Below are 207390 nucleotides of genomic sequence, written 5' to 3'. Positions count from 1 at the left end.
GAGGTCCCCTAAGAGAACACTGTGACTCTTCTTCATGCTCACTTGCCACCTTCTGAGGTGAAATTCTCATATGCAGTTGCATCCAGTACAAATAAAATATTTAAAAGACCGCTATTGTACACTCAAAAAAGACAAAGGCTTAACTACCATGGCAGGAGTTCTAAGGCGTGAGTAATTAAATACAAATTAAATTAAAATACAAAAAAACCAACAACCCATACTTAAATAGAAAAGTCTCAGCAATTGCTTTCATCACACTGGATACATGGCATGCTTTGTCGTATGCTTAACAACTGTCATATGCTTAACTGTTTTTAACCTGTTTTAAATCAGTGCAGGCATTCAGATAGCAGGACAAGAATTTTTTTCTCCAACTGAGAGACATTGTATACTTAATATTGTGCACTGTTCTGAGTTACTTTAATTGAAAATGAGTAAAGTCATTTTAAGAACTTACCACAATATAAATATAGAAGCTTACACAGTCTTAACAAAATGAAGAGCACACCCACCTAAGACATTTTAAAATGTCTTTGTGCCTACTACTGTATTTTGAAATTTATGCAATATAAATATATATAAAATAATATAAATATATTTATGAAATATATCAAAAAGAAAGAAATGAAGAAGTTCTAAGACTTAAGAAGTTCTAAACTGTGTCTTAGAAAAATGTGATGTCCAGTATGCCCAGATCATAATTTTCAAATGTTTATAATGCTGATTTTTTCACAGATTTCCTTAGCTCCCAACCCTACACACATCCTCTAGCTATTCCGTGCTGACACTTCCAGGCATTATTTATGATTTTTCAGAAGATATGTTTCAGACCTGTTCTGGATTTTAGATAATGTTAAAACAAATTGTAGAAAACATTTCTATTCCCCCAATGAAAATTCAGAAAGGAATGCCTTCTGAATTAGAATACACTGTTGGTAAAGACCAAAGTATTTTTGAAATACTATGAATGAAGAAATAATAAAAACTGCTTTAGCTATCTTAGAAAAAGCCTTTGTTTCTCCAGAAAGAATAACTGATAGTTGACTTAATTTTTTGAATTATTTTTATACTGTTACAATTGTTCCAATTAATGCTGTGTTAAAATAGAAAAAGGGATAATGTGCTTGCAATGAGTATTCATATTATTTTTTTTTTTTCAGTCAAGAAACAAAACTATCCTTCAAAAGTTGCATTAGCTTTCTCCTTTTATGTCTCTTCCATTTTCACTGAGAATGTTATTACTATCATGGCACCCAACCTCTAACTATTGTATTACTGTGTATTCTTCAGAAGGTAGAGGATATGACTTCCCCATGAGCCAATAAAATCAGTGGGATGATTATTTGGGTAATACTGCCAGTGCTTCCCACAGGACAGCATGTAAGCTGATATGCTAAGTCTACCCAGGAGCATGGACTAAGATTCAAAAGCCTATCTTGTAACATGGGAGTCTCACATACCAGCATAGCACACTGTTGGAAGCCACTGAGTCAACTAATTAAAGACAATTTTATAGCCAGACTACTTGTTATCCTTACCTCGCACACACACACAGAGAATAGCCTAAAGGGATCAATGGCTCTCTAGGTATTAAAAAAAATCCTCTTTTGTCATATATCTTCAAACGTAACTCTCACATTTACATGGATATGCTGAAACAAAGCTCTTCAGTAACATTAATATTGATTAGCAGAATTTTTTGAAAGAGATGGAAGCTCTCTGAACATATTAGTGCAGCAAGACTGAAAACAATGACTAATAGAAAAAATGACCTAAATAGATGAATAGTAAATGATAAAAGGCACCCAGTGGATTTTATCTAATACCATGATGATAAACAGCCCCTTGCATCTCACTTAGTTTCTCCCTATTTCTTAATTCAGCTTTCAGCACTGTATGACTGTATTGCTGTAAGAATCTCTTCTGAAATATGCCATTTTGTACATTATGTCATTAGTAATACTCTCAATACCTGATGAAATAACATATCATGACTAGTTGTTAGAACCGGTCATGGATTTTCCGATATATCATTTCCCAGAAGGAAAATGCTTGTCTATTTAAAAAAAAAAAAAAAAAAAAAGTGCTCATAGGAACATGCTGATTTGTTTTAAAACAAAAAACATTTAAGCTAGGGTCAAAACATTTGGATCAAATATTTGCAGATTGAATATGTTTCCAGGAATAAATTATTAAAAACTTATTTCATTATATACAACATTTACACTGAAAAAAAGGTGCATAGGTGCATTTCTTTACTTTTAAGCTTTTCACATCATGATAAGCTGAAAACATCATTCCAATAAAGGAATTTCAAGGTGCACTTCTATATGACTGAGAAATTCACTTTCAGTTTTAGACTGAACATTTCTTAAGCTCACAAAGGTACAATGCAAAAGAAATAACAATTTACTATCATCTTATTTTCCAGTATCATCCAACATTCAAGTAAATTCACAGAAAATCTAGAAACATTACTGGGTGGTAAGGGTTTTTTAGCAGAAGACTAATCTTACTTAATAGAATTAGGAAATTCTGATATTGGTACTGATTACAAAGCAAAAGGAAAGTTAAAGAATCAGTATTTCTGTTAATGCTCTGGATAGAAAACTAAATGCACTTCTCAAATGTATAATCCACTATATTCAGATGTCTGAATTTAAAAATTCATACACTCGCACTTCAGAAATATATGATCACATGGACAATAGCAAATCTTAATGAGGACGCATTTTCACATTTCAAGAGAGTGTTGGTCATTCAAATTGTCTCGCTCAATCTTCAACAACAACAGTAATCAGTTTTACAGTTACTGTAATTGGAAGTACAATAATCACATTAGCAGCAGAAAAGCAGGCTTGCTTTCAGGTTAAGAAAACAAGGCACAATATAATCATTCTGAACGTGACCCAACACTCATTATAAATTGTTATGTCAAAGAATTCTTATCTGTGTGTTTAATACTGCACATATCAGCACTGAACCAAATGGCAATGTGATAGTTTGGGGACTGTACAGTCTCTGTAGAACATAAGGTAATGAGATGCTATGAGAGTAGTTACAAACAGCACAGTGATAAAATATGCCTGTAAGGTATAACTTTATCATTACATATGTAAATTTTACCACATTTAGTAGAATGCACGTTGGGAAAACAAAAATCACACCTTGTGTTTAGCTGTGACATTTGCTAAATTAACGTGTCACAATCTTAGCACTTGGCAGCACTTTCTCCCATGATAAGACTGTCTGGGAGGTCTGCAAAAGCTGCGACTCAGCTCTTCAGCCAAAACATACACCTTGTGTATTCCTGCAAAAACAGACACATCAATTCTTTGGTTTCTCATGATATTTAGTCCTCATCGTGATAAGATTGCTTCTGGACAGGAATCTCCTCACGATATTTCTTTCTTCCAGAGCAGTGCTAGGGCCATCATGTGCTTATGCAGATTCTCCCCTACCAAGGCTAATTCTCAACTCCAAATCCATCACAGCTCTGACTAGAAGTCTGTAGCTTTCTCATGAAATTACTAAATTTCTCACCTGGTTCCTGGCCAGTTTATCTCTTAGTAAGAGATCTTTTCTATGGATTTAATAGTCCTCTCTAGACCCCAGAATAGAGAGGCTTCTTATTAAGATCTTTGAACAATCGATCCTCTTTCTGTCAAGCCATTCAAACTCTTTTTCTTGGCAAGTTTTTCCTTTCCTCTTGTTCTCCACTACCAGCTTTCATTCCCCCTCACAAAACCCACAAGTCACCACAAAAACGACATTTAGTTGGACATTTGCATAGACCTCCAACAGGGTTTCTCAGCCTCAATACTTCTTCTGCCCCTTTCAGCAACATAGACCTCTCCATTAGGCCTACAGGCTTATACCTGCCTCAAAAACAAGATAATGAGGATTACTGTAATTTTAATCTTGAAGCTAAACAGTCAACTGCTGCTGTGGTGTAACCTGGCAGCAGCTCACACCACACAGCCATTTGTCCACTGCCTCACCACTGGATGAGGGAGAGAACTGGAAACAAAATAGAACTCATGGGGTGAAATAAGAGCCAATTACTAAGACTGAAGGGGAAAACAGAAACAAAAATGTAATAACAGTATGCAGCCACATAGCACTTCCTTACCACTGGCTGACCAACGCACAGCATCAAAATGACACCCTGCAGTAACACAAGGACTTAACCCCCTGACCAACTCACAGCACCCCAAGCAGCAGCCAGCTCTGTCCCACTGCCTGCAGCTTTATACTCCACGTGGTGCCACGTGGTATGGAATGACCCCGGCCTCATTAGATGATCAGAGGGCTGGAGCACCTCTCTTATGAGGAAAGGTTGAGAAAATTGGGCTTGTTTAGCTTGGAGAAGAGAAGGCTCCATCCAGGGCAACCTCATTGTGGTCATCCAATACCTGAGTGTATAAACAGGAGGGGCAATGACTGTTTACGAGGGTGGATAGTGACAGGACAAGGGGGAATGGCCTTAAACTGAGAGAGGGGAGGTTAGATATTAGGAGTAAGTTTTTCACTCAGAGGGTGGTGACAGATTGGAACAGACTGCCCAAGGAGGTAAATCTCCATCCCTGGAGGCATTCAAAGCCAGGCTGGATGTGGCTCTGGGCAGCCTGGTATAGTGGCTGGCAGCCCTGCACACAGCAGGAAGTTTGAAACCAGATGATCACTGTGGTGGTTTTCAACCCAGGCCATTCTATAATTCTGTGATTCTATGTATCTGTACTGGCCCCACCCTGCCCCTCCCTGCACCATCAAGGTGACAGCACTGCCACCAAGCAGCTCGAGTGCGTTCCCATCACAGCAAGAATCAAAATAGCATCGTACAATTAACGTTCTCTGGGCTGAAACCAGGACAAATGTGCACATCTAGTGTTTGGCATTGACACGTACACGTTCATTTCTCCCATTTAAATCAGTTCCTGAATCAACCAAAATATCTAACAGCGGTTCTTCTAGACTAAACAACACAACTTACATTGAGTAGCTTGGGGTTTTGCTTTCACCTCACCTTTGAATACATGTGGTGTTACCATACATATTCACAGCCTGTTCAGGAAATATTCCCTTTCAGTTTTTGCACGTTCTTACACTTGGAACCAAGTACTATTTTTTTAATTACTGTAATTATTTTTATTTTTTGTTGTATTAGGACAGGTAATTCTCATTCAATATAATGTCTGACCAGAATTCCTAGAAATCCTAGATCAGAACCTATTGAACCTGCCTCCTATATATTGTGTTCAAGAAATCAGTGCTTTTCTTTTCTGTTATTCTTTTGGGGATTTTGTTTGTTTTCTCCCCATGGGAGAAATCATGTTAATCAGACCTCCACATCTCACCTTAAAAATAGCCCATCTCATTCTATTGTACTATCTATGAGCAGGGGAATTGAGTGGCCTCAACCAATTTCACAGAGAGCAAGACTTGTGAAAACTGAACTGAGATGTATGCCCCATTACTACATCAGCAAACTAGTTTCCATCTCCAGACCATAAGTGACAAAGCTTCATAATAAAATATCACAGTATCTGAAGTTGTGACATCTACATACATGGTTTGATCCAAAAATCAGAATAGAAATGCTTTTTCATTATATCCATTAAATAAGAAAAGATAACTTTATCATAGGCTGGATGGTTTACCTAGCTGGCTAGATTATTTGACTTTTTACCATCAGCAAAAAAAATTCTGAAACTGTGCAAGTGACCTTTCCTGGACAGCTATGCTGGTCATTTTTGTAAAATAAATGTTCCAACCTCCACAAATCATGGCTATCTCCCCTGATTCAATTTAAATTGAATCACCTATAAATCCTAGTTTCAATGGTTTATTAAACTTTTTCACTCACTGTTACTAGGCCTTCTGCCCATTTCTTTTGGGTAACAAAAACAGAAGTCCCTGCTTAATTTTTTTGACTGTCCATAAGGTGCTGAAGAAATATCCGTCTTTGCTGGAGACACTCCTAGCAATAACATTAATGACTAGGTAATAAGTAGGCAAACAGTCAAAGGGTAACAGTGTGTGCCTCCATTCAAGCTGCAGATCTAACCGAAGAGATGTCATCACAGAGACCAGAAAAGAGTTACAGTAAAAATTTAAACAGGCTCATGGACATGCAGCAAAATATTTTTACTTACATTTAACCATCAAAATCATGGTGTAATCTCATTACCCCAACATTATGTCAATAAAGAAATACTGTTAAGAGCTCTTCATGCAATACCTGTAACTCAGCATGAAAGGGAGATGGGAGTAGAGACATAACAGGAAACAATAAGAACAAATCTCGTGTTCTAAAAGAGATAAGAAAGGTACCTCACCTAATAACCCTTACAGTGATTTTTGAAGGTAAGATAAAAATGAGCAAGTTGAAATACCAGCAGATAATTTTGACCTTAGTATTAATTTAACACAAGACTGTAGACTGATATTTTGTAAGGACTGATATCCCAATGAGTAGCTATAAAGCAGCAATCTCTAATTTAAAAAAAAATTAGTTTCCTTCACTCTAAGCTGTACAGACTTTGAAGAAAATGCAATTTGCAGCAGAATAATAAACCCCAAACTCCACTATGCAGTGCTGAAACAAAAATCAGGCTAAAAGTTTCCCATCAGTAGAAAGAAAATAAAACTCAGATTCGATATCACTGTAGAAGCACTTCATCTTCCACCAGTGAGAATCAAGAATGTTCATCTTTTCCTCGATTTACTTCTAAAAGTAATGCAGAAAACAATAAATAATTGTATTGCATCTGATTTCTTTTAAGATTTTGTGATTATTACTCCTTTGTATTTTATACCTCTGCTTCAATTGGCTCTGATGCTGCCCACTTAATATCTGGCTCCACCTTCTTGGTATCAGTTGCTATTCCTAAGATCCAGATGAGGGTTCTACTGTGGGGCACTACTGACAGTTCAAAAAGTTTTACATAAAGCACGGAGCACTATTCTTCTAAATAGGTGATTAAAGAGGAATGAGAACTTACAGATGCTGATCTTACCCACAATTGTTCAAGACTAAGCTCCTGATGAAAAGAATAAAATGATTTTTAAGTTAGCAGAAGAGATGACTTTTCCTTTCCTAGAGGTATCCACAAATCAGAGGGAAAGAAAATACGTTACAGAAAGCATACGAGAATCCTAAACATTAATGAAAAACTAAATGTGCCAAAGCAAATGCATCATTTTATAATTTTCCTAAAATGACTTCTTTTTCAAAGAAATGTAAAACTGTACTACAGAAAAGTATAAATTTATTTCACTTAGAATACTTGCATATTGACAAGATACTACTAATTTCAAACTTTTGATAAAATTACTCTGTTTTTTACATCTAAAAAAGAGACAGAACTAACTAAAAAGTGTTGCATCATTTCTCAGATAAAGAAACACAGATCTGATAATACTCACTTCCGAATTTTTCAGATCTTTCTTTCTTGTCTGTATTAACTCTCCACATACTTTTGCTTCCTGCTTTAACCTTTTTTCATATTCTGCTAGATCATCTTGGAAATGATTAAATACTGTCTGGGCATTTTGCTGCTTAAACATCACACCACTTAGATTTTTCCTTTAAAAGAAAAAAATAAATTCAATGAAGCAATCACGAGATTATCCTACACCGTTTTTCATTCTTTACATACAGGTTTAATTTTAAATTTTATAACAGATAAAATGGGCAGTCCTCTTCCTAATAATTATACCATTTTAAAAATACAGAGCAATATGATTGATCTTATCCATGAATATGTGGAGCACTTATGAGTCTATCAAGAAATACAAATTTCTCAATTTTCATAACAACTTGCATTTTTAAAAATAACCTTCTAGAGAATTGACTGGTTTACTACTAGATGTGAAACATTTGCTGAAATAATTATATTCTGAGACACAGAATGAGCTCATGTCACACTGGGTAAACAATATTTTATTATTTGTTGAGACAGAAAAAGGAAGCTTCACATCATTTGTACATACATGTCTTTATTTTATTTATTTATTTATTTTGTCTCTGTCCTTACCTAGCATGGTCTTTTTTCAATCAAAGACTTTCTACAGAACAAGATTTCTGCAGAAAACTGAAACATCTAAGACATGGATGTCCAGCTACCTAGCTTGCCTGGGCTGCACTGAATGAAGATAAATTGCCTTAGGCAGTATACAAAATATATAAAATAATTAATGTATATAAGTAATAACACTTCTCATTTTTTTTAAATATTTTTTTTTCTTAAAACCTACAAAAAGAGTGGGCAAGAGAAACATAAGGAAGTGTGCTTCTCACAAAATCTTCAGCTCACAGGATATGGTCATCATCCTTCTAATTTTATTGGCACCAAACTTCAATGAGATTTTTTAAAAAACGTGGATTTAATATATTTAATGTTCATTCTTAATTTCATGACACGAGGACATGTCTTTATCTATTCCAAGAGTGCAAACATAATTTTTCCAAAGCCAATGGTATAAAGAACTTTCCAGGCGGGATACTTGTGATGGGATCTTTTTCAGTTTTGCAGACAAATATGTTAATTAAAAAAAAAAAAAAAAAAAAAAAGCATTTAATGTTATTATTATATTGAAAACATTGTGTCAATATTTCTTTGCTATTTCATGCCAGTAGCTGTTATTTAGTCCTTTTATTGCATTGCTGGTAAATAATAATAAGTGAAGGAAGGGTTGTTCTTCAGAAGAAAATGTTAGGAAGTTAACTATAGAAGGATAACGATAAAGATGGACAGCAAAAGTAGGGGCTGTTTTACCTCAGATCTAGCAGATTAGGTTAGCCGGCATACCCCGCCCCCCCCCCAAAAAAAAGGAAAAATAGCCAAGAGTAAAACCAGAAGCAGTCCTTCAATATCAGTTTTTCTGTGAAGGCAGGAATCAGCACTCTTATGAAGACTAACACAAAATATAACAAGAAATGGCTAAACAAAACTTACTTAAAACAGCCTGACAAAATACCAAGTGACATATCAGTCAAAACAAAATTAATAGAATAAAGTAGAACAGCCTGAAAAAAAAAAAAAAGTCTTCTGAATATTTTTACCATTAATACTCACTAGTAACCTGGATGAAGAGATACAGTGTACCCTCAGCAAATTTGCTGATGATACAAAGCTGGGAGAACTGACTGATACATCTGCAATTCAGTAAGACCTAGACAGACCGGAGAGTTGGTGGAAAGGGAAATTCTGAGGTTCAACAAGGGCAAGCATAGAGTCCTGCACCTGGGGAGGAATAACTTCATGCATCAGAACATGTTAGGAGATGATCAGCTGGAAATGAGTTCTACAGAGAAGGGCTTGATTGTGCTGGTGGACAGCAGGTTGGCCATGAGTCAGCAGTGTGCCTTTGTGACAAAGAAGACCAATGGGATCCTGAGGTGCATAAACAAGAGGGTAGCCAGCAAGGAACATGATTATACTCCTCTACTCTGCCCTGGTGAGGCCACAGCTGGAGTACTGTAACCAATTCTGGAATCCTTAATTCAAGAAAGACAGGGAACTTCTAGAGAGTCCAGCAGAGGGCCACAAAGATGATGGGGGGCCTGGAGCAATTCCCTTATGAGGAAAGGCTGAAGGACCTGGGACTGCTCAGCCTGGAGAAGAGGGACTGAGAGGGGATCTTACCAAGGCTTATAAATATCTAAAAGGCATGTGCTAAAGTGTATGGGGCTAGACTCTTTTCAGTGCTGCCCAGCAACATGGCAGGAGGCAACGTAGACAACCTGAAACACAGGAAGTTCCTTCTCAACATGAGAAAAACTGCTTTGAGGATGACACAGCATTGGAACAGGCTGCTTAGAGAGGTTATAGTCTCCTTCTCTGGAGATATTCAAAATCCACAAGGATGCTTGCCAGTATAACATACTCTAGGGAACGTGCTTTAGAAGGGCATTGCACTAGATGATCTCCATAGGCCCCTTCCAACCTCAGTAAGTCTGTAATTCTGTTCCACAAATTCAGTTAAAAATCTATATATAGTATCACTTTTTTTTTCCAGACAAGAATTTAATGCAATAATCTCTCAAAGATCTTTCAATATTGACAGTATATTTAGTGAATAAGATGACAGACAGCAAAGTGCATTACAATGACACCAGGAATGTTTTTTCATTATTTAGCTATTCTGCACTACTCAACAATCCAAGCTGTTTTCCATTTGACACTGCATAGCAGGTTCACCTTTCTCCTTGAAGAGTAAGCCTGCTGTGCAATCAGCATATATGGCCCTCCAAGGCTTCAGTGGCCTAGAAGGCAGTCTCCATAATCAGTTAGATAGAGCCCTTTGAGACTATTTTCAGGACTCATCAGTCACAGTAAATGTTGATCCAACCTTCTTAAAACAGAGAGAACACAGAATGAGAGGAATCCACCATTAATTAAAGATGCAACTGACCATGAATATTATTAGATTTCCAGAAGTAATATTGATACCCAAAATTCAGTTTGGTAGGTAGACATTGTGTAATGGATAACTTCTACAAATGCATTACAACTACAGTCAGTAAACACACAAAAATACTTTCAAATTATTGAGGAAAAGTGCATTACATTTCCTAGGAATAACTCTGTAAAACAATAAAACTACCTGTAGAAATAGAAATAAAGTAAAATTACTAAATTACTTTTACAAAAGCAATAAAATACCTTTACAGCTTCACATAACAGGCAGGTCTTACCGTAAATCGATTAACAGTTTTTCTGCACCTTCCATCTGTGTTTGCTTCATATTCCATAATTCAGCGAGTTCCTTAAGTTCATTTTTTAAATTTTCCATAGTGAGACAGTTTTCATCAATTTGACTAGAAAAAAATGATTGTTTTTCCTGGAAATTAAAAAAGCATATAGTATAATAGTATATAAACTAGGAGGGCAAGATTTCCCAGTGCTGTATTTTAAGAACATGATAACGGGCATCAAATCATAAACTGTATACTCAAAGAAACAGAACTGCTTCTAGAGGGGCAGTTGAAGTACTCAGCGAAACAGAATAATTGCTTTTCTATTAGAGCATGATTTTGCCAATCTAATTACAGCCCATCAACTTGTTGCACATCTACCATATATCCATACATTTTATTATGACACAATTTCTGCAGTCACTTATATTGTACGCGTATGTTTGTAAGTTTGTAGATCACCCTCATAAAGATACATAACATTACATATCCTCTTTAATTTTTGCTCTTTTACATAGAAGTCTTTCAGATAAGCCTTGCACAGCAACAACTTTATTAATGACAATGAAAAGGAGCAATTTTCACATCTGACCAAGCCTGGGTCTGTTTATTTCAGTGCAGGCAGTGTCTTAACTGGCCATTTTTACTACTAGATCATCAAATTGCTTACATGCTGCAAAACTGTCTCAGGCAAATACCTAAAAAACTGATCTTTAAAGAAAAAACAAATTTTCAGATGGCACCAACTCCAGGCAGAATGTAGCATAGTCATTATCTCTGAAAACTGCCATTATTCACTTAATTGCCTAAATTGAGAGCTTTCTTCTTTTAAATATTGACCTTTTTTCATAACAGAGTTACTCTGTACTCCATACTTCGGAGAATATAAGCACAGAGGACAAGACTGCTAAATTCATCTCAAAGTACACAACTTTTCAAAGAGATTCTGATATTAAGCTTTTGAAAAACACCAAGTTAAAAACTAAACTTCCTAACCCACAGAAGAGATATTACACTGCAATATCTTTTTCATTCCAAAAGAGACCAACAGTTATAGGATCAAAAAAAGAGTAAAGATTCATGACAAAAGCAAACAGTACTTCCAATAGCATCAGTATCTAGTAAAAAAAACACTGCAGCTTCCTCAATAAACAAGGTAAACATAATGCACTGCAGCAATACAAAAGTATTAAGAAGTTGAGTCTATTAGTTGGGTTATACTTTTAAAGTAGCTGCATTAGATTTTGTAACCATACTAATGGGCTCTAAGCAGTTACATAAATGGGTTAAATTAAGAGAGAGGAAAATACCTTTTGATTATTCCCATATATACACACATATTCAGATAATTTAAGTATGCACCAATTATAAACACTGCATAAAATAAAAAAAATTCAAGACCTTAAAATTTAGTAGACAAAGAATATATGTAAATATTTTAATAAAGGTCAGTATATATATATATTTTTAATATACTGTACCATTTTTCTGAGGCAATACCCTGGTACATAGCCTAATGATCATTTTCCTTATAAAGTAAGTGTTTTGTAAAGGTATAGCTAAAAGGAGGCTGAAAAAAAAATTGATGAATCAAAGCTTTTATTACAGATAGGAACATAAGCACAGAAGTACATGAGATACCTTAAGACCTCTTGAACTTTCTAAAATGTAATACGTTTTTTTTATAGGATAAGGTGGAAATTTCAGGTCTCCTGCAGGAACATAGAATCATTAGAAAGAAAATGAAGATACGGTAATTAACACAAATCCCCATATAGAGTCTCAAATCCCTGTTAGTTTTAGAGTCAGAGGAACTTAGGGAAATGTGATAGCCTGTAGTATATGCAATATCAGAGCAGAGGGCTCAGGCCCTAATCTTAAGCAAATAATAAAATTTGAGATGATTGAGGCATCAGAGCATAGTGTAAGTACATATAAAAAGAAGTTGTGACCTGTTCATTCTTTTTTTTTTTTTTTTTTTTTCCCTAAAGATTCATATATGAACTATGTTAGAACAAAACCGCCAGTGAAGAAGCATTTTGTCTCTGACATCCTGAGAAGGCAGATAAAAAGTGAAAAGGTTGGCTTCAAAGGCCAGGGAATACTAGCCATTGGGTCAATGCAATCTGGTACCTATTACAGAAGAGAAATAACTTGCAATCAGTTTTTAGAACAGACAAATAAAAACGTTGAGTTATTCTACATTCTGTAATCTAAAAATTGGTAGACTGCACAGCCCCTCCTTAAGGTCTGCTGTAGTAGCTAACAGCTTAGCACCCCTTTCACAAAACTTCAATTGCTGTGCTTAAGGAATACCAACCAAACCTCTAAGAAGGTAGTACTAATGGTATCCGAATATCGTTACTAGTTCATTGCTCTGGAGATGTGATAAAATTGGCTTTCTACATTTTTTTGTTTCATTTCCACAGAACACTACCTGAAATAGTGGAACAGTTATTTACACTTACTAAGAAAGGTATTCTTAAAACTAAAGACTAAGAATGATTTGCACTGGAAAATAACGTAGAATTACTGAATATCAATATGCTGATATGTACTTTGACCAGTATGTGACTCATCAGTCACTTCCACATGTTCTAAGGTCTTCTGGTAAACCTGCAGTGTGCTTCATGTTTCACAGAAAGAGATGCATAAACTCTGTCTTTCCTATCAAATTTAGAAGCTTGAATGTACCTGTGAATTCTCCAATCCTTACTTTAAGATTGTCACAAGTAGGAAGTGTCAGAGATTTTAGGAAGAAATTACCAGGTTCGTGAAAGATATGCTGAACAACATGAAAGCATTTTGTTTTGTTTTTATTTTTATCTAATACTCATTTTTGAGGCTTAGTATCTAATTTAAGGCTTAATCTAATTTAAGTTTATACATATACAAATGAAAGAATAATAAATATGAACAATATCTTAGAAAGAAGATGCTTTCTTCTTGTAATGCTTATGAACACATTCATATAAAACATAGTGTTCAGTAATGAAATTCAGTCATTCCCTTCAGTGGATTATACAGTTTAGTAACTGATACAGCAGATATAAGCCATCATTTACAAAAAGATGCCATCTGCTGTGCAAACATGCAATTAGCAGGCACTTTCTATCACACCAGTATCGTTTTCATCTGTTATTGATTTTCTCCTTTACATTTCCAAAGCCCCTCAAGCAATCTGAGCCAGTGCAGCAAATGAAGAAAGCAAAGGACTTCTCAGTGACCCCAATATCTACTCTGCTTTGTACTTTACTCTGTTTTAAGGCTATGGACCTCATACATTAGTGCAACTACATGAGAGGACAAAAAAGCATATGCTATTTACATGTACATAGTTTCAAAGCAACTGTGTAGAAAAGACAGTTTAAGTTTTGAGATAAAATGTACTTCAAAAAGGCCACAAAAACATTAAATTATTCACCTGTATAGCATTTAACTGCTGTTGCAGAATATTTCTTTTTTGCTTCAGCTGTTGTTCTGTTTGCTTCTGCTTTTTATCTAGCTCTTGTGCTCTCTGATTTAAATAGGAGAGTTTCTGGAGGGAATATCCACAAAAAGATGTGTTATTATTCAAAACATATTGTCTTACCTGCCAGAGAAATCAGATAATATTTTAGCTGTAAACTGCTTAAGTTACTATTCTTAAGTTTACTTTTGTTTACCCCTCTACACCTTTTTTCTATCAACACAGCATGCTCATTCATATGTTGTGTACTCTATGCTTTGAAGGAAAAAATGCACACATAAAAGAGAAAACATCTTCGGTGCTTCAAACAGTGTTTATCATCACACAACAAAATATCACTGCTCACTCTTCTCCCCAGGCTTCTTTACATTCTTTCTGCCAAGCAAGCTACAAATAAAGTTATCTAACCAAAATGCATACACATCGGAATAGCTTCCATGGAAGGAATACAAAGGAGAAATGTTTACTATTTCTTATCACTAACTCGTGAAAAATACAGCTAAAGAGAACTAGGAAGAAGAGGAAGAAGATGGAAAATGCAATATTTGTATAATTGATTTTTGTATTTTTCATTCATCCAGTCTGTTATTAATTAGTACCTCAAACAAAACAGTTCTTCTCAATTGTATTAATTTCATTTGCATCATTAGTGTGAGCTCCAGATACTACATGATATAAAGTATTATTAATGCATGTAATAAAAAAAAATTACATCACAAAAGGTACTTAAATAATTGCATAACAACTATGCTATGTTATTCAAAATTTCAAATTCAATTCATCTTATATAACAATAAACATTAAAATCAGTATTAATATTTCCATTCTGAAGCATTTTAAACATTTAATCAATGAGAAAGTTCTTGTTTGGCACTACCAGTACCTCACACATCATTCACATATAAATCTGCTTGGGCAAACTCTGTTTCCAAGCTTCTATTACAGAAGCAAATACACAGCTATGGACAATGATACATAACTTATGCCACACCTCCCCAGGTTTCCAGGAGACTAATGATGTGATCTTTGTCACATTGTTTCTACTTAGTTTTAGCTAGGGAAGGGCTAACACCGTTTGTCACTGCCATTATTACGCTGTTTTGAAAATACTATTAGCTATTAGAGAAGGGCTTTTTTTCCAATCTGACATATTAAACCTGAACCAAAAATAAACTATCAAATAATTCATTATCTAAATTCAAACTATTCTACATTCTCCAGTCTTCCCCCCAAAGTGTTGAAGTATTGCTATATGCAGGTAATATAAAGAACAATTCATGTAGAGTAACAATAAAAAATAGAGATGATCTCCTGTGGCAAACTATTTACCAGTAGGCAGATCACTGAACCATAAATGATTGCAGAATGATTCTGTAAGAGCTTATGGATGAGGCAACAGAAACTCTTGTGTCTGGCATTGACCAAAAATAAAAAACCAGGTATTTAAACTAAAAAGGCTTGAAAGATGTTATCTGTACTTGATTGAAAGCATGAGCTGTGAGATGTATGGGGATTATGGAAAAGCAATAGTTTTGTTGGGTGTTGATTTTGAAACAAAAATGAAGGTATTTTGCTTTTTCTTAATGGGAACAACAGACAAGTGAAACTTTTCTCCTCTCTCAGACACTTAAGAGATAAACCTTTCCTTCAAACTGATTATTTTCAGTTCAGGTATATAAAATACTTATTTCTTTTGACAGGAAAAAAAAAAACCCAACAGCCAAGAAACAGGAGTGCACATAGGGAGTGTGTGTGGAGGGAAATTTCAGGTAATTTTCCCTACGCTGAAAAACTGCTTGCTTTAGTGAGCAGTTTAGTGAGCACTGGCCTAGAGGAAGGTGTCACTGCCCACAGCAGAGGGGCTGAAACAAGCTGATCAAGGTCCTTTCCAAACTACTATTCAATGGTCCTATGACTTCATGGTGGCATACAGAACAAAGGCTTTGTAAGGCAAAGCTTAATTGAAGCATAATGACAACAGGACATCTCACAATTAGTGCTTTTGATTTGTACAATGATCACTGTGAATGCTAAACTCTGCTGCACGTGTGGCAGAAGACAGAAAACAAATGAAATGTTTCCAATGTTTCTAGTTGTCAGAGCCATTCCCCAAAATAAGAAAAGGAATAAGAATCTAATCAAGAAAAGGATGTACAAAAAGAATAATGCAATGTTATGGAATTGTTTTTAATGAGAAAAAAAATATTAAAAATCTTCAAATAAATTACATCCTAGCAGCTCTGTAAAGGAGAGGTAGTATTGGTTTCATTTAGTGTTTTTCTTAAATGTACATTATATATGTATACGTAATAGTCACTGAACTGCCATTACATCTTATATCAAACTCTAGAGTCTATATTTTGACTATTTCCACATCTTTTCATTAAAATAACATCTGTTTCCCACAGACACTGGTCACTATCATCATTACTTAAGGAAATGATTGTCCACTTAAGGCCTCCAGTTTTAAAGACTGAATAAACTGATCCAACTACTATGAGTATTTTTCAAAACCATCCCTCACTGTAATATCTTGGTTTCCAACAGTAATTTATTTAGATAACATTGTCTAATGTACATTCTGTTTTTTATCACCACTGCTGCAACACTCCTTATAAGGAAAGTTTTAAAGACCTACAAGATTGCCAGATTTAGAAGAGGAAACTGTAGTAACAAAAGAAGTGCTTCACAGTCTTACAATTTCCGTTGTCGTTCCTGTTATTCTTTTGAACTGTTCTGGATGAAAGGTTACTTCCTGAAAATTTTCCCAAGGTTTTCCCCTTAGGAAGAGTTAGCATCATTAATACGTCCAGCACATGCGGGCAATACTATTGTACGAGGTCATTACTGGACTTCTGGAGGAAAACATCTATTTAGCCTTGCTTTCAGAACACGTCAGAGTATGACAGTACAAATGCTTTACCAGAAGCAAAATGAATACAGACCTTGGAAGAGAAAGGTGTATTTTATCCAAAGTCAATTCCAGAATGATGAGTATTTGTTTTTAAGACTAAGATTTTCTGTGTCTTTTTCTTATATAAAACAGACATTTCATGAGAAAAAGGAAAAAAAAATCAATATCACTCACAAAGCAGAGAATGGAAAAGGGTTCCCAGCCTGCCACGGCTTATACATTGGTTGCTCTTTTTAACTTATAACTTAACAAAGAGATACAAAGGAAATAAGCAATTACTAAACAGTCTTCCTTTTTGTAAGAAAGAGAATCACAAAACTTAAAAGAGAAATAACGATTTTTCTAATACAGAAGGCAAGAAAGGACAGGACTCTAAGGCTGGGATCAGGCTGTATGTTTTGTTGTATCACAGCACAATTACACACCTTAATAATCAATCTCTTCTGAACTCTTCTGTTACATCTTTTTAATTTTCTTTTTTTTCTTTTTTTTTTTCTTTTTACTTTTTTTTTTGTTGTTGTAATAACAATTAGAAAACACGTCAGGAAATGGCTCAGAATCTACCACTTTTACCTTATGGTTTTCATTAAATAGATCTTCATTTCTTTTAAAATTTGCTTCTAGATGAGCTATGTGTCTCTCTAGCTCTTCTATCCTCTTCATATCTTCTTCTCTCTTCTTTAGTTTCTCTCTTTGCTTTTCCTCTAGCTCATCATATATATCTTTAGTCCTGGCCTGTTTATTGAAATACATAGAGAAATACCTTTCAGTATTGAAATCAGAAGCATAAGTTAAACATGAAAAATTCAAATCTGAAAAAAAAAATTATATCCTTAAGTGAATACTTTGAATAGACCACAAAATTCTGTGCAATTCAAGATGTCTTCAGAATGAAGGAAAGTTGGCCATTAAATCAGCACGTGAATAATAAAGGCTGAATAGTCACTACAACTGGCAAACAAACACAGAAGAGGCATCAGCAACAAACAGTATGAAATACAAGTATTATTTTGAAGCAGACAATTAATTTTCAGTAATACTTAAGCAAACAGAAGAACAGTATTCCAAAAAGAGGAATTAAAATTCCAAATATTAATGATGTTAAAAAAGGAAGTCTTTTCTGATGGGAAATGCTATCACCATAGGAAAGTTCTCAGGAAACAAACCAACAAACCAAAAACAAACAAACAAACAAACAAAAAAACAAACAGAAAACCAACAGTCAGAAAAAGAAAAGGAAAAGAGAGAAAGAATATAGGATAGAAAGGAAAAAAAATTGCAAAAATAAACAAACACATTTCAAGGCTGGAAAATACACCAACCAGCTTAAGAGCCAGCTTACATCCAACTTCATCTTTCTCTCACCAAAAAGAAATACAAAAAGAGAAAGAAAGAGAAATATTATGTACTAGCAATTACATTGTTTATAAAGAGCAGAGAGGTCTTACATACACTTGAATTTCTACTACACCAAATTCACCATCACTTGAACTCAATTATTTATCTGTTTAGAACTTATATATCTAGAACCATAGATATCTATATATCTATGTATATATGAAGTGGAATTCAACTGCCACCATTTTGATTTCCCCTTTTAGAACCAGAGTTCCAGGAAGATTACTGGAAAGAAGGCAAGGAATGACCATATACACAACTTACTGTTTTAGTTTTAGGTGGAAAATAAATCCTTTTAATCCCTTAATAACTCCTTTAATAGTCTACAAACATACCTTTACTTGAAGTGCTTCTAGTAGTTAATGCAACAGAACTTTCAAATTCACTATGCTAGGTGAAGGTTATGGATTAAGTTTCAGGTGACAAAATGATTGGTAAGTAGAATAGAAAAGCTCCCCAGATAAGCGTAAGTAATTCTGGATTGATGGTGGTTATACTCAGATGGCATTAGGAAATTCCCTTTAGCTACCTTAGAAAAGACTCTCCTCTAAACTGCTATGCATTTTTATAGTCAGTTGTTAATAATAGATTTTGCTCTTTCAGTAGCCTTTGCTATCATTGTTATGTTTTGTCCTATTAGTTTTGGAAAAAAAAAATAGTAAAAGAAATTGTAGTCGAAAATGAACATTACAAGAAGTATAAGATACAAAGATGAACCCACAAGAAGTATGAGATACTTATAAAAATGAACCTCTGTTGTGAAAACACACGAACTGCAATGAAAAAAGTTCTCAGCAGCAAATTTATATCCCATTAGGGAACTGTTCTTCTGTTCCTGTCTGTAGAAGGAAAGAAGTAGGCTAGAATGACTACTGAGGGATTTCTGCAAGAACCAAGAGAGAAGGCAGCAATTTTTAGTTCCAATGAATAATAGAAAATTATCAGTAATGAATCCAAAGAAAGTGAAGATGTTCAGAAGCAGCAAACAAAACCTGTTATGCTGCAGCAGCTGGGACAAAAAGCATTCCCTTCAGCCTTCTCTGAAGCAAAGTCTAAGAATTAGAGGGAAGGTGGGCATCAGCCACAAAGACACAGGATGGTGACAACCTTGAGCACCACAAGGCTTAGAAGAGGAGCATTCAACACTTCTCGCTTATGTCAGGGATGCAAAGGAATTGCAAGATCCCTCCTGGAGGTGTTCTTTCTAGAAGCGTGAAATGTATGTGCTAGGTTCTACTGCAAATTTCTTGCAAGTTCAAAGTCACAGAATGGAAGAGAACAAGCTTTGTAACCTCAATTGGAGGTTGAATATCCACAAGCAAATAAAAAGGATCAGATTTCTCTCTCTCTAAAAAAAAAAAAAAAAAAAAAAGGGTGGGGGAGTGAGGAGAAACAAAGATCTCAGAAGAACTTATGGTCAGCACAGCACAGTAAATCCAAGAGCAGCATTTGAGATTATCTCTTTCCTGTTTGATACAACCACAAAAGAAGCTAGAGAGGGTTTCCAACTTTAGAAGACTAACTGGTAATCTCTTAATTTCTGTTATCTTCTTGTCTGGAAAGCTGCTGCTCAGACTATCATTGATCAGATGGAAGCTAGAGCCTGGTTCTGATAACTCCAACTTAAGGCCCCCTCCCTGTTTCTTACTGGTGACACTGAATGGAGAAATTGAGGATTTCTTCAGAAAACAGTCCTGGAGCTTCCACTCCGTGTTTTGCTTGAAACATTAAGAACTGACAGTTACTACAACACATGTAATACAATTGTTACACATACTATCAAGGGAGGAACCTGAGGGAATTGATTTTCCAAAGGATGGAAATGGATGGCAATGCCCTACTTGGAATTTCAGTAAGAAAACTGAAGAAAAATACAAATTCAGATGATACTGTCTCTGCATATATGAATTATTATTGAAAGCTGTTGTGTTTTTTTCTAGCAAACTGGAAGTTATTGCAAACATCTTGAATACAATTACTATGGTCCAAGTTTTCATGAGTATTTGCATTTTCCTAGTTGAATATAAAAAACAACAAACTCAGTTACTTAGTAAAACCCATTACCTTTCTATATAAATTGGCTACAAGGTATTCAGAGCTAATTTATGGTAGAAAGTAAAAAGAACACAGAAGGAAAACTTAGCTTTCAAGTAAATGGGTTTATGTCATATTTACCTGAATCACTTTGCAAATTTCTTTTGCATCTTGACTTTCTTTTATAAGATTCCACTCCAGATTCTTTGGGGAAAAAAAAAAAAGTCATATGCAACACATAAGAAAATAAATTAATAGACAACAGCAATGACATCACAGTAAGGACAAGCACAACTTTTAAATTTTCTCTCGATTATCACAGAACTATACAAAAGATGAAATTACAACACTTACTCATGCACAGTAGTTAAATAAATATAGACTACAAGAAAAGGAAGACTATATTTTAAATTTGAATAAATATATCAGTAACTATTTATTTATTTATTTATTTTCTGAGCTTAACGTACATGAAGAAGCTGAAGTGGCTCACCTAAAATGATATGGAACATCAAATGTTGAGATTTTAAACAATCTCAATACCTTCTGTCAGCCTATGATGGGACTTTTTTCATAATTTCTAGAAAAAAATCTGAACGTTTCAACCTTTTCTTATATGAGCATTCTACTCACACCACTTCTAGAATTACAGTCAAATAAATTATTCTAGTCTGCACACTGAAAATCTCTAGTTTAATGTATGTCATGTTAGCAGATCATCATAACTAAAATATACCTGATCACACAGTAAGCCAAATCCTAATTAGACTTTTCTGTTTTCTTTTAAGTGAATTTAAGGACATTATTTAGGCAAAACTAGGCATAACGTGGCCAACAATAAAGTTAGAAACAGACTCAATCCCTTCTATTGTTGAAATCTATTTCTTCAAGATGTTTAATTCACATCTGTATCTGCATTCTGGAAGCATGTGCCATCAGCACTTAGAGAGGGATATTCTTGCATGAGCAGGTCATAATACAATTCTTTAATAATAAAATAATACAATTATTCTCAAGCCTCCAATCAAAAAAAGATTATTACAAACTTCATGGGAAAAGAAGACAGGCAGACCTGCATTCATGTAGAAAGTACATTTCGAGGAAATCCTGTAATCAATAAGTAGTAGACATTGTCTTTTGCCCAGAGAGGTTGTAGATGCCCCATCTCTGGAGGTGTTCAAGACCAGGTTGGATGGGGCCTGGGCAGCCTGGTCTGGTATTAAATGGGGAGGTTGGTGGCCCTGCATGTGGTGGGGGGGTTAGAGCTTCCAACCTGGGCCATTCTCTGATTCTGTGTGACTTTTATTTCCAGATGAAAATTCATACATTTCCTCCAAGGAAAACTCTGAGCAAAAATCAGTGTCCATGGGCCTTCATACGCCCCTAACACATCCATAAACCTATCTGAATCTAAATCTACTGAGCCTTAGAACTTAGAACTATAGCTTCTGGACTGCTCTCAAAAATGCAGCATCATTTAGAATGACTGATGATAACACCTGGTGATTGTGTGAATATATTTTCCATTCTGCTCAGTGGCCCACAGAGACAGTTTAACTGGTGGTTACAGACAGATGCATTGTCAGACACATCAAGGGGTAATTGCTCTAACAAAATATCAGCAGAGACCAGAAAATCAACTTAAAATTGCACCATCATTTATAAGGGCATATTTAAAATTCAGCTCTCTTCAGCTATTGAGTAGACAGAGAGGTATCTTAGCTTCCTTGCATTCTGTTCTCACTGAACTAGCAACTTTTGCCTTGTAATTAGCTCTTGCAACTGGCCATCTTTGTATGTGGCTTCATGTGTTTAAGTTTTGAAAATATAACCACGCAACTTTAGCTATTATGGTAGCTGAGATTAACCACAGATTAACCATAATCATTAAAGCTGATAACAAAATGATAACTCTGATGCTGCTGGAAACGGAGATACTCAACAAGAAGGGTAATGAATCAACTTAAGAGATGCTGGAAAGCAATCATTGGAGATGGGACACTAACAATGGCTTAATGTAGAAGTTCTGCCAAGAAAGAAACTAGAACACAAACAAAATGAAATTCTGTCTCTAACCATAAATGCATAACCATAAATGAGATATATTTCTGATTGGCTGCATGCCCAGGATACTAACCCTATCTATGACTTGACTAGGGAGATTAAGGAGCAACAAAATCCAAAAAGTAACGCTGTAGTCAAAATTCAAAAATGGATTTTTTTGTTATTAGTCTATTAGAAATGTTATGAAGGATAGCTGAAAAAGTAAAATATTTGCAAGCTAGACAGAGACTATTTATATATATCGTACTAGAGGCTCAAAACACATGCAAATCGGGTTTTGATGGATGTTTTGGAAACATCAAATAGAAAAATCAACACCACTAAACAGAAAGGAAGCTGTCAGCAGCCAGACTGTATCCTCCAACATTTGAAATGATGTCTAAAAGAAGCAAAACAGAAAAGATCCTGAACTTTGTGGATTTAAATCAAAAAGCACCATCAGGGAAGTTAAATAGGCGTTTTTAGATTAAACATGCAAAGTACATAAGAAGTAGTGACAAATCCTTTCCCAAATACATCTGAATAGGAAGGCTGCTAGAGACAGTGTCAGATTAATAGATGACCAGAAGCACTGATTTTAACAACATCTGGATTACTAAACATTAATCCTAAATTACATTTGAATAATTGAGGGAAAAATACAAATTAAGCAAATAAACAGGGACTTTTCCCTAAAACTCTTCTAAAATCCTTATTTCCTAGACTAATTTTTAGCACCCATGAAGTTCCCAGTAAAAAGCAAAAAAAGCACCATAAAAGACTCCCTGCTCATGCAGTTGAACATCCATTCATGTGTAAGTTTCAGCGCACACCATCAAGAATGCAGGGAAAACGGTGCTTGACAAATTTATATACAAACAAGACAGAACAAATTTAGCATTAAAACATACAGCCATAGAACAGCATAATATACCAAAAATACAATTTATAGGGCAAACCTACTTGGTGCAAATTCAGATATTGCCAGTAATATAAATTTGATGCAAGAGAAGACAACCTGGCACAATGAAAAGCTCTGAAGTTTTCTAGCCCATGTTTTACAGTTTTTCCCTTTGGCTCAAAAAGCCTTTCAACTGGTTCTGTTTTAAATCACATCCAACAATTCCTCTTTCCTGTTTTTCAGGCAGAGTCCAGTACTTGGATTTGCTTACTTAGGAAAAATGTGAAGAGCCTAATATGTCAATACATACTAGTCTAGAAAATACTATGAATGTTCTTAATTTTCCTGATTAAAAGTTAGGAAATCTTGAAATTGTTACGGAAAATAAAATGTTGAAGTTCCTCCTTCCAGGCAATCTATACTTCATATACAGTAGAAGAACACTAATGAAAAATATACAAAACACCATTTATATCTCCCTGGTATAAAAATTCCTCTTTTTATTTCCTTCACATATTTCTGAATGCATATGTACTATGTTATTTATTAAGAATTATGTCAAGCAAAAAAAACCCACAAAAATCTTCAAACACAGTCATGGCAAAACCTGTATATAAGAACGAATTTATATTTCAATTCTGGATAATGAATTACTTTCTAATGATAACTAAATAATTACTCTAATGCAGTATCTCATGCACAATGTCTACATTTGCTATCACATGAAACTATATTGATTGGCAAATTCTTCTAATCACTTAGTTACATAAGAATGAGGTTATTTGTTAGTATTCCCATTGAATTACCTACAAATAGCAGAATTTTAGTATGCTTTAATATTTATAAACTTTTAGCCTGACATTTTCTGTGACCATTTAATAAGCAATTTATTTTCTCCTTACTGTTTTTTCAAATTTTTCAGATTTTCAAGTGTTTTAAAATACGTGGTAAAAATATAGAAATCCTAGATTATTATTTGCTTATTGTTTCGTCGCTTGTCTAGTAATTCTGTGCAGTAGAAGTGTTTTGTTTTTTTTTTTCTTCCACATTAAAATAAAAAAAAAAAAGTAGAACCTTGTTCATGATCTTTTCTGCAGTTATTTCTTCTTGGATTTCTTCATACTTTGCTTTTTTTTCATTGTAAGATAATTCAGCTTTACAAAGCTCTTCATTTAGTTGTTTTATTTGATCTTCAGACTCCTCTATGCTTTTGCTGAGAGTTTTGACTTCTGACTGATATGCCTCCTTTGCTCTTGAACTGTTAAAATAAAATTCTTTTATAAAGTCTGCTTACTAAAAGGAAAACTCAATATTAAATAAGTGAAGCTAAAATATTTGAAAATCAAAAGTAAAGGCAGGATTTCGTCATCCATTTATATGATGCTGAATACACCAAGCTCTTCCCTAAAACTTTACACTTACTTCATTCATGACTGTAAGCCCTGATAGTTCCTTCGTATCAAACAACTACATGCAGCCATTTTTTTTACCTACACATTCCCACTGTTAACCTTCATCATAGAATCACAGCATCCCAAAATGGCTGAGGCTGGCAGGGCCCTTCCTGCTCCATCAGGGACACCAGAGCAGGGGTCCAGGCCCACGTCCAAGCAACTGCTGAAGGTCTCTGAGCAGCAGAGCCCACACACAGCCTCTGGGCAGCCTGTGCCAGCGCTCCGTCACCTGCATAGCACAGAAGTGCTCCTGGTGCTCTGAAGAGAACTTGAACCTCCTCTGTTCAAGTTTGTGCCCATTGCCTCTTGTCCTGGCACTGGGCACCACTGAAAAGACCCTGGCTACATGCTCTTTAAACCTCTCATAATGTATTTACAAACATTATTATGGTCAACCCAAGACTTCTCCACACTGAACAGCTCTCAACCTCTCCTCCTAGGAGAGGGTCTCCAGGCCCTTTGTTATATTCATGGCCCTGTGTTGGACTCTCCCCAATACATTCATGTTTCCCTTCTACTGAGGGCCTCAGAACACATCCAGCACTCCAGATGTGGCCTCACCATAGATAAGTAGAAGGGAAGGATCGCTTCTCTTGACCTACTGGTAATGCTCCTCCCAGCACAGCCCAGGATGCCATTAGCCTTCTTTGTAGCTGGGATATACTGGTGTTTACCTGGTCTAATGTCACTAAGATAAAAACTACTTATTTCTTTCCATTACTATACTGAGGAAATAAGTCATGTAAGACAAATACGTCATCCCTGCACTGCTTTCTGTTCCTTGTTGAAAACAAAGATTGAACTATAAGGACAATTTCACTTCTTTTTTGACAACCGCCACATAAGATAAGTTTGGAGGAGTTTAAAGAAATTGGCAGTTCACTGTGAGAAAAAAAATAATTACAGTCTGTTGTGGTGTAACCTGGCAGCAGCTCTCATTGCTCAGCAACAGCCAACACACAGGTATGTGATTGGCCCTGTCTCAGCTGAAACCAGGAAACAATCATAGGCTCAGAGTATCACAGTACTGATATGACACACCAAATATTGCCAATATCAGGCAAGAGATGAGCAGCAGATCAGAGCATTTAAAAGCTTTGAGCTTTACCGAACATCCTGCCTCTTGTGTGGCACTCAATGGCAAAACCCCCAAGAGAACAATATTTATAGTCTTTAGAACTCATCTTATTTAGCCAAGAACCCCAGTAAGATCAAAGATTTACGATTTCTGTATTACTCAAATAAAATTCCATGCAAAGAGCACTCTTTCTTTTTGTAAGATACCTAAAACCAACAAGATACTTGTGTGTAAATGAAGAACTGAAAATCTGTTTTATTTGCTGTTATATTATAAATGCACTAGGAACATTATGCAAAATACAGCTTAAAGTACCGCTATCTGGAATCAATAAACTGAGGATCCACAAAAAATGCATAATATCTTACAGGAATTCAAAGAAAAACAGAGACACACAATATTCAGATTTTCTGTTTTTTAAATATCATAAATAAATTAAAAAAAAACACAAGTAAAGTCCATAGAAGATTTACTGAAATGCCTTTGGGACTGAGGCTTACATTAACAAAGAGAATTTCAGAAACTTCGTAATTTTATTTTATCAAACTATGTATTCTGGTTTTGGCAGAATTTTCATTTTGCTTCTTTCAAATGAAGATCAAAAAATGCCAGTGATAAATTTCAGCCTAAGGCAATCTGATATTATTGAAATGGTGTGTTACAGAAAAAAAATAATAAATAACAGCAAGGTTTTGTTTTATAGGTGTACTTTCAGTGATAAAACAACACTTGCTTCCAATATTTATATTGCTAACATTACCAATTTCCAAGTTTTTGCAAAAACTCTTCACTTTCTCCTTGGAGTCCTTCATTTTCATGTTTCAAAATGTCCAGTGCTTCACTGATTTTGAGAAGCTTTTGCTTTCTACTTTGTAGATCAGTTTCCCTGGTGGATTTCTAAGGATCATTAAAACATTAAGATACTTTTAGAATAAGTCAGAATAAGTCAGGTCAACACAGAAGAAGCAAGTATGCAGACATTTTACTTAAATAAAATAATAAAGAACTTACCAATTCTTCCATAGCTTTAACCAAGTCAGAACAATCATCTGATATCTTTACGTTCTCATCAGCTTGTGCAGTTATTTTATTATTCAAATCTTCTACCTAAAATATATTTTAAGTAATTAAGTAATACAGATATCTCCTATATTTCTTCATAAAAATTAAACAATTTATTTTAAATTATAATTAAAAGGCAGCCTATTAAACAATAACTAGAGATATTTCATGCAATGCTATTCATACACATGTTCCATTGTTATGTATCCAAGGTGAATCCTTAGACTTCACAGAACCAGTAAGCACACTCTCACAGTCTGCTAATTCATACATGACATATGTTGTGTAACTGAACTGAATACTTTTAATTCTGTTCAGTTCTAAGACTTACCTTAATATGCCAATATCTCTATTGAGCTAACACAGAAATTCATACAGAAATTGAAAAACACTTTGCTTCACTCCCCTCTCATTACCCTGAAGAGACTGAAGCAACACAGATATCCTGGCAGAGCTTAACTATACAATCTCCTCAGAGATACATTCAACTGGAATAGGATAAACTACAAGCTGGTATACAACCAACAAGGCTAAATTAAAGGTAAACAAATACAAAGTGCTACGCTCTGGAGGTATATGATACACAAATTCAAACCTGCTTAAGGAAACAACTACTTAAAACCAGTTAAACAAGGCAGACAGTCACAATGATTCACTGATGTTAAATAGGAAATAATTATACTAATATCTAGTTTAAAACATCTATTAGTCCTGGACATTAGGAATGAAAGCCGAAGATGTAGCAAGGTCACAGTTGAAGTAGTGTGCCCATTTCAGGGACCCTAATTCCAGACACTCAAGCTCAGGTTGGATGGGACTCTGGGAAACTGATCTAGCTGTAGGTGACCTTTAAAAATTCATTCCAACTCATAAATAAATAAATAAACAAATGAACAGAGAGAGTTCACAGAGAAAGAATGGCTAGGAATTAGAAAACGTTCTGATCAGAAAGATTGAAGAGAAGCACTTTTATTAATCTAGGAAAAGGAGACTGAACAGCAGAATTTTTTTATATGTGAAATATTCTTAAAAAAAAGAAAGAAATATTGCAGGGCAGTATGGGAAAGACAAACTGGTTACATTCACAGGGAAAATAACCCACAAATTCCGTTTTTTCAATTGATAGTACTTAAAGAAGATGATTCAGAAATGTTTTTCTCTTTTTCATATGTTTTCAGAGCAAACATTTTGACAAGAACAATTTGAAATGCTGCCACATTATGAAAAGTATTCTAGATGGTATCCTGAAATCCCTTCTAATATAACTCTTCTGGTAATTTCAAAAACAAAGCATTTTTCTTATTCTTCTCATTCTTCTTAAAACACAACTTAATCGTCAACAACCACACACACACACACACACACAGAAAGCTTGCAATGACCCCTGTCTCCTAAATTATTCATTTTGCACGTCTGACATTTGTGACTTTCAAGGAGAGATGTGAGGTATGAAGGTGTCTGTTGTCAAATTATAAATACAGATTTAGAAGACATTTACAAACTAACTTTGTGCACTTGAACACTATGAACATTGTTCAGTTGTTACTTTTTCTTTTACATCATCTAATTGTTTCTTCATTTTCTATCACTATGTATGAAATCTACCCTCTTTTTTAAACAGTACTTACAAGACATGATTACACTTGAAAACATTCTATCAGTAGCAATTGCTAGTGCCAGTAATAGGAAAAGAAAAAAAAAAAGCAACTTTAATGAACCGTTGAGTATTGGAAACAAAAGGTATAAAGTAACCCATTACAGACTGTCCAGTATGACTCTGTCTATCAATTTTTGGACATGGATTAGCCCACACATTATACGTTTCCCAGGACCATGGCCAAACAGCTTTTGAATATCTCCATTGAGGGGGACATTGCTATTTTTATTACTACTGATATTATACATATATGCACACATATGCATGCACACATGACAAGTTCTGTTGCGGCCATCTAAGTCCTGTTTTAGGCACCTAAACATTCCTTTTGGCTTGTTTCCTCCTTTTCTTTTTTTTTTTTTCCTTGTGGCACCACATATGAAATAGTAAGTTAACTGAAAATGCCCAGTCAGACTGCATGAGGATCTCCACTTCATGTTTTAAACCGCTGAGTACAAAAATGCAAGATTCCAAAAATAGTATCAGATAAATATTGGAGAAAAGAGGGGAATTTCAAGTAAAGCAGGCTATCACTCTGCATGCTGCAGGAGAGGGCTTCATGCGTCACCTTAAGACAAAAAAACAAATTCAAAAGGACACTCACGTTGTACTGCTAAATATTCAGTGTAGGTGACTTAGAAGGATAACCAGTATTAGGCAGATGTGCACACAACTAAAAATATGTAGATCACTCAAACCAATGTAAGATGATTGATAACTTTAATAAATAATGATAAACATTAATTGAACAGTACAAGAATGGACAATAGAGTTCTGTACAATTCTACCAGTTTTTACTTTTAAATCAAAACCTGCATTTTTACTTTTACAGAGGATAATAACTTTTAAGCATACAAAAATATTCAGGCATTCCTGTACTTTTCAATAAAAGATACTCATTTACTTGGCTTGTTTATAAATATTCAAGACTCACTTTGCTGTTCCAACATTTTGCATCTTCCTGGATTTCTGCTTTTTGCTTCACTAACTCCTCAAGGTGTTTTTCATCCTTTATAATCTTCTCCTCTGTTTTTTTTAACTTCATACAGTATTCGGTCCAAATAAATTCAGAATGCTTTAACTCATTCCTAATAGAAATACACCCGAAGTGAATCCATCTATCTGGAAATATTCCAAGGTAGTCCCTCTCCATAAAGGAAAATGTAAAGCAGATCCAAATTAGTAAAGATTTATTTTGATTCTCTACTATGTTTCTTGAGCAGGTATGCATGAGAGAATTTCAAAACACCCAACCTGGCAGGTTCATACAATTTCATCCAGAAATCAAAACTACTCAGGCTACCCATTCACTTATACTTACAAAGTCTGCCAACACTGCAGCTTCTAATTGGACTTCTGAACAGGCATTAGTGTAGTTGAGTAGGAGACTTTTGTTCAACACATTTATTAAAACAAGAATCAATTTATTTTCTCCACTAGTGGCTAAATCTAGTTCAGAGCTATCTTCATTTCATCAGTGTAGTTCAGTATCATTTTATGGACAAACGCCATTAGTGATTTTTTTTTTCCTGTATCATCTTGTAACTGTTATCTTTGGTGCCATTACACGAGTAAGACACCAACTCTTTATGTAAAAATGAACTTGCAGAGAGTAGATAATGTCAAAGAAGGAGCTAAACACCTTATTTCTACTCCAACTCCCAGATGTATCAGCAGACACTGAATTATCGGAGGAAAAACCACCCATAATTACAGAAAGAGGTAATACAACAATAGTCAGGAAAACACTCCAACAATGAGCTGTTAGAACTTGCAATAAGCTGAGCACAGGTCTTTTGTTACATTTGTTTTATTTTACAATGAGTGTTGGTGTTTGTCTATTATTTTTGTTTGATGAAGACAAAAACTTCAATTAATAATTCAAGAGCCAAAGGTCACAGAATATATATATATATATATATATATATATATATATATATATATATATATAATGAGCACCTAACACTTCAAATATCTGTATTCCCTTATGTCCTACTATTCACAACATATCACAGAATCATAGAATAGCTTGGGTTGGAAGGGACCTCAAGAATCATCAAGCTCCAACCTCCCCAACACATGCAGGGCCACCAACCTCCCCATTTAATACTAGACCAGGCTGCCCAGGGCCCCATCCAATCTGGCCTTGAGCACCTCCAGGGATGGAGCATCCACAACCTCTCTGGTCAGCTGTTCCAGCACCTCACCACTCTCATAGTAAAGAACTTCTCCCTGGCATCCAACCTAAAACTTCCTCCCTCAACTTAAAACCATTTCTCCTTGTTCTGCCATATAAATGATACTTGGAATTTCTGATGACAGATACGTAACAGGTGTACTGCCTATCAGCTACAACTTTTCTGAGTACAATCCCATGGAAAAATATGCTACTATCAGCCATAGTGAATATGTGCAAAAATAACAGACTGTGCTGTTTGACATACCCCTCCTCCAGTATTTTCAGTTCTCTCACTGATGGTACTCAACATATAAAAAATGTGAATCAACAGAAGTGCAGCCTTTCAAGTCTGTGCCATCACAAATCTGCCTTTGTCACCAATAAGCACTACATTATTCTGATCCTCTTCAGATGGCAAATGAAGAATCTACTTCAACAACATAGGTATTACTTCAGTTACAAGCTTATCAAATGGCTGAGAAAACAGATTTGACCATTGATTTCCTCACTGAGGGTAGAAAAAAAGTCTTATTTTTTTACTTGTTAAATGATGATACTCCTTAGCATTTTTAGTTTAACTTACCATTCACACAAACAAAAATGGTTGCAAGATGCACGAGAGTCTACATCATTGTCACGTGCTACAAATAGGAAATACGTTAAACTAATGAAACAGAAAATATACATGGTCCATTTCTGTTCATGAGAAAATCTAAACCCAGAAGAAAACAGTTACAGCAGTTAGTTATACCCTCTTCTTTTCCCCCTGAGAGTGTGTTCTTCACAGAGGGTAGCAAACACTTTATTCTCAAATTCTACTGCATGTCTTGCTTTATTCTAGTGTGCATCACTACAATACAAGTTTAAAAATCTCTTAATTCTTCCTAATGGGAACATCAAATGAAAAGGTCAATAGCAGTACCCAAAACTGTTATAACTGTTATTTGAGAATTGGATGTTCAGCTTCATGGTAGATAAGTCTGGTAGACAAATGGTATTTCAGTGCCAGAATACAGGAACTACAGTGAGTTTGTGTACAAACTGTTTGTAACTGCTTATTTTCTGTCTTTTTTTAGAAAGGTCAGATAAGCTGCTGATAGCCCATAAACATAGAAAATCACAAAGTTTTTTTTTCTAATAACGATCTTACATACCCATGAGAAACCTCTTTAGCAATGAGGTTTTCACTAAGTAAAAGTAACAGCTCTTACATGTTTTACATGTGTGCTTGCACAAAGAGTAGTCACTGTAGTTCACAGAAGTACAAAGAAATACTGACATAGCTCTCTAGAATCACCCACTTATCTGCCTAGTTCTGTTAGAATGAATAAAAATTCTAAAGTAAAATAAGGTTAGAAAAACAAAAACAACCAAAAAAACCCAACAGTTCAGGAACTGATTCATGGAACATTACATTTGCATATATTATTGGACCTTTTGCTAATGCAAACTAAGACAAAGAAAGTAAAAAGTCTTTTACAGTGAGGGTGGTGAGGCACAGGAACAGGTTCTGGCGACGTCCCATCCCTGGACACTTGCAAGGCAAGGCTGGATCAAGACCTGGACAACCTGATCTAGCTGTGCACGTCCCTGTTTATTGCATGGGAATTGGACTAGATGACCTTTAAAGGTCTGAACTCTAAGGATTCTATGAAAAACATATTTTAGGTATAACTACTCAATTTTACAAAACTGAGAATTTGAAATATTTTCTAAATGCAAATTTTCTATAATTTCATTGTCACTACTAAAAACTAATATGCGTACGACTGTTTTGAACAGCTCTTACTTGTATTGACTTAGTAGCACCTCAGCACATTTAATTTTCTCATACATAGATTTTATCTTCGTTTTAGCTTCTTCATCAATTCTTTCCATTGTCTTTTGAATTTTCATGAGCTCAGAATGAACATCAGAATATATTCTGGATGCCTAAGCAAATAAAACAAGTTTTCTGAAAGATGTTACATAGAAATCACACACAATGTCACAAATAATAATAACTTTAAAAAAAAAAAATCTAGTTTTGATTCATTGTAATTTTAAAATTGAATCTTAAATTTGAAGCTGTATTTTGTGATGCCATCACAACAAATTCCACATGTTCTGCAATAAATACCCTAGCGAAAGACAACAAGATGTTGTACAATTGTATGATATAAGGAAGTATTACCAACAAGCCATTCATTCTGTTGCACAACATAGAAGTTATTGTGAAAAGTGGCTACTTCCATGGGAAGATAGTGACCTCTGGAGCAGAAAGAAAGAAATAAGTTGGAAGAAGTCACAGAGGTTTCTCTCAGTAATCTGATAGAATCATTACTTAAACATCCAAAACAACCCAAAGCATGTGCAAGCCCTGCAGTCACCTGTGTAAAACAGGGGCCTGAGACAATGCAGACAATAAATAAAATCTTCACTGGTATCAACAGTATTGGATCTGCTCAGTTCCTGTCCACTTAGTGCTATACACATGCTTTTTACCTCAGCTTTTGAAAATATTACAGATGTTAAAAAAAATGTGATACAAAATCTGTAAATACTAGTTTGCTGGGTTTTAAAAACTAGAGATTCAAAATTCAGTAACTGTTTCAATTGCAAAGAAAACTCAATATGAGCTGCTTTCCAAAGGCCATGGGGGAAAAAAGGAAAAAAAAAAAACACAGAAAAAAACAAAGGAGTAAGGAGCAGCGTGTAAATTAGAGCACAATTTGTTAATTAGAAGCTTTGCTGAAATGAAATATATAAATGAATCACAAGAACACAAAATCTGACTTCTTAAGAAATGTGGTGTCTAAAAAGAAAGGACACTGAGAAAGTATTAATTTAATACAGTCTTCGGAAAACAGTCTGTTTCCTGATCTGTACTTTAGAGCATCTTAATTTTTTTGACTGCATACAATTTATTCTAAGAAATTAACAAGAAAAAAAGGATACAAAATGAAAACTGAAATAACCCAATTGATTTTTAATTAGCTGGTATCTTAAAAATGATCGAACTACCAGCTGTTTCATAGTCAGAACCATATGCAAGTTTTGGTGTGCGGAGAATTATTTCCAGAAACACACAAGAAAAGAATTTGCAAGCTGTCATTCACATACAGAATAATGATCGTGTCCCATTCATATTTAACTAAAAAAGGGAAACGAATTGGAAGGACGCTACTTTATAACAATTCTCATATTATCTATGTGATGTGATGCTTAATTAGCTCTTTTTTATTTTAGAAGTACTTTGACATGACTGTTGACACCTCAATATGCAAGGTTAAAAATAAAGCAAATGTTTAAATAAACTTTTATTCAGAATCACCGGGAAGTATAAGATCATTTTTAGATTGTAAATGCAGTACCTTGAAATGGATTCATCTCTAGATTTGAGATTAAAAGTAACTATAAAGCATACATAGAAAATAATCAGTATTAAAATCTGAACTTGCAGCTACGCAGTACCCCTCCTTTTCTGATACCCATTTAAAAATATCTACAACTCTGCTGCGCTTTGATTGTTCAGTCTGCAACTATCCGCATTAAAAATGCACCACCACTTGAAAATAATTCAATTTTACTTTCTTTGACAGCTTCTAATATTTCCACATTATCCACATTCTGGAACAAAGCTTGATGTCTGTGAGAAATCCGAAAAGAATCAAGAATCTATACAAACATCAGATATGTGCCATCTACATTTTCTGCAAAAAAGAAAAAAAAAAAAAGGAAAAAAAAAAAAAAAAAAAAGAAATCCAAACAGATGGAATGAGCTTACAAATTTAGAATTACATTCTACATGTGCTTATGAGACTTTTATTAAAGGCCCACAGCATTATATTCCCTGGATTCTGCCTGTACTCTGTACTGAGGCACGCAATTCACAGTCTTTGTCTACAAAATTTAAAATAGACTGGTGATGCTGCTGTAAAAGGGTATGTATCTTTGTGATTGTTTTTTTTGTATGATGCGTACTCACCTTTTCATAAGCCAGTAACACATCCTTCACAGCTTCACCCTCCAGATTCAACTTTTCTTCCAGCAGAGGGCTGTGTTTCTTCATGAAGTCTACATCCTCCTGAATCCTTCTGCTAACTGCTTCTATCTTAAGTATTTGGTTTTGTACCTGTCGCAGCTGACGGCTTTTGCAATCCAAATGCCATTGTAGCTCTAAGGTATCTCGAGCACATGTTTCGTATTCTGTTAGAGATAATTAGCATAACAGAATGTGTATTTGAGTGACACCATGAATGCTTAGTGAGATTAGGAAATGCACAGTTACAATACCGAGTATAAGACTTGCAAAATTTTGCTGTAAATTACTGTTAAGGCCAAAAGACGACATTGGTTACAAAAGACATCACCAAATAGTACATTAGGAGTGGAACTATTCTGAAACTCAATAATCTAACTACATCATTCCAGTAAATTCTCGGAGTGAGCGGTAGCTTTGTTTTTATGAAGGAAATTAAAACACTTAGCCTTAAGGCACATATTGAAAGGTTGTTACCACACAAAAAGAGCTGTACTAAACTTGCCAGTCACCAGCAATGGACGTATGCGGATGCAGAGGAAGAACAGGGCAAGTATATATCCCAGATCCCCTTAATATGACAGCTGTTTTCAGTTCAGGAACACTTTCTGAAACTAAATGGGGCTTCAAAAAATCTAGACTACAGATAAATATTCAAAGCCGTCAAGAAGAACATATTCATGTTGCCATACAGAAACGTGTCAGTCTTAATTCACTTCATTGCATTTACTTCTCCTACACTGGTATAAATTTCCTGAGGGCCCTTACAAGAAAATATGTAACTAGATCATTGGTTGCTGAATGACAGCACATATTTCATCTTGCTCAGAAAGAAAGCCTTATTACAGACTGTGTCCTAACGGTAACGCAGCAGCTGATATTTAACAGTGAAAAAGATTACCAATTAAGAGAAAAAAAAAATCTAAACAGGAGTAAACTCTTGTTATAAATCTGAGAGAGAGAAGTACATTTTACTGAGAAGAAAAGGCTTTCCAGCTCAGAGAAGTAGCTATAGAATATCTGGCGCGATTCCTTAACAGTTGATACATTTTGCTGCGTTAACAAGACATAAATCACAAATTTACAAATGTATTATTTCATTGCCACTAAAAGTTGAAGAGACATTATACGAGTAAGTGGCTTTTCTGTATCGTACTAAGTGATGCCTAACAGTAAAATGGAAAAAAAAAAAAGTGTTTTACACTGAATTTTTATTATATTTCAGAAGAGGTCAGTTCTGAAGATGGGCTGTGTCACTGCAATTACCTCAACGGCCTACAGGACGTAAAGGCAGCAGGAGTCAGCAATAACGGAAATCAAGGGAAGTCTGAAGAAATAACAGAATTCCGTGCCTACTCAGAAGGGGTCATGCAAACTCTTAATTAAGAATCTCCTGGGTTTGTATTATTTAGATTAGGGATAATTGTAACATCCCTGGGGGTCTTTTCCCCTTATCCTCAATTCTGTTTTAGCATAATTTTTTGTTTTACAGATAATACTGTAAGTTATTATAAACCTGAAAATGACAAATTTACCCCAAGGACACAACATCACACTACCACAGCCTACTGATATCAAGGGAGGAGAGTTGGTTAATATCTAAAACCCAACTTCCGCTTTTTTATTGCTTTTTTTTTTATTATTTTAATAAATATTCTATCACTGTATCACTGCATACTATTCCAACCTTTTGAATGCAAAACAGTAAAGCAAAAGTATTGGGTCCCCCCAAAACGTTTTTATTCTTTATTTTTTGCATCTTGCATTACTGCTGTTGACTTGGAATGTAATAGCTCTGCAGCTCATATTACTGTGCTGCAGAACAAAGCCGTATTATTAACCTTTTTACAGCTTTTTTGCTTTGGAAAAATTGACCTTTCAGTTGCCACAGGATTTTCTCCTGAAAGCAGTCTCTAACCTCCCAGTGAATTAATTTTAATTTTGATCCTTTATTCAACCTCTCCCTTTGTTTTCAGAACATCATAAACTGCCCTTCAGAGACTCCTGTTTTAAAAACAAATAATCAAACAAACAAAAATCTGTAACAATCTCTGCAAATTAGTCATGTATTAACAGCAATTTCTTGTTTCCAATTCAAATTAGGCACTGTCTAAGATAAATATATAAATTCATATGCCAATAAATATAAAACAAAAATTATTCTCATATATTCTCAGAAATGTGCCCATCTTCACATTTTGCCTATGGAAAAAAAAAAAAAAAAAAGAAAAAAAAAAGTATTTCAAACTGAAAACATATCCTACACATCCTGGACCATGAGAAACTTGTCAGACTCTCAGGATGATGAGCATCAGGAATATGTACCTCAGTATTGACTGTGATTTCACATCCCGGAACTCACTATTACAAATTATATCACTTCTTTTCATCTTAATGTTTGTCTCTCTTTTGGCATCCACTATAATTCTAAAAAACTACAGTAAAATTATAGACAAACCACTACTATGCTTTGCAAATCAGTGTCTGGGAATATTAACTGACTTCCCACCATCTCTAATTTTAGTTCAACCACACAGTAACAAACAGATGTAATGGGATATCATGATGGTCCTGAGCCTGTATTTTTCCTCTTCTACAACATACCAACATACCAACATACCAAAACAAGACAGGAATAAACAGGAAGAGTTGGAGATCTGCGTGCGGTCACATGGCTATGATCTCATTGCGATCACAGAGATGTGGTGGGACAGCTCGCATGACTGGAATGTTGTCATGGAGGGCTATGTGCTCTTTAGGAAAGATCGGCCGGCGAGGCGGGGTGGTGGAGTTGCTCTTTATGTAAGAGAGCAGCTTGAATGTATTGAACTCCACCTGGGGGAGAGATGTGTAGCAGTGGAGAGCTTGTGGGTAAGAATCAAGGGGCGGGCTGGTATGGCTGACACCGTTGTGGGTGTGTGCTACAGGCCCCCTGATCAGGAGGAGGAGGTTGATGAGGCCTTCCACAAACAGCTGGAAGCAGCGTCACGATCCCAGGCGCTGGTGCTTATGGGGGACTTCAATTATCCAGATATTTGCTGGAAAAGCAATGTGGCCAGGCATGCGCGGTCCAGACGGTTCCTGCAATGCGTTGAAGACAACTTCCTGATGCAGGTGGTTGAGGAACTGACGAGGAGAGGGGTACTGCTGGACCTTATTCTCACTAATAGAGAAGGGCTTGTGAGGGAAGTAAAGGTAGGGGGTAGCTTGGGTTGCAGTGACCATGAGATGGTGGAGTTCAAGATCCTGAGTGGAAGAAGTAAAGCAAAAAGTAGGATTGCTATCCTGGACTTTAGGAGAGCCGACTTCGATCTCTTCCGGGACCTACTTGGAGCTGTCTCATGGGCTAGGGTGTTGGAAGACAAGGGGGCCTGTGAGAGCTGGTGGGCATTTAAGCAGCTCTTCTTCCAAGCTCAGGATCGGTGTGTCCCTGTGAGGAAGAAATCGGGAAAGGGTGGCAGGAGACCTGTGTGGATGAGCAAGGAGCTCGTGCACAAACTCAAAGGAAAGAAGAAAGCCCATGAAATGTGGAAAAAGGGTCTGACTACTTGGGAAGAATACAGGAATGTTGTCAGGGTCTGCAGGGATGCGACAAGGAAGGCTAAAGCCCGCCTGGAATTAAATCTGGCAAAGGGGATAAAGGATAATAAGAAAGGTTTTTTCAAGTACATTAACAGTAAAAGGAAGACTAGGGAGAATGTGGCTCCCCTGCTAAGTGACGGGGGTGTGCTGGTAACGGGGGATGCTGTGAAGGCGGAGATACTGAATGCCTTCTTTGCTTCTGTTTTCAATGAAAAAGCTCCCACTCGGGAATCTGAGACCCTGGAGGTGAGTGAGAGGGATCTGGGGAATGGAAGACCTCCCTTCTGTCAGGGAAGAGGTGGTCCAGGAGCGCCTAGGCAACACCAATGTTCACAAATCCATGGGACCTGATGGGATTCATCCACGGGTGCTGAGGGAGCTGGCAGAGGTGGTTGCTGAACCGCTTTCTGTCATCTTTGAGAAGTCTTGGAGGACGGGGGAAGTGCCTGAAGACTGGAAGATAGCCAATGTCACTCCGGTCTTCAAAAGAGGCAAGAAGGAAGACCCAGGCAATTATAGGCCAGTCAGCCTCACCTCTGTCCCTGGAAAGGTGATGGAACAGCTTGTACTGGATGTCATCTCCAGACAACTGGAAGAAGAGGAGGTTATCAGGAGTAGTCAGCACGGGTTCACAAGGGGGAGGTCGTGCTTGACCAACCTGGTAGCCTTCTATGATGTTGTCTCTGGCTGGGTGGATGGGGGGAGAGCAGTGGATGTAGTCTACCTTGATTTCAGCAAGGCATTTGATACTGTCCCCCACGACATCCTTATAACAAAGCTGAGGAAGTGTGGGATAGATGAGTGGACAGTGAGGTGGGTTGAGAACTGGCTGACTGGCAGAGCACAGAGGGTCGTTGTTGGTGGTGCAGAGTCCGGTTGGAGGCCTGTAACTAGCGGTGTTCCTCAGGGGTCTGTGCTGGGTCCGGTCTTGTTCAACATCTTCATCAATGACCTTGATGAGGGGATAGTGGCCACCCTCAGCAAGTTTGCTGATGATACGAAGTTGGGAGGATTGGCTGACACGCCTGAAGGCTGTGCTGCCATTCAGCAAGACCTGGATAGGCTGGAGAGCTGGGCAGAAAAAAACCGGATGAGGTTTAACAAAAGCAAGTGTAGAGTCTTGCATCTGGGGAAGAATAATTGCATGCACCGGTACAGGTTGGGGGATGACCTGCTGGAGGGGAGCTCTGCGGAAAGGGACCTGGGTGTCCTGGTGGACAACAGGTTGGCCATGAGCCAGCAGTGTGCCCTTGTAGCCAAAAAGGCCAATGGCTTACTGGGGTGCATTAAAAAGAGCGTGTCCAGCAGGTCGAGGGAGGTGATCCTCCCCCTCTATTCTGCCCTGGTGAGGCCTCACCTGGAGTACTGCGTCCAGTTCTGGGCTCCCCAGTACAAAAAAGACAGGGATCTCTTGGAAAGAGTCCAGCGGAGGGCCACGAAGATGGTGAAGGGCCTGGAGCATCTCTCCTATGAGGAAAGGCTGAGTGAACTGGGTCTGTTCAGCCTTGGGAAGAGAAGACTGAGAGGGGACCTGATCCAGGTCTATAAATATCTAAGGTGTGGGGGGCAGAATGGCGAGGCCAGACTGTTTTCAGTGGTGAGTGGAGACAGGACAAGGGGAAACGGCTGGAAACTGCAGCATAGGAAGTTCCGCACAAACATGCGCAAGAACTTCTTTACAGTGAGGTGACGGAGCACTGGAACAGGCTGCCCAGGGAGGTGGTGGAGTCTCCTTCTCTGGAGATGTTCAAGACCTGCCTGGATGCCTACCTGTGCGACCTGGTGTAGGGAACCTGCTTTGGCAGGGGGGTTGGACTCGATGATCTCTGGAGGTCCCTTCCAACCCCTACAATTCTGTGATTCTGTGATTTGTTTTTTTTTTTATGAAATAAAACAATAAATTTCAAACAAGAGTGGGAAAAAAAAAAAAAAAAGACTGTAAAAAGTGGTCAAAAACATAACTGAGAAGATCCAACTGACGTTCTCTGAGGCCTTTTTCTTGGAATAGCTATAAATACTGCTCTGCTGCTCTCAGTCTAAGAAAAATATTGCAGACCGCAAGGAGATGACATTCCAGAGCTGTGATGGCTACCAATCATATGAAAACTGCTTAAGGGAAGACACAATGACCACTGCATCTCTGACATCAAGAATCTAGATTTCTTTAGAACTTAACTGTTTTCCTTATGAAAAAATGGATAATTAGCCAGCCCTCAAATCAGCATTAATATAGAAAGAGTCTTGCTTCCTGGCTTTTAGGGTCCTGATTACTTTTTGCTGCTGTGATATATTTTGTTAGACATCTGGATATAAAAATAATAAACTATCCCCACAGAAGCTACAGGATAACGTGGAACACTTCTGTGGAAAGGAATTGAAGATTTATAGATGTTGACTGAGAGACTTCAGAGAGCCATGGTGTATCTTCATATAATGTGATGTGTTGCAGACGTAAAGGAACTGAGAAAAAGGCCTTAAAATCAGAAACAAAGATACTTACAAGACCAGCTTGGCAGCCACCAAGACACCCATTACTCACTGACAATAAACATCCATGGTATCTTGAAATATCATGATGCCACATTGTACAAAAAGCCTAAAAGTTTGATGTTGTGCTTGCTTACTCCCTGGCTATAGGAATAAAATTTGGGGAAAAAGCAAGTTGAAAAAACAGGTTCACTAACCATGATGACATTTATACCCTTGCTCTCATGCAAAAGTCAAGAGTTTCATGGCTATAGTACTATGACACTACTCAGGAATACTACATAGATTAAAACAACCCATGTGTCTGTCAATGATTGCCATTCTCTGTTGACACTGAAGGGCTTGAATCATACAAGCAAAAAAAGCCTTCCCTGATTTCAAGCATCACAATTAACATATCTTCAGATTTCAGTGCAGAAAAGTGAATTCTGAAAGGAAAAATAACCTGCCACTATGGAATCTGTTCTTCCATACAGCCAGTCATCTTTCCTTTACATCTGTTGGTTGCTTTATTATCAGTGTATCTGTTATTAAAAGATTCTTCTAAATGAAGTAGAAAATTATTTGTTCTGGATTCTGCATTAAATTGACTCTTGTCATCTTCAAAACTTCATTCTCCTCACTTAGAAAATCCCTTCACTTTGACAAAATTAAGCATGTTTAACATGTCCTCTAGTTTTCATTTTGTTTAAATCATCGAATGACACAAACCAGAACTGGTGCTTGTGGCCACACAGGTTTGAAACTCTACGTGACAAGGCAAAAGCGCAACTATTTTTTGCAGAATTTGTTCTATGGATTGAAAGACAATTTACTTTCTCCTGCTTCTCTGGAGTACCATGTAGATAAGTTTCTTCCTAGTCTTTCAAAGCTCTCCTCAATAATCAGTCTCATTAGAATTCATTAAAATTTGTAATCAAGGCTCTGGTAGCCGGCACTGTTAATTATATGCTATTTGTTGTCATGTTTTGTTTCTTTAAACACCAAGATGAAAGGCATTTGTTTCTCTTAACATCTTCTACAGTGACGAATATCTTGTTTGACAAAGCACACAGGAAAAAAAACATGCTTTGGGTGTATCTTAGGTGATTCCTAACTACGGAATAGTTCAGAAAATGCCAGTTTATTTCTAAAAGGTTTAAATTGTTCTGGAACTGCAATTCCAGTAGGACTTTCAAAATTCTTAAAATTACTTTTATTTTTTCTACAAACCCTTATGTGATTCAATAAAAAAAGCTGGGTGAGATTCTTAAGAATAATTTGATATGCATTCATCTCCTACACAGTAATGCTACTAAAGAAAAAAAAAAAATTGTTCTATGCGATCAGGATATGTACTTAAAATGAGTAATGAATACGACCAAAGAACAGAAATCACAGTATGTAGAAAAAAAAACAGAAGAGGTAGAAAGAAAAGTGAATAAGTTTCAAGGGCGAAGAATGGCATGGTAACCTTAAAAAGAGTAGATGATCCCAGCTAAAAATAGGTGATTTTAAGACTGGTGTCAGCATTTTACAGTATTAAGAACACAAACATAAAAAAGCTATAATATTAAGTGAGAATTTGGCAATCCACCCTGATCACTAATCTAGGATTGTCAACAAATATGAGTGACATTTGACATATTACACGCTAACAGACAAGGCTAATACATGCATGCTTATAATTTTCCTCTAGTTACATGTTTTCCCACAGGCATTAGATTTTCAGTCTAGGTTCAGATGATACCTACTTCCCATTATGATCTGTGAGTCAGAAGACAAATAGCAAACAGCTGCAAAGTATGTGCTTTTTTTTTTTTTCTTTGCTTTTTTAATTCTATTGTGTAGATGCCAGCTAATCACAGAAGGTAACACTAAACGTCCTTAGAATCCGGGATCTTGAGAAATTCTATCAATAGTTACATCCAACTATTCATGCAAATACTTTAATCAAGTTTATCACATTTTATTTAAATTGATGGTTTATTCTACATTTTAGCACAACTGCATTATTTTATAGTTCTGTTCAAACTTCTCATTCCCTGCCCTAACAAAAGTATCTCTCATCATCTTAAGTGCATTGCCTACTCTTGAGTTATTCTTCAAACAATACTAAACTACTACACAGTTTAGAACTATGTAATATAGTGTGTTCTGTGTTGTTTTTGTTTTTGGTTTTTTTTTTTCCCTATGGATATATATTTAAGCATGCCAAATTCAAAAGAGTAAGTACTGCAGTTCTGTTACAGTAAACACAACTATTCTCACAGTGTAATTATTTTCCTTGGTAATGAACTGACTGCAAATAACAAATACTCTTAACTTCAGTAGTGATACCTTTTTGCACAGCAGCAGGGAAGTGCTGAAGCCTCCAAAGTGACATACTATCAATTTCCATGCCAAGCTTTTTCCTTCGCTGTCTCTCCCGCTCCAAAGCTTTTTCTGCCTCCATGCGATCAGCCTCCAATCGCTTAATTAGCTTGGTAACTTCCAGTAGCAAAACTGCTATTTCCTGCTTCAAGGTTAACGTCTTGCTGTCTTTAAAAATACATTAAATATTATTTTTTTTATGAAAGCTTAATCACAGGCTCTTTATTCCAGCTTCATTCTGAACACAAAGTTGTCCTGTCTGTGTGTATCACAGTAAGCACAATTAGTTACATTGCTTTTTAATAATACATTATCATTATTTCTTATGATAGCTTAAACTTACACTCTGCAGTCATCCTCAACATAAAGACAGCCTTTTCACATGTATCAAGGCAAGCAAAAATTGGCTGCAAACAAATCTTGCATGTTTCCTCCAGTTTATTTCCAAAAACAGAGATGGTACACAATTTTCATTTTTGTCTTGTTGTTTGGATAAGTAGTTACCCCAAGTTCTTCATTATATCTTTGTTGTTGTTGTTTTTAAGAACACTTATTTTATGTTCCCCAGGAAGTATCAATGACTTCATTAAAGTTCTCAGAATTCTAAGAATATTCAGTGAAGTATCTCAACAATACACAAAACTGGTTTTCATCACGATACAAATAGGCCATCAACATTTTATTCTGTAAAAATCTGGCTATCAAAAATGCCCTAGCTTACTGTTTTTGGTAAAATATTTTTGAGGTCATCATCCTTAACCTGATCTACAAAAAAAAAAAAAAAAAAAAAAAAAAAAAAGAGAGAATTGCATAAACTGCAGAATTCAAAGCATTTCCATTTAAATTCTACAGTCAATGATCAGTAACTCCTCAAATTATTTTCATTAAAAGTTGTAAGCATTGAAAATAAGGATAGCTACTTAAAATCTGGATTTTAGCTTTGCTGCCAACAAAAAGTGTATTATACAATTCACTGTAGACAGGATCAACTTGAGTTAGCAGTACTGAAAAGACTGCACTGTGAATTGCACACAGACTCTTGAATACCGAAAACAATTCAAAAACATTTAATTTGAACAAAGATGCCAACTGTAAGAAATATAACTTCATGTCAGGAGTGTATTTGTGAAAACCCTGCAACAGTGATGCAGCTACATGTGTTACTGAAATTAAACAAAACACAAAATAATTTGTTCTGCTGGCTTAAAGTACAGTATAAATCTACATAGAAAAATGTAAATTACCATCTTGCAAACAGGATGATTTCATGGTACTTAATATAACATTTAAAATCCATGTGTCTTTCAGCTTGACAAATGATACACCGATAGATTTCAAAGGATGCACACATCATTTACATAAGATCTATCAAGCAGCCAGCAAACATTATTAAATGCAAAGCATATATTAAATGAGGGCAAGTAACTATTTCCACTCAGACTGAGTACTGTACTGAGTACTATAAAGCATTTTACCTTCACGAGATACATTAGCATCTTGAAAATCCAAACTAGTTGATAATGATAACCAGGTATCTTCATTAGATTCAGCACTGACTTGTTCTGTTATCCTGTGGATAAAACCCACTGTCACTAAAAAATTTTAGACTGAATTTAAAGTGGCACTGTTACATAAATATTTCTTTTACTAAGTCAGAAGTGCCTTTCTTCAGTCTTGTATCTTAAATGCTGGATTATATAGAATTACTGTTAAAAAAAAGAATGCAAGTCATTCAAAAGAATTTTTAATTGTGTAACTCCCGTATAAATGATTTTCCTCATATTTATTTACAGAAATACAAAAAATAGACTCCTTAACATCTTGTACCTACACAGACCAACTCTGTTGTTACACCCAAGGATTTGCCAAAGAAACCGATGAGGATAAGTTGTTATTCTGCCCAAGTTCTGAAGTGAAAGGATCTATATACTCTATACTTTGCAGACTCTTCTCAGCAGCAGAAGCATCGAATGTCACCCTCAGACAGAAATGCATTGCCAGTGCAAATCAGTAATTTCAGTTTTATCACTGATGTAATAATTTCAGGGTCAACAATGAAGAAAAGCAATTGAAGATTTTTTAGAAACACAATGGCTTCATCAGTTTCCAGCAGAGAACCTTTTGAAATCTTGGGAAATTCAAAAGCAGAAAAAAGGAGGTTTTTGTTAAAATAAGATTGGGATAAATCTAATCTGCAAGCGAGAGAGGGAAATAAACAATCCAAATAATTAAAGAACAGAAACAAACCAGAAGTCTCAGAAGACCTCAAGAGGCTCATTAGTCTACTGGAGTTGAGAATAAGGTGATGAAGGATAACCACCCCCCATATTTGCCCACGTGTGCAGGTTAAAGAGTATATACAGGTCTGTCACAAGCAGTGAAGACAAAATGAAATCTATAATCAAACAGGTATACCACACATAATGTGAAAGTCCAGAGTTTAAAGCAATCCACAAAAATGTACTGATTCTGTGAAGCAAAAAAAAAAAAAAAAAAAAAAAAAAGAAAGAAAAAAAAAAGAAAAAAAAAAGAATTGATGCCTGTGATTGTTACATCTAAGTTACTGGGAAGATTCCAGCAATGGAAAATAATAAGAAATTTGATAAGAAAAATGGGACTTGGTAATGGAAGAGATTTCAAATTAGATATAGAAGCAGAAGTTCAGTGAAGAGGAGTTGGATAAATAAGAAACACAGAATGACTCAATAGGCATATGTGACACAAAAATACACACAGAAATAAATGCTATGTTGAGCAAAACAGCCAAGACAAGCTGAATGCATGAGATACATTCTCCTCTTCAAACTCTTCTTTTTAATCACTGTAATGAGACCGACATCATAAAGTGGCCCACATCACAAATAATTCAATTTAAAATTACACAGTCAGCTTTGTTTTGGGTATCTTATAACTCAAAACAATGAGAACTTGAAATGGGAATACTGAGCCATATTTAAATATCTCAGATGAGGCGCAATTTCAGAAGTATCAATAACTGAACTGCACTTCACAGCAAAAGTTACCATTTAGGTGGGTCCTAAGATCCCCTTGAATCTTTGCATATTAAACACAGAATAGGGAAGACATAATAGTGCATGAACACTTTTGGTCTCCTGACATAAATAGTTCCTGCAGGCACTGTGAATGCTTATTTTAGCTGTGTTCTGCACAATAGTAGAACTTGGTAAACATTAAAGTTCACAGAGAAGGCATTACAGTCACGCTAATTTTTCTTCAAAAGTTTACCTGACATAAAAACAAACAAGCAGTTTGTATGATTTTGTATGCATAATTCTTACCACAGCTTTTTCTCCTCCTTAAACACACGGTCATACTGCAAAATAAAAGACAAGTTTCATTACACATCTCAGACGACACATAATTGTTACCTAATAAAAAGACTACTGAACTTTGTATTGTAAAAGGATATAATCAGAGTGCATACAGATCTATGTTTCTTGATATCTTTAAATAATTACGAAGCTTTTGAATTCTGAAAACCTGTGTAAGGATCTCCAAATGGTTGGTAATGAAACCCATTCTTTGTACACACACGTTAAATATTACTGTTTTGTAAAGCTTTTTAAAATCCTTTTACATTGTTAATTATATTGCCACTCTTAATCTCTGTAATTAAATCTCAAAACTATTGGACAGTTTCTGCCTGAACATTCTATGCTTTTCCTTCATTAGACTTCTGTCCAGAACAGTAAATTAAAAGCTGCCAGGCAAATTTTTTGGGCCCAGAAACTTTATCAACTGCATCATAAGATTGTAACAAAAGCTTATTGCTACAATTACCACATACCCAAATCACTCCCAATTTCCAAACAGTTCAGGAATTGGAAAGAATGATAAAGCAGTTCCCAAAGCCCTGCACGTACTGTCTCTCTTGTTTTTCAGGGTAAGAATATAACAATATACATAGGAGGTTTTCCATGTCAACTGGACACATTACTGATTATATTTAATCAAATATCAGAGCCCAGGGGCTTTGCAGTCAGTGAGAAGATATAACCCTGGTAAGGTCATCTGGCCTCCCCTTCTTCGTCAGGCTCTCCTCCCTGCTGCTCAACCACACTGCGCATCTCACCTCAGCATTATGGACAGGCCTACCCACCTTCCAGACACTCATTATATTTGATTAATTGGTTTCAATTCTAATTATATTGTATTATAATGTGTGTATGTATATGTATATGTATATGTGTAGTATAAAGTGTGTTATCCTGCATTCTGATATCATATTTAGTAATTAGTTTGTTTCTCCTCAGATCGTTGCCGCTGTTTTTAATTATTTTGGGGTCCCCTGTTTCCCTTTTCTGGAGGCGTGGATTTTGTGAAATCCCTCCACCCCGCTGGTCACAGAATTGGGCTGAACCAGCCCACAAACCATTGACATACACAAAATTAGAAGTGGAAAATACACAAGAGACAGCATATACATTAAAATGAATGAACATCTGGACAGATCAGTGTTTCCTCATTTAATTCATGTACAGTAATTACAAAATTATCACACAAATAACTTCACTATTCTCACTTTATTTTAACTCAAAGTGAATGAGGCAATACCAAATTCCCTATCTACGTCTATACTGTATATCAAGATATTCTTATAACTTATCCAATTTGGATTCCTCCAGTACCTATTCTGTAGTTGCAGAAATGTCACTGCAAAGCATTTAATAAAGTAGAAGACTAAAGTGTGATAGTCTTTCTGATGTACCTCAGTGATTACAACACAGTCAATACTGGAGCTAAATTATTTAAATATAACTTGCTTGCAACAGTAGCAATCAGATCTTACTGCAGTGTAGACATACACAAAATTTATTAAAAATTTGGAAAACACTCCAACACTCCACTGTGAATTATTTAAATAAAACTGATCATATTCTCAAGGAAGTTAATAGGAAGATTTTACTGTACTTCAAAAGACAATGTATTGCACTCTTTCTTCATCTAGCTACCCATTTTCAGCTTCCCTTTACTCTTGTTTCTATTCACAAAATCTACTTAGGCTATGAAAACATCATACATTGCTAGAAAAAGGACCGTTACATTTTCAAATTCATGGATCTCAATAAGAGAGAAGATTTAATCAAGGAATTGGTAAGTACTCTCTAGGAAAAAAACAGTGCTTGCTGTAAAGGAGAGAAAATCACCATAGTAATCTTATTTTAAAATACACTTGATATAAAAAGAGCTCAGCCATTTTCAACCATAACTGTACCTGTTGAAAGTATTTCCCTATCTTTACTTCCAACTCTTGAATGTGATGAATGGCTTTATTAATACATGGTAATGGAGTATTTACAAAAGCACAGCTCCGTTGCCTTGGGGTGGTCCACTCATCTGCAGAAACAATGAGAATACAGAATGTTGCCAAGCTTTACCTGAAGGCTGATACCAGACAGTTTGACACTTGAATTTGTCCCTTAATTTGAAACCTGACAAACCTTAGTCTTGGCTAAGAGAATGCAACCGCTGCATCTATTGCCATGCACACATTACACAGAAAAGGTCATTCCTTTTCAATATGAGAAGAGAGGGACAAATGAGTGCATGAAAAAATATGATGGAATAACATCAGAGAGACAAAACGTGATAAAAGGGGTAAGGTCAGAATATCAGTTTTCTATAATTAATTTTATAAAATTAATCCCAAATTAATTGAGTTTGATGACTTTAGGCTAGTCCTCAGTGAAGATTTTGTCCAAAGAGTAAGAATAATATCAAAACCCCAAAAAGCAAGGCTGGTAGCTACTGAAGAGAAGCCTAGAGCCAAACAGAAGAGGTCTTACAGCTCGAAGAGGCAAGCTTAGCCAACTCCTGCGCATATGATACTTAGTGCCAATCAGCATTGGCTTCAATCATATGAAGGAATGAAGTTCCAGAAGGCCAGTTCTGGAGATGGGACATTCAAGCTACATGGCACATAACTGTTCCATAAGAACATTCAGGTTTTACGGCTACATTTTCTTTCAAGTGTGTTTGCCTTATAATGACATAGATAAATTACACTCTGTCACACTACTGAATGTTATCTATTCAACTGATACATAGAAGGGGAGTCTGACAGCAGGGATCACTAATGAAAGTCATCACGAATCACCACAAGACAATGAAATCTAGCAGAGGAGCAATTAAAAAGTGTGATCAGTTGTCCTACAAACATGGAACATTAACCTAATTATGTTCAGGGCAACACAGTGCTTTAATGTGTGTTGGATATTTACAAAAAATAACAATAATATTTATAGAGATTACTCAGGAAAATAGATATATTAGCAGTCAACCTTCATACAGTTTGTAGGTGGCTGTGTTGTTTATTTATTTATTTTTTTTAAGAATAATCTCTCAGTGTCTTAATTAAAATAGTTAGACTAGAAGATCAGAAGGCTATGGGTTACGTACACTTACTTCATGGTAAACAGCTTTATTGGAAAAGACAGTTTGCAAAATTTTGCTGGAAAAATAGAACCCACTAAAATGGGCTCACAGGATCTGTCAGAGGGGAGTTCTTTACTATGAGAGTGGTGAGATGCTGGAACATCCACAGAGAGGCTGTGGATGCCCTGTCCCTGGAGGTGTTCAAGGCCAGATTGGATGGAGCCCTGGGCAGCCTGGTCTAGTATTAAATGGGGAGGCTGGCGGCCCTGCCTGTGGCAGGGGGGTTGGAGATTCATGATCCTTGGCCATTCTGTGATTCTGTGATCTTCCTCAGCCTCTTTCCAGAGCAACCTTCTCAGGATGCCCATGCTGCACCATCTGGACTAAGTGTATACAGACTTTGGATCTTTCTGTGCTTACAGAAGTTCACATTTCCAGACTAATATTACTTCAATTTCACTTAAGCTGTTTCTGCTGCTACTTTTTATCAGTTTACCAAATGAATATTAATTTTGTTGTAAAAATTATTTAATGTTCTTGCCTCAATATACCTAAGAATACTTCCATTAAAAAAAAAATCAGAAACACCTGAACGGCATTAAGAAAATAAGATTAATCTCTTACTTCCTTGATTTTCATTGGCAAAAGCAAACAATGTCACAAGCCTTCTAAGACATTTGTAAAAGCAAGTTATATATAGAACTCAGTGAGAAAATGGAATAATTCACTAGATTTTTCTTAAAATGTAAAAAAAAGTATAAATGCCATGTGAAATACAGCTAATTTTGTTTTCTCTAGATAGAAAAACTGAACTGTGATTAGATGATTGAGTGACACCACTAAGTAAATGACTGACATTCAAAGTATACAAATGCATAATTGCTATGAAGAATTTTGAGAAGCATAACAGATAAAAACCACAAAAGAGAACTAGCACTGCACACTATTAAAATAAAAATTGAAAATAATAATGTCTTAAATTTAAGCCTTTCATTAAGCTATTTGAAAACCATATAGTAGAAGATATATTGACATACCTTGAGGTGGTTCATCAGTGTCCTTAGAAGAGTAGGAAAACAACTGCGTTTCAAGCATTGTTGTGCAGTATTTTGCAGCCTAATGATTAGAAAAAACATTATATGTAGGTTACTCTGAAAATAATTCCTTCTATTTATATCCTACAGATACAAAGAGCACAATAACACTATTTGACAGAGCAAATTCTCAGCTAGAAAACACTGTTTTTCAATACAGTCATCATCATTAGCTCTGCATATTCACCAGAGGTGAACAAGAGCCTGAATGCCACGCTCATAAACATCTACACAAGTGGAGATGACTGACTATCAATGTCACCACTGCTGAAAGACACCACCCACTGCCTCACTGTGCTCAGATCCACTGGCTGGTCTCCATAAACGTTCAGCAAGCATTGATGAATGGCTGCCATTTTTTCTGCATGAAGGAATTTAATGACACACCTTTGCTTCCCACACACTTCCAGGTCAGCTGCCATTTTGTTAGATTGTTCCTCTGTTGCCATACGTCATACAGTGACAAAAAACAATGGAGAACTGGTGGGAAGGTTCAACCTCTACTGCCATACCTTCAACATCCACCTCTGACATTGCGTGCCAACATCATAAAATAGAAGGCATTACTTTTGGAGCATTAACCTCTTTCTTATTCTTGCGAGGTCAAAGAGATCTGACAGTGGTAGGAACAATCTCTGCTCAAGCAAAAAACTAATTCAATTCAATTATTAGAAATGAGCATCTGAAATTCCATTACCAGAAGAATCATTCAAATATGTTTTAAAGATGATTCCTACCAAAGCTCATGCTACTAAGCATGTTAGTTATTTGATCCATCCCTTTACTCATAATTAAAATATCATGTACAATAGCATAATATTTTTTTGCAAAGATTACTAAAGCTTAAACCTAGCATTTTTCATTCTGTTGTATATGTCTAAATGAAATACAGTAAATATTGGTTACCATAGTAACCACAGAAGGGAAGAAATTTAGTTTTGGCATAATTGCTGCATATGTTCATACAAATCACATCTCCCATTCTGAGCATTAGAAATGTTGACACTTCTGAACTCCATTTTTAAAAAATAGGGTAATGAAGAAACAAAAAATGAGATCAAGTATTAACAGACATAATGCAAAATATTCTTGTTTAATTCATTCTCCTTTCTTTTACACTTAGAATATATTATTTCACATTTTATTAAACCACAGTTAATTACTGCTTATCTTTTACTTAGTGATAATCAAGCATTTCTATTAACATTAAAATCAAAATACTATTTTATAATAAAAAATACATTAATAATCAAACATTCAGAAATTGAATTTCAAGAAATTCAATTCTAAAGAAATTTCAGAAAAAAAAAAAAAATAGCCTGTGACAAACTTATTTCCTTTCCAATTGCAATGAGGTTCACATTGAACAATACCTGTGTCTTTACTTCCACGAAATAGTAGCAAAGGAGGGACTATTCTAAGCATGCTGGCAGTCAGTCTTACAACAGCATCATTTTCTCAACAGCATTATAACATACATCCAGCAGGGAGAAATTAAGTCAATTCAATCAATCTCCAATTTAGCTACAAACTCCTCTATGCTTCTTTATCAGCTGTCAGAATGAATCAGAAGCATCTTAAAAGAAAAACATAAACCAACAAACAATCAACCAACAAAGCCAAACAACACAAAAATACCAACAATACCAACAAACCACCAACAACCCTGTGGTTGTGTGAAAGGTAGGACCATTGGACTTGCATGCTTTTACTTCAAAACTAGACCTACTCCAATATTTTCCTTTTCAAGCTTTGTCTGCTCAGTATCTTAGCTCTGAGTTAGCTGTTTCAGAATCACCTTACATTGTTCATTACCATCAATACCTTTCGTTTCAATATTCAGAAATACAAACATCAGAATTTCAGAAAGAGTTTAGTAATGCAAAACAGAAGAACAAATAATTTAAAAAAAAATATATATATATATATAGACTTAATCTCAACTTTAATTCTTGGAAACCAAAAGCTTTTTCTTAAGGTGTTGAGCATGGCACAAGATTCCATCATTGTCAGCACTGGAAAAAAAAAAAAAAAAAAAAAAAAAAAAGAGATGCAAAGTCCAAAACTTTCCTTAGCACACAGTATTCTAACTTCAAGTATCAACAATGTCACTGTTGGCTTACCTGGCTTCCCCAGACCTTCTGGTATCTACTCTGCACATGTACAGAGATTAATGGGTCAAATCCTTAATGAATTTGTGGAAGTGATCCAGCCAAATTTTGAAGGATAACAGGCTTTCATAAAAAAGAGAAGATAAAAAGAGGATTAGTCTGGAATAACATATGAATGAAAGACCACTTAAGTGTTTAAAAATGGTTATTTTTTTAACACTTGATGGGATCTCTGTTACTGCAGAGCAGAGAAAAGCTGCTAAAAACATTTTACAGCCCAAAAAAGGCAGCAGTTCCCATAACCATTAGAATCAATAAAGCCTGATTTTACAAAGATCCCACAAAAGAAAACCAATTCTTCCTGGTTCTTCCAAAGAACCTGACCAACACAGCTTCCTTAGCTATTCCCTCCGGTCATGTGCATGTGATACAACGGGTTTGGAGCTTTACAAATGTTGTCTGGCTAACCAGAAAGACAGCAGATTAGCTGGCTGACCGCTACCCTGCAGAATAAGACTTAATTTATAGCTTCTTTCTTATAGGGGAGGAAATAATTTGAGTCTTTCCTCCCCCTACTCAGCTTCCAGTTTTCATGAAACTTGGAGGAACTCAACATCTTTGAGACTTTAACCTATCAAATCTGGTTGAAATTTCATAGACTCACAGAAACATTAAGGTCAAAAAAGACCTCTAAGATCTCCTAGTCCCCACCAGCCCATCCCCACCATGCCCAATAACCAAGGCCCTCAGTGCCACATTCACATGTTTTTAAACACCTCCAGGGACAGCGAGTCCTCCATTCCCTGGGCAGCCTGTTCCAATTCCACTCTTTCTGAGAATTTTTCCTAATATACAACCTGAATCTCATCAGCGCAATTTGAGGCCATTTCTTCTCATTCTATCACTAATTATGTAAGAAGAAAAGGCCAATCTCTTCTCTACAACCTCCTTTCAGGTATATGTAATAATCTGACATTATGTTTGAAAAGCTTCTGGAGGACAAGCACTGACACACAATATACAGCGACGGCATACTTGTTTCCTTAGATAAACCAAAACCTTCCTTAAGTGGAAGCTACCTAAAGTGATTGTAGTCATTTCTTTTATAATCTTTCCATCAAAGATGGAAAATCCTTTTTTTTTTTTTTTTTTTTTTTTTTTTTTTTTTTTTAAAGAAAGATCTTAAATTTTACAATCTTAGGTAGAGGGCAAAGAGACAACATTCTTCACATGCCAAGGTAAAAAAGACCAAAAAAAAAAAAAAAAAAAAAAAAAAGGCAAAAAGAGACCAAAAAGAGACAAGCATGAGGATGCTGGCAATGCTGAAGTATAGTGGGTGAGAATGAATTCACAGGTTTGAAGGGCATTTGCAAGGCAAAGCTGAAAAACTTACTATGAAGTATGGAAAGGTAATTATTGAAAAGTTCAGAACATAACGCAGAATAAACGACAAATCCAAAGGGAAAAGAAAAAGAGGATAGATGAGACACAGAACTAAAACTGGAATGGGACAACATAAGGACAAAATGACAGAGGATCTGTAAATTGAAAAAAGGAAATTGTGTATTTAATTAAGCACTTACAAAATTCCACAACAAACAGAAGGGGGTAAAACTAAGTAGAAACTTCATTTCTTATTTGGAGCATAGTAGAATGTGAAGACAGATTTCATCTGCAAAATAATACCTCAATTAACTGAAAGATCCAAGGCAGTTTCAACTAAATCCAAACCATTTCTAACAAATGTTGTTGAACCTGCTTTAAAATCTCATAGTGACAGTTTTTATAAAGAATCTCTGCAAAGTTAAACCAAACTCAACTATTTTCACCATTAGTCAGCTTTGCTAAAGTATAATGTAGTCTTGCCGTATCTCTATGGACACAGAAAATGATTCCTTTCATCTTGTAAACAATTTATTTAACATTTGAGAAGCTTTCTCTTCCCTGTTATATGCTAAATAGATTAAATTCTTCTAACCCCTCTACCTTTATATTTTTATTGCTTTCCTGCTGCTTTCTTCCACATGTTTTTCAGCTGGTCCAGGTCCTTCCACATGTGTCCTGAAGAGGATGTGGCTTTCCAGCTGATGCCTCAGCGCTAGGAAGAAGTATTACACAATGCTTTTGGTTTCATATCCTGGAGTAACTCTCGGTTCTGTCACAACAACAGGATACTGGTTTTTGTGTTTCACACTATAAGCTATGGATCTTCTACTACCTTACCTAGAATTTTCTTCTACTACTAAATATAAGTAAGGCGCACAGAACATAGTACTTCATACTTGTTTTTACTTATTTACACCCTATTCTCTGACTTCTCCAGTCCATCTCAAATTGCAAATGATCCTGAACACTGAACAGTTCTTGCACCTCTTCTCAGCAAGGCACTGTGTCCCAGTGGGGGCACATGGCAAGTCCCTGCGGAGCAGCTTCTCAGATTGCCTCCATTGTTCCCCAGTGCCATCAGTAACATATGGTGTGTTCCTAGCAGGACAATGCCATGCTGTTTTAAAAAATAAATCTTTAAAATTAAAAAAAAAAAAAAAGAAGAAGAAGAAATAAGCGTTTAAAATGATGCATCCATCTTGATTTGATTTTCCATCAAGTTGTATGTACTTTATTCTTTTATGTTTAGGAGGAACTTGCAGCTAAGTGGTAATTTTAGCTACTGTGTATATTATATAAGTAGTTTAGTCGGAAAGATTAGGAAAAAATGTGTTGAAAATTTGGCAGGCTATTTAAAATTTAAGAAAAACGAACATAACACACTGCTAAAAGACATGAAATTGCATCTGTGCATTTTCTAGCATAAAGAGATCTTGCCAAGCTCCAGACCAAGTGCTGAGTAACCATAAAAGCATTCCTTTGTTCAGATGGAGCAAGATGTGTTTCGTGGCACTGCTCAGATCTGAGCAGCTAATTAATTCTTGATGCTGCCTTGTTTAAAAAATAAAATTAATAGAAAATCTTGTTAAAAATAAAATAGGACATTATTTTTAATTATACATTTTCAGGCGGCTGTTTTATAAACATTCAAAAGGAAAGGCTAACATACACATTTCAACAGAGCAACATTAAGAGCACATTTCTGTTCTGGTTCTGCAAGACACCCTTAGAAGATGACAGATCCCAGTCAAAGTTTTACATGACAAAAAAAAAAGAGAAGACTGATACCTAAAGAATCAACAGTACCCCGAAGCTGAATGGAAGTGCTGTTTTCTCAAGCTCATGCTTCCTTATTATCTACCTTCCAGAGTGACACATCCTGAATCGTAAATCTTTTTACCCATGAAATGTGACCATTAACTTTACTCATTGCTTGTGCTCTGTGATTCAGTAATTAAACTTAAATTTTCAGACTAAGCTAAAAATACAGAGTAAAATGAATTAAATATTTTAAAAAAAGCATAATGAGATTTTATTACATATTTGAGCAAAAAGAACGTGGAAGAGGCTTTTTGGTTGTTTTTTAGCTTTTTTTTGCTAGTTATTCATTCTGTCTTTAAATTTCTTTACCACAGTTATGTTCTCACATATGTAACAGCTCACAGAGTGTGCACAGATCGAAGTTCATGTAAATACCCTTTTTTTTTTTTGCTAGGCAGAGAATTTCATTTCCTATCCACATGCAGAGTGGCATAATGCTTGCTGCCTTTCCTTAACATGAGATGAACTATGCCAATAGAAGGCCCTTCCTTCTACATGGGTGAAGCTAGCCTAGGACTAGGAGATTTACTGTAATGCACTACCTCACTACAGTTAGTGGCACAAGTGCTGTATATCAAGTCCCTTGAACTCAAACAGGAAGGTCTCAGCAATTTCAATTTTCTTAGGTTCTCATTGTTTCTTGCCTTGCTGTGAAGGTGAAAGGTGAAGGTGAAAAGATACAGGAAACCAGACTGCAATGCCAATTCAGGAAATCCACAGAAAGCTGGAATGGATAACCAGACTTCTTTACCTTATGAGATTTTTATCACTTTACAAGTAATGATCATTCTTAATCATTTAATATCTATTTCTACTCCAAACTCTCTTTTAACATCAAGCATAATCGTTCAGTATGCATCTTGAAAATACCATGAAAAATAATTTCATTGTCATTTAAATCAATTTCACTAAAACTTGTAAGGAATTTTAACAGATGATACAACATATTTGGGGCCAAATACTGCAGTATTAACTTTTGTGTGGATCACAATCTTCCAAATGATAATTTCATCCAAAACTGCAGCAAGTACTAAAAGAGGAATAAGAAAGTACTCTCTTTTATGTGCAATCCAAAATTGATTTCTGTATTTAACACTGGCACTGTCTCACTAAAGAAAGAGGCTGCAATTCCATGAGGAGCAACCTTAAAAGGCTGCAGACCAAACACCTCCACAACCTCAGCAGATCCCTAAGTTCCCAAAAGCATATTCAAAAAGTATTTCATTGTGTTAGCAAGCATAGCACATTTCGCAAGCAGGACAATCTGAAAGAATAGCCTAGTTCCCTAACCAACATGATCACATACTGGATTTTCAGTTGGGATCACGACCAGCCTTTCAACGTCCAAACAACATCTCAGTATGACCAATGGGGAAGAACTTGCAAGAAAGGACTGTTGATAGAGAAATTCTGGTGAAACGTGAAACTGACAGAATGAGGAGAAATGGCCTCAAGTTGCGCCAGGGGATGTTTAGGTTGGATATCAGGAAAAACTTCTTTACAGAAAGGGTTATTAAGCACTGGAATAGGCTCCCCACGGAGATGGTTGAGTCACCATCCCTGAACATGCTTAAAAACTATTTGGATGTGGTGCTCAGGGACATGATTTTGCAGAGGGTTGTTAGGGTAGTCTGGTTAGGTTGTGGTTGGACTTGATCTTTAAGGTCTATTTCCAACCTGAGCAACTCTATGATTCTGTGACAGCTGACACTTCAAGACGTTTGATACATATTTCCTCAGTATTCACCCAGGTTCCCACAACTGGAACGTGACCAGAACTTCACAGCACTATGAGCTAAGGCATGTTCGCTAAACCTGCCACAAATTCCCCTATTCCTCGTTAATTATTTTCCCAAAGAAATAACAAGACAGATGGGAATGAGAGACCAGTTAGCAACACTGCAATAATGGCTGCTCCTCCTTTCCACACTGCTTTCGAACTATCTTCAGAGTAACCCCTGAGCTTTCGGAAAGTAACCGAGCACTGTTACAACTTTCACACCAACTCCTTCCATGTTTTCTACCTTACACATGCTGTTTTCTAAAAAGAGAGCACAAAACTACCAGAGAATAATCGCCATAAACTCCAAAGGGCAAAAACCCTAAACTTTAATCTCCGACTCCTCTTCAGAAATGACTCCTGTAATGACAGTATTTGAAACAGAAAGCTGAGAACCCTATTTAAGCCGCATATCAGAAAGCACAGTGTATTCGTTGTAGCCACAGCGCTACAACAGCGCTCCTCCCGACGCAGACAAGCAGTCAGGGCCCCATACTTTCCCCTGGCTCTCCCCCACAGCCGGGGCAGCACCGCCTCCCGCTACTCACGGCTCCGCCGGGCGGTGGGTGGTGAGGGGCTGCCGGCGGCCGTTTGGCCGTTCCCCTGGCAGCGGGAGCCGGCGTAGGCCTCCGTTCTGAGAGGATTAGGTCTCCACTGAGCCTCCTCCAGGCTGAACAATGCCGGTTCCTTCAGCCGCTCCTAGTAACGCTTGTGCTCCAGACCCCTCAGCAGTCCTGATCATTAACGCTACTTGTGTAACAGCAGTAAGTAAAAGCTCAGCTTTCTGCACTTCCCCCCTGTTTTAAAGTGGAGCATAAAATTAAGCTGGGGAAATAAGGAGTGCTGTCAGCAAGTAGAGAGCAGCGATCCTTGCCATCTACTCTGCACTGGTGAACACTTTGTCCAGTTGCACCTCTGCCCCCAGCACAAGGGAGACCCCGACACAGTGGGGAGAGTCCAACACAGGGCAACAGATTTGACAGAGGGCCTGGAGCCCCTCTCCTGTGAGGAGAGGCTGAGAGGTGGGGCTGTTCAGCCTATGGAAGAAAGGGCTTAGGGAAGATCTCAGCAATATGGATCAGTATCTGAAGGGAGGGTGCAAAGAGGACAGAGCCAGGCTCTTTTCTGTGATGCCCGGTGCCAGGATAAGAGGAAGTGGGCACAACCTGGAACACAGGATGTTCCCTCAGAGCACCAGGAGCACTTCTGTGCTGTGCAGGTGACGGAGCGCTGGCACAGGCTGCCCACAGGCTGTGTGTGGGCTCTGCTGCTCAGAGACCTTCAGCAGCTGCCTGGGTGTGGGCCTGGGCTCCTGCTCTGGTGTCCCTGATGAACCCAGAGGGCACTGCCAGCCACAGCACAGTCTGAGGTGCTGTGATTCATCCAGTGAGAGGGATTAAGAGCATTGTCATGCTAGGGGACTTCAAAACTATCCTTAACTCTCTGCTGATATTGCATTTAAATAGATACCTCAAAACAGATACCCTTTGATAGAGAGCAATAACAAAATGAAACTCTTTGGTACTCTAGGAAGTCATGAAGAAGGAGAAGAAATATCATGTTCCTAGATATTAATGGGCTTTGAAATCACAATTTTAACCTTGTGATAATTATGTATCAAATCTGAAGAGGGAGAAAGTGTACTTTTTTGTTTTTCAGGCTAAATCCAAGCCCCTGACCACCATGGTTATTGCACACATTTCTCATACTGAGATTTATCACTACTTATTTGACAATACACAATTTCTGCCATCTTCTAGGCTTTTCCAAGGAAAGAGAAAACCACTTTTGAAGTGGTGAAGGGAGCTCTTTCAAATCACAGATTTATGACAAGTTTCCATGTTAATGTGTTTGATCTTACGGAGTAGTTATCGATCTTGGTAGCTATTGTGAGACAAAGAACACATCTCATCTTTTGATTGTTACTGTAAGACTGCTGTGGTCATCCTTAGTTGCAGAATTTCCTAACAAATATAGAAACAAATATATTTTCTAAACAAATATAGAAAAAAAATCATTTAGATAGCTGTCAGCTATCTAACATATTTGAAAAATTTAGATTGCGTTAGGAAAAACTAGATTTACCCAAAAGTTGAATGTCTTTGTAGTTAGGTCCATAATTTATTCATAAATGGGAATAAAGCTTCAAGAGTGTATTAATATATTCATTAATCTCATAGAAAGTATTTCCTGGTGTGGGTTTTTTTTTTTAATATTAGAATAACACAAAGATTTTTCTTACAGCTGCATGCCTTCAAAAGTAGCATCAATGTTGTTCAAAAGAAGCAAGACTAAGTATGTAATGTTTTACTCATAAGTAACTCACATCACATTTTTGGGATTTAGAATTAGGAAATTATAGACATATGTAACATGAACATAAACACCCATGCAGATCATCAGCTACTAATTAGTGTGATAGAGTGTCCAGTGAACGTGTTTGCGTCTCTCTTATATCCTTTCACCCTCAATAAATAATAATCAGGATTTTAATACAACTAGAGAAATCCTGAATATTACTACATGCCACAGTTTCAAGATTTTGTTTATTTTATAATCCACAGAACATAAAATAAGACAATAAAGAAGGCTGCAAAAAAAAAAAAAAAAAAAAAAAACACAAAAAAACCACCATACTCTACAATAGACTATTTTACTCTTCTGCAGGCTTGTCCCACTGCCTACAACTGCTATTATTTTTCTTTTTTTTACTGTCAGTAAAATATGTACTAAATCAACCCCTAAAGGAAGGGCTGATGATTTCATGGTATGTATTGCAGAAACAGGAGAATTTGAAAAAATTGGTACCATTGGTACCATGCCATTTATTCCAGCCTGCATGTGCTGCAGCAGAATGTAGTTAAATGATAAGCTGCTTACACCTCAGAACTGAATGTTGATTTTGCAATACTGAAATTCAGGTCCCACTTCTTTAATCTTCTGCAGTGTACATGAGAATTTCGTACATTTATGACTAGCAAAGTTAAGTTAAAAAAAGCAAACATAGCACTGTGCATCTTTTCCATTAAAAGAGAAGACGAAAGAATAATTATTGCAGAGATGTTTGGCCGTGTCAAAAGAGGCATTAGATCTGTGTCTACAACAGCATTTCTACACCTAACTGGAGACTGGGAAGTTAGCCCAATGCTTTCCTTCAGAATGAGGTACCTAAATGCACCAGTCTCAAAAACTCAGCTCCTGAGTTTGCACCAAACAACATCTTTCCTGTGCTATACCCAAAGGAATGGAATGGAGGTGCCTTGTCTCAATTGCTCAAACTGCTTTGAACTAGGATTATAGTAACATGAAAACATTTATTCCCTTCTTAATTTCTTTTTTTCATAATTAATTACTATTAAATCCTATTAGCTATGCAAGTTGTGTATTTAATTACATATATAGAAAACATAACTGACTATAACTTAACGCAAGTTGCTAGCATGTTGCCAAAACAAGATAGTCCAAGTCACCCTGCAGTGCTAGCAGGGATATATAAAGATGAAGTCCCTTTCCAAGATATTATGTGTTACAAATGTCTTAGCAGATACAAGGAGTAAGTCTACTTGTTTAGCAGTGAGCTGTTTCATTAAGTACATTTTTAGAACAAAATTAGACCCTGAGGTTGCCTTCTAGGGTGGTTTTACATTTTCAGCCTTTATGCAGAATGTTAATAATACAGTAATGTCTTATGTGGGAAAATAGAATCCATGATCCAGATCCATTTCATATCGTCTGCTTTCAACAAATCAAGCAGCGCAAAGTTAAATATAATTAACATAGTAAGTTGCCCATTGCACAACTTTGAGGAATCGCTAGCATGTTGGAAGAGTGTTTAATCTCTTGTTGTACCACACTTATAGCTCATCCTGAAGTAAGCAGGATAGGAGAAGATGAAGTGTACTGCAAAACAAACTGCCATTGCCCCATTGCCAGTTGCTGAAATTACACTTCAGGGCAAAATACAAATAATGGCCAAAAGCAGACACGTCATTGGAATACACACTTAATAACAACAGTGTGTTATAAAAGTTTATGGAGGGATGCAAAAGATTTTTTGTTCAGAATTCTTAATGGAATCTCATGGCTGTTCTATCAAATGTGTTTGTCAGTGTTCTAATTGTGCTGTAATTATTCCATCAATAGCTGAAATACTAGTCAAATGCCATCAAAATAAGCTGCTTCAGATCTTTGCTAAGTAGCAACAGAGAAGATTGTAGAATCAAAACAGGAGGGAGGGGATTTTCCAGCAAATTACAGATTTCCCATATTTTCTACTGTGGTCTCAACTACTTCTAGGAGCCCTACTTGAGCAGGAGGGGTGGACCAGAGGTGGTCTCCAGAGGTCAACCTTAACCATTCAGTAATTGTGAGTGAAATGCTGAAGGATTTCTGTCAGTTTTGGTAAGGCACAGATTTTAAAGGTATCTTCATGGGATTGAAAATGCGAATTTGAGCTCCTCAAAATAGAAGGAAACATTAGATAATTGCATCTGGGTTGGCTGATCCAGTACTAGCTTACTGGATAGAAGTAGCTTGGTACATATCATCGAATCATGTAATTATAGAATGGTTTGGATTGGAAGAGACCTTTAAGACCACCTAGCTCCTACCCCCCTGCTATAGCAGGGTAGAGACACCTCCCTCTAGACCAGCTTGCTCAAAGCCCCACACAGCCTGGCCTTGAGTGCTTCCAGGGAGGGGGCATCCATAGCCTCTCTGGTCAACCTGTTCCAGCGTCTCACCACCCTCACAGTAAAGAATTTCTTCCTGATATCTAGTCTAAATCTACTCTCTTTCAGTTTAAAACCATTTCTTATTGTCCCATCACTACATGTCCTTCTAAAAAGTCCCTCCTTAACTTTCCTGTAGGTCTCCTTTAGGTACTGGAAGGCTGTGTATACGTAGGTGTATATACACGTATGTGTCTGTATGCTTGTCTTTTCTTTCTAATGCCTGAAAATAAAAACACTACAGAACAAACAGAATTTTTAACTTGCATAAAAATTCCTTCATATTAACTGTGAAAAGCCACGATTTGGTTCTTTATGACTCATTTCCACCACACACATTTTTCACTTTGGCTGTGAAAGCAAATACTCAATTATTCATGCAACTCTTTAGAACAGGCTGTGGTTATGACAATGCTGAAAAGCCACATGTACTTAAAAATAATGTCTTGGCTGCCTAAACTAATACTCCTGCACAAGAAAGTTATCATGACCTCTTGCAAAGGCACAACTTTCCACATGCTGAATTACAAGTACTGTGACCAACAGGAACATTTCTGCAGGGTCAGCATCCCCATGTACATAAACGCGATCTCTGCTGTGTTATCTAACAGTGACCGGAATTCTGTGTGATGCTCGTATATCTCTTTTTATGTAAGTGCTGTTGAGTCCTGTAAGCTTAAAAGAAACTGCCAGTAAAGAAATAGATTTACTCATTTGAGTCTAGTTAGCTTGTGTGGAAAAACTGATAGAGATCGTATCTGTTATCAAAATACAGGATACAGTGAGACAGACACTGTCTTACCACCACAGTAGAATAGCAGATGCAAATTCTTGTGACAGAGTTGTTAATAACCCAGAAGCTGCTGTCTTGATTTTAAATAAAAAAGTTCCCCACTCAGATCAGAGCAGGAGAACAAGATGAGGCATGTGAAGATAATGCACACAAACACATGCTACAGGCATAGTACAAAGTAATTTAAAAGAGACAGTAGCAACCATGGCATTAATAATGGATATGGAAATACATCACTGCATGGCACGAAAATAATATTGTTTGTAAAATTTTAGTTGACTTTATGTAAATTTAAAGATACATCATAGATTGGAAAATCCTGAATCCTAGACCTGGAAATGACATAAAAGTTAATTTTAGGAAAATAAGTGAAAACAAAACATTCATTTAAGCCTGATGAGAATTAGGATCTTTGCATTTTTTGCAAGAAATATATCTGTGTATAAGAACTACTAACACACGGATCTGTGTTTCTTTGATTTGACTTGTAATATAGACATATGCACATTGATAAATGATTATAAGCAGTCTGAACTAGAAATTATCCATCAGCAAAAGCAATACCAGTTGCTATTTCACTGACTCACTGTCATGACTTCTCTTTTCAAAATTCTGACTTTCCAGCAACATAATATTGTGAATCTTCATGCTAAATCGCATCCAATGCCCACTGAGGGCAAAGAAACCTTCCACAACTCTACCAGCGTGTGAATTAACATATATGCACTCCATGTTCAAAAACAGCCCCACAGAGAAGAGAAAAAAAAACAAAACACCAAACAACACATATTCTTTAAATCATTTTTTTAACCTAAGACACTATTCAAATAAATACAGAAAAGCATCCATATCCTTTCATACTTGTTTCACAACTGAGAAACAATGCATGACTGTGCACTGTGATAGTCTTTCCAGGTATAGATGGAAACTATGTTTATACACAACATAATAATAAACAGCAGCAGAAAGCAGTGGTGTAAACATGAGATGCTTTTTTTCAGTTTTCCTGTAGACTTTACAATAAACATAACAATGAGAAAAACAGCCAATGCAAATATCTCCCAAAGTACATTGTTTGCAACCAGAAACGTTTACCAACTCAGAAGCGGCCTAGAAGCTGATGTCTTGCCAATAATTCTCTCTTACATCCCTAATATACAGAAAGCAATGATTTTTTCAACTATTTCTTATATAGCTTAAATGAAACTTTGGGAAAATGCTTGAAAAAGGATAAAAAGAGTAATGGCTCTCATAACATTCTTCATTTTTTTTCAGACTGCAATTGATATACCCCAAACCACATTTTCCCCTGTTTGAACTGCCATTCCAAACTTCTGTCACAAAAGGCCTAAGGTCTCAATATTACTTAATTTTGATTGGCTTTCAAAAAAGAAGCAGATTAAATCTCTTAGAGTGCATTGTTTTCTAACTATCATCATGTTTCTGACATAATTCAAAGCCTTAAATCATGAGTACTGACAGTGACTTGTGTACACACAGAAGCAATGCTCTTATGCCCTTAATTACACTTAAGAGTTTGAAATCTTATGAAGAATGGCCTCATAGGGAAACGTGGAAAGAATCTAATATAGAGATGCTTTTTTTCCTGAATTCCAGTGATTTTTGTTACGAATTTTATGAACTTTAAGTTTCATTAACATTTCACATAATTCATAAATGCCTAGGGTTTGATAATATTTTGGCTGGAGAAAGTAGCATTCTTATGTCACCTCATTATCACCACATTATTGAACAAACTTGTTTTTTCTATTTGCAGTATATTTTCATGGTACAGTATCTGGTGAGAACACAGAGCTAAATAACAGCACAAAGAAAGCATTCTAAAGGGTTTCATCACGTGGTAGAGCAGAGTTTTCTTTGATTTATTTTGTCTGCTATGCTCATGAGTGATTTCACTGACTATCTAAATTGCTTGGAAGTATATGAGAAAAAAAAAAAAAAAAAAGAAACAGGAAAAAATGCGTTCCCTAACCATATCAGTCTGTGCCAGCATGTAAACTACTACCTTACTATCATTGCTCATTGCTTCTAATACTTGCGACACTTACTAAATACTTTTCTAAGTAACTGCGTATGTCTACTTTAAAGGGAAAAATGAAGCCACACAGACTTGTCAAAAATAGCTCACTGTATTAACAACAACAAAAAAATTCCTTTCTATACAGTAATTAAAAAAAGCACTTAATCTTTTGCACTTACACCTGGATACACCACAGTTACAATTTCTAACATCCCCATATTTCAAACAAAATTACTTTTCTGGGTAAAAAGGCTCTATAGGAAGATCCTCCCAGGACCTTTGATTTTAAAAATACTGTGGCAAAAAAGAGATTAAGTAAAGGCTGTTACAAATTGAGTATAACGGAACTAACTGATGCAATATTTAAAACTCACAGAAAGCGCTAACACTGCTTATATCTTGAGAGAAAAAAAATCTTCCCAGAAGCTTTATAGTGCTCTACCTAGAATTTCAATTAAATGAAGATTCACTATTTTATCATTTAGATTTTTACCTACTTTGCTGGAGAATAAACGAGAACCCAAAGGGATTCAATCTACAGGGAACACAGCAGAGTCTCAACATGCAGTGCCTGCCTGATGAAGAAGTTATCTGAAATAAAACGAGAAAGTAGATGCAGCTGTGTTTTTTTTTTATAAAATGCAAATGGAGGAAGAGAATTCATTCTGAATTAGAATTTCCAAATGCAATGTTCGTGTTTGTAGTGAAATGGTATTAAAGTATCAAACTGAAATGCTTTCCTTTCCTCCCCTCCTCCTCCTCACTGAAGGCAGTAGTTTCCTGTTGATAGTACAGACTTCTTTTGCTTCGACACCAAAACGGTGTTTTCAGAAAACACAAATATTCAGATTTATCCTTTCATTTCTACGAAGAGCTCTTCTGTAATGACTTTGCATTTTATAAAACCAAAATCTACAGAGAATAACATTTTGTTGGTCACGTGAGTATTCAGTGAGGAAATACATTACCTTCATCTTCATTTGGGGACTCACAGTTTATTAATAACATTTGCACTGCAGCCTGTTTCTAGAAGGAGGAAGCGTTCCCATAATAGTGCTTTTAATGGTAATTTTTGAAGTTGTTATGTATATGGAAATAATCTAAAGCATTCATTGATATAGGAAGTTTATATATTTATATATTTGACACACTGAGATTTTTCTGTAATCTCTATGTATTGTTACATTCAAACAAAGAACATCCTCCCAAATCAGGTATTTTCTTCTGTGACTTTCTACAAGAAAAATATCTAACTAGAGATTAACAAATAGAAACAACAATTCCCACCACAGAAAATTAAGTTAAATAATTAAAATAAAATTAGTCAAAAACACCCATTGTAACACTTCGTTACTCACTATTCTGTTTACCAAATAGTATGTAATTTTGACACTAACCTATCTCTGATTATTTTATGTATGTTTTTTATGGGCTTAATTTTTGATCAACACCCAGAGAAAGATTATTTTCTCAATTCTGGCAATAATGAGGTAACTGTGAAAAGATATTTTTAAGCAGTAGCCAAGGATTTTAAATGCACTCATGTTTATGAAATATTTTTATTAATGAAAGTAATCCAGTGTTCATTTATGATGAAAGAAAATGAGTACTACAAAAAAAAAACAATTAAACATGCCAATCTTTTTCTGCATCTGATTTACATTTTTCTAGAGTGCTATTATGAAATAGTAATTTCATGATTAATATCTAATTTTGAACTAGTTTAAATAAATTTTGAATGGTGTCCTAAAGAAAGCTGTCACTTTAAACAGAAGATCTTATGTTAATTATCACTCTCAATAAGCTCAATAGTGGTATTTTAATGATATTTTCAGTTACTCAGTTCAGAGAACATGACAAATCTGTTAATTTCTAATGAAAATTTGAAAATGAGCTGTTTTCAGAAAGTGAATGGCCTTGTCACTTCTGATGGAAATGTTTTTAGAGGATAATGAATCACAACACGCAGGTAGGTTTATAAATTACATGTGTTGACTTCCACTAGTTGTGCTCTTTACTTGTTGATATTGCAGCCCTAGGAAATACTGAACCTCATGGAATAACAGCCATGTACTGTGGAAATGTTAATTTGAACAGGAGGTGTAAAATCAACATACCAAGGTGATAAGGTGGAAGGCTGGAAAATCCTTGCCCAATGGCAATTCAGTGGCAAAATTCCCACTGATTTCTTTGAGCTTTAATCCCCATTCTTTAATTTGTACCAACATAACTTCAGAGTCCTTTTTCACTGTTGGAAATGTTTTCTCTCTTTTTGACATCGGGGTTATTTAAGATTTAAGATCTTGCAACATACAGTCTTAAAAAGAATTATTAAAAACTAACAAGGAAATAAATGTAGCTCTTGTAACTGAGAAAATTAAAATCTGAGAAAACTGTAATAAGAAAGGCTAGATGTTTAAATTAAGCTGTTAAGAAACTATTTTCAAGTACATATAATGTACTACCTACCAGCCTCTTCTTGAAATAAAGCACTTCATATTTATATCAAATTGAATTCTTCAGAGGTTTAAGCAGATTTAGAAAACGATGCAGTACAAATGATCATTCATGGTCTCCTGGATTAGGAATAAAGGGTAGAATTGCAGATTTCCTTCACTGCTAACAAAATGTCTACTGTTAAATTCCCATGGAGAACTAGAGCTCCAAACAGCTGTGTTATATTTTTAATGTATTTGTCTGGATTGAATTGTCTGTCTTCAAATATATTCAGTCTGTACAATATACATGAATTACAACAACATTGTCAAGATGTATGGGAGGAGGACAGATCAGAAATGTAAGGAATAGGCATCTCTAAATATGGCCATAATTATTCCATAAATTACTAGACGACATGTCAACAGCACTACGAATAGTATTGACTTTCATTCCTGATTACAAAAATGTTATACGTTATCTGAATTATTTATTTGAAAGAAGAAACAAATAAAATGTCAGGGAACTGTTTGAAGTATAAGTATCATAGGTGCATGAAATACAAACTGTTCTGAATCTCAAACTTTTTACATTTTTAATCAACCAATTATGGAACACACTGAGGATGTTGAAGCATGGAAGAAATGCACCATGTGGACTGTAGAACTCTGGAAAGCTATTGAAATCTGGCCTTTAGGATAAAAGGTCAAAATTTATAAGTTCCAGATGGAATAATACTCTGAGAGCTGAAGTCCCCAGGTGTGGAAGATAGAACGCTAGTGCTAGTGTTCAAAGAATACTAAGAATGTGGATTTTAGAAGAATAACATGTAGCCAAAAAAGGAACAGTGACAGTTTAAAGAATCACCATATTAGATATATATTTTATGCCATCTTTTGGATCACAAACAAATATTTAATCTGGTGAGTGTCTTACTTTTTCCCTCTCAGTGGTGATGAAAAATAACTCTTTGTATTGAAAAATTACATCTGTTTATTTGGAGACAAAGTGAACAGCGTGAGCAGTGTCGGATATCTCTCACTGGAATCACAGAAAAATCATATACACCTATTCACCACTTCTAGACTATTAAATCAGCTTGCGTGGCATTGGCAAGCTGAAGTACAATAGTATATAAGGAAGGCAACACATGTTGGCTGCAGAGTTTCTGGTAGGGAAAGCTAGGCTTAATCTGTGGCTGAATTTCAATAGTTCCTATTTTAGCCAGAAATACATTTTTTGAAGAGTAATTGTCTTCAGGTTAAAACTGACCATCTGAATGTAAGCATTTTGGCTATATTTAGCAGCATTTTGTGGCTTTCAGTCCCAAAATTGTAACAGCAGAGAAGGTCTGAATGAAGTTGTGAAACTGAACAGGGTTGTAATGATGTTTTCAGATTCCAGAATTCTTCAGTAAATTGAATTATTTGAAAGAAAAAATCCAGCCGTACAATTTGTATTTCTTGTTTAAAAACAAAGAGAATTCTCATTAGAAAGTGTACATTGCCACAAGTGCAGTAATTTATTTTGATGTTTGCATCTGTGCTGAAAATTTCTTCGTACAGAAGTGCCAACTTCAGTCAGTTTTGCAGTGTGATAATATTATTGCTGGTTTATGTCTTTGCGATGTTCCAGTTGTTGAAAATATCAGAAAACTGTTGTTGGCCAGTGGACATTTTTCCCCCTGTCAGTGGGACAGTGGACCATTCACATGCCAGATTTTAACATCCAGCTTTCTCTAGATGTCTATATGGGGAAAAAAATAAAACGATGAGGTAATAATTTTACACTGGGAAAAATGTATTTTTCAAATATCATATAACTGCCACTTATTTTAATATATATATACAAATCTATATATAAATTATTTCATACGATCTCCTGTGAGACCAAACCAAGCTCTCAGATTTCCACTTTATTTCATGATGTATACATACCAAGAGATTTTCAGTCCCTGTTCTGACAAGCTTTCAATTTGAATAAGCAAGGAAGACAAATGGAGGAATAAATGAAATATTAATATCTGCAGTTAGAGATAGAGAACTGTGGTAGAGAAAAAGTATTGGACTGCCAGGGGCTCCAAGAGGGAGGAGATCTGAGCATAGGATTTGTGATGGTGCAGCATCTCTGTGTGAACGCTCGCCTTCCTCCATGCCTCCTAGGGTTTGATGGGATATTTTCTTAAACCAAAACTGGTTTGCAATCCTGACTACGGCAACCACAGTTTTTCTTGTTTAGACCAGAATAACTATCTTTCATTTATTTTGGAACTTGAAACTCTTGTTCAAGTCTCTTCCCCGCAAAGGAAATGCCAAAAGAAAAAAAATGCTTTAATAACATATGGGTAACCACAAGACTAAAGCTAGAGCAACTTTGAATGAAACTTGATCTAATCAAAGAAAAGCTGTGTATTCCAACCAGTTTATTCACTCTTTGCAAAATAAAACTACAACATTACAATGACATAAGAGGATATCTGCCTATTTTTCAGAAGCAGAGATGGAGTACTGCGGACTTCGTTAAGTGATTTGATTACAAGTAGACCATTTTCTTTCACTGTTCGTATACTAAACGTAACCAGGAGTCCCACTGTAGTCTGCTTGCTATCTTTAATGTAGTTATAGGCACCCTGCCTGGCCTCTCACAGGAGGCATGCACAGAAGCCATATGGTAGCAAGCACACATGGAATTGGCAGTAGAGCGGGCAGGCTCCCAGGAACTCCATGCATTTCCAGACAAGAAAAATCTTGAACAGCTTTGAGGTTTGTGACTCTGGATTAATGCATTTCTGCTTGAGTCTAATTCAAGCATCTTAGCCTTTTTCGCCCGCAAGCATGAGAATTCTTCCTCATGATCATCTCCTGAATGCATAAAATGAATTCCCCAAGCAAATATTTATACGTCTTAAACAAAGTTATTTAATTAAAGGGACAGCATTGCATACTTGTTAGTAACTGTAGACTACTCCTGATTTGGAAAACGTAAAATGGATATTTTTTTTTTTTAAATTGCCAGGATACATTGAATCACAGGCTGCATGCGCCTGGGACTGGATGCAGCTGTAGTGTACATGCTTGGACTGCTCAGAGATCATCTGAACAACAGAAGTAGTCTCTATCAGGTGGTAGATTAAAAACACGTCTTTGTATTTTTGCTATAGGATTCTGTGGCAAAATAGTTAACATATACTGCTAGGCCACATGCCATGTAAATGATGTATAGCTTATGAGCTGCTCCCTTGCTCAATGGCAAACTTCTGTCTTAAGAATTTAGGCAGCATATGCAGAGGTTTGCTTGAGAAAGTTTTACACTGTGCCTTTTGCTGCTGAGCGGTAACAAATTTACCCATCTGAAATATCTTTATATGGGGATTGGCAAAGTTCTGTTTTCCTTCACATAGTGCTTACTAATATGGAACTCCATTTATACTCAGAAAAAATAGCCTGCTTAGAATGTTTTCTTTCTGATAAATAACCAATTCAGATATTTTAAATCAAATCAAGAAATGCATTTGCTCCTTTTCGTGTAAAAAAATCTTATTTTCATTTACTTCTCCCACGTGTACATAGATGGCTGGCCTTGAAAAAGTCAAGATAGATCTTGTCTGTGCAGCATTTTATTCTTTTGCATCCATTTTCAGTACTTATGCATAACACTTCTCTTTATCTTTTCCAAATTCTAGAATAATGAATGAGGAAAATTATGAGATTATTCACTTGTCTCTTAAATGCAAATTGAGTGAACCAACCTAGTCAGCTATAAAAGCAGTTGATCAGAAGTGATATTCTTCTTTTAGTAACATGTTTTAGATTCTTTCATTTCCCAAAATAACTTCCTTACAGACTTTTCCCACCATAATTTTTGAATATAACTTAAAAGCTATTTGAAGTGATTGATCTAAAAAGCTCACAGTCCACAAACCTTTACACTTATAATCTTCCTTTTAACCTTTACTTCCTGTTCCGGCCCTAACCTAAAAACCCTCCTCTAAGAAGAAAAGTCATCTGCCACTCAAATCCTTAAAATTTCCAAGTTAGCCTTCCATAAGTTGCTATAATTTACTCAAGGCATTTCCAATCCATAAACTTCACAATGACCATATAAAACCCAATGTAGTTATGTAGATAACTTGCAGTTCTGACAGTGAGCAACCACACATAGTAATTCTTCTGGAAGAATATGCAAAATCATCTGAGTGTGTGTCCAATTAATTGTTAAATGTTTATTTAAAATTAACTTTCTTAAGACAGGATTAACTACCAACTCACATTTTTAAAAGGATGCTTGAAAAATATCTGGAGATTAGGAAATTCAAAAATAAATCCCAATTAATTATCCCTATATCTGCTAGGCAAACCAGAAGCATACTACACCCACTTTCCATTTTTTAATGACTTAAAAAGAAAGAGCAAATCCAAACACCACATGCATGCATCCCCTCCATGTGCCCTTGGCAATCCAGCCAAATATTTTTACAGTGGCTGTATTACCTGCTGCACTGCTGGAAGCCTACTTTGAGCAAGCACTTCCTCAACACAGCTAGTCTCATGAATTTCAGTAGGCTGCTCACATATTTTAAATTGAAGAATGTTTAGATCTAGGAATATTAAGGACTTAAGGCTTAAGCTTGCTTTTAAACTTAGAAGTATCATTGGAAATATCATTGGACATGCCAACTGTGACATGTCATATGTTGAGCATCGATATTTCATTTTGTGGCCTGTAATGAGCATGGTTAACTGCACAGAATACAAATGAAAGTTTTAATTCTTAGGTGTAGTGAGAAATTATTTCATGCAAAAGGCAAAAGGTGATGTAAAGTACTAACTTTCTTTATCTCTTAAAGGTTTGAGTATATGTGACCTGATGCTAAATGGCTGGGCTGTAAGAAATGGATGGCTCACAGGAACAGAATTCAGGATGTCCTTTTGCAGGCATAAGTTTATCTGAGATATCCCACAAAAAAAAAAAAAAAAAAAAAAAAAAAGCAACAGAAGAAAGACTGAGGCAATCAAATACCAAACACTCTGATTTTTAATCTCACTGTTCTGACTAGTCTGTTTTTAATTAAAGCTCTTGGTTTCTTACGTGATATTTGTGCGCATTTTGTAACATGTTGTTCAACTGTTTTTAAAGGGCATTTAAGTCATATGTCCATAATTTTATCTTAAATATTTATATCATCAGCATTTATATCAGCATTTATATCATCAGCTTACAGACCACTGACTGATGTAGAAGCTACATTGCAGACACACTGCCAGAAATTGGTCCCTGCCCCAGATTACAACACATCAATTTTCACCGATAGTAAGGAAATACTGTCATTTTAAGAAGTACTTTGTTCAATTTTCATTTGTTTTTTACAATTTTTAGATTTACATTGCCAATAGAAGTGATTACATAAAATGTCATTGATTGTGCAGGTATTTGCCCAAGCAGGGGCTCCTGCAATCAGCAGGGCTGTCTCAAGCATTCATAGCACCTGCTAAACTGAGGAGTAAAGGAGTCAAATGGCAAAATCTAATTCAGTACACCTAAACTGAAATTGTTTATTAACCAGAGTATCACATATGGTGTGCTAGAACTGAAAGGTGTTCCCATAGCCATAAAGGACCAGCAAATCCATCACATCTGCAGTAAGAGTCCGTACAAAACACACGAGATGCCCCCAGACTGATTTTTTTTTTGCATCAATGCCTTTGAGAAGTACCTTCTGCTGCTTATCACCGATACTGCATCACCATATTTTCCTTCTTTTTCAGAAATGTGTGCTTGTTAATAAACCTTTATATATATATATATATATGTATTTGTGCTATTCTCTGTTATTATCTAAAAGTTTCAGGTGCAATCAGATAGTCAGTGGCAGCTAGCAGAAGGCTGACCAGACTATCTGGTATCATTTGCTTTGTTATATTGAGAAGGCACAGGAAAGTAACCTATTACCAGAAAACAATTCAAATATTTCTTTTTTGCCCTTGGCAAGCAGGTGCAAGCAGGTGTGTGCTGATCCAGAAGATAGCTTACAGATGTCGTCCTTTTCTCCATGTGAGACGACATAAAACACTGACTACTCCTTCCATAGGATTTTGAGGTTTTGCACTTACAAAGCCAAATTTGAATAGCAGATCTGCTGGACAACAATGAACTTCAGTTCTTTCTGTTAGACTGCTCGTTTCTATGCGATTGTGCTATTATGTCAGGTTTGGGGATCCTCAACCTAGCAATGTTTAACTCTGTGTGTGTAGCTCTCCTGGCATTAGTTTCTGTGATTGCACAGTATGTTACTTCTCAAATTTATAATTAGTCCACTGAGAAGGTTTTCCAAGCTCTTCCTTCCAAGTTAGCTGTGAAGTCTCAAAGCCTCTTCCAAATTTCTGAACATTCTGTCTCTTTGTTCGCTTATAGGAAATGCGATGCTGATCTTATATATATGTATACATACATACACATACTCTTTGTTGGAAAAACTGCACATCGTAAGGTAACTGGTACTAGTTCTCACAGCTTTCACTCTTGGCTAAAAATAGACCAGAAAGTGATTACGGCAGCAGATGTCATATAGTATAAATGCTGTGTTTGGTCATTTTATGATTTTGCCTATCGCAGACAGATAGCTAGACAGCTAGAGCAACTGCACAAACGGGCTCTGAAGTCAGTCATTGAAGGAGAAAAAAAGGAATGGGTGAGTTGTACTAGTAGTGCATGAGTCACTTCCCTTCATTCTGGTGAGTGGTTTTAGGGACACTGCACTAATTTTGCTCTGGCCATGAACATTTGTCCTATCCTTTTTTGCTTGTTCTGACAATCCTCTGAGACTCATCGTGAGAAAAATAAAATATAAAATAGCATATCAATTTTGCTTCTAATTCCTCACACCTTCGTAATTCCTTAAAATTCCACATAACTTGATGCAACATTTTGCTACCTACCCATCCTACAGATGAAATTCATTCTGTAGGCTAAAATGTGGTAGTCGAATGGCATCCATGCATTTGGAATTCCTGGATCACCTTCTAGACAGGAAAATATGTAATTTCTGCTGAACCAGATACTACAAGCAAAGAGCTTTAAATTCTCCTGTAATTGCAGCAAGTATATTTATAATCCATGCAACAACTTCCATATAATCAACTAGATAAGCATCTGAAAAAGAGCAGATGAGATAAACTATCAGCTGCTGTGTTTTTGATTTGACTACACAGAAATGAAAGCAATCTTGCTAGCCATCTGCAGACAGTTCTTGCTCCTCTGAGTCTTTCTGCAGTTAACAGAACTTCCAGGGAGGTGTGATCTGGGTACAGCCTGAATGTGGTGCCTCAGACGCGAGTTCTCTTCTGTAGTGCATGCACAAAGAAATATTTCCTTTCTCACACTTTTATGATACAGTGTAAATGCTCTTGGTTCACATACAATGGACTTCTCATAGAAATTGTCCCCGTGGATTTGAGTAAAAGCAATCCCATATTCATAGTATGAAAGAATGGTGGCAGAATGGCCCAGGGATGTGCTGCCTGGAAGAGGAAATTAATCCGAGTATAATTCCAGTGTGGCTGCTTGGAGGGCTGTCCATGCTGTACCACCTTAAATTTGATGGGATGACAAAGCAAATCCCTGGTTAGCTATGCCTGGGTTTGTTAGGTCAGCTGTGATGCTACAAAAAGAAGCCTAAGCCTTTATCTGGCCTCTGGAGGGCTAGAAGGGTGCAAAAGAAACTTCACAATAGTTGGCCATTCCTGGTCTAAGACAAAAGAAATGACAATTGTACACAGTTGAAAAAAAAACACTGAAGTGAGCAGCGGAACTACTGACTGCTTACAGCCAAAGCTTTCACTGGTAGACAGTCAGCTATGAGATATAGGGTAAAGCTGGGGTTTATGACTTACTATTCTTAGCAGTTCTACAACCATTCAGCGGTCAGGAACAGACAAGTATATCTTGATTTTAAACCTGAAAAAAAAATGTGCTTGTCTCTTTTAAAATTATTTTTTATTCTTTCCAAAGAAAGGTGAGCTGTTCCATGTGTTCTATGGCCTCTTTCAGGAGCTATGGAAAAAATGCCGTGCCCAAGAAAAGACTATGTGGTGTACCTTGTTTACCATTCAGCAGAATTCAGCTTCAGCTCCTCCTGTATTGACATGTTGAAGTACAGCCTGTAGGGTGGTTTTTTTTTCATGAGCTTAAGGAGTCTGTCCAAATACAGTAATATTATCCAGATAATACTAGATTCCAAGCTTGTTATTAAGAATTATTAGCATATTTGAAAAACTCTGAATGTTGATTCTGGGCCATATGGCATATGAACAAAAGAGAAAAGTCCATTACGTGTAAGAAACGCTGTGAACCTCATGCATTCTGAATGCTTGGTAATATGTGTTCTTTAAAGCAGGAGTAGAAAACATACTCTGCAGAAAATACAGCACTGTTTGTAAATGGCTAACTGTCCATCACAATGGCTTTTTTTGGCTTCCTTAGGTCCATAGAAAAACAAGTACTTCAGTTTGATTTTTGTCACCACTGCGCTGAAATTAATTCAGAAAATGCAGTGTCTTCATTAGTATCATTCCGGACTATTTTTTTAAATTATCTTGTGACTCAGCATCTCTCATTCAATTGTAGAAAATATAATTTCCATTGTAATAGCAGCACATTAGATTGAATTTTCATGCTGTGAATAAACCCTTCTGCACATCTGGTATTTCCATGTAATAGTTGATACTATTTCTTTTGTAACAGCTGAAACTGGAATTTGTGTTGCAGAAATGTTTGGTTGTACTGAAGCATTGCAGCCAGTATGAATGTGCGTACCTATTGCAGTTTACAGATTTCTACTTGGAAGGAGTATTATTGCACACAATAAAGAATTCAGCAATATGTATCAAAAGTCATTTTCACATGCAGGAAACAACAGTGTTGTTCTTCAGGTACTTTCACTAGATGTGTCAAATTCTGAACTTCTATAGCATTATAGGGAAATGCATTCACTGAATACTGAAATGCAGAAGCCAGTGGCCAGTATTATGTTAGTAGCCTATCTACATTATCCTGAAAGAAAAGGTAAGCACACACAAATGCATTCATAATAAATAATTGCTTCCATCCACAGTCAGTACAGTAACATCTGGCACTGTAATTTCACATAAAAACTGCTTACGTAGAATTTAATGGTATATTTGAATCTAACATCTTTCTTCAATATTTATACAGAGTCACACTTGTCATACATACAAGCATGCATACAATTCCCTGAGATCACGGCTCTGAGATATGCCCTACGTATGCTGAGCTTTCAGCCATAGTTCTAGTGGTTGCAGCTTGAATGCTGTTCACCACTTCTCACTCTTGATTTTGTGATTGTCAGTTCAGTTAGAACAATGGTTACAGTCTCCTTAGTGTCAGATCTAATTCAAGCAGTAAATACTATTTATAATCAATAGGAAATCCTTTCTTCTGTAAGCTCAATTTGACCTTTTTCTGCTGTGCTTCAAGTCTTAGTTAGACATGATTTTTCACACCCTCAAAGCAGCAGTGCACTGTGCTGTTGATTGCTTTGTTTCTAGTACGCTGGCAGTGTTTATAAAATTCAGCTACAACGTGTATTGCAGAAAGAATTCTTTCGTTGCAGTGGCATGGATTCATTTTCTTTTTTATCATGAGGAAAAGCATGCAGAATGCACACTAGCTCTCTGCTCAGATACATCATACAGTGTAAATGGTTTTCTTTCTCCAGCAAGGTCAGGAACACTAAGTATGTGATTTCCAACAATTTGCATTTGAACAACCAAAGGAACTGAGGAGCACCTGGACTTTGTAGGAATGATGCAGATGAATTCAATAGCAGCACAGAAACTGGTCCCATTTCTGCAGTAGCTGAATAGAAAGGATGCAATACATGCATCCACAGAAATACCAGAAAGTGTGGTCCTGGTTACAGCAGACAAAAGCACAAACCAATCAAACCACTAAAAACCCCTAAGATTTAAAGGGTCCCTAAACTTCTCTTTACTCGAGAAATATCCTCCTCTGCCCAATACCACTGTTGCAAGCCCAAAGCTCTCTTCAGAAATGGGAAATTCAGTTCATGTTATGTATGTGAAGCAACCAGACCAACAGCCAGATCATCACCTATCTGCAAACGGGCAGGAAATTAACAGAAATGTTTATTTTAGCCATGTATAACGAGAGTGACTGATCAACCTCACTGTGGTGTTTTACTTTTGTTCTAGTTTCAACATTGAGAACAGTGTCAGTATTTCAAAGGCAGCTTTATTGAAGTAGTTAACAACTAAAAACTTAGGCGTTAGCACGGGGGAGATGTGAATGAAGCCCATGTTATAAAGGAATAGGAAATTACGGCAAGGAAATGCAAAAGAAAGGGAAAAAAAAAAAAAAAAAAAAAAAAAAAAAAAGTAGGGCAGAGATATAAAAGGCATAAAACAAAGAAACAAAGCGTTGACAAAGAAGTTATACTAATAGTGAGCATTTCCTTTCTAGACGTTACTAAGGTGACAAAAAATACTCAGTAAATAATCAAGTTAAGGAATACAGAGCTGTTCCTACAACTGAATGATTTTAAATCTGTTACACAAGCAAACTCAAGCCTGAAGCAGTCCAGCTTCAACATTTTTCTCTCAAACACTTCTGAGGCAATTCCAAATCCTCTGGTTGATTCTGGACAGCTTGGAATCAAAACAAAATCTAGATGCAACTGTTTTAATAGAATTTTGTTTCATTAATTATTTTCATTTGGGTGTGAAAACGTGTTACGAAATCTGGGAAGGTTCCATGGCGATGAACTACCTTCCACAGATCACATCCAGCTGTAAAAGACAGGGAAAAAGAATGGGACAATTGTGAGGTTGGAGCCCCACGCAATGCCAGAGCTCTGCAAGGGCAATCAGGCATCCACTGCTGCTTCCTCTAGGGCTGCTCTGTCCTTCTCTAGGTAAGAAAACCTTAGTGTTGTGCTTCTTTGGACTGATTTGTTTGTTTGTTTTTCCAGTGAATTGTGCATTGGATGGGAAATTATAGTTTTACTACTATGGATGCCAGCAGACCAGCAGTGCTGCTGGAGAGGGATGAAGGAGGGCACGAGCACTGACCAGATGGACACACAAAGCCTAAAGAATTTGAAATTCATTTCAGTCTAAGTAAAAAACACCACAATGTTTCAATGGTATTCCCCCAATAGTTTAACGGCTGGGGGAGGGGAGGAGATAGGGGAGAAGCCCCCACCGTAATATCCTGTAACTCAGGAAGGTGTGTTAAACCCACAGCTTTCCACGTTGTGGGCATCTTAATCCTAAGGCATCCAATAAAGGAGAACATCCTTCAGGCTTTTACCAACCCAGCTTTCACCAACTCCTTTGTTTATCCTGCAACAGAACGGAGGGTTTCTCCCCGCTCCGACAGGAGCCCCGCAGCCACCGGCTCCTCCTGAACCCACACCTCCTCGGCGGGGGCTCCCGTGCCCAATTTCGACACGGCTAGAGGAACCGGGAGGACGCAGGCGGGAGCCCCGCAGGCACCCGCAGCCCGGTGCGGCCGCCCGCCCGGAACGCCCGGACCCACCGCCGAACCCCGAGCAGTGAGTAGGCGCCGGCGAGGAGATCGCGCAGCGGGGAAGGGCCGGGGCCCGATTTTCGGCTGCACTGGGAGCGCAGCGAGTGGCGCCCGACGGGCGGGCGGGCGGGGAAGGGGCCCCCGAGAAGAGCCGCGACGCAGGGCGCGGGACGGCGCCAACGGGTACCAAGCGACCCCGGCGACCCCGCCCCGGCAGCGCCCTTCGCGTCCCTGGGGAGACGCCCCGTCCGCCCGCCGCGCGGCACCACGGGAGTTGTAGTCCGGCCCCCTCCCCGCCGCCCCCGGCCCAGTGGGGGAGAGAGGCGCCGCGGCCGCTCTCGCGAGGCTTGGCGGCGGGCGCGCTCTGCTCTCGGGCGGCCTCCTCGCGAGGGCGGCCGCCGGCGGCGGGGGGACGTTTGGTGCGGGCGCCATTCCCCCGCGTGACGTCATAGTGCATTGTTGTGAGCGTAGCGGAGCATCCCTCAAGCTGTCAGCTGAGCCGCCGCGGCGGGGAGCCGAGCCGGCCCGGCCCCCCTCCTCCCCCGCCTCCGCCTCCTCCTCCTCCGCCCCCGCCCCTCCCGCCCCGGGGGCTTCGGCGTTCGGTGTCAACGTATCATTGTCCGTACGGAACCCCTCCGGGCCCCCCCCCTCTCCCTCCCACCTCCCGTCCCCCCGGTCCGCCCTCCCCCCGCCCCCGCCCCCCACCGAACCACCTCAATGAGATGCAAACATGAAAGACAAGAGGAAGAAGAAGGACCGCACCTGGGCCGAGGCTGCCCGCCTGGTAGGTGCCGCGCAGCATTGTGTGTGCGCGTCTTGTGTGCGCGCCGCCCGCGTCCCGCCGCCGCTTTGTTGGCGGCCGTTGGGGCGTGGGAGGGAGCGCGAGAGGGCGGCAGTGCGTGTGCGACGGAGGAAGTGTGCAAGGGAGTGTGTGTGTGTGCATGTGTATGTGTGTGCGTGCGCGAGGGAGTGCGAGAAGGTGTGCGGAAGTGTGCGAAGGAGTGTGTGAGTCTGCGTGTGAGCGTGCAAAGGAGTGTGTGAGTGAGGGAGCGTGTGTGCGAGGGAGGAAGTGTGTAACGGAGCGCGTGTGTGGGAGTGCACGAAGGTGTGAGGGAGAGCGTGAGTGCACGGAGCTGCACGCGAGTGTGCGAAAGTGTGTGAGCGTGTAAAGGAGGAGGTGTGCGAGTGAGCGCGAGGGACGGGGAGCGCGTGCGAGGGAGTGTGCGGCCGCGAGGCGGTGTGTTCGGCCGCGGGGCTGCCGGTGGGGCTGCGAGGGCTCAAGGGAGGCACATTGCCCGTGCCGGAGGCGGGCGGCAGCGGGTGCGCGGCTCCTGCCGGGCTGTGCGAGGCTGAGCCCGGCCCTCTGCTCTCCTCCTGTCCCCGTCTGGAGAGGAGAAATAGCAGCGTCCCTTCGGCAACGTGCGCGTGAGGAAATGCCTATTCTTTTCTTCTTTCGCGTCTGCGTGTGTGTGTGTAAATATCCAGGGGTTGTTTTTGTCTCTCTGAGTTCGTGCATCAGATATCCCAAGAATACCCCTCCGTTTAATTGCAGAGAAAAGTAAAATATCTGGGAATTGCTACTTCATCCCGTTAGCGTGAGCAGGAGGGCAGGGGAGAGGGGCAAGGACGTGACAGAAAACTCTCATCCCGGTTTCCCTCCACCCTCTCTACTTTCTCAACTGAGCCGGGAAATATCCAGGGCAATCAAACCCACGGGCGCTCTAGAGACCTGCTCAATTCCCACTTCATTAGGAAACCGTCTCCTCTTACCTACTGTATCTGTTTTCACGGTTCTGTATTACTGTTTGCTAAGTGTAATAGAATACACTGTTGATGTTGTTTTCAGTTTCTGAGTGTGTATGGTTTCTCTTCGTTCTAGGAATTTTACAACAATCTGTGCACAGTACAGCATGTGTGGTTGTACGTGTTTCTGTGTGTGTCTTCTGCAAACTTGTGTCTGGCTGAGCTTCAGTTCGGTGCCTAGAAAGATGACAGAGCAGGGAAGATACATCGCTGGTTATATTGCTTTTTTTTTTTTTTTTTTTTTTTTTTTTTAATCCATGTCAACTTTGTGTTTTATCCATCTCTGATATAATTCCTTAGGTAACGTGTCTGTGGTTACGGTGCATTTATTTTTGGCGATGGATATTGATGTCCTATTTCTATTAGTTACATTCCACGAGACATTCCTTGTAAAAATGTTTCCACCTTGTATGAATTCCTACATAGGAAGTTCAGCCTTCTTCTCCTATGTAAATAATTACGAGGTGTTAGACAGACACCACCTATAGATGTCTCTACGAGCTGTACATAGGTGTTCTCATGTGCTTGGTCAGTGCTAAACTCTGGTGTGGTTCATTCTGCATTGTACAACATTTCGTAGTATGTATATCTCTCAGCTTCAGCGAACGTGTTCTGATACATTGTCACCTTTGCTTAGTTTCTCAGATTTGTAAGAGAAGTTTAACCACGGTAAAACAGTATTTGCTAAGTAGCGGTAGCAGTGGGTGTTGCTATAGCGCTTGTTTTTTCAAGCTTTAAACAGGCAGCTTGCATTTGAAAGTCTGTAAATTCAACCAAATGCTTTTCTAACTTTCCTCTTTCAAGTGGCTGCTGCAGTCGCTACTGTAAGCTGTCTTTTGTTTGACAAATGTACATAAAGGAATTTTAATGTGTATTTATTAAAATTGCTATTCCCATGTGGTCCAGTATGTGGAAAAGTTTAAGAGCCTCTGGAGAACAAAGGCTGAGCCTGTGCTGAGGAGGAGGACTTAAGACTCTCTCCTATTTTCGTGCTGTCCCATCAACTAACACTCCCCCGAAGGGTCATTATTTGCTAAAATCCAGTAAAAATGATACTGTGCTGTGTGTAAGCGGTAGAGGTGTATGAGATCCTCTGTGTGGTTTTGTCTAGGCTCTTGGGGTTTGCTGTGTTACAGAAAACTTGTCCCGAGTCTGTTATGTGAGCAGTGCATAGCGCTGCTCAGACTGGCCGTCGTCCTGCACAGAGCTTTGGCAGTACAGTGACATGCCTCTGCAAATCACAATGAAAGATTGAAGCTAAAGTTGCCACTCCTTACAGTGTTTTATGTTAGGGCCCTGATGGTTCATTGCAACTTCGCTTTCTTGGGATGCATCAATAATGTATTACTGCAAGGTTTGATTAAATCAATTTCTTTCCAACAGCAAGTAAACAATGAAGTGATTGATACCTGCTCACAGAAAATGACTCATGAGTTACCTGGATCAATATGATGTAAAGTTGTATAGTACTGCATTATTTTTAGAAACAAGATTGAATTAATACAGAGCAAATGTATGGAAATATGCGTTATATTTTCTATAGAAACCCATAACGTTATTCTAATATTAAGCTTTCAAAACTAAGTGCTCAAACATATAAAAGGAGAAAGGTGATGCTGTTGGCATTGCTTTTTTGCTCTGTTGTGCATGTCCATCTATTGCAGTCTGGACTTAAAATGATGTACTTGCGCGCTTTCCTAGTACTTCAGATACACTCACAAGAGCTGCTGATTTTGTTCATTTTATTTAATTTGTTTGATGTGAGGTGCTGTGCTTCATTTTCTCTAAACTGTTCAAAGTCAATGCTAAAATATATTTTTCTCCTATGTTTCAGGCACCCACATGTAGTAGCAATGTCCAGTAGCTTCCCAAACACAAATGTTTTTGTGACATCTCTATAAAGTTAAGTATTTTGACTTCTGCTTTAGCCACGCAGAGTTGAGGCATGGAAAGATTAAGTACCTTACTCGAAGCTGCACAGGAAATCTGTGGGAGAGGCAGTTATCATACCATCAGTGTCTCTGTAGTAGTCCTGCCTCTTAGTCAGAAAATCATCTTCCTTCTGTGGCTACACTTTTGCCTCATTCACTCTCTATTACTATTTCTCTCACAGTAATTATGAAAGAAATGGATATGGTCATGTCTCTATTCAATCTATATTGAAACTCATAATTCACCATGTAATAGTTGTCATGTACAAAAAGGAGTACAAAAACTGGACTCAAGCCTGAAATCGTTACACAGTTCTCCATTTCCCACATTCACAATGAAAGAAAGACTAGAATATATTCAGAAAAATATATTACATGACAGTCTTAAAATACATTGTAATGTGTAAGGCTAAGTGTTGAGCTCCACAATGGCAAGCAGTTGCATTTCTATTTCTTCTATTTGATTAAAAAGTCTTTGAAAACTCAAGTTTCTGCAGTGCAGGGCTTTTTCAAGATGCTTGATTTTTTTTAAAACTGGAGCAGGAGGGGACTCCCATTATATTCAGCTCTTGTTGTAAATACTATATTTGTGATATAAGCAATAAAAAAGGGGCCGTTGGAATGCACTGTATTGGAACTTGCATTCTGGGGAAGAAGCCTCCTGCAGAGAGCTGAACCTTTTATGTGACACTCTGTGGTTTTTTTTTTGTTTTTTTTTTTTTCTCATGCAAGTCTGCTTATCTTGGGGCAAGCATAACCCAGCTTACAAGCATTCCAGAGAAATGAACGCATGTGCAGGATCAGTGGAATGGTGGCATACCACTGACAGTTCGTGTTACAGAACCCGTTTTGTACGACATGCATTTTTATGGACAAAATTGCAACCTGTCTTTGCAACCTGCCGAAGGGCAAAGCTCTGTTGTAGACCCTATATTGTCAACCCTCGGGTACTTGTAGAAAGCTCAGCAGTGTTTGTGCACAACCTGGGCGTTATCTCCACTCCATTTATTTATTTTGGTAGGTAGTTAGTTTTGTTGCTTTTTGTGTCAGGTAGACTAGGATGCTCCGCTTAAAAGAACAAGACCAAAGGAAAACTTTTACAGGGAGGAGGACATCCTTCCGCTCTCTGTCTTTCTGTTGATCCCCGTGTGATTAAGTTGTTGTTATTTTCTAGTCATACGTGGATCTCACAAAAACTGAACGGCACCACGCACTTGACGAGTTCAAGCAATTTGAAATAATTCCAATCAGTTGAAAAAACTTCTGTCTGTTTAATTTTAGCTGTTCTTAAGCTCACAAGAGCTCTCAAAGTGTTCTGAAAGACTTCAGATACTGAACTGTCTCTCAACAGTTTAACCATGAGACTCAGTGTAAGAAATATCAAAATGAAAATTGCTGAGAACAAAGTGTGTCCTGGGATACTGTGTAGCAATAACCCGACTTGTATCATCCCTTTTGACTGCTGGACCTGCCTTGGTACTGTGAGCTAGAAAAGCAGAAGCCTGAACAAAATGAGTTCATGAATTCAGAGCTCAACGTATGTTTGAAGTGTTGGATATCTACAAAGGGTGGTAGTAACATTTTATGGTAACATTTAAAAAGGATTTGTTTTATGCATAGCTTGTCCTTATTATTGCTTTCTTATCTTATCTTTCCCATACGTGGCATTTTGAAACCCTACACTTGAGTTACAACCACTATTTAATAATAACATAGAAGAAAAACCGAACAATGAGAACTGTAGCATTTGCTGGGTTATTCATGTCTTGCTTGCTCCATTTCTTCTCCAGTGTTTTTGCTTTCTCTTTTCTAAATTTTGTTCTGAAAGAAAGGTTTTCTTATGTTAGTGAGCTTGTATGTACTTTATTGGTGCTATAGAGCACTCTCGTGATTCAGCTGATGTGTGGATGTTGGGTGAGTAATATTCATGCCTTAATTCTTGAATTTTTTGTACTAGTCTCCTGACAGGATCCAGCTTTTAATTAACAGTTGTTCTGTTGCTGGTGTAAACTTTAGGAAAATTATGCTAATTAATTAAGAAATGGATGCTGGGGAGAACAAAACAAACAAACAAAAAAAGGCATGAAAAAAACAACAAAAGCCCACTGGAATTGTTAGTTTATGTGTTACTGTTTAATGTGACTGGCTGTCCAAAAGCTGATTGAGCTTCATCTGCTCTGCTAAGATAGTGGAGTTGAAATAGATTGTTAATGCTATGGAACTATTTTAGCATTATGTCTTCATATTTGAAGACCACAGCTGAAACAAAAAAAATTGGTCCGTGTAGCTAGACCATTGATGATAATCCCTTTGACTTTTATCTTAAGTCTTCGTTTTTGTTACTATAAATACATTTTAAAGCATTGAGAAAGGAGCTTCATGTATCTCTAAAAATAGGAGATTTGACATGACTTTGTTTTACAGTATTAAGGATTTCTTTGTTGTTGGCTTAACACAGACTTGCTATTATTTTCTGTATTTGTTCTGATCTAATTCTTTTTCAGACATGCAGAAACATCGTAGCTCGGGAAGTTTTAATGGCCTTTCCCTTTGATCCCTAATCAATGCTTTTTTTGAAGAGCTATATTTTATTTTGGTTTGCTCTAGGGTTTTATCCAGTTAGTTTTATTCAAAGTGATTTTTGCACTTGTGAGACAAGGTGGATCCGCATCTCCTTCTTTACCTCCTGTGGTTGTGTTTTTTCATTAGTGTAAAATATTACGTAAGTTATTTCAATATTTTTTTTATTTCAAAAGTTGATCTAAAAAGTCCTCCTCTAGGGCAGATTGGGAGGAACAAAGATTCCAGCCCTTGGCAGCACAAACCTTTTGGAAAGCAGGAACCTGATCCAAGAATGGGACCTGTTCTGAGTAAAGTCACAGTACTTGTACCAACCGGGTTAAAAAAGGAGAAAGCCCTTAGAAACAAACCTAGATATGAGGATTCCTCAGCAATGAGGCAGTGTTATCAGTGTTTAAAACTATGGTTTAATGCTCACTGATACAGTGAATGTTCCCAGGGGCTTCCTTTTTTTTCTTTTTCTTTCTTTTTTTTTTTTTTTTTTTTTTTTTTTTTTTTTTTTTTTTTTTTTTTTTTTTTTTTTTTTTTGTAGAACCACCAATATTTTGCTGTGATATCGCATGCTTCTGTTGGAATAATAGGTCTTTTTTCTTCATTATTCCATCTGTTTCCAAATTCCTAACAAGTGAGATTTGATCAGTTTCACCTAAAACTGGAATCATAGAATCATTTGAGTTGGAAGGGATCCTTAAAGATCACCTAGTCCAACTTCCCTGCAATGAGCAGGGACATCTACAGGTACATCAGGATGCTCAGAACCCCATCCAGCCTGACCTGGAGTGTCTCCAAGGATGGGGCACCCACCACATCTCTGGGCAGCCTGTGCCAGTTCCTCACCACGCCTACTGTAAAACACTTCATTATATCCAATCTAAACCTGCAGCGAAGGTAAGCTTTGAAGGGATGACCTGTGTCTCTGAATATCATGGCTTAAGCAAACCAGTCCCCAGTTACGTCCAGTTATGACTATAATACTTTACCACAGGTATCGTGAATATCAGGATAGAACTAGTAAGCCAGCTGGCAATGAATGCCTTCTTATCTTCTTCGGTCTAAGGCCTCTGATTGAGGTTGAGGACTGTGGTTACTGTTGGAAGAATCCATGGCAGCAGCACTGACTCTGGTGTAAGCAAGTTCTGGTGCTGCTTGCACTGGAACAAGAAACTGTGGTAATCTGATGTTTCGTTTTCGTTCTTCGAATGTTAAGAGTTTCAGCTCTCTTTAGTGCTTTGACACAGAAAGACAAAGTCTTTGTAGCTTCCCTCACTGTTGGTGGAACATTTAGATCTGGTTTTTAACATTTTGGGTCTGTTTGTCCAGTGTGGCATCTTGTACCTCAGCTGTCTGAGGCAGAGTTGTTTTGTAGTGTAGCATTTAGTTTGTCTGACAACCTTTGCCCTTATCAGCGAGCACTGGTTCAGCTATTCAGCATTGCTCTAAAGCACTGGGGTATTCACAAACTCATTAAGAGAACTGTGCTAAAGTCCTCTATAGAAAACATTGCAGGACACTTTCTAGGTGACTTTTCATGAGTTTGGAGCATAAAAAAAATATTTAAAAGGTGGAAATTATATACTGTGTTTTAAAACTGGCTCTCCTAAGTGCATGGATTGGTTTAGTTGAGTCTGTGATGATGAATATCTTCTTGCTGCTTGTAGAGACTCAACTTTAGAGATTATTATCATAGAATGATAGAATGTGGTGAGTTGGAAGGGATCTTTAAAGATTTTCTGGTGCAAGCCTTCTGCCATGGGCAGGGCCGTGTTTCTCTAGGTCAGGTTGCTCAAAGCCCCATCCCACCCGACCTTCTCCTGTGGATGACAGTCACATCCTACAGGGGATCATTTAACTGAGATGTTCAGAGAATGTTGCTTTCTCTACAATTTCAGAAGTGTTCCTTGATAGGAGAGTGTCTTGGTTTAGTAGGTGATTTGGAGAACTTAACATAAAGTTATTTTTTTCTCTTTCTTATTGTGACCTTGGTTGTGCATAGATGGAGCTATGAATTTGGTAAAGCAGTCATTCTGATCAGCATTTATATTGCTTTATCCTGTTAGTTCTTTGTATAACTTGATGTCTAGAGAGGGAAAAGAGCCTTAATCAAAGCATACAACAATTTGAAGGTCAAAGTTCTACTCCATTTCAGTTGACTTTTAGCATCCTGAAGAACATGCCTGTGTGTAGTTCACTATAATTGATGAGTTTCTCTTTGAAATGTCTACAGAATCTATTAAATCATAGTCAATCTTCTTGTCCCACGTAACTTCCTGCATTTCTGATGTGAAACTTCTTTATATATGATGAGGCTCTACCATAATCATTGCCTAAGTGTTACTGTGTCCTTCAGTAATTGATAACTGTTTTATAATATAAATAATAAATTTATAAATAAATAAATAAATAAATTTCTGTTAGTTTCATCAATTTTAACTGAACAAATTCCAGACTCAGATATTTCAATTCTTCAATTGTTTTGTTTTGTTTTTAAGATAAAAGTTGATTCATTTTGTGTCTCAGAGTTCCCAGTTATCTACTAGCTGCTGGGATGCGTGTTGGCATTGCTGTATCAGAGAAGCGTATGATGTCGTGTGTCACCACGTATCTGCTAGTACTTTCTAGCAAGGTAACTGGGGGGGAGGGGAGGAGGAGGTTGCTTTGGCCATGGCCCATTTTTCTTCTGGACTGGGATTATGACAGCTTTGGCTTCTTTCATTTCATTTGGCCTTTCTCTCACTTAGAAATTCTAGATAGGTAAGACTAAACAGAATCTCTTTGGAATTCGGTATTTAAAGCATAAGAAACATCTCAATTAGACCACTAGTTTGATAATCATAGAATTGGTAATCTAAAAGATGAAGCAGCAAGGGCCTCATTGGCACGTTGTTTAGACTTAAAAGTAAGTTGCATACCTAAAATTAACTTGAAATTTCTGACATCAATAACATCAATTGGTAACACTCTTTTTTTTTTTTTTTTTTTTAGGCAAGGGCTTTTCTGAAGTTTACCAGCATCTGATTGTCTTGTGGAATTTACATCCTAACTTAGATGTAGGAGAGCTAGGAGAAAAAAAAGAGGTTCTGACAAGTTGTTAGATGAGCATGTTTTAGAGCTCAAATGTACGTATTCTTATCTCTTCTTCTCTGACAATGATTAGACAGAAAGAACCAGTTTATTTCTACAGATTGAGAATTCTGTATTCATTTAATGGTGCTCAGTCACTTCATCTGTCTTTTTTGACAATTTTTAATACCTAAAGCCTACGGATGTTTTCAGCAGTTTGATGTAACGATGCTGTGCAGTTTCATCCTTGCAGCAGTAGTGCTCAATGCGTTTATTCTGTTTCATAATTTGTTTCATTCATAACATAAGTTTTTGCAAGCACTCACCTTCTATTTTAAAAAGTGGGCAGAATAGTTTAGTGGGACTCATTCTGTAGCTGTGGAATGAGCTCTGTAAATCACTGTTTCAAGTAAGTTACTACTGTAGGTATCTTAGTGCCTTTTTGCCCCTGGTTTCAAGGTGACCAGTGGCTCCACCACTGTATAAAGTATTGAAGGTGTCAGAGACTACACAGTGCTTGCATGGATTGTTCTTGTACTGAGCTCTCAGTTTGAAACTTTTTTTTGCCAAGATTAAGAGAAATCTGTGTAGCTGGTTCTGCTATGTTGGCAGTCCTTGCTGAATGGGTTGTTTTCCTTTTGTCCTGTTCCCAGGATGCTGTGCTGTCAGCTTGTACTGCATTACTGAATATCTGCTGCCTGTTAAGCACACAGCAGAGGAATGGCTGGATACTTGGGTCCATTGGGCAGAATCATAGGAATGAAAAGCAAAACTCTAGTATGCGGCATGATCTGCTGCTTATAAGACTATTAATCTTTTAAAATAATGGTTTACTTTACTACGCCTGGTGTATGTATTGTCGTGGCTTTACCTTGATCAGCAGCTAAACTCTGACACAACTGCTCTCTCATTCCCCTTCCTCAAAAGAACAGGACATGCAGCAGAAATGCTAAGTCATGGCCTGAACCAGTGATGGAGCACCTGTTGGGAAGGCAGGGCCAACCCAGGGAGCTTTGGTGCATACAGTGCATCTGAGTGACTGGAAGGGGTGGAACCAGGATCCACACCTTCCCAGACCTCATTTAAGGGTTGGCAGTAGAGGTGAGGGCATCTCTTACTGGAGATCCCTCTCTACCTGAGGCCTTCCAAAGGTAAGTAGCTCTTTTCCTTTGTTTCTGCATCTTTGGCTGGTGCATTTGGGCTCCTTCTCATTTGCTGTAGCCAGATTTTGCCCTGTTATTATCATCTGTTCATAACATTACAGGGGGAGAAAATAAAATGATGAAGGGCTCAGGGGTTGAAGCAAGAACAGGGAGGTAGCTTGCAAATTAATGTCAGGTAAAATGAACTTGGTGTAGGGAGGTTAATGTACATGAATTGCTCTGAAAGTAATGCCTCCTATTTATTTCCATGGAAACTACAACAGATACAAAGAGCACAATAACAGTGTTTGATAGAGTGAATTCTCAGCTACAAAATGCTGTTTTTCAGCATAGTTGTCACCGTTAGCTGGAGCAGGTCCAAAGAAAGGCAACAAGGCTTGTGAAGGCCTTGGAGAATATGCCCTATGAGGAGCAACTGAAGGAATTGGGGCTGTTTAGTCTGGGGAAAAGAAGGCTGAGGGGAGACCTTATTGCTCTCTTTCAATACCTGAAGGGTGATTACAGTGAGAGTGGGGTAGATCTCTTGTCACTGGTGACAGAATGAGGGGAAATGGCCTTAAGTTGTGCTGGGGAGGTTTAGGTTGGATATCAGGAAGAACTTCTTTACAGAAGGTGTTGTTAAGCACTGGAATAGGCTCCCTGGGGAGGTGGTTGAAGTCACCATCCCTGGATATGTTTAAAAACCATTTGGATGTGGTGCTCAGGGGCATGAATGGAATGGCCTGCCCGGAGAGGTGGTGGAGTTGCTGTCCCTGGCAGTGTTCAAGAGGCGTCTGGATGATGTGCTGCGTGATATGGTTTAGTGCTTGTGGTGGCAATGATGATGAGGAGATGGTTGGACTAGATGATCTTATAGGTCGTTTCCAACCTTGTGATTCTGTGATTTAGCAGAGGGTTGTTAGAGTTAGGGTAGTTTGGACAGGTCGTGGTTGGACTTTATGATCTTTAAGGTCTTTTACAACCTGAGCAATTCTATGATTTTCATCAGCAATGAATAAAAGCCTATGTGACGTTCTTGTAAAAATCTGCATGGCTGTCTGGAATGTGGCTGGTCTGTCATGTTGCTGTTGCCCCTGCTAAAATGCATCACTGTGCTCACATCCATTGTTTGATCTCCATAAGGTTCAGCAGTTTTTTCTGCCAAGAGGAATTCAGTAACACACTCTTGCTTCATACACGCTTCCATGTCAGACACCGTGTTATCAGGCTGCCCCTCTGCTGCCATCTGTCACACAGCAGAAAGATGTAACAGAATATTGATGGGAAAGTTCAACCTATGCTGTTACTATCATCAACTGCCTCTGATGTTGCTAACTAACATAATAGGAGGCATTACTTTTGGAGCAGTACTCATAATTTGTCTATTACTAGACTAGAGAAGTGAGAAACTAGTTAATTTAGAGTCCTAGAATGGTTTGATTTGGAAAGGATCTTGAAGATCATCTGGTTTCAACCCCCAGCTGTATGTGGGGGCACCTTTCATAGATCAGTTTTTTCCAAAGCCCCCATCCAGCCTGGCCTTGGATGCTTCCAGAGATGGAGTATCTGCAACTTCTCTGGGAAACTTATTGCAGTGTATCTCTGCCCTCAGTGAAGAATTTCTTCCTAATGTCTAATCTAAGTCTAATCTCTTTTAGTTTAAAACCATTCTCCCTTGTCCTATCACAACATGCCCTTTTAAAAAGTCTCTCCCTGTCTTTCCTGTGAGACCCCCTTTAAATACTGGAAGGCCACTATAAAGCCCAGTGTACGGTTAACCCTCTGGTCTGTAAGCATGCACTGCTGGCTCTTGTTGAGGTTTCTCATCCACCAGAGTCCCCAAGTGCTTCTCCTCAGGGCTGCTCTCAATCCATTCTCTGCTTAGCTTGTATTTGTGCTTGGGATTGAACTTCATGAAGATTTCATGGGCCCACCTCTGAAGCCTGTCAAAGGTTCCTCTGGTTGGCATCCTAGCCTTGCAGCATGTTGACTACACAGCTTGGTGTATTTGGCAAATTTGTTGAAGGTGCATTCAATCCCACTGTCAATATTGCTTACAAAGACATTAAATGGCACCAGCTCCCAGTACTGACCCCCTAAGGAAGGTCTGTCATCACTGGTATCTACTTGGACATCAAGCCACTGGCTGCTGCAACTCTGTGAGTGTGACCTGAAAGAAAACTAAAACCACCTTCCCCCCATCCACCACCTTCTACCTCTTCACCTGGGGCAGCGCAGGAGAATGGGACCTGCATGGATCCATGGGTCCAATGGGTCCATAATGCTTTGTCTCTGCCGCTCCTTTGTTGTCAGTCTGTTTCTCTGCTACAGAGATCGTTCCCAAACTGATCCTGTGTGATCCTGTGGACTTCCTGTGGACAGCAGCTCTTCAAGCACTGCTTCAATACCACGAAGCCCAGCCTGCAGAAGTGGGCTGCTCCAGCACAGGTCTTGGCAGGTGACAGGTCGGTACCCAAGCCCTCCTGTCCCAACTTTCCAGAGGCAGCAGCTCCAGCCTAGGGCTGCTCCTGTGAAGGCTGTCCATGAAGGAAGCCACAGCCGTGAGGCCAGATCCACTGCTGTACCATGGGCTCCTCCATAGGCTATACATGGAGATCTGCTCCTTATGGTGTCCGTGGGCTGCAGGGGGACTGCCTGCTCCACCATGGGCCTTTGCACAGGCTGCAGGGAACTTCTGCTCTGTGCCTGGGGCACCTCCTGCCCTCCTTCTGTACTGACCTCAGGGTCTGCATGGGTGTTTCCTCATGTTTTCTCACTCCTTTCTCCCATCTGCTACTGTGCAGCAGTTTCTTTTTCTTAAATCTGCTCTCCCAGAGGCATAAACAGTGTCACTCATGGGCTCAGCGGTGCATCCCATTTGATGGGACTAAATCTACATTGGGCATTTGCTGGGCTCTGCTCACAGAAGTCACTCCTGCAGCTTCCTGCTACCAAAACCTCATCATACAAACTCAATACATGTGAGCAGCTGGAGGCTTCAAGTATAGATTACAGTCCAACAGTAGTTTCTTGAGCAATAGGTGAAGTACTTTTTGTCAGGTATCCCAGCAAGTAATATTTCATGGGAAGTCTGAATAAAGATTCCTGTTTTGATGTTGTCCTGGTCCTTCAGATTCCTGATTTAGCCGCCCAAATAGTACATGCTGTGTCAAGTATTGGTTTACAGCTCTGTGAGACTGGCTGGGAGAATCAAATACAGTAGTCTGAATGCTTGGGACATTCAGTCTGCCCATAATGAGCCTCAGCATCCTCTGGAGAAATAGTTAGCAATAGCAAGAAATGGACACTACTCTCAGCTCTGCAGAGCTCTTGGTCCAGTTGTTTGTTTTTTCATCTTGCAAACTAAATTCTCCATGCTAAAATATTGTTTCCTCCTGTCAGTGCTCAGAGATCAACCATATCACTGCAATTTCCCCTGTTGCTTTTGGGAGGAGAGTTACCTGTCCGATTGGAACTTGCCAGTGATAACCAACCCTATGTCTTTGGTGTGGAGTGATATTCATCTTCCTTATCTGTTGGTGAATGCTGTGGTTTACAGAGTGTATGATCAGCCCTCAAAGAATAGATACTGAGAGAAAATGGAATTACTGGTTTAAGCTAGTTAGAGCACTGCAGTTATCCGATGATGAAGGATCTTTTGTGCTCCTTGTGATGGAGTGTTCCAAGGACTCGGTGAGCTTCACTAAGTGGTTGCGATGTTAAAACGTTCTTTTTCAGAGTACTAAAAGCACTTAAGAACTAGAGTGCTGTGACTTCACATGGTAAATTTGGAGATTTTTATCAGTCTGGCTATGCAAGTTACTGCGTGCTGTATACATCCATTACTCATCCATTGCTGATGATTGCTGCATTTACTAAGTACCTTTCAGTGCGTGTGCTGTGATCAGTCCTTTTCAGTAAGTGTTTGATGTTCATTGTGGGTTATTAATTTAGCCTCCAGGTCACAGCAGCGGCGACAGTGAGGAGACTGTTGAACTCATACGGGGCTGCCTGGGGACTTGTCCAATGAAAGAGAATATAAACGTGCAAGAAGTAAATGAGTTTGTGTTGGTTTGGCAGATCGCAGGGTATGGCACATGGGATGAGCAATGAAAGGAGCGGGCATAGTCAAAGACATTAAGGATAAAGTCAGTGTCTGAGCAGTTATTTGAGCTGCTGTGATTTGTGGACTCTTTCAGCTGTCTGTGGAATGTGGGGTTGAAATCTACAATGGCAGGAAGTGAAGAAACTAGGGAAAAAAGAATTGAAATAATAGCAAAATCAAAGTATTTGATCAGGGTTATTTTGTATGGATTTGGAAGGTGAATCAGGAGAGTATTGTCTTGTTGTCTTTTAGTCTGTTTAAAACAAAAAACCAAAGATATCCTGATCTTTCAAATTAGTTTGCCATAGTGGGATTAATTTTCAGAATTTTCTGTAGATTAATTTCTAACTGAAGAGGTGATACGTTGCAGCAGGGAACGCTTCTGCTTCCATTTGTCTGTGGGGCTGTCTGCTGTGCTTGGAGATGAGGTGTCAAACAATCCAAAGCATACTCAACTTGCTATGATTTCTGAAATCTTTAATGCTTCTGTTAGTTATACATATATAAAATATCTAGCTGTGTGTGTGTGTGTGTATATATATATATATCTGATATCTAGACGTGTATTTTTTTTTTTTAATGAGGGTAAACTTGGTTTCTACAGTATACTCTGTATATTAGTGTCTGTGCTGCAGAAGAATATTTCAAGCTGTTTAACGTAATGTTGCAGTAGAATAATGTTCCTGTTTTCATTCTGAGCCAGAACTGCAAAACAGGCTGCTTGGATCGTGGAGGCTGATGTACACACACAGCAGTTGGGAAATTCTCCTGAAAGAGCTGCAAAGAGATTGAGGGGTGTCTTTTTCTATTTAATATAATCACTGCACCTGTTTGCTGTTATCAGCAGTCTGAGAGCTGTTATGGCAAGAAGTTTCATGTGTTAGTTAAAGTGTTGTTAAATGTTGGAATTGATTGTAGAGAACAATTTCAGAGTGGCAGAAGAGGGATCTGGGGAAAGCATTCTGAGGATTAATGTTCTGAAATAAATGGTTTTTATTTAAAAGCTGCAAACATACATAATAATATAATGCTTGTTACTTTTAGTACTTTCATACATTTTCTGGGATTAGTAGAAGAAAATGAAACTGAGTTTGTTTGCTGGCATGTCATGTGGTAAAAAGAAAGTGTGCCTGAGTAATACTGATGTACTCGGATGGTCCAGCTGCTTTGGCAAACAGTGAAAAAAAGAAGGGAATATTATTTTGTCAATGAGGAATAGTAAATGTAAAGGAGAAGGAAAAAAAAATCTATGAGTGAAAGTGAAGGCAATAGAGAAGAAATACTTCCATGTTCTATGATAAAACTACATTCTATTTACTTATTTGTTTTGCAGCCATTTCATGTAATAAGGTAACCCATTGAAGTTCCCAAACCTTCATCTTTCAAGTTCAGTTGTTTCTCAAACCTTAAAGTTGGAAATGAAAAAATAAAATGGTGTCTTCTCTCATCTGTGAAAGATAAAACCTTTGTCTTGGAAATGAAATACTGCGTTGTTATTATGTTGCATTCTGTCTAGAACAATTTGCAGTGTGGGCTATCTCAGCCGAAGTATTACTCTTGAAATTGTAAGTAATCCCTATGAAATAATTGAAAAGACCAGTCTGTCTTCTGCAATATTCTCTCATCTGTTTGGTATTAAGACTTTTTGAAATGAGGCTCAAAGGTCCAGGTTATTTCTAGACCCGCAGAAAATGTGTATACCCTGGAATGTTTTGTGTCCAGAACTCGGTCTGATACAATGCTTGAAGAAGTGACAGTTTTCTTCTGGTTCTGAACAATACAATTTATTTTTGTTTAAACCGTCAAGAATGTAGTGCCTAAATTCTCTGTGTATACTTCTATGTCTTTGGATGAGATTGCCTGACATAATTAAAGATTGGATTCCTGGATTTGAGTTGCATCTCCCTACCAACCCGCATTGGTTCAAAGGTATGATATAAATTCAGTTGTTACACTGGAAACCCAAGCTGAAGCTATGTAACTTTTGCGTAAAACAGATCTCATTTTTCTCTTGCTTGCTTTTTTTGGGGGGGAGGGCAGGGGATTGAAGATTTAGTTCAAACAAGCATGACTATAATCTCCCTAAGTACTAAATCTGAAATGTGTCTAAACCCCACAGACACAAATTATTTGCCAGTAGCATTCCCTAGGAGCTGATGACAGTTAGATAATGCTGCATTTCTTAAGGAGATGTGACTTTGGGAAGACTCAGATCCTCAGATATATGAATGTATGTGTGTTGATGCTTACAGGAAAGTGCGAAAAACATGCCAAATAGGCTTCAGCCATGTTTTGCCCCTTCATGGTTTGGTTTTTTTGAGTGTTCTTTCTTAACTTCAGTTGAAGTAACTGTTAAATCTGATTAACAGGTAGCAAAGAATCCTAAGAAATACACTGTGAAGTTAATGGCCCCCAGAGATAGATGTGTGTCTTGAACAGGAAGCCTAGCTTTAAAAGATCTGTATATTTGTATTCCTTTAGAAAATCCTCTGTGGTTCCTGTCTGCTGACCAATTACTTTGTTGTGATTCCAGAACTCAGTGTTAGGAGTTGTCTGATGAATGACTGCTGGTCGTTTCCCAGTGCAGCCTGCTCAGCTGTTGTCCAGCTTAATTTTTGGGAATTTGGGCACATAGTTTGGAATAATGCCTTTCAACAGATTCAGGAGTTGGGACGACTACAGACTGTCCAGAAAGTTTTCAGTTTTTTCACTTATGGAGGAAGAGACATTCTGTAATCTGATCTCAAAGCAAGATACAAACTGTTGTTTTAACAATCAATGTTTTGTCTCCTTACCTAGACCAGTTCTGAGGTCACAGTTCATCTTTCTTCTTCATAGGCTGGAGGCCCCATGAATTGGTTTGCCAATGCCGAGTGATTGCTCCTTGTTTCAAATCTGTAAGGGAAATCAGCAATCAGTTGGAAGACAGCTGTACTGATAAGGTTCCATTGATCTTTCTCTCTTATCCACTCACTATCAATTAGAAATATCCATCGCTTTCATGATACTTCTTCCTTGCCCTTACCTTCCATACTGCTACCCTGTGATGTGGCTGGTCTCAGTGACGCGGCTGGCCTCAGTTGCTGATTATAATTTATGTGGCTGTAATTAACAGCCTGATAAAAATGTCTGAGTCAGTGTCTGGGAAGTCTAGATAACAATAATGCTTGTGGTGAGAACTCTTCAATAACTCACTATATTTGATGCAAACCAATGGTGAAGGATTGCTGTTTTTAATAGGAAAAAAAAACCCATTCATATCAAGGATGAAATTTCAGCCAGTGTAGCATGATTTAGCAGTATCCAGAAAATGAGAACTTAAGAAAATACAGAAAATTTGTACTCCATCTTGAGGAAAAATAATTATTTCCTCTTTAAAAGAACTTCTGCTTATCACGGTGTTCACTGCAGTATAATCTGAAACGTTGTTGTCATTTTACATACAACATTCCAGAAGCACGTAAACAGCATAATATGCATATGCTTTCTCCAAAGTAATTGAGTTTTGAGAGATCATTAACATAAGTTTGAGATGGTCGGATTACTTTACAAGATCCTGGGGAAGAAATGATCGTGTAACTTTTTTCAGAACTTGGGGAAGCTCCTTAAATACTGACTTTTATTTATGTATTTGGAAATGAATGCAAATGCAGGTTGTATAATCAATAGATATCAAGATGTTATAATTACAATACAATCAAGAGAGTTAGACAAAATAGACAACGATCACAAAAGAGAATAGGTGGAAGAGCTTGCCCTTCGGCTGAGCTCACCACAAAACACCAAGAGAGGTGATCTCCAGAAGAGATCCTTCCCCACTGGTAGCCAGCTCTAAAATAGGTCTAGCAGGGGTGCAGCCAGGCTCCACCCCTTCCAGCAGCACAGGTGAATTGCCTTCAGCTGTGCTCCTCTGGCTGACTCATGGCTCGCCTCAGGTGATCAATCAGAGGTTCAGGCCGTGACTCAGCAGTTCCCATACACAGGTAGAGAGCCATCATACGTTCTTTTTAATCTGACTGCTGCGACAAATGTTTCTTAGTAAAGGTTGTTAAATAGTGTATTTTTCAAACCTTTAAACAGATGCTACAAATATCACTGCAGACCACCACTATGTTCTGCATTAAATGTTGTGTTTAACAGGACAACTGTGGGTGGACCTGGGTGATGAGATGGGGGAAAGGACTGTGTGGAAGGACTGGTAAGAAGGACTGAACAAGTGACAGAAAATGGATATGAGTTAGTGAACCATAGAATATTCTTCTATTTTTGAAAGTCTTAGATGAGTAATTGTCAACTGTGCCATCTGTAAGTAATGTGGGCTTCCAAATTTGTGGCAATTAAAACTGCCTAGCATCCCACTCCAGCCCTATGTTTTATTATGTGTACAAGTCAATACTGAAGGCTAATCTCTTGTGACATTAATCGTCTCATGAGGAGAGATGGAATAAATCACAGTAGCCCTTCCTCTCTTCACTCATGAAGATAAATGCTATAACATGATGGCTGATCTTTGTTATGACACTAACCATTATATATTTAGCAGAGATAGCAAAATCCCATTGACAGCTAACAAAAGAACTCTCTCTTTACGTGTTCTATGAGAAGGCTGTATTTCTTTACCTCAAAAACATGACTTATCATATCTGCTCTCAGAGAAATTTAAGCAGTGAATCTGGGTTGTGCCAGTGAACTAAATTCTGTATGCAACAATGTCATGATTCCAAATAATAAAAGCTCATGTGAAATCATTGTGCAGCTCTGGGGGAAGAACGTATATAATGGGCTAGGACTGTTCAGATGCTACTGTTTTGTATTGCCAATTCTGACGAGAAAGTATAACTCCTATTAGAACAAAAGAAAAACAACCAAACAATAAAGAAAACAACAACAGCAACAAAATAAACAACTCCACCATCAACCAAACTTCAGCGCTTTCAGGTTTGTGGAGGTTTTGTTCTCTACTTTGCCTCCAGTACTTGAACAGATGGGCTCAGGGAACTGAAAGTGACTTTTGTTTTTCTTCCTGTAATTGCAAGGGATTTTTTTTTCCCTTTTTTTCTGGCTCTATCACTTGCTGCATGCCTTTCAGGAATTTCTTTCCGTGTTTTTCATGCTTTGGATAAGTCTGGTCTTTATTTCGAGGATAAAGTTACTAAGAAAAACTCTTAGTCATTTTCTGTGTCTCTGCTTATTAATCTGAACGGAGTGGTGCTGTGTATCATCCTGTGAGGGAGAGACAGAGCAAACAGCTGAGTTGTGAAGTTTATGAACTTTCCCTGTGAGGTTGAGAGTATCAATGGCTCTTATATTGGCTTCTCACATAAGCATCAAAATGCACTGCAAGTTTCATGAGATAGTTTCTTGCCATTTATCTTATAGAATTAAAATGACAGTATAAATGTAATAGTTTCATTTATGTGGTTATTGTCATCAGTCATATTTTATAAGCATGAAGAGAAGTGCTTCTTGGCTGCTTAAATGTATTCATGGTACATCAGTGGAGTCAGTGCCAGCTGCAGCATGAAGCTTGTCTTTTTAGTAGGTGATTTTTACCTGGATAAAATACTTAAAATGGCCAAAACTGATAGGTTAGAATATTTAGCTGGAATACATAGTTAAAGTGGTTGATTTGTATTCTGCTGTGATTCCAGACTTATTATTTTTATTTTTCTCCTCTTTTTTTTTCTTCACCTTCTGGAAATGTTGGATCTGTATCTTTAGGACACTGTCGAACAAGATAAGCTCTGGTAATAAAGCAATGGCAACAAAACCGGCGTAACTGTCACCTCTTGTTAAGTCTGCTGCATTCAGAGAGTAGCCAGTAGGAATTTTATTTCTCACATTAAAAGTAACCCTTACACATTACATTTGCCTGAGGAAATTAAGCAATGAAGGCTTTTAAAACTAGCACATACACGTTTTCTCTATTGATTTTTATGGGAAGTTTTACTCTCCATATATTTTTTTATTTTTCTGTGCTGAAACATTGGTCATGCAGCAGTGCTTTTTTCAGTATGTCCAAAGAAAAAAAAAAAAAAAGTATATCAGCTTTCAATAGTGCAAACGGTGTATAGGGAAGTAACTATGGTTGTGGTTTGGTGCTTATTATTGTTCTTGTATTGTTCCATGAGTAGTGATGAGCACATTCATATTGCTGGTAGTTCTTCTGTTACCTGTAGCATAAAGGCAGCTGACAGGGAACTCATATCCTTTCTACCCCTTTAGTCTCAGTTACCTAAGCATGGCCTCTCTTCATTTTGTACAGGGGGAAGAACCAAAGGGGAATTTTTATCCCTGCTGGAATTAGAGGCATTTCAGGATTGTGGCCTGTTTCATCACTGAGCTAGTGTAGATATCAGTATATTTTGGGGTGATGGAGCTGGTTTTTGCTCCTGGTCTTTTCACTGAAAGAACGATTCGTTACTGTAAGCAGCTTTGACCCATGTTTTTCAGCTGACTATACTGATGCTGAAATTGAAACCTCTACACTAATTTTCTAAACTTAATAGATTACATTCTACAAGCTGTGGAAGGTTCACAATGCAGTTTGTCCTGTCAGCATCCCAGAACTACAATGTGCTGCTGGCTTGCTGCTAAGCACATGCACATTTGGGCTACCTTGGCCATGTCCCTCTGTTTGATTGTGGGGAGCCCACAGCAATGAAACATCTGTATTGATGTGCTAATGCATCAGGATGTAAAGGACATAGGGATGTACTGTGAGAGTGTACTGTGGGAAAGTACAGGGAAGAAAGTTTTGTTGTTGTTTGTTTTTTTTTTTTACAATGGAGATGTGGAAAGGTTGCAGGTCTTGCAATACCTCAAAAGGCAAGAGTATCACTTTGTGTGCTGGGAAAGGCTGAGCAGAGAAAGGCAGTGGGGTGTTGTGATTTAAAGCAAGGAGAGGTAAGGCTTGCATGGCTAAGCAGAAGGCTGTGCTGCACTGTCAGCATTGCGCATTCTGAGAGTCTGAATGCTTCACTACTTGAACTGAAGTTACTGCTAATAATGTAATGTAATGAGGTTACACTAATAGTAGTGGAACCCATTCCAGGGTAGAAAGTTTGACATCGTGCTTGCTGGGATATGTATCTTTGATCCTCATCTCACACCCCTTACTGACAGAATCCTGCGTACTCACTGAGTTCATCCTGTTAGACTTATGGAGATGTTCGTGGACCTGTGCCAGCAGATCCTTTAAATGAAAGTTCCCGATTGCTCAGGCAAACTGATTACATCAGTAGGGAGAGAAATATGAAGGCCTCCTTTTCTTTCATTATATTAGACCAGATCGGTAAGCTGTTAGAAGATGCCAGTTGTCGAGAGTTGAAAACTTTCCATACATTCTTTAGTGTGATGGATGAGACTGCTGGCGATGCCAAGATGTCTTTGCTGATAGAACTTTGGCTTTTAAAAGAAATAACATGATTATATTTTTACATGATTTAAAATCCAGTTTCTTTTGAATTGAAAATGTCAAGTGTAGGGTTTATTTGGAATTTCCAAAGCAGCATTGCTGCCTTTCTATCAGTTTAAAGTGTGACGTTGTAAATGGATAAATAAAACTAATAAAAGGGTTGAAGCTTGATCTCCGAGCAAGCTTCAGACAAGCTGGTCACAGAAATGGAGTGAAATAATAAAAAAAAAAAACCCAAACCTGAATCATTCAGCTTCTTTCTTTCTTCTTCTTTCATTCAGTATTTTAGGAGATGGTATTGCTTTATGTGTCTGGCAGGTTAGAAAAGTTAGGCTATTTCAGATCAGCTTACAAACAATTCTGCATTAGAAATTGTTGTTGCCTTTACTTCATACTAAAGGAACTGTGCTAAAATGCTTTTGATTGGAAGAGGGCTGGAGAATATGGATTCAAAGTGTTCTTTAACTATTTGAGCTTTCAATGTCAGTAGTGTTACCTTGGAACCTAAAATAAGCATGGATTAGTAAGCAAGCACAGAAGTGATGTTAAAACTTCGTTTAATATATTTCAGCGAGTTTAGGTGTTTTCACGTGATTTTCTTGCTCTCTTTAAATCTTTGCTCCTTTCCTTGCTTGATTTTGCTTTTCTTTCTGATGTAATGAAGCATGAATTACAAAGGCAAATGCATGGTATAGAGCATTTCATGAAAGACATCTCTGATGAATTGCAATTACCTCCACTCAAATTTTGTACCTTCCTTACAGTAACAGTGCTTGCATAAGGACAAAAGGCCTATGAGAAGAGTTATTACTCCCATTTCAGCTTCTTTTAATATTTTAGTACTTGGAAATTACCCTTTACCTTTCTCTTAATCACTATCAGCAAGAGCCCCATGGACCTCTGTTTAAGAACTGTTAAAATAGCTTGTAGTGTGTCTTCCCTTGTTATTCCCTTTCCCCTTCACATCTTGTATACCCTTTCTCCTCCCAGTCTTTTGGTTTTCTTTTCCTCATCTATCTCTATCCAATTCCTTTCTTCTCCAGCTCTACATCTTAGCCGTACCCTCTCCTCTCCTAACCATTTACCCATCTTTCTTCGCACAAAGGGCTTTGAACTTTTACCGGGCTGCCCAAAATTCCCCAATGGCTACAGCCGTTAATCAAAAATGAATACAAAAGATTTGAGTGGGGCATTTCCCACAATAAAATCAGTCCTCCTGTTAACCTCACACAAGCAGCTGGAAAAGACAATGCTGGATTTATTCCAGGATGCTGTTCTTGCACCCTGTTTGGAAATCCATCTATCAATTTGTTAATTTAGGAATGGGTGTCTAGAAAAGATGATGCATATTTTGCTTAGAAGAAGGAAAGATATTTTTCTGTTCTTCTATCTACCCTTCTCTTTTTGGGCAGTAAAGAATGTCTGTTGTGCAGTTTAGCCTTACTTGTATTGTAGCTGCTGAGTGGGAGCTCTGGCAATAACTGTGCTATTCCTTTTTCTCCTCCTGAATTATTTAAATAACGTTCTAAAGAGAACTGCTCCAGTTTGTGTGTAGTGGCTCAGCATATAGCTGGACACTAAGCAGATGCGATAAAATGATTCTGAGTTTTGTCAGCAGTCTGACCTTCAGATCCCTGCAGGCAGCTTGCAGAAAAAGGCATGGCTCTGTCTCATGTACTGGACTCGATGATCAGTATCACCAAGAGCTCTGGACCAAGCTGCTGCTTTTGGACCATAGCACTGTTTCAGTCCACACTAGGTTTGTCTTTAGAGGCATCGTTTTCTGTCAGTGTCATAACTCCCAGATGCAGGACTAATGGCTGTCTCTCTGGCAAAGCTTGCTTTCTTTTTACAGGACAATGTTTGTGAGTGGCAAGCTTTACTTTCTAGTTTTTCTTTCTTCATGCTGTTCCTCTACATGTGTTCCCTCTAGTGGCTGAGTTGCAGATGGTTGAGCAGACCTAATTCAAGCATATTAATACATGTACAATATATGTACAAGTACATATAAATTAAATTAGCCACACTGTCCATTTCATAGGTTAGCAGGATTTGTCTCTTATGCAGAGCTCAGAATTTTGAGACTACTTCAGAGTCCTCTTGTTACCAGGTCATTGGAAAGTACCTTTTCTCCAGTGTAGCACTTGATGTTTTTGAGCAGCGTAGATGTACCTAAGATAGATATCCTGCTGAGGAAGGGAATTTGGATTTCTTCTCATAATATGTAACTGGCAAGACTTTTCAGCTGGAACCGGGAACGCGTGTGTTCATGGCATTCATGTAGTTGTTCAGTATTGCTCAAGTTGTGCATTGGTAAGTGCAGGTGAAACAGTTTGTCAGGCTGCTACCATTTGCAGGGAGGTTTGATTTCTTCTGCTAGTGCTTTGTAGTTGCCTTCTCTTTGAGGCATTAACCAGAGTTGGAACGGACAGCAAGAATGTGTTCAGTGCAATGTCTCCTTCTGTTCTCTTTCAGGCTATCGTGACGGGTATCAAACAATTTGTCCCAGTAATTTAGTGGCTGTTCCTTTTTAAGGCTGTAGTTGAATGGCAGGAATAAATAGAGCATATTTGATCCTCAGTGATAGAGGTTGCAGTCAGTGCAAACCATTCTTCCACCACCATCCTTTGCAGCAAAACACATCAAAACAATCATAGTTTTCATGACAGTCCTTTAGCTTATTTTAATTCCAGCATTGTTAGTCACTGCCCATACACTGTATGTGTTGGTGGATGGAGTGGGAGGAAGGAGAAAGATACTTAAAACAGATAAAGGCTTCCTCCTCCGATGTGCATTAGTTTGTCTGACCCAGCAGTCTATGACTCAAGTACGCTGTGGCATTTTAGGATTTTATTTGCCTTAGGGGACAGTCAGTAATTCAATTTGAATTTCTGATATTATTTTTAAAAGTCTAGAAATGCAAAAGGGACTGTAGGCTTTTAGTAATGTTAATGGTGAGGTATGGAAGCAAGAGACCCTCATGCAATTATCCGTTCAGTGTATTCATTAGCTCACAGACTCTTAAGTAATACTCCAATGCTATTTTTCATAACTAGGGGGAAGAAAATGTTTTTTTTTTTTTTTTTTAAGTTTTTTTTTTTTTTTTTACTGTGATAAATAGACTAAAAGTTACAAATGGAGAGTACAAGGGGGAGGGGATAGAAAAAGGCATCCTAGTTAAGGTTTTCTTAAATTAATCTTTGTTCTGATAAAGAAAACTTAATCAAGTGCCTGAGAAATGGTTTTCAAATTAAGTAGTTCTGAATTGCAGAATTTGTGCTTTTCAGTTAGGACACGAACAGTTCTTTAAATAACAGGCCTTTGTTTAAAGGGTTAGATGAAGAGAATTAAATTCATAGGGTGTATGAACTGCAGCCCAGGCGACATGTCCAGCAGTAAAATAAGTCCACACAATGGGCAATTGTTTGCTCCGGCACGGTCAGCCTGTCTAACACACTCCACGTCTCAGTTTGTCATTATACCCTGAATGTGTTCTCTTCATACTGTGGTATTTGAAATCTGCCCTGTGGGTTTGGTTAAACTTTCTGTAGTAGTGTTATGCATCCTGCTTGTTGGTTTCATTGTTGTTCAGTGAAGATGATCTTCCATATCCCTCTGTCTGGCCATTGTTCCCACAACCAGTTCAGTGCAGCTTCCTCAGCACAAACTGCTCTCCCTTCTCCATTGTCCAGAATGGGGGACTGCTGATGTTTGCGTACTCTTATTGTTTCCTTCCCATTACTGTCAAACACACGTGGTAATACTTGGCTCGTTGATTGACTCTACAGAGTAGGATGTGATGTTGTAGAGAAGGGGACAGGGCTACCCAAATTTTCTCACTTGCAGGGAGGAGCTGCCCAGGTGTGCTGAGGGGCCTGTACTCAGGAAGAGAAACAGGGAATCCTCCACAGTGAGTAACCCCGCATTCAAGTGCAGTTTCCTTCGTAGCTGTGTCCAGTACAGTGTAGTTTTCCTCTTCTGTTCTTTCCAGTTTGCCCTCTGGAATGTTCCCAGTTCAGTTCTGTTCCCCTTTTTCCCCTGTGTTTTGGTGTATTCTTATTTGACTTTGTTCCTTTTCTTTATTGTCTTTTCAAAGGTCAAACTTTCAATTTTCTCCTATATGTAAATCTCTTCTCATCCTCATCTTAATCTTCAGTGTCATTTTTCCATTGTGCTTTGTGGTTCTGTCCATAATATGCCATACCATTTCTCTTGCACTGCTGTGCAGTGGCCCTTTTCTCTTCACAGTACTTTTAGTACTTACTCATTGTCATATTCTTTCCTATCCACTTTTCCTTCTCCTTTCAAATCACCTTTCGGTTTTCCTTTCCTGACAGGTCCCTTTTGAATCTTGCCTGTTGCTGTACACGAGATAAGCTCAGTTCAGCTCCCAGACCTTTTCTAGTGCAGCCCTTACTTCTGCATTTTTCTTTGTGGAGCTGAAAGTTAAAGAATAAGAAGCTCATCTGCAACAAAAGAACCAAAGGATTTGGTAAACTGTGTTTTGGTTGAGAAAGAGAACAGGCAGCAGGCTAGGGTTATAAAATGATGGAAGTGGGCAGTGCTGGTCAATTGGTAGTGAGCAAAGAGGCTTTGGCTTCTCTGCTTCTCTGTATGAGCTGTTTGAATTACAGCCCTGATTGGCTCCCTTCACAGATTGCTGACTAGTGTGATATGATTTGGTGGTGGCTCCAGTTTCTAGTGGGCAGGTATCCATACAGAAGTAGCAACTTGCACAATTGCTTGTCTTTGTTAACTACTAGAGAGAAGCTCAGGATCAGGCAAGACTGGAAACTGAACTGGTGTCTTGTTTACCCGTGGTAGAAATGCAGGTTCTGGCTGAGATAATGTTGGTGAGATGCTCTGGGAAGCTTGCATTGCTGTTGCCTGTGCTGCACCTTTTACTGCTGATTGAAAGGTTTCCTTTTCCAGGGCTGTCAGTCTGGCACGTCACCTGAGCAGAAGAGTGGCTGTTTGTTTAACAGCTTAAAAATGATTGGGACAAAAGGAAGTGGGGAACCAGAAAATTCTGTACAAAATGAGTGTATGTGAAAAGAGGAATGAGTTACTTTGGGCTTGATTGGAGAAGGCAAAGGAGTGGAAAACTGAGTTGAACTGGAAAAATACATTGCTCTCTGTCATGTAGCATCTTGTGTGCTGTGACTGTTCTGACTACTTCATTTTTCACTGTTTTTAGAAACAAAGAACGTTTTGCCCTAGCAGAGTCAATTCTCTTTCTTTGTTCCTGAGGTGACAATAAAGCCTAAGTGTCAAATATTCAAGTGGCCTCAGATGGTTCTAAAGTAATTAAAAAAAAAAAAAAAAAAAAAAAAAAAAAAAAGGAGAGGGGGAGGAGAACATGTCCTGTTGTTTCTCGCTTTTTGTTTTATTTTCCCTTCTCCTTGAAAGAAATTCTGTTGCTCTGCGATCAAATCAGTTGCGTATTTCAACTCTTCGTATGGAACCTGGTAAGAATCTTTCCCAGGTGAGATAGCAGATGAGGCACACAAGAAGCAAAGTAACCCTGAGTCTTACTGCAGTTTCTTGGATTATATCTGGCCTTCCAGCAGACAAAGGACTCTGATCTCAAGACTAGCATTCCCTGCCTTTCACAAGTGACTGTACATGAGCTGCATGGTATATAACCTTACAGATCCGCAGGACAGCTGTCATGTCACTTATACATTTATTATTTATTTTCAGGCATTGGAAAAGTATCCCAACTCACCAATGACCGCAAAACAAATACTGGAAGTCATTCAGAAAGAAGGGCTAAAAGAAACAAGGTCAGTGTTTATATGTTCTGTATTTTTACTGTCTCTGTGAAAACTGTTTAGGAATGGTTCACAAAACACAATGTGCTCATTAATGGCTGGATTAATTTCCAGTACCAAGTTGGGAAATACAGCTGATGGGTTTTGTTTCTTAGTCCAAAGCTTTTAAAACGATAAGTGGCTGGCTTAACTGTGTACCTGTCTAACAGCCTCTATAGGCCGGCTCCAGTCTAATGGCTTCTTCAGAAAGACAGTGGGATCTGATCAGAAAGACCAGTGATGCTGTTCAGTTTTGCCTGGAGCCCCAGGCTTAGCACCATTAAGCTGTTAGAGGTTAGGTGGATTATCCAAAGCCTGTGGAACTCGAGTGGCCTTCCATTGCCTCCATTGCGTTTTGAATCAGATAACTATGATTTGCTTCAGATGAGCATGCCTGTTTCCTTTTCCTCAAAAGTGATCTAGGATTCTAGTGACCCACAAGTGGAAACATGGGCAAGAAATAAAATAAAGAAAAACTGCTTCGTGATGGTCTTCCACAAGATGCAGTTTCCTGTCCTCCAAATGATTCAGTAATATTTCACTGTTCTAATAAATAATTTTAATCATTACATGTTGCTGTCTCAAAGCAAAAGGAGACATTTGCTTTTATTTTAATTTTTTTTTAATTAAAACAATTACATTATTTTATTATGTCACCTAAAATGTAGGAAAAGAGAACTGCAAAGGCTTTGTAGAGTCGTAATAAAGCATTATGTCCATTACTTCTGAATTTTTATTTTGTTGAACCAGACTTAACAATGAGATATATTGTTACTGAATTTTGTTATTGTTCCTAAGAAGCAGAATACTCAGAGTGGTCATTTGCAGAGCATAACCATGTACTGCTTTCTTTGTATCATTGTAACATGATGTCTGTATGTTGGTGAAAGTGCAAAAGAGATGGTGTGCAAGTCGATTTTCCCCCTTTTTATAGATATAACATGCATTAGTTCTTGCTAAGAAGTTTCTTGAAGTATATTTGCAATACCAAGGAAACAAGGGAACGAAAGCTTTTGAAAATGAATGTCCAGACATGTGTTATGCTGCAAAGATTTGCATACTGAAAAAAAAAAAGACAAATCTGTTTTTATTAAGATACTGTTTTTTCACAGCAGTGAATAGATTGCTTTCTTCTTACTTCCTGTGATATGAGACAACTGTATGGTAGCAGCTTGCATGCCTGATAATAGTATTTCTTTGTGATTTTAAGAGTTCTTGTTTCCCCAGACAGTGCATAAATAAAATTTTGTGTGCAAAACCTATGGGAAGCAGTGAAGGCAGCATTTTTATATGTTTTAAATGTAGAAAATGTAGAATTGTTGCTGAATAAATAATAGGATAAAGATTCCTTTAAAAAGCATCAAAACCAGAGATTCTCTTTCATTGCCTAAGTATTTTAGTGACTGAGGATTGTAGGCAAACAGGAAGGAATTTGAAGTTCATACTGACCTGATTTTTATTCATGGTATACGCTGGTGTATGTGAATATGCAGTTTATTGCAGGATGCCATATGTGGCAATGGGTATGTAGACAAGTGAAAAAGGATACAGTTGAACATTCTTTATTCAATGTGTGAAAAATTGTATGAAGTTGCATGCATGTCATTCTGCATTGTTTAGTGTAAAAAATCTAAATTGTGCAAGTTTAATAAAGAAAGATATTGATTCTTTATTTTTAATTTTTGAAGTGCTTAGTTTCTCATTTAGCTTCTGATTTTATTCAAGAGTTGTGTGTCTGTCACATTTTAATATTAGTTAAGCACAAACTTGCAAAGTTGTCCGGATGTCTATCTCCTGGTAAGGACATACACATATTTTGTTCATTGGGCCTTTGCACTTAAGGACTGTGAAAGCAAAATTTTACTTAAGTCTAAAGTCTCCCACTCACTTTATCAAGCTCTGCAGTGCAGTTTCTTTTAGTATATTTCTACCAGTATGGTACCTTTGTCTTTACTGAAGTTATTCCTTCTCGGTCTTTAAGCTGCAGCCAGCTAAGACGACTGAAGAATGTAGATTTTATGATATGCAGTCACGTAGTCATAAGCCTTAGAATGGAGCTAGCACATTTTATTCTGTAATGATTTGTGTATTTTTCCAAGTCTGGACTTACGCCAGTATGTTACTACATTAATATACTGTGCTAATTCCTTTATACTGATTATCTTTGTCAGTAGAACCTTGGCAATCCTAAATGAAGTTCTTCAAAAATTCTTGTTTCTGCTGTTCCATTTATAGATGAATGAGATTAGTTGGCTTAGTCATTCTTCAAATATATTGCAGCAATAATTAATCTAAAGCTTTTTGCTGTGATAGTAAAGCTAAATGAATAACATATGAATTTCAGCAATTTCATTGTACTCATTACATGTAATCTTTAAAAATACACTATCAGACTCTTCAGGCTTTTCTTTTGTTTGTTTGCAATAAAGACATCCAAGATCTACATTTATATTTCACTACTGAAATTGTTAAATGCAATAGGAGGAAAATTTCAAAGTTGCAAAGCAGATATAAGTTAGGAGTTAAAATCAAAAGCTACTAATGTAATGTGAGAGGTCATACACTTAACTAGGTTTGCATATCTTGGGATGTATGGCTCAGTTTTGTTTTTTAAATATCTTCCTTCCTGCTGTGATGGCCGGTTGCCAAATGATCAGCTGGCTGGCAGTTCTTTTGCTATCTAGAAGTATTAAAAATTTGTACGGTGAACCTTTTGGGGATATAGAAATACATGGTGTTTTGGGGGTGAAGTGGAGGCAAGTGAGAAATATTTATGAATATATGCTTACCTATCGGTTGCCTCCAGACAACAAATTTAGCCATGGTTTCCACAAGGCAGAGAGCTCATGCCAAATAGAGTGTTGTGACCTAGAGTTCCTGTCCAAAAATGTGGCTGTTCAGATCTCCGTCTGCAGGGAGTGCATGAGCCTTTTGTTACTGGTGAAGGGCAGCAGTGATACCACCTGTGTGAAGTGTGAGCAGGTGGAAGATCTGCTCAGTGTGATGGCAGAGCTCAAGGAGGAGAGGGAGAGGTTAAGAAGCATCAGGAAGCGTGAGCAAGAGATAGACTGGTAGAGTAAGTCCTTGCTGCGCCTGCAAGAAAGGTGGTACATCCCAAACAGTGATGGGCCCCCTGCCCTGTCACTGTAGGGCAGAGAGAAGGGGCCTACAAGATGAGGAGGACTGGAAACAGGTCCCAGTTTGGCATTGCATGGAGACCCCTTCCCTATCTACCTCTGTTCCCTAAGAATTCCTCCATAATAGGTTTGAGACTATGCAATTTGAGGGAGAGGTAAGGGAGGATCATAGCATCACAGAATGGCTTGGGTTGGAAGGGTCACCAAGAATCATCAAGTTCCAATCCCCTGCCACAGGCAGGGCCAACAACCTACAGATCTGGTTCTAGACCAAGTTGCCCAGGGCTCCATCCAACCTGGTCTCGAACACCTCCAAGGATGAAGCATTCACAGCCTCTCTGGGCAGCCAGTTCCAGCACCTCACCACTCTCTGTGTGAAGAACTTCTCCCTGACATCCAATCTAAACCTTCCCTCCTTCAGCTTAAAACCACTGCGCCTTGTTCTATTGCTATCTACCTGAATAAAAAGTTGATTCCTCTCCTTTTTATAATTCTCTTTGAAATACTGGAAGGCTACAATGAGGTCTCCTTGCAGCCTTCTCTTTTCCAGGCTGAATCCAGGCTGGTTAGACCGTTGTGAGACAGGTTAGTTTTACCCTATTGATAATGTGTTGTTGCACTAGTAATCCTGAGCCTGTCTTTGTAGGGAAGGTGCTCCAGCGCTCTGATCATCTCAGCTCCTCCTCTGGACCCTCTCCGACAGTTCCACATCTTTCCTGTATTGGGGCCCTCAGACCTCGATGCAGTACTCGAGATAGGGCCCCAAAAGGGCAGAGAAGAGAGGGACAATCGCCTCCCTATCCCTGCTGGCCACCCCTGTTCTGATGGAGCCCAGGCTTAGTGAGCTACAAGAGCACAATGTTGGCTCATGTTCAATTTTTCATCCACCAGGACCCCCAGGTCCTTCTCTGCAGGGTTACTCTCAGGTTCTTTTCCCAGTCTGTATACATATCTGGGATTACTCTCACCCAACTGCACAACCTTGCACTTTGCTATGCTGAGGTCCCAGAGGTTTGGAGGCTTGCTAGTGTGACTCCCATCTACAAAAGGTGTAGGGAGGATTTGGAAATCCTGGCTTTTACCCGAAATAGTATTGCCAGCAGAAGCAGGGAGGTGATCATCCCTCTGTACTTGGGCCAGTTGAGGCTGTTGAGTTCTGTGTTCAGTCTTGGGCCCTTCACTACAAGAAAGATACTGAGGCCCTTGAGCATGTCGAGAGAAGGGCAACAAAGCTGGGGAAACTGGAACACAAGTCTTACCATGAGTAGCTGGGATTATTCAGTCTGTAGAAGAGAGGAGGCTCAGGGGAGATCATATAGCTCTCTATACTACCTGAAGGGAGGCTGTGGCGAAGTGGGGATTGGCCTCTTCTCCTGTGTAACTAGCAATAAGACGAGAGGGTATGGCCTCAAGTTGTGCAGGGAGAGATTCAGGTTGGATATTAAAAAAAAATTCTGAAAGAGTGATCAGGTGCTGGAACAGGCTGCCCAAGTAGGTGGATGAGTTCACCATTTCTGGAGGTGTACAGGAAACCATTTAGATTTGGTACTAAGGGGCATGGTTTAGTAGAGAAATATTGGTGGTAGACGGACAGTTGAACTAGATGATCTTGGAGGTCTTTTCCATCCTTGATGATTCTGTGATCAGCTCTAACCTTAGTGTTTTCTTCTGCACTTCTGTGACCCTGCTGATGATTGTCTGTCTTGTATTTTTGATGTTACTGTATAGGTTTAGAATTCCTCCTTTGTTTTAATAAATTGTTTTCAAGTTTTCTACATATGTTTTTCAATATGTTTTAATAAGATTGCTTTATTGTGTAGTCTTGCATTTAGCATGCTTGCATCTCTTCCAAATTTAGCATTGCTTCTGTATTGGAGCTCGTTTCCTTTTGTAGCATTATCTTTTCTCTCCTTTGCTTATGGAAATTCCAAGAGAAACAATGTCAAAAGGCTTACTGGATTTGAGGTAAATGATACCCTCTCTGTTTCTCTCTCTACAGTGTCTGCTACTGTGTCAGAAAGGATATTTCTCACGGATTTGAAGTAATTTATTCTTGACAGATATATGTATTACTCAATTTCTTATCTCATGAATGCTTCCAGATTATTTTTATTCCATATTTGGGAGAATTGAGATTAAATTGTTGTCTCTAGCTCCCTGCCCCATCTTTTTTCCAATTTTTAAAGCTAGTCACTAAATGTTTTCCAGTCTTTTGGAATCACTGCTGCCTTTTAGAATTTCTCAAAAATAGCTATTAATAATTCTGAGGCTGATCCAGCCAGCTCTCAATACCTTATGGTAAATTTAAACAGACTTAACAACATATAACATTTTTGTTATTTTTGTTGTTTAATCCATTTTTTTCTGTTTGGTATTGTTTTTGGGTTTTTTTAGGTGTTTAAGCATTACATCTTTCATGTGCCAACAAAGAAAAGACACTGATACTCCTATGTTTCAGGGATGAGTGTATAGTGCCACTCTCTTCACTGAAGAGCAAGCCAGTCCTATTGATTTTTGCACTTACAGAAATGTCCTTTTGCCTCATGGATGAAAAAGAGATCTCACACATCAGTTCTCTGAGCTGCCTGACGTTTAATTTTTTTGAAGCTCATTTTCTTGATTTTGTGTTCTTCCTTATTTTCCTAACATTAAAGAATTATTCCTTCGTGAATGCTCCATCTTCCCCACTGATTTGAATCAAACCTACTGCTGCCTTCCTTCCTGACAGCTTTTTAACTCTTCTATTTAAGGATTTTTATCCTTAACACAGTCCAGGAACTTGCCAGATGCTTTGCTGTGCCTGTGCCATTTTATTTTATTCTCCCCCCTCCAAGGGATGCCGGCGGAGTCATAGCGGTGTATTTAAATAGGTCATGTGCTTTAGAAAAAAAATTGCTGATTCTCCCAGAAAAAAAAGCTTCTCTCTTGAGTTCTCCTGATTTCTTCTTCTAAAAAATTCTGATCTTAATACCATCTTTGTTTTTTTTCCCCTTTCTTGTCATTACCCAGAAATTGCCCGTAGGAGCATGAGAAATGATCTAGTCCCTTCTCTTTAGGGTAGTACACTTTCGGGAGGCTAGGGCCAACAGAAGACATGTTAAAATTATCAGGGAGATAAAAATAGGACAGAAATTACTATGAATTAAGTGTTTGGGTTAGGGAAGAGAAGACTGAGTTGAGACACACTAAGTCTTTGGATACATTAAAGATAGAGGAAAAAGTAAGGGAATACATTACTCTGCCTGTCTGATATGGACAGGACAGGGAACAAGGTCATTAAATTGTAGCAAGGAAAGATTGAGATTAGATGGTAAGAAGATTTTTTTCTAATGGGTATAACTGAGTTCTGTCATAAGCTATGAGAAAGATGCGACTGATCTGTAGATCTCTCTGAAATCATTTTAGTTACTTATTTGTCAGAAATTTTGTAGAATCAATTGATCCTACCTTGAATGAAGGAAATGAACTAGTGTTTCCCTTGATACTTGTTTTTTTATGATTTTTTCCAAATTGATTTGCAGTACTAAGGCAATACATATTGTGGGGGTCCCAGAGGAAAATATCCAGCCAAATTCTGATAAATGTGTGATGCTAATAGCCATAGATGATGTGTTAGCTTTTTTATAGTTTCTTTTCCCCCTTGCTTGGTATGGCTGGGAAATTGACTTATCCACTTTCATGTCTGGAAAAGATTTTCAGTACAAGTTAAAAGCCAATAAACTTTCAAAATGGAACAAGCAAAGTTTAATTTTTGAAGTCTAACTTTAGCCCACAGCTATGCTAGCTATTTATTTTCTTCCTCCATTAAACTCAAGAATGTAAACCCTAGAATGGGATGATTTCATAATAATTTTGCTGGGACAACTGACCGTCTTGTCAAGTCATTTTCATAGTGGCATAGAACATCTAGGTTAGAAAAGACCTTCAAGATCATAGAAGTCCAACCATCAACGTGACCTAAAAAGACCCATCTGTAAACGGTGTCCCTTAGTGCCATGTAGAAGTGTCAAGAAGAGGTTAACAACCCCTCTTCTTTGGCCCATTTTTCATTTACTGGTAGGAATCCTAAACTTCTTTCTTTTGACGTTTCTTTTTTGATCTTCATTTCAACTATGAGAATTACTGATTAATTCTAATTTTTTTTTTCCTCTGCATATTTTGCATTTTCCTAGGCAAGATTAAGCTATCTATTGATTTATTGTTGTGACAGTAGACTTTCTGAAGAGTGAAAAGAGTTTCTTGCCACTGGCACTAATGCTGTTTCTTCTTCACATTGTTGGTAATATCTATCATGAATTATATCATAATACATTAAGTCTATTGAGCCTAGAAAAGCAGCAAAGTATGACCCTAATAAATCTCAAAATGCTCTTATTAGCTTTTCACTCTTTGTGCAGAAATATTAAACTGGTGGGTTAGATACTTTGAACTGCTGAGCAGTCATCAGTGGAGTGAAACACACGATCTGCAGTCTGTCTGTAGCACTGAAGTGAGATCATACTCCTGGAAATATTACCCTTACCTTTGAATCCTTTGATCTTTTTCACAGTGTCTCTTTAAGCCTTTGAATACTTCATCCTTAGAGCTATTGACTTAAAAATAAAACCCTTTCTGAATGTTGCAGTTTCTGTAAATAGGCTAAATGAGCTGGCTGCACTCTTCTGCTGTTTACCTTGAGTTCCTTGTTTTATTGCATATGCATGTAGACAGAAATTTTTACTTCCTTTCTTTGTGAAGTAATTCCAAGATGTCATTGTGATCTGTAATTATTAACAAGTCGTTGTTTTTATCTTTCACTTAGAAGGAAAAAAAAAAATCAAGTGCTCTCTAATAACCACAGGCTCTTAAAAATTTCATTGGAAGAACCACAGTTTTTTTGTCTCAAGACTTTGATCATTAAAGGAAGAGCACAGACAGTTAAAAGGCTTCTGTGGTTGTGTATGTCTAATAGAATTTACTTGGGAGCCTTTCAGCTGGAGGAGAGTGGTGGTTTGTCTTGAAGGTAGCTGTTCCCAGGAACGGGCAGAAAGGAAACTGATGGGAAAAGCGCAGGACAGCCGTTCACATCCTTTTGCCTGACAGTGTGAGGTTTTTCCTTGTGCTTCTATAAACGTGACTTTTGTCTGCAGAGCAGTGAAAGAAACGATCTTTCAGTTTTACCTGTTTTTCATTTCAGACATTTCTTTTGAAACACATTTTTGTCCTGGTATAGCAGTGAGCCACTCAGTTTAGTAGGCTGTTGTGTTAATGACGTTTTACCATGTGAAAATCTCAGGCTTATTTCTTCTTGCCTTGCTGCTCCCAGCCAGCATCTTTTTTTTCCAGAGTACAGCCTAACTTGGTAAAATTGGATGGGATTCCTCCCCGCTGCATTCCAAACGTGGAATTGTAACTTCTATAATCACCTTTGTGATTACAATCTAAGGTTTTGATAGTGATGTAGCCCTAAAATAACTATGGTAGTACCTCAGACCTAAAAAGCAGTCCTGTGGGTAGGTCTGGTAATTCCTGATTCCCTGACGTTGCATTATGATTGTTCTAAGGTGAATTTAAAGCTAGCTTGCTTATGTCTCTATAGTGGTCATCTTGTTTTTGTACTGATTTGGAAAACTGTCATTTGATGCCAGTGCAATGGATTCAAAATCACAAATTCTCAAATATTTTCCATCAGCTGATTGCATAGATGACATGATTTTTGTTAGTGATGGGTCCTTTGTATATATATTTATGTATAATTATATGAATTGTGTGTGTATATATTTCAAGTTGCTACATTAAGTGCATTTTTGTCTGAACCTCTTCATTTTTGCTCCGTATTTCAAATTTTAGAAATTGTGTGTTTTGTTTTTGTTTTAATGTCATTCCTCTTCCTTTAACGGGACAATGGAGGGTCTCTATCTGGAGACATCAATAAACAGTCCAGTAAAATCAACCCACATGTTTGATGAGATTACCTGTGTTGGTTTTGTGGTTTTTGTTTATTTGTTTTAATAATGCTTGTAGTAATGTGTACCCAAGATGTTACAGGCAAGCTAAAAATCATACTCATGTCAAATGCAAATGCCTTTGTTAGACTTACTGAGGTGCGCATATAATTTTGGAAATAACTTAATTTGATAAATAGCACAGTGTAAATAAGAAGAATATTTTGACTATGACTCAATACTTTGGAGGACACTGTTCTTTCTGTTAGGAATATTAATGGAGCATATATAAGAAGAGAGGATACAGAAGTGAAGTAAATTATTTCAAAGTGAAATGAAGAGCTAAAAATATGTCGTCTTCTGCCCTCCTACTTCTGATATTCTATGCAGTAAACTGGTGTTCCTGGTGCACTATCTCTACAAGTTCGTGTCTACGTGCAGTCTGTTGTCCCAAGAGTTTCTGCTGCAGGAATCCTTCCCTCTTTCTCTAACTAGGTCACCAGTCCCATGGTCTCCAATTACCCCAGTCTGCTGTCATCTGTTTTCCCTTCTCATATATGATGGTCTCATTTGACCATCCTATGTGCCTGAAATTTTTAAAGGCTACAGTTTTGACATTGCAGATGTTAGCATTTAACTTGGAGTCTGGCTCAGGACCAACCAAGCTTTCTTATTTAGCTTGATTCCAGCATTAATTTGGAGAAAATAAAAGCCCAGTTCCATCATTCTGTTACTGCTGGGACCTTCAACATATTATTTAAGAACAATTTAGAAAGGCTCATCTGACATCCCACTTATACGCCATCTCTGATTTGTCATTGTGTCAATGTTGGTGCTTGTATGCTTGGTTGAGATGATATTTCAGAACAGTTAGTTCTCCCTTTTGTTTTCTCTTTAAAAAATAAAAAATAAAAAATCTTATGTTATTGTTACATTTCCATCTATATTTATGCTCATCTAGTATTCAGTACTTCAGTTTTTCAGTAAGTGAGCCCTGGTATAATATTCTCTGTCTGGCTGCTAAAACAAGCGTTGTAACCTTCTTCCTTGGAAGTGATAGGAAATACTGCTGCTTGATTTTATTTTATTTTTTTAAAGATCAGCAAAAAAGTGGTTTGTTTTAAATCCATTAGCAGTGTTCCAGAATGTGTTTGTAAAGATTGGGAAAATAGGAATCCAGTCTGTTAAAGACTTGCTTCCCTCTTTACTTCCACTCAAACCTAATCTGTATTTTCTCAAAGAGCGTTCGTTATGCTAGTGCAGTGCATAAAGCTCTTTCATTTGTTTGACGTTCCATTGGTAAGGGAGAATGGCTCATATGATCATTAAATATTAAAGTTTAATAATTCAATGGAAGCATTGACATCTTATCTCTTTTACTGTAATAGGAAAAATGACGGTGGTTAAATTTTGTGATGTGATAAACATGTTTCAGCTTTTAACAGTCTGTATTGCAAAAATATTTTATCTTTTGAATGCGTGCCCAACTCCCTTTTATCACAGTCTACTTTGCTGAAATTAAGACATACATAAAATATATTAAAGCCATATTAAAGATAATCTTTTTTTTTTTCTTAATACAAGAGAAAATCCAGCCACTTAATTGTAACAAATAATGGATAGCAATGCAGAGACTGATGTACTAGGTTTCTTTTTGTGCAATAAAAAGCAATGCTTCCCATTAGCGGACATTTTATTTTGAAGTAGGTGAGCATCAGCTGTGAAAAGTAAGTGGTGTAAATTTCTCAACAAATTCAGTGCTGGCTTTATTGCTTTATAATAAATTCCTTCTTAATGTATTTTTCTGTTTAATGCAAGAATTGATCTTGTATGTTGTTTTTCTGCTGCCATGCCTCTCAATGTAGACTGCTGTTGAAAGGATCTGAAAAGTGATAATATAGTTCAGGATGATGATAAGAGAAACCTGAGTTACAAATTGATGCTATTGTATGCATAAAATTAACATGAAGCACATATTTTGTCAAGGTGGGTTTCCCCCATTTTTCCTAGAAAATGTAACTTTTCTTTTAACACTATTTAAGTATGCAACATATGTTTTTTCAGCAGTGTTTCTATATATTAGAGAGCTGTTCTGCATTTAGTTTTGCTTCTCGTGTTCAGAAAGAGAAATTGCATAAGGATATCCAAGAGACACAGACAAGCTGAAAATAACCAGATACTTAGAGAAACTAGAAAAGTTTCACTAGATGATTAATCCATCCTCCCTGCAGTGCAAGCTATTTGGTGTTTTTCCTTTATGAATTGTATGCTTTCCTTAGCATAGTGCCTTATTAAGCATGATTTCTTTTCTTTTTAATGTTGAGGAGGTGAGGCCTTCCACATTCTGCAGTGTTTTATCAGTTCCTTTGTCCAACCTTTGCCTGTGGCTGTATAAACTGAAGCATAACTATATAGAAGATGGATAGATAGCGGTGTAACTTCTTTGGTTTCAGTACCTTTACCAGCCTGCTTTGCCAGCATCTTTCAACTTAAGAGGACCTAGGGCATAGAAGAGCTTTCCAGTCTACTGGAAATATGCATCTCCTATTGTCCAGAGCCAAAACTTTCTAAAAGTTATTTGTGAAAGTGAGATTTGACAGAACGTGTTATTTTCTTTGGTCATTGTTCTGAAATGAAGATCTGTCATATTGGAGATAAACTAGCGTTTTTAAGTAAAAGTCTGAAACAAGACCTTCAAGAAAGCTGAATATCAGTCCGTGTTAGTTAGAAGCACAGTGCAAGAACTGTTGTTCGCTAGTTATCAAGTCTGTTTGGCTCTCTTGTGCTTAGAAAAGGCAAGAGTAATCTTCTGTTTTTCCTTTAGGAACTTCTGGGCAAAAGAGATTCAACACATAAGCCTGGCAGTAGTAGCCATATATGTATCAAAGTTTGAACCACAGAATGCTATGAACACTAGCTCAAAGGAGTCATCTTTTGAATGAACTCTGTGGTAACATATTCTTTACAAAAAGAGTTTAAGCTGTTGAAGGCTTGAACCTACAAGAAAAATTCAAGTAATCTAAGAAGCTGATTTTTCTTGCAGGTGCAGAATTAATTATTCTGGGTTTCAACCTATTAGTTACCAACTGAAATTTGTTTGTTGTGGACTCGATGATCTTTAAGGTCTTTTCCAACCTGAGTGATTCTATGATATATTTGACATTTGATTTGGTTTCTGCTTTCCACTTTTGCATTGAAGACTTAGTAATAAACAATAGGTTTAAATACTGCTTTGAATTTCATTTATTCCACAGCTGACTTCTATTGTCTTTATTTCTAAGCACTGTGTCTTAAGGGACATGCACAAAATGTCCCACAGAATGGTATAATCTGTTTTTTATGTTACTTCTAGTATTCCACAGAAACAAAACAAAACAAAAAAAAACCCAAACCTAAACTAAACTACAACACAGTCAATTCATTACAGATTTTCTGCTAAGAATTCAGTAAATTGACAAATATTTATTTTCATTATAAGCATATTTTTCACAGAGCAGAAGCATAGCCATTTCTGGCAGACTGAATTAAATGCATTTCACTGGAATTTGGAGGAAGAAAACATCATCAAGCTTTTTATGAAGGCATTATTTTCTAGTAATAATTTATTTTCTGGATAAGCTTTCCATGAATGTCTTTATATTTCTGTAAAGACATAGGCATGTTTTTCAGTCTATGTGTAATTAAAACATTTATTAACTGAAGGGGAAATATATGGAAATATTTTTTCTCTTATTTTCTTCATATAGCTGAAGCTGGAGCTGAAAAATGTACTAGTTCTCTTAGTCCTGCATAATTCATTTAAAATTCTATCTTTTTATAGAGTGAGGGCTAAAAAAAGCCTCTGAATTCCACTGTCCAAGGACTGTAGCCACCATCAGGTGTATTTGTTCAGCAAATCTGTTACAGACATGAATTTTTTTTCCAGTCTAAGGTTGGTTGATAGCAATTCCATTTAATTTTATTTTGAGTTTCACAGCTAGTCTTCTTAATTACTATGAAATTAAATGACATGCACAGTCTTCATTTCAAAACAGAATTATTATGAAAAGTGCTTAAACTTCTTTCGGCTTATTTACCCTAGCATTATCTGAAAGAAAAATATGTTTTAAGCAAGATATGATTTTCTTTCAGGAGTGTGGAAAATTCCCATATTCTGTTTGTAATTCATATAATTTGTCAGCGAGACAGTCTGTTTTATGATGGCTGTGTGCTAAATCCAGTAATTGTATGACTGGGAAATATTTACAGTGTTAACAAAGTACTATCAAGCAAAATGTATATATCAAATAAAAATATAAATAAAAGAAAAATACTGGAAGTACAAAAGTGTGTGCTTCTGTGTGTAAATGTACTTATAGACACGTGTTTCTACATGCAGATACATACACGCAGTTTACGTACATGCATGTAGAATTGTAACTCACAGAACTATATTCATATATATCCTCTGCGCAGTTTTTCTAGTAGCGAAAACTGTGTGGGAAAAAGTTCAAAGCATTACAAAGAATTGTTCTGCTGTTAGTTCTCCATAGCTAAAATAAAAGAAGAGTACAGAGGTCTTTTTGCGCAATTTATTTTGTTTTCATTTTATTTTGCACCTCAGCGCAAAAAAAAAATGACCACAACAGTTACGGTCTCCAAAGTCAATGTGTTAAAGTAGTTTTTTAACAGCTGTGGCATAGAAAGTATGAAAATGTATTTTGATACATTTGCAAAACACAATCCTGTGAACAGTGAAAAATACCCAAGGTTGCTGAAAGAAAACTTTTTTTTTTTGTATATTTGCAACTCCACATTCAGTCAACATAAATGCATTACCTGGGGATTTTCAAGAGGATTGTATACAGTTGCAATCAGACATTCAAGTAAAAAAAAAAAAATTATCTCCTTACTAGACTTTTATAAACCATGTCTTAGCAGAGAGAAAAATTCCTCTCCACAGTCGTGCCTTATTCATGTCATTGTTTTTTTGCAGTACGTACCTTTGTGAACAGCTGCTTTTAAGGATGAAGCATAGGAAGAATAAAATTAGATCAAAACCTGATGAGGCACCTTGAGAGCTCACTAAGAATTGCAACTACTTCCATCAAACCGGGGACCAATCAATGCATTAGTTTCACAAAAACAAGGGCAAATATTCCACTCAATAGTTCTGTGTTTTTATTACCCTTTTTTTTTTTTTCTTCAGTAAAAAATCCAAAAAAAAAAAAATTTGAATCTTGTTACTTACATAAACTGTATGTTTTATATGTGACCCAAGACGATTCATCTTCACTCAGTGTGGCCCAGGCAAGTTTGGACACCCACATTCTGTGTGGAGGAAATAAAACTGGTGACAGGCTGTAGCTGGAAGATTTTTTATTTTTTTTGCACTTTTGACATCACAGTGAATGTAACTGAGCATTACCAATCAATTCTTAGAGCTTGTACCTACTGGGTGTACAAATTAAATGGATTACTGCAGAAGCACTTAGAAAAAAGCCATTTGTATAAGGACAAAGATTAAAAAGGTAGGAGTTTGAGTTGATGAGATGGTTGATACTGTCAATTTAATATATTGTTTAATTCTTCATTAAAAATATTTTCATATAGTGACCAGGATGACTGATAGAAAACTTACTGATTTCTGATAAAGACTGAATTTTTCATGTGATGCTACATTATATTACATTTCTTTGACTCTTTCTTTGTACATACATCTCAACCCCTATATTCAAAGGAAAATTGTTAATGACTTCAGCAGAATTGAGCTCCTTTCAGGTAGAATGCTGTGCCTATCAAGTACGGCCAGTCTAAAACATTAACGTATTCATTTTAGTTATCAATGTTATACCGTTAGGAACTATTTGATGTTTACTATTGTTAGAACATGAAAACTTTTTTTTGCTGTGACATTTTGAAATGAGATTGATTTTTTTAGTTACATGATTAATAGGAGTTTAATTCTGTCATTTCCAGACTTAATGAACTGTTCTGAATCAAAAAAAAGAATATCTTCCACCATAGGATGAATTGCAGTGACAGCTGGATTAAGTTATAACACAAAAATAAAAGTATCTGCTCAGTGCTTTGAGGGAAAGAAAAAAACATTTTGCTCTGCTGTTTTGCCAAATGGAACTCCCCCGTGCACACAAGCATAACTTAAATGTTTTACATCCACCCAAATACTTTAATTTGAACCAATACAGTAAATCTTATATTGCTATATTTTTTAAAGATACAGGATGTATCGCGATTGCCAGTTCTGTATTTATTTCAGGATTTGCAAGCAGACATAAATTCTTAACAAAAATATTTTAAAGAAATACTTGGCAGTTATTAGGCTGCAGAATTATAGCAGATGCTTTTATTTTGATGTAATGTAAGGTAATATCTTTTTGCTTATAGGTATTATCTTTGAAGCAATGAGTAATTCTGGAAAACAGTAACTTTCTGTTGGAAGTCATCTTTATTTGTTTATGTGTATTCTCTTTCTCCTCTTTCTTTACATCAGTTTTTTCCGCCTCTCTTGGGGTTGATTAAAGCATACATGCTTAATACAGTAATACATACAAAAACATTGATACAACTTTTGAAAGGGAATTAATGTTTATTTTAATTTGTTCTTTTATGTTTTACAGTAGACTTCAGAAAATCACTTTTAATCTTTTCTTTGGTTAGTAGAATACGAACTAAAGATGTAGAAATAGATTGTTCATATTCATTCTAACTTCTGTTTTTTCTTGGATTGAGAACATTTTTTTTTTATTCTTAAAGTAAGTATATGTCTGCATAACTACCCCCTGCTTTGACATTTACTTCCAAAATTCTGAATTCTATTCTCTAAAAAGTCATGCCCAACTGAAAGTAAATAGAAAAGTAAAAGTAAATTGGAAAAAAGAATCAAAAAACCTGTGGGGGTTTCCCTGAATTTTTGGTTGTAAGAAGTGCTACCCTTTCTTCATCTTGAATAGACGTAAACAAAAATAAAATGAAAATTAGTGTTTTAGTTGTTTTTATTTAACAAAAAGATTTATTATTGTATGTTTCTGCTATAAAAGGTATAACTATTTTGAAGGTTTATGATACTATAGAGTGAGAGAGAGAGAAAGGCAGGAGAGAAGAGGAGGAAAGAGAAAAGTAAGGGGAGATAAAGGAAGGAGAGGGAAAGGCTGAAGAGAGGAGATGAAAGAAGAGAAAGGGCGAGAAAGGGAGAGAAAAATGAAAAGGAAACAAAAATAAGAGAAGAGGGAAAGAAAAGATGTCCATTGGAAGGCTTTGGTAGTGGATATCTGCAGAGGTGGCCTCACTGTTCTTTGTTGGCTTTTTCCCTCCATTTTATTTTAAGTCTTTGTTTTTTGCTACCCAAATCTATTTTAATGTGCAATAAGTTAAGTTGAAGTCAAATCTGTTTTGCGTCTGCTGGTAACTGGTAAGCAATCTCACTGTCTTTACCCGAGTTTTTCATCCTCTCTTCTGCTTCCTGTCAAGAGAGTGAGTGAGTGGCTGGGTGGGCAGTTGTCTGCTGGACAAGGCTAGTCCATCACAAGTGGAAAGAGAGAGAAAGCAAGGAAGAAGAGAAAGGAGGAAAAAAAAAAGAGATGAAAAAGGAAGAAAAAAGAAAAAGGATAGAGAAGTGAACCGAAAGAGAAGAGAAAGCATTCAGAAAAGGAAAAGAGAGCGGACCAATTAAAACATAAAGTAAGGAGGAAGAAGGAACAAAAGGAGAGAACAAGAAAGAAGAGGAAGAGACAGAAGGGAGAAGAAAGAACAGAGAAAAAGGGAAGAGAAGATTGAGAAGGGTGAAATAATAAAGCGGAGAGATACAGAAAGAATGGGATAAGGGGGGAAAGAATCAAAAAGGAAACAAGAAGAAAGAAGAAGAAGAGGGAAAAAAAAAAAGGAGGGAAAATGAAAGAGAAAAAAAACAAAAATAAATGTATGCAACTCCATTGTGTTCCAGGAATCTGTGCCTTCATACTGCTACCAGCAAAGTCAAAATTTTTAACTGACTGGGTGAGTTTATATACAGTAGTGGTATGTGGTCAGCAAGACCCTGAATATCACTTCCTACTAACTGAAAACAGTAAAATGCTCACGTTTAAATATAATTCAGTTTTGGTGGTATCTGTATCCATATATTCTTTTTAGTTAAAAAAAAAAATCCATAGAAACTGTAATAAATAAAAATGTTCTTACTGATTCAGAAAATGATTACTCAGGCAGATGGATGGTGTGGCTGAAATGCCACAACATAGCAAGCTCCAACAGGTTAACATGTTGGCACATGTTGATTTTTAAGACTGGCCAAAGTTAATAAAACAATTTAATTAGGGTAACTAAGGCTTAATAAGATTCTTGCTAGTGAAAGTAAAGAAAGAAAAATAAATTATTTTAAGTTCTGCATAGCAATTTGTTTTAAAGCTTTCCTTTCAAGGAGAAACATATATATTTAATAAAGTAATCTCATATTACAGTCTAGTGGCTCAACGTTACGTAACTTATTCAATATTTAAAGATTTCTGAACTGAAAAAAAATCCATAATTCTAATAAAATGTAAACAGTATTTTTAAACTTTGCAATAGTGAACTTTGCTCAGCAGCACTGGTGGATTTTTTCATTTGAATGGTTACATATCGCTGCAGTTCAACCCTTCTATCTGAAATACATTTGTCTTTTTAAGATTCAATTCTAATAGCAGTTAACAGTCTGTTCTTTTTTATTTGTTCATTTTTACTGGGGGGAAGGTGGATAGAGATGTCTGTAGACGTAATTTTATAAATGTAGTTGCAATTGCTTTTAATGGTGGCAAGTGGAAAACTGCAGTGAAATCATGTGAGAGTAGGACACAACCTTAGGCTCAAGTGGAAGAGCTGAGGAGAGCATGGAGCTCCTTCAAGCTCACCTGGTAGCCCCAGTGGAAACTGAGAGAAAGGGGGATTTCCACTGAAAATAGTAACTGCTCCATAGAGGTACAACTGTTGCTGGCATAATTCAGGGTGATGCATGTTCCTGGCACAGCTGTGGTAGCACAGGCCCCTGCTGTGGCCACAAGGGAAAGCTGGAGATTCTCCTCATTGGTCAGTGGAGGAGCATGGATGGAAGTTGTGGCTGCATCAGGATTGCTTTCTGGTTGCACCATGTGGAATAGGTGTCTTGCTCAGACTTCTGAACTAAATATGGCCCACAGTGATTTTCTGGCAACATTTTTCTGCCTCCTTTCCCTTTTTCATTGTGCAGCAGAGTTAATGAAGCCTCTTCCAGATGCTGTGCTCTGTGGCTTGCTCTGTGGGTGGTGCAGCAGCTTAGAAGTCCTGCTGTTCTTTTGCAATACAATTTGTCACTATTTTAAGACTGCAGCAGTGGCAACCAGTATGAGACCTAGCAGGTGTGGCAGCTTCCAGGCTTCCTCTTTAAGAAGCTTCAGTAAACATCTGGGAGCTGCTGCTTCCGGGACTTCTGGTGGCTCACTGCTGCATTTTACAGCCAGCCTCTGGAGGTGTTTGTCAGCTCTTATACACAAGCTTCTCTTCGCTACCTCCTTATTAATTCTTATTATGAACTACCTGTGCATTTTGACTTCAGCTGACTTGATCAAGAAGTGTCAAACAACTGTTTGATTGGTGTTTAAGGAGCAACAGTAGAATTATTAGACAAGAGTGCAGCTCCTAGAGCCCAGGAAACAGTAGCAGCTGAAACACGCTGGTAGTTGTCAGAGAAGTTAGTACAAGAGGGATACAATGGGGCACAGAAAGTCAGCTCAGAATGATACGGGAATGATGGTACTGATGTGTCACAGTGTATGGTCAGCAGCAGCTGTTCCTCATACATCAGAGGTCTTGACCTGAAGTGAACTCTGGATCTTAGGTTGCTCCAGGGAGTGCATAAAGCCTGTCCCTAAGATTGATGTTGCAGAGGGCTCTGGCCTTGCCCATAGGATGTGCACTCTGTTCAAGGTAGTGAGTTGCCAAGGAAAAAAGCTCCGAGGAATCTTTGCAGCATGATACAGATCAAACAAGAGATAACAGGATCTTTGCAAAAGCAAGATCCCAAGCCTCATAATATGGAGGAATAGCAGATAGAGATTATAATCAAGTAACCTGTGAATAAAAACTGCAGAGACTGGGAAACTGGAAATTTATGACTGCTGGCAATAGAAGGAAGATTCTCAGCTTGCAGAGAAGGACAGGCAAAATATCCTGGAAAGAGGTGCACAGGATTGTCAGGGGAGACATCAGAGCCAGCTGAAGTCTCTCCAAATGTGTATATGAAGATGAGGAGCGTTACAGCTATTGGAGACAGTATTCTTTCAGAGACGGAGGCACTCATCAACCAGCCTGGGGTAAAAAAAAAAAAGGCCTACGGAAGCTGTTCTGTCCTTCTTGGTGAACAAGAATGGCTCATTCCAATCTTCAGGAAGTTGAATATGTATGGCAGAAGACTGCTAATGAGCAAAGGTAATTCCTTCTGTAGCCTTCTATGATCAGATGTCTAGTTCAGTGCATAAGAAGAGATTAGCAGATGTTGCTCCCATTAACTCAGCAAGACTTTTGACAAAGCCTGTCATATTGAACTCACTAAATTTTTGAGGCAGACTCAGGTGGATGTAGAACAACAATAACTTGGATGGAAATTTGCCTGGACTGTATGGCCCAAGTTGTTTTTATCAAAGGTGCAAAAGCCACTTGGTGGCCACTTATTCAGGTGTTGATACTGCAGCTATTATTGCTGCAGGTTTCTATGAAAGATCTGGATGGTGGGACAGAGTGTCTTCAGCATGTTTGGATCAGCTGGGTTGATGTAACAGCAGGCTGGTCTGCTGTTCAGAAGGGCTGAGACAGTAGAGAAGTGTACTAACAGGAACCTTATGAACCTCAATGAAGGCGAGAACAAATTCCTTCATCTGGAGCACAGTAGCTTATGCAGCAGCACAGAATCCTAGAATGGCACAGATTAGAAGGGATCTCAGAAGAACATCAAGTCCAACCTTCTGTGGAAAAGAGAGCCCAGGTGAGGCAATCTACCTTGCTATTCAGTCACATCTTGAAAACTGCCAGTGATGAGGATTCTGCTATATCCCCATGAGGCTATTCCAGTGATTGATCATTCTCCCTATAAAGGATTCTTCCTGATACCAAGATGAAACCTTCATTCTGGTGCAGCTTGTACCTTTTCCCCATTGTCCTCTCTGGTGGCTCCTTGTGAAGACAGAGCCTTCAACCACTTTGTAGCCACCCTCCAAGTATGGAAGATTGTGGTGAAGTCCTCTCCTCACCTTTTTTCCTGGCTGAAAAAAACCCAACTTCTTCAGTCTTCTCTCATAGAGCAGGTTCTCAAGCCCTGGGACGACATAATCAAAGAGCCCAGTATAGGCTAGAATCTGTGTGCTGGAGAGCAACCTTTCTGAAAGGGACCATGGTGGTGGACAACAAACTGAACATGAGAAAGCTTCTGCAGCAAAAAAGGTAAATCGTATCCTGTTGCATCCTGTGGGGCAATACAAGAAAAAATAGAGATATGATCCCACTCTGCTCAGAGCTTGGCAGGCATTATACAGAGTATTGTTTTCAGTTCTGTTTGACACAATTCAATGCATGTTGGGAGCTAACTGGCTAGAAAGCAGCTTTGCAGAAACTTCCCTGGGAGTCTGGTAGTTAACAGTCCGAATGTTAGTCAGCAGTGTGCCCTTGCAGCAAAGAAGGCCAAACCCACTTTGGGCTGTGGTAGCAGGAGCATGTATGACTAGCAGGTCAGATAGACTGATTCTTCCCCTCTGCTTGGAGCTTGTGAGACCACATCTTGAGTGCTATGTCCAGCTTAGGGTCTCCCAGTACAGGAAAGACATTGTCATGCTGAAGCAAGTCCAGTAAAGGTCCACCAAGATGGATGGAGACCAGAGATGTAATGTATGAGGAGAGGCTGAGAGCAGGGCTTGTTCGCACAATGAAAGGGAAGTCTTGTGGAGATCTCATGGCAGTCCACAGCTAACTTATGGGAAGGTGTAGAGAAAACAGGCTTTTCTTGGAGGTTGTGCAGTGGTAGCATGAGGGGCAACAGACAAGCTAGAACATGGAAAATTCTTATTTGATACTAAGAAAAATATTTTCCTAGTGAGAGCAGTTAAGCATAGGAGGAGGTTGTCCAAAGAGGTTGTGAGGATTTCATTTTTGGAGATTGCACAAGACTGAGCTGGACAGATCCCAATCCAAGTGACTGTGTTTTGAGCAGAAGGTTGGACTGGATGACTTCTGGAAGTTCCTTCCACTGTACATTAGCTATGATGATGTGAGTGTGTGAACCTTGATGCAGCTCAATGTTCTAATAAACAGCTGTGTGTATTTTGCATTTGACTAACCAGTAATATGTTGATAACACACTCAAAATATTGCTAAAACGGTACAGAGAAAGTTGTTGTGGAGGCTGGCCAATTAAAAAGCCAAATCAAATAACAGAACTTGGGATAAATTCACAGAGGTCCCTTGTGTAGTACGATTAAATTTTAGAGAACAAAAGGCATTTGTGATTACTGACTATGTCGTGTTCAGCATAGTCACTTTACTTTCCACATTAACTGTATTTTAAGAGTAAGCTTCAACCAACTTGAAGCCAAGAATATTTGGAAGGCTGTTTTTTCTTTTTTCTTTTTTTTTTTCCTTCTATGCATTGCACATTTTGTGGCAATGTTTTTCTTGGGCTCAGACCATTTGTGATTGTAGAACAGTCATTACTTCATTTTTCTAAACATATGTATTTAAAATCCACAAGGGCTTGTGAAATGTGATACTAAAATAAGACATCGTGTATATCAAAACCCTGGTTTCTTTAAGAAAGCTGTGTTTTAACCTCTACTCTAGAGTTCCTTTCATGTGAGAGGAATTCATTTTTTCTTTTTATAATTTTGTTCTTCGTGCTGATCTTTGGTATTAGAGTAGAATATGAAAAGTGGACTAGTGTTTTTTTAATGAGATCAGTTAAAACTATTAAAAGGAAATATTTTATTAAGAAAGAAAAGAAAAAAAAATATTCTTGCAAAGGAAGTGGCTGTCAAGAGAGAATTATATTATTTGACCAAGGTACGAATTCATTACACAAAGATATCAAAGTTTCTTTCAAGATGTGTTGAATGAGGAAGGTGTTCTCCGTCCAGAGGACACTGTAGCTGTTGTGACCACCTCTGATACATGTGGATTTCTTGTTCTTTTGGTATAACTTTCTTTTTGAAACATTTTTCTTTTAGAAGGATTCAAAAGGCACTCTTCTAATCTTTGCCTGCGTCTTTGAAAAACACATTTAAATGCTTCCCCTCGCTTTGGCTAGCGTTGCTTTATTCTTGTGTTGTTTGTTCTACATCTAACAAAATGGGCAGGATTCAAAGTACAGGAATGCCTTTATGTATATCCTTTTTTTGAGATTTTTCTTCTTGAAGAAGAGAAACCTGAGGTTTTCCCAGGTGTTACAAAACACAGAGAAAGTGTAAACATTCTCTTTAAAATGTCTTGTTTTCTTTGTGGTTGAGGAATGCTTGTTACCATTAGTGAAAATCATTTAAAGAGGTGACATGGTGTTATAAGCATACTTTTTAGATCATTAAAGATATTTGGAGAGACAGACTCAGAGGAATGACTGACAGTGGAGAAGGGTGATCTGCAAAAATATTCACTAGTGATATCTAAATTTCAGGGAAGCATGCTTGTATTGCTCTGTCCGCAGATTCTAATGTGACATTGTTAATGTAGTTTTGTGTGATTTTCATTTTTCCTTTTCTTTGTGTTTTAAAATAAATTAAACCTAGAGGAAATGTATGTCTTGATAGGTATTAAGATTTCCTTGCTTGTTTCGTTTAGAAAAAAATCTTTTCAGGAACAAATATGGCAGTAACTCTTTATTTTCACATGTTGTGTAAAGTTGTATTCAGGAACAGTTCAAATTTTATACAAGTTCTGTAATTTTTGTATAAGGTTTTCTTGTAGGAGAAGCCAGTTTATTAAACCAAAAAGAGGCCTATTTGATATGAAGACCACAGAGATTTTCTCCAGGTCCTGGACCTTTTTATTGTTTTCAATGATTTCTAACAAAAATTTGGTTTTACTACATAAGGACTTTTTTAAATTTTTTTTTTCCTGGAACATTAATGTGGCTGTTGTCTTCACGTTTGCCACTATGAGAAATTTTTCCAGTCTGAGCAAGGATCTACAGTACATTTTCCTCTAGATATTAGAAAGATTAACAGTACTGTGGAATATAGGACTTCCTATGTCAGAATTATAGAGTGGATGTCCTGGCCTCAGACCACAGTTCTCAAAAAATAAGGGTGGAAACACTGAACTAGACTGAAATGTCTGTCAAAGGCTGTTGTAGAGTAGAGGGCAGATCCAATGTGTTTTCAGTAGTCTTTACTACAAGAAAAAAAGTGCTACAGTGCTACAGTACAGCAAAAAGGTGATTAATAAGTAAAGTCTAGGCCAGTATTTGCAAGAATGAACCAAACTGTTAGCTACTGAGAAACAGCTAGGAGACAGTTGGCTAGTCACATGTGGTAGCTCTGCTTCACCAAGAAAAGCTGTGTCTTACTGGATTGTGTGGTCAGTGGGTGAACTTATTATTGAGATTTTGGGCAGCTTTTTTGATTGTTCTGCTAAGAATGCAGAGAACATCCTTGCATTATGCTTGGCTTGAAGGTGATATCCACACTGAGTTTCTCTCCAGTATTGGTCCAAGTTATTTCACATTTGAAGCAAATGAAGAGATTTGTTTTCTTGGTGATATAACAAATACTTCAATCAACTGTGATTCCAGCTTCTTGTAAATCCCTTGCAAGCGACAGTGGGCAAGGTTCAAGTTCATCCCTAAGTTTCCTGCTTTAGGAGTCACTACTTGGGTTAACTTCAGTGAAAGCTGATAGATACGCTTTGCCAGCTAGAGGCAGGCATGAGGTACCTGTGATGAGTGTGTTATGTTTTGGCATGTCTGTATTAGTTTTTGTTCTTTTTTCCATCATATTAATAATATATCTGATGTAGAAAACAAAGAAATCTGCTGGATATGGAGCAATTTCAGCAGTTTGCACGGGATCATTCCCCATCAACTTTTGGAATCTACTTACATTTTCTACGAATTTGTGGCCAGATCAGCTGTCCTGGACTGCTTTATTGCATGATAGCAGTAAGCTCTCTGGCTACTTAGTCAGCTCAGAAATAGCAGCCATGGATGTGATATTCTGAGGCTGAAAGTCAGGTGCTAAATGTGAAGCATGAGTAGGAGCAGAGATCTAAAATTTTTTGGGGCTACTGCCCAAATGAGAACAGATCTGATGATAATTTGGGGTACAGTGGATAAAATTAATTTTAAAAAGAAACTTAAAAATTAATACAAATTAATTTTTAGGAAATTCATAAGCTTTCTTTTGAAGTACTTCTAAATATCCAGTTGAATCATAGAATTGTTTGTTTTGGAATGGACCATAAAGATCATCTTGTTCCAACCTCCAACCTCCATTCTCTGGGCAAGGCTGCTTCCCACCAGCTCAGCTGCCCAAGGCCCCATCCATCCTGTCTGGCCTTGAACGCCTTCAGGGATGGGGCACCCACAGCTTCTCTGGGCAGCCTGTGCCAGTGCCATCACCTTCTGAGTAAAGAATTTCCTCCTAATATCTAGTCTAAATCTTACCTCTTTTACTTTAAAGATATTCCTCCTTGCCCTATCGCTATCTATCTGCCCATGTAAAAAGTTGCTTTCCTTTTTGTATGCAAGTCCCCATAAGTACGGGAAGGCCACAGTGAGGTCTCCCTGAAGCCTTCTCTTCTCCATGTTGAACAAGCCCAGCTCATTTAGCTTTTCTTCACAAGAGAATTACTCCAGCCCTCTGATCATCGTTTGGCCCTCCTTTGGACCTGTTCCAAGAACTCCATGTCGTTCTTTCGTTAGGGACCCTAGGCATGGACACAGTACTACAGATGGGGCCTCACAAGGGCAGAGCAGAAGGGGACAATCACCTCGCTTAATCTGCTGGCCACCCCTCTTTTGATGCAGCCTGGCATACACTGGATACAGTTGGTCTTCTGCGCTGCAAGAATACACTGCTGGCTCATGTCCAGCTTTTCATCTACCAGGATCCCCAAATCCTTCTCTACGGCACTGCTCTCAGTGAGTTCTCCCAATCTATAGACATACCCAGGATTGCCCCTACGTGCAACATCTTGCTGAAGGAGTTTCCTGTTGAATGTGATTAGGTTCATAAATTGGGAGAACTTACATTAATATAAACACTTGAATGTATTTTATTGAAACAGTATAAATAGTATTCTACTTGTATGCACTTCAGTTCCTATAAAAGACTTAAGAACATAACTAGATTTGATAGTCACACCTACTGTAGTTATTGACTATTTTCTGTAATGCAAACTAGGAGTCCTTTTAAAATTCAGAAGCCAATTGAAACTTAAAAAAGAAAAATGTTTTCTTCTTGTTTCAGTTTATGAGAAGAACTTTGTGTGAAAGGCTGAGATCTATCAGCCCAATAGTTTCACTGCTCTTCACAGAAAACTGGTAGATGTTTCCCTACCCTACTACTTACATAGTAAAACATCATGTTTTTATTGTTTAATAGATTTAGCTGGCTGCACAATATTTTGGAAAGTCTCCCTTCTTTTTTTATATCCAATGTATTTAGTGTGTTTTAATTCAATATTTAAAAGCTAATGTTCTAGCAAATTCCAGTTTCTTTCCAAAAATAGCTTAACACTAAAAGCTTTTCAGCTTTTAGTAAGATGTCATTGCTATTTTAACATCAAAAAATACAATTATTAGGTTAATTATTGTAAGTTAAGTTAGATAATTGCTGAATGTATATATAGTCTTCTGATTAGCATGAAGTAATACTACATTAAAGGTCTATCTATTTGCTGATTGTGGTATTTTAATCATTTCAAGCAATGAAAGAATTAACCTCCCAGCAGGAAAACAAATGAAAAAAATACTAAAGCAAGCTTCAAATTGATTGTTCAAATCAAGTTTTCTGTTTGATAATTTAAATTGGTTTATTTTGGATTAACATGTTTAGTTCATGATTTTGCTGTCTATTAAGTTCAAAAGAAATTTTACCTGAAACACACAGATTTTATTTAACAAGGGATGAGAAAATGAATTTACTTCCAGTCTTCTTATGCAGAGATCCACAAAATATCCAGGGAAAATGTGGAATGAGGGCAAGACTTCAGCATCATATGATTTGATTTGTTTAGACTAACTTGAAGCTTTTGCTTCTGAAAAGCTTGCTGATGATTGATGGGGAGCTTTCTGATGATCCTTTGGCTGTCCCAGTGTTGTGGTTTAACTTAGCAGGGTGGCTCAGCACCACACAGTCATTCACTCACTGCCTCCCTTCCCAGTGAGTTGGCAGAGAGAAAAGAAAAATAAAGTAAAACTTATGGGTTGAGAAAACTATTTACTAAGAAAGAGAAAAAGAAAAAGAAACTAATTATTACAAATATATGAATGTATGTGAACACACAAGTAATTGCTCACCACCACCTGACTGATAATAGCTAGCCCCTTGAGCAGTGGAAGAGTGAGATCAATTTCCACTCTCTTCAAAACTCCTTCCACTTGATGCCATATGGTATGGAACATCCCTTTGGCCAGCCTAAGTCAGCTGTCTAAATTCCCTCCTAGTTCCTTGGGCCCTTTACTGTGAATGGTCTTGGTTCCATGCATACTGCTTAGCATAGAATAGAGTCATGGAATCATAGGATTGCCAAGATTAGAAAAGAACTCCAAGATTCCAACCCCCACCTCACCCTTCTGGCATTTGTAGAGAGCGATAAGGTCTCCCCTGAGCCTCCTCCAGGCTGAATAGTCCCAGTTCCCTCAGATGCTCCTCACAAGACTTGTGCTCCAGACCCCTCACAGCTTTGTTGCCATTCCCTAAATTATTATAGAATCATAGAGTGGCTTGGGTTAGAAAGGACCTCAGAGATCATCAAGCCCCATCCCCGCTTGCCGCAGACAGCACTGCCATCCTCCGTATCTAATATTAGACCAGGCTGCTCTGGGCCCCATCCAACCTAGCCTTGAATACCTCCAGGGACTGAGCATCCACCGCCTCTCTGGACAGCCTGTCTCAGCACCTCACCACTCTCTCTGTAAAGAACTTCCTCTTGATATCCAATCTAAATCTTCCTTCCTTCAACTTAAAACCATTTCACCTTGTCCTGCGGTTATCTACCCTTTCAAAGAGTTGACTGCCATCCAGTTTATGGGCTCCCTTTAGGTACTGAAGGCTGCATTGAGGTCACCCCACAGCCTTCTCTTCTCCAGGCTGAATGAGCCCAGCTCCCTCAGCCTGTAAGCCTCTGAACACACTCCAGGGCCTCAATGTCTTTCTTTAGTGAGAGGCCCAAAACTGAACACTGTACTAAAGGTACAGCTTTACCAGTGCAGAGTACAAAGAGACCATCACTTCCTTGCTCTTGCTGGCAACTCTATTTCTGATACAAGTCAGCGTGCTTTGGCCTTCTTGGCTATCTGGGCACGCTGTTGGCTCATGTTCTGTCGAGTGTTGACCAGTGCCAATAGCAGCAACTATAAACATTGATGTTTTTCTCCTAGAACCAAAATATAGCATCATACCAGGTACTGTGAAGTGAACACTTCCATCCCAGATTAAACAAATCCTGCCACTTAGATACAGAACAATGTCTCAAGGTTTTTTCAGTCTCCTATGCATTAGACCTCTGGTAATTTTTATTCCTGGGCTCAGCCCCAGTGCCAGGGCTGCAGCAGTGCTGTTCATCAGGCATGGCTGTAGACAGTGCAGCAGCTGCCCGCCTGAAAAAGTGTATGCAGTTATTCTCAGGCTTAACATTTCTGTTTAATAAAGAGATAAGAATCCTAGGAGGCTGTGCTGGACTCATTCTCAAGAGGTCATTTGATATCAGCATTAAGACTGGGACAGGTTCCAGTATGTGAATCAACCAGGACAGGTGTTTATTTAATCCTCTGATGAAAGTTATTTTACAAACTTCCTTGTCTTGTTCTGGTGTTGATTAAAACAGTAACAGTTACTTTCACACTTTCAAACAACCTGTGAACTTTCTTTTTCTTTCTCCAGTGTCTGTGAAGTATATTAATCTCTCTTGACTTGCAAAAGCGTTGTAAATTTTCTGAAAAATTATAGTTATGCTTACTTTTATTCCACTGAATCACACAAATATGTTTTCTGCAACCTTTTCCCATAGGTTGTATTCTCTTATGTGTTACCACGGTTGTTCTTCTCTAGACTTTCTACTTTTTGTCTACGTTTCTCATTAAGGAGGCCCAGCATTTGACAAGAATCCACTAGCACTTAATGTAAACAAATATTTGCTTTGTATGACTCAGATGGCAATCCAGTTGACCCATTCTGTTAATACATCATTAGGGGCCATCATTACTTTTTGATTCATTTCATTGTGGTCATGTCTTTCCCTTTGACTTGCCATAAATATATGTATTTTCAGTATTTGATTTCATACTCTGTATAGCACTTATTTTGACTGACTTTCATGTTGCCAATTTTAACCTCAGTCTCCACTGAGGCATCTTGTAACCTTAGGTCATTCTTCCAGGGTACTTGCAATCCCTTGATATAATTTACAAGTGTGATAAGCGTATTTTAGCTGTGTGACTTCCTAGCAGATCTAGAAATCAGTTACGGGCCCTTTTGCTTCTACTTTGTTTTCGGCTTTCTGTCTATTTATGGATCTGTATAAGATGAGCAGATGATTGCTGACAGAAATTGATAATCATATTTATGGCAGTGAAGTGCTCTTCCAGCACTTGTAGTCCCATTTAAGATCCCAGCGGGAACCCCAGGAAGCTCTAGGAAGGAGCTGAAGGGCTTGAAGTGCTGCCTGCTTTGGGGCTGGATGCCCTGTGTGCCCAGTCTCAGGGTGTTTCCACTGCCTGCTACACTGTATTGGTGGAACAGACTGGCGTTAGGCATCTTGTTTTCCGTATTTGAAACATCTCATTTTCCAAAATCATCATTTTTCTCTTTGCAAGCAGTCTAGCAAAGGCCATTACTATTAAAAGTATAACCGTAGAAGTTTTCAGGGTTTCTGACAAAGCTATGTGTTTGAAAAGTTACAAATAAATTGTGGTCTTATTGCTCTTTTTATATATTTTTTTGCTCTGGGGAGGGCATCGGAGGTGAAAGGTAACAGACATTTGTTCTCGCTGCACATGTTTTTGCAGAGGTTTCTGTTTGGAAGCCATTGAGGCTGGAGTTTGGCTTCAGGTAGCACCAGCTGCATGACCAGCAGAGGGAGTCCAAAATCACAATATATTTTTGACTGAGGAGTTGGGCTGATTATCTTGCTTTTATAATGTACAGGAGTTTTGTGACATTATTTGGAACAATGTTTGACTGCTTCCAACTTACTGTGATTATGAGGAAGAGTGTATCTGTAACCTTGAATTGCCTAATGTCCTTTAAATGATCTAATTGTAATAAGAACTTTTATTTTGAATGACTAATCAGTATTTTCTTTTCTTTCCTATGTTGCTGGTTGTTGTGACTCCATATCACCTTCACAGAAAGTAAGTAACTTAAAAAAAAACAGCAAAAAGTTTCTGAAATTGTGCATGTATAAATAATATAATATACTACTCTTATGTTTGTATGTATGTTTGTATAAAATAAATATACCAGCAGAAAATGGTATATTTTAAATACATACTACAGGAGGCAACACTATATATATATGTGACCACAGTGGTTTAAAGAAGTCTTACCCAAGAGGTCATAAATAATATAGACGTTCAGCATCTGAAGGCTGTAGATGCTAAATATATTCCTCACGTGTAGGTTATGGCAACAAAACTTTCAGCATATTGGATTAAAATGTGTTATGGCTAAAAAATTCACAGATACCAAGTTGTGAAGTAGAGAGTTTTTATACCCGATTTGATTTTATCAAATCAAAATTGAACCAATTTGGAGTGTTTAGAAAATTTTGATGAAGTTGTGCAGCATTTCATATTCAGAGATACTCATAGCCATTTATTTGGCCATCCTTGGCTGCTCTATCAATATATGCCAGCAGCTCTGAAAAGAGTGAGTATAGCCTTAGGAGAATTTAGAAAGTGTGCAGTAAGTATTACATACTACCCTATGATTCAGGCATCAGCCTGTGTCATGGGCTCTTTGATTGCTGGGTTTTCTAACCACTGTTCTTTGTGTTGTAATAGCATGTACTGAAAGCATGTCCATCACTCCTTGTGGGTAATGACTAGAAATTTTAAGGATGCCTGTGCTGACAGAATAGGCAAATGACTGCTTAGCATGGATCAGAGTAGCAGTGATAAGGGAGATTCCAGTTTGAGCTGCTAGCTAGCATCCGGATTATTATTTTGTTTACAGATATATGCAAGTCCACTTTTCAAGAAGAGTGAATACAGCCTCTTGGTCACAGGCAAAACTATTTCAGAACTGCAGATGTCTTTATGAAACAAGCATAACAGTACCTCTTGGCTCAGTAGCTGATGCAGATTTCTTTGTAAGTCTGAGAGTAGTTTCTATTGTCCGCTTGCCAGTTGGCTAGACTTTGAAGATTAAGATATCTGCTGTGAACACAGTAGTGGTCATGAGATATTGCCAAATCCTCTATTCTGGGTTCATTCATCATGTATCATTTTAATTGCTTAATGATATCTAAAAACAAGTGAGGGATCCAGAATTTCTACATAGGTCTAGAAGGGTGAAGCAAATCACTACATACATGTATGCAGAGTTTTGTTTCTTGTTGATATATTGAGTTTGTCTTCCATTGCAGAGTCAGCAAGTTCTTTCTATCTTGCAGGGAAAGTCTTAATCTGTGATAATGTTTAACTGAAAAGATCCAAGACTGTGAGGGTCTAAACTGCCTCATGTTATGTATGCTACCATATGGAAGAAATTATGCAGCTAGAACTGCTCCATTAAATGCCCGTGTCTTTGCTTGTCAAACACTGATACAGTATGAAAAATGTGTAAAGAGAGGTATGCTGTGTATTCCAAAACTTTTGAAAGTGATTGTTAAATTCAATTGAAATGGAATCTTTTAGTATCTTCTGTGCTACTGTTAGTAGTACCATTATAGTTCTGCAATACGTACTGTTATATTATGTTACAGTATTATATTAAAACCAGATGTGGAATTAGTTTTATTTGCCTCCCAAAAAAGAAAAAGAAACGACAAAAAAATTTTTAGAATTTTTGTATTGGATAATCATATGTAGAATACTTATAAAATACATTTATGTTAAATAGCTGATGTATTTATTAACAAGCACCATTTTTACCTGTACTTTTGATTTTGGTTGTAGTAATGTGATATATTGGATGACCAATAGTAAGTAAATTATATAGGACAGAATGCAGTTATAAGGGGAAAAGGCTTCAAGCTAAGGAAGGGAGTCTTAGGTTGGATTAAGGAAAAGGTCTTTTACAAGGAGAATGGTGAGGCACTGGAACAGGTTGTTCAGAGATGTAGTTGATGCTCTGTCCCTGGAGAGTTTCAATTTGAGGCTGGATCAAGGTGAGGCTGGTGAGGCTGGGCAACCTGATTTAGCTGCACATGTCCCTGTTTGTTGCATGAATATTGGACGAGACCTTTAAAGGTACCTTCCAACTCTAAGGATTCCATCATTCTGTGATTCTACCACATGATCTTTCCATTAAATTTATATACGTACAGGAAGGACGAATCTTCTAACAGAGCTGTATGAGTTAACACAAAGCATCAGTGTACTGTGATAGAAAGAGGTTTTATATTTAAAAAAGACCAGTCTTGTGAATTTCAAAAAGGATGTTTTGTTACAGCAACGCATTATAAAGAACAGTTGTTTCTGACGGACTTCTGAAGCCCTGATCTTGCCTTATAGCTGAGTGTATAATTAATCCTGAAATACTTAGCAGCACGCTAAATTTAATGCGCAGGCATTGTTCCACTTAACCAAGTGGAATATATTTACGTGGCTCAAGATAAGCGCGCGTGCAGGCTGACGACCCCAGGGAAGAAGCACAGTTTCAGAGTCAGTCCCAGACTATGTGTTCAGCAGTCAGTAAATGAGGACAGAGATGTGACAATGCAACTGTACATCTTGTACTAACATTTCATTTTAAAATTAAATCAAAATAAAACATTTCTGATAGCAACTTTTCATAGTTGTAGAAACATTTGCATTCTTTTTCTGCTGAATCCATGCATATTTAATAAAGAGATCTGTGTACGGGTACTCTTTTTCTTAACACATTGTGTTTCCATTTAAATAGTCCCTTAACGAACATTCCACAATGATATCATGTTTAATTACTACCTTGAGTAGGTCAGTCTCTTAATCTTTAAAACAATTCTAATTAGGAAAGATAGTGCTTCACAGAATCGTATAAATGTGCTTATATTTATGTATAGTAATGCATGCTGACCACATTAAGCCAGGAGAAGGCTTAACTATATATCACTTTTAATTTTAATGCGTTGTTCCTTGGCTCCGTATTGTTCTTTTGTTGCCTTTCATCCTATAGGATGCAGCTGCCCTTGAACTTGGTGCTGTTTTGATCATTCATGTGCAGCAGCCACGTTGTCTGTTACATTTTATAAATGAGGCTTCGTGGTGTTATTTACGAAGTAATTTCACATAAATATTTGGACTATGGTTCTCTTTAAATGTGGAGCTGGTTGCTGTATGAAGAAAAGCGTAATTATAATTCACAGACTTTTTGCCTCGAGCCTAGGGGACAGATGCATATGATTAAGTTTGAAACTGGCCTGTTATTGTAATGTAGATGTTTTCAGCGTTGAGAGAATTTAAAAAAAAAAAAAAAAAGAAAGAAAGAAAGAAAGAAAGAAAGAAAAAGAAGAAGGAGGAAAAAAAAAAAAGCCAGGCAAGCATGATTTAAAAAAAAAAAAAAAAAAAAGCAGATTGAGGGAATAGTTTTACAAGAGGCACTCAATCTTGGACTATTTTATTTTTGCACAATTTTATTTTTCAGTGGAACTTCTCCATTAGCTTGCCTGAATGCAATGCTTCATACTAACACTCGCGTAGGTGATGGAACATTCTTCAAAATCCCTGGGAAGTCAGGACTCTACGCTCTCAAAGTAAGTTTAAATGCTGTGAATAGAAAGTACGTGGTGCTATTAATCCTCTTTATGAATGTTTCAATAGATAGAAAAGTAAACAGATTAGATTCTTTGGAGAGGAAATGACCTGATAGTCCTACTAACTGCTTTCAGATGTCTTTTAAAAGGATTTATAATGAAAGTAAACATTGAATGTTTTATCCTAGAAAGCATATACATGTTCTTGACTTTGGCATGTAGTACAAAAAACATGCAGCTTAACTAAAATGCTGATTTTTCAGAGTTGTTCACAGAAAAGCCATTGTTTTATGAGCAGTGAAAGCAAGATGATCACAGACTTTCTTGTTAAATAATTTATTAATGTTTGATTTTTGAATAGTGAAAAATTGTTTTCTGAGTCTAATAAAAATCAGCATTAAATTTTCTGCTTGCATCATTCATTTTGACAGGGAATATAGTTATAGTGATGGAGTTTTGCCTTTGTGCTGTTTCTTTTCTGCTTTATTTGTCTTTCTTGGTGTATATCTGGTGGTTTCTGTGGATGACATTTTTTTATTATCCATGATCGAACTTAGAGTGGCTTCACAATCAAACTGGAAGAATGTGAAGCAGAGAAGAGAAACTAGAGAGAGATTATGTGTTTGGCTGCCTAAATGTCGAAAATTAAAATTTGAAGCTGGGGGGAGTGAAAGGAAGGCTTTTCTGTAGTTTCTGGCAGATAAATTGCATGTAAGAGTTTAAAAACATAAACCCATGTAGATTTGTTTGCTCCTGATAACTAAAAATTCTGTATCTGAGATTGAATTAATAGGTTTCCATTTCCTAATTTACTAAAATAAATGCTGTTGTTTTGCTTTAAATCTGGAGATATTCTTGGCATAAATCCAAGCATTCACAATCACTTCCATGCTCGTGAACTCCAGGTTGCTTTAGCTATTTGAATTCAGGAAACCGGCAAAAGCTAAAAAGAAACATTAAAGGATTTGTGTTTTGCTGCAGCATTCTGGACACTCTCACTCACTAGGATTTTTAACAGCCAAACAAGGCTGTTTCTGTTAAAAGAATTTAAAAAATAAAATAAGAAGTGGAAGAACTTGCATTTTATATGGCAGTTTTTAAACACACAGTATGTTTTGACTTCACAAAGTAGCTTTTTTGGTTTTACTTTGCAAGTTGTTTCATGAAAGAGTGTTTTTATGTTTTTCTCTGGACTCACAAGCATATTTCATTTCTTTTCTTCTTTTTTTTTTTTTTTGAGATATAAGCATATGAATATACTGCAGTGATCTATTTTTGGAGATGCAGCAGGATCAAATCTGATTTTTTTCTTGTTAATTTTAGTTTTCTTTTTCATTTTAACTGTAGAAAGAAGAATCAACATGCCCTACTGATGGAACATTGGATTTAGGATGTGAATCTGAGTTAGATGGCACTGAAATGGCTGAGAACAATAATAATGGAGAAGAAAATGGTGGTAGGTGCTTTAATTTCAATATTAGAGGGCATGTTTTAGGAGAAGAAAAGAGTACTGTTTACCTATGATTTTCCTGGTATGATTTCTAAAAAGTAGAAGTGATGTTTTGCATGCACTGGACTATTTCTGAGTGTGCTCTTATCTTTTGTGGCCTTATAAAGAAATCAGGAATGCCAAGTGTGTTAATTTGTCTTTGTTCTGTCAAGGGCAATGAATATGCTGTTAGGTATGTACTGAGTAGATAAGTTTTTGGTTTGACATTTTTTGTTCTAGGTCCCGTAGCTATTGAGAAATTGGCCCTGTAAGGCTTCAGACTTACAGTGAACAGACGCTGGTGTACCTTGCTGACTTTAGTGTGGGCAAGTAGGGTCCCTCGTTACTATTCTTGGCTATAAGACAAAGTTGTTGTTTTTTTTTTCTTTCAGATTCTCCTCGATACCATGTTTGCATAAAAACATATGGAAATTTTGAATCTTGCCTGTGCATTTTTTTTCTTTGAAATAATGACAAACAGAAATAGTGTAGGCACTTGAATAATGGAATCCTTGAATGGCTGGGTTGAAAAGGACCACAATGATCACCTAGTTTCAACCCCCTTGCTATGTGCAGGGTCGCCAAGCACCAGACCAAGCTGCCCAGAGCCACATCCAGCCTGGCTTTGAATGCCTCCAGGGATGGGGCATCCACAACCTCTCTGGGCAACCTGTCCCAGTGCCTTAGAAAACAGTTTTTTTTTTTTTCATTTTCTAAAGTTAACAATTACTCATAAAGAAAACATGTTTTTTCAGCCATCTAAAATGACTTGCAAGTGATGTAAATGAATATTGTTATTAGGGATATGCTCACGTAATGCTTGTGAAATGATCTCTTTACACAGAAAAGAGACGTTGCAGGGATTCTGAAATAAACTTTCCCTTCATCAGTTCTCTTTTGCCCACCTGCTTAGAAACTGACCCACTGCTGGGCACAGTGTGCAGCCTTCTGTTTTGGCAGACTTCATGTATGCTGAGGAGGTGTCCTGTTTACAACTATGACATGAAAAGGCTCCGTTCTTGGATTTTTTTAATATATTTTTTTCCTACTACAGATTCCTGTTTGATCTTGGATGATTTGCTTGGCTTCTATGCTGTAGCTGTGCAGGGCTGATACTGTTAAGTATTGCTCTTTAGTAGCGATGAAAAATCACAACATGCTCTATGATAGGAATAAAAGAATTACCTAAGCCAGATTGCTTTGAATCTGCTGGTGAAGTTATGAAGCTTGACTGAAAAACAACAGTCATGAATTATTAAATAGCTCTACTACTTTTTTTACAGTTATAAATTAGATTGTGCATGTGCACTGTTTCTATGTTCAGTCTCCACTGAATGTATAAAGTGTACATAAATATTTGTGTTTCTTGAATAATTCCCATGTAATACTCAGACAGTAAGTTGATGGATGCTTCTTTAAGTCACAGGAAGAATCCAGCAAGGAAAAACAGTGTAAATACAGCCAGATAGCAAAAGTAGATATTACTTATTATGAACAAGGAAAAATAGTGGCAAAAACACAGCAACTATATAGGAATAATAAAATGTAAATAATGGTACCAGAATAGCAGAAGTAGAAAATTGTTGGGTTTTGACTGTGTGGAAGCTGCATACTGTATTCACAGTTTGCAGTAATAAAAATCATTCTAGCACTTATGCTGATGTAAAAAAGCAGCTGCTAAAATTAAACATTTTAAACTATTTAGGATCCAGCAATCTTTTGCACCTAGATTGTTTTTACAGCTAAGAACTTTTCCTCGTACTTTCTCTTTAGTAAATGTTGAAAAAACTGAGTCTACATTGTATTTAGAAAGGCCAGGGCTGCGTGAGATCAATACGGAATTGAAGATAGCGTATGTTGTATCAGCCAAGTGATACAGAGATTAGTTTTGTCAAACATGCTTGGTAATAGGTTTTCTTAAGACTGAAAATTTGTTGGTAAAGTCATCTATATATATATATTGATATATATTTAGAATTCTGTAAGGTGTACACACAAGAAGACTGTGCAACCATTCAACAAGACCTGGACAGACTGTAGAATTGGGCAGGGAGGAACCTGTTGAGGATCAACAAGAGCAAGACTAGAATCTTGCACTTGGGAAGAAATAACAGCATGCATCAGTACAGGTTAGGGGATGATCTGCTCGAGGGGACCTCTGCAGAGGAGGGCCTGGCTGTTCTTGTTGGCAATAGATGAGCCAGCAGTGTGCCCTTGTGGCTAAGAAGGCCAATGGGATCCTGGGGTGCATTAAGAAGAGTATGGCCAGCAGTCAAGGGAGGTGATCCTCCTCCTCTTCTCTGACCTGGTGAGGCCATGTTTAGACTACTGTGTCCAGTACAGGGATCTCCTAGAAGGAGTCCAGCAAAGGGCCACTAATATCATAAAGGGCCAGGAACATCTGTATGAGGAAGAACTGAGTACCCTAGGTCTGTTCAGCCTGGGGAAAAGAAGATTAAGCGGGGAATCTGATTCATGTTTATAAATACCTAAAGGGAAGTGGGAGGCAAATGGATGAAGTAGTACGTAGTGATAGGATAAAGCCTAAAAATTGAACATAGGATGTTCCATACAAACACGAAGAACTTTTTAGCGTAAGGATGATGTAGCATTGGAACAGATTGCCCAGAGAGGTCATGGGGTCTCCTCTGGAGATATTCAAGGCCCGTGTGGATGCCCACCTGTGTGACCTACATACAGTAGGGTACCTGCTTTAGCAGAGGGGTTGGACTTGATGATCTATTGAGCTCCATTCCACCCCTGCAATTCTGTGATTCTGTATGTTTTCAGTGTACGCTTGGCTCAAAAACAGCAGCATGACAAAGAAAAGCAGTTCTAAGTGGATTGAAAATTACAAGTTATTAGTTCTGCAGAGGAGTAGGAATCACCATCCAAAATGGTGTTCTTCTGAGAATGTAATTTGACCCTGTTTTATTCAAGACATTTATTGATACTTTTTTGAAAAGTGTAAAATCTTTCCTGGCTAAATTTATTGATACTATACAATGTGGAGACCTCTTGTGTTGTAAGTGAATTTGGTCCTGACCTGGTTAGGGTTAGTAGCGTAGGAAGAAATGCAACACTCTTGATTGCCTTGTAAATGGTTATACTTGGACAACATGAGTTTTATTGGAATTTAAAGTAAATCATAAAGGTCGTATTTGTGCAGTGGAGGTATATAGCAAATGTGAAAATCATTTGAAGATCACAGTAGGAAATGAATTGAACACAAATGAGATGCTTTTGCTAATTAGTCTAATGCAGTTCTTGGACTATAAATCCGATAATATCGATTAAGGGATATAGTAGGTATAGCATTTGTTCTGAGTACAGCGCTAGTTAAATGATTATTAGTGTTTTGCATTCAGTTGATCTGTAGGAAAGAATTAAGAAAAGTAGGAAAGAATTTAGAAAGGAAGCATAAGAACTCCTGAGTGAACAAATACCTCTTTGCTTTGGGAAATTGAAGAGCGCCGGTCTAGTTAGTTTATAAAAAATGAGAAGATTACTTGATCAGTTTGTAAATATTTAAGAAACATTATTTCTGTAGAAAATATTTAATCTGGAAGAACAAATCTGATGAAATGTGCATGAGTTTAACTGTGCACACTAAAACAGAACTTTTTTCCTTCCAGGAAAGTATTCTGTGACATAAAAATAAATAAATGAAGAGCATCCACTACGAAAAGCTCTTTATGAAAAACTGACTTGTATTTTAGAAAAGGTCAATAGATGCAACAACTCCTTTCAGCCTCAGTACATGTGATACATATAACAGTGGACGTTGTTTGCACATTGCATTCTTGGCTGTCTGACTGCGTTTTTGATTTGTTTGTGTCCAGTGTGACAAAGTCCAAAAGTCCCAGTTCTGACAGAGTGATGAGATGTCAAAAGATGTTGTCAGTGAGGGTCTAAACAGTGCCTCCTTAAAGTTATTTCGTTGGAAACTGAGTATGAGACCCTCACAGAGGAACTTTGGCCGCTACTTCGGTCCTTTTGTGGGCATTTAGATGAGTCCTCAGCTTTCTCACTAAAAAGCACCAGCAGACTTTCAAACAGAGAAGAATCACAGTGTTCCCCTGTAGGCAGAGTATAAATGCAAGCTACTGCACAATTTTATTAGCATAATGCTATAGAAATTTCTTACAGTTATAAATACGTGACTTGGCAAAAGCTCCAGGCCCACATCAGCACTGCTGAACTGATAATAAAAGAAGCCACAACTCAGAGCTTTGCTGATGCTGTGGAGAAATCTCTCCTCTTTCCCCACTATCTTCCAAGGCATGTGTTAAAGAAATACTATATTACAGTTGATTTTGTGTGGAATGGGAATTCTACAGAATGTCTCTAACACTCTTCCATATCTTTTTAGAAATTCTGTTTCACTCAACCACAGGGACAGCATTTAAAGACACAATAAAAGAATTAAAATCATGATCTCCATTGCCTGGAAAAATGATGACTAAATTTTTTTGCCCATCAAGAGGATGTTCTTTTCTTAAAAAAGCATTGCTCCCTAAGGTTTCTGAAGCCAGACGTAATCCATCAGGTGTGGAGAGCAGCTGTTTAAAAGTTGTCTTCACCCACAGCAGTGGGATGCACCATAACATCGCTGTGGTGGAGGCAGCCCTTCCTGCATGGTCTTCCTTCACCAGGCCCAGCTCAAAGTGGGCACCTGGTGTTTGCCTGGAGCTGAGCAATGTCATTTCCTCTGTGAGGAAGGCTCTGTGGTTTTCCTAAAGTTCTTCAATTGCAAAAATAGAATGGTAGAATTAATTCTTAAGTTTTTTGTTTTTTGTTTTGTTTTTTTTTTCTTTTTCTTAGAGATAGTAGTAGATGGATGATAGAGGATCAGATTCTTGCAGAATCCTGAAATTATATCTTTGTAACTGCTATGCTCTTGGACTGCTTGTGCTTTTTGGACTAGGAAGTTGCTAGGATTGCTCCTGTTTGAGAAATGAATGTTCACCAATATTTGAAAGCTGAATCCAAGTTTCGTATTCAGTTATTTTTCTGAGAATGAAATTTCTGGCGCAGTCCAGGGAAACCTGTCATCCTCAACTTGTTCTCTCTTATAATCTGCTGATTCTGCTGAGTGTATCTGTTCCGCATGGCAATGTCTGCTGCAAGGTAGGGTCTTTTCAAAGCAGGAAAGTGGCAAAGAGGGTAGCAGCCTGAACATATTGAGTTTGGTATGCCACTTGAAAGAAAGAGACAGAAAGCGACACTTTTTTGCTGCTTGGTTGTTTTTTTTTTCTTTTTCATTTCCCCAGAATTAATTGTAGAAGTTTTGGGACTGAGTTTAACTTCTGTTTGTTTCATTGCCACTGCATGAGTCATAAAAATGAGAAGATCCTGTAGATCTTGAGGAAGGTCTTCTTGTCTGCTCTCTTTGCTGTACAGTAAAGTTAATGAGGCCTTAGAAATTGGTGACTTAGTGATGATAAACTACATTTTTAGTGGAAAATGTTGACTTCTTTTGGAATAAGATTTTGTAGTTTTCAAAGATTTATGAAGTGTCTAGGCACAAAATTCTCTTCAGATGATTATGTGATTCAGTGCAAACTACTGTCCTAACAGGATACTTAATGTCCTCTTCCAAAATATATGATTGAATGTTATTTATCATTTCATGCTGGAAGTATTGCTTTTCAGAAAGAATATTATAGTCACAGTCTTAGCCTTGATATATGGTTCTGGTTTTGCTTGCATTGGTGAAGCTGTGCAATTAACTAACTCCCAAATGGGTTTTCTTTTTTAAAAGCTGATGGCAACAGTCAAGTTCTGAATTGTTCAGATTTTGTAAGCTGGGCTCTAGAGATCAAAGAGTGATGGAGGTGAATTACTTGATACATCTATGTTGGCAAAGCATGACCATATATGTCAATAGAAGTATAGATCTGTGTCACACAAGGAAAATAATGAATTTTATGGATATTTTAGAGGCAGTTTATGTGTACTTGTTTTCCTAAGGGTCTGTTAAGTTTCATATCTCCAGAGTGTGTGCATACATTTTATGCTTGAGGTGGGGCTATAGTCTTCGGCATATGGTAGCAATATTAATTTGAGTTTTGTAATGTGGCCATTAGTAAACAATATGTCTCATCTGCTGTGGTTCCTATTAAAAAGAAGGAAGTGAAATGCTGTTGATTTTACTGGTTTGATTTTAAATAAGAATCATCTGTCTGAAATCAGAATTAATTGTGCTAAGGGAAAATAAGACCCTTAAAGCACTCCAGAAACTTTTCTATCCTTTCAGTTACATAAATCTGTTTATAATTATTCCTAATAAATTTCAGTGACAGTGCAACCAAATAATGAAGTTGTATTCCTACTGTTTCTTTGAAGAAACATAATCTTCTATTATGTTTTAAGCAGGTATCATATTTTTAGTGTTTTTGTTTGTTTGTTTGTTTTTGGTTTTTTTTCAGGGGGGGGATATAGCTGGTAATATAAAATTACTGAATCACTTCATAAAATTTGAAATTGAAAGGTAACATTGTGGATTTTTATAAATCACAACTTTTCACAGTAATTACCAAAACTGGTCTTGGAAAAATGGAAGAGAGGAGGTTATCTTATCTGGAAGTTGTCTAAAACATTTTAACATGTTCTTTTTGTTAAGGAATTCTAATTTTATCGTTCATGTTAACACTCTCTGAGCACTCACTAAGGAGGTCTTATCTTCAGAAACCCAGCTGCTCTTCCAGCTCATAACCTAACATTTTATGGCTTAATAGTTGCTTTTTGCTTTATTCCTTCACTCATTCCTGGTTCCTTAAAGAAGCTGATTTAAAGAATGGGGCCTAATTATTCTCTACTAGATGGAAATGCCTCCTGTGGGCTTAAAACGGCTCATTCTCTTTTTCTACAGTAGCAATAATGGTGAAGTCTTTTTATTTGCTACCCAAATATTTTTCCTTCATCTGTTGCATTCTTTCCGGATTCTTTTTTTGTTCCCCAGTATTGAATTTATTTTTAGCATTCTTTAATAATACAGCTTTTCAGCATAGATCTGATAATATTAATGAAACTTCAGAGCTTACGGACAGAGTAGCTCCAGCTCTGCAAAGTTGTATTTATGAGAGCTGCTCCAAAAGTAATGCCTTCTGGTTTTTTATGTTAGTCCACAATATCAGAGGCGGACGTTGGTGGTATTGCAGTAGGGGTTGAACCTTCCCCCCAGTATTCTATTACACGTTGTTGCCATACAGATGGCAGCAGAGGGGGAGTCTGACACAATGGTGTCTGACATGGAAATGTGTATGAAGCAAAGGTGTGTCATTGAATTCCTCCATGTGGAAAATGAGGGCATCCATTGACATTTGTCAGTGTTTGCTGAATGTTTATTGAGATCAAACAGTAGATTTGAGCACAGTGAGGCAGTAGATACAGATTTTTGTGAGTGCTGCATGCAGGCTGTTGTTCATCGCTGACAAAAATTAGTTGCTAATGGTATTGAGTATGTTGAAAAACAGTGCTTTATAGCTAGAATTTGGTCAAACAAAGAATGTTATTGTGCTTTTTATACCTGTAGTAGTTTCCATGGAAGTAAATAGGATGCGTTACTTTCAGAGTGACCTACATATGTATAGAGACCACACATATACGTATCAAGAACTCTTCTAGAATTTGTTTTTATTTTCCATTGTTCTTTGCAGAAATACCTGCTCCAGTTATTTTATTTTTTTGTTTGTTTGTTTTTCCCACTAAGAACATCAGTGTTCACTTCAAACACCGACATATTTTTCTGTTATATTTTTCCCTTTTTTTCCACTTCTAACTCACGCAGAGGAAAAAGTTGGATTTTACCCATTTAAGTGAACAATTTTCTGTGGTCACAGCCTTCACAATATACTGAGATTTTGTTACAGTTTGATTTAAATCATTATGTAGCACGACTTACATAAGAATAAATTTACTAGTTGTCTTGTATTTAATTTCCTAATGAAAGATTAATTCATAGTGTCTTTTAAACAATAAATATATTGATTTGCCTCTACATAAAGCTTGTATAATAATTTGGGTATTATTTTGTGCTAATTGGGAAAATAGACTGCATAAGCCATTAAACAATTATATAAATTAGCATCATGTATTTAAATTTGCAGTGTTTATGTTCTTCTATTTCTAGAAAACAGTCTGTGATATCTCTTATTTACTGTAGATCGTTAGGCTTTTACCCATTATTTGTATCAAGCTGTTTTTAAATGGAAATGGAAATTGAAGTAAAACATGGAAAACAATATTTTAAATAGATTTTTACTATTTTAAGCAACTTAATATCTGAAGGAAACTGTCTTTAATGTAGAAAATATATTTTAGAAAGGCAACTAATTTGTTGTTAATAAATGAAGTTGCCTTTCTCTAGTCGCCATGTCATTTTAAATGTATTAAGCTGTGTCTTTCAACCTCATGTGCCTATATAGACTACAGGAAGAAGAATTGCTTTCTTCCCTACATGTTTGTTTGCTTGTTTCAAAAATCTAAAGTAATCTGGAGTTGCAGTAAACTGAACCGCCATCCAGTGGTGCTCCTTCTGTACATGCAGAAGAGATTATGGCTATGTAACTGGTTTATTATTTCAGCAGGTTTTAGTTCCAGTTGCTTCACCAAGCAGAACGAGGCTTGCTTCTTGATTTTACTTAATTGTCAACATTTTCAAGAAGCAGAAGTAAAAAGAAACAATACACTGATAGTGTTTTTATGCAAAATAGAAATAATGATAGAAATCAGAAGTACTGCCTCTGATAGACCTTGCCACAGTTTCATTTTTCATTTAACTTAAAGAGTTTATGAATGAAAGCATAAAATCAGTGTAGGACCACATTTACATTTATTCCCTCACTGTATCATGGGTTGGACGCTAACAGTGTCGCTAGTGTTGAGCATCATTAGTTAGTGTTGCCAAACCTTTCCAAAATTGACTTTGTCACCAAAATGAACAGGGACACGCTTGGGTAATGTTTAAAATCAATGTCATGAAAATTAGAATTTCCCAATTAACCAAAAAAGTAAATGGAAGTTTCAGTCCTACTGGAGGACAAAAGTACATTCTTCATGATAGGTCATATGATATCATCTCTTAGGAGATAGTGTTATATACATGATAGTTTCCATTCTTCAGGCATTTTTCAATTTGTTCTCCTTAACTTTGAGATGTGTTCTTGCTCTTTTTCCATTTTTAATTCAATCCTTTGAGTCTCTTAGTCTTTGCCAGAAAACAGTAAAAATATCTGTGAAAGAAGAAACAAAGCAAAAGCTGAATAATTTGTCAGATTTTTGTTTTGGTGTAGGTGTTCTGTATCTCAGGAGCTTCACTATTGCAGTGATTTAAATTACATAAAATAGCTATTGTTTGTTTTCTGCTGACAGTATACTGCTCCTTCAAGTTGTCATTTTTGATTGTGAGCTTTGCTCATCATGTGGAAAAGATTAATCCTAACATAAGCTTGGAAGCTGTTTTGTGTTGCAGCTTCTTTGTATATTCTTGACAAATGCTTCAAGTACATGGAAAAAAGTTGAAAATATCGGTTAGAAATCCTGTGACAAAATTGAATTTCTCTTATCTGCTAATGAAAATTTTTAATCTAATATGAAAATTATCTTGATATAGCCCCAATATTATAAAACAGAATATATTCTCTGGTTGTGAGGTAAGTATTAATTAGTTTTTCTTTCAGCATGGAAATGTTTAATATCCCATGCATCTTATGCTGCCAATTAATTATTGATAGCTGAATTGTCTCAATTCTATCTTTTTTCTTACAAACACAAAGAAAAAGCCTTTAAAATATTTATTCTGTGAAATACTGCTAGAGGCAAGGGCTCTGATGTGCTCCTTCAGTTCTCTACACACTACTGAAGGATGGAAGGAGAAAATCATACGTGAAGAGAAAGTTTGGGCTATAACTCCTCCTTGCACATCTATGCAGCTTGTTTACATGTCCTCAGAGTCCTATGGAGTTGCGCCACGTAGGGCAGACTTGGGCATCACAAAGGGAACGTGTCAGCATGCACTGGTGTTGGGCAGCCAGACTCGAACTGAGTTTAAGGACGAGGGAAGAAGAAAAGTGCTCAGCTTCTGGATTCATGCTCATTCTGTTTTAGCTGGGGCTGTCTTAAGCACTACTAAAAGTAATGGTAATTCCAGACATTAAGAGCGGAAAGGTTTTCATAGCCCTTTTAGTCAAGCTTGCTGACTGTTGTGATTAACAGAATGCTCCAGGCATTCATATCTGTTTAGTAAAGCTGGATTTTTAGAAATAATTTGTCATTTTTCCTTTTAACTGGGAGACTTTTCTGTGTCTCAGACAACATGTAGTCAAGAGGCTGTTTAAAGCGAGTGCTATTTATTTATTAAAACATGTATTATTAAAAGGACTGACGAATAGCAGTGTGTATTGCCTGAGAGACCAGTTTCCTCTTTTCAGGATATTCCAATTTACCTGTTAAAAAAGCAAGTGTGTGTTCTTACTTTTGCCAAGAATGGACCAAAATGGAGTAGTCTGGCTCCTAAGAAGCCACTGCTATTTCTAGAGCACAGGGTCATCAGTGTCTTCTGTACATAAAGTACACATTTAGAAAATGACTTAATGAAGAAGATAATTTTTGCCTGGCTTCTGTATGAGGACCCTTGTTCGACTCCTTCAGTTACCCTCAGGACCCAACAGGCAAAACCTGAAGTCTCCAGGGCTGCAAAGAAGGGGCCTGGGGGAGACACAACTAATTGTGAAGCAACACTTTTATTTACAGTGTGACCAGATTCTCAGCTTATTTGGACCTCAAGATTAGTTTAATTTCATAGCACAAGTGTTTTGTTTTCCAGGTCCTTGTTTTTGTGGGTTTTTTTTCCTCCTTTCTTGGGACTCTTCAAGAAGGATAGAGAAGATAACCTCCATAACAGTGTTCTTTTTTTTTTTTTTTTTTTTTTTTTTTTTTTTTTTTTTTTTTTTAATAAAGTTTGCCCAAAGCAGACATCTGAAGAATTGTCTTCCAATCGTGATTCGAGCCTTACAAATGCACCAGTGCAAAGCAAGCTAGTATCTTCCTTCCAGCAGCACACAAAGAAAGCACTTAAGCAGGTAAGCTCCTGCTGACTGCAGGTCAGTTGGCTGTCCTCCACATGGGTATCTGATATGAATGTGAGAATGCGACATCAGCAGAATTTCAGGGCATTTCTGAGAGGATTTGTAGGATTTTGTTTAATGGTGCATTGCAAGGTTTTTTTATGTTTGTTTGTTTACCAGTCCTGCCATTTACTGTGTTTTTGATGTTTTCTTAAGGAAGGAAGCAATCTTAAGCAAGGAAGCAGAATTGTTTGCATTAATCACATCCCAGGTTTTTCTATGTAAGCACTTATACTGAATATTTTATGTGAGGCTTAAAATAAAACAAAGATTTTGGAGTAAGTTCTACAGATAGTAAGAATCCAGATATACTTGCTCTTCAGTTTTCCTTTATGGCTTGCTTAGTAATTCTTTTTCAAACTAAGTCTGACACTACAATGTGTAAGAGTGGGATTGATTTTGGTTTTTGAATAACCTCTGATTCAGATGATTTAGGCTGCAAGTAATATAGTAAAACTTCACAAAAGTAACTACATATTAAAAATCAGTTATTAATAGAGAATATAACTGTGAAATTTATTTTCCAACAGTGCCAAATTAGTTCAGCTTACAACAGAACAAATGAAAAACTTAAAAAAATGATAATTAAAGACATGTATCAGTATCTCCTCAATTTTGAGTTTGTAGAAATCTGTTTTAGTCACATAAATATTGTAAAAAATGAAATACAGCTTGTTAAAAACATTAGTTTGATGAGATGTCGTTGCTTTTATTTTTCTTGTGACTCCTCTCTTAGTTCTGTTTAACTGAGGTACAGTATTTCACAGGGTAGTTTATTACAGAGTTGTTGATTTAGGCTTAAGTTAAGGAAGGCCTGTCTGTGTTGCCTTCTTGAAACGTTTAAGTATTTTTACTTAGGTTTTCATGGAGTCTGAGTTTAAATCCACTAAAATTAATAGACTGGTATTATTCACAGCAGGTTTTCTTGTACTTACACATTCTGAAGACTGGGGAGGATTCTTAGATCGGGGTCTCACAACTGTTTGATCAGGAAAGTTGGACAGTGAGCAAAAAGCAACTCACTAGCTGCATGATCACTGAGAGAAACACACACAGCTTTTTGGGAACTTCTGTATAGATTCTTTGTAATAAATATATGAACTTAGGAGCGGATGGAGCAGGGGAAGGGAAGGAGGGAAAAAAAAAAAGAACAATTCAAGATGAATAGCAGTGAGAACAGTTTAAGAAAGAGCAAACTAATCAAAATAGCTTAATGTAAAAAGTCATAACACTGATGGAAATCATTGAAAATATTCCCTAAGGCGATAGGGTTAAAGCACCATCTGAAAGTTAAGTAATCAATAGAAAGAAATCAGTTTTAATTAAGTTGATAGTAATTAGATCTTGTACTTCAGAGTATGAGATTATTAGTTCAACTATCAGTAAAATGTGTTCTCTGCATTCATTGTGGAGTGGTAGAGGATTTTACCTGTTTTACTTTTTCTCAGAAGTTTCAGGTGCTGGCTACTGCCGTATGCATGCTGCAGATTTGATTTAATTTGATATGGTAACAGGGAAAAATGAATTTCAGCAGTGATTTAATGGATAAAATTACTGTGGGAATTTTATTCTGTTGCTTTTGTGGATACATAACGCAAAATTTGTACAAATGACGGCCTGGAGTTCATTTAAATGCAGAAAAAATTCAGGCAGTTGGCTGCAATAGTCTTCTGATACCAACTTATAGGTTCTGTGCTAAAGTAACAAAAGATGAGCCAAAAGCCTGCTTTCAGCAATATTTATGATGTATAATCATATACATAATGTCAGAATGAGGTGTGTATTTCTTTTGTTGTCCATTAAAAATTAAAGAGAGGCAGGTTGATAATATGAAGTACACCTGAAGATCTGGGCTCAAATCAACAGGTTTTTTCCACTGTTTATCTACTTGTTAGTCACTGCGGTCATGTCATTCTCTTTAAAGTGTTATGCTGGATTTACAAATGGTTTCATTTTTAATGAATTTTAGAGATATTCCTGGGTGTAGGTTGCAGAGAGCAATCTTATGTTTCCTTGTGACCGCCTGCATTTTTAGGATGTTCTCGCGAATCAAATTGGTCATGACAATGAATTTCTTGAGCTATGCCAGCAGCTTGGAGGAAGGGGCATTTTCTCAGCCCTGGCTCTTGGTCTTGACTTCTCTCAGGTAGCAGTGGATCTGGAGGTGCTTCGCAGGGGGTAGGGAGCTTCACAGTTCCTGTGGACTCTCAGAAGGTCTGTGTCACACTTCAGACCTTATTTCATCACATTTAAAAGCCTGGGCTGCCATTTTGTTCTGGAAACTTTCTAGCTTCACAACCTTCCATAGTGTCATTTTGCTGGAAGAGGTATTTCAATTGTTTCACCACCGATTGTATTTCATGCTGCTTATTTCATTTTTGAGGAAGTTTCACTTTTGCTCCTGAATAGTTGTTGCAAAGTCCAACAAAATATTTCCTATTCATGTTAGTTTAGACAAAAGAGTCTGGTGTAGAGCTGTCTTTTATGCTCATCTTTCTGATGGCAGATTTTAAAGATATTATTTCCCTTTTGGTGTTGGAAGTGGTTGGGTATGTGTGCCCAGCTGTTGCATATCTAGTAACATTGGAAAAGGTGTTCCTGGCATGCTGTCACATACTGATTTCCCATCAGTACTGATCAGTTCCATACCTCATTTTCACACTTGAGGATTTTGGCATGCAGACCTATGTAAGGATCTCTTACCAGGAAAGTACTGAACTACATCTGCATCTGCTAACAGTGGCACATGATCACACTACTGTGTGAATTATTCTTGCTCTGGACAAGGCTAAACTCAAGTATGGATATCAAGTCATGGCATAGTATCTACCATGCTCCTCTCTGGTCCAGTTTCTGTTCCATTGATTTGAGGTGTTACTTTTTCTGGAAGTCTTCACTATGTACAGATTTGTCTGTATCTATCAAGATGTTCTTGGAACATTTATCAGAAGAAATGATCATACCTGCAAACTGTCCTCACATAGGTAACACGTGAGCATATTGTGAATATCAAGGACATTGAGGTGGTGTTAGTGTCTGTTGGACTCTGATAGCCAAGTACCTTGCCCATCAGTGTACCAGTTGGTTCCTGAGTCACTACCAAGAAAGAATAAAGAACTTGAAGATGTGATATAACGATGTCTGGGATGATATTAGACCTCTCAGACATGGAAGAAAATCCTGCCTCACTTTTGGCACTTTGGAAGCAGCACCAAGAAGGGTACCCATAAATTTTCTGTTGGGAGAAGAGAAGGATACTTCATTCAGACTCAGAATCTGAATACAGACCAGGACATGTCTGAGACTGTGCTGGGCATCCAGATCTCTTTGTAGAGACAGAAACTCCAGAGACAGCAGCCAAGTGGGTTTGGGAGGAGACAAGCTCAGGAAATAAGGGAATCTACTCAAGGTATGTTATTGCTGCTGCTTTGTTTTGTTTTTCTTAACTTTGGGCTTTGTCTGCATGCTTGGTGGCTGGGTTTGTAATATGTGCCACTAATTTATTCATGAAGTGGGTAGATGCAGTTTCTCATGAAGAAGGAAGCACCCATCCGTATGATTTGTTCTTAGAACAGAAGTGGCAGCTCCACACCCCTTTTCATTTCAGTGGATGCTCTCAGCCCCCAAGCAGTAAGAAAGCTGTGGGGAAGTTTGGCTCATATGTTGCTTCTGAATTATAGGACATTAGACATATAAACTCCAAGTAATATTTCAGGCTAACTTTTCTGGCATAACTATAATTGATATTATTAGAAACCAATCGATAACATGAAGCAACAGAAGATTAAATTTTGGAGCAGGATGGTGAAGACCATGACTTAGCCCTGATTTGCCCAAATTCACTGAACTGTTTTATCAGGATTTTTCGTTTGGTTGGTTGGTTTTTTTAATTACACAGGTGTCCACGTGCCTAGGTTGGCACTGAAGGTAGAATCCTGTACTCCCTTGACTCTGGTGTGGATTTGCTTTCCTTTCTCCAGCTCAGGCATACCTCTTACCTTGCTTTGAGAGAAGAAAAAGAGCAAACTCACCAGTCTTGCTCCCTCCATGGTCATTCTGTTAGGACTTCTTTCCTTGACTACAGCCAGATACAGGCTCTCCTGAAGCACTTTCCTGTCCTTAGAAATTAATCCATATGACTCTGTCTATGGTGTTTGTCCTTTGACTCAGTTGAGGTACAACTCATTCATATGTTCTGATACAAGCCTGATATATTTGTCTGCCCTCCTTTCCCATCTCTACCCTTGAAGAAATAAGCATGACAGAGGAGATTATTCTGAATATGACCAGAACATGTAGAGTTTGAGCACCGGATGACTTCCTAAAAGTCTCTAAAATTCCACTGTGAACTGAGAGATACTTCTTGTACTGAATTCCTTGGTAATAGAGAATTTGTTGTACTGTCTTAGAGCCTACATTAACCATTTTCCTATGTTTCATTTCAGATACTGCAGATTTACCAAGGCCACAGTTGGAGAATTCTGGCTCCCTAGCTGAAGCGTTTGATCAGATGTCTGGCAACATAAGTGATGATTCTTGACAAATTTTCCTGTCAACAAATGAAAAACAAGAAAAATGTGTTGCTTTTTGACTACTAGAGAGACATGGGAAGGGACAGTGGAATTTACAAAATGCATTCAGGAAAATGGAATTTCGAAGATGCTAAACTAAACTGATTTTCTGATTGTCAAGACAAGTCTAGGGAAGAGGACAGAGAAACTATGGCAGGGAGACTGCATAATGGGGAAAAGAAGCTGGAAGAGCAAGAGTTCCAGCAGGAGCTCTTCAGGGAGTACATGCATTGCCCGAAGGCAGGCTGCACGGTATGTCCCTCTAAAGGTCCCTATGTGTGGGCAGCACGTACCAGCTGCTCAACACAGTGCTTTGGTAAGACGCAAGACAGTGTTTATGGGACTTTTTTTTCTGGGTCATCCCCATGGTCCACAGCCTTTACTTGTGGTGGAAAGAAAAGGGGCAGGAATCCAAATGATCCCTCTATTCTTTTTGTGCCACTTTTTAAATATTAACTTCCAGTTGCTGGGGGCATTTGCTTGTTTGTTTTCCCTAATGGGTTGTTTGCATAGCACGCTTTTTTGCAGCTGTCCTGCATGTTTGCTGTTTTAATAAATGTGGTTTTCAGAATTTCTTACTCTGAGAAATATCTAAAAAGAATTTTTAAGCAACTTTAGAACACTACCATGTTGAAGCATTGTTGACTGCTCTCCTTCACGGTAAGACTGGATCCTTCACTTAAAATCTACCCTTGAATGTAAACTTTGTTTAAATATTCCATCCATACATATATTCCCTTCCCAAATCTATGTCAAAAATTCTCTCAGCTCTCTCTTATTTCTGCTGTGTAGATGCTGTTGCTTGTCTCAAGTCTTAGACAACCAAAATGGTGGCAGCGGTCTAAATTTAAACACTGCACTTATCTGATAGTGGTCTTCTTTAGTTAGCCTAAGGAACTTTTAAGATGGATTGGTTGTAAGTAAGGTACTAATGACAGATACTATCAGTGTAGTTACGTGATTCTTCCATATACTGGCAGTGGGTGTCTTAAGTGAATACCTTCTTCTGAGCCAAATGTAAAGAACGGATTTTGATTGGAATATTGTATTACATACAAAATAAGACCCAGGAGAAAATGAATCTGGCCTCGATTTCAAAGTGCATCCTAGAAATAGTTGGTCTTTTGAGAGAAAGGCAGGAGTTGTAATAGCTCACAACTCTTCTCAAAAGCCTCCAACAAAATGCTGACAAGCAGTAATCTAGAAATCCCTTTGTAAGAACCGTTGGATAGGTCCCCAGAAGGCTGCTTGCTAGGGTGCAGGGGCATGTGGCAGAACGCAAGCTGGAGCAGGGCGTCTGGCATAAAGACAGTCCGATCTTCGTGCATACAACAGTGTAATGTAAATTGCTGCACCACTTTCTCTGAGATGTAATGACGAGATGTTTTTATCTGGAGGATGGTAGTCTAGCCTTGTAGTTCCCCCACTACACTTTGCACCCTTTACAAGTGTACAAGCTTAGGATGTTTGCAAATATGACCTGCGGGAAAATATTGTTTATTGTTACAAGATTTTGTATTGACATTGCTATATTGTTTTTAAACTGCTTTATGCAAACTGCTTGCTTACCTACATGTGCTTTATTGTGTCAAGCAACAGCTTTCCTGTAGAATATTTTTCAGCTGGTAGATATTATTATCATATTGTTACACCATTTTGTTTTTTTTCAAATTCACTCTTCACTTTAGACAAAAAAAAAAAAAAAGGTCACTGAGTGAGTGCCCATGTCGTTGTCATTCCCGTTCACATGCAAGGCAGAACAGGCGTTGAACACATCACACTTTTGTTTGTCCTGTCTTTTTCTGGGATTGGGAAAGCAAACAAAACTTTACTTTGCAGTCTGTTGTGATCTGCAGCAATTGTAGGTGTGAATGCATTCTTTTACCCCTACAGAAGGTAGGGCTGACTTGCAGATGCAGACATGTGCGGGAATGCACATTCTCTCTACGTCACAAATGTCCATGCACTTTATTTTCATTTTTGTTAAAACACAGAAAAATGTTCATCTGTTAATGAGTGCTGTAATTATGCATAAAGACCTTCAGTGCTACAGAGACCTGGAAATGATTTATGTTCCAAAAAATAAATAGGAGTATGACAAGGTAGAAGGATAGCATTGGCCAAGAACAGACATTTATTCTACAACTGATCAGCATAAGTTGAAAATAGTCTCTAGGTTTAAGAACTTCCAGGTATTCTGCCTCTGTTCTTCATCTCCAAATGACCAGTTGTATACATATAGTGCCAATACTGTTATGTTTGGTGTACAAGTCTGGCTGGAAGTACATTAATTTGTTCCATGCTTTGGAAATGATGCTTTGTATTTTGTAGCAGTTTCCTTGGGAGATTTTTATTATTGTTTTAATTATAAATTTGCATGCCTGTAACTACTTTCAGCATATGTTTACTATAAGAAGTGGTGGCATCCCAGGAACAATAATGTGTTTACTCTTCATGATTTGTGATGCTTGCTGTATTTTGTTGTTGCTTTTTTAAGTGTTCTGTGTACCCATGAAACAGGTTGCCACTGAGATTTTAATTCAAGAGAAACATGGGAATTAAAGCCTGTCTTTATTTTACTAACAAGATGAAGATGAGTGAAAGGACAAAGATGGAATTTTATGGTGGTGTTAAGTGAATCAGTGATAAACTATAAATCTGTTTTGACGTTGACAATTTAGGATCCATGACCATAATGCAGAGTTGTTATTTATTTCATACAGTAGACTTCTTTTCTGTTTATTATAGCATGTGTTTTTTACATGGCAGAATGGAAGAATTCCGTAGCTTTATGTTTCTGATCCATAAACTGTGAAATTTCAAAGGTTATGTTTCATGATATGAGTTTCAGAATGTAGACTTGACATTTCAGTAACAAAAAGAAATCTGGGACAGTGTTGCTTAATGCAACCAACTGGTACATATCTTTGTTGTTAATAACTTAATTTTTAACATTCTCAGCGTGTCATGCATTTAAGCTCAAATGAAAGTGATTTTCTACATTAATGGTTTGTTTGTGTGCTGCATTTTTTCATTATGAGTTGAAAAGATGTGGGAAAGAAAAATGAAAAAAAAAATCCTAAGCAGCATTAAATGAGAGCGTAATGCTTGACATTTTACTTCTGGGACTCTTTGAGGGATGTATTTTTCCCTCTCCCCAGTTATCTTTTAGTCTAAGTTTCCTTTCACTCCTGCATCAAGGAATGCTTATTTTTGTTTGTTTTTATTTAATAGAGTCTACTACCTTGTCATTTAGTTGAAGAAGTCTTTCCTATGTCAAAAGCAACTACTTATATGAAAAGATTGTTTTTAAGAATATATAAGGGCATTCATGAATCCTTCAACATGCTGCTATACTCCAACAAGGTCATAAACTCCCTAAAAAAGAGGAGACCTGTTCTTGTGACCTACATATGAAAAACAGATTGAAATTAGAAGATCAGTGTTAGTTGCATTATGTTTTTCTTTTGGCACATATCTTTTGAGTTTGGATTTTTACCACTCTTTTTTTTATGTTATTTTGAGCTCTTTGGATGAAAATAGATTGACAGGTTACTTAAAGTTTTTGGCAATAAAAATAATATTATTAAACAAATTAATTATACCAAGCCCTGTATAATGACCGTGGCAGTGTTATTCAACAGATGGTCACAGGTTCTGTTTTATGAATGGGAATATTGGGAATTCTCCATACTCGTTATGTGCAAGAGATTCACAGATGTCCTTTGCAAATCTGCTTTGTGAAAGGCTGTATGTAAGTACTATATTTTGGTGGTGATTTTAATAGAGATTTTAATGTTTAACTTGTATGCCACATGAACCTTCATTTTCTTTCTCTCCTTTTTTATCCATGTGCTGTAGAGAGAGGATGACAGTAATGTTTTACAGATTGCTGTAACGGTTCTTAGTTCTAGGAATTTACAACTTGCAGCTTTTTTTAACTGAAGCATTTAGCACAAAATGACTGAATATGTTTGAAGTGTAAACATACACCTTCATCTCATTAAGGAAAAATATGTATTATATAAGCTATCATACATGCTATATATGCTACTATCTTACTTTCTGTAGTAAAAATGACACCTTATCATTTGGTAGAGCCATTGGCTCTTTCTTGCAGATCCAGAGACTGTATATCTCTAAATATGGATGAGATGCAATGGGCTGTGTCAGTAGAAGATGCCAATATAATTTGTGTTAGTTACTGTTTCTGTTTCTACAATGAGTTCTGGAACCATTTTTCTTTGGAATAAGTTATAAAATTTCTCATTCTCTTCAGTGGTAGTTACAAATTTTACTTGTCTACTTTGTGTTTATTCCCTTCACCAGAAGAGCTAAAACTGAAGATTTATCTGATTAAGGTGACAAGGAAAGCACTAAATTAGCTTGGTACACCGAAGGCTCAATATAGCAAAGCATTTGGTGTATATTTCACTCTGAGTAATCCCATTGACTTCCAAGCTAAGTAGAATTAATCTTGGGATACAAGATTCTTGTTTTTTCCTACAGTAGTCTTGTATCCTAAAATTAATATCCCTCAGGCGAAGTGTAGAGCTGTTATATATTTGTCCTCAGCAGAGACTGCACGCAGTGTCCTTGGTTTATACTTAACTCCTTCTGGTGTTTGGTTTTACTAGTAACTAGGCTTCAGTCTGCAGTTTCTCCCTAGGCTTAGTTTGCTCCTAGTGTTGTCATGCAAACACTTGCCTATCCGCAATTTTAGACCCTGCACCTTTAAATTCAAAGTAGAAATATAAAAAAAAAAAAAGTTGTGATTAGCTGAGAATAATTTCTTCCATGAAACAGGATGACTGAGCAAAATCTCAGCCATATTTTAACCATGTATGTCAAATGTGAAATTATTTACCTGATACTTTACTACACTCTCCTCCTACTTCATAGCTTTCCTTAGACAAATGGAAAGAGAAGGGAAGGGATGACTGTTAGTGTATTCTCTGGGCACAGCATGATTCACTGGCATTTTGTGTTAAAGTTAGACTTAGATTTTGGTGTTTGCTTAGTTTTGCGGTGGTTTTTTTTTTTGGTTTTTTTTTGTTTGTTTGTTTGTTTTTTCCATTTTACAACATGACTATTGGCTGTCCACACATATGCATCTTTATTGTCAGCTTGAGTCACCCTATACAGCCCCATCTGGTGATCCGTCCCTTGTGTTGTGAGACTGGAGGAGGGACTGCCAGTGAAAGAAAAAATGTTAGAGGGAGAAGGAAATGCTGAAAAACAAATATGTATCAAGAGAAGTGCTTCTTTAAGGTTTTGTTTTGTTCTCACTTGTTGAGGCAGTTAGCCTCTAGCTCATGAGTGTGCTGTGCAGTACTACTGGTAGCGGTGTCCACCAGATCCTACTCTGTTTCTTGCCTTTGTGGCACTGCGGGTTTGGCTGGGACATGCTGGGATGGGTGCTCCTGTTCCATACAACCATGTGAGCATAGCATGCCCCGTGCTGGCCAAAACAAGGTGAGTAGTCTGCTTGGCAAAGACTGGGTAGTGCTGCCCTTGCTCTGGCAGCTAGCGTGTTGCCTGCAGCATACAAACACTGATCACCTGACATGGGTGCTTCACCATGTCCTGTCCCCTCTCCTTTCTGTGGCCTTGAGTCTAAAGCATGGATAATTGAGAGGCTTTAAAAGAATCTGCCTTTGTCATGGCAGTGATATAAAACACTAAAACAATACTTTTATAAGGTGCTGGAAACAAGGTCATGAGCCCTGGTAAAGGTGGAAATTGCCATGAAACTGCAGGAGAATGTGGGACTTCTTTGTGTTCATATTCATTTGTCTAGGGAGGACACTACTGAGGTTGGATGTTTTCTCTTTGTTCATTGTGTAAATAAGGCTCTGGGGCACAACAGTGCAATGACTGGGTTGTGGTTATGTCATATTGTTATGGCAGCAGTTGGCTGTCTTTTCACTTAATTTTTAGCGGACTATTTGTTGAGTGGCATCACTCTTGAATGAAGGTCACCTGTTTTGATACCTGGGTTGGCAGGACTGTATACTGAGGAATAAGTTTTGGAATTCTGGGGTACTTTTTGAGACATTCTTACACTTTGTAATTTTCTATCCATGGGTATGACTATCTTTGCCCATTACAAGTATGAATTTTGTGTCTTTCTGTAGGCTGTTCTTCATTGCTTTCTGTTTGTATCTTTGGTTCAGTGCAGATCCGACCAGGTTCTTCTATTTGTTTGATTTCGGGTGTTGTAATTCACTTTTTATTGGACAGTGCTCATGTGTCTTTAAAGAACTGTACTATAAAAGGGGTTAATCGATGAAATAGCTTTTATGTGGCTTGGTGTATTTTATGTTGCATAGTGTGTTATTTAGAAGAGTGGAATGATATTGATTTCTTTTTTTCAGGAATCTTTTTTTTTTCTCTATTTGATTTAGCTATGTGAACTTTCTGAATATTGCAGATTAATTGAAGTTACAGATTTAATCTTTATAAGTCTTTAATCATTCATGCTTATAAAACTATAGAACTAATTCATATCAAATACATATCTTATTGATATAGTATTACTTTAATAAATCTCTCCCAAGATCATAACACAAATTACATTTATATAAAGAGAGTGCACAGTAAGATGGTGCAGGAAAATAGACAGGAGAATAGAAGGGATCCATATTAAGCCCAGCCCATCCTGATTAATTCCAGAATTTTAATGCTTGCAAATGTATTAATGTGCAGGCATTCATATTTGTGCATTTTAAGATCTTTTGAATCAAGTATCATTTTCCACATCAAACAATCTGTCAGGTATTTGCTATTACAAACCTTTAAATATTTGGTATTGCATTATCAACCCTGTGCTCGATCCATTTATGAAACACAAAGCACTTCCATTTGTAGAGATTTATTCTTGTATCATTTTTCCCGAGATTTGCCAGAACATCATCGTGTTCGTGTTCTGAAGGTTAATGCCCAAAGTCAAGCAGGCAGAAGCCAAGTGCTGCAAGGTTTCCAAGATTAGGACTGATTCCCTTCACAAAAATAAATGATTCCTGCCATGTTCAGTGATTTTGTGCAGCACTACTCACGGCTGAGTGAGTGCATCAATACTGTAGTCCTTACATGCTGTACATACTGATGACACTCTGTGTTAACTTGATTGACTGAGCAGTATACTGGAGAGGATGCACCTGCGAGAGATGTGCAGACACATATATTTTTATTCTTGTTTTGAAACATTTATTTTATGTTTTTTTTACCTGGAATTCTTAGTTTCACATTCCATGGGTTATCATGTTGTACTGTTAAGGTAGAGCAAACAATTATGTGCTTCTTTGTTGTCAAAGTTGTGAGGGAAAATGATCTGAGGTGCATCTTTCTCTTTATAACCAAAAAGCCTGATTTTGTATTTTAAAGGAAAATGACATAAAGGGGACAAATGCGAAATCTGGCAATTCAGTAACTACGTAAATTACGTTTATTTTAAGGGATTCAGTGAAATGGTAGAGAAATGTCTCGTGTAATTCGCTTATGAGCAGTATTTTTTTGTTACATTTTTATGTTTTGTTATCATTTTTATAGGCTTTAAGACAACAGCAGAAAAGAAGAAATGGAGTCTCAATGATGGTAAACAAGACTGTTCCTCGTGTTGTTTTGACACCATTAAAGGTGTCTGATGAGCAGTCGGATTCACCTTCAGGTAAATAGATAAAGGACTGTTTGCAAGATCAGTGCTAGTCACAGAGCCTTCCTCTGAGTCAGATGTGTAGCATACAGAATGGGAGACTGCTGAAAATAATATTGTCACTTGGAAGCTTTGTGTAACGTCTTTATTTCCTTATCAAATCTGTGATTCAAGGACGGAGATTTTACTTTAATTTTAATAAAGAGCTGAAGGCACACAGTAAAATGGCAATTAATAATAGCAGCAGCCTTAAAGGAATGCAAAGTAACATTTTGTTTGGCTCTGGAACTCTAATGGAGGACCACATGCTGGTATTCAAGGCCATGAAAAGGAGAGGGGAGAAGAAAGGCAAGCTTCTCTGTGAATGTGAATGTGTGTCAATTCTGCATTGCAATCCTGGGATCCTTTTGTTAGCTTTTCTTGTTCTGGTGCTGTTCTTAGCACCACAGCGTTACTATGACCTTTAGCTCCGATTAAGTTTCTTCATTTTAAGAGATTTTTATGTCTGTGTTTAACAGAAATTGACAATTGTATTTCCAGGCATCTCCATTCTGTAAGTGCTACTTCAGAGAAAAATGATCTTTTTTCACCTTTAGATTGCATTACTGCCCCATAGCTTGAGGTTAAAATATTTTTAAAGATATCCCTTGTGTGTTATAGGAAAACGTTATTTTTATTAGATCAGTGAACATTTTTATTGACTATAATGTTCAATAAACTTTAGTTTTCAGCGCTTAATTGACTTATTGATCTTTTTCTTCCATTTCCTCTGATGATGAGAAATTGTATTGTGACCAGAAAGGTGCACTGCCTCTCAGCAAGTAGATGTCAGTTTTCTTTAATCCCATTTTTGCTGTGTTTACAGTGTAGCAAGGGGACAGGGAGGAGGGAGAGCTTGTGATACGAGTGCATCAGTATCATGCTTTGTTCTGTTTTTCTCCTAAGGATCTGAATCTAAAAATGGTGAAGCAGATGGTTCTGATAAAGAGATGAAACATGGACAAAAGTCTCCAACTGGAAAACAAACAAGCCAGCACTTAAAGAGGTTAAAAAAATCTGGTTTAGGTGAGTGAGAGTAAAATAAGTATATTTATTTGTTATTGTACTATTGAGATGTTTAGAATGTCTATGCTGTATTTAAAAGTTTTGTGTTGCTGATTTACCAGTCTCTTTCTCAAAGTCCGAAGTTGACCTTTTCGCAAGAAAATATCTTTTTTTTCTGGCTGTTTTGAAAATCCACAGGCAATTGTTTTTCCCCAAGAATGCTTTTCTGTACTTGCTTTTTAAATTTGACAGACCCAAGCAAGTGCAGACAGAGGTCATTTAGCAGCTTGCTTCTGATTGCTGCGTTATGATTTTTGGGCGGGTGGTAAGGGGTGGAGTAGCAGATATTCTTTCTTACTGTTAAGTCTGCTTGCAGTCTTAATGCATGCTTAATCCCAAAGAGAATAGTGTATTTTCTTACATATCTGTTCTATTCTAAGTTAACTCTCTCCTTCATTTGCATTATTCTGTGTCATGTAGAGGTTTGGCACATCATTTTTGATTGATTCTGTTTCTTTGGTTGATTTGTTTCTTCTGCTGGATCCTAAATTATTTTTGAAGCTACATCTCTTGAGGTTGTAGATACAGTTTCTGTTTTTTGTTTTCCATGTTATTTACCAAAATTCGTGAATGCTGATCTGTAATTAATGAAGAATTTTCTCTGAAGAGATGCAAAGAGTAAAGTCCCAATAACTCCATGTGATGGAGAAATTTTTTCTGCACTGCACAAAACATAATTGGAAATGTTCCCTAAGGAACAGAAAAAGTACTATTCACTAAGACCCTTGTCTCGTATAAAGCAAAGTCGAATAATTACATAACTGTTTCTTTACAGAGGACCTTTTGCATTCAGCAGACTGCTGAATCATTTAGAGAAGAATTTTGCGATGTGGGACCACATTGGAAATGTTTGCAAACAAGTTTTTCATAATGGCTGGATAATCCCCAAAATTATTTAATGCCTTTTTTCATTATAGGATTGTTTTTCTTTATGAACGGCCTCATCTATTTTCTTATATAACAATTCTGCAAAATAATGAAGATACTTGCTCAATATTATAGGTTGCTTGTTAAATACTCTGTTTCCAGTTTCTGGTGAACTCTTTTATACAAACTTCATTGTATCGCAAACTTCCAGGAAATTGTATTTTGATTTCATATATAATCTTCTGGCAGAATATTTATTGATCTCAGATGGATATGTAGTGTCTCTGTTGATCAAATGGTGTTACTCAAAACTGATAATACTGCCTTTTTGCTTTGCAAAAATATGTTCAATTTCTGATGATTTCCTGTAACTTTTCTCTAGCTGTGAGACTGAGACATGTGATTTGATGCATCCATTCCTCCCTATCCCTAGATATTTCATCAATATGGCCTCTGGTACCAAATACAGAATGAATTCATTAAATCTTTTTTTTTATAGCTTTCAGAATAAATTCTGCAGCCATTTGAGGTACCATCCTTGGAACGTGGGATATATTGTATAAAGATTAAAGTTTTCTGTGATTTCTGTCCTTCTATTTTGACTCCCACACTTCAATGTAGAAACATATCTTTTTCACCCTTTTCATAGGTGATGCTTTATCTTGAAGACTAATCTCTTATTTTCCAAGGCTGTAAGCTTGTCTTTCTCTCTTATCCTCCAGGTTCTATTTCTGATCTGGCCAGAGGTACCCCCAAACTGTGGTAGCAGCTACATAAAGACTCAAAGTGTCTTTTTCTGTGGAAACACAACATGAAAACCATTGACAAATGCTCTGTTATAAACTCGTGTCTCTCAGAGTTATGAGTAGCTACGCAGTGGAGGTGTACAGTCAAATTCCACAGTGTTGCTACTTTCCCTGCTGTTCTGAAATATTTCTTGAAATCTGACTACGAACTTGAAACCTACAGCAACGGTCCTAAAGCTAGGAGGGATACAGGAGAGAAAATTTGTTGCCTTTCTGAACAGATCTTCTCTTTTTTTTTTGTCCCCCCCTTTTTTTTTGCCATATCTATGCTGGCCACTCACAGTGATCTGGTAGCCTGTTATCCTAGGAGTAGTGTGTGTGTTTCTTCCTCATGTTGATAAAGCAGCCATAGCAACGTGCAATGGTAGGAGGTTAAATAATTGGAAAATGTGTAACTCAGGCACACAGAATTAGGCGTGAGTTTCTGGTACTGTCTTGGTCTCTTCTCACTATTAAAATACCTACCAGTGTTGGATATTGCTGACTTTGCAATCATATCTTCTGTTTTGGTTTGGACCACCTATATGCGTATGGCATAATCCGAAGCATCAACTGGGGAAAATGTTACTTCATTTTGGAGTTACTTTAGAAGATAGAGATGTGTATGCTTTATGGATTAAAGAAAGGAATATATATACAGGCATTGCATTTGGATACATCATACTACTTGTGCTACACTTGGAGATTGTGTTCTTTTTGCATTCATATTTTGTGAGTGGAACAGATGGTGAGGACATTTTACTGTGATGCATTCATGAAAATGAGCACTTCTTCTACACAGTTGTCTTTTATAACAGGGCATTCATTTGTTCATAGTGGAGATTTTGCTGTGCAGAGATACAGTATGTTAGAAATGAGTTGGAAAAGGATATGTACTGAATGCGAAGTAACGGTTGTCTCATTCAGTTACTATTGTTTGCTAAAAAGTAAAAGGAAATTAGAAGAATGTTTGTGGGAGGCTGTGACTGAAGGGGAGCTTGAAGAATTTACAAATCTATTGCAGTTTCTTTCATTTCTGCACTTTGTGGGTGATGCTATAACCTTTCAGGATAAATGATCATAGTCTTCCAAGAAATCTAAAGCATAACAGCACTGCTTTTATTAATGTTAGCAGTTTAACACTTTGTACCATTTGAGAATTTTCTAATAATATACCCAAATATCCATATTTATAAAATATAAATATGCTTAATAAAACAGTTATATTTCTTGCTACAAGGTCCCTCTTGTACTATTTCTGAAATATTTGAAAGTACAACAGATCAAAACCTCCTGTGAAGAGTTAGAAGTTTTTGATTTGTAATGGCCTCCTATGCTCCTTACTTCTTCCATTCCTGTAATGTGTATCATAGTATGTTAAGACTGGAAGGCAAAAAGGTTCATAGCAGTATGTATATATCCTGATGCAGGCAGCAGTAGTGAGCTGCTTTTTAAGGGGCTTTGTCTATTAGTATTATCACAGAAATAAAAGCAAAGTTAGGCCAGATGGGACTTCCAGTAGTGACCCAAATTCATTAGTCACAAGGCAAAATCAGCTTGTACATCTGTCATTCCTGACAGATATTTCTCTGCATATTCTTAAAAGTTTTCCAGTGATGAAGACTGAAATGCCTTTCCTGAGATATCTTCATCAGAGGGTGGTTGGGCCCTGGAACAGGCTCTCCAGGGCAGTGGTCACAGCACTGAGCTTGTCAGAATTGAATGAGCACCTGGACAACATCCTCAGACATACGGTCTGATTTTAGGGTGAGGCTATGTGGAGCCAGGAGTAGGATCTGATAATTCTTATGGGTCCCTTCCAACTTAAGATATTCTACAGTTCTATGATAATCTAATGTCCTAGGTGGCTGAAAGCTTTGTATTACCTTGACAGTAATATTTCATACTGTGCAACACTTCCTTTGCTCTAGACTGTGGGCAGTAGGAAGACATTTATGCCTGTATTCAGTTTTTAATATATTTTCCCCTTCCTCCTGTGTAGTCTTTGTCTTATTTTTCCTCACGGACTCTGTTTTGTAGACTTCTGATAATTGTTGCTGTTGTCTTCTCTGTGTTGCTCATTTTTGATCATAGGTTCTAACAAAAATTCTGAGAAATACATGTTTTCAAACACGAAATTAACACTGTAGATATTCTCACCTCTGAGATAACTGTCTATTCATACAGGTAGGTTTTAGCAAGTCTGTGGACTGAGTTAGGCAAACCATAGTGCACTGCAAATGCGGGGCACAGGCCCAAGAAAATCTCTCTATAATAATTGATTGGCATCAGCCTTTTGCTTGGAAATAGAATTATATTGATGACAGGAAAATTATCTGCTTCTGCTGAGTTGAGTTGATCTCTTGATCTGAATGTAAGAATGTGTCTGTTGTGCTGTTGACTGGAACATGGATGCTGTAAGATCTCAAGAAAGAAATACAGGAAATATAAAACAAGCTGTGAGCAAAAAAAAGGCTGCTACCATCTGAGAGTACCATTTCTCTGGAACTTTCTATATTAAACTGATGAAAACTAAAAGCATAAAAACAGGAATTGTTTTTATTCTCTTTCTTTATATGTGTTTGAAATTATTTCTTTGTTGTTGTTGTTGTTGTTTTTTTCTCTCTCCAGGACATTTGAAATGGACCAAAGCTGAGGATATTGACATAGAAACACCAGGATCTATTCTAGTGAACACCAACCTGAGGGCTTTAATAAATAAACACACCTTTGCTTCTTTACCTCAGCACTTTCAACAATACCTCCTGCTTTTGCTTCCAGAAGTAGACAGACAGGTAAGTAGAAACATGGAATATTTCTTTCTGTACTTATTGAGACTTTTTTTTTAATAGTGTGTTTTCGTTTTCTGACTTGATTGACTAGGAATTGTTCTAGAGAAGACTAAGAAGAGTATTTCCATGCTTCTATTAGGTAAAACTGTTATATGTAAAATGAATGTAAAGTCTACCTCAACACTGACCAGCTTCTGCAGATCTTCTGAATTTGTCAGATTTCTTAATTAGCTTAATTAGCATTGCAAGTACAATGGCTTTACTTATAACTTTCTTACTAATAAAAATAAAAATAATTTTTTTTTTAAACCTGGAAGCTCTAGAACTGATGTGTCATTTACCTTCTTAATATATTTCTTACAGCTGAGATTTTGGCAAGAAAATCAAGAGAATGAATTTAATCATACTCACTATTTAAAAGTAACACATTTCCTTTTAGTCGGTGTTTCAGAAAATGTTCACATAATATATATATTACAAATGTTATTTCAGAGGTCCAACACTATATCATTGAACACTATTGCTTCCCAAGATAATTCATCAAAAAAATCAGCAAAAAAGAGTTGAGACATTTACAGGTGTCCTGTCTTTGTTCTTCTCATAGCATTCAGTCGAGTTGTACAGAATGCCATGTTTTAACATGCATGTGGAAGGCCAAGGTCTTCATTCATCTCTTGAGGATTAATGAAAATGTTTGGCCTCCAGTTGTGATAGTCTGAGGATTGTTACCTGCTGGAGAGTAAAGTAGCAATGATCTGTGCCGAGTTCTTACTTAGCAGAAGTCATAGTAGAGAGAGAGTTGCATCTCAGAACGTGTTGTTTTCTATACCTAAAGAGCAGCATTCCAGATACGGACTGATGAAACCAAATGAACTGATGTGCTTTTCATTCCTGTGGTAAATGGCAAACACCAGTGCAAAGCTCAAGGATCAAGTGAGGGTGAGAGTGAATTCCAGTCAGGAAGTACTGGTGAGAGCCTCTGATGTTAGTCGGTCTTACTGAGAATGGCAGGTTCTTTCAGTCTTCTTCCTTTATTTCTGCTTTCTAAATCAAATGGGACATCAGTCAAGAAAAAATGGAGTAAAACTATTTGACTTAACGGCCTGTCTCTGAGCATTCAATTTAGTTGTTTCGTGCTGTCCTTTTCTTGCGAGCGTTGCTACTTCTGCGGTTCTGGCTGATGGTTTTCCTTTCTGTGTGCTGCTCTACACTTGGTGGCTGTTTCTTCCCCAGAAATTGCTGCATTTCTATGTTGTCATGTGGATATAGTATATGAAGTACTGTAATGAATGGTACGATGAGGATGTAATAGAGTTATGCTATTTGTATATATATAGTGATCTGTGAAATGAATTACTAATGAAGTGCAGTCTCATTTAAGCTTTATTACTGTTCCACACAGAAAAGTCCTATGATGAACGAGCCTTTGTCGTTTCTGTCATAAACACTATTTTTCTGGGCGGTATAACTCCTCCTCCTCAAATCGTACTGAGCTGAAAGTTGTCATGCATATGTCAGTTTGAATAAGCATTTCTAGAAACCATTTGTTAAGAGAGCTGAGGTTTCCTTTTCCTGTATGTGTGAGTGTTAATTATAAATAAATAAATAATATCTCTCTTAAACCCACTTACTCTAATACGTTCAAAAAAAGTTTGGGGCCAAATTGGGAACTTCACAGGAAGTTTCTTCTGATTTTTTCTTTTGCTTCCAAGTTATTTGCAGAAGAGTCTTGGAAGCCCTTCATGGCTACATGAAGCAGGGAGCTTTAGGAAAGTTATGCCAGAATGGAAAGAGTGTAAGAACTACTGTACTGATGTTGGCTATCAGTTATTCACATTAAGAATTTATTTCAGTTTTTATATTACTTTAAATTTGATTTCAGTAGCAGTGAGTTCTGTGTATAATTCTTTCTATTCAAAATGCCTTTGAGAAAAATTCAGCATGTTGGCAGCAAGGTTTCACCAAAGATTTTATTTGCTTTCATTTGGGTTCTGAGTGAAATAATATGAGGACATTGTTCACAGAAGCAGCCATGAGCAGAGTTTTCTGATTACTGGGCTGTTCCAAAATTTTGCATCGTTAGATACTGGAAACAACATGTCTGCAGGTATTTAGATCTCTGTCAACCTAAATAGTCTCAAGAGCTCAAAAACCTTAAAATTCAGTGATTCAGGAGCCTGTTGGGGGATTCATTATGAGACCTAGATGGCTGAGTTGTCAATAATAAAACATGTAAGTGTAGCAAAGTCTTTGCATAAAGGATTTCAATTACAATAAATCCCAGCAAATAATTTTTCTATTCAACTCAAATTTGAACAATCTGCAAGTGGAAAACAATGAAATTTTCATCAGACAAACAGTTCTATTATTAATAAATCAATATGATAATTTTATATAATAAACACGTTTCTGATCACCTCTCGGCAAACTTTTATCTTCAGAGTGGGAAGTTTATTCGCATCTAGATTGCTTTTTTACATCAACAAGGTCTGTAAGTGCTTAACTAATTCTGGTCTTCCAGGATTTAACTCCCTATCCTTTATTTTCTCTGCTGGTAACACTTGAGTTCTCCTGAGCTTCTTACAGTTAATACGCATCCTACCCATTCACACAGGATGAGAATTTACTCCTGCAAAACAATCACCAGGGATCTCAAAGCCTCTTCCGATGTGTGTATTAATTTATAATGTCATACCAGACCAAACTTATTCATGAAGAGCATTTAAGACAATAGGAGTTACCCTACCAAAATTTCTATCTTGTCTTTAATTGTTTTATGAAACAAATTAGACATTCGCTAATTTTTCTTTTCTTAATCATTCTACAACTTACAGATTGTCAAGGCATTTATTTAAATGCGGATCTCTAAATTTAACTGTTCTTTGAGAAAAGCCTCATACTTTGAAGCGCTCAAGGACAAGCTGGATTGGGCTTTGAGAAACCTGGGCTAGTGGAAGGTGTTGAAGTTCCTGTCCAACCCAAACTATTCTATGGTTCTACGAAGGACTTAGGCTGTGTAATATTGCCCAAATGCATTTGAGTTATTTCAGGTTTATAGTAAGCCAATCCACTAAAAAGAAAAACACAACTTACAAATCAAAAGATGTTAAAATGGGTCAAAACATACTGTAATCTTCTTGTTTCCAAATCAGTGAACTTCTAAATAATGACTGTCTCCTGGGTCAGTGCCATTATAGCATCTTGTTGTGTCATGTTCAGCTCAAGTTCAGTGTTTCTCTCTTCACCTGCTGAATATAAGTTGATGCTGTCACTTCCAAGTTGATTATGTCACCTTTCAAAGTTTCCTTCTCACTTTGCATTGAAAAAATGGACGTCAATGTCAACTAGTAATTTTCTTTGTCTTATTTAAAATAGTTAGAAGTAATTAAAGGGAAAGTTATATATAGAATTCCTTTTCAAAACCTCTTTGCTTTTGAATAGGTTGAATCAGCGTAATATCATTCAAACAACAATAACACTGTACCCCAAAATGCTGCTACTCCCAAGCACATCAGTGAGTTCTGCAGAGAAGAGGAATAAATACTGTAGAAAAATGCACTCACTTGCAGAAGACAGGGGAGAAATCTGGTACATCCTATTCGGACATCTGATGTTGTTTTTAGTCTTTATATTCAACAGAATCTAATGTATTTTTGCTCTGTATTAGATTTATATTAGAAGAGAGAAGTGAAGCTTTATTTTCACCATCTTTCTCTTTGCTTTCTTAACTTCATCAGTACCTTAAGATGATATTTCCAGCATTTTCTTTCTGTTCAGAAATTAGTCCTTTGAGTATTTATTTCCTCCCAGCTTTACTTTACATCTCTTCATGGAATTAAAAGGTAGTAGTAGTTCAGTTGCTACCATTTCATACGTCAGCTGCCTTTTTCTTCTAATGCCACAACCTTTTAGCTGTCCTTTTCAATTCTCTATCATCAGAAAACTCACTAGCTTTCAAATATTTATTATTATGTTCCTGTACATGTCTGAGTTCTACAGTGAAATTGTTTTAGGGTTATAACAAAAGCACTCAGTTCAGAGGAGAATGTTGAAGGAGAGGGTGAAATGTAACTTACCTTCTCCACATTAGTGTATTTAAAAAGCTGTTAAATTGATACCCCTGTGTGTGTAGTAATTTAAGGTCATTTTCTGCCACATTTCTCTGCGACATTTTTTCTTTGGTTTTATTGGTTAATGTGGATAGTACAGTGTTATTGTGATCTGCTTTATTTGCACAACTTTGTAGGGTAGTTTTAATATAGCTCTCTTATGGACTAGATGGATGGAGAAACTTCAAAGCACACACACTGCCTTTTCAGTAAGGTTCTAGGGCTCCAATTTCAGAGCTGTGCTAGAGAGCATCACTGTTCAGAAAGTTACTTCCCCAGCTGGCTCCTCTGTCCTTACGCTGCCTGTTAATTCATTTTCTTTTTTTTTTTTTTTTTTTTCCCCGAACACAGCTGTATGGATAAGTCTGCACATTTCACATTCATATATTAACAACAAACTTTACATGAAATGAAGACTGAAGGATTTTAATTTAAAATCGCTGTTGGCTTTAGCTAACAGGAATATTCTTTTAGCCTCCCTAGTGCAGCCCAGCAGGGCTCACTGTAATTGCAGTCTGATGTGGCTGTTCTGATGGAGGCTGTAATGGCATGCTTGCTCTCTTGTTTGCAGTCATCCTCTCAGGTCCTCCTCAGTATCAGCACTTCTACGTACCTAGAAGTTCACATTTTTGATTCTCACGTTTGTTTGTTTTTTCTGTAGGTTTGGTCACCGTACTTCGGAAGTGTAAACTGGAGCACTGTGGGTTTTTTTGCCATCCTGCATCCATGTTGTTGAAATTCTTTCATTTCTGCAAGCTCTTTTCACACTTGCAGAATTTCTCACCTTCACAAATACATAGTGCAGCAGTGTCAGCAGTTACATTTGTCTGATACAGTGCTCAACTCAGAATAGCTACTTAGGGCCCAGCAGTGGTTCCATGCCAGCTGGAAGCTTAAGGTCCAGGATGCGTGGCTTTCTCCGCAATATCTTTTTCCTCATGTTCTTCTGGTTTGTGAGAGCCCCAGGCTCATGTTATTTCTCCATATTTGAACTAGTGAAGCTTTTGTTCCCCTCTCCTTCTCTCCAAGTTTTATATAGGTTTTAGTGCTAAAAAAGTGGATGTTTTGTGCAATTCCAGCTCTGTTTATATTTATAGAATAGCGGTACTTTAAAAAGAGAAAATAATTGACAAAACCACTCTCCTCCAGTGAGGGAGTATTTACACAAATCCCTTTTTTAAAAGACTATGCTTGGCGCTTTATTATGAGAGTGTAACTAATATGTGGGCATAAATGGTAACATATATAGACAGAAGGGACTAGCATGCTTCAAATTATGTGGCTATTAAGGGTGCATTGCATTAATGAAACATATACTGTTTCAACTGTTCTTTCCTTGCAAAATGCTAATAAAAGGTAAGAGTTGGTCTCCGGTGCCTCCAGCGTTGCCACTGTAGGGCTGCACTGGAGTTAATGCGGAGAACAGAATATGCCTCCTAGAGACGTACAGAAGAGTCGTAGATGGAGTGCACTGGAAAGGAGAGCAAACAGAAGTGATCCATCTGTACTTTTGCTGCAGTCACTGTCCTTCTTTTTATCTTATTCTCTTCTCTCCCCTTTCCTTCTTCTCTTTGCTCTTCCCTCCCTCCCCTCTCTCTCTCTTCCGTTCAGTATCTCTATTTACTATATTTTCCTTGCTTAAAGAAAAAGGGTAAAAGAGATTGCTTTTTTTCCCAGTTAGTGAGAGTATTTTTTATCTGCAAACTGTTCCAATTCAGTTTTCTTTAGCTTGCTCTCTCTTGTTTAAAGAACGAAAAGTCTTTTTTTTTCCCCCCATTGGCAGACAGTATTTTATTATGACTACAAAAGAGAAGGGGTAGGATGCACCATTTTCAGTTATAATACTCATCAGAACAACAGACTGATTTTAGATGTTTGCATGTAGCATCCCCTCACCTCCTGTTTCTCTGAGCCAGAGGTGTATGTCATTTATTTTTATCAAAAGCTTGATGAGTAGATACTGGCCTGTATATTGCTTTTTCTGTACCTTCCCCAGCATATAAACATTATTAGATAATTTCATGATTTCTTACTTTCTCTAAAACTTGTTCTTGGAAAAAGTTGCATGTTTGCCTTGATCACAGCTTGCATATGTATGTTTGTTTTTTTTACTTTTTTTCCACATTTACATATCTCTTCTACCTTTATAAATATTTGCAGTTTGTTACATGTTCTGACATGCTTGGGGTTGGTAACTGTATGATGTATGTAATTTTAATGCATTTAGAAAGTACTATTGGCTATGTATTCTGATTTTCCTTATATTTTACTTATTTTTTACTTCATTTTGAAACTTTCCTTATCTTTTCATTTTCCCAGATTCATTATTCTCCTTAAATTTTTCATTTAATTTCTTGCATCTGAGCCCAACCAGATTGCATTGTATTGTCGTTTTTGACATTACAGTGTATTGGAATGAATATAGCTATCCCATTTGTCTTCTTGATCTAGACAAGGTCTAAATTAGCAAGTCACATTTCATTTTGAAAACATATGTTTGCAGTTCTTCCAGTCTTACTTGACATATTTCCTGCTTTAGTGAAGATTGAAAATGTCTTTGTTTCTTTCTTTAAAAGACTCTTCTTCCTTCTCTCATCTTGTTGTCTGAAGCAGTTATTCCTATGATAGTAGATATTTTCTTATTTCTTCAGATATTTTACTTCTAAGTTTAGTCTAGTTGTTTTTTAAAGGACAGAAGTAATATTTAGAATTACTTTCACTATCTATCTTTGGAATCTGTCTGTATTTGCATTCCAGGACAAACTGTGCTATGCTGGTGGTCAGTTTGGAATGACAGAGTTTTACTTAGAAGAATTAATAATCACATAATGAGAGCTAAATAAAATTTAGCCTTATTCTGCGTCAGGGTATACTCTGCTTCTGAAAAGTAGGATGTGTGGAAAAGAGATTACACAGAGCAAACAGTAGTGCTCGAGTTGTATTGCATGAAAATTGCAATGAGTTGAGAGGCTTAGTATAAGCAAGTGTTTTCCCATATTATCTGTCTAAAATATGAAGCTGGCATGACTGAGTCTGTTGATCTGGGAGCAACTTGTAAGTCAGATCTATTGCTGTCTGCTGTATTCCTTTGTGTTGGATATATTTGTCTTATTGTATTTCTCAGCTTTTGTATTTTGTGGTCGGAACAGCAAAAGGACCATGATAATTGCATCTTCTCAAAAGTAGTTTTCGTATACTCCCATACCCCTGCTTTAAACTCAAAATCTCTTCCATTGTTTTTGGCTTTAAGTACATGGAGATTGAAAGAATGATTTTTCTATGAAGTCATAGTGCTGTGAGCAAATGTGTGCATGTATTGTTGTGTTTGAGATCAGCCTCTAAGAGTTCCTTATCTTCAGGCAAAGAAACAGTTGCTATCTTTTTGTGTCTGCGTTTTTGGCAAGTACTGATGTGTTTTTTTAATGTTCTGTATCTTCTAACTGTATTACTTCTTTCACATTTCTACCATCTGTGTCCTCAAGACCTGAAAACAGCATTTCGTCTTCAACTTGGTAATCGGTAACTTTTCTACTTATTCTCTCCCCCACTTTTTCTTTTCTTCTCATCGTCATTACGGTACTGTGCCTTTCTCTGCATGTGTTTTTCTCTCTTTTTTTAGACGTATCAAACCATTTATGAAAGTTTGGTTCTCTTCAGGAAAAACAGACAGGGAAAACAAGAGGATTGGTTGCCCCCCTATGGAAAGGAGCAGTATATACGTAATGGAACTCTTCTATGGGATAGATTACAGTCTGATTGAGAGCTTGTGGAGCAGGATCAGAGGAGAGGCCAGTGGCATGGATGACAGTGATGGGAGTGGGAGTTTGTTAGACCAAGTGATATATCTCAACTCTGGTAAGGCCACACCTAGAATACTATGTCCAGTTCTGGGCCTCCTCAGGATAAAAGAGACATGTAGCTACTGGAAAATTCAAGTGCAAGGCCATTGAGATGACTGAGAGGCTGATAGAGCTGGGCCTGTTTAGAAAGATAGGCTCAGGGGTATCTCATCAATGTGTGTAAATACCTGAAGGGAGAAGTTGACAGGACTGGAGACTAAAACACAGAAGGTAGAACTTGTTTAAGCTGAAGGTCACTGAGTGTAGAAATTTTGCCCCAACATCTTTGAAAGGTCATGGAGATAGCAAAGGTCCCCAGTGACTGGAGTATGAAAATGTTGCACCCATCTTCAAGGGAGGCCAAAAGAACCTGGGTGTCTTGATAGACGAGCAAGTTGTATATGAAACAGCAGTGCATCCTGGCAGTAACATGAGCTTGCAGTAACCTGAGCTTTATGAGCAGGAGCCAGGCCAGCAGATCAGGAGAAGTAATTATTGATAGCCCTTCTGTCTAAAAAGGCATTGACCTATAAAAGCAAGTCCAGTGGAGGGCTGCCAAGATGGTTAAAGGGCTAGAGCACAGGCAAGGTGCATTTGTTCACATAGAAAACTGCATTCTGCAGCTAGCTAATGGTAGACTGTAGAGAAGATAGAACTCTACTTGGAAGTACACAGTGATGGCATTAGCAGCAATGGACATAAGGTAGAAGTTGGGAAATTCTGATTTGATTGTCAGGAACAGTGTTTTCACAATTGGTTAAGTATTGGAAGAGGTTGTCCAGGAAGGCTGTGGGAGCATTCCTCTTAGAAACATTCCAACCTCATGTGGACAGTACCTAAGAAAGCTGCTAGAAGTGGAATGACTTGGAAAGCTAGATGACCTCTAAAGATCTCACCCAACTCACTTAATTCCGTGCATGGTTTTATAGATGATAATACTGCTTATTTTTTTTATCTCAGTTCTGTCAGAAAATTTTATTTAACTTGGTGTGTATCATGATTTCTTCTTGAGAGACGGTTAGTCCTCATTTCTTTTTAATCTTCTGGATTCTTTGTTACATTATTTCCTATTTTGTTTGTTTGTTTTTTACCAGGATGTAAAATTTTAAGTTTTGTCTGTGTATGAATGTTTGGATCTGGAAAACCAGAAGTCCTATAAACAAAGCATATTAATTGCTCAGTATTGATCTAGCCCTTCAATTTCTTAGTTTTCTGCTTTTCCTTTGTTAGTAAATCTCATTTTATGCCTGGCTTCTGACTTTTTGAAGTCAGAAAACTTGAAGTGTATTATTATACTTTAATTGTACTGCCAGGTTCGTACTTTGCTTCAGCTGTCTTCATCTTTTCTGTTGGGGCAGATATTCTGGGACCTAGTAATGTCACTGATGTTATCTTTACATAGTTCCTGTTTCTGTTCCAAACTGTTTTCATGTCAGTTCTGAGTGAAATATGAGTTATCTGTCTCATCTACTGATACTTCCTGAGGCTTCTTGAGGTCTTCATTTTTTTTCACCATTTTTCCTAATAGTACAAGGTTTAACAGAGGTAACCTGATATTCTCATTCCAAGGTGTTCTATAGTGAGGCATTATAAGGTAGACATTGAAATTTAATGGTGTTAGCAGGGCTTTGGTGTAGGAAAGCATACATAGTTTTCTACTGGAAATAATGATATATGTTTTTCAATTAATAGTTTCTAAATCAGATTTATAAAGGAGGTCACAATTATGTACAACTCAGCAGAATCATCTGTTCGGTCAACCTACATGGATACATGAAAGAAATATCTGTTATTTAGATATATAGTCATTTCAGTTATCATTTTGAATACTAAAAATGGCCAATTCAATTCTAAAGCTATGAAAAGAGAAGTATGCCAAAATTTACATGAACTGTACAAAAATTTTAAAATAAAATTATCTGATTTGAGCATTTTAATATACAAGACTCAGATTAAATATGAAGAGAAACAAATTTAATAACAGTGAAGTGCTGTATTTTAAGAGTAAGCAACTGACCCACGGAGATTTTTTATGTATTAGAAGTTAGCATTGATTTTTGGGCAGATTTTATCAGATATAAATAGATGGCTGATGGATATATATGAGTAATGGGCACACTTACATCAAATGGGCTGAAATATTTATGTGAAATAAAAATTCCCTTTTTTAGTTATATGCCACCTAAGCTAAACAGATACAGCAATCTTTCTTCTGAATGTTTTCCTAGTAATTGACTTTTATGGTGTCTTTTGCAAAGCTTCGTGATCTTTCCTTGTAATTATCAAGATCAGTTGAACCTCTAATTTTATCTCGTGTTGTTACCATATGGCACCACTCCCATACTGCTAACTGCAGAAAAATTTAGTGTCTTTACTTGAGTTGTGTAGCAGATACACTGTCATCAGAAATGCAGCCACTGTTTAACAGATCTTACAGATTTTCTGTGACAACTAAAGCTGCTTTTACCTTTTTCTTACTCAAGTGCATTCACACTCATCCTCTATTACAGACTTGCCAACTGCTATAGCATCCATTCAGTTTGGTTCCATTAATCACAGTCGCTTTGAATGGTGTTTGTTGTTTAAGTAGAAAAATGACTTTTAAATAGGTAATGGCATACTGGTACACTCAGCAGTATTCTATAGAAAATGGAGAAACTCTCTCAATGACTTCCATGCTAAAAATACATGTAAGTTCACTTAAAAGTATTTTTCAGATGTGTTAAAGTTCAGTTCTGTAGCTGCCAACTATTATTTGACAGGGAAAGCTTTAGCTTTCTTCTTTACATAACTGGATACTAGCTCATTAGCTAAAGTACTGAACTTTAGTACTTTACTGAACTTAGTTACTGAACTAAGCAAATCTTATTTTATTATTACATAGAATAAAAGCAACTTTTCTAGAAAACATTGCTACATACAAATCATATGGGTGTATAGTATTATTCTGGAGACCTATAAAGAATGTAGATCACTTCAAAATTAATGCCTCCTATTTATTTCCATGGAAAATGCTACAGATACAGAAAACATGATAACACTCTTTGTTAGTATTCTGTAGATAGAATTGGGTCTGTTTTTCAATATAGTCACCAGCATTAGCTATGCATTTTCACTAGAGATAAACAAGAGAACCTGTGTGACATGCTCATACCAATCTGCATGGCTGTCGGGAACATTGGTTGTCTTTCACACAACTGTTGCCATTACTGAAACACACCACCCCGTGCTTCACTGTGCTCACATCCACTGTTTGGTCTCCATAAATGTGTAGCAAGCTTCAGTGAATGTCAGTGAGTGCGGTTTTCTCAATTTTCTCCTCATGGAGAAATTCAGTTAGACACCTTTGCTTCATAAGCATTTCCATATCAGATACCATTCTGTCAGACTGCCCCTCTGCTTCCATTTGTCTCACAGCAGCAAAAGATAATGGAATATTGAGAGGAAGGTTCAGCCTCTGCTGCCAGACCACCGACATCCATCCATCTCTGACTTCATGAGCAAATGTAATAAAATATGAGGCATTACTTCTGCAGTAGTGTTTTTATTTCCCAATGATATTTTCTGGCTTAATGAGAACTCTTTTCTACAGGGATAACTAACTTGGCCTCAAGAATAGAAGGTGTTTAACCTGGTTTCTAATATGTGTCAGCTATCAACTGCTAGCAAAGGAGTTGTTGATGGATTGAGTAAAGCTCCTAGCTATCATGAAGCATGAATGTGAGTGACTGATAGAAGGTTTTATGTTTAAGAAAGACAAGTGTAGCTATAGTGTGCAAGACAAGCAGAGCCAGAAAACAGTGCCAGGAAGGTACAATACTACATGCTGTGAGATCTGCTTGAGATGCTTAGGAATTAAGTACAGTCTAAGTCTTTAAATACTATGGAGGCAAAGGTAAGCCATTATCTTATGAAATACTGGTGTTTCTGAAAGTCATTCTGTTTAAATGACTCGTTTATGAATCATTCACTGCGATCAGTAACTAGACTGTGCGGTGACTTGGTTGGAAGGGCATGAAGAGGCTAGAGGTCTTGAAGGCAGTGCAAGGATTGATTTACTCACCCTCATTTAACAAAGCAAGTTGATAATTGCTCAGAAGAGATATGCATGCAAGAGAGCTCTTGGTTTCCTTTTTAATTCTGATGTAACAGGTGACAACTTTACCACCTTTTAGCTTTGTAAACTAGAACACTGTTGCTAATTTATTTTTTAAATTCTTTAGCATCTTTGATATCTTAGAACAGCAAATATGCATATAAAGCACAATTCCATTTTCTCTACGCCAAGGAAGAATCATCAATGTCTATTTTTCTTGATAGATATTGCCTGAAAGATTTTTGGGCTGTCCAATGATGGAGAACTCACAGCCTTTCCAAATAAAAGTCTAATGCTTCACTAGCTTTACTAATAGAAAGTTTTCTCCTCTGTCTAATCTGAATCTTTAGAATTCTAACGCTGTAACTTTTTGTTGCAATAGCCTTCAAACAGTGCCCTATCTTCCTGTTTTCCTTTCTTGAGATGCAGTCCTTATTAATGCATTCTTTATAGCTTGAGGACCTTCAGCTTCTGGTTGGCCTCATTTCTCTACTCTGGAGTTTATATCAGTTTTGAATTGCAAGAGTCAAAATTGAATGTTTTACCCCAGGTCAGACTCTTGTTCATAACTTCCAGTGCGGTGCTCGCCTTCTTTGCAACTGTATAGGAAGGTTGAGTTATATTCAGTTCATGATCAGCCTGTGTGTTCCTAAGCTACAGATCCTTTTCTACAAAAGCATGGCATAGCCACTTAGTTTCTCCAATTTGGTTTTTCTTTGCTTAAGTATTTCTACAATAATGAGGATCTTTGCATTTACTGCTATTGCAATACCCTTATCCCCACTGCTTTCACTGTAATTCTAAAATCTGTCAAGATAATTCTGAATTTCAGTGTACTCTCACTCCCTCTCAAATTTACATCATTAGCATATTTCTACCATTTTTCAATCATATCCCTGCAATAAAGCTTTCTTGTTGATAATAAGTAAATTGTAGTTAACTAAGAAAAGTTTTCTGAGTAGTTCTGGAGCCACTTAATGGCAACTTACATATCCTAAATTCCTTAAAAAAATGTCATGTGACGCATTATTGTTAAAATCAAGATACACAGCTTGTGCTATTTCTCTTCTACTGTGGGGCCTTTTATGCTGTCAGAAAGAAAAGTGATTGACTTGACATGATCAGTTGTTGACAAATCTGTGTTGGCTGTTGCTCAACTCGTATTAACATCCAGACAGCTTTTTATAGTCTGATATCTTGTGCTTTTAAGATTGCACATACTCTCCATATCTTGCAAAGAGAGGGAGTAAGCGAGGTACTTAGACATAAACTTTTTGTACTGATTTAGATGAGTTGTATGTATCATAGAATCATAGAATACTTAGAGTTGGAAGGGACCCTTAGAGTTCGTTTAGTCCAATTTCCCTGCAATGAACAGGGGCAAATACAGCTTGATCACATTGCCCTGAGCCTGATCCACCTTGCCTCCTGGCATCTACCACCTCTATGGGCAACCCGTTCCACTACCTCACCACCTTCACTGTAAAAGACTTATTCTTTATGCCTAATCTAAATCTCCCCTCTTTAAGCTTGAAACCATTTCCCCTTGTTCTTGTATAAGGTCGCTTCGGAGCCTTCTCTTCTCCAGGCTGAACAGCTCCAGCTCTCTCAGCCTGTCCTCATAGGAGAGATGTTCCATTTCTTTGATCACTTTTGGGGCCCTCATCTGAATGCGCTCCAACAAGTCCATGTCTCTCCTGTACTAAGAATTCCACATCTGGATGCAGCACTCCAGGTGAGGTCTCACCAGCGCAGAGCAGAGGGGCACGATCACCTCCCTCACCCTGCTGGCCACGCTTATTTCGATGCAGGCCAGGATACGGTTGGCTTTCTGGGCTGTGAGGGCACACTGCTGGGTCACATCCAGTTCTCCATGCAGCGATACCCCCAGGTCTTTTTTTTTTTTTTTTTTGCAGGGCTGTGCTCAATCCTTTCGTCCCCCAACTTGTATCAGTAGGGGATGCTGTCTTGACCCAGGCGGCGCAAGACCTTCCATTTAGATTTGTCAAACCTCATGAGGTTCTCTTTGGTCCACTGCCTGTCTAGGTCCCTCTAGATGACATCCAGTCCCTCTGGTGTGTTGACCACACACCTTAGTTTGGTCTCATCAGCAAACCTGCCAAGGGTGCACTTTACCATAGATTATTAGATGTAATCTAGTACCAAGAAGTTTCTTCGATAGAGTGTAGGTCCCCTGTAGATTCTGTGTCATATTCACCCAGAATAAATCCATAGGAATGTTTTAGGACACCCTAAGACATTTCAAAAAAGAGTGAGATATCTCTGTATAGGCCACAGAGATGTCCTGAAGCTGGCTTGGTCTGTAAGCCAATAGCTATGCTTATCACTTGTTTTATACTCAGGCGATACCCGTGTGCTGTATATGTACAGCTAAATTACATGTTTCTACAATTATCACAGACCATCTTCAGTGTTCCATGGATTCTGAAATCTATCTTTTAACATTTCTGATGTAGATTCACAACAAGGCGTTTAGGAGGCTGGTCCACCAAGTCAATCAAATTTGAATACAATTAAGTATTCAGCTCCTTGCTTATTCAAGGCTGAGATGTTACCGTTCTGTTGATGGTATTTATTCTTTTAAGCATCTGGTATAAAGATGAGTGCAAAGAAGGTGTTATGAGCATTAGCTATGTTCATGTATCCCTCTAATTTTTGCACTGTGTTGCATGGTGGACTAACATTTTTTCATCATGTTCTTGCTACTAATGTACTTACAGACTTATTTCTTTCAGAGATTGATGTGTTTGTTCCAACTGCATCCCATTTGGCCCTTTATAACATATTCTACTGTGGTATTCTTGGACCTTATTTTCATTCCTTGCATGCTGTAATATCAGTAGTGCGTTCTTCACTAATACAGTGTGGTCTGATTGTACAGTCCCCATTATTCCTTTTCAGGATCGTTTGCATTTGGTCACTATTGTTTATTTAAAAAACTGTGAGGTTTCTCTAACTCCCTTTTTTACTTGCACAGAGTTCTTGAGGGATTCTCCCAACTAATTCTGCATTATTGAAAGTATGCCTAATTGGAACACACTTTTGAACTCTACTGTCATTAGTATTTTCCCTTTTTTTCCCAAACAAACTGTAGTGTTTTATATTACTATGAGTCATATGAATTACCAGATTTCCATTTTGCCCATCAAGTCAAGATGTTGACTGTCAAGTAAATCTTCTTCTAAGTCCTCCTACATACCATTTGTAATTCTTGCAGTAGTGTTCAACTGTTAGAGGCTGAGCTGAATGTACCACTGTTATCATATTAGTTCCTTCTTTAACCTCCTATAAATAAGCTTAATTTTCACAGTGATTCACAGTGCGGTGTTTTATATCTAATAGTTGATGTTTTTCTTTCAGTTTTGTTTTTTCTTTTCCCAGTCTTCCACATTGATTTAGTTTGAAGTGCATCTCACAAGTAGGCTTGAATAGTCATTCTTGCTCATATAATTGGGTGACATATATATAAATACTGCAGTAAGATATGGAGGAATTATCCAGTATGTCTTTACAGCATGTTTCTTTTCTCTGTAAGGGCTATTTTCTGTCTTTGCTTATTTATTGCCATATATCTAAACATTCTTGGATATCACCTCATGGGTGAAGGTGCCAAAGCCATTCTGTCCATAACACCTATTCTACCATTTCCAGTATATATCTGTCACTGCTGATAAAAGTATCAGTAGATCTATAGACTCCATGATGAGTCTTACAGTCTCCATGTCACTTGTGACCCACTCACCGTCATTTCTGGCTGTATTCTTAGATCAAAGGTAGATGGACAATAAAGTTTAATAATCAGTGAAATGGGTAGATTTCATTACTGAAGATCATCAGAATGTCATTGTTATCCTCACTCCCCTTCATTCCCTCCTCAGAATCTGTTTTTGAGGTGGTGAATCTCTTGGACACTGGGAGCACTGGTTTTTCTTTCTCTGGTCTTGGGACTGGTTTATCTTTTTTACCAGAATAGGTGACAATACCCTTCTCTGTGTTTGAAGGTCATATTAAGGTGTCATTAGGATGTGTGGCATGAATTACTCACCCAGTTTACACTAGTTTGCATTCAGAGGATCTCCATTTGGTAAAAGTTTGTGCATATTGACACTGTTCTTGCAATCTGTTCTGAAAATTCCAATTACTTTTTAGCAGATTTGACAGTAATTTGTTTTATCATTTTGGGATTCTGTGGAAAAACTGAGTATCTTGTATACTACAAATATTTTTGCTGATGTTGTCTTTCAGTGTAGGTTATAGGGAGGAGAGTGGTCTTTTGTGTTGTCTAGCATAGGTAGCAAATACAGAGCAGAAATGTTATGGGCAGTAGCTGTTGGTAGAAAAATTACGCAGTTCCTTGATGTGTTTTATTTTTAATGCTTTGTAATGCAAACAGATGTTGAGTTTTAGCAGATATATTTATTAGTTGGGTGATTTTTTGTTAGCTTTCAATAAAAAAGAGGAACATATTAAAGCCATTATGAATTCTGCATAGGAATATTAGTTTTAAGACATAATTTTACCATTGTGCTTAATCAGAATTTAAATTTCAACAGAATAAAACATAAATTTTTCAAGAAATGTTTGTTGTTCCAAGTCATTAACACAATGTCTCTTGGACAACATTTTTAAATAACATAAAACTTAATAGTGTATTTTAGAACTGCTCTCTTGGCATATTTCTGTAAATTCTAATTTAGACCTAGTGCTTAATTGTGCTGTCTGCTTGTCAGAGTATAGAGAAGTAAATACAACCTTTTGCTTCAAAAATTTTAGCTTTCACTTAATTTTTTTGAGTAAGGTGAAAATATATTCTCAATGAGAGAACAATTCAACAGAGGCTATGTTAATTAATCCTGTAGGAAGAATACCTCTTGGTCTTTCCATGTTTAACAGAGCAGAAAAAAAAATGTTGGCCTCATTTCACACAACCAATTGAGGAAAGAACCAGACCATCTATGTTAGTATCTTTGTTTCTTGTTGACAAGCATTTAATTCCTTGGTGTTTTGCTTTTTTTTAGTAACTAGATTTACAGTTGTTAGTTCTGTGACTGCTCAAACTTGTCCATTTTTGGTTGCAGATTTTTAATTTCTTTTTTCTCCTTAGAATTTTTTAAATGAACCAAAAATAGCTAAAGGATTAACTTAGTTTAGTTGGTGGTTGGTTTTTTTTCTTCATTTGGTAATGGATCTAGTTTCCTTAAAATAATTTGAAAATTTCTGTCTCATTCATTTTAGTTCTTAAAGCCGTTGAGTTCCTTTAGATTTTTTTGTTGTCATCCCTTTCTCCTTGATCTTTAACTGACTGAGTGCATTCTTCCTATTCCATTCTCAGCACAGGATTTCTTTGATTTCAAATTTCTGAGCACATCACTGAGGCCAGTCAACTCTTTATTTCCTGCTTTTTTTTTTTTTTTCAAGAAGAAATTTTGTCTGCTTTGCATTAATTTGTTAACTTATGTGTTGATTTAAGGGGACTCCAAATGTTGGTGGATTTGCAAGTTAAGCCCTTTAATGTTTGACTAGAATTCTCAATCTCTCCTTTTTGAATTTATTTGGTATCTTTTTGCCCTAAATAATGTGTACCAAGCCTATCTAATTATGTTGCTTTCAACATTCCTCCATTGCATTTTAACCTGAAATGATTATTTCATATTGTGCTATAGTAGACCACTGGAAGCTTCTCCTCTAATTAATTAATGCTTTTCCATCTTCTGGATCATTACATGATACGTGATTTTCTGTCTAGGTTTTGGCTGTTCCAGCTACTTCAGTCTTCCATGAGGTCTGTGGGGCTCTGAATACAGATCTCAGTAAAGCTCTTCCACAGCCAGTTCATCAAAGCAATGACAATCATGAGGTCAGCAGCCACTTCTCTTTAAGTTTGTTCATTATCTTTTTTTAATCTATTGATCCTTGACATCATATTTTCAGTGCAGCCTGCATCTTTTTTTCAGGTGCAGTTCCCATATGATCTGTTGTTCTATATTTGCTAGTTAACCGTATGGGTATTTGCTCATAGGTGAGACACTGCAGTCTTCCTCTCACATTTCTGCTATTATTTTTTCCCTATAGTTCTGTTTCTGTTTTCTTCCATAACTACTTATTCCTCATTACTTTTTCTTACATTACAGGAACTAACAACATTTTACCTGTGACCCTGCCAACATTTTATTTCAGTTCTGAAGTTCCAGCCTGTCTTTTTCTGTTACGTGGTCTAATTAACCTTTCTAATATTTATCTTGGAGTTTGCATTGTCTTTTTCACACCTTGTAAGATGCTGTCAGAAATTTAGCACTTTTTGCAATTGTATTAGCTAATATACTGAAATATACAGTATCTCTTTCTATAAACCTTGCTTCTCTCACACCCTTAACAAAAACACAGGTACAATGAAGCTGTTCTTATAATAATGCTGTTCTTCTTATATTCATATGGTATTCTAATTTTGCAATCTTCATAATGCTCTTGATTTATGCAGCCTAGTGAAATAGCTTAATGATATTTGGCTTCATTTCATGCAATCTAAAAGTGAATTGCTGCTAAAAATCACTATTCTCCATCCACCTTTTGCAGTCCATTCCATCCTTGCGTGAGATCTAATGATTATATGACCTTAGGATAAGTTGCATCATCTTGCTGGTTTAGCAGAAAATTATTATATGTGAATTATTACTTTCCTATGCGATTTGTTGTTCTGACTCATAATATGAATGCACAGTTTGCCACTAGCTGTGCAGTGGGGTTTCAGGGAGACCAGAGGTAACCTGCAGTTATACAATGTTAAATAAAGAACTTGTATTACCCTTCCATGAAAAACTGTCAGAATTTGGGATTGAGTTTTTGAGTTTATTGAAGTTTGGAGTAGAACCTACACTGACATGAGTGGATGTCAGTATTTCATCTCCTTTAATGTTGAAATTGAGGTAGCTTGAGCATCTCTCTTTAGGAAACAAAAAATTATTTATTAACTTTTGATGCTTTTCTTTGTAATATCTCATCTTACCTTTTTAGGAAATTGTGTAAATGCTGATTTTGACCAACTTCTGATGTATTTGTTCAATTGCAGGAGACAGCAGTATCGAGAAATCTCAGTTTAATTTATTAATTCTTTTAGAAAACATTTAAGTGTTTCCTATAAAAGGATTGGTTGTGTAGAAAGAAAATGATGTGTCATACCAATCTGCTGATAAGTGCATTTTCTTCTTGTCCTTTCTCTGTTATCACACAGATGTTATTTTCCTGATGCTTTTGCTGCACATTTCAGCATTTCTTTCCAGTTTTTCTCCATTTTTATCTTTAGTCGTAGCCTCCTGTAATTAATGCAGTCCACAACCCACACTGTGTGAAGCACAGAGACATTATTTATCTACCTTAATTGATTTCCTATGACTTGTTGGCAAAACAATGGCATATAGGGAGCCTGCTTTGGCAGGGAGGTTGGACTCGATACTCTCTCGAGATCCCTTCCAACCCCTATAATTCTGTGATTCTGTGATACAGCAGGAGATCACAGTCAGCAGCTCTGTAGGTGTGTATCCTGCTGAGGGGCACATACACATACAGTTTTCTGTCTGTAATCAAATGGCTTTTGCGTTGCCTCTTTCTATTTTTACTTCTACACATCTTTCTGTTTTACTCATATGAGGCTATTACGGGACAGTATGTGAGCTAGGCAATGAGAAAATTCTACCAATTCTTTATCCACCAAATAGTCCAGCCTTCGTACCCATATCTCTCCAATTTAGAGATTAAGATACAGTATAAGACCACATTAAAGTCCTTTCAAAAGTCCAGCTAAGTGACATCACTTGCTCTGCCTTTGTCCACTCATGCTGTCACTTGATTGTGGAAGACCACCAGATCGGTCAGGCATGATCTGCCCTTAGTGGAGCCATGCTGCCTGTCTCAGATAACATTATCAAAGGTTGTTCTGAAAGCAAGGCCAACGTTATCTGGGAAAGATAATGGTCAGTGAGAGAAACATGCCTAAATATCCTGAAGTGTTTCTGGCACATTTGCTTCTTTCTGCTTCTGGTTTGGAACAAGTGCTATGAGTTAGGGGAATATTACATATCTAAAATACGCAATAATATGCTGTTAATTTGGTGTTTTTCAGTACTATATTACAAATGGTGTGTTCAATTATTTACCTCTTAGTAACCTCAAATGTATGAATTTGTATTTATAGTCTGCCTATTATCCTAGAGATGAAACCCACCACTAATCTGTTTTATTTACTTACTTTCATCTGTTATTAGAATTCCTTCAATTACTTACTAGAATTCCTTGAGAAGTCGTATATATCTGCAGAAACTGAAAACAAGCATCAAGTTGTATGATAAAGATCAATATTTGTATTGCTTTTTAACATTATTCCAGAAATACTACAATTGATACCTTCAATGGTTTTATATCATTGAATGTGATGTAAGAAGTAAAATAACTACAATGTTCCACAGTTTTGATGCTTGTAAAATTAGGTGTATAGCTGTTCTAACTTATTTTTTAAGGTTACTCATCATCCACTCTTCTGTCCATGCAGCATAATAGGTAACATGAATGTTCATAAAACTGAGAAACAGAGCAAAGTTCTTTTGTCATTATATTTAATTTGTTTCGTACCGTATTCCAGGAAGATGCACAGGTGCATTAATGAGCTTGATTTTTGACTGTGCACCACAGCTCTAGACATCTTAGGCTCAAGACAGAGAGAGTTGTGATTGAAACACATCAGCTGTAAACTGAGTTATCATCAGTAATAGTGAAGACTGATTACGACTGAAAAGAGCACACTGATGCAGGATTAGTCCTCTTGTGCTTACAGTAACTATAATGAAAAAACAAGTTTTAGTAGTAGCAGATCATTTCCTGTGTTATTTCCACTTTTGATCTGTCCAGCTTCCCTTCATTGGAATTCCACTTTTATGTAGTCTTAGATGACGCTCTATCTGACAGTATCTTATGCTGTTATTGGCTTATTTTCTAGATGGGAAGTGATGGAGTTTTGCGCCTCAGTAGTTCTGCTCTAAACAATGAATTCTTTGCGTATGCAGCACAAGGGTGGAAACAACGATTGGCAGAAGGTAACTTTTTATTTGCTCTCAGATTTACCAAAGAATAATTATTTTCATGAAGAAAGCCACCGCTTCTCCATTTGAGGATTACATTAACAAGGGAAAGAGTAATGCAATGGTAACTGAGCAAAATGAACATTGCTGATTCCGTTTTGAATTTAGTCTACATTATCACAACTTGCTGTGACAGTTTATACTGACTGTTAGAAAGAAAAAAAGGCAACAACACATTTTCATCACTGCCAAACCTCGGAAACGTAAATGCAAGTGACTAAATCCCACCAATATAGTTTCAAGATAGTGAAGTTACATGGTAAAGCAAGTCTTGCTACTTCACACTCTTGTTTTTCAGTGTATTCATTGGAGATTGTTGGATGATCAGAAATCACTGTTCATCGTCTGTGTAGCTGTAATGTATAATTATGCATGAAACTAATCGACAACTTTTATTCAATATTAGTATTTGTTTTGTAGGAGAATTTACTCCAGAAATGCAGTTGCGTATCAGACAGGAGATGGAAAAGGAAAAGAAAACAGAGCCTTGGAAAGAAAAATTCTTTGAAAGGTTTTATGGTGAAAAGTAAGTATTGAAGCAAATAAAAGAAAATGAAAAAAATGCTTTTAGGAGCAAATGAAAATATAATTCTCTGCTTCACATAGCACAGTTATATGCTGTAAAACTTAATAAAATGGTTATCAAAGGCATCATTCCCTGATATAAGAAGTTGTGGGTAGAATTATAGTGGCACATCTGCACTTGCATTACAATTGCGTTTTTAAAGGTTCATAACTCATCCATAAAAATTCATTTCAAGGAAGGCTTAAGACACAAGGCTCAAGCATGTGAGTATTTTTTAATTATCTTTTAAAAGATGAGATTAGGTCTGTTCTTAGAGCAAAATATAAATACAGCTTCTTCAGACTAGAAGACTAGTGGAAATATTTCTTTGTGGTTTTTTTCCTTCATTTTTTTCTAAGCTAGTTGTCATTTTTTGAATCAAGTAGTTCTTAGTGTTTGACAGAGATGGCCTTTCACACAGACTGTACAGCGGAAGAGATACTGGATAGAGTCATATAAAAATGACAACTAGTCTAATTTTAGAAGTGAGATGCAAAGGATAAATAGATGCCCATAATTGGCTAAAATGAATTAGATTATATTGCTCCAGGTGTTCCACTGTGCAGAGTCAGCATGATTTGACTGAAACAGAGATGGCATTCTGCAGAAGCGTGACGTTTAATCCTTAATTCTGTTTTAAGAATCAGAATTTCAAAGAGATTCACATCTCTTAAAAATTGTAAAATCTTCCTTTTGAAATTTGTTTTTAAAAAGTTAATCTGTCCACCTTTTAAATCAGACTTCAATTTTAAAAAATACATATTAAAAATCTTCATCATTATAAAACAATTAATTAGAAGTTACTATTTTCTTATTTTCATATATGAGTAAATGGAATTTATGAATTACACATAGTAGCCAAAAGAAACATCACATGAGATTTCTTAGTTTTGTTATTAGATGCTTTTTGCTTAACAAATCTGAGACACTGGAAAACCTGAATATGAGTGGTTGTCTTAAAGATAAGGCATTAACTGAAATGTTTCTGCAGTAACACTGCTACTTCTCGATCCAGTGCTTTGGGATATTGGGAAATGTGGTGAAAACAAGGCAGGAAATGGACAGATACATTTTAATATTTTATTTTTCAGTCCTTTCTAGGTGCTTCCTCGAAGTGTGAATACTACTACACAATGTTATCTTTAAAAATAATGGAGATTCTAAGGTCTTAGCATTGCTTTGTTATTGTCAAGTGCTTCATTTTTTACTTACAAGTTTTGAGACCTCGATTTATTGATTCCTGTAGCATCAGAAAGTATTTATTAGGTTTTTAGTAAGGGCTTTTCATTATGTGTATTAAGACAACTCAGTTACCATCTCCTTATGAAGGAAAAGGCTGTGTAATGTATTAACAAAGGACCTTCCACAACTAGAAGTTTAGTAAGAGCAAAGCTCTATTTGAAGACTGTTGTGAAGACAAGACACAAATGACTGTCATATGCACAGAGAATGATACTCTGAATTTTACAGAGCCATCAGTCCTGCTGTGCTAGCTGAATGCTGGACACTGTAATGGTTGGCAGATAATTACTCAGTCTGCAGTAATATGTGTCATTTGGAAGATAAGTTCCTGACATCAGCATTGTTATGCAAAATGTCGTATCACACATAATTTCCATTGCTTACTAGAGTGTTGAATGTGTTTCCTCCTGCTCTTTCTCTAACATACATTATTTGACTCTCATCCTTCTTCTTGGTTAATATGTAGGCAGCTTCTACTGCTTTGCTGCTTGGCCTGTAGTAATTATTCTTCCCATTATTTACTGTCTCTCTGGTAACTTTTCCTGCTGTTTCCCTTGCCTTTTTTTGACTTAGTTATTTTTTTTAAACTTGGTTTGAAGATGATTGGGCTTCATATATTTTCAGTCGTGTTGATTCATCTGAAGTAGCAGATTTTGAAAACTTCCTGAGCAATTTCCCAGATTTGTCATCTCTCTTTCTAACTTGAATTCCAACCAATCTGCAATCTTGTTCTGACTTCAGCTCATTTGATCATTAAATATTCCATAACTTATTAAAGTTTCACCTCATACCTAGAGAGGGATCATTAATATATGCAGAGTTTTGGAAAACATTTTTATGTGGCATTCAGTGGCTTTAGAGTGCTTCTTTCATGTAGGCTATGTGCATTATATTTTTTGTGTTTCTCTCTGCCCAGGCAGCTGGGCATGGGACTACCAGTTGTAGTTCACTTTCATCAATTTATGTTCATTTTCCATTTTCTCATGTCATTCATTTTCCTCTCCTGGACTTAATTTAAAACACAGAAACTTCATTCTGCAGTCATTTATCTAGGATCAGCTGATATGTGTTGCCAGAAATTTGTATTCTTCTGGCTTATGCCCCTAGGACTACAAGGGTTGTGTCTCAATATTGTCTCAATATATTATTTCCTTTCCCAGTCTTGAGTGCGATACGTGTCGGGATTGGCACTGTCAGCTCACTAAAGGTTTCATTTTGGGCAGACTTCTTCTGAATTTTATTGCTGATATAATCCTTCATTAATTTTCTTTAATTTTCTCTAGTACTACTTATCGCAACACTAGAGTATCAGCATTAGTATATTCTTGAGTAGCTGTTTGTGTCTTTTACCATTTGATAACTGTCTGCCTTTATCAATTGAATCCTGTACTTATCAGCACTTTTCACTGATGGCTGTTTACTGCTGTTCTTGTATTTCTCTGCTCTTTTGCAAAGTTTCAATGTCTGTTTCTCTAAGGAGAAAGACAGATCAGCTGTTTATCTTGCAATCTGGGATTGCCTTAAACATCCTGACCTTGAGCCTTCTTCTTTTGAAAGTATTTTTTCCTTCATGGCGATATCTTTTTCAAAATAGTGATATTTGCAGTTCTGCATAAAATTGAAAAACTGATTGAGATTCAGTATGTGTTCTGCTGACCTTAATCCTACACTCTTATTTTTCTACACTTCCTCCTTTTTAATATATTACTTGAGTGTGTATATTTGTGCAGTGCCCATGTGGCAGTTGCATTGACCTTTATTGTGTATTTCATTCCTTTGCTGTTTTTTCATTCCATAAATACAAATATCATGCAATATCTTCCATGATGTAAGCTAGCCAGAGAAAATATAACAGTGGCTCCGTTTTCTGTAATGCACTATATTTTCCCCTCTTTATTTTCCTGAGATAACTTTTTCTTATTTGCACAAGAAAAGGAATTTATTCACGTATACCCAGGTAAACTAAACTTTACTCACCTAAACTTAAAATCTAAGCTTAAACTGTATAGAGAACCTATAGTCTATATACAAGAGAGACATATCTCAGAAATGCATTCAATATGGGGAATGTAAAATAGCTGTTCTGAATTACTCTCTGGAGGATCCTCCCTCAGCACATTGATGGCACAGGGAGACTTTGTGCCTATTAACTGACTAGCAGTAGGCAATATTAATAACAACCTTGGGAGTGCTTTTTTACGTACAAGTTCCAGGCTGTGGATTTTCTTCTTTACACCTGTCAGCGTGAATAATGCATCCGATCAGTATTTTTTAAAAGCATAATCACAGATTGCATCTTTTTACATACTTTTTCTGTTCTTCCATATACGTGGGCCTTTGTAATCTCTGTTCCCACTGGCTGCCCACTGGTATGTTCTCCTTCTTCCGTAATATCTGAATATCTTTCACGCTCGCTTACTGCCATCTTGTTATTCAGTTACTTTGTTTTGTGATTAAACTGAGAACAGAGATCAAACTCCCCTTGATTAGATTTTAAGATCCTTAAGACCATGGCAACTTTTTAAGTCCTCCAACGAAACTTTTGTGTATTTTCTACTGTTGTGGAATCACTCAAGCGCAAAATTTATTTGGAAGATCTCACTAAAGGTGCTTGAAGACCTGCTCTGCTGTCCATAGCAGGAAATAAGGATGTCAAAGACCAAACGTTTTTAAAAATAACCACTTTTTTTTCGCCATTGACTCTTTTCTTTTGTTTTGATTTTTCTTTCTGTTGAAGCAATAAAAATGTATTAAAACTGTGGTTTCAGGAACAAAGGTAAGTGAATCTTCAGAAGACAAGTATACAAAGGAATGCAGTTTTTTGCATTTCATCCTTGAAAATGAATGCATTCATTATAAATATCTTTTATCTCCTTAGGAATGTTATTGTTAATTACAGTGAAATCAATTGAAGAGCATATACACAGAAATGTTTATTTAGAAATAATTTTTATCCTAAATGAATATTTAGTTTGCTGAAAGAATGGAGCAGAAACACACAAGCTGTCAGCTGATCGCTTGACTAGTAAAATGAGACTGAAGCAGAATGATTTTGATTTTCATGATAAATGTGAAATGATTGTAGAATTGCAAAACTGAAATGCCTCATTTGTTCTCTTGGTTTTAGATGCAGCTTTTTCATTTTCACACAGCATTTAAGCCATAGTGCTGGTTGTGTTGACCCTAAATGCAGGTAGAGGAGGAAAAAATGAATTTCCTTTAGAACTGTTACTGACTTATGAAGGCACCGTTATGCATTTCCTCTTCATTGTTGGCAGTGTTAGAATTGCAGTGTTGGGCTGATATTAATATATATATATATATATATATATATATATATATATATATATATATGAGTAGTTGTGAATCTATATAACTCGTGGTTTTTTGTGGCTTTTTTTTTTTTTTTTTTTTTTTTTTTTTTTTTTTTTTTTGTTGAAGTGCCAAATAGTTAAATAACAAGGAATAGATTATTTATTTTTAAAATATTTAAGTTTTTAACACTACTAAGGCAAGCTGGGTAATTCATTTTCCAAAATATATAAAGCCATATCTACAACTGTACAAATTAGTCAGCCACCACTTAGCCAAACCACTATTTTAAACTGAGTAGTGTGCCCTTTTTTTGTAAATGGAAGACATGAGTGAGAAAGGAGATTCTACTTCTTTACCATATCTTTGATGAAAAAACCTTTTTTAATAAATTTGTTTGTTTGTTTCAGATTGGGAATGTCAAGAGGGGAATCTTTGAAACTCACTACAGTGCAGAACAACAATGAAGATGACAGCAATTCTTTGTGTGGATCTTCTGGCACACCTGGTCCTTCTAAGCAAGCAACCTTTGAGGAACATGAACAAAAAGACACTAAAACTCCAGCACTACCAGAAAAAGATAACGGTCCATCTCTTTGTGATATGGAGCAGGTTCCTGTCAAGAATCTAGTGGCAGAGACAGAGGATATACTGATACCTGAGGAATCAATAATTCAGGAGGAGATTGCTGAAGAGGTTGAGACTAGTATTTGTGAATGCCAAGAGGAGAACTATAAAACAGAACAGGAGTTTTCTGAGGAGTCAGAAAGTCCATCTGGAACAAATGAAGAAACAGAGGCAGTGCAGCTTCCAGACAACGCTGAGTCCTGTGTCATGATGAATGATGTAACTGATACTGCATCTCACATTGAAATGAAAGTGGAGTTGAAGTCAGAATGCCCTCAGGAGGAGATGTCTGTTGTGATAGATCAGCTGGAGGATTGTGTATCACCAGCACGATCAGCTTCATCCACAAATTCTGTCAGTGATACAGTAGAGAAGGATTCTGATTCTGCAAAAGAGCTAATTGCTCCAGAAATGCAAAATGCTGCTCTGGAGGGTTCTTTGTTCACTGGTGGGGGCATTGCAGTGGATATGGAGCTTCAAAGTGACCCTGAGGAACAGTCATCTGAGAATGCTTTTATTTCTGAGACTTCCTTTTCCTCTGGAAGTCCAGAAGGACCATGTGTTTGTATTACATCTCCTGGAGGAGATACTCAGTCAACTTCAGAGGAACCCTGTACCCCAGCATCTCTTGAAACAGCTTGTTCATCTGAAGTGTCCAGTACTGAAAACACTGATGGTGATATTCAGCAAAAGGCCACTGATGAGAACTTGCATACACCTTTAATGTCAGAAATCTCTCCAATGTCCACCTCACCTGTAACCTCGGAAGCATCTCTGATGTCAAATTTACCTTTAACATTAGAGGCGTCGCCAGTTTCTAATTTACCTTTAACATCAGAAACATCTCCAATGTCTGATTTACCTATAACATCAGAAACATCTTCAGTATCTTCTGTCCTTCTGACTTCTGAAACATCTGTGGCAAATAGTTTGCCTCTTCCATCAGAAACATCTCCCATTTCAAATTCCCCAAGCAACGAAAGACTTATTTTGCAACAAAGGAAATCACCATGTCTGTCAGAAGAGTCACTCCCTACCTTAAAAGAAGAAAGCTGTACCATTCCTAAGGTGGTTCAAGAAGAGAATCTTGTTGTTCAACCAAAGCAACTTCAGAGTGCACCTGAAAATTTGAAAGTGGGTCCACTAACAATTATACCTGATACTTCAGCACTGGAAGAGCCCCAAAACAAAAACCTTTGTCATCAGCCATGTAAGTCACATTCTGAAATTGAGAAATCCTACATTGCTTCCATCCCAGAACACTCCTCCCCTCCAGAGGTGATCAAAATTAAAAATCACAGTATTCAGCAACGAGGTGACAAGAAGGGGACTCTCTTGCCTTCAGAGGTAGCTGTTTTACCAGAAGGATCAACAGGCAAAAATATTGAACTGTTTCCATCAAAGCAACATGAAAAGCTATATACCTCATCTCTAGATAAATCTTCATTCTCCGAAGTGTGCAGAAGTAAGTCTCATAAGCTAACAGGCGGTACCCAAAGCCGCCTAGAGAGTTCACATTCCTCCAAATCATTAGAAACCACAAAATCACCTGAAGTGAGGAATGAAAGCAGAGACCCAGAGATCCCAAAGAGGAAAACAGCAGAACAGCACAGTTTTGGAATCTGCAAAGAGAAGAGAGCTAGGATAGATGATGATCAGCCTAATCGTAGTGCTTCATCAACAAGTCCATCTGATAAAGATCAGCCACTCAGAGAAGAACCCCGAGTTCCACCCCTTAAGGTAAAGTAATGAAAACCATGCTGACTAAGAAACTGGAGGTTTACTGTTTCCCTTCTGCTGACTGCCTGCAGACCCAAAGCATAGTGAATTTTTGTACAGGTGGAAAGACCTAAGTGACCTAAGTGCCAACCTCTTTGCTTTACTATCCTTACCATGCCAAATTATATCTGATGTAAATATACCTGTAGTTGTTCAGACAGGGTCTTTGCTACAGAGCACCTCTGTGTGACACTAAATTTCCAGAATCTTTGGCTTAATCTGATTAAAGAGCTTCCATGTCATTTATTCAGTGCTGCTTGTCTTTCTTTCTAATTGCCAACTATATTGTCCATTTGTTCTCCCACAGATGAGTTCTCCAGGAAACGTGAATAATAAACCATAGCTATTACTGAGAAAAACAATCTGTGCCTTAATCTATCAAGAGAACCTAAAGTCAGAGTAGTTGGAGATCCCATTGCAAGTCCAGGGCTTGGGGTAGGCTGAAGTATAAGATTTCTAATTTTGTAGTGAAAACCACAGAGCTTGCCATCAGGAAGAAGTGTCTTTGATGTATGTATAAATTGATGTATGTATAAATATCTGTTGAAGGCAAAGCAAAAGATAAAAAGGGTACTCTAAGCTCTTTTAAAGGTGTCCTTCTACTATGTAAGAACGTCTATTCCACTTGAGAAGCATTTTTTTCTAACAAAGGGATTTCTTGATTTAGTTATATATAGTCCCAGTGTTTTGACCTTTTTAGTTTTCTACATGATGGCATCACCCAAATTTCAGATCCAATTTGCTGAACTTAAGCCACTGACTTTGCAGTACTAGTTCCCGATTATTCAGAAATGCCCTTTTCTGCATTTATTTTTAACTGCTGCAATCACTGAAAATGGTTAATATGGCCAGGAGGGCAAATAGGCTAACTGTTTTAATCACTAGTGCGGCAGCTTATTTCAACTAATTTATTTTTATGAGCAGTGATGCAATTGGAAGTTAGCCTGTTCTGAGTTTTACTGATATTCTTTCGTATTTGGAAAGTCTTTATCTAGCCTAATAAATTCTATTAATTCTTTATAGCCAAAGGAATGTAGATCACTAGGGAAGAAAAAAAGTCATGGCTATAATAGTAAAAATAATCAAGCGCTTAGAGCTTTAGCAGTTCTGGTGATTCAAAGTGGGAAATGGGGGGACAAAAAGACACTGAGAAAGAAAGCAAAATGTTTTGAAGTTATTGTAAGCTTGCAGCACTCTTTAAAAAAGGTTAATATAAATTTTAATTGATCTGTTCAACAACAGAGGAACAAACTTGATGATGAAAGGTGTTAGTTACAAATAATAATCTTATTTCTTATGTAATATGCCAAAGAGGGGTAAACAAAATCAGAATTCACCTTCCGATGAGTGTTTAGTGGCATTAACTGCTAGGAAGAGTGAAATATTCCAGCCCTCTGTGTGAGTCCATCAGCTGAGCTGTCTGAAGACCGTCAGTCTTGCACAGTCATATCAAACAAGACCTGATGGCTCCAAGCAGTGAATGAGGATATTAAAACTTGGCAGGCATTTCCAAAAATAACTTTGAACGATCATTTCAAGATGGTTTTTTTTTGTGGAAAAACTATTTGCTTTTGAGTTATCTCACCAACAAACCACTTTGCTTGTTATTGAAAGAGAGGAAAGAACCTCCTTTCTCCTAAATCTGATAAGACTTTCACTTGCTGTCATACCTTATGACTACTTTTGTTAGAAATAATACTATGTAGGTTTTTTTTCCAGCTCCTTTCAGGAAAGAAGTGATAGCACTAAACACTAAATCCTATTACTGTGGACAGTCAGTAAATCTATGTCCTTTTTAAAAAAATGAAATGTTCTTTTGCCAGGCTTTGGGCATTCTAAAAGAGCATACAAGTTACAAAGTGATTCCAGGACTTCTAATCTCTAACCCTGAAAGCGGGTGTGCCTAATTAGAAAACATACAAATAATCATAGTGATTCTAGAGATTATTACTTCGCTTAACGGTTTTGGTATTTAATGTCTTGTTTGCGCTTTGAAGGTTTGAGATTTTCGTTTTTGAAATGCAGTAGTGTAGGAGGTATTCCAGGGATGCACTAAAGTGAGTTTCTTAAAATTCTAGTTGAGGATGAGAAAGATGTATCCTTGGTGATTCACTTCTTTTATAGTACTCTAAAGTGCTCTGTGATATAATGTGAAAAACAAGCTCAGTGGTTGTACTGGTGCTACTTCTACATCCTGTCTAGAGGCAAGATTTGTTGCCTGGTATGTACGGGGAATACTGGCTGTTCCTAATGGCTTAGTCACTGGAGGCTAAGGAGCAAAAGCACTGCACTGTTGTTATTTTTTCATGTATTTGTAGCAAATGCTTAGTACTTTCCCAGTATTATTGCACTAGGCCTGTTCATCTTCTCAGTTAGACGCAGATAGAACAGAACTGATAAACTGTGTCAGATAAGCATCATGTAGTCCTCCAGTTTAGTCTTTCTTCCTGTCAAGAAAGCAGCATGAGTAGGCTAAAACAGGTGTCAGTTTGTGCTGCTGGACAATGAGAAAATAATGCAGTGCTAACATCATTACTTTCTAACATTTTTCTGTCCAGTGGCACTGAACAGTAATTCCCTTCATCACCTTGTTCTGACCCTTGTAAGAGACAACAAGTGACGCTAACTAAAGTTGTTGATCTGATTCAATTTATTGCTTTTCTTTTCTTCCTTTAGATTCAACTTTCAAAAATTGGACCACCTTTTATCATCAAGAGCCAACCTGTTTCAAAACCAGAACCTCGAGTTTCCCCAAGTACATCGGTCAGCAGTGGAAGGAACACTGGGGCTAGAACTCTTGCAGATATCAAAGCAAGAGCTCAGCAAGCACGAGCCCAAAGAGAAGCAGCAGCTGCAGCAGCTGTGGCCGCAGCTGCAAGCATTGTCTCTGGAGCAATGGGGACTCCATGCGAAGGTGGGAAGACAAGAACGCTGGCACACATCAAGGAACAAACAAAGGCCAAGCTATTTGCAAAGCATCAAGCCAGAGCTCATTTACTCCAGACTAATAAAGAATCAAAGTCACAGTTCAACTCAAAGGAAAGTACCTCATCTCTAGAAGTATCAGCGTCTACTGATACAAAGATTGAAGGTTCTACCGGTGTCATTATAGTTAATCCTAACTGCAGGTCCCCTAGCAACAAATCTGCTCATCACCGTGAGACTACCACTTTATTACAGCAGACACTTAACACAGCTACATTACCAGAAACTGCTATTGAGATACCGGTGCACAGTTCCGATGAGAATATACCTATGCCACAATTGTGTGAGAAAATTATTTCATCTACCTCTACTGAAAGTAACAGTGTGAACAGTGTGCCAGTGCTTTATAATAAAAGTTCAGTCTCTGTGTCTGTTTGCAGCACTGCTATGTCTGGAGCAATTAAAGAACTTTCTTTTGCAAGTTCTGTTGATAAATCCTCTGTTTTAATGTCTGTTGACAGTGTGAACACAGCAGTTTCAGCTTGTAGTATAAAAATGCTGAAATCCATCCAAGGGGCTGATACTCCATGCATAGCCGTTGGACCAAAATGTATTGATAACAGTAATGTACCGGTCTCCATAGACAGTACAGTTTTATCAAATGCCGTCGATGACAAAAGGTTGCCAATACCAAGTAGCAATGCAAATAATGCAGTCTCCGGTCATTATGCCGCTGTGCCAGCTTCATCCATTGCAAATAACTTGCCAAATCATCTCTCTGGTAGTTCTGTGTTGATTCCCCCAGTGGGGACTACCACCAGATTTTCTTCTGATAAGATAGCCATAACAGGGTGTAACGAGCAAAGCGCTGTTTCCATCCACACTACCGTCAGGTCAGCTTTAAGTTGCGGTGAGGCTGTTGCAGTAGCAGATTCTATCTCAAGGCCACCCATTTCAGTGTTTACTGGTAACATGGTGACAATAAGCTCCTACGATAATGCTACTAAATTAAATGCTGATCTCTTAGACAAAAGTTCTGGAGCACGAAACCGAATGGATCTCTCGGGTAAATCTCAGCCAGTGAGCTATACACAAACTGCCATGAACAGATCTATACCTTGCAAAGTCATTGTTGACCACACTACAAATTTGAATTCCAGTCTGGCGCTTTCTTCTTCAGTTGAAAATGCAGAGAACAGCACTGACCTGCAGAGCAGACCTGTGCGGACAGAAGCTGCCTTACAAAGTATAGCCTGTTCTCAGGTGTCTGTAATAAGCAGGCCTGAAGTAGTCTCTAATGAAAGCCTTGAGCACAGTTCCAGCTTTATCAACATTACAGCAAAGCAAGACAGCAAGAACTTGCAGGCAGGTTGCTCAAGTCTTCGAGAAGTGCCACTTGCTCCCCAGGATAAATTAATTGAGGTGGTTACTCCCAGCCAAGGTTTTTCTGAGCAGTTAAGAGGTCCTTCAGCATTTAAAAATGAAGCAGATGCTGCCTGTGTCAGTCAGTATAGCACTAACAATAGAATTTGTTGGCATGATGAAGAGGCAATGAGCACAGACCAGCCGGTGGTCAGCCATCTTAATGCCAGTAAGCATAAGGAATATGCAGAACAAAACTGCTTAAAAAGTGTCAAAACCGAACCTTCCGGTTACACGCAAATGTCAGAGCTGCAGTCCAGGAATCTTTTGACAAGCCTTGCTGTTCCTGTTAAATCTGAAACTAATGAGTCTGACAAGTGCTTCAGGATGGACACAGAGGATTTCACAGGCCCTGAAATGGCCGCCCAACCCACAGAAATAGCCCCAAGTGCTCAGCCAGCACAGGCCGCCAAGGCACCCATTGCGGATTCCATGGATGACTCCCTGTCCCTGACAACAGAAACCCTCAAAAGAGTTACAAGTGCTGGGGGCTCAAGCTGTCGCCTCTCATCAGTGGAGGCCAACAATCCTTTAGTGACACAATTACTGCAAGGCAATCTGCCTTTAGAGAAAGTGCTGCCGCAGCCCAGATCAGGAGCCAAACTAGAAATTAGCAGGCTTCCCTTGCCTTTGCAAACTACCTCAGTATGTAAAACAGCGGTGTCCGAGAGAAATATTGGTGAGCATCCTTCCAGTTCTCCTAACCCAGATGGTAAAGGATTTACAGCAGGCAGCATAGCCCCGCTACAAATCAGAAAGCGTGAAAACCATCCAAAAAAGAGGATGGCCAGGACTATAGGGGAACATGCTCAAATTAAATGCGAGCCTGGGAAAGTGTCAATGGACAGCGATGTTAAAGCAACTCCTTGTGTAATTAGTTCCAGCATGAACCAGCTAGGGCATGGGCAGCCATTTAAACAAGAGTGGCTGAACAAACACGCAGTTCAGAGCCGCATCGCTCACAGCCCAGAGATCAAGCAGCAGAAGAGGCCATTGCCTTCGTGCAGTTTCCAGCAGAGCTTATTTCACATTGATAAAAACGGCAGCTTTCATGCAGAAGCTAGTACCTCACATAGACAGCATTTTTACCAAATGTCCATGGCTGCGAGAGGCCCGATTCCCACGGCATCTTTGTTGCAAGCTACATCAAAAGGCCCACCTGGCTGCAATGCGTTTGCTTTTAGCAGACACCTGGAACAGAAGAGCTTGGGAGATGGGAATATTTCTACAGCAGCTCACCAGCTGAGGCTAGGAAGTGTCTTTTCCCCTAGTATTCAGATTAAGGAAGGTGATGACATTGCCAGTGCCTCTCAGACGCTCCAGAGTAAAACCTTAGTGCATCCTCCCCCTCCACCCCCACCCCTGCCCCCACTTCCCCCTTCTCACCCAAATGTAGATGTCCCCTCTGATCAAAAACAACCGACAGTTACTATGGAAACCACAAAAAGACTTAGTTGGCCTCAGCCAGCAAGCATCTGTAGCAATATAAAATCTGAACCTGTTTCTTTTGAGGAAGGTTTAAGCAGCAGCTGTGAACTGGGCATGAAACAAGCTTCCTATGATCAGAACGAAGTGAAAGAACAGTTAAAAGCATTTGCATTAAAGAATGCGGATTTCTCTTCCTATTTACTCACTGAGCCACAGAAGCCTTTTACCCAACTTGCTGCTCCAAAAATACAGACGCAGCACCCGCAGCCACAGCAGCAGCAGCAGCAGCAGCAGCAGCAGCAGCAGCAGCAGCAGCAGCAGCAGCAGCAGCTCTGTGGAAGTTATCCAACAATACACTTCGGTAGCACAAGCTTCAAAAGGGCAGCATCTGCAATTGAGAAATCGATTGGGATGTTAGGAAGTGGCTCGAATGCTGCCACGGGCCTGTCTAACCAGAACGTGCAGATGCCAGTTCAGAAATTTTCTGACAGTAGCAATGCCGATGAACTGGAACTGAAATGCTCTTGCAGGCTGAAAGCCATGATCGTGTGCAAAGGCTGTGGCGCCTTCTGTCATGATGACTGCATAGGGCCTTCCAAACTGTGTGTAGCTTGCCTGGTTGTACGGTAGAGACTGGGTCAAAGATGCAGTATCCCTTGTCAACGCGGGAGAATAGGGCAGAGGAATGGAGGGATGGAACAGTATAGGCCATTAACAGTTTGCAATTAGTTGTTTGGCTGTTTATTTTTGTTGTTTTTTTTCCCCCTCTTGGTGCTTTCAGAATTCAGTTATTCTGGCCTAAGTGCCATTTGCAGGAAAGAAGAGGAAACCTGTAGGACTAGTTTAAAAAAAACTGAGAGCTTTGCCACCAAAGCTTCTATGAGCATTCATGCTGTTATAAAAAGATTTAAAAAAAAAAAAAAAAAAAAAAAAGGCATTATTGCATGGCATTCCTAGCTCCTATTTATTTGCACAAAGTGCAGCACATTTTCCCCCACTTTTTTGATTGTTGATAGAAGCTACCGGTTAAAGATCAGTGGAAAATTAACTCTACGAGAAATGGAGTACTATGCAGAACTGCACACTGCATGCCAACTGCCCATCATGTGGGCAGGGTGTGCACATTGGTCATGGTAGCCTCTCAGTTACTTTGCAGTTTTTCTGCTAATTGAATTGTTTTTTTTTAAACTTGTACTGTCTAGACCTAGAATATAGTCACCTCACTTAGCAAAAAATGAGGAATTTAGATCATTAGAAGAGTTTCCTCACGTGCCTGCTGGAGATTATGGAACTGAAATCTTACTTATCATCTCTTCTCCTTGATTCCTTGAGAAAGACTCGTATTAGTGATGGGTTAGTGAGACCAGCACTGGAATCACGTTGCCTTCAGTAGAGTCTTGAGAAAGTAACTTTTCTACTGGGGATTAGAAGCCTCTTTTCCTGTTTTCTCAAATATTCTTTGTATTTGTCTCTCTAATCTGTCCACTTGGTTCGTCAGCCCCAAATGTATATAGGGTCAGACGTATGTAATAGGTTCTGGATATTTTAGCCGTCCTGTGGTCTAAAATCAATGCATTTTTTTTGATGAATTAATAAGGAAATATTCTAATTGTGTATTGATTGAATACTAGATTATCTGTTATTTTTCCTTTTATGTGAGTTACTCAAAATAACATCTGAATTTTGTCACTTAAAATCATTCTTAAGCACTACTTTTTCTTTTTTTTTTTTTTTTCACCTGAAAGAAATGTACTTACTCTACATTTTAGAAATTTGAAAGCGAAAAGGCATTTTTTAAAGGGATACTGCATCTTTAAAGTGATCTTCAGTATTTATCCAGTACTGTATTTAAATTTAGGACTATAGTTGCATTCCATATGTGTGAGCCACCATTACAGCAGATAAGAGAAACAATAATTTGGGGGCCCTATACACCTAAAAGGAAAATATTATAAAGGGATAAAGCACGTGCAGTTGCTGGGGAGATGAAAATTCCTGTTTTTTTT

At 37.4% G+C, this 207390-nt stretch overlaps 2 protein-coding genes across 2 annotated transcripts in view; one reads left to right on the top strand and one right to left on the bottom strand.

Moving 5' to 3' along the window:
- CCDC178 (coiled-coil domain containing 178) overlaps window positions 1-67764 on the bottom strand; it is a gene marked incomplete at both ends in the record, with an annotated part of 172174 nt that extends 104410 nt beyond the window's left edge. Inside the window, 19 exons of the mRNA XM_079533872.1 lie at window positions 7429-7588; window positions 10703-10848; window positions 14127-14240; window positions 17659-17820; window positions 20659-20721; window positions 24536-24719; window positions 26754-26890; window positions 27005-27100; window positions 29647-29800; window positions 32681-32823; window positions 34859-35079; window positions 43301-43501; window positions 44809-44903; window positions 46633-46667; window positions 48570-48691; window positions 50767-50845; window positions 52947-53008; window positions 65983-66076; window positions 67603-67764. Of these exons, the coding sequence (XP_079389998.1) occupies window positions 7429-7588; window positions 10703-10848; window positions 14127-14240; window positions 17659-17820; window positions 20659-20721; window positions 24536-24719; window positions 26754-26890; window positions 27005-27100; window positions 29647-29800; window positions 32681-32823; window positions 34859-35079; window positions 43301-43501; window positions 44809-44903; window positions 46633-46667; window positions 48570-48691; window positions 50767-50845; window positions 52947-53008; window positions 65983-66076; window positions 67603-67764 (2430 nt within the window). The remainder of the gene's footprint in view (window positions 1-7428; window positions 7589-10702; window positions 10849-14126; window positions 14241-17658; window positions 17821-20658; window positions 20722-24535; window positions 24720-26753; window positions 26891-27004; window positions 27101-29646; window positions 29801-32680; window positions 32824-34858; window positions 35080-43300; window positions 43502-44808; window positions 44904-46632; window positions 46668-48569; window positions 48692-50766; window positions 50846-52946; window positions 53009-65982; window positions 66077-67602) is intronic.
- Window positions 67765-80216: 12452 nt separating this feature from the next.
- On the top strand, window positions 80217-206014 carry ASXL3 (ASXL transcriptional regulator 3; the record flags this gene model as incomplete). Its single annotated transcript, XM_079533561.1, has 12 exons — window positions 80217-80270; window positions 107228-107310; window positions 140392-140500; window positions 141848-141956; window positions 152952-153073; window positions 165241-165358; window positions 166289-166408; window positions 170731-170894; window positions 191943-192039; window positions 192505-192610; window positions 197614-199570; window positions 202286-206014. The coding sequence occupies 12 exons, from the start codon at window positions 80217-80219 to the stop codon at window positions 206012-206014; spliced, it is 6768 nt and encodes a 2255-aa protein (XP_079389687.1).
- Between the last annotated feature and the right edge of the window lie 1376 nt (window positions 206015-207390).

The sequence above is a fragment of the Tetrao urogallus genome (assembly GCF_951394365.1).
Source record: "Tetrao urogallus genome assembly, chromosome: 3".
Lineage (NCBI taxonomy): Eukaryota > Metazoa > Chordata > Aves > Galliformes > Phasianidae > Tetrao > Tetrao urogallus.
Note: the sequence above shows the minus strand (reverse complement) of the source record. Positions and strands in the feature narration are given on the sequence as shown.